The sequence below is a fragment of the Cydia strobilella genome, chromosome 13 (assembly GCF_947568885.1).
Source record: "Cydia strobilella chromosome 13, ilCydStro3.1, whole genome shotgun sequence".
Lineage (NCBI taxonomy): Eukaryota > Metazoa > Arthropoda > Insecta > Lepidoptera > Tortricidae > Cydia > Cydia strobilella.
Window position 1 is genome coordinate 10,350,787 of NC_086053.1, and position 271,444 is coordinate 10,622,230.

General features: G+C 37.2%; 11 protein-coding genes across 11 annotated transcripts; 3 read left to right on the top strand and 8 right to left on the bottom strand.

Annotated features, from left to right (window-relative positions):
* Positions 1-17,702: 17,702 nt before the first annotated feature.
* LOC134746913 (uncharacterized) lies at positions 17,703-48,068 on the bottom strand. The gene is made up of 3 exons (XM_063681485.1): positions 47,959-48,068; positions 47,428-47,575; positions 17,703-20,881 (listed from the first exon to the last, which is right to left on the bottom strand). Exons 1-3 carry the CDS (start codon positions 48,066-48,068, stop codon positions 17,765-17,767), a joined length of 3,375 nt encoding a protein of 1,124 aa, XP_063537555.1. The 3' UTR covers positions 17,703-17,764.
* Positions 48,069-57,923: 9,855 nt separating this feature from the next.
* LOC134746688 (protein MIS12 homolog) lies at positions 57,924-58,663 on the top strand. Its single transcript, XM_063681212.1, has one exon. It carries the CDS (start codon positions 58,036-58,038, stop codon positions 58,645-58,647), a length of 612 nt encoding a protein of 203 aa, XP_063537282.1. The 5' UTR covers positions 57,924-58,035; the 3' UTR covers positions 58,648-58,663.
* Positions 58,664-60,428: 1,765 nt separating this feature from the next.
* Positions 60,429-165,919, bottom strand: LOC134746651 (probable G-protein coupled receptor CG31760). The gene is made up of 18 exons (XM_063681152.1): positions 165,593-165,919; positions 102,929-102,958; positions 80,269-80,384; positions 73,993-74,176; positions 73,316-73,511; positions 73,050-73,208; positions 72,693-72,822; positions 72,462-72,594; positions 71,366-71,501; positions 69,987-70,140; positions 69,419-69,528; positions 67,910-68,054; positions 67,435-67,504; positions 66,736-66,874; positions 66,020-66,125; positions 65,202-65,345; positions 64,589-64,735; positions 60,429-63,887 (listed from the first exon to the last, which is right to left on the bottom strand). The coding sequence occupies exons 3-18, from the start codon at positions 80,356-80,358 to the stop codon at positions 63,858-63,860; spliced, it is 2,073 nt and encodes a 690-aa protein (XP_063537222.1). The 5' UTR covers positions 80,359-80,384; positions 102,929-102,958; positions 165,593-165,919; the 3' UTR covers positions 60,429-63,857.
* On the top strand, positions 100,189-120,302 carry LOC134746915 (uncharacterized). The gene is made up of 4 exons (XM_063681486.1): positions 100,189-100,338; positions 100,465-100,640; positions 107,161-107,254; positions 119,772-120,302. The coding sequence occupies exons 1-4, from the start codon at positions 100,189-100,191 to the stop codon at positions 120,300-120,302; spliced, it is 951 nt and encodes a 316-aa protein (XP_063537556.1).
* A 4,732-nt stretch (positions 165,920-170,651) lies between the features above and the next one.
* LOC134746375 (uncharacterized) lies at positions 170,652-173,513 on the bottom strand. The gene is made up of 3 exons (XM_063680744.1): positions 173,351-173,513; positions 173,090-173,269; positions 170,652-172,405 (listed from the first exon to the last, which is right to left on the bottom strand). Exons 1-3 carry the CDS (start codon positions 173,397-173,399, stop codon positions 172,188-172,190), a joined length of 447 nt encoding a protein of 148 aa, XP_063536814.1. The 5' UTR covers positions 173,400-173,513; the 3' UTR covers positions 170,652-172,187.
* Positions 173,514-174,599: 1,086 nt separating this feature from the next.
* LOC134746697 (uncharacterized) lies at positions 174,600-176,990 on the top strand. Its single transcript, XM_063681220.1, has 3 exons — positions 174,600-174,757; positions 174,850-175,011; positions 175,895-176,990. The coding sequence occupies exons 1-3, from the start codon at positions 174,697-174,699 to the stop codon at positions 176,119-176,121; spliced, it is 450 nt and encodes a 149-aa protein (XP_063537290.1). The 5' UTR covers positions 174,600-174,696; the 3' UTR covers positions 176,122-176,990.
* Positions 176,991-177,414: 424 nt separating this feature from the next.
* On the bottom strand, positions 177,415-203,550 carry LOC134746617 (uncharacterized). The gene is made up of 3 exons (XM_063681044.1): positions 203,389-203,550; positions 184,910-185,095; positions 177,415-179,049 (listed from the first exon to the last, which is right to left on the bottom strand). Exons 1-3 carry the CDS (start codon positions 203,444-203,446, stop codon positions 178,844-178,846), a joined length of 450 nt encoding a protein of 149 aa, XP_063537114.1. The 5' UTR covers positions 203,447-203,550; the 3' UTR covers positions 177,415-178,843.
* Positions 203,551-206,864: 3,314 nt separating this feature from the next.
* Positions 206,865-210,477, bottom strand: LOC134746377 (uncharacterized). Its single transcript, XM_063680746.1, has 3 exons — positions 210,313-210,477; positions 208,417-208,716; positions 206,865-207,109 (listed from the first exon to the last, which is right to left on the bottom strand). The coding sequence occupies exons 1-3, from the start codon at positions 210,377-210,379 to the stop codon at positions 206,886-206,888; spliced, it is 591 nt and encodes a 196-aa protein (XP_063536816.1). The 5' UTR covers positions 210,380-210,477; the 3' UTR covers positions 206,865-206,885.
* Positions 210,478-212,841: 2,364 nt separating this feature from the next.
* Positions 212,842-227,991, bottom strand: LOC134746916 (mucin-2-like). Its single transcript, XM_063681487.1, has 12 exons — positions 227,868-227,991; positions 227,009-227,171; positions 224,630-224,688; positions 223,802-223,964; positions 221,329-221,434; positions 219,806-219,917; positions 218,934-219,017; positions 216,802-216,903; positions 215,229-216,280; positions 213,823-213,937; positions 213,660-213,664; positions 212,842-213,240 (listed from the first exon to the last, which is right to left on the bottom strand). The coding sequence occupies exons 1-12, from the start codon at positions 227,917-227,919 to the stop codon at positions 213,022-213,024; spliced, it is 2,232 nt and encodes a 743-aa protein (XP_063537557.1). The 5' UTR covers positions 227,920-227,991; the 3' UTR covers positions 212,842-213,021.
* LOC134746674 (uncharacterized) lies at positions 218,839-222,445 on the bottom strand. The gene is made up of 4 exons (XM_063681183.1): positions 222,294-222,445; positions 220,716-221,662; positions 219,806-219,917; positions 218,839-219,017 (listed from the first exon to the last, which is right to left on the bottom strand). The coding sequence occupies exons 1-4, from the start codon at positions 222,343-222,345 to the stop codon at positions 218,842-218,844; spliced, it is 1,287 nt and encodes a 428-aa protein (XP_063537253.1). The 5' UTR covers positions 222,346-222,445; the 3' UTR covers positions 218,839-218,841.
* Positions 227,992-231,105: 3,114 nt separating the features above from the next.
* On the bottom strand, positions 231,106-251,435 carry LOC134746694 (uncharacterized). The gene is made up of 4 exons (XM_063681217.1): positions 251,280-251,435; positions 233,520-233,602; positions 232,669-232,786; positions 231,106-232,239 (listed from the first exon to the last, which is right to left on the bottom strand). Exons 1-4 carry the CDS (start codon positions 251,338-251,340, stop codon positions 232,013-232,015), a joined length of 489 nt encoding a protein of 162 aa, XP_063537287.1. The 5' UTR covers positions 251,341-251,435; the 3' UTR covers positions 231,106-232,012.
* Between the last annotated feature and the right edge of the window lie 20,009 nt (positions 251,436-271,444).

Below are 271,444 nucleotides of genomic sequence, written 5' to 3' on the forward strand. Positions count from 1 at the left end.
GGATGTAATCTGGATAGCTCTCAAACAAATAATAGTAACGGTGATGACTTAGTAGTCAACGATTCACCGCAATTTTTGGCAATGTTATCAAGAATTGGTGTCAAGAAAAATTCAAGACGCAGTTGAAAATGATAGTAGACCTAGTGCGGCACAAGAACTCCAGTCCTACTGCGCCATCAACATCTATCTAGCCTAAACTATGTATTTCTCCTTACCCAGTGCGGTATATAATGATTATTCAGTATTGATTATAAGACTGTTACCTACAAAAAATATATAATCGTATGATTATTTGTTAAATTTGACTAACGTACTTAAAAGAGTTGAAATAAAAATCTTTAAAAATAAATATTGGTATTTTTTCTTTTCTTTCCTGTAGATTAAAGAGCGTCGACTTTTCAGCTAATTTTGCCGACTAGTCGCCGACTACAAATGTGGCCGGATAGTCGGCTTTCCCGACTAGTCAGCTTGTTCCCACCGAAAACACAACATCTTTAGTGTTTCTTTTCATTTGACACGCCCTCTATCATATAAAATAAATAATAAATAAATATATCAATTACTGGAGTAGGTTAATGAAAAGAAAGTATTATCAAGGATTTGTCGCAGGCAGGCAACGGGTTCGGTAACTCGGACAGAGCCTCAATAGGTATCAAATACAGCAGAGCGCATATATGTTGCAGTTATCTAGGAAATATGTTTTCTAAAACCACAATAGAGCGATAGAGTCGATACCATTCGAACAAAAGAAGGGAAACGAAGAATTATGAAGTATTTGTCGCAGGCAGCCGGGGCGTTCGCAATAAAGCACCGTCCGAGCGGACGTGTGGACAGCGCGGGACGCCTGACGTTCACGGCCCATTACTGCACGCTCCGTTATTCGGACAGAGCATCGATATTAAACATGGCAGAGTGTATTGCGGATTTTCGGTTTTTTTATCAAACATCGCAGCAAAGCGATAGAGTCGATTCCATTCAAACATAAGAAGGAAAAGGGAAGAATTATGAAGTATTTGTCGCAGGCAGCCGGGGCGTTCGCAATAAAGCAACCGTCCGTGCGGACGTGTGGATAGCGCGGGACGCCTCGCCTGACGTTCACGGCCCTTTACTGCACGCTCCGTTATTCGGCAAGCCTCGATGTCCTAAATGTCCTAATGCCTATTGGGTATACCATTTTCGGGAGCGACACACTGATGTTCCCCGCGAAAGATATAAAGATATAAATGAGTATCCAATCGAACACTGGTTAAATCTGAAATGTTTACAGTGTTTTACGTGAGTTTAGGATTCACATCGAATGATGCTAATTATATGGTCTCTATCAGCCCCCAAAACAGAGCAAGCACCCTTGTAACAGTTTTTCAAAACTTATTTTCTTTTTTTCTTTTTTAGAATCGTTAGTCTTACCAAATTCAGACAGTAAAATTTGCGGTATAAATTTTCAAGTATTTTTTATATCAGGGCTGACAGTGCCGGCAACATTAAGATAGAAAATCCTTTAAAAAAAGTTCTGGAACAACAATGATTTTGTATCAACATATTGAAGAACGCTGTTATTTCATTAACTTTCCCAATGAAAAGACAAAAGAGTGGCGAAACTTCAATATATAAGTGACTAATTCGATCGATTAATCGATTTTCATGAGCTGGTTATTTTTGATAATATCAACCCTCTATATCATAAAGATAAACGTAAAGTAGGGTAAAGATCTGCACATAAATAATAGTTTTAAAACCTTACTCCATAAACCAAGTTCCTTTAACTATGCTGCAGTGTGTAAAACATGACATAAACAAGACTTAAACCGTAGGTACGACCGAAACGTGCAATTTAGGTAGGTTCTTTTCTCGTCTATTTAAATACTTTTGTATTTTCTATGAGTCACCTGAGACTTGAAGGTGATCTCATCGGAGCAGTTGTGGTTTCGCTCTTATTCAAGTTACGTTATTTGTATACATTATTGGCCTTCGATTCTTAGGGTTCCATTAAGAACCATTATGCAAAATTAATAGGCATATTTTCAAATGTAGACGAGATTGGGAGTTATATGTTGGGAGGAACCACTTTTAAGCTTAAGTAAAAATCCATCTCCAAAAAATCTAGCGATACCGTGTATTACTTGCTAATATTTTATTGTCAAGAATGTGTAAGCCACCCAACAAACAGGATTTAAAATACGGGGTTTACACAAAAATGGTCACTAATGACCTTATCTTTGTTATGACACTTGAATAACAATTAGAGTTAGACCAAGAAAAGTCTGCAACGATTTTGATAGCATACGCAGTGCAAGTGTTATTTATACATCATAATTTCCAGAAGTTTGACGTTTAAAATAACACTTGCACTGCGTGTGGTATCATAATCGTTGGAGACTTGTCTTGGTTTAACTCTAGAAGTGTCAAAACCAATAAGCACATGTTACTAGAGTAATCGTAAAACAGATTGGCATAAACAAATATATACGTATGTTACTGGTATATGCGTAATAGTTTGTAAATAGTTTGACCACTTTAGTCACCGACTCTTGGAGAAGCCGACAAAAACATAATTGCACACGACACTAACTAAAGTTGCATCTCTAGAATGGATGTGCATAAGTTTAATTGCATGCAACGTCATAGTACCTAGACAGTTGACAGTACAGTAACGTTACTGTCTTATATTATTAAGTATAAGCAGATATCTGCAATTAAATTTCTTTTTTATTTTTAAAGTGAAACCTTCCTGATAGCTGAATTGGTGTGACAATCAAAGATTGCGAGTTCAAGTTCCACTCGGTGCTCGGGATATGTATTTATTTTTCACTTAAATGCAGCAGCCAGTCAGTGCTTACCTGTAATTGAAGAAAAACATAAATTAAAAGATAATTTAAATATAAGAATAAATAATGATTAATTGCTAATAGACATAAGCACAAGACCAAGCATATCAGAGTACATATATATAATTTCTGTTTAGGTAAATGAGTTATTCACTAGTGTCGCAAATAATTATCAGAAATTTTTAGCGAAAGCTACTTAATAGGTATTTGGTACTGTTTTTCAATTGTCCCCTGCGAGCATGTAAGGCAGACGTCTCGACAATTTTGCTGTAATGCACATATATTAAATTATTCGTGTCTCGCTTACTCGTCTCACCAAGGCGAGGTGGCCTGGATAACCCATCATCCTTGCTAATTCACTTTAATGCAGGCATTTACTTGATAGCTTACGTTTGTATATTTTTTCCTTATATATAATTAGGATATGGTAGTTACCTACTAGTAAGATAAGTGTGACAATTCCATATTTTAAAGCTTTATTGTATGTAAGACGATAACATTATTTTTCGTTTTTATGGAATGGTTTACAATATTCAATTACGTTCTCAAAGAAAGAGAAGACGTGAAAACAAGTTCCTCGAGATGCAAAGGACTTCTAAAATTCTCACATACAATACGTAGATACATAAGATAAGAAGAGTACCTACGTTTTTACGTTTTTTCTGGCAGACAATTGTAACATAATACACAATACAAATAAAGGATGACTTACGTTAGACCGGGCCGTGACCGGGCCGGAGCTTCCGGCGCTTACTTTTCGATGACATGACAAATGATCACGTGATGCTTTCCATAGAAAACGAAGCGCCGGAAGCTCCGGCCCGGTCACGGCCCGGTCTAACGTGAGTCATCCTTAATTCGTAAGTTTGTAACACACAATTTAAGAATCCTTTAAACAAAACACGAATGTGCAGCTCTGTCGCTAATGTAAGATTAGTTTTTCTATACCTACATACCTATAGACTAAGACTAACTGCCAGACGCCTAGATCCAGTAATAAGCATAATATATCAAATTCGCTAGACAGGTTTTGTTGCTCTAGAAATGTAATAGACTGGAAATAGAGTCTATTACATTACGTAGGTACATACCGTAAGACACACAAAATTTTTAAGCAACAAAAACTCCTCGGCACTGAGTACTATATACACACATATAGGAAGATGTTTAAAATTCCGAACATGTGCCGGCCGCCGCTGTGAACGATGAATTTTGGCAATGCGCCTGCAGTGTACTCAATACTAATTATTTAAAGACTTAACGTTTGGCACCAAGTGTTAATATAACTAGTTTCCATAATTTATAATATTACTCGTATCTCGTATGTGAAAGAATATTCCCGTTCTTGTAAGAAAGTTGAATCAAAAGCAACAAATATCGACTTTCGTTCTAGTCTAACTCGGTTTTTGGATTGTCTTTTGTTATCTGTTATGTACAGTCACGCTCCGTGATTGTTACGCCTTTTTGGGAACTAGCTAAATTGGACATTCCATAGCGTAAGTATGGAACAACTAATTTAGCTAGGACCCTAAATGGCGTAACAATCGCGGAGCGTGATAGTACACACAATACAGTTTAATAAACAAATAAATTAAACCAGAACGTTACGTAACTATGAATCTTCTAAGGCATAAACGAATGAGGAAAAAATCCGCTTAGTAAGCGTCATAATAAGTATATGTATGTTATAACATAATTTTAGGAATTGTGTTTACAGTGTTTATCAACAATTGTAATTGTCCAATTTACATAATAATAGGACTATTAATTAATAGTGGCGCCTTAGTCTACTCAGTAATAATATTGGAATCCTAGCTGCCAATCACAATATCAACATAAGGGGACTAATTGCTCGTATGACTATGCATGACTGTAGCTATACCGATATCAGGGAAGTCATGTTATCATATAAAAAAACATATTTATTTACTTTACTAAAGTCAATGAAGAGATAACGTTTTATGGCTGTATTGTTTCGCACACATTGAAAGGGTTGTGCTCCGAGATGCCAAGTCATAGCACAAACGTTACTCGTACGCAAGTATTTTATCTTATGCCAAGCGCGGTATTCGAATGATAAAGCATTTGCCAAAAGTTACGTTGAGCCTAATGAAATGAAATATAATAAAAAATCTTTTTTTTTTCAGGCAAATATTGAATAACAGAACTAAAAAAAAATCGAATAAGACTAACGATTGGGTATATAACTATTCCAGACAATTTTATTTTAATGTGTTGGTCTCGCATAAGAGATTTCAACAGCCGCAATGAATCTAGATCTAGAATAATTGAGTCTTGTTTTACATATCTTAAAATTAGGTACCTATTTTAAGATTGGATATATAAAGAATAACATAATACAAACTAAGAGACATTTATCTGAATTTTACCTGATAACGAATGTTTTGACACGAAGATTTCATAATATCGGTGTGGTATTTGAATACAATATTCATAGTATCTTCAGTGCAATGTAACGTACACTTTGGAACACCTTTTCCTGGTGTATCTATTTATAAGTGCTGACCTGTTGGCGTACGTAATGCATTGGCAGCTCAGTTGTTAAGTCAGTAGGTCAGTAGCTAATACATAACTGTTTACATTCGTTTAGATAGTATAATAAATTTGTTACCTATAGTATCGGAACGAGGAACAGAACCCTATGGAGGAACCTGGTCTTCAGCAGAAGGACATGATGTCACGATCCTCAGTATTGAGGGACCGACTGAAGAAGAAGACCTATAGTATAGATGGATCTTAAATAACGTAAACAAAAAATCCACGTGACACTGTCATTCAGCCAATGATGTACATTTTCTATCTATATGGAGGGGGTTCCTTGGAGGAACGACAAAGTGACGTAATTTTTTAGTTTACTTCTTTTAAGATCCATATCGAATAGACTACAATGTAAACGTTTTGGAACTAATTAATGCTCCTGTAAGGAGCTTAAAGTAAAGTGCTACAGACAACGCCAGTAGAAGCGATTGTTTTAAACTAGCATTATGAATTTTAAAAATAGTGAAAAAACACCAACTGTCGTGGGTATTACCAGCACTAGTAATTAAGAATGAAAACAACAAAGACAACCAACCATATATGCGCAGCAAAGGCTTATCTTCAAAAAATTAAACATGGAATGGGAATATAAGCGAGCTAATACAAAGGCGGCGTATCTATGCAAAGCACTTTTCCTTTCAAGGTAGTTGTATGTATGTTGCGGTACTCGCAGTCCTTACAAAAGCATAAACACTTTCACATTCTGAAAGTGTTTCAATGTTGTCCCTAATCAACATTCTTAATGCGTGATTGATGATAGCTGTAGGGTTGCCAAATAAATCGGGGTATAATATAACCGAACCGATATATGTCATGATATTCAGATTCCAGAAAAAGTAAAAAATATCTCGTGACAAAATGCTTCAAATCAATTTAATCATTGGGTAATATGGCTTCATCGATACTGTCGATGATTTCGCCAAAAAGTGGATCCCACGTGGGATCGAACTAATATTATTTGTAATAAATAAACTTCAGGCAGTGCACGTTATAAAACTATAAAATTATAGGGGCCAGCCACGGTTAGAGGTAGAAATACCAAACGCGAGTAGAGAACGACGTTGTTCGGTAGTTGGGTTATGAGCTCTTGTAAGGCGATAGCTGGACTTTACAAGGACCCGCGTGCGCTACCCGGCGTTGACGCCAGAATGATGGTTAAACGAGTTTCATGATTAAGTTTCATTATCTGCACACTTCCACATTAATTTACTGCATAATATTTACGCTATCAATATTACACTTTAAACAACATTAATGAGCAAAAACAAAGTAATGAATCACGAGGCGATGTTACCTGGTACTGTACTTTGAAGGTACTGTTGTGCAGCATTGGCGCGGGCGCTGTCACTGTCAAACAATAAAATGAGTGACGGCTTGAACGGTTTAAACGCGGCAGTAATGCGGCAAAGAACGTCATTTATTTTATCAAGCAAATTGACAGTGACAGCGGCCGCAACGCACGCATCAGCAACAACGTCGCAGGATTAATGATGCAACAGTAATGAAATTGCAGTAGCCATCCGAATGTCACCTTTAAATGTTGACCCGTAGTGTTGTGGACCCATGACAAGCAAAACTTTAATATTATGTATACATCAATACATAATATGCATCCAAAAATAGCCAGGATTGGGGAACAAAATATTTGTGTTGTACCTAGGTTTGTAGGTAGTTTGCGCTCGAAAAACGAGTTGCGAAAGAAAATGGCGCTTATACCTAAGCTTCACTTATTTACTATTTAGGACCACAAATTTGACAACCCTAGGGAAGATAAAACTGTGTACCCCTTGGAATAACCAACGCAAGATCGATTAGGTTCCGTACCGGACTCTATAACCCAAACACATCAATCATGTTTAGAGTTCCGTACGATACGCACTAAAAGGGTTCACGTCGATCCCTTATCACTACGCTCTGTTACGAAATAAATCCAATGTTTTAAGAGCCCATCAACCACCACTAGCGCCACTGCTTAATAATTGTGATTAAATTTAACGATAGATATTTAAAAAAGGGGCCGCTACGTACTGTATTTTGTATTAAAGTACCTTTTGAATACATTATAATAGTTTTTACGTTGTTGCTGGATTCGTCAATCTATGCGTCCAAAGTTAAAACGGCCGTTTTTGTTTTGAGTTCATAGATCGACGAATCCAGCAACATAAAAACTAGTTTGATGTATTCAAAAGGTATCACAATTATTTAGCAGTGGCTCTGTGAGCACGTTGATGGGACGCTCTTAAGTTCCGATGATGTTATGGTAGATTTTGTGTTTCTGGCAAAACTGATGAAAAAAATTTGTTAGATTGAATACAAATCGACTTTAAAATACGATACCGTTATTTATTTATGTATGTTATGTATTTGAAAATTTTTTTTTTGTAGAAGTGTATAACACTTCACAATTAGTCCCATTATCATTGAGGGAGCTCTTAAAATATAATAGTTTAGTTAGACGCACCTACAGTGATCTGGATATTTTTAGGGTTCCGTACCCAAAGGGTAAAAACGGGACCCTATTACTAAGACTCCGCTGTTTGTCTGTCCGTCTGTCCGTCTGTCTGTCTGTCAACAGGTTGTAGACAGTTGAAATTTTCACAGATGATGTATTTCTGTTGCCGCTATAACAACAAATACTAAAAAGTACGGAACCCTCGGTGCGTGTGTCAGACTCGCACTTTGCCGGTTTTTTTAAGTATCTTCTCTATTTCCTCTCGGTAATGTGATAAACACAAAATGGTGTGCCTACATATTTTTTTGCATCATCCCAATAAAAACCATTGTGTTTGGATTATTAAATGTAAGTTCATTGTATGTGTAAAAAACGGCATGGCCTTGACTTCACATTTCGCAAAAGCCTTAGTACTTGACACACTAAAGTATTTAGAGTACCTACGTAGAGAAATATAAAACGTAGCGTAATTATTTGTATTCGGAGTATATAATTATATCTATATATCTTTCTCTTACTTTGATGTTACTTTGCAGGTATGAAATACCTAAATTACCTACACCAATTAAGAGACTTTCATGAAATCCCTAGCAAACTGACGCTGATAATTAACAGAAATAAATAATACAGACTAGGTACAATATTAGGTACATAAGTGCTTGTTTAACTTCCGTGTTGTTCACATTCAACGAAAACGCAAATGCAATTTTTCAACACACATTTATTTTCCAAAAAGAAGACATTAATTAAAAATTACAATCTTATTATATATAATTACCAGCGGAATGTCGTTAGCTAGTTTGTAGCCGGTACAACGACATCTAGCGAGAAATTAAGACATTAAAAATAATATGAATAATCCCTGTACATTTTATAATAACAGATCGTTACCTAGTTTGCCGTGGGAACAGCGACATCTAGCGAACGATTGGGCAGGGACATACGTTGTATGCACTCAGTTTGTGGCCAGTACAGCGAAATCTAGCACAAAATCTTATTAATCTAACAAACATTAATCTTAACACTTTAACAGTGCTCTTTCATAAACGTATACATTGAAAGAAATAATATGCTGATCTTACATTCCTATGATAATACCTATGGTTAGCAGCTATTTCCCTTAAAATAAAGTTTTTTTTAAAAACCTACATTGATTAAGTAAAAGAAAAATTAAACGCCGTATTAAGGATGACTCACGTTAGACCGGGCTGTGTCCGGGCCGGAGCTTCCGGCGCTTACTTTTCTTTGACATGACAGGTGATCACGTGATGCTTTCCATAGAAAACGAAGCGCCGGAAGCTCCGGCCCGGACACGGCCCGGTCTAACGTGAGTCATTCTTTAAGTACTTGTCGAATCAGGCGGTCAAAGAGAAGGCACAGGATAGACATACTTGGAAATTGCTCCAAATTGTATGCTATTTGCATGTACACAGCAGTTAAACAATAAAAAATAACAACAAAAATAAAAAATAAACATAATAAAAATATTCTATTCTATTTTAAAGACAAGAGCCCACCGCGTAAATACATAATGATCATGATGAGGTACAATTTTATTCACCGTTTATTACTTATTTAGAAATTTCTCAACCATTTTGCGTCAAGTGAAGCCATTTTAAACAATGATATGAATAGAATGGATGCCTCGATCTGAATATGGTATTCGCGCTACGTCATGAACGCAAAATATGTCGATATTAACACACGTTTGTGAATTATACAAACTTTATAGGTACGGATACATATTTCCTAAACTTACGAACAGAAGACGAACGGAAAGACGCACATGACAAAACTATACCCTACAAAGAACCGAATACAAATCTATGCTGTAAAAGAGGGTTTTATCAGAAACCAGGTATATCCGGTATAGTGTTACTAAAACGAATTAAATCTGACAAACTCAAGCAAGAAATTTAAGAGCAATATTTTGATCACGTTGATGTCAACGTGATTAAAATATTGCTCTTAAATTTCTCAGCATGCATGCAACGAGCATGCTCGAGGCCAATTAGATAAGAATTTGACATATAAATAATTGCCTACTACGAGGCTTGTAGAGCGAAATTACAGTTTTGAACGTCGTAAAACTTTGCAAGTGCTCCAGAATGATAAAGACAGATTGACTAGGCTAAAGTCTGAGAGTACTTTTAGTTCTATCACACAATAACTAATAGTACTACCGTATCGTACCGTCTATAGAAATTATAAATTAGTTACATATATTTTGATCCCCTTTGAAACCGGCATGGAATCGGCTAAAGACTGGTTTTACGCCAAAATGACAACATATATTATACCGGGTGGGGCCTGTACATGAGCAAAAAATAGCATCTAAAACAGTATTGCACGGTTCTAAAGCGCGTGCGAGCAAAAACCGGTCAAGTGTGTGTTGGACCACATAAAATATACAATTGAGGGTTCCGTACCATCATATTAACCAAAGACCTATGAGTTACATAGGTCTTTGGTTAAAGTGAAAACCTATAATTGGCTTTCTAATTCTATTATAGTTTTTGGATATGTATGAGCGCTGTTGGTTTTTAATGTACCAAAATAAAATAAATAAAAATAATAAATACAAATAAAAAAAGCATCCTCATCAATCATACATTTTTAGTTTTAATCTTGTGTCGAATTGTCGATAGATGGCAGTAAATTTACTGTGACTACAAAATTTACTATTACAGTACCTCTCTATCTTATATATTCTCTTTGACTTTATTCCTTTGACCGCCAAAGACGTCAACTGACACGCGCAGCTACAGCCCAATATCAACCTCCGACAAGGTTCACGATAATGCACCGTAACAACTGCATTTATGGTAAGCAAGGCAGATTACAGTTTTTCAGCGATAAGCCACAAGTCACAACAGTTTGAACCAACAATGTTCTAAATAATTTATTATATAATAACTTTTTATAGTTTCCTTATATTTAGAGAGTTGCAAGTTAATATTGTCTTTAATCGTTAAATTAAAGCTTCATTTACATGCATGGAGTGGATCCCCAATCTCTCCTGTCCCTTTCCATTGTTATAGGATTTCAAAAAAATTTAATTACAATACAGGATATAAGTATACCTATTTGCCAGACCTTAATATTTAGGGCTCAGAGATTCCGTTTTAGCCATTTTGTCTTCGGAATTCTAATAATTGGGTCCATATTGGCTCACATACCATTACTTGTCATATTATTTTTCATAATAACGCTTTTTGATCATAATAATCATTTGTCATAATTTTTTGCGTACTAATTTGTTGTATATAAATTTGTATTACCAAAATCATTGCTCATAATTATCTGTAGGCAGATTTTTTTTAACAACAGAATGTCATTTCCAACTATTCGTCACGACTCATAATGGTTTTTATAATAAACTTATTAATTATAAACTTAAATTGTATAAGTATTTGAAAGCATAACATATAAAGTATGGGTGGGTGTATTGGAACGTATACACAGCGATTTTTCGTAGTATCATCATCTATTATGTCAATTATCAACAATGATTCTTAAGAAAATTAAAAGTAATAAATAAAGCCAATTACATGTAAAGTTATTATTTCATACCCCATTTAATTTAATTATTATTATTAATTTTTATTAGTCATGTCCCCGCAACTTTTTTATTTTTCATGTACCTAGCCTATTAAGCTATTTCGGCCCGCCAAGGAGTCGTCGAAGCCCCGCTTCGCGGCGCTCCTTTTTCCGCTCTGAGGAACACAAGAAACCTAACACTCCTCCTCGCTTCGCTCGTCGTCGTACCTATCCCGACTCGGACTGTATTTCTTTTTTGATAGCAAGTTGAATGTGGTGTGGATATAAGATACCTGACAGTTTATAAATATGACCAGGTAAAGTTTAAAATAAATATTATATAAAATTTTATTACTTAAAATCGTTATGTTAAAAAATAAATATGATATAAAATTTTATTATTTAAAATCGTTATATTAAAAGAATATATGAAAATTAACATTAGTATTACAGATAATTATTATGATTGACATTATTAACATGAATGATTTGGTGTTACGATAGTTATGCGCAAAGACAAGTTATAAGTATGATATAAAATTATATAACAAACATTTTCGGACTTCCAATAATCGAAGTCGCAATTTTATGTGAACTTTGGCGCACCCCTAATAATTAGGTACGTATATGTAAAACTAAAATGTGTTATTTTATTATATTTATTAAGAAACAAACAGTCTCGTATATGTAACATTAGGTACAATTGTAGTTACTAATATTGTAGACTTACAGTTTCCTTAATTAAATCTATGTAAACCTAAACATTAAAACATGAAAGTATTTATAAGAATTATCGATTTGAATCGTTATGACATTAACGGTGTGTTAATAAACAGTGCCAGAAAACTTGCAGTTATGTAAAAACAATAATAGGTAAAAATATTTCATAAAAAATATTGATTTGTTTCTTCGCTGAATAGGTAATAGCAGCATAGCATTTTAATATGGTTTGCCATTACTAATGTACTAGCATGATGATTAACTAAAATAGAATCTTAAGTACCTGATTAATATATTTTTAAAATAAGTAACAAATGGATAATGGGTAAGGTATACTAATAATATAAGGAATATCGCCTCAAACATTATTGGCAATGTAATGGCCTCTTCAACCTTACCTGATGACATTATCACAAAAATAAGGGCTAATGAATCTAATGATTGGACCTTAAGGACCATAATTAGGCAGCGAACAACTGTTACACGGACGAATTTCTCGTTAAATTAATTCTAATAGACATACAGTAGTATCCAGTGTAAAATTTGCCATTGTACACTGGTCTGCAAGTTCTGCAACACAAACATGTTTCCATGTTTTTTTCACTGTTATTACCCTTTCCAGCTTATCACGTTCGCCGGCAGTGTTCACGGTGATACGGTGATATGATGATATCTGTATTTACTGCTATGCTATAGTTATTGGCAAGGTGCGAAGTCGGTGTGGAGGGAGCGGTAGCACTTAATGTCACAAACACACGTTATCTTATGAATGTCGCACATTAATACTAGCGACAGCCGTTGTAACAAATCTTACTCTATAAAATTTTACGCAGAAAAGCCCACAAAATGAGGGCAGCACCAGTCGTGCACCTAGCGAATAGACGTTACCCCATCTACGTGCTCACTAGCGCCACTGCTAAATAATTGTGATTATATTCAAAAAAGGAGGCCGCTACGTACTGTATTTTGTATTTAGGTACCTTTTTAATACATTATAATAGTTTTTACGTTGCTGGATTCGTCGATCTATGAACTCAAAACAAAAACGGCCGTTTTAACTTTGGACGCATAGATTGACGAACCCAGCAACGTAAAAACTATTATATTGTATTCAAAAGGTAACTAAATACAAAAAACAGTACGTAGAGGCCCCCTTTTTTGAACATCTATCGTTAATTTTAAATAATCACAATTATATAGCATGGTGTTAAGATACATTTTTGGCGAGGTCCCTCCAGAATTGATTTTTTACTGTAAGTAAATATCATAAATACCTTTTTGACTTGTACTGTAATAGTTTTGTAAACGCAGAAGCAATTGCACGTAAATACGTGAATGACCTGTGTGGCTACCACCAGTTTGGCACTGACATAAACGCTATCGAGAACGTAACTTACTTCCTATGCATCTCGCTCGTACTCGCATATTAGTGCGAGCGAGATGTATAGAAAATAGAAAGTAAAGTACGTAGCCGTTAGCGTATGTCACTTTTGACACTGTCAGTGAATCATCATACGGGTACTGTTGTTGTACGTATTGTTACGGTGTCGATGTCACGTGGCACTTCACACGTAGGCGTGCCTGCCGGCTTATGTAAGTAATTAACAGGGTTTGATCATTAAATGTACCGGTATTTAGCAAATCTGTAAAGGCGTAACTTTACGTACTTGTTTGCACTTAGTAAATTTGTCTATAGGTAAGTAAGTATAGGTAATATTTAGTGTACCAACCACTCAGACCAACAAATCTTTATACTCGTAAAACGTCAAAACGAATTGTGTCATAAGTCACAATTCGTATTGACGTTTTACGAGTTATACGTTATTATGTGAACGCATTATGTGACGTCACAACGGAGTTTTTGTAGATTTTAAAATAATTGAAAGTTCTAAAATACGTTTGCAATTTATTAGAAAGTTATTCTAATAAGAACTTAAGTAAACTAACACAGTATGTAAAAACGCTTGAAATTAAGAAATCATATTTTCCGTACAATCGATTTATTTTCCAACAATTAACCCCTGTCATTCATAACATATAACGTTGTAATAATAAACAACAAATCAAACCAACAGGACGTAATAAAATTACAGTTATCGTAACAGATAGAGAATAATTAATGCAGCTGGCAGGTTGTAAATTTCAACTCAGGTTGTTGATACGTATCACATAATGTTAGATAATATGTACATATATACAATACCGTCTTTACCATAAGGGCACACGGGGCCCGTGCCCCAGGGCCTCCATTCTCAGGGGGGCCCGAAGGACAGACAGTAACAGTATATTGAATTACCCATAAATAGAAGTTGATAGTAGAATAATGTTAGTTTAATTCGCTGTTTTTAATTACCAGAAGGGCCCCAAATTCTTATGTGCCCAAGGGCCCCAGCATAGTTTAAGACGGCCTTGCATATGTATAGCCGATATTAGATACATGTGTATCACTATAAAGTGTGGCAACCATTTTTAAACATTATAATAAAGTTTTTAATAAAATATATACGCATCAAAACCTCTACCTCTCCCCGCCCCGCCTTTTGTAAGGCCAAGTGACGGAGTTATTGTAAAAATATTCAAATTTGATCAGCATACTTTCATTGATCCGGGCGTGAAGCTGTCTTGAAGCACATAAATTCCTGTAATATTTTGGGGCTTTCCTCTCGGGTTTCTTGTTGATCATTCGATTCCAGTTCTGTTATGGCTATTAAACTAAAGTTGGTCAAGCAAATCTTGTCAGTAGAAAAAGGCGCGAAATTCAAATTTTCTATGGGACGATAAGGATAACCCTTCGCGCCTACATTTTTTTTAATTTGCGGCTTTTTCTACTGACATGATCTGCTTGACCAACTATAAATACTTAAGTGTAACTAGGGCATTGAAAATACGGGATTTGAGGTTAAAATACGGGACAGGCCCTTTTTTGTTAAGAATCAACATAATTTTTTTTATATTACTAAAATTTGGCATAATCAATTAAATAACCTATACAATTGCTATATTTCTCAATGAAAGACTAAAAAACAATATGATATGCGCAGTATGATAACTGTCAGAGAGCAAAAAAATGATAAACATGCCGTATTCACTTCTAGGGGCGTGTCAGAACTCTGATATTCGTCTATCCACACTGCGACGCGCGTATGTGTTTTGTTTTAATCTTATACACACATTATTTGCATATTTTGATGAACGCTTCGATTAGTAGTGACCTGACCCTATTCGCTTTAATTAAGATTACTTTATACTCTTATGAATGCCACAGATATCAATTCTGTATATACTGGCGATAGTCATTCATTCCAGAGATTATTTCGAGAATTTATAGCAATTATGGCGCATGGCATACCTCCCTAATTGGCAAGAGCGCCATTTTCGAACAAAGCCCATGTTGTTTTTTCTATGACTGTGAACGCCACTTATATGGATAAACCATGTGATTAGGTACATATATAAGTGATAAACGGTGATTTCATGCTTATGCTTTGAACAGATGCTTTGATATGCAATACTGTGGCAACAGTGTAGTCATTGTTGCTCTAATGGTAGTGGTTTATTTTTGTTATCTCGAAGTTATTACATACAGTATATTGAGTAGGTACATATATTACATAATATATATATATATCGGTAAAATAATGACGTTCCTACGACTAGCTTTTATTAACTAACTGTTTATTGTTACGATAACGTTCTGTAAAGTTGCATAAACATATTTATTACATGAGACTAGACAAAGTGATAAAAATAAACTAACTACAAAATTTAACTTAAAAGTAATAAATGTAGTTGCACAAACTTTAGTACTTAACCCCAGAAAATTAATATTAAAAAAAACAATCTGGGTCCAGTGAAAAAATGGGAGCTACCTTTTCTTTCAAACAGAATAAGATAAGAGATTAATAAGAGAAAGAAGATCGATAGTCAACACACATTACCTAAACCCAGTCACCTGTCCGTTATGTGTAAATTTATTGTAACCTCGACTTTCCGTTCAAGGATTCCATTGAGGAGCCGAAGATTTATTCTCAGGAAACGTCCGCGATAAAAGCCAGCCTTAACGTGACAAGGTTATCGCGTGTGTACAAATAATGATAAGCTATCGCCACGCTGTTTCAGGTTCAAGACTTGCCTTACAGTACAAGATCCTTATGTATGAAAGTATGAACGCTGGCAAATACTGTAAAAACAAAAAAAAAGCTAGCCGAACTCATTGAGTTTTCAAGAAAAGCAAAGGGAACATGAAAGGCACATTTTGTGTTCAGTCTGACTAGTTAAGAAACAAATAAAATTAAGACAATTTTGTCTCTTGTTTCAGGATTATTCAGGATCGAGATCGCAAGTTGTTGACGACTAAGCAAAAAAAAAAAATTGGGAGATAAAAGGAAATCATACAAAGCGGTGTGTGTGGTGGTCAGTAAGCGCTACATACTACATAGTATCAAGTATACATAGAGGTGTAATAAGTACGAGTACACAGCACGACAAAAATGAGCTATATGATCAGTAGAATGTATCAGTAAAGTGCATTACGTGCATGTACGATGTACTACGTTGAACAAAGCACTTGGTACGTGCACCGTGCAGTAGATGAGTACCTTCTCTCGGAAAAGGGGACTTTAAATGGACTAGTATTGTGTTACCCAGAACTTAAAAGGAACGCTGCCTTACTACTCAAGTACTGTTTTTTTCTGCCGGCCCGGTCACTAGGACCAGCCAGGCACAGTTTTAAAGGATGACTCACGTTATAACAGTCCGGATCCGGGCCAAGACGTCCGACAAATCGTTTTCTAATATAAAGCATCACGTGATCATCGATCACTCATAGAAATGAAGTGTCGAATGCCTCGGCACGGCCCGGATCCGGAACGTCCTAGCGTGAGTCATCCTTAATTGTTATGTATTGCTTTTTGGGGTCTGTACCCAAAGGGTAAAAACGGGACCCTATTATTACTAAGACTCCGCTGTCCGTCTGTCCGTCTGTCTGTCACCAGGCTGTATCTCATGAACCGTGATAGCTAGACAGTTGAAATTTCCACAGGTGATGTATTTCTGTTGCCGCTATAACAAAAATACTAAAAGTACGGAACCCTCGGTGGGCGAGTCCGACTCGCACTTGGCCTTTTTTTTTAATATTTTACACTTAATACAACCGTATTTAATTTACCTATTCCGATATCTTTTTATTAGCAACTAACAAAAGCGTTTCACTTCGTGTCCAAAATATTTGAAACAACTAGCCACTTAAAACAAAAGTTAGACACTATACTAACTAGAGCAACTGAGAGCAAAGTGGGTACTCAGGTACTATAACTACGTAATTGGAACTGTGTAAGACGATTTTCGCAGGTAAATTGAATGATTTCCCAGGAGGTAACGCGAGAAAACTGGCTGCCATTATTAATTGAATCGTCAGCATCTAAGTATAACAAAAACCAATAAAGGTTGTTGCTAAATTAATTTGTTTCAAACTTTTGGCTAGGTACTACAACTACAAGGGTTTCGGCCCATGTTTGGGTTTTATTTATGCTGAATTGCGAGTCTATAAGTTGTATAAACTAATTAACTGTGGGTGTGAAACAAGGTCAAATTGAAGTTTTTTTTTTTTTTTTTTTTTTTTTATGAAATAGGAGGCAAACGAGCAGACGGATCACCTGATGGAAAGCGATCACCGCCGCCCATGGACACCCGCAACACCAGAGGGGTTGTAAGTGCGTTGCCGGCCTTTAAGATGGGAATACGCTCTTTTCTTGAAGGTTTGAAGGTCATATCGGTCCGGAAATACCGCAGGCGACAGTTCATTCCACAGTTTAGCTGTGCGAGGCAGGAAGTTTCTAGAGAAACGTACAGTTGAGGACTGCCAACCATCTAAGTGGTGAGGATGGTAATGTTTTCGCGTAGGGCGATGGCGAAAAGAAGCTGCAGGGATTAATCCGAACAATTCCTCGGAGCACTCCCCGTTATACACGCGATAGAAAATGCAGAGCGAGGCCACATCTCTACGCAGCGCCAAGGAGTCAAGCCGTTCCGAAGTACGCTGGCAGTCGACAATTCGAGTCGCTCTTCGCTGGATGCGGTCCAGAGGGAGAAGCTGGTATTGGGGTGCCCCTGCCCATAGATGAGAACAGTATTCCATGTGTGGGCGAACCTGCGCTTTATACAGCTGTAGGCGGTGGGCCGGCGTGAAATACTGTCTCGATCTGTTGAGCACACCGAGCTTTTTTGAGGCTAATTTGGCCTTACCCTCTAAATGGCCGCGGAACTGGACTTCACTCGAAATGTCGACGCCGAGGATTCCGATACTGGCTGCGGCAGTCAGGGGAGTGCTCTCAAAACGAGGTGATACGACAAATTCTAACTTTTTTGCGGTAAACGCGCAAACCTGTGTCTTGGCAGGGTTAAAACGGACTAAGTTTAGTCGACCCCATTCAGAGATTTCTTTTAGGGAAGTCTCAATTTCAGACACAAGTTTGTTCCGGCTCTCGATGACGTTTTCCCGAGAGATATTGGTGCGGCCGGTGTAAGAGGCATCACCCGTACTATCATCAGCATAACAATGAATTCCGCTGATTTGCAGCATGTCATTGATATGCAGAAGGAATAGCGTGGGTGATAGCACACAGCCTTGGGGGACACCAGCATTCACAGACATGGAGTCTGAGCATTCGCCGTCAACTACGACCTTTATGCTTCTGTCTGCTAGAAAGCTACTGACCCATACACATAATCTCTCGGGAAGCCCATAAGATGGTAGCTTCGAAAGAAGTGCTTTGTGCCAGACGCGATCGAAGGCCTTCGCTATATCCAAACTAACAGCCAATGCTTCACCCTTTGTCTCGATTGCCTGTGCCCAACGATGTGTCAGGTAGACTAGAAGATCACCAGCCGAGCGGCCTCTACGGAAATCGTATTGTCGGTCACTAAGCAACTGGTGGTCCTCTAGGTACCGAAGGAGCTGGCAGTTGATAATGGACTCCATTATCTTCGAGAAAAGGGAGGTTATAGCTATTGGCCTGTAGTTGGATGGATTTGAGCGGTCGCCTTTTTTAGGGATCGGGTGCACCAAAGCTGACTTCCACGAGGTCGGGACGACGCCGGAAGAGTAAGAGAGCCGAAAAAGACGCGTTAAGACCGGTGCCAACTCGGGAGCACACATCTTCAGCACAACCGCAGGGATTCCATCGGGCCCACTCGACTTATGAGTGTCGAGGGAAAGAAGTGCTTTGCGCACCGAGCTTTGTTTGAACCGGACATCCGGCATATAGCTCTCGCACCGCGGTATGGTCGGCGGCGCGTTTCCCCCGTCATCCAAAGTCGAGTTGGACGCAAAGAGTTTGCCCAGAAGATCGGCTTTGTCTTTTGCGTCGTGGGCCAATGAATCATTCTCCGTGTGCAGAGGTGGAAAAGATGGCGTGCAGAAATTCCCCTGGATAGCTTTGGCAAGAGACCAGAACGCACGAGTTCCCGACGGGAGGCGCTCTAATTTCTCGCCAATTCTACCAATGTGCAGCGACTTTGCTCTGGCAATAACTCTTTTGAAGGACCTGGAGGCAAAGTTAAACTTCTTTTTTAGTGCGCTAGTCTTTACATCCCGTACTGCCGCTGCGTCTACCCAGGCCTGGTAACATTCCTGCTTTCGGCGAGAGGCCTCTTTGCAGAAACGACCAAACCAAGGTTGGGATTTGCCACCAACAGGGACCACAGAGGACGGAATGAAAAGCTCCATTCCCTGCAGCACCACGTCAGCAACAGAATCAGCAACGACGTTGGGATCATCCGGCGTGAAGCAAACCTGCCTCCAAGGGTAGGATGCAAAGAAGGACCGCATCCCGTCCCAATCTGCTGACCTATAGTGCCACACACGGCGGCCACAAGCAACTCGCCGACGCGGCGGGTACGCGAGTGGCACCGTACTCCGGATCAAGCAATGATCCGAGGAACCGAGTGGGGCTTCAACGAATACATTGTAGTCAACCGGATGAGAGGTCAGCAGAAGGTCCAACAGGGAAGGTTCATGGCCTTCCACATCTGGGATTCGCGTAGGCGCAGTAACCAATTGTGTCAAGCCATATGCCAGAGCAAAGTTATAAACAGATCTGCCCGCATGATCAGTCTTGCTAGAGCCGAGCCATTCGGCGTTGTGGGCATTAAAATCACCAAGTACAATGATCTCAGCGGAAGGGATCTGCTGCTGCACAGAGTCTGCAGCCGTTTGGATCTGCTCAATGAGTCGGTCAGTTTCGGCATCACCGCTATGGGACCTATATAGGCACGAATAGACACGGGGATGGTGATCGTTGTCTATACGCAGCCATAAGGTGGAGAGGTCCCTACCTTCAAGATTGTTGAGGCGACGAAAACTGATATCGTCTCTAACGTACACGCACACCCCAGCCCTAGGCGAAAAGGAGTGTTCCAGTCCGTACCCAGGGTAGGAGAGGTAAGATGTGTCCGCCGGAGACGCTATCTGCGTCTCGGTCAAAAAGAGCAAGGCCGGCTTTGCTGTCTCGAGGTGTAGGTGGACAGCATTAAGGTTGGAATGTAAACCCCTGATGTTGCAGAAGTCCACGGCCAGCGTGGCAAGGGGTGCCGAAGTTGCTTTGCTCTTGCCTCGGGCAGATGACAGATGGTTGAGCGCGGTTTTGCCCCCCCCAGAGTACGAAACGGGGCGGCCTCGGCGTCCACGCTCAGGCAAAATGTTACCTGAGCATGGAAGCCCAGTGAGGGGTTCTCCAGCGCTAGTGCAGCAACTGGTACCCTCCTGGGGTAACCTCTTTAACTGCGTCTTTAAGTTAGATTTAATATAATTATAGGTATATATGTAGGCATACATATTTTTATTTTTTATTAATAAGAATGTTTACATGACATTACAGTTGAACCAATGCGTCACGAAACTTAAAACTAACAGCAATAATAATACATAAAACAGCAACAATTATAACAACAATAATATCACATAACATTAGTATAGACAGACAGACAAATTATGTCTGAACAGTTGAGCACCTAGCATCCATCGCCTCACAGAATCTCAGGCATTCATTATACACTGGCGTCCATCGCCACGCAAATAGGTCGCACTCAGGCGTCGTTTTCGTATGTTTTCGTACTGATTTATTTGCCGGAATGCCGTCCAGTCAGTATACCTAATACCTAACTCATAAACGAGTCAAAGCCAGAACTAGCTAAGCGGCAAGGTGTAGGTGTTCAAAATGGACAACACACGCTCTTAATATCTTAAAATATATAGTTGTGTTCGGATCATTTCCGAAACTTCGTCCGCTTAGCTACATCTGCTGCTGCATACCTATACCTACCTCGCCTAGGCCAGCCGCCCATTAAAATTATTACCTTCTATTCCCGAATCTGTCCCGTATGCAGCAACCTATTAACTGTTGTACTGATAGGATTAAATAAGTATGTGTTCTGGCTCCTCTACACGATGGTTCAGCGCGAGATGGCCATCATGCGATGGTTATGGCTCCTCTACAAAATGGCCAAGCGCTGGACCAGCGAGATGGTTCATGCGATGGTTGAGAGCACGCACTGTGAAATGGGCCACGTGTAGATGCGTACGCCCCATCGCTGGCTCACCTTTGATGTGCGGACGAAAAACCGACACCGTGGTCATCCCATCGCCATCCCGCCGCGCCATAAGCCATCCGACACCGCTACCCTCTCTACACGCTGGCCCATCTTAGATGGCCAGTATGATGGCCCATAGTGTAGTCATTATGCCTGAATAGGTACGCACAATACAAAACAATAAAGCATTCATGCAATCAAATACGGCCTTTTGAAAGCCAGTCGATCGAAACCACCTGTCAAATGCACGTGCACGTGTGCTTCGTAATAACTCCAAATGTATTCCAACGTGACATCTCTATAATTGAAAATGCACTAAATCGGTCAATAAGCGTATTCCAATTTCAACTCTAATGCTTAATACAGAAGGTCTAAAATGGTATCCAGATGTGTTCTTGTTTTAATCGAATGCGATCATAACTGAGATAAGTCAGTTTTCATATGAAATGCGATCGGCCAGAATCGCTAGTATACATAGTAGTAGTTGTTGGTGTCACTCAAATTACGTTTTAATTGGTCTGAGTGGTCTTTTCCACTTTTACCTTTTTGCTACGTTGTCCATTTTTTTGTATAGCTTTTCAAGACTATTCTTTTTCCGAATTAAATATTTAGGATTCAAAATACAATTAAGTACATGATATTTTTTCGAATTTTAACCACTCATCGTATCGATGAAGTCATCCTGTCTACAACAAGGTAGATTTCTACAAGTCGAGTTTGAGTTGTAAAAAAAAACCGGCCAAGTGCGAGTAGGTCTCACGTCACGCACGAAGGGTACCGTGCTATTACGCAAAAAACGGCAAAAAAATCACGTTTGTTGTATGGGGGATACAGCCTGGTGACAGACAAACAGACAGACAGACAGACAGTGGAGTCTTAGTAATACGGTTCCGTTTTTACCCTTTGGGTACAGAACCCTAAAAATATACACACTGACCCGTTTTCATTGCTATTTATTGCATAAATATACATATATCTACACTAACTGTGTAAGTGGTAAAATATTCTAGTCTAGAAGGATTGAGTCGCGTCGTACCTAAAACGAGTGCGAGTAGTAAGTAACTAAGTATCTAAAAAGCTGTATAAAAAAAACAGTACTTAGGTAAGTCATTTTTAAACCAAATGTTCCTCTGCTGCTACAGTGCAGAATAAATGGATTACGGATCGCCGTAACACTATCAAAGCACTAAAGTGACAAAGACTAAGACCCCTAGTGCTCCGCTTCAACTTAATCTACTACACTGGATTAGATTGGCTGTTATATAATGCGAAGTAGAGATGCAAACCGGTTTTTAATTGTATGCAAAAACCGGTTAATAAGCGGTTAATAACCGAAATTTCATACAAATAAAAACCGAGAGTGGGTTGCCGGCTTAAGAGCACTTACTTTATGTTTTCAAACGTTTTATTTTGTAAAGTCTATTATGGGTAGTCTACGTCTTTCATACATCATTGCATCGCTTTGTAAGTGATTATTTTGCGTAACAATATCCCTTGTTGTATTTGTCCTATAAAACTCGTTAAAGCAAAGACGACGCAAATGGCGTTACTGATACTCTGTTTTGGTCGTGTATACGTGGGATTGTGTGGTAAAGGCTTTAGTGGTAAATAAAACTTGAGGCCGATTGCGTTAGATCAATTTAATTAGGGTTTTAAGGTCGGGGTACTTTATCCCTCCAATGTTGTACACCCATGAAAACCTATTTTATTGAATTGATACATTCTTCAAAACGACATTATGTGATTAATCTGATTTTGTGTAAGCGTTTAGTGTCGTTTTTAAGAATAGATTGATTCAATAAATGGGTTTTCATGGGTGGACAAAGTAACCTTGTAAGGGCTAAAGTACCCCGACCTTACGGTACCTATGTACTTCATGTTCTTTAACAGCTCGCATAAAATGCTGCTCGTTAGTTTTGAACAGAATGCGACGAATAGCAACCAAATCACCGGTCTCCGCTTTTGTAACAAACTATTTCACGTAAGAAGTCCTCACTGTTCCAGACAGATTCTCAGACATGTCCCTTTTCAAATGAAGGTGTCACGAACAAGCCGCCTCCGGTATTGTGCTGGCAACACGGCCCTGGCATATATTTTGGGATGTTAAAATCGTGGATTTATTTCGAATAGGCCCAACAGTATGTGCTCCCCTGCTCGGTGGGCTTTTTATAAAAATTTAGAAATAAATTACAATGTAGTTGGCAGGAAATAAATATTTTAACTACAGAAGGACCGAATGAACTGAATAAACAGAAATAGATAACATACACTAAAGAAAAAGTGACGAAGTCCACCGACAACAACAACAACAAGAGATGTTTATAATTTATATATAGTAGTGTAACAGTACTTAAAAAACACAAATCAAAAAATATGTCACAAAATAATTTGATTTGTTCCCTAGTTGACCCGAATAATTCGGCAGACTCCATTCAGCCCATCACTAGTTTTAACTTAATCCCGCTTTCCTTTTACTACATACGGGACGGGCCTCAAATACACGGCAGTACTGTAGGGCTAAGATGGTCGGTTTTTTATCATCTGTCATCATGCCTGTCACGTTCTAACAAGTATGCAAGTGCGAAAGTGACGCATGACAAGTGATAAAAATGCGAGCATGATACCGCCGAGGTTAACTAGCTGTCTATACTTCAAGTATTTTCATTTGAAATAACGAGAATTTACGACTTTATTAATAATCATAAATTATATGCTTGTGTTTAAAAATACTTTAGATAGAAATAGCGATTCGCAAGGCAAACAAGACACCATTGTTTCGATTGGCGGCACGTTATACGCGGTCTAATAATTCCGTGATATTCTTAGCTGTTAACACAAGAAACTACCGAGGTGACCTGGGTACGATCGCAATATCACAATCTGGATCAGCCTGAACTTTTATGATGCAGATATAAAACGTTTATACGCCAGTAACGCCGCTATACAATAAACGTTTTTATCCGACTGAGGCTAAGCCAAAAGGAGTTTATTTAGTTTTATAACCTTTGGACTCAAACCGCCACTAGACGGTGCGTACAACTATCCATTTAGAGCAAGCGCTGAAAACCCACTCGTAAGCCCTTACACGCACTGAGACGATTAAGTATTCCGTCGTCGTTTATAAGGCGGATGAGATTACTCTCTAGACACACTGAGGAATATAATGATAATGTAACATTGTCACAACGTTGGCGTGTCACTGAGTAGGTACGAGTGTCATAAATTAGTCGCGGCACCATATAATATTTTATAATAATATGTTTGTTTATTAATTATTTATAGCGGACCATTAATCCAACCGTCGCTAGAAGTCATGACGTCACATACTATGTCTTAAAGACTGTGAGGTCGATTCGATTCGAACCTACGTTTCGATATAAAAATGATGTTATTTTGTTATCATTTGCGCGTACAATAAGCTCGTAATATTTATTGTCGTGAGCGAGACGCAAGTAACAAAATGAAATCATTTTGATACCGAAATATAAGTTAGAATTGGCTTTCGTATGTGGTCTGACTCCATTTTTCACACTCCAACATATATATAGTGTACTTCCACGAATCATTTATCTCCTCCAAACAACAAGAAAAACGTTTCTAAAGACCGTTTTTCTACTGTACAGTCATGCACGAAAGACTTTCACGCGCGTCCGAATCAGATTTATTTTCATCCCAATTTAACCTTACGAAATTTCGTTGAATAATGGAATTCGAAGACACATTCTGCTGTAGGCATTTCTGTTATTTAGTTACGTATGTACTATTAACTCTATTTTAACTCTGGCTGAACACAAAAAATAAATTCGATAAAATTGTAACTTCTTGCTCATATTTTATGACTTACAACAATTAAAAATATCAACAGACAGACGGAAACATTAGGTATTTACAACACAGAAATGTAAGTAGATATTTTTCTACTGTGTATTCAAGAAAAGGTTATGATTAATTACAATAAAATTATAAACTAAAAACAATGAAAGTCTTAAAGAAACTAAGCCCACCAGTGGCCGAGGCCGGAATCGAATCTTCAGCTTATTGCAATTGAACATTTTAAATTTCGCATTTTAAATTTAAATACCTAATGATTGTATGTAAAACGGGTCAATCGCGAATTTATTCAGTTTCCTTACCTGCGACTGCGACCAAGGCTAATTGGATTCGTATCGGATCGTCGTTAATAAGGGCAGGTAGATAAATTAAAACAACTTTGCGATCATCCCGATTTGCATTCCATTTTTTTAACCATGCGTCGTTGTTGTGTCGGAAAAAGTTTTAAAATGTTAATACCTCATTCAGTTACGAGAATAATGTTTTAAGCAAAGGCTAACCTTTGCCACTAAGAATAATGTCAAATACCTATGGAAGGTAATGGCACAGTATTACAATATTTCAGTATTACAGTATTATATATAGGGAAGAATAAATTGTAATACTGTGGTAATGGGTCTCCCGAAAAATAATAAAATCAGACTAATTGTCAATCAGTTGACTGACTGAATGCATATGGATGGTGATTTATATTAATGCAAATTTTGCAATTCATGCTTTGCCATAAAAAGTCATTTAAAAACCGAACTTTCAATAAACTTCATAATTTTGCATTGCTTTGTACGGATACGGGTACGTACGGATAAGAATGAACCGAAGAGTTTTTAGACATTTAAGGTTTATCTTAGACGGATTTGAATGTTAAACGCTGTTCATTAATCTATTATTATAGTTTTCTACTACCCAAATTTAATAATTGCGATAACAGCTCTGCTATGCGAAAGACCGGAAGGACTACCTGGATGTTCTTTTAAAAACCTTTTTATAGCTGTTAATCAATTGAAATAGAGAAATCAAAGATAGATATAACTCCGTAATAGATGGATACAGTCTAAGGAAAAAACGTGCCTCGAAAATCACGAAAATTTGATTCTCGATCAGATGGCGCCACTACCTTTGGCCTACTCTCGTATAGAGGGCGTTGACGGTTTTGTTTGTTATTTACCAATTTTAACGCGTATCAGTGAAAGAACATGGGTCAAAATCATATAAAAACAATTAATTCAAATAAAAAAAGTCATTTATCCATATTCAAATACGTTTCACCGTGTTTTTATAAATCTTCATTTTTAGTTTTAAAGTGTGTCGATAGATGGCAGTGAATTTTCTGTGGTTACAAAATTTACCATGACAGTACCGCTCTATCCTATTATATCCTCTTTGGAGAAATGAACGATTTACAAGAACTTCCTTACATAAGTAGGTATAAACTGATCTAACTGAATATCATATTCCGCCATAAACGGTTATTTTTATGCCGTAGGTAATAACATTGGGCAGTGCCTTAAGTAACAAAGGAGATTTTATTATCTCGAAGCTAGGCGTTGTCGCTCGTTCGAGGGATATTAAGCTGGACGCAAGGAAGGGTTATCAGAAGTAACAATTTTTCTCGATATATCAGAACTTTTATCGCGTTTTCAGGAATACCTGAAAAGGACTTAATTTGAAAACCATCCAAGTTATGTATAAACAGCATAATGTCATATGCACCATGGAACATAATATGCCTACGACAAACTTCGTTTGACAAGTTTGTCCTATCCTATCTTCGTCTCTATCACTCTTGCATTAGTTGGAGAAACTCAGAGAAACTTATCATTTCTAAGTTAAGGTATACCATCCGTCTGCACGGCTGCTATAATTCAAAGTGCAAAAAGCGCATCTGCAACATATTTTGACTAATTTAAACCTCATCAGTATTTAAAATTAGATTAGCAAGATTTGTCAAAGGATGAAAAATATGATATTAAATTTAATATGTAACTTAAATTACAAAATAAAAAAAACCGGCCAAGTGCGAATCAGACTTGCGCACCGAGGGTTCCGTACTTTTTAGTATTTGTTGTTATAGCGGCAACAGAAATACATCATCTGTGAAAATTTCAACTGTCTAGCTATCACGGTTCACGGTAGATACAGCCTGGTGAAAGACGGACAGACGGACAGCGGTCTTAGTAATAGGGTCCCGTTTTTACCCTTTGGGTACGGAACCCTAAAAAGGAAACAAAATTGTCAATGAATTTTGTGGCCGACTGTACAAAAAACAACTTAAAGACTATTAGTTTCTGTCTGTATCCCCAATGAAAAATCGGGGATTTAGTCAGAAACATGGGACTTATGGATTGTATCTGGTAACTCATGGTAACCCTACGGTTATATGACACCCATTGCGGCCGAGTGGTTATTACCTTCGTTCCACTAGCCACAGACGCCGGTGTTTATGTCTTTTGCATGTTGGTACTTGCCGGTTGTACGGTCTTTGGCCTTTATCTTCTATGTAATATACATATATAAATCTATATATGTATATATAGGTAAATGACTGATTCATCAACGCAGAGCCGAAACTACAAAAGATAGAAAGTTGACATTTGCACACCAGTTTGCATTTATAAAGTGTACAAGAGATAAAAAGCGATTTTGAGAAATTCTACCCCTAAGAAGGGGATGAGTTTGTATGGGGTTCAAGTTTTATTTTAAGCTAGGAATTTCAAACTTCGTAAACTATATCATTTTCTCTTTTCAAAGTTTGCATTCGGAATTCGGATAGTCACTGCAGCAGCTTTGTCTAAGTTCGGATGGTTTTAAAAACATTTGTTTTGCTCCTTGCGTCGCTTTAGCTTTTCGCGCGCAATTTGAACCTTACCAGTTTTAATAACTTAAAACTGGTACTGGTTCGTTTAATTTTGCTGTAGTAAATCAACTTATCAGGATGTCTATGTCATCTCAAGCTGCATTTCAGGCGGATACGTATAATATATTCGTTTAATATGGTGGAACATTTGATACTAATTGAAAATTTTGGGTGATACAAAACTTATCAAGAATCAAAGTAATTTTAAGACTATGTTTTAGTATTTAGCTTGTTTTAGGCTAAATAAATAAACCACTAGACGCGTTACAGACTTTTCTCGACATATATAAAACTGTCAATATGCTAAACATAAAACAACTTTATCAAGCATTTCCTGATTCAATTAAATCCGTTAAGCCTCCATTAAGATAACGTTGTTAGGTTAAAAACAGCAACCAACTCTTACGGTACTCAAACTGTCTGTTCCACATTACGAGTAAAGCGCACCTGAATCCCATCCATTAATTTAATCGAATTAGTTATCTAAACCCATTTCGAGATAAGATAATTATAACACTATAGATTGCAGAGTTACAATACATGTTGGTAACATTTTTTCTGAAAAATCTATTTTTCTACTGATATTCATGCTGTCCGTCGTCCGCACATCAAAGAAAACGAATAGATCGTAACTGAAGGTCGCCAATGTGTAGTGGCGTTCGTGCGTAGAGGCACGATGGCTCAGCGCTGGACCAGCGAGATGGTCATGCGATGGTTGGGCCACGTACTGCAGGTGCGTACGCACCATCGCTGGCCCACTGCCTTTGATGAGCGGATGAAAAACCGACACCGTGGCCATCCCATCGCCATCCCGCCGCGCCATAAGCCATCTGACACAACTACCCCCTCTACATGCTGGCCGATCTTAGGATCTTAGTGGGCCATCCTGTAGAAGAGCCATAAACTACACGAAGTCGGAAAGTAGGTAATCAGATAATCTTATCAGAAAGTCACGCGAGTTGTTGCAAATCGTAATTTTTGTAATCAAAGAAAATGAGCTCTTGTCCTATCGCTTATCATTCGATTTATCCAACGAATCTGACTGATCTTGATTTGATATAAATTTGACATTTTTCCTCCGTTCTAGACTTTCTACTCTTTCTAGATACACACTTTACTTCAGAATGTTTTATTATTCTATTCCATCCTTGAATAGTTTAGGCTTTGAACTCCAAGTAGGGGGACTTGGTCAAAGGAATATCCCTCCACAAGTCAGGGATGATTTACGCGTAGGTCTTGGCAATGGCAGCATAGATGGCCTTGGCAAAGTTGCCAAGACTGCCAGTTGAGCCACGGGCCGACGTGTAGCAGTCCTGGACACCAGCCATCTGGAGAAGCTTTTACTTCTGTGGTGGTACAAGTGAGATGCTTTTGCGAGTAATGTACAGTAAGTATGTCAAATTAAATTGTGAACATTACTGATTGGCATCTATGTAAAGTTGTACCCAATTTTTTCATATTACTTATTTCTACTCGGAATCACGAGCTCTTTCTGCCTTAAGAAGAAAAAGACCAATTTTTTGGGTTCATTTGGCCATACAACCTTTTATGACTGGAATAAAGCGAGCAAATAAAACATGTATGACATTTTTGGGTCATTTTTTTTCTCGTATTAGGATCGAAAGAGCTCGTGATTTTTAGTGGAAATAATATAAAAATTCTAAAGAATATGTGCCCTCATGCAAATCGAGATCAGATTATTTAGGCCAAATTCTTGTAACGACGAAATAAAGCAATAAGAAACAACTAAATATACCTTACATACCTGTTTATTGCCTTACCAGATGGCTTGTTATTGTTTCAAAGAGCGATATCTTGCTTGCATAAACACAGTATCAAATTACACCTTAAAAGACGATTGAATTGACAAAAGATCGAGAAGTTTACGACAAACATCAAATATTTAAGTACGTAAACAAATACGTCTCCGAGTCAAGGATTTACAAAAGCCTTAATTATTATCCGACTGCCAAGAAACACAGTCAATTATCTATCGTTGTACGTTCTTTGTTGATAATAAACAACAGTAATTAAAACTGGGCGTGTTCAGATTCGCTGCGCGAGCGTTGGTAGTGTATTTCCAATATTCCCCCTCTGTCCCCGTTACGGATAGGTAGGCAGGGCGAGAACAGAGGGGAATGATTCCTTTCCATTTGTGCCCACCGAGGACAGGAGGGAATAGTATATATTTTAATAGTACAATAACGCTACAAGTAGGAAAGGTAGAAAGAGTAGGAAATTCCCAACGACGAGTGGCGATAAAGTAGCACAATATGTACTGTTTTACCCGTGGTATCCGTAGTAGTAGTAGTAGTAGGCAAGAAGTAAGAAAATACTAAGAAAAAATAACAATGTATATTTTACCTACTCACACTCATACTTTTATTTCACTATGACGACTATTTCTTACAAATACTGCGCATTATAAATTGCTAACAGTAAATTGGTATTGGTGATATTATATCCCGAACTCTAAGAAAATCAACACTGAATAATAAAACAACGTAACACAACACAGGCGGCAAAATTCCCATCTGGTCCTGCCGAATGGAAATACATTTAGCTATATTTTCGGGATCCTTAACCTTAACCTTACCATTTATCCCGTAGGTTCATTTGTATGTTTAACAAAATAAATGAACTGAACTGAACTGAACATGTTATGAAACGGTTCATAGATCCATAACCGTTTTATAACAAGCAATTACTATTTGAAATATTTGAATTAGAACTAGTCCGGGAATAGTTGCGTTCTCAGCTGCTGCTAAAGGAACAGGGTCCGCTTTCCGACTTTTTCTCCTACACTTCACACAGTCTTCGTCAGCCTATTTTGTGAGACCATTGGCGTGCGTCATCCCTCGCATCGTCAGATTTGTAACAATGCATAATTGAAGAGCGCTCTTATAGTGGTCCGTAAAACCCATAGTGGGTTTTAATACTAGATAAAGCATACGGTTTTTTGGACTTACAGGTTGCGTCTCTTCAAGGCAGCCAAAAAATTAATACAGAAGGTATTAGACCACTGAAATCTTGTTGCTCTGAGATTTCTAAAATTGACGATTGATTGATCAACGATTTTCGGTTGGCTCTTATTTTCAAAAATTTGCCGATCCCTGTACTAGGCAAGCGATAGGAACGACGACCCAAAACGGACCACGACTACGGCACATGCAGCACATGCTGTAATCGTCAACCGATTATATTTGTCGAACACTAAAATAAGCGCGCTGCCGATCGAAATAGCGCCGCGGAGAACAGTAGATGATATGTAGTATAGAATACGTAAATATCGGGAACATGATTGGCTGCTTGTCTAAACACTATTTCTTATAGTCTCTAAATTTATTCCTATAGGGATAAAACGACTATGTATTCTTTTCTATGGGGCTAACAGAGATAAAGATGACTCACGCTAGACCGGCTTCCGGCGCTTCGTTTTCTATGGGAAGCACCACGTGATCGCCGATCAGCCGTCATGGAAAATGACGTGTCGGACGCTCGGACGCCTCGGCCCCCGAGCCCGGCCTAGCGTGAGTCATCCTTTACTTCTTAAAATGTTTTTTTACCTATTTTCTTGTAACTGTAACTACCTATGTACCTATATATATTTTTTATGATATAGGCAAACGAACAGACGCGCGGATCGCCTGATGGTAAGCGATTACCACCGCCGGGTGTCTATGTCCATGGGCGGTGGTAATCGCTAGAATAAAACACCAGAATTAGACCTGATATTATTTTAATCTGGGATCGGGGACAAAATTGATTACCCTAATAGGTATTAAGTTTTCTCTAGGTATACGAGATTTCCAGGTAGGCCCCAATTTTAGTAAATATAAGAGCCTCGGTAGAGAGTATCATTTCGTTCCATTTGGAGTTGAAACTCTGGGTTCATGGAGCCCCAGCACGCACAAGTTGTTTGCAGAAATCGCGAGCGTCTGGTTGACGTAACTGGTGACCGAAGAGCTGGCGGCTTCCTCGCACAACGTATCAGCATTGCGATACCGCGAGGAAATGCCGCCAGCATCCTAGGTACAATGCCTCAAGGACCTATTTTAGATTTAAGCTAATAGTTATTAATTTCGTTTACGCGTACCACTGTATATATCTTGTATGTAAATAGTTTAAAAAAATTTTTAGTCGGAATTATTAATTAATTATTATGTTAACACTCACGCGATCAACCCACGTGAGCCGTAGTAAGTTATCTCTCCGAATGAGAGAAAAGAACACAATAAACAAGTTTTTTGAAACCCGTTTCCAAATGTCCCGCTTCGTCCGTGCTATCAACTGAGAACAGTTCCGATATTGCAAAATGTTCATGCTTAATACATTACGAAGCAGTTTTGCAGCATTGCATCTAATAAATAAATAAATTTTATAGGACAATCTTACACATACCGACCTAGTCCCGCACTACTAGTACTAGTTGCAAAAATATATGTAACTCCGTATAAGATGTTCAGCGGAGGTCGAGTGACTGGTTCAGATATAGATGGGCGAGGAAAGGAAAGGCCGTCTTGATATGATCACAATATATATTTTAATAATGCAAGCACAATAAGCACCTGTAAGGTGAAATGTGGAGTTTCTAAGTTATACCGTTTACATAGTAACCGAAATCGAAAGTTTTCCTATGGAATAAAAAAAGGCATGAGTAAAAGGGTTGATTTTTAATACTATGAATTTGAATAGTATGTACAGTAAATACATACATTCCCAAGGTTAGACTTAGACAATAAAGTGGTGTTCACATATTTTTGAGCCATTTATCTGGATCGATATTTTTGCCTTCGACTGTACGGACTGTACCTAAGTAAACTATACGTTATTTTGATAATGTTGATGTATGATAAGTAAGAAATAACCACAATTTTGCTACACCATTATTGTTAAATACATGTTTGTTACTCTGTCAAGATATTTTAATTGCGTTAAGCAGCGTACTACATACGTAGGCGAATAACACATAAACGCGAAGCGAAGCGATGCGGCGCGGGATGAATCAATCCTTTGATGCCTATAGAAGTGTCCTACGTGGGCGATCTAGTTGCGAACGCGAACGCTGTGGGCCCGCCGCGCCGCACCGCGCCGCTTCGCTTCGCGCAGCGCCAACGCGACTCTAAAGTCGTAGTTAGTTTTCGTTACTGACTGTACCTAGTAGGTATATATTCTAACGTTAAAGTTAGGTGTTTCTAACAAAAATAACCAAAATTTTAAGTTATGATTTCATTAAGTATTTGTATCGGGATATTGAAACATCTTACACAAAAATCCTCTATCATATTCATATTCTTTATTTGTATTGATCATACATTGTAATTTACATTATTATATAGGTACAGTAGGTATGTCAGAAATATATACAACTAAAATTTGGTAGGTACATTATAAACATTGGAAAAATAATAATAATTCAATTGACAATAAAATAGCTACACGGGGTGTAGCTCTCCAATACGTTAATAGGCTAAAGTTTCTTCATTAATTAAAAAAGGCAAATAATAATACTAGCCTCCCATTTAACATTCATTAGCCTTCCAGGAATTTCATAAATGAATAAAACGCCATTTGGATCAGGAAACACTTGAGTTTTGTTTATAAAAATAAGCTAAGATATAAAAATAAAAAGAAGCTCTACCTTCTTTTTAATTATTCCAAGAATCCTATAACTTGCTTTGCTCGTTCTCTATTTTTATGCGTAAATAAATAAATAATAAATAAATAAATATTATAGGACATTCTTACACAGATTGACTAAGTCCGACAGTAAGCTCAAGAAGGCTTGTGTTGTGGGTACTTAGACAACGATATATATAATATACAAATACATAAATACATAGAAAACACCCAAGACTCAGGAACAAATATCTGTGCTCATCACACAAATAAATGCCCTTACCGGGATTCGAACCCAGGACCATCGGCTTCACAGGCAGGGTCACTACCCACTAGGCCAGACCGGTCGTCAAGATGCGTAAGTACATAAATAATTCAATAACTTTTAGGACGGTACCCTCATAGGTAGTATTGAATCAGAATAACAATATATTAGCTAGTTATGCAATTTATGCACTCACTTCAGTGTGCAAGGTTTTACTTAAAACTTAAAGAAAGCCACACAACAGTAGTTGCGAATGTTGGGATTTTTGTTATTATACCTAGTCATTACAAACCCTACGGACGAACCCTAACAAGCTACTATAGTGGCTCTGGGAGCTCAGAGCTGTAGACCGCGCGACCTTGAAAAAAATGCAAAAACGAAATCCCCAAAAAAATATGGACCTGCTCACATAATGTCACGAGAGTCAGTTGATAAATGTCACATGTAGAGAACAGCTAGACAGAATACGAAAGCAGTTTTGCAAAACACTGATTTAACTTTAGCCAGTCTTCTCCGAGACCACGGGGACAACGCCGTCCTCGAAACGTCGGAGGTAAATTTAAAACTTATTTTACGCGATTAAGTCCCGTCGTTGTTGAATAATAGAAAGCAGTTTTGCCCAATTATAAAGGCCCTTTCACACCGGATGCGTGTGCGTACGTGCACGTGTGCGTTGAAATATAAAGATCCTTAAACGAGACGGCACACCGCTTGCGTAAAGTGTGCGTGCAATGCTCCAAAATCGCATGTGCACGTCTATGCACACGCAGCCGATGTGCTCTGGCCTTAAACTCAAAGCTATTTGCAGACATTTAGATTTAAATAGGTATATATACTTTATAACATCAGTGCATTAGGTAAATAACTTGAACCTTGGCATTGAACCACTATCATCATGTATACCTACGACTTTCCTACAGCTCTACGTAAGTTCCCATAGTTCTTAATTCGTACCTACAAGTGAGTGGATAACTACCTATTGTAAACAAGAAAAGTAGGGAGGCAGGTGCCAAGGTATCGAGATTAGAAGCCCACGCAAGTTCCCATTTCTGCCATGTTGGGGGTATGGTATAAAGGTACTTAGGTGTTTATCTCCAGAGGTCCTAGCCAAGATGACAGGCGTTGATAGAAAACGCCAAGCCAATCGAAATAACACAACGTACAAGACCTCAGTTTCAAAAAATAAATTAACTTCCAAATAGGAAAAAAAAATGGTACCATTCGATTCCTTACATTTTATTATAAAAATATTGTATAGCAACAATCAATATACATAAACGCAATATTTCACAGACAAAATCGCAATTTCCTTGTTTTCCACGGCTTCTAAGCAATAGCGACGTTACATGCTGACGTCACGATGTAATGCCAATTTGTTATAAGCGTTTCGTCAGTAAAGTGCGGGTGAGAGAATTTGACCATCATTTGTGACTTTTGTATTGCTTTAAGACAATGGTTCCCATACAGACATTTGATCCTCAAAACAATCCTGATCGACTGATACCATTAATAAAAATTTGTGGAATACCCAATTGACCGAATAGCGTGCATAGGTAGTACATACATAGATGAAACAACGCGCCAAAAGTATCTGATATTTCGGATAACTTTTCCAATTATAGATATGTACGAGTATATCTCTAAGATTTACGTTCAAAAGTACCTATATATTTTTCACCTCAGCAGCTCGAACAAGCCTATTTTCGTCACTCCCTGGAGTGAGGAAAGTGCGACTCTCCTCACTCCAGGGAGTGAAACAAAGTAGCTTTTTAATTTAGTGAAGGCAATGAACTGCCACTTTATACTTTGATTACAATATTTTTTTCTCTGAATTATTCTGTGTAATTCGAAATACATTTTAACCTTTAATATGTTCTCACTACTGAGGTCAAAAATTATGTGTGCAACACGAGAGCAGTTATTTTACATCTCGTGTTTTTGAGTCCCTCGCTACGCTCAAGATTCTAACTTAGACTCGCTCGTGATTCAATTATAAAATGTTTCGGTTTCTCGGGACTCAAAATAAACACTCGCAAGAAAAACCAACTTTCCTCTCTTGGTGCACAAATAACTATTTCAGTTTTAATTGCTCTACATATAGAGTTACAGAATGACACCTTGTTTGATCCGCTACTTTGGATGCTGACTGTACTTACCTCGTGCTACCTCTAGTCTAGTCTAGTACTTACCTAGTCTACCTACACACAGCACACTACAAGAATGGAAGATTAGTTGTACTACTTTTAATGTAGGAAGGAGTACATAGTAGGTAACGTAGGCTTAGGTAACGTGCTGTTCTGGGAATGTTCCCAATGATATGAGGAAACGATCCCAAGCGGGATTTTTAATAACCTAATACTTATTGGCCTTATTGACTGCACAAAAAACAATTCGTGAGCAATTCACTTCTACGCGTAGGTACCTACCTACAAGTCCTACAACATTATTTAGTTAATGCATACAATACATCGAAATTACTTAATAGGTAAGTATAAATAGATAAACAAACATGAAGATAAACAATGGGGTCATGAGTAGGTAAGCGAAGTCGCAGTTTCAATTGTTATCCTCCAAATAAAACGTCACGTTTTCGGTTCAACCACATGTAGCTTACGCAGCGTACTACGTAGGCGAACAACACGCCAACGCGAAGCGAAGCGATGCGGCGCGGGGTAAATCAATCCTTTGATACCTATAGAAGTGTCCTACGTGGGCGATCTCGTTGCGAACGCGAACGCCGTGGGCCCGCCGCGCCGCTTCGCTTCGCTTCGCGTTCGCGAGTTGTTCGCTTACGTAAGATGCAGCGTTAGCGTTAGGACCTATCCAGTTTCTTTGTCCAATGTGTATTGCGTCTCAAATTTTGCTTAATAAGAGAGTGAGGTAGGTACCACCCTTATCCAAATATTTTCGCTTATCATGCGCAGTTATCTAAATGAGTACAAATTTTGTAATAACATAGTGGCCTCACCTAGCTGGCAGCAGAAGATTTATTTCAGTCAATTCAGCACAGAATCCACAAGTTCACGGGCACAAACACACGCACTGTTAAATACCTACGTACCTTTTAACTTGCCACCAAATCAAACAAACTTTGTAAACACTCGAAACGCGCGTGGGCAAACAAAACTGAACTAAAACGGCGAAACTTATAGCATTGTTCTGACTAGAACAATCAGAATAAATATTTGAATGTAACTTAATTCAATACGTTTAGTTTAGAAGTAAATTTTGACGATGACAACAAGAGAAGTTATTGTTCACTTCGGCCGCGTACGTTCGCACAGTGCGAAATCCACGTTGCTACTGAACTGAACGTCGCGGTCGCGACGCTCGCGACTTCGCGACGCTCGGCCGCGGTGCAAAACAACGGGTTGGCTGATATTCCAATAGCTTGCCGAAACGAAACCAACTCTGAAACTTTGTACTTACAATAAGATATATCTAGGTCTGTAATTAGTTTATATAGCTTCAGATACCATAGTAAAAAAAATACAGCGAATTAAGTTTTTTATACAAAACTTGTTTTTGCTCTATTTCGTTTGTTTTATATAAACGTTATGGAGCTATATATAAACTAATTACAGACCTAGGTATAAATACCTCACATGCAGTTTCGTTACAATCCAACACGTAGTTTTAAAATGAGAACGAAACTCCGCTTGTATGGGAAGGTGAAGTTCAGCCGAGCTTCCCGGGGACTCTTAACGCACTGGAAACTCAGTTCACGTAACTATATATAGGTACTTTTAACGGTTATTGAGGTCGCAGTTATTCTATTTCAGCCTAGTGTCTGACTCGCTTGCTCTTGATAAGCACTAAAAACGTAATACGCACTGGCATGTAGCATTCGGAATGGTGGAGCAGATAGCTCGCGGGATTCCGTATTGCATTGCAACACAACAAACTTGTGGCCGTGGCCATGGTATTGTAACATGTTGTAAAAAATTTGCTAACCGCGAACTCGCACACCGAGTAGGTACTAGGTACCTACTTAGTGTTTATACTTGTTTTTACACAGTTCGCTCCACTTAAGTAAACTAGGTACTTCACACTTTAACACACTTCCTTTATCGTAACACAGTAGATATTTTTTCCTGTTATTGTAATCCATCTTCATTGTCGCCGGATTTCAGAGACGTTAACTTCTTACTTGACACAGGTAGAAAGGTACACCCAGCTGCAAAATTGCATACCCACTTTATGAATGAATTCCATCCATAGTGGGTGTTGTTACCTCTATCGGCTCTATCCAATTGTCTTTATTTGATTCTGTACAAGTGTAGGTACAGTCGCCTTCAGATATATCGGAGCGGCCGAGGCGTTCAGAAATATCTGAACACGCCTCTTGTCAAGGCGTTAGATACGTGTTCAGATATTTTTGAGCACCTTGGCCGCTCCGATATATCTGATGGCGACTGTACATGTATTGTATTTAAACTGTGTGAGGTGCGTCAGGTCAGGTGTGCAATCCGCAAATATTACTGCTAATACGAAAACATAACGTGCTAGTATATCAGAGCTAACGGCCGTTATACTTGCGTATTTTTTACATGCAATGAATGTTCCCACCCTCCCACCCCAAAAATAAGCAAGCAAACAAGCAAACAAGCAAAAGCAAAAACAAAACAAGCAAGCGAGCAAGTTTTAAACCAATTTTTACATGATGTAACAAACAGTGGGGATGCCGTTTAAGGGCATATTCGGTATCGTGTTTTGATTAGGAAAAAGTAGAAAAAAATTTTTTTTGGCAAACAATTTTATTTTATCTAGGCAGCTCATCCAAGTCGGCCAACCCTCCAATCCCTCCATACAAAGGCCAAAAAATTTTTGCGTCAAAAAAAATTTCTTTTGCTTTTTCATTAGGATAACACGATAGGTACCGAATATGCCCTAAACGGATACCCACTATTTTTGTTACGGTTGTCTATCATTTGTCACCATACCTGTCACGCTCTAACAAGTACGTAAGTGCGAAAGTGACGTATGATATGACAAGTGACAAAAACGCGACCATGATACCGGTGCTGTATAGAGCTAGCGCTAGGCGACCCAATCTAGTTGTTTAAGTTCATATTATATATTATCAAGTGGTCACAGTTTATCATATTAATTAATACACTGATTCAGTTTTTTGATGACTAATGCCTGACGATGTCGTTAACGTTGACACTACTTAATTAAAATAATTAAATAACTATTACCACATAATAGGTAAATAATAGTACTACCGTACAGAAATGATACTTCCTACAAAACCGAAGTTTGACAGCGATTCAGGGACGAATCATGCTGTCCCTTTTTAATGTCTGGCACTATGCCTTTCGGCTATTTAGGGTTGTCAAACTTCAAGCCATTACTAGGTCGTGCACGCAAAGGGACGTCAAGTTGTGTCAACCCTGATAATTGCTCGGAGCAATGCTGAGCCGAACGGAGCCGAGAATGCCCGAAAGGAGGAGTGTTGCCCCACTACTACTACCCGTAGTGTAGGTAGAATCTAATGTCGAAATTGAACGGAACGGCCTCCATGAATGCCTACTTTAGTGTGATTATGTTCCAGAATAAAAAAAATAATGGACTACATTATCCAATTTTTTATTTAATGCAAATCGACACACTGTGATTGTAACTGTCAGACAAAAGTAAATGTCGTAAACAGATATTAAACACGAGAATGATTCAAATAGGGAAATTAGCCTCCCAATACTAAAACACCTGGAGGCTTAAAATTTTAGTAGTGCTCAAGGCAATATTAATTTTGTTCACGACAACCATGTCCAATAACATTCTGCAAAATAGTGTGATTTGATTCCTCTAAAGGCACGTGGGTGGAACTAGAGCGCATCTATGGAGGTATAAGGTAGGTACTTTGTGCCTGAGGCTCACACACAATGGCCACGCGCTCAGGCACAATGGCCACGCGCTCATACAAAAGAAATAATGGCTTTTGTTTAAAATAATGCCATTGTTAGTACAGGTAAGTGAACGAGCTCAGTAGAGAAAATTTTATCTATATTATTCTTCAGCTACAAGATGGACCCGAATCATGACATCATTACTCATGTCACATGTGTTAATTTTACAGAATTTCTGGAGCAAACTGTGTACGGAGCAACAGAGCGTGGCGTGGCGATATTACCCGAAATTCCCCTAATGTGACACCTAATTATTGCAAAGGAAATGGATATAGAGTCAGAAGCTGCAAGCGGTGGATTCAACCTACTTAATACTTACACCCGCTCTTATTAGTTACTATCTTTGTATAATAAATTGAAAGCAATAATAGTAGATTGTTAACCAATAAACACTCGAACGCAGTGAGAGCGCCAATAGTCCGAGGCTGAAATGATGCCTTTCACCCGAATTAAGCACTACTTTTTATTTCGAATACGAGGAAAGTAAAATGCATGTTTTTTTTTCATAACATGACAATACATTTTTACAGTATTTCTTGAGGGTACTTTCAGTTAACAATTTATGCAAAAGTATCGTTATTTATGGAATGGGGAGTCAAATATCAGAATGGAAATTGTATAACAAATCCATTTAAACTCAAAATTTAATTGCTTATCGTAAAAAAAAAACAAAATCGTAATTACCCAAATCGTATCGTTAAATCGTTATTAACCGAATGGGCCCTACGGAAGACCAGCGCTGGCTTTATAGCTAGCATTATGCTGAGTTGGGTCCATTTCGTGATGCACACTTGATGATTTGTTTTTTTCTTGCTGTTGTTGGCTGTACATGTTCGTACTTGTGTTGTGATCGTCACGAATAAATATCTTTGAATTCGAATTCGAACGTAAAATGCTCTAGTGCAGATCGACACGTATCATTTTCTGCACACCTTTTAGAACAACAATGACCCTCTTTCAAAGCATGAAAAATGAAAAAATAATGATATACTTATGTTTTTGTTATTTTTCATTTCACTCTTTAAAACCATTAAATCCGAAAAAAAGTCACTTGCATCGTGGTTTCCTAAAACCACACATTTTTTTCTTTTTTAAATCGATTTACTAAAATGCTTCATTTATTATTTATTACTGAATTATCTAATGTAATCTATCTAATCCTAACGTAATCTACTTATCAACCAGGCCAAGTAGGTAATATATTACTTATTTATGAAAGCAGTTATACTGGGCAGTGTTCAGTTTGATTCACAAACACTGGCACAACTGTGGCACTGGTGCCAACTGTGGGTGCCAATGTATTTGTGTGTATTTGTGTGTATTTTGTTATTTTGTGTGTACTCTGCGGACTAAGCAAACTCTGCAAGGTATTTGCAGTGTCAAAGTACGACAATTTCTATGAAAATATGCCGTTTATAATGACACTCCCTCACTTTGTTCTGCTCAACTCGTGCAAAGTTAGCATAGACAATCTAGTGCAAAACCTGCACTAGATCTTATGAATCGACCTTTAGTACCTTTACCTTATTAGCGTGCTCTGGTGTTAGAATGTTAAGTACCTATCCAATTTCGTTCAGCTTAGAGGCAAATAAAAAAGAAAAAGCTCAATTGAACTCATTCCCATCCCCGAGTCAATTAATTCAGTAGGTACTTACACGGACGGTTAATACAGAGTTTATCTATTTATAAAACGAGTGATCTTCGGATCTAGGGCGATGGAGATGAGATGTCTTCAGCTTCGAGATTCCATTCGGTTCCATATTCCGATCCGATATACATAAATGCATTTCAATCGGACCGCGAATTGGGTCAATCATATACGCAAGTCGAAGTATGTATGTACTTTTAGTAAGTTTACGGCAAGTAAGTTACTTGCATATAAGCAAGTGGAAGTATGTATGTACGTTTAGGTCGCGAGATTCATGCTCCGCTTCTATGGTTTGATGTTAAAACGGCAGCAACTCATGGCGCAAATACTGATTCTCTGTGCCGGTTCTACACGTTAGTAAATAATAGTTCAATTAGGAGATATCAGAATTTATAAGTTATAAATTGTATGCAGATGACATCTATTAGCGTACCCTGTTTGAAAAATACTATAGCTGATATTATAACTTAGCTTGCTGTTTGCAAAGCTATAAAACTAAGTTATAATATCGGTAGAACCATAGGGCGTCCGGACTAGGTACTGCTGGAGAGAAGAAGTGCAGAAAGACCTCATCGAACTCGGCGCCGTCGACTGGACAGAAACGGCTTTGGACAGAGTAGCATTGCGGTCTTTGGTGTCGGAGGCCAAGATATTATAACTTATATTATAAGTATTAACGCAAAAGTGTATGAAGGAACTAAGCATTGATTCTGTTTAGGGATTGCTTGTGTTTTGCAGGCCAATTCGAACGTAGTACGTACACTGACATCAGAATGATATCTGAATGATGTCATTTAGATATCGGAGTATTCGAAGACTAATATATTTTAATTATGTGTATGTATATTTCTAACGCTGAAAGCTGCTTCGAGTCTTCACGTCGTCAATCCCACAGAGTCTGAAGACAAAAGTCTTCAATCACTGCGTCCTACCCGTGATGACATACTCATACTCATTTATTCATAATATTCTTAAAATATTACATGTCAAACATCAGAATATAAATTATTATCATCACATAATTGAGAATGAAAACGACATACCTACGGAGCCGAAACGTGGACACTAACGGTCCATAAATTCAAAGTCGCTCAGCGAGCTATGGAAAGGGCTATGCTCGGAGTCTCTCTGAGGGATCGTATTCGTAATGAAGTCATCCGTCAGAGAAATAAAGTCGTCGACATAGCCCACCGGATTAGCAAGCTCAAGTGGCAGTGGGCCGGTCATATTAGCCGTAGAACCGATAACCGTTGGGGTAGACGATTCGAGTTCTCGAGTGGAGACCGCGTATCAGCGTTTAAGACTTGCGTATTTTTACGCGCGTATACCTACGGTCGTTTCGGCAAACGACCGTATACGCGCGCTTCAAAAATAGGGATGCTCGTATACGAGCTTACAGCTTACACGGCGTGTGCGCTTGTACGAGCTTATTAGCGCTACAGCGCTCGCTCGCCGAAAAGACGAGCGTATAAATATAAAGCCCCAGCGTTCGCAGATCTGCGAAATCGACTTCACACTCGCGTTCGCGGCTTCGTGCCGCGATCGCGCACGAGAGTGGAGGGAGCTAATCTGTGCCTCCAGTGTAAAAGGGTTAAACTCAAAAAGTGACATTTTTCAGTATGGCCGATAAACGTTTCAAACCGTGTTTTCTTTGGATTCTTTCTTAAAAAATTATGTTTTTGTTTTTAGTTTAGATAGTTTAGGTGATGAATAATAAATTTTCATTTAAATTGACCTGACTTTTGTGAAAGTGTACACGACGCGCATAGCATTTTGTAACTTAGAGTCATTTTAACATGTAATAATTTAAAGTCGCGTCACGTATAGATATAAAATGTATTTAGTATGTTTTTATAACCTCTCTCTTAAAGGAATCCAATAAGAGAATTCCAATTAGGTAAAGTTAGGATTGCAATATAACTTAATTAAGATAGGCTTATAACAAATAAAGAATTTTCCCCATTGTGTTTCATTACGTAGATCTGTATAAGAAAATAGGGCAAAAGTATACGCTACTTTGTTCTAATAAGAAATTGTGATAATAGACTAGAATCTAATAAGATAGGTAGGATAAATAAATAAAACATGTAATTTGTTAATATATAACTTTAATAAATAAAGAGAAACGTAGGAGAGTCGAGGAAAGAGAGGTCTGCGCATGCGCGAAGCGCAGACGCCCGCGCCGTTGCGGCGCGGGGGACGAGGTCTTTAAATATGGAGGGAATAAAAGGCGGTGCGCCGGCCATAGGAATCGAGCAGCCAAGCAAGCAACACCTCTCCAAAAGAAGAAAAGAAGACCTCTCCGACCTCGACCGTTTCTGCATCTGATTTAAGAAGAGCTCCAGTTGTTTTACTCCATCCTTGCCGCCTATGCCGCACCCTATACAGTCCACACCCCTACGATAGATCTCAAGATAACAAGATTAGGGCCTAACACTCACAGAAAGTAACAGAAATATTGGCTTTCAAAAAAAACTTATATCCCTTATCACAAAAATAATGAATGTGTGAAAAGGTTAAACTGCACTTTCTCTAGTGTTGCTAAAATCTTTTTTAACTTGTGTATTGTGTAAAGAAACCATTTCGGGAATTCAATAAAGCAATTTTTTTGTATGATGGTAAAAAACCAAACCAAAAACAATAATATAGGTATCTTTAATTTTTCTGCTGAAATTGCGAATGGTTCAGTACAACAGGGCAGTTGTACTTGTTGGTTTTTCTTCCCCATCTTTGTTTTCCTTTTTTGTTATGTTTCCCAATTATTTCATAATCAATCTCATTGCAGTTGTATTTCCTTCTACAGGACTTTTTGTTTGATATTTGAATTCACTTACCTCTACTTATTTACAAGAACTTTTACTTTTTTTTTCGTTTACTTTTCTCGCAGTGAATTCAGTTTTCTAAAGCACACTAAAGTTTAAAAGTCATGATGACACGAGCGGGACTCTCGGAAGTCTTGGGAGCCGAGCGGCGTACGCGCCGCCGACCCCCCGCGAATCCTATTGACTTCCTACGTTTTGACTTAATTTTGCACAACATCAAACAGTTTATTTAAATTTATGATAACACTACATTTCTCAATGTGAACGTAAAATATGAATGGAATAACATTGTAAAAGTAGGCAAAATTTACTTTATTTCACATTGACCAAATAAAAATTAAATATGAAAAGGAATCTATGTGAACATTAACCATAATCGTTAACTCAATTTAGCTAAACTAGATTGTGAAAAACGATCAAAGTAAATGAATTTATACCCCTTTACACATCATGACATCCTAAAAATGGATTGTGAATAATAAAAAAACTTAAGTTTTACCGTCATTCACGACCTGGACCCGGTAGTTGAAATAGATCTAAGTGAATTTTGATTTCTTTACACCGAATGTTACTTGAAATGTAGTTTATTCACTAAGATTAAACTTTACTTTAACCATCGTTCGTAACACGATTCTTGAGCACCGATTTTTTAAAAGAGATAATATGAAAATAAATCGTTTTGAACATAATAGTAAAGATTTTGGGCAAACTTTAACCCTTTTACACAATCGATATCTCAGCAATTAGAAGTCGTAGAGCTGTGAGTGTCAACACAAAAGATGTAGTTTTATAAAGTAAACCTGTTACTGGTAAAATTTGTAATTTAGACAAACTCGACTTAAACCCTTTTACACTGGAGGCACAGGCTTAATGCTCCTACGCGCGCTTCTAAAAACGAGCTTAATAAAACGCTAATCTGAAACCGCTCTAATAATGTCCCTCAGCAATTAGCAATAACCGTAAAACTGTCTCTTGGAAATCACGGACAGAGTATATAAAACATTTCTATTAGTTGCATTTAATTAACCAAACAAGCATGGATTGTTGAATACTTTCAGTATAAGGCCAGGATTACACTTGTAAGTTTTACTTACGTAAATAGGGACACAGCTATACTACAGAATGAGATATGAATATCGTTATCTCATTCTAGCAAATAGCTTTGTCCCTACTTACGCAAGTAAAACTTACAAGTGTAATCCTGGCCTTATGTAAACAAGATGGTACAGTCGCCATCAGATATATCGGAGCGGAGCGGCCAAGGTGCTCACAATATCTGAACACGCACTCTAACGCCTTGACAATTATAGAGGCGTAATCAAATATTTGTGAGCGCCTCGGCCGCTCCGATATATCTGATGGCGACTGTACTTACTTAATGCATAGGCCTGGCTATAAATTGAATTAAGAAATAAAAAAAAATATCTACTTATAACAAATTAGCCTCATGCATGAAGTCCATGAAACATGTCGAGCGTTTTCGACTTAAAACACGTGAGTGACCCGTTATTAATATATTTAATATGTCATGCATGAAGTATTTGAACGAAATATTTTCAATTAGGATGTTTGTTACCGTTATATCCAGAGATGTACAAAATGTTTTTATAATTAAAAGCATTTAAATACAAATGCAAAATACTTTTCAGATTTACTATTTCAAATGCAAAATACCAAATGGTTTTGCGTTTTGTATATAAAAATAAAATACCTTTTGACCAAATCTCAGATATTTTTATTTATTTTAGGTATATATTCCGTACTCTATCATCACTGCCTCAACCCCTTGCCTAAACGCCGCTGAATTCCTTTTCATCGAATTAAATATCTCTCACGCTAAAATTCTTCTTGGAGTTTTTTACTCACCCTCTCTACATATTGACTATTTCTCTTCCTTTGAAAAGGTACTCGAAGATCTCATTCCGTCTTATAATCATCATATAATCATGGGAGATTTTAACACTTGTCTTTTAAAAAATGATTTCCGTTCAAGGTCATTGAAATCTCTCGTGGAAGCTTGTAACCTTGCTATTTTACCGTCCAATGCCACACACCACTTTCCAAACTGTACTTCTTCACTTCTCGACCTCACTTTTGTATCGTCTCCTTCGCTTGTTGCAAAGTACAGTCAACACTCTGCTTTAGCCTTTTCCTATCACGACCTACTTTTCCTTTCTTACAAAATTCGTCCCCCTAAACCCAAACCAAAAATTGTTCTCCAGCGCAATTTTAGTCGGCTTGATTCCGTCAAGCTTCGTGAAGATGCCTGTAAAATTGATTGGAGCGTGATCGCTGATGCTGGCTCTGTAGATGACAAAGTGGCGATCTTTAATTCCCTCCTCATTCAACTTTACGATGTCCATGCTCCAATTCGACCTATCAAAATTAAACATCTGCCAGCTCCCTGGCTGTCCGATGACATTAGGGCTCTAATCGCGAAGAAGAATTTAGCTAAGTGCAAGTTTAAACTGAAACCCACGGACAAGAACAAAGCTAAATACCACGCTTTACGTAATCGCTGCAGCACGGTGTGCCGTGACGCACAGCGGCACCATATTCATGAGTCAGTGGAAAAGGGTGAGCCAGCTAAAATTTGGAAATTTCTCAAGTCCTATGGAGTTGGTAAATCAAGCAGTACTTCAATCCCTAATGATTTAGATATCAACCTCCTAAATTTGCACTTTTCTTCTCCTGCTCTTTTCAGCGGTCCAGTTAAGGCTGAAACTCTTACTCGTCTTTCTTCTTCTCCAACTCCAAGCTTTTCCCCCTTTTCTTTTACGCCAGTCACTAACAGCGATGTCGAGAAGAATATCCGGTACATTTCTTCGAATGCCGTTGGTGTCGACTGTGTGGGCCGTCACATGATCATTCCGCTTCTCGACCTTCTTGTCCCTATCATAACTAGCATCTTTAACTCTTCCATCTCTTCTTCTTCTTTTCCTAAAATTTGGAAAGATGCTGATGTAATTCCGATTCCTAAAAAATCAAATCCGTCTTCCTTCCCTGACTTTAGGCCTATTTCTATCTTACCATTTCTTTCCAAAGTCTTAGAGCGTCTAGTGCACTATCAACTTACTTCGTTTTTAAATAGAAACTCTCTCCTTAATCCATTTCAGTCTGGTTTCCGATCTGGTTGCAGCACGGTCACCGCTCTAGTTAAAATTACAGACGACATCCGTTTAGGAATGGATAACGGAAAGCTAACAATACTGACATTGCTCGATTTCACTAACGCATTTAATACTGTAGACTTCGATATACTGTTAGGGGTGCTAGGTACTCTCAATATATCTCCTGATGCGATTAGGTGGTTTCGCAGTTACTTGGAAGGTCGTCGGCAACGTATTAAAATAGACGACGTTCGTTCATCGTGGTGCAACACGCTAGCTGGCGTCCCGCAGGGTGGCGTGTTGTCTCCCCTTCTATTTTCCATCTTCATCAATTATATTTCTCTTAACCTCCTTTCTTCTTATCATTTGTATGCCGACGACCTCCAAATTTACTCTCAGTGCCGAATTGCGGATCTACCTTCTCTGATTCTTACCACCAACTCTGATTTAGAGCGCATTTTGCACTGGAGTTCTTGCTATGGAATTAGAGTTAATCCTACGAAGACCCAAGCTATTATTATTGGTAGCCCTAATGAACATAGCTAAGGTGAATTTTGGGAGTCTGCCTCCTATTTTATTCGATGGGGTCCAGATCCCGTACTCGGCCCAAGTAAAGAATCTGGGCGTGATTATGGATCGTACTCTTTCCTGGGGTCCGCAACTTAATGAAGTCGGGCGTAAAAATTTTGCCGCTGTGGGATCTCTTAGGCGTCTCCGCAACTTTTTACCACTTTCCACTAAAACCGCGCTGGCCCAATCCCTTCTTCTTCCCATTTTAGACTATGCCGACATCTCTTATCTCGATCTTACCGAAGAGCAATTGAACAAGATTGAACGGCTTCAAAATGTGTGCATTCGCTTTATTTTCGGGCTACGAAAATTTGATCATGTCTCCAGCTTCCGGTCACAGCTCAGGTGGTTACCGATTCGTTTCCGACGTAATACACATATCCTGTCTCTACTCTATCGCACTTTATTTATTCCAAATACTCCTGAATACCTTAAAAAACGGTTTAGTTTTCTTTTGTCTGTTAGGTGTTCTCAGAATCGCCTTCTTGCTGCCCCTCGGTCATCTAGTAAGTTCTACAACAAATCCTTCACTTTCCAGTCTGTAAGATTGTGGAATGCTTTGCCCATTGATATAAGACGTGCTCAATCCCTACCCATTTTTAAAAAACTTCTAAAAGAACACTATTTAAAATCTCTTTCTTAGTCTTGGTCCTTTCACTTACACATATATATTTTTCTTTTTGTTCACGCTACCTGGTCGTTATTCTTCTCTTGCTTGAATTCTCATTATGTATTTATGTATTTTGTGTAGGTTTATGTAGTGTATTATTGTTGCTTAAATAATATATGTAGTTTATGTAGTTTATTTTTCATTGTTTTTTATTTATACTTAGGTATTTGATTTGTAAACTTTACACCTTTGTTATTTTGCACTGCCCATTAACTTATTTCTAGCCACTGAATCGCTATCTGAAGGTTGTCTGGAAGAGATCGCTTTTTAGCGATAAGTCCGCCTGTTGTTACCTACTCACTTATGTCCTGTCATTGTTTGTAACATGTATTTTTCTTTGTAGTGCACAATAAAGTATTTTATTATTATTATTCTCTTTATTTATTCTTTTTCTCATGTTAGGTTTTTTATAATATGCACATAAAAGTAAAATATAAAAACACTTACAAAACAATACAAAATACATATAAACAAATTATAAAAAACCTAACCTAGGGTGCCGCCAGCAGCGGGGCAGGGCCCAAGCTGCCGGTGGTCAGGGCCGCAGAGAGAGGAACCGGCGGACTATCCGCGCCGTGTCCAAGATCACCGCCTTCTGCATCTGACCCTTGATCCAACCACCTAGCGAGAGTCTCTCAAGGTGTTGGTCGAGACTCTTCGCTATGAGACCGTTCGCTGAAACGACTATCGGGACAATGATCGTCGAATCAACATCCCACACGGCGGTTATCTCGTGAGCCAAGTCTAGGTACTTACTGGACTTGTCCTTCTCGGCTTTCACGAGATTCTCATCATGGGGGATGGTGATGTCGACGAGCACGGCCCGGCGCTGCGATCGATCTATTATCACAATGTCAGGCTTATTGGCTACAATAGTCCTGTCAGTGATGATAGATCGATCCCAATAGAGCGTGGCACGACCATTCTCGAGAACTGGCACAGGTAAATACTTGTAGTACGGTACTTCGCAGTCCACAAGGCCGTATAGAAGAGCAAGCTGCTGGTGAATAATCCTGGCTACGAGATTATGTCTGTGCAAGTACTCGCCGTTAGCAAGATGAGAACAACCGGAAATGATATGCCTGAGTGACTCTCCGGGACGGCGGCATGCCCGGCAAATATCGACCGTACCGTCCTTCAGGATATATTTCCGATAGTTGTTCGTCATCATAACTTCGTCCGCAATTGCACAGGCAAAACCCTCGGTTTCTCCGAAGAGGTCCCCGAATCGTAACCAGTTCACCGACGCGAGCAGGTCTACATCGGGTCCCGTGAGGGCCTTGTAGAACCGCCCGTGTAGCACCTTACTCTCCCATACCGCCTTGCGGCCCGCAGCACTTTGTACCACAGGTTTGTGCCAGTTCTCGTTTGCCAAGGAGAGCGGCGTGAAGTGCCTGTCCACTGCCACCACATCACGATGCATCCCACACTCGTTGTTAAGGAAATAATTCCTGAGATTGCACACCTCGCGGTTGTGGAGATCTTTGGCGTTAAGGAAGCCTCGACCTCCACACTTCCGTGAGATGTACAATCTCATAACTGACGAGCGTGGGTGTAGCATACGGTGTGTGGTGAGTAGTAGACGGACCCTCCGATCCAGGGCGTCCAGCTCGGTCTGAGTCCACCTTAGTATGCCAAAGGAGTATATGAGTATGGGCATTACCCAGGCGTTGAAGGCGCGCACTTTATTGCCTCCTGACAAAAGACTGTTAAGGACTTTTGTGAGCCGACTGAAAAAGCGCTCCTTCACCGACCGTCTAATACCCTCGCCCTCAATACCCAACGACTGTGACATACCAAGGTATTTATAGGTTTCTGATTCAGAGATAGATCTGAAAGACATTGTCTCAGAAAGTTGTAAATTTGTTGAATTTACAACCTCCCCCAGCTGTACATGCATAACCGCACACTTATCGACACCAAACTCCATTCTGATGGCGGTACTGAAAACTTCTGTGGTTTTCAATAGCACCATCAAGTCTTGGTTATTTGGCGCAAATAGCTTGAGGTCATCCATGTACAGAAGGTGAGAAATGACTTCACCCTCTCTCCGAAGCTGGCAACCTAACCCTGAATCCTTCAGCAGGGTGCTGAGGGGATTCAGAGCTAGGCAGAACCACAGGGGACTCAGACTGTCACCCTGAAATATTCCTCGCTCGATCCTTATAAAGTCCTGCGGGCCAGGGCGGTCATCTCCACCTCCTGGTTGACGAAGGACTGTGATCCACTGCCTCATACACGCACTTAGGAAGGATATTAAAGCTGCATCAAGTTTATACAGCTCCAATACCCTTCTCAGCCATGAGTGAGGCACCGAATCATAGGCCTTCTTATAGTCAATCCAGGCGGCCGAGAGGGCCCCCTTGTTCCGTCGAACTTGCTGGCATATGGTCATGTCTATGAGGAGGAGCTCTTTAGTACCACGGGACCCAACCCTACATCCATTTTGAGCGGAGGCCAAAATATTGTTAGCGACAATGTGCGCGTTAATTTTTGCTCTCAAAATGGATGTAAGGAGCTTGTAAAGTGTAGGCAAGCACGTGATGGGTCTGTAGTTCTTTGCTTCCGTGGTACTACCGGACTTGTGGAGCAGGAAGGTTACACCAGTTGATAGGGAAGGTGGGAGGGAACCGAGCTCTAGGGCTTGTTGGAACTGCGCTGCCAACCGTGCGTGCGAGCATCGAAACCATTTTAGCCAGAAGTTGTGCAATCCGTCCGGTCCAGGACTTTTCCAGTTCTGGGTCGTACGGATGGCACAACTTACGTCATCGGGGCTGATGGTGATAGCCCCCATAGGTTCGATGTTCTCGCACTCACGTTCGACAACGTCTATCCAACCGCCCTCCGTGTGTTCCACAGGCACTGACCAGATGCTACGCCAGAAATCAGTCATGGCAGTAGCATCCGGTAGCCGCACGTCGGACACACGAGAGTCGGCTTCCTCCCACCTTCGGTACACCTTCCTTTGGTCACTTTGAAAAAGACGATTCTGCTGGAATCGATCCACACGCTTTCTGTAGCGGCGAATACGGTTTGCCCATGCATAGACTTTCTGCTTTAGAAAGTCGATGCGCTCTGTGACATTGGCCATGTAGTCGCGGGGCCTGACATCCGTCCCCGCGAACGCCTGGTTCACAAAGCGCATTACTCGGGGGCGGTTGTTGCCCCCCCCTAAAGCAGATCAGCTTTGCAATGAGAGTCCTAAACGAGTTGATACGTCGCTCGATCCGCGCTTGCCATGCAGGGACACCTCCGGCGGTCCTAGGTGCACGTTCAGCGTCCGGAAACTTGACTCGAGCAACACGGGCAACACGGCACGCCGCGATGGCTCCGCAGTACATGATCGAGTGCGTATCATCTAAATCTTTACTAGTCCGTAAATGTGGCTCTAGTAAAGCGTTTAGGGCTCCCACTAGCGCTAGATTGCGTCTATTTATAGGCAGACGTGGTAATCGTGGCCTAGAGTTGGTTGTGGCGCGATACTGCGTAATCGCCTCTTCCAAAGTCCTCCTCAGTTGCTCATTATTATTATTATTAATATAATAAAAGGTATTTTCTCAAACATGCTATGTAATATTGATATTACGTATATTAGGCTGGGAAGTATCACGTTTCAGGCGCGGCTAGACGAGAGGTCTGTAATGAAATTTCATACAAAGTTGCAGGCCTAGGCCGGGAAGTGGCTTTTTTTTAATTTCTATTTCACATATAATTGTGGCACAGCATCATGGCATTCAGCCATTATTATTTTTTTGAACCTGACGGGCTCTATGGCACTATAGCCATTCGAGCGGTAGGACTGTGTGGGGGATGGTAGCCTGGGGAAAATCCAGGACCCTTCCGCATCACACGAGACGGTTTTGCTACGCTGGAAGCTGGAATACTCCGTTAAAAAAAAACGATATTTGATTGATATATATAGTTGGTCAAGCAAATCTTGTTAGTAAATAAGATCAAAAAAACTATACTCATCCTTTTCTTTTGGGTGTTAGTAAAGATAGTATGATTCTCTCTGTCTATGTTTGAAATAAGACAGTCCTTTGACAAACTATATACCTATATTAAACGTTTGAAAAAAGCACTATACATACATCGGCGTGAAAACGGGTTGTCGGCCTCATAACTATCCGGCCTCACTACGTTCGGCCGTATATTCTATTCGGCCGGCAGCTCCTTCCTTCCCGGCCTCTGTAGTAATGTTCTATTATTTATCATGAGAAAAGAAATAGAGACACAATGCCGAGCCCTCACAAATTCTGTTATGTTATTATTATTAATAATAATAATAGTCTTTTGTCAGGAAGCAACAAAGTGCGCGCCTTCAACGCCTGGGTAATGCCCCTACTCATATACTCCTTTGGCATACTAAGGTGGACTCAGACCGAGCTGGACGCCCTGGATCGGAGGGTCCGTCTACAGCTCACCACACACCGTATGCTACACCCACGCTCGTCAGTTATGAGATTGTACATCCCACGGAAGTGGTCGAGGCTTCCTTAACGCCAAAGATCTCCACAACCGTGAGGTGTGCAATCTCAGGAATTATTTCCTTAACCACGAGTGTGGGATGCATCGTGATGTGGTGGTAGTGGACAGAAACTTCACGCCGCTCTCTTTGGCAAACGAGAACTGGCACAAACCTGTGGTACAAAGTACTGCGGGCCGCAGGGCGGTATGGGAGAGTAAGGTGCTACACGGGCGGTTCTACAAGGCCCTCACGGGACCCGATGTAGACCTGCTCGCGTCGGTGAACTGGTTACGATTCGGGGACCTCTTCGGAGAAACCGAGGGTTTTGCCTGTGCAATTGCGGACGAAGTTATGATGACGAACAACTATCGGAAATATATTCTGAAGGACGGTACGGTCGACATTTGTCGGGCATGCCACCGTCCCGGAGAGTCACTCAGGCATATCATTTCCGGTTGTTCTCATCTTGCTAACGGCGAGTACTTGCACAGACATAATCTCGTAGCCAGAATTATTCACCAGCAACTTGCTCTTCTATACGGCCTTGTGGACCGCGAAGTACCGTACTACAAGTATTTACCTGTGCCAGTTCTCGAGAATGGTCGTACCACGCTCTATTGGGATCGATCTATCATCACTGACATGACAGGACTATTGTAGCCAATAATAGATCGATCGCAACGCCGGGCCGTGCTGCAAATCTCGTGAAAGCCGAGAAGGACAAGTCCAGTAAGTACCTTGGCTCACGAGATAACCTCCATGTGGGATGTTGAATTGACAATCATTGTCCCGATAGTCGTTTCAGCGAACGGTCTCATAGCGAAGAGTCTCGACCAACATCTTGAGAGACTCTCGCTAGGTGGTTGGATCAAGGGTCAGATGCAGAAGGCGGTGTGATCTTGGACACGGCGCGGATAGTCCGCCGGTTCCTCTCTCTGCGGCCCTGACCACCGGCAGCTTGGACCCTGCCCCGCTGCCGGCAGCACCCTAGGATAGGTTTTTTATAATGTGTTTATATATATTTTGTAATGTTTTGCAAGTGTTTTTATATTTTACTTTTATACTCATATTGTAAAAAGAAAGATAAATAAAGAGATAATACTCACTTAAAATAATCTAAAAAACTGGACTAATGTAAAAGAGAGCCATGGCTGGCACAAAATGGTGTGAATTGTGTGGCCATTTATTTCGGTTGATTGTGCATCTAGTTCTTATTTTATTATTATTACACTTTTCTTTTATTAATAACAACTGGACTTGTTAAAAAGTTGAAAAAATTTATATCAATTTTTATTTATTACGCTTTTTAACAATACCAGTTGTTCGAATACATCATCACTCATTTTTCTTCTGTGAGGTCTCATAATCATCTGTGATGTCTTAGCCAGGCCAAGAAGCTCTGCTCTACTACTAAAGCTTTATAATCTTAAATAATGAAACTTTCCTCTACCTACTCTAATACTACCTTTGGATGTGATGAATGAATGTTATATTGTGATCTCATGAATGTTATGTGTGTTGTATTCATGTGTGAGCCTATTGTGTCCCAATGCTGGGCAAAGGCATCCCCCCTCTCATGATGTTAAATTTCCATATTTATATTGAGATTAGTTTACGCAATGATAGATATAACTCCGTAATAGATGGATACAGTCTAAGGAAAAAACGTGCCTCGAAAATCACTAAAATTTGATTCTCGATCAGATGGCACCACTAGTTTTGGCCTACTCTCGTATAGAGGGCGTTGACGGTTTCGTTTGTTATTTATAATTTTAACGCATACCAGTGAAAGAACATGGGTCAAAATCATATTATAATAATTAATGCAAATAAAAAAATCATTTATCCATATTTAAATATATTTTATCGTATTTTTATAAATATTTATTTTTAGTTTTAAAGTGTGTCGACAGATGGCAGTGAATTTACTGGGGTTACAAAATTTACGCTCTAGTAAAGGTTACTCTATGGTTTACGTTATGTAATATTATAGTAGGTATTGTAAGTTACGTGCTTAATTTGCAGTTCCCTTACAGGGTTCATAGCTTGATCACCATTTTAATGTAAGACCTTATTGTACCTATGAAAGCAATAAAATTACTGATTACTGATGATAACGCAGTATTTACAGTGATCACTAGATGGCGCTGTTTCGCTAAGTTACAAAGTTAAGTCCGTTTACACTCGCATCTTGTGGCCGGCTCGGCTCATGGCTCGCACGCGAATGTAAACGGACTTAAAAGTCGTAACAAACAATCGCACCGCACCAAGGTCATTGTGCGACGCACCCATAAGTAACAGCGAGAAAAAGATATCGCTTTCTCCCTATTAGTTATCACTTATGGGTGCGTCGCATAATGACCTTGATGCGATGCGATGGTGTGTTAAGCTATAAAGCGTTACACACCGTCGCACCGCACCAAAGTCATTGTGCGACGCATCCATAAGTAAGATCGAGAAAGCGATATCTCTTTCTCGCTCTTACTTATGGGTGCGTCGCACAATGACCTTGGTGCGCTGCGATGATGTGTTACGGTCATAAGTCCAAACCAATCCAAGTCGGCTGAAATAAACTAGCATTCGCAATATTCTGTTTTTTATTTTTGGGCTGCCAGTGCTATCTTCTTTTTACTCATCCATACTAATATTATAAATGCGAAATTCTGTCTGTCTGTCTGTCTGTCTGTCTGTCTGTGTGTTCCCTCTTCACGCTTAAACCGCTGAATCGATTTAGATAAAACTTGGCATAGAGATAGGTTGAGTCCCTGAGAAGGACATAGGATAGTTTTATCCAGAAAATCATCCCTTAAGAAAGTAAAAAGCGGGGTGGAATTGAGATAATTAATGAAGTGCCTGCTAATTTGTGTGCATAATATGCTCAAATTGAAAGATTGCTATGAGAATTTTTCCAGGCGCTATACTTACTTTAGCTGCTGTTACTAAGTCCACGTCTACGTCTATAGTCGCGGGCAAAAGCTAGTCAATGATAAAATTTAATTAGAAATGGATTAGAAACAATAAATTAATAATAGGGTATTTGACTACTAGTCAAATAAGTTTCTTTTTTCGAACTGTCAAAACGATTTTGCTACTATGAAATTTATACAGCTCGCTCCAGACTACGCGGCGCAAAGCCGCGAACGCTAGTGTAGAGTCGATTTCGCTGATTACACTCGCGTTCGCGGCTTCGCGCCGCGATTCGCGCATGAGTGTGGAGGGCCCTTACATCAAATTACCTACTCTTTGTAGTTTTATACGGGTTTTAAAATGGAGTCTTAAGTGTGGAGGGCCACACTCATGCGCGAATCATTGCGCGAAGCCGCGAACGCGAGTGTGGAGTCTAGTTCGCTAATCAGCGAAATCGACTCCACACTCACGTTCTGCTGCTCGCTGCACTGCGGTGCGTTTTTAAAAACGCACAGGAAAAAAAACATATCCGCACGTTTTGACATTCTAGTCCCAACTCCAGTTAAAAACGGACATTGAAAATGGACTACTGCGCTAGGCGACGACATGACCGCGCAGCATCATGTCGCGAGAACAACTGTGTCACTGGAATCTGGATGGCTGCCGGCCGGTGTCCGCACGGATTTTATTCCGCAGTGCGCGGATTAATTCAATAGTCCATAGGATGCAGAAAATTCGTGCGGCGCCGCACCGCAACCAATCTGCAGCAAACCACAGATTTTAATGCGCATAAGATTATTTTCCGCAATGCGCCGCACTTCGAGGAGGTTGCATACTTCACAGATTTTGCGAAAAAAAAACGCACGGCAGAAATCCGCAGTGCGCGCGTAGCCTTAGTAATAGGGTCCTGGGTACCCTAAAAACCGTCAATATACACGATAAATATGTTTTCATAGTTTTATTTCATGAGTAACTATAATATCGCGGTAATCGAAGACAATATTCTCACAAAAAAGTTTTTATTGGGGTTGGCAACTGTCAAAGGTTTGCAGAGATGGCGCCATCATAGCTTGCCCCTTTTTCTATGAGATTTGGCTTAAAGGGCTGGCATCCAGGGCATTAAAAAAACAAGAATTTGACACAATTCTAGAGGGCCCTCCACACTCATGCGCGAATCACGGCGCGAAGCCGCGAACGCGAGTCTGAAGCCTAGTTCGCTAATCAGCGAACTAGGCTCCACACTTGCGTTCGCGGCTTCGCGCATGAGTGTGGAGGGCCCTTAGGGATTGACAGGGTAAGCTATGCTGGCGCCATCTGCTAATTATTTCGACCGGTCAACCCCATTCGTAAAAGTTTGTCAAAGGACTGTCCCATTTCAAACAGAGACAGAGATAATGATACTATCTTTGTCTTACACTAGTACTAACACCCAAAAGAAAAGGATGAGTATAGTTTTTTTTGTTCTTATTTACTGACAATCTGGTTTGACCAACTATATTTTAAAATATTGAAGACGGCTTTATTTTGAAACATAGCAACACTGCGTTATGTATGCCAATGCCAAACGTCAATTTGTGTTTAAAAGTTTACCGTTTGGGCTTGGCTAGTTTTTTGTGGTGTTATTATTCCGATTCCTACGCTTTCTACAACGTTGAAATAAAAATACACATTCAAAATGATTCGAACGAATCGGTGGAAAGGAGGTACTGACGAAGAATACGCAACCCAGCATTTTGGCTTCGGAGCGCAGCGCGTTAAAATAGCTCTCCGACAAATGGTTGAAGAAAAGATTAGGACTGGTGTGTGTGATATGGAAACGTATCTTCTAAATTCCCTTGACCTCAATGACAGTGACAAAGAAGCAATCCGTAGCTTGTGTAAAAAATTGTTACGGCTGTACTGTGTAAGAGCAGAGCCTTCCTTAGAAATTGTGGACAGTGAAATCGAGAGAATGTTGACTGTGCCTTCAAATGTGTTGCTACCTGATGATGAGGTTCACGAAGAAGAAATTACTGATACAGAATACGATGAATTAAAACAAGAAGTTACGGCTTTGAGAAACAGAGTAGAGCGAGCAGCTTTGATGGAAGCTCTACTCACTGCGGAGGAGAATGACATATCTGCTTTGGAAAAGGTGTATGAAACTGCTAAACAGAACATGGAAATCCAGGATATGATAAATAAGAACTTTGATACAAATGATTTAAAAACAATTCAAAGTAGTGCACAGTTATTGTATGCACAAAGTGGATTGAAGGATGATGGGTTTTTGGATGAATCATCTTGAAAGTAATAATTTACTGTACATATAATTGTATTATATTTACTAGGTAATTTTTGTACAATATTATTGATATTCTTTTGATGGTTATTTGGGTGAATTTGTAAATAGTATTTTTGATGAAATGTTGATGATCAAGGTACTCATACCTTACAAGAAACTGATTGCAAATTGTGTTTGTGTAGTTTCTTGCTAGCACATTTGTTATAAGTCGGTGTATTTTTAGAATGTAATCATGATTTGCCATATTTAATCATAATATAGTTTTACTATCAATGTTTGAATGGGCTTATTAAAACAAAATTGCTCGCTTTAGGAACAAAGGGGGCTCTGGGCTTACCACAAAATCCATGTTTTTGGAGCCACATTTCTCAAGCAAGTAATGATAACAAGATATTCTAAGATTGCATCTTTTGAGACTGATCATCTTACCACTCAGTTATCTATTATTAATGCTGGAGCTGATTGAGAGGCAGTTGATATGGCCAAGGGGGGAGGGTCATAAATTTAGTTACCAATTTTATTCTTTAGGGGTGGGGGTGGGGTAGCTGCCTCCCCCTAGTGACGCCCATGGTATCCTATTAGTCTTCCACTTTTCTGAGGTGGTGGGTAACAAAGCTCTATGATTTTTCTAATAGAAGGTAGCCGAGTTTTGGGACTAAAACTATTTTATATGTTAGTTTTACTTAACATAATACAAATCAGCTTCATGCAGCCAAGCCTTCAACCAGTCTGTTGCTGACCATAATAACTAGTAACCAACTAACTATAATGTAGACCTATACCTACCTAAAAGTTCTGATATTCAATCTTTGATGAGCTTTAGAAGAGGATGCAATGAGCTTGTTTGTAGGCCCATTTGAATTAATTCTTGTATATGAAATTAATCACTGTCATCACAAGATGCCTTACTGCCATGTTGGCCGAACATTAATTGCAATGAACCAGTACAAATTGTTAGTTTCCGGTTCAATTTGTACTGGTTAATTGCATTAACGTTTCGGCCAACACTGCCTTACTGCATGTTTAGATTCTGAATTTATTGTTAACTCTTTGACTAACAAGCCCTGTAAAAAAAAATGTTTACCAGACACCTTGCGCAAACCAGCAAAACTCATAAAATGTTGTTCTTTAATTAAACAGTTTAATCAAAGGATAGACTAAAGCAGCGGTTCTTAAACTTCTTTGGCAACGGAATCCTTTTGAAAAGCTAAAATAAGAAAAATACAGAAACATATTTGCAGAGTATGTTACCTTCTTGATGTCTCTACACACATCATAGTGCATCATTCTGTATTTTATTGGCAAACTTCACAGTCAACAGGTTAAAATAGTTATTATTTAAAAGGGGTAATAATGTAAATAAATAATGGTGTATACTTAATGACATAAGGCCGAGCAATGGTCAGTCAAGTGTGTTGGTTTTTTTTACTAATGTACACATACGTACATACATATAATCACGCCTATTTCCCGGAGGGGTAGGCAGAGACCACGAATTTCCACTTGCTACGATCCTGACATACCTCTTTCGCTTCCTTCACTACTACTACTACTACTAGTAGTTACTAATGTAGTGTATAAAAATATTCTATTGCTTTGAGAATGTCCAACTGTAAATGAGATTGGTTGTAAGCTGTAAAGCACCTTGATGGTGCATGACCTATGCAAGTAATATTTAGAAATCCAGTAAAAATTAAGTCAGTGACTGTTCTGTAAAGTGATGTAACTGGTATTACATTGTGTACTAATATTATATGTAGGTGATAAATAGACAAATCATTACAAACAGTTATTTTCTTTATTTTAATGTAAAAACAAAACTTCTTACATATTTTTCCTATGCCCTAGTGTCAGAGAATAACAATATTTTTTTTATTACATCAATTCTAGTTTATATTAACACTCCATGATGCATTATTAATAATTAGAAAACATTGATATAACATCTAATGAAAAAATAATATTGAATTTATTCCTAAATCTTATCTTTGGCACAGTAAATTAATACTAATAAAATGTAAGAGATTCCAAAGTTGTAAAAATTACACGGGATAAATACTTTGACCGAATTAGGCAATAGCCTCAACAACAGACAATATATAATCTCAGAATAAATTATTTTGCAGATGAATTCATATTTAATAGACAAACAACTACATACACTTATTAAGTATTGAGATAAATAGGGTACACAATCAAAAAATGTTTTATTGTTATATTTATACCAAATTTGTGCTATGGTCAGCAAAAACAGTCCCTCTATCATCACCTAAACATGAATGGCTATGCCAACTCAGTAGGACACTGAACACTAACAGTTAAGAGGTACCTCTTTACTTAGGTATGGGATATAGATATATCTATGCACATGTTATGTAACTTGTGTGGAAAAATCATTGGATACATATTACATACAGACTAGGAAGAGAAATGTTTGTGAATAATTGTAGCTTTAAATACCTACTAGTAGCTTTCAGCTACGACGTTTTCTGTTTATTTATGAATAGCAATAGTTAAAAGAGCAAATCAATACAAAAATATGCATGAATTATTATACTTATTTATGACCACAGTAACACTCAACTGACAATCTTGTAGTTCACTCAAAACTAATCACAACATTGAAAGCACAGTATCTGAAGTTAAAAAACAACAATGTTTGCTTATTTAAAAAGAATATACCTACAACATTCATTTCACATAAATAAATTAAATATTTACTAATGCTGATTATGAGTGGCTACCTCTCTGTACGTCCTCTACAACATTCATGAATAAAGTATATTATACTTTATCATTATCACAGACAGTCAAAGAAAATAAATAATAACAATAACTACGTCATCACTAATATTAATGAATTTATTTACAACACTTTAGAATTTATGCTTCTTTCTGATTCATATTTACAGTTCGTTTATGATACCTTAACTAAAGATTATAGCTATGATAAAAAAATATAGTAATATGGTAAAGCAAAATCAATGCTGTTGAAGGTAAGTAACTTCAGGTAACGCAATAATCTCGACAATCTCGTACATATAAAACTAAATCAAAGAATTTAGAGTCCCTAAAACTTGAAGACCAACAGTATTTTTATTGTCTGTTCTAGAATGAACCAGAGTTCAACAATTTGTATATCTACGCGCGTTTTTTAATAAAAATACAGAATACTTAGTAATTAATTTAACTTATATTCAAATTTATTAGATACATTATTACATTAAAATTAACGACTAGCATAGAAGAGGTAAGATATAGTTATAGTAAGATAAATGACATGATAAAATATCTAAAGTTTACCTAAATAACATTCAAAATAATTTCTAACTCATTCTACTTTACTCTAGCGATTGTAATAAACGCTAAGCATTTTTTTACTAACTATACCTCCGAACAAAAATCCATGGAGCTTAGAGCAGATATAACATTTATTTTAAGACCATTTATTACGTATCTATTTCTAGCACATATATAGAATATAACATTATACCTGATGCTACCTACTAAGCTGTGAGCCTTCATATACAGTGTGGAAAAAATTAATGGGCCCTGGAGGGAAAGTGCCTTAGAAAGGAAACATTCTTTTATTTTTTTAAATAAGCAAAACTGAATTCACAGATTTTTTTTATTCGCTTGTATCGCCTAGGAATCGAACCGACAAAAAACTTGCTATTTTATTCCACTAGTTGATACAGTTCCTGTTAATGTTAAAATTTCTCCAAGAAACATTAGGTCTTACAATCGTCTATCGTACAAAATATTCATAAAATCGAATATTTAGTATTGTTGGATTTTTGTTGGTTAGATTCCCGGACGACGAAAGCAAATAAAAAAAAATCTATGAATGCAGTTTTATATCTTTTAAAAAATAAAATAATGTTTACTTTAAGTAAAATGAGCTATGTAACTTAAGGTTTAAGTGACCCTACACACGAGCGCTTTTTCAACGTGCGTTAAAAAAGCGCTTGAATCTGCCTGAACGCTAAATTCGATTTAAAGACCAAGGCTTAAAGTTGAAAATACAACAACGCTTTATAAAAAGCGCTACCGCCATCGTGTGAATAAATACACGTTTCCATTTGTGTTATTTAAACGCTTTTTTAACGCGCGTTGAAAACGCGCTCGTGAGAATGAGGCCTTAAGGTACTTTCCCTCTAGGCCCATTAATTTTTTCCACACTGTAAAAGCGAGTCTTAGTCGAGAACACATTTATATTTAGTGATTTTGGCTGGATATGAATGTCCCACAAAACATACTGGTCATATGATCAATATTTAGATGTTAAATTTCGATGCAAAACCAATATAATATTGCAAAGTATCCTAGGAAGTACAGTCAGCATCAAAAGTTACTAAGCGGGCCAGGTGTTCAAAATGATGAATGATAATTTTGAAGACCTCGCCCGCTTAGCAACTACTGCTGCTGACTATACTTTTAACTGAGCTAGGGTTGTATAACAAATAGTTACTTGTTTTATTTGTTTTTAATAGTTTGTGAATCTGCCATTTAGGTTTAGTTTAACGCAGGCATCAGTTATCCATTACTATGTTCAACTTTTACGGCTCAGCCTACTTTCGTATGCCGTATCTTTGTGTGACAGTCGCTAGCTAATATATCGCAGCGGTCGTGGTGTTTAAAAATATCTGAACATGCACTCCGATATTCTGATGTTCACGATTGTAAACAAAACAACCCTAACCAGTATAATTGGGTCCCAATAGTCGCTACTGCCGTCGTACAGTCGACATTAGAGATATGTTTACAGTTTGTCGTCTTATTTTATTCTAAAGACAATATTTTTATATCAGGGACGTCATTTGTACATAAATTTTGCATAAGTGTGACAGTGAATCTTATACCGGCGGTACACACTCGTCAAGAGACCCCGAGACGATCACGAGTTTGTACATACTACTCTCGTCTTCTCCGTTCGGGTCGGTTTTTTGCCGCGACTCGACGAGCGAGCACGGCCGGCATTAAACCTTAACCTGTCGGCATAAGGTTCAATATCGGTCAGAGGTAACTACCGGGTCCCGTAATCGTCAAATCGGCGCAACGTAATATAACAAGCGACAAGCGAAATGCGCGGTTCAAACATAATGTGGTCGTCTCTTGTCCTCGGCCGTGACGACCCCCGTGCCGGCCACGCCCGGGCGGCCGGCGCCGGCGCCGCGCGGCCACGCCCAGCCGCTGTCGCTCAGCGCGACCCGTCACACCGGCCCCGGCCACTCCGTGCTGTCCTGTCATAATAATATGGAGAAGGAACGTCAGTTTCATCTAAATGGTAAGCTTCCTGCCCCGAACGAGCTGCCGCGCGAAGCGGTCTGTGGAGATGTGCCTCGCTTGGGGCAAAAACACGAGCGGTTGCTTATTTCGCCGAAGTTAGAATTTTCGATAGCCCCACGTTTAAAATTCATTTGCTGTCTGTCTTTGCGTCACAAACTTATACATGTGTCCCAAATTTCAACTTAATTGGTCCAGTAGTTTCGGAGATAATATGCTGTGACAGACGGACAGACAGACGCACGAGTGATCCTAAGGGGTTCCGTTCTTTCCTTTTGAGGTACGGAACCCTAAAAACGAAAAAAAATTTTTATAAAGCATCCAAATTTTAAAAATTCGGTAGCGATACGTAATTAAAAATTCTGAAAAAAATCCACATTTGTTTTTTAGTGAAAGAGAATAAATTAAGCGGGCGAGACATAGACCATTTTAACTTCGACGAAATAAGCTACACCCTAGCGGTCATGACATCTCAGCCTCGCCCGACCTTTGCTTAGACAGGGCTGCTCCGCGAGGCATCTTCCTTGCGAGGTGGTTCGTTCCGAGTCGACGCGACCCGATATGGTGCGTTTCAATAGATGCGGGTGAAGATGGAAATTCAGCTCGGTTTGTAAACAAACTTGTCAGGATATTAAATTTTTTCATATGGCAATCCTACCTGCGAGATGTTGACGGCGGTGGCCGTGACGTGGGGGCTGGAGGCGCTGAAGTAGCCGCCGGGCCTGGGCCGCAGGTGGCGGTTGTGCATCTCCATCTGCACGATCTTCATGAACTCTATCTGCGCCGCTAGCTTCTGCACCTCCTCCTGAATAACAGATTTATGAGCAATTCCTAAAATGACTTTCATTTTAGCTCTCATTTTCCGCCCTATGGTTTAGTTTGAAGAACTTTCGCTCGCATATTGATCCAAATTTTTTGATAGGACGGGTTCTCAGCTCATAGTATAAGTTAAAGAAAGAAGTAGAAGACAGAGTTGTCAAGAAGTCCTTCTTTCGTCTCCTCCCAACACAATACTTCTGAAATTTGTCAGGGTCAAAAGTTTTACGAAGCTAGATGGAATAGGAAAATTAATAATATTTATTTAAGTATTGTGTTTTAATCAGGGGCGTAGCGTGAACTAATCTAGCCGTGGGCGAAATCGCATCTGCGAGGCTTTTTTCTTTCACTGTGCCCGAAGGGGCCTCGCGCGAGGCCGTGTGCGACGGCCGACTTCGCTCACGCCTAGCTACGCCACTAGTCTAGTTGTATATTGTAGCCAGTCGATAGCGTACCTTGAGTTCGTCGTTCTCGCGGTAGAGGTCGGGCGGGTCGTCGGGCACTAGACCGATGCCGTTGAGCGACGTGGAGGCGGGCACGCCGCGAGCACGTGCACCGCGGTCCCACGTGTCGCCCGTGCCGCGCACCACGCGCAGAACCTGAGGATACCACATACCTCACAACACCGTACAGTAGCGGTCCCAACTAGGTACGGCCCGAGGGCGAGCCTGACAATGTGGCCCGCGAACGAGCCAAATACATATGGTAGTCCAGTTAAAGGTAGCGGAGGCCTTATCTTATTAATGAATAATGATTATTTGAATGAATTGATGGTATTATGTAAATCCAATTATGACGTGTAATATGAAATATTATTATAAATAAATGAGTATGAGTATGAGTATCGTGGCCCTCAGGTCTCGGTCTTATGAGGATACAGATTTAACCTAACATATACATATATCTTCATGAGACACAGTCGCAACGCAGTTCACACACACGCCCGACCCAGGGGATCTACAGTCCACTTTGTTTATCCATTACCTAATACTTACCCCAATACTAAAAGAGCGATCGATGTTAAGTTAATTATTAAAAAAACAACACTGGTTTCACAACTAGCATTATGCTGCGTTTGATCCATTTCATGATGCACCATTCTGTTTTCACTGCTTTTTGTTGTCTATAGATGTTTGTGAATGGTTGACTGGTAGAGAATGCCTCATTAAATTCACCTTTTGTACAATAAGTATAAATTAAATAAATAAATGTCACGAATGAATGTTATTTAATCGTCTTAATCATAACATTATTTAATTTTAGGCAAACATACCTTGGGTAAAAATACTAGTAGAACAGTAGTAGAAGTGGACAACTGCGTTCTTATGAAGCCGAGCAGATATTTTATATCCGGTCCGGCCCGAGGCAGGATTAGTAAACTGAAAAGTAAAATAAAAATATATCACTATATTACATTAGTACGGAAATTAAAACATAATTGGTTCGTTGGTGGTGGAAGGCAGAAACACGTGGATATATTTGAATAGGCGCGTTTGCGTCACGCGGCAGTTTCCTCGCGAGGCAGCTAGCTCTATGTGGACTGCCTTATAGTACGGGCGGTGACCGTATGATCCACTACGTCATCTGATACAAGAATAAGCCCCATGGCTCACGTTCATAAATGTGATGCTAATTTCGGAAGAAATAGTAAAAAAAAATAGAATTAGCCGAAAGCACGAAAAAAGGGCCACTTACGGTTACGAAAAAAAGTGAAATTTATGTCATCTGATACAAAGATGAGACTGGTGGCAACAGATAGGAATTTATTATTAAGTGGCCCTTTATTTCGAGCTTTCGGCCAATTCCATTTTTTTACTATTTTCTCCAAAATTAGCATCACTTTTAATATGAACGTGTGCCATGGGGCTTAGTAAGTAAGTCGTTTAGTAAGTAAGTCGCTTATTCTTGTATCAAATGACGTAGTGGATCATACGGTGGCCGCCCGAACTATTATTCCATTATTTGACTGAGGAGCAAAACCTGACTTACTGGAAGGCTATCATGAGCGAGTTGACGGTGAAGATGTTGTAGATGGCGATGGAGATGAGCCGCGCCTCGTTGTACAGGCTCTCGGCGTGGCGCACTCTGTAGCACACGCGCACTCCCCATAGCAGGAACAGGATCTCGCCTTGAACCAACAACAATTGGAGTTCAATGTGTACTGAACCCTTACATACGGTAGGTATATTATGTCAATGACCAGACATCGGATTTTACGGGGTAAAATTTAACGACCGAGGGAGATTCGATATCGGTAAACTAAATTATCGATATTTTTCCCATGTGTGCCAATTTTGCCGCCCTAAGATCCAATGTCTGTCAATAACTAACACTAAGAAACACTGTACGCTGTGTGTGTAAGAAACGGTGTACTGTCACTAAGGAAGAAAAATATCACAGCACATGAAATTCACAAAAAGAGTACAATTGTCTGAGAGAAAATCAACCGCATTTTGAAATGAATCATAATGATAAAAGTAAAACGGTTCAGTTTCAAGTGTGCGGTGTGCGCGTCGTCGCAAAAACCAAAATGAAGAGTTACGAGTTTTGCAACAGTGTTTGTATTATAATATGCATTCTGTATATGTAGCTGTCTTGTGTCAACGAGCCGTATGCTGTAAAATGGCCTGGTTTAGACTACATTTCAAATATTATAAAATATATTAATTAAAGTAAATAAATATGTACCTATAGCCAAACTGTGATCCCACCAGTTGTAAGTGCATTGCTTGAATCTCAAGCCCTTATTGTCTGTGATCTGAAAACATATTAAACATTGACATTAATAAATTTTTATAACACTCAATAATCGAGAGTATAATTAAAACAATACTCAGTAGACGATCGAAATGTGTTACACACTGCCTTATTTTCATTCCAGAATGTTATGTGCCATAGAGTAGTCATTGGCGCTTTTAAGTAGGTTAGGCCAGTTTTTCTAAGCCAGAAAGTCGTCGCTTTTGTATTTTGTCAAATTATAGTGCCTAACGCCAATTCCTAGGATTACGTTGCCCAGCGGGCCTTTCCACTGAGGCGGAGATGAGAGGAGACGTGCAGGAATCAGGAGGCATTGATTGTAATCCAGCAGAGCGGAGAAGAGATTTGGAATATGTGGATCACAACCAAACCTGTGGTAAGGCTAGGAAGATGATTCGATACTCACGTCTTCTGCATCAGGAGGTGAAGACAGAGTCCATGTCCCGAGATACACGAGCATGATCAGGAGAATGGGTGCCATCCATTGCAGCAGTTGTTTGTCTGTAAGCTTCAGCTTGTGGGCGGATTTCACGCGATATGTCAGGGATACTCTGAAATTTTAATGAAAATATTATTATTGTTTATTAAATACCAATAGGTAAAAATAGAGTACTAAAATAGTACCTAGGGAAACCTGGAGCGTGCCAGTAGGGAAAATAAGAGTATATAAAAATAGTTCTATTTATGCACTCATGCACATTCAGGGTCTATAGAGGTCAATATATTTTATTTACAACCTAGTAAGTACAGAACCAGAAGTGTAGGTACTTCGGAAAGTCATTATTTTCCGAGTAAGATTATACCCAGATTATCCAGTTACAATTTGACAATAGACTTATCAAACTGCCAACCCTGGACACTGGACATTTATTCAAACTGTATTATGAATGTAAGTCAACAATCACAAAATGGCTAAAAACCAAAACATACGAGGAGATTGAGGATTTTCTACGTTAAACAACAACGCACGCAGGCACACACACACACACACACATTCTGTATAATAACCTGTAAATAAAAAGCTTAACTACACAAGAGAGCGCTGTCTCCCAACACAGGCAACAATTTGCTTACCGGGAGGCATCATCCCTTAGATCATAAACAAAGTATTTTTTAAACCCTAATACATCTGCCATTTGCAACAACTTTCGACTCTCCGGTGTCCGTTTGTTACACAATAAGTTATTTTAGTGATATTACGATAAACTATGACTGTTTGCTTCAAGAAAAAAAACCGGCCAAGTGCGAGTCGGACTCGCGTTCCAAGGGTTCCGTACATTACATAGTTTAAACAATGTATTTTTTATGTGACACGTGAGTGAAATGACTTTTAAAAACCCGTAGGGGTCGGATCAAAAATTTAGTAATTAAGTCCGACTCACGCTTGACTGCACATTTTTAATAGGTTTTCCTGTAATATATAGGTAAAGATCTGTTTTGTGTATTTTTTTTAAATTTTAGACCCAGTAGTTTCGGAGATAAAGGGGGGGGATGGTCATTTTTTGCCTATTTTCTTGAATAACTTCTAAACTGTTTATCTTAAAATTATAAAAAATATACATTTGAGATTCTCATAATGAGCTCTTTCATTTGATATGTAACACAATATAGTTTGAAAAACTTTATTTTTTAATTTCCTCATTTACCACCCAAAAGTAGCCCCCAAACATCATCATCAAACATTTTGTGATGTGAAGTGTTTAAAATTTTACTTGTTTACGTTACATGTCCGTCTTTGGGTCACAAACTTACATATGTATACCAAATTTCAACTTAATTGGTCCAGTAGTTTCAGAAAAAATAGGCTGTGACAGACGGACACAGACAGACAGACAGACAGACGCACGAGTGATCCTATAAGGGTTCCGTTTTTTCCTTTTGAGGTACGGAACCCTAAAAAAGATAATATATTAACCTCCAAGTTTTCATAAGCAGGGCTGTGTATGTGATGCAGAAACCCAAGTGGCGAGTCCATTTTGTAGCGATGCAAGAGTACCGGTCCAGAACTGGGAATATAGCAGCCATCTGAAATACCAAAAAAAATTTAATTCATACCGTGCCTTATTATTGATAGCAGTCTTAACTCAAACTGGAGTAGCCTTATCGTATTTGCGTACAAAAATGTCTACCACGGGCAAAGAGAATTAAGAAGACAGAGTGCTTACTCCATACATCGATTGTTAGTGTTACCAAAAAGACTATTATTTTCTAGTAGTCTACATCTAGCGTCAAGGAGCGGAACTATCAGTACTGCGACTCGATGTCAAATGTGTCGCGACTGACGAAAAGTGTATTGCCCGACAATTTATAACTAATATTAAAAGCAGGAGTTGAAAATAGAGTTCCGGTTACTCTGCCCGCCTGCCAAGCGTGGCGACTACGGCAATCCCCCCCAAGCGATAAAAACAAAAATGCAGACACAAATAAAACCCTAGTTATAAAATTAGCTGAAAATCGTTGAGCATTTATGACCAAACTCTTACCTCCATATACATGCAAGCGCATCCAAGTAGTGTGATGGAAAGGAACACCGGGCTGGCAACACGGAACACCTTCACGCGTCTGTGGTGTCTTGTGTAGATTGTCAGCAACACTGTCATGAATGCACAGCTCACCGATATCACCAGGAGGGATATCCTGAAATGAACATGAAAATCAATTTATTCTCAACAGTTACAGCATACAACATTAAAAAATTTTTAATACACCTCATATGTTGAAGCAAAGAAGTGGTGGTGGCCGAGTGGATATGATGTCTGACTTTCAATCCGGAGGTCACTGGTTCAAATTCTGGCTCGTACCAATGAGGTTTTCGGAACTTAACACATTCAGTGCCAGCGCGTGCTACGCGCTGCGAGCGTAGCCGATAACATGCAGCATCTCGTGTATAAAAAACAGCAACTACGAATAGAGAACCCAACTATTGGGTCACTGGCACTGAATGTGTTAAGTACGAAATATCATTTGATATTTACCACTAGCTTTTTGATGAAGGAAAACATTGTGAGGAAACCTGCATACATCTGCGAAGAAATTCAAAGGTGTATGTGAAGGGATCCATATTGGGCTAGCATGGGGACTATAGCCCAAGTCCTCTCATGCATGAGAGGAGGCCTGTGCCCAGCAGTGAGACGTATATAGGCTGAATTCAAAAATATGTTGAAGCTGTAAAGTGGGCTGTAAAGGCAGTGTGACAGCACCTGGTGCTGTCATGGGCTGAAATAAAGGATGCCATTTACAAGAGCTTTCTGCCGTTTTTAGAAATTATATCTCAATCCACCCATAGAGAAATATATTAAACTCAATTTTTTTTTAAATTACATTTTATGCAAGTTTATACTTATATAACCACACCCCTCCACCACTTATACAACTCATTATTATTAAGTAAGAAAATTCATGTATGGAGCACTCCAAGTTTACTTATTTCTCTATGACCCACCTAAAAAAATCGCTAAGGCCACCATTAATCAGGAAAAAATCTAGACATATTTCACTTACTTACACATTTGCTAGAAAAGAAGGTAACATACGGTAGACAATGGTTTATGACTTATGACTGCCCACAATAATTGGAATCAGACATGTGGTTGTGAAACCTAGTAATAAACAAGAAATAGGAATCATAAAATAGTAAGTAATTGTAGTAAAAAAACTAATGAGTACACAATGCCTCTGTATTATCCTATTATCCCAGAAATATAAGTAAAATAGACTTTATAATAGAAAATGTAGAATTAAGGTAGAATATTAAATTGGTTGTGAAGGCCTTCTGCACCTCTTAGGACAACAACAACAATATGAAATGTATAAAAACATTTGTTAAGTACCTATAGTACATCAAAATTAAATAAAGGCTTACCGGAATGGCCAGTTGTAAGTAGCAAGGCAAGGCTCTGGTCCCCGGCATGTTTCGCAGCCTGGTTGACATTGCAGACATTGGTAGGGTTCACTCCAGTTTTCCAAGCCGTTATTTTCCTTGTATTCTTGATAAGCAACTGAAATTAAAGCAAAAAAATGTATTAGTAATACGTAGCCTGTATCTGATAACTTTTCCAAAAATCTCTGTAAAATAATTGGTCCTTAAAAAGCCTGCGCTACTTACATCTAATTACTATACTTTGGAATGTTAACCTATTAGTTTAAAGTTTATGAAAAGAAAACCTTTTTTGTCAAACAAAAATAAGAAAAACACCTGCTGAAAATATCTATAAACTTTGCTGGCGCTGGCGCCATTTGTTTTGACACTTTTGACAGTTTAAAAAAGAAGTAGAGATCGCATAGTGATGTCGACGTATGACTTTCGAAGGAAGTTACGGTTTATCGATTCGGATCACGATTATTACATTCTTTTCGTTATTCTAATTTTAATAAACAGGCGACAGTCAAAACCAATTTCACTGTTCACTGAATTCTGATGAACTTGGGTTATAGGTACTTATAGAATTCACCAAAGAAATTAATGTAATACTTTAAATGATTTTATTCAATAATATCGGCATTTGTGGTCGGCATCCTTTACACAAACAAGAAACAAAAAAAAAAATAGGTAGGGTGTTTAAGGCAAAGGTGTAGGTGTTACATATTTCTAGTGTCCTTCTGCTCGAGAGAACCGGACGACGACGTTGTCTCGCGCCTATGGAAAGTACAAACACAACACAACAAATTTACGCACAAATAAATACGGTAAATTACGGTCAAACCAAATTGTCAGTAAATAAGAACAAAAAAAACTATACTCATTCTTTTCACTTTAGGGTGCTAGTACTAGTGTAAGACAAATATATTAGTATGATTCTCTCTGTCTATGTTTGAAATGAGACAGTCCTTTGACAAGCTATAATTTTATTGACCAATACAAATAAAGAATATGAATAGAGCGACCCATCGTTCTAATAATTTTTGAGTTTACCCTGGACATGACTCAGTAAAGAAACCAAAACCGCAAAAATAATCACCTTCAACCAGTGAGCCATTGAATCCATCAGGATGATGAGTTGAGTAATATCCATCCCGACAACGGCAAACGTACGATCCTCGGGCCCAACCAGCATGCCTCACTCCAACTTCTCGATTTGGCTTGTACTCGCACTAGAACCATAATAAATATTACAAAAGGCAAACGGGTGCACTCTTTCAGATTGAATTTTTTGATGTCAAGTTACACGTAACATTCGCGAAAGACTTACAAAGGTGGTTTCGTTGTGACATTTATGAGTGCCGTGAAAGGAATATATTTGATTATCGTTGGTTGGCATCTCACATTGATTTATTTCCAAATTAGATATGTCTACGTCGAGTGACACAACTCCTTCCTGCCTGTAAGCAATATAATAATATAACTTGATCAGTTCTTTTACATCAACATGTTTATTTTGGCATTCTGAAGGATAAAATGGTACACGGCGGGATGGTTAATACCTCGAGAGGATAAGGTTCTAATTTCTTCAATTTTATATCTCGAGTTATCAACTTTTTTCCGCCGTGTACGATTTTATTTAAAGTTCTAGTATAAGTTTAAATGATATGTATTTATTTGTACTTACTCTCTAGCCGAATGTACCGGAACCGTGTATGATAGCAGCCACCGTTCGGCATCACAACTGAAATAGGGAAAGGACCACCAGCCCTTCATAGCTGCATCTGGTACTGGCGAAGGCATGAATTTGAAAGACTGTTGAGATGTTTTATGCCGCGATTCATACCTGTAAATACAGTTACATTCGAAAAAACAAATAAAAAAAATTAAATCTATATACTTACTTACCAGTAAATTGTATGAATAGATGAAAATATATAAATATTTTCTTACCAAGGATAATCAGCTACAGGCACTTGCTCCAGTGGCGGAAAAAACATTGGAACTGGTTCAGCTGTACCATATCGTTGCCATCCCGTGGCATTCTTTACTTTGGTATCAGCCCGTAATGGTATTGCTCTAGCTCCCACTGCTCTTTCAGAATTCTGACTACCCATTACTAGTGATTTTGATACCGCTTCAAGTACGTCTGAAATGTAAAATAAAACTTTAATGTTGTTCAATATTTTCATATTCCACGAGGGCTTCTAATTGTCATGAATATTCAATTAAGAAAAAGTAAGTAGACACCATAATTGTAAAGCATTATAAAAAATATATTATGATGGAAATTTTAACGCACATTGCTTAAAAATTACTGATAGTTTTTATGATTTTACCGAAAGCTGAAAGAATGGAGATATCTATGATTTTATCATTAAGAATAATAATAATGAAGCAATGCTATTATGCAAGTATAAAGTATATATTCACTTCCACCAGCAGTGAAATCAGTCGATTCGATTAGGACGCTAGCGGCTGCTCAAGCTCTGGCGATGTTTCACTGGATGATAATGATAACATATGCATGGGTGCAGAGGGTAAGAGAACTAAGAGATAGCTTTCCTGTGGTGCTACAGTGGCGATAGCGTAAATTAAACCAGTAACAACTTCAATTACAGTTAACTGACCAGCAGAGTCTAATCCCAGTTGGTGCAAGAAGCTGGCCGCCAGGTCTGCCCGGGCCCTGGCCGAGTCCCACCGTGTCACGTGCATGGGCGCCCGCAGCTGACCGTTGCGGTATGAGACACACAGCTTCCCCGTGGCTCCGGTGGCGACTGCGTGGACTAAAACCAGTGATGATTCCAGTTCCTCCTGGAAATAACGTTTTAAGAATAGTTAAAATTAATCAAACCCTGATCCTTGACCCTGACCTACAAAAATTCTAACAAAGGTTTCATGAAGGTATCGAAATAGGTAGGTTGCTTTATCGGATTTGCTTTCATATCATAAGTAAAGTCCAGTGATTTGTAGTAAAATTTACTTCAACCTACTACTTACTACTACTTTAGTTAGTACAATGAGGGCTAACGCGTATGAATTCGCCGCTAGGGGCGCTAGTGTAGATTGTGGTCTTTTCCATAGTTGGAAATGTCAAATGTCACTTGTCACTTCAATGACTGACAGCTGTTCATTAGTCTTTTGGACCACCATCAACAGAGGCGCCAACTGGTGAGCAAAAAAACGATAGCCCTCATTGATTTGTCAGGTTCAAACAAAGTTAGACCAAGATAAGTCTGCAACGGTTAGCACACGCAGTGCAAGTGTTATTTTAAACGTCAAACTTCTATGAAATTATGACGTATAAATAACACTTGCACTGCGTGTGCTATCAAAATCGTTGCAGACTGATCTTGGTCTAACTCTATGCATGTTTATGTCAGACCTTCTGTTTTCAAAATTTGCTAGTTGTTCATTTGTTCTAAAGATAAAATAAAAACCATTTATAAATTCTTAAAATTTTTATTTTCACGTCACAATAAATAAAACAGTAAATAACATCCATGCATAGATCGTGATCGGCAACGCAGGCTTCGTCAAGTGGACACAAAAGCAAATCAGCAACAGGCTTCGTCATCGACTTACAAATGATGTAATCCGCAACAGGCTTTGTCTAGCTTAACCACTAAATTAAACTATTTAGGCTATGGTGCCACCCCGGACCGTAGCCGAAATAAAATGTATATCCGCTGCTAAATAAATGAAAGTATGTACCTACTTCTTTAGGTATTAAGTTAATTCTATACCTACTAATACTTTCCATTAAACAACTAAAATTTCATGAGCATGGTATAATAGTAAGAATTAGTTAAGTACTCGTAAACGTAAAATACTAGTGTGTATAGCGTCGTACTCTGTGTATTTTGTAAAATCAAATTATTATTTCATCTCATTCCCGAACTAAAATAGTATATTTGTTAAAATTAATGCCGCAAATTTGCATATTGCGGTTTTGTTTGTGCAAATGAGTATTGTCTGCATGAAATGCATTCTGCAGGTTTACCCAAACAATATGACGGAGGGGTGCAAATAGCGGTAATCATTGATCTAGTTCCCAGCTCATCAAATCAACGTCTATTAGCAATTTGCCATTGTCCCAATTACTAATGGAGACAGTCTGCCGAATGACCCGCTGAATTTATAGGCGTTGTAATGATACTATGGCATGCTGCATACAACCGACATATATTGCTGCAATTACATTTACGGATATTGTACCATTTATAACACACACACTATGTTAGGCGTGGTAATAACAGTTTTCCTTCAATAATTTTTTTCACACAAAATAGGTAGTACATTATGATACAAGTACGAAAAATAGGAAATTCGTAACGAGTGGCGATAAATTAAACCACGACCGAAGGGAGAGTTGGAAATCGAGACGAGTTGCGAATTACCTATTCGCACATATCGTAGAACGTTTTACAGTTAAGTCTGTGCAGTTAAGTACATATGGCCCTTTAAATTTTCGACATAGTTACGTAATGTGCTTTTTATCGCACTAGTGTGGTAAAGTAGCATCATATGTAGTGTAAAATAGTATTTTGCATTGTGCAAATGCTCAGTTTAAAAATTAAAATATTATCGGCTAAATAGGTTAAAGTTTAATTACATTACTTATACATTTTATTTTATCTATGACTACACTTTATACATTACATAGGTAATTGAACGAAGGGGTTCAAAGTACACCAAAGCTTTTACATTGCTTTATGCAATATTATAATTCCATATATGCGACTTATTTTACCTATGATAGAACTTGGATTATAAGGCGGCAAATTTAAAATGTAGGCACGAAGGATTGGCTTCCTATAGAAAATTTGAATTTCGCGCCTTTTTCTACTGACAAAGTGGGTGTGTTTCAGTATATATATTCTTAGGGCCACTTGCACCTTCCCACTAACCCGGGGTTAACCGGTAAAACGGTTAACCCAGTGTCAAATTGTACTGGTAACCGTGGTAACTCCAGGTTTAACCGGTTAACCCCGGGTTAGTGAATGGTGCAAGTGCCCCTTAGAATCATTATTTAAAAATAGATAATCGGTAAAAACTGGTTTTGGGCAGCCCTTTTAACTACAGAATAGATCCTTGAAAGAAACCGTGTCGGTCAGTCAGTGACCAGCGCGGGAATTTTCTCGTAAGTCGAATATAATATATACCTACCTAAATATTTATTTAATCTTTATTACACAAGAGAAAACCCCTACCCTACAGTCCAAAAAGGCGGACTAATGCCACGTGGCATTTTCTACCAGTATATTGAGTCAAAAATAAATTGGATTGGTCAATGGTTATGTACATTTACATGCATAACTGATCTCATCGAGTTTCAAGTTTCATTATGATTGTAAACTTGTCACCGTAGACCGAGTAACGAGGTCGAGGTTTTGATAATATCAGAGTAGTAATAGTAACTACCACTTACGTAAGTAGGTACTATGCCGCCTATTAAAATCTGATTTACTTGAACATGACTTCAACGAAGGTGTGGTTACTGTGGTTTTGTTGTTATGTCATCGTAGTGGATATATTCTCTTAATTTGATCATAACAAGCCAAACTAAGAAAACAATCAACTGTTGTCAAATTTTTTGTCTGTTCAGTTCATCGCTAGAATGTGCAAGAGCAACAAAGAGGTAAATAGTCGAAATTTTCGATTTTCGCGAAAAGTGTGACCGAGGCCGAGCACATGATTGACACAACAGTATCTCGCCGCGAGATAGACTACCCGTCTTTTACTAACTGTGTGAATTAAAGGGGGACGGGTAGTCTATGTCGCGGCGAGATACTCTCGCGCCAATCATGTGCTAGCCCGGATGGTTGACTGGTAGAGAATATTTTTATTGTGCAATAAAGTTAAAATAGCAAATAAAAGTGAAAGGCCATCAGACGGGACAATTTTATAATATAAATTATCAGTTTTTAATTGAGTGGTGTGAACGCAAAAATGAAATTGGCATGCCGATCTCACTTCATTACAATAGATTGATGTGGCCAATCAAATCAGGTACAGACGCAAAATTGTCAATTTTCAACGTTAGTTTGGGAGCGATTTTTTAATTTCGAGCGCTCGGTTGTCTCCATGAATCTAAAATTGGTGACTGAATTGTGTACGTGTGGACTCTGTGGACGCTAGATGAGATTGACGCCAATTTACTAATTTCTGATCAAATTGTCAATTTGATTGTCTGGACTGGCCTTAAGTCGCCTATTCAATCATGTGTCTTCTTGTATATTTTATCCTTATATTAGCCCACTGCATTGTAAATTAACCAACCGTCCGAGTTAAGCGGGGTAGAGTATAGGGATCAATGGAGATCAGTGAGATGGTAATATAATGCTACTAATTGGGCACCAAACTTGTGTAATTGTGCTCGACGGAATGTGCATAGTTATTTTCGCTCATATCCGCCCTAACCACAGGACTGCTGGACAACTGAACCACTGAAACGAAATAGTTTTCCCGGCGATGCCCATTCTTATCACTGTTTATTTATTCTGCGTTACAGCCGCGCATTTTTGTAATTTCCTCCGGCCAGAAACTCGGCCTTTTAAACATGGAGTCGTAGCACGGTACGCTTATCACCATGCCTGTCACGTTCTAACAAGTATGTGAGTGCGAAAGTGACGGACTTAGTGATAGGGGAAACCATGCTGCGCGGGCTGGACGAAATAAAACTTGAAAGGAAAACAATTATTTTCTCAAACATACTCCAAAATGTATGCGTTAATGTCACGAAATGAAGACACGAAGTTGCTCATTTGTATGAAACGTAAATTAATTGTCCGCTGCTCTAACTTTTTAAATTTGCTCACTAAGATTAGACTGACAAAGGAAATATTACATACAGCTAACGACCACTCTCTGTAAGCATACTTGCGACATTAAAAAAAAAATATTTATAAGCGGTTAAACATGCTAAAAAAAACCAAAAAAAAAACAAAAAAATATTTATGGGGCTGTATCTCCTAAACCATGCGTCGTAGCGCAAAAATAATCAAATTTTCGTTCCCCTCTAGGTGACCCTTAATTTATATTTGAAAAAAAAAAACAAAAAATCTTTGTAGGGCTGTATTTCCTAAACCATGCGTCGTGGCGCAAAAATAAGAAAATTTTCGTTCCCCTCTAGCTGACCCTTAATTTATATTTAAACAAAAAAAAAACAAAAAAAACTTTATTTGGCTGTATCTCATAAAACATGCGTCGTATCGTAAAAATAAAGTAAATTTTCGTTCCCCTCTAGGTGACCCTAGAAAGAATAAAAAAGAAACAAAAACAAAAAAAAACTATTTTTTTTCTTTTTTTTTCTCTATCTAAACCGTGTGTCGTAGCGCAAAAATAATCAAATTTTTGTTCCTCCTCGATACTCCACGCACTGAATAACCTATCACATTACGACATGAAACAATCATCATCATCATCATCATGTTTGTATTATTATTTCATTGCATGTTTGAGAAAAGCACTATACATACCTCGGCGTGAAAAGGGGTTGGCGGCCTCATAACTATCCTATCTATTCTATTCGGCCGGCAACCCCTTACTTCACGGCCTCTGTAGTAATGTACTATTTCCTCAACATCTCACTCGGGTTTAGCGGATAAGAAAATATATTATTTTGCAGGTATAACTAAAAATAAGAATAACGAGTAATTCCGGCCATTATCAAGAGAAAGGAATTTCAATTCTTGGACGTTATGTTATAAAGAGGAAAAATAGCCAAAGGTGAAATACCCACAACACAACACTGTGAAATTATCCTATAAGTCTTATGATACTTAATTTACCGTCATCTCAGATTATGGCTAAACGTTTAACTGAGACCTTGTATAGGTCATTTAATCCACCGAATTTTTCGATATAACCCCAGCTTTGTGAGATAAGCCTTTGAATCGAAGGGTTACATAAAATAAAGGCCACAGTAACGCAGCGTACTATGTCGGCGAACAACACGCGAATGCGAAGCAAAGCGATGCGGCGCGGGGTGAATCAATCCTTTGATACCTATAGAAGTATCCTAATACGTGGGTGATATATTTGCGAACGCGAACGCCGTGGGCACTGGGCCCGCCGCGCCGCTTGGCTTCGCGTTCGCGAGTTGTTCGCTTACGTAAGACGCAGCGTAATCCCTCTTGGGTATGCTGTAAGAAATAGGATTTCAAGCTTTCCTAAACTTTGTGATACCTCCAGGGATTTTCGCGGGGAGAAATGATTTTGGTTGGCGGATCATATGGCTGATGGACGTGATCCGAGTCCAGTTTATTGTAAGCGAGGTAAATGCCAATCATATACTCTTGTACTAAATAAAATGTTGACTAAGAAAAGAAATACTTTCTATTTTAATAAATTATGTATTAGGTATGTACTACGAGTAGCAAGTAGCAAATGAATTTTCAAAAAAAACAACTAGGTACGGTCAACCAATTTCATTTCTAGGCCACTACAGAACCTTGTCACTGTCACTTGTCACTTGTATATAATCACTCAAAAAGCGCTGTCGTAGAAGATAAACAAATTGATTCATTATGACATTACTTTAAATTACCTCCAACTATGAGGTAACTAATAACATTTAACTGATTTAACATAATAACTACTACACAATATAACATGGGTAAATTAATTTATTTGCATCATTAATTGATAAAAGTTATAGTTAATATATTTTTCGTATTAGTGTCATCCCGTGATTATAACATCGACTGTATTATAGTCATATAATAGTGACTACCAGATGATATAGTGTGAATAACACTGAAAGTTTTTAGAATGGGCCACTTGGATTATCATATAACAAAAAGGAGAGATCTTGTAAAAACTTTCAGTTTGCCCCTCGTAGTTAATCGGTGTCCGCGGTCCATGATGTACCTAGGTTAGAGATTAAGTGCTAGTGTAGTTACCCGGTAGCCGGTGGTGTTGGCGGTGTCCGCGGGCAGCGCGAGTAGGAATGGCAACAGCAGCGCGCTCGACATGCGCCGCGAGCCGCCCATCTCCGCACACCATCCGCGCAACCCGCCTGGAACAATAATAATTTAATTACAGTTACAGTTATAAGCACCCCTTTATCTCGTTTTTATGACCTCCTTTAAATCACTAAGTTAGGAAGTTATACCATTTATTTTCTCTAATTAAATCTAAGCATATGTCATATACTTATTTGGCTGTCTAGAAAACAGATGATATGATGAAAACTATTAAATGAACGAAAATAGCAATTGTTAAGCCTAAATTGTGATTTCTATACAAGATAGATTAAGTTTTTATTTTTATATGATACTTTAAGCTATATGCATTACCTAGTATTAGCACAATATCAAAACTTCAGCGTAGGAAGATGTTAATTAAAAATTGGAATTGTCTCAACTGACTCCACAAGACAGGCCTAGTCTAGTGTGGAGATCATAGGTTAATAAAACAATGTATAATTTTTTGGTAAATAAACTTTTTTTTTTTTTAAGTTGCGAACTGTTACGTGTCATTAAATTTATATTTTTGTCAATTAGTACATAAAATAAAGAATGACCCGGGCTGGCTTGGTCTGTCTGTTCACGTCATGGTTTTTAATTTTAGTAAGTACTAGTATGACTCGTATCAATTGTCGTACCGAGTTTAGTGTGAAGCAAGGGGCGGGATGAATAATTTTCATGAAATTGGTCAAACATTTGCTTACGTTGCCGTTGTTTCATCGTAAGTATTGATACAAGCTTTGTTCTGTTTCTCAGAATTTGTCATAAATATTAGAGCGAGATCATCAAACTTTAGTTTAAAGCAATATTTCTTAGTAAAATAAACTAATGATTCCTTTTTTCCGCAGTCCTGTACTAGTAGATTGCTGAGAGATAATGCGAAGCTTCATAAAAATAGTGCAAACAACGCAGCGATTGGATTGCGCAACTTTTATCCCCTAGGGCGGAAATTGTTCCTATAATCGAACTAAACCTGGGAACTCAATCAAAGCCCCCGGTCGCTCTTTTTCATTGCGTTTATATACTAAACAATTATATATTGTCTTTGTTATGGATTCCTAGAGCGGATTGTACAAGATTTCAAGCGACGGTTATTCACAAACCTAAAATACGATAGGATATTAGGCAACAAATTTGAAAACACAAGGGAGGTAAGGGAAATACGACCAAAAATGTTATCGAAATTGGGATATCAATATGAAGGGATTTAAATGAAAGCTTAGCAAGCAATTTTATTGCATGAAAAGTCACTTTTCATGCAATAATTGCTTGCTAAGCTTTACCAAAGTACTTACATAAATATTGTTGATGCTCGTAGACAGTTAAATAATTTTAGCCAATTATATACGTTACAGTAAAAATAAACTGGCGCTTTGGCAACATCTGAATTTCGGATACAACAGGTAGGAACTTCCAGTATTCGATTTAGTTAGGTGTCGTACGATGTTCGTGCCAAGTGAGTTAATGGAATTTCGCATCAACTATAAGCACTTGTACCTAGATAGGGATTTGAATGTGTATTAGAGAGGTTAAAATTATTTGCATGAGACTATATTTTATGAAACAGTTCCGTTACATACCGAAATATTAGTAACGCACAACCTTTAAGCAGTTGAAGTAGGAGCTTGCAATTTCAAACATACCTACTTATATTCATAAAAATTTGTGAAGCTTCACTATACAAAAGACGTACCTATTCCACAATCTATTCTGAACCTTTATAGACTATTTACCTAAGGCCCACTTGCACCATCCCACTAACTCGGGGTTAACCGGTTAAACCGTTGACCCAGTGTCAAATTGTACTGGTAACCATGGTAACTCCAGGTTTACCACTAACCTGTAGTGCAAAACATTCCGAGATAAAAATCGACGGTGGACATGGGGTTGAATTTTTTAACTGGCTTCAAATATTTCAAATCGTCCTCCTTTAGGGTTCCGTAGCCACAATGGCAAAAACGGAACCCTTATAATTTCGCCATGTCCGTCTGTCTGTCTGTGTTTTCTTTTACCCCGCCTAACTTTTTCCTCTCAAGAATTTCATTATTGATACAAGTTTTTTTACGCTTACTGTAACTTTCTTGTCAGCAGTCATTTATTACTCATTGCTACGATCATAACAATACACATAAGTACTGGCTAAGTAAGTAATACACTAACATATTAACGAAATAACACGTCAAGTTACATAAAAGCTCCTAAAAACATATCTCACCAACTTTATTTTCAATATCTGCTACGGTTATTAGGTAGTTTATCCAGTAAGTACATTTTAAGTAGATATTTTGCATTTTAAGAATAAATAACTGTCCTTTTATTTAAGCTTTTTTGTCTAATTTCTTCAGAAACTCTTCCGGACAAACACAAATGCACTGCGGAACTAACTTTAAGCTCACCTCCGCTTACTTAATTACGAAGGTGTAATTATGAAAGACCAGAAATTGCACAAGAGGCCAAGGCAGCTAACAAATCGTGGGAACTCAGCACATTAAATGTTTGCATTGGACTGGACTCATTGGAGTATAGGCGTATCGCGTACCTAAGTTTCCACCGGGCATCGTTCCAACAAAGTTCAGGTCGTGTATTCTCAGTGCGAATTCTTACACAAACCAGTATAAAATAATCTCTAGACCTGTAACAACTATACGGAGTCTAAAAACGATTTTTAACTGGTGCAAACTAGCGATCACCTCGCAGGCGTTCAGAAGGAAGTTTGCAATGATACCACAGTCGCTCCAGATACGTCCAAGCCACTGCTGTATCAGTAAATGCCTTGTTTCAACAATTTCCAGCTCCAGATAGGCTGAGATTCACTGATAAGTGCTTTCTTTACCCCCTGTAGACAAGCTAGTATTACTTATGTAGGTACGAACATTATATTTTGTGCACGTAGGTACCAATACTGCCAATGTGTCGCCGCTGCAGTGAACTGTTTATTACATTAATTGCTAAAGATTTCAACAGATGGCGCTAGCGTTTCGTTTCCTATCGTAAAGTTCATATCATGCAGTTCTACAACGCGCCATCGAGCCATACAACTTTCAAACAGTCTCACTGTTATCGAAATATTTACATAGGTACTTATTTATATTATTGGTGCAGTATTTCTTTAACAGAGGATGTATTGATATACCCCACTCTCTGCAAGTTAACTCCCGTAACTCTATCCTCTTTCAACTTAGTATTTTTTATTAAGAAACTAGCGACCCGCCCCGGCTTCGCACGGGTAACACAAAACCTTAATAATGTTCCCTTTTTTCTTGATGATTACTAGCAAACCTCTCAAAGGAATTCCCTTAACTTATCAACAGTAAATTGATAAGGGAACAAAGGGATTCTAAAACATTTTTCATTTCCCTTCTTCGTTTGTTTTCATTCGTCTTGAACTGTATTTTAAGAAAGGTGAATGAATTAAGAAGTGAAATAAAACTATGAAAACGGATTATTTGAAACGTCGGGATGTATTATAAATTCAATATACGCGATATAATCCGTTTTCATAGTTTTATTTCATGAGTAACTATCGCGGTAACCGAAGACAATATTATGAATTAAGAAGTGCCTCAGAAGTTTATTCACGAATGATTTTTATAAAATGTAAAAACAAATTTTGTTAAATTACTTCGGTAATAAAGTGCCGTCGAAAGTAACTGTAACTTAAGTACGGCGCACTATCAAAGTGGAAAAATTAAATCGCTAAGAATTTGTTAAGGGTATGTACCTATGTAACACTGATCAACACATGAAACGCGGAATGCCTGTGATTGGTTGGACTAAAGCAAAGGGGGCGCAGGACTTTTTGATGGGGTTGGTGTTATTATGACACCTATTTTTTATGATGCTATCGTATAGAAGACGCTAAAATAAGCAAGTTTTGTAGAAAAAACTTTTTCTCTAAAATCAAAAATGGCCGAGATATTGGACCTGAAAGTTGAGCCGATTTTTAGGACAGAAAAAGTTCGATGGGTGTTGTTGTCATTATGACCCCTATTTTTTATGATGCTATCGTATAGAAGACGCTAAAATAAGCATGTTTGGAACAGTAAATTTAAGTAACAGAGACAAGATAGGTGCGACGACGAGCGAAGCGAGGAGGAGTGTGTTAGGTTGAACGCGATGATCGCGATCAAACAGAGCGCGAAGCCGAGCGAGCGAAGCGAGCGTGCCGCGGCAGCGGCAGGCCAGCGCCAGAACAGATGTTATTGTACCTACTAAAAAAATTCTAAGTCTTTTTTTGCACCCCCTTTGCTTTGCCAATTTTGAAGTCTATTATCTCGGTCATTTTTGATTTTAGAGAAAAAGTTTTTTCTATAAAACATGCTTATTTTAGCGTCTTCTATACGATAGCATCATAAAAAATAGGGGTCATAATGACAACAACACCCATCGAACTTTTTCTGTCCTAAAAATCGGCTCAACTTTCAGGTCTAATATCTCGGCCATTTTTGATTTTAGAGAAAAAGTTTTTTCTACAAAACATGCTTATTTTAGCGTTTCGAATGAAATTTTTTTAAGTGTTTTATGATTCCTGTTTAATTTTCACTTTTGGTCAAAAAATTTCTAAGTCCTTATATTGCGCCCCCTTTGCTTTAGGCGGACCCTGTGATTATCGGTATCGTTTGTAGAGGCCATTATAGTGGCTAGAGACAGACCAAGATAACTCTGCAAGAGTTTTTATACCACAGACGTGCAAGTTGTATTATTTTAAACGTCAAACTTCTACGAAATTAAAACGTTTAAATAATGAGTTGCTTGCCGACCGCCATCTTCTGATATCGAGTCGTGATTATTTTTTTGTTTTTGCTCATTAACGTAATAAAATGATGTGGAAGTGTGCGGATAATGAAGAATTAATCTAGATACGAGTTTATCCACCGTTCTGGCGTCAACGCCAAGTAGCTCCACGCGGTTCTTGTATAGTCCTGCTATCGCTTTACAAGAGTTAATAACCGTACACCGTACAATATTCGTCTACATTATAGCTCCTTATACCTCAACACTGGCTAACTGAAAAAGCCATTTATAAAAAAAACTAAACTGTTAATAATACTTGCACGTCTGTACTATAAAAATCGCTGCAGAGTTATCTTGGTCTTACTCTAGATTTTATTTAGTAGGTATTCGGAGATGTTTTCGGGGCTGTACTTAATTGCAAACGTTAATTATTCTGCTCCTCGAATTTAACTACTTTTGGTTTAAGTCGAAGTTTAACATGCCTCATTCATTCAATGATTAACATTAAATTTAATTAAATGAACCATTGATGAACATAAATCGCGTAACATTGACATAAATTTAGCTTAACAGGAAATGTCAATCGCAGTTTTGCGTGAATGAAAATACTGAACGTTAATATCGCACAGCTTAATTAATTGCTTGAATAATATAATATATATACTGGATGGAAACCAGATATCCGTAAATTCATTGAATTACAACGTAATTCTTGCTTCAATTACAGTTAAAGCACCAAAATTATTTTAAGCCGGCGGCGCCGAATATCATGAAACTATAGTGATGTACCAATATATATTTTGAAATTTTTCGAAATATTCGCTTGTTCCTTAAAGTGTGTAGGTATTAGTAATATTTATTCATGTTTAAACATTGCGTAAAATTACAAGAGCACTAAAGACTTGAAGTAGAAACCTAAAAGTGAAGTCAAAATATATCACCATCATAATGCGAGTGTGTGAAATGTATGCATACTGGAATGTAGGCCTCGACTATGATTGTTTAAACTTAGCTTTAGTTGTAAGTTTAGTTATTTGCATGCCAGATGCTGGTGAAATATGTGTTACTTATGTATAATATTGTCTGACCACCTTTTGTACCATATTTCATGCAAAATAAAGTTATTTGTATTTGTATTTGACAAAATAATCGGCTTTACTACGATTCATAAAACTCTTCTTCTAGGCTAAGGTAAAAAAAAGGTTCGGCAATTCAAGATTAATATAAAATCAACGGTCCCAATTAGATATTAAGTGAGTCAAGATCTTTTCTTAACGTTACTACATTATATTTAACGTTTCAGAATATACCACCAGTGGGCTAGGCCGGCACTAACAACGCTCCTGCAAACAATGGACCTTTTACTGGATGCCAAAGGGCGTTTATTGGAAATGGCAGGGCTGCCGCTCTATTTACGTCCGTGGTTTCATGATTTATTGACATTCTATCACGTTAGAATGAACCTTAAATTATATTAGAAGTTTCAATAGCCACGACTTTACGGTTTCAGAGTGATGAAAAGAAGCCTTGCGCTGTAGAGTAGAGCAATTTTACATTAGCTATACCTACTATATCATTGAGTAGTGAGTACGAATACGAATAATTAAAAAAAAAAAAACATAATATTGTCTTCGGTTACCGCCACAGTTACTCGTAAAATAAAACTATGAAATCGGATTATATCGCGTACAACCTACAAACGAATCAAGTTTATTTATAAATCTCTACTCAAGAGAGTAGGTATTTTTCAAAATATTTTAAGGTGTAATGTGTAATGAATGATAAATTGTATTAGGTACTTACATCTTGGCGTTTCTATTGGATTCGACGTTAGATCCTATATTCTCCCTAGATCGAATTTCTCAACTCGTTTGCAGAGACAATAGATTCCCGTTGAATTAATATTCCGTTCCCAATTCTCTGATAAATTGATTCTGTCACTTCCTATCTTTAAGTAATTATTAAAATACAAAACGGGAGCTATTGATCTTTGACGAAATTCTACCTCTAAAATAATTTCTGCTGTCATGTTCCAATTTCCTATTTTTAGTTTGTCAAAGGACTGTCTTATTTTAAACATAGACAGAAAGAATCATACTTATCTTTGTCTTACACTAGTACTAGCACCCAAAAGAAAAGGATAAGTATAGTTATGTTTTGTTATTATTTACTGACAATTATGTTTGACCAACTATATTCAAAATACGTTTTACATTATAGTTACGGTTACATTAGTTTGTAGATAGATGTAACTCAACATACATTGAGTGTAATTCGATAATGTTTTAAAGTTATACAAAACAGTGTTTCTTTCCGTCAATAGGTGATAAAATAAGTACTTAACCTGCTCTCAAATTTTCACGAGAATTGGTCAAGAAATGCGACCTGCAGAGGAGAACATCCGGACATACGAAGGCATTTATGCCCAAGCTAAAACGGAGACCTTCGCTAACGCTCGGTTAATAAGAACTAAAAAATAACAATAGAACTAATTATATAATTTTAAGAATAAGAATACGTTCGACTTTAGCTGAGCACGAGCAGATAACATTGGTTCTGTTACGTTACTGTCTACAAAGTCTTCCGCTATATCCTTAAGTTACGGTGACGACGCATCACATAAAACACACCAAGTTTACGTTTGGCTTTATATCTTCTATTTGGCCCTCTACGCGGCTAACACTTATTTGATCCCATAAAACATACGAGATTATCTTACTCGTATTTGGACCGTTATGCGACAGTGATTTTGATGTGATAATAATTTTATTCTTAAAATGCGAGTTGAAAATAAACGTGGTTGAAATACTTTTCTGCTTCATGAATTCTCCGTGTTTTGTAAAACAATAATTGATCCAGTTGCACTTGAAGACACATCGCTTTTGCCTGCCCGGGACACGGTGTAACGGCTTTTTCCATGACTTTCTACTTCCCACTTAGCCTAATCTCTCTAAAACTCATCTTACATGCATTTCTACGGTTAAAGCCTTTTACTAAACTCAGCCTTAGGTTTTGTATCCCCAAAGCACCTGCGTTTAACGATACTAAGTATTAAGCTCCGTTGACTAACCGGAGGATGATTATGATTTAACAATATGTCACGGTTTTGAGTTTGAAAATCGCTCACGCTGATTAATGCAAACAAAATGAAATGAAAATCGTGCGTGAGATGCATAGACCTAGCATTACATAGACCAGCTATACGCGTGCGCCCGTAAGGGATAGACATAGATGACGTCATAAACGTGGGGATACCATATTGGTAAAAATTACCCGAATATTAATGTCATGTAGGTGCTTATTATTATTATAATAAGCACCTACATGACATTGATCCTTTTCACACTTCCCTGTCTAGTCTTAGAATGAAACTTAGACATAAGTTGTTTTAATATGTCAAGTATAAATATAAATAAGTAAATGTATAAATGTAACTTTCCGGCTTTCCGGTAGGACAACCGTAGGCTCATGTTTTTCTTTTATCTCCTTTTTATCTTTGCTGTTTAGTGTGTATGTTAACATTATGTACTTACTAATGAACCTCCAGGTCTGTTTTCTTAAGTATGTTAAGTACATTTGTACTTCAAACCCATTTGTATATGTGACTGTTTGTGTTCTAAATAAAGTAAAAAAATAAAAAAAATATTTGATATCACGTTGGGGCGATTACCCTGGAGGCAAAGTTAGCTTGTTTGACGGTATTAAAAAATTGTTAAATAAAATTTCAATGGGCCGTTCTTTTTAGGCGTATGAACAATGAAATACCTCCTATAATTCGCGCAGGTGGTACAAAACTAAACATGTTTAGTAAATAAAACGTAAAATAAAATGTATTATGGGTTTTAATTTAAAGAAATCACAAATCGCAATCACACCAATTAATGTACACAACATTTAATCTTCACAACATTTGTTTATTTATTTTTTGGAATTAGAAGTACGAAAAAACTTCGAGGTCAAAATTACCCATAAAATTATGATATTTTCATCTGGTATCCCTAACATGATTGTTATGCAGCTAAATTATGAAGAAGTTTAAAAATGGCTGACCTCAGACTCCTACCTACCTACGTAATTTGGGCGGATAATTTTACAAATAATGTTTTGTTAATTTGCGTAAATAATTGTGATATTTTTATTGAAATCGTTTGATTCTACATTGCTTTGACTGTAACGTAATTTTACGATGTTATTCTCACATATTGCGTTAAGAGGAAGGTGTAAAATACCGTACTTACGTGTGAAAGGTTATGATCTCATATTTTTGCTCAGAGCGGCTATTACAGCCGATTACAGAACAATTCACCAGTATTTTATCAAAGTTCAAGCATTCAAAACGCTAACCATCACTATATTTCATAAGAGAAAGCACAATTTCATACAAAACAACGATAATTAAACAAGCAACGAACAAACATGACATGTCACGTACTTATTTGTTTGCCACAACCTCGGTTGTGGCAGCGGTGGAAAAGTGAAACTATGACAAGGACAAACAATAACAGCGCTTTCTCTGCTACTCCTACTGAAAGATACATAAGACTATCCCGTTCGGTCATTTTCCCCCACCCCTCATGACCGATCCAGTTATACTAGATTCATGGTGAGATGCGTAATAATCACCGTCGACGTTGACGATCGTCAAGGTCATATCAAATCATGATTCAAACCATATGCGTTCGAATCGGCCTCCCTGTCAATAAATAACATAAATATTATTACCATACGAAATCAAGAATACCTCTAGCTATTTGCTCGTTTAATAATAAACTTAAAAATAAACTAGTGGCTAAGGCTTAGGTAGGTACTATTATTCATTGGACGTCTATTTTCGAGTGCCAGGCTAAGCTATATTATATGTACATTAAATTGTTCTTTATAAAAACTACATATATAGGTAGTATAGCAACTGGTTAGTAAACCAAATAATTTTAAATAATGATGTAATATGTATATGTAGCATTATCATGTCGTAATGCTAAAATTATTTTTTATTAATAAATGATAACTATATCGAAATATCATATTAGTTAACAACACGCACATTAATCACCGCGTAAATGGAAACATCCACCTTTCCATCTTTTTAAAGTGTTAATAGATTAAAAATAAATTCAGATGGAACAAAACAAACACGTATATGAAAGGACTCTTTGTGATTGTGACTGGTGTAGTGATGCAGAATGGTAGCATTCCCACGGGGATAGTTCACCCAATATTCCCCAAACGAGACAATATTGATTTTATATATACGTTACCTATCGAATTGTGTTTTTCTTTTGGTCCCGGTACCGATTTTGTATGGACTGGACTTGGGAAATTTCCGGTTCTTTAATTATAAATCAATATTGCCATGTCATGTTTAAAAATGTAACTGTTTCGGTTTGATATTAACACCTATTACTTTTATGTGAAGAAAACAAAAAGCCCCCAATGGGGTAAAGTGCCAAATAATGCAATGTAAATGAATAGAAAAATTAAACGCAGTTCGTTACTATACAGCTTTAGACGGCCAGTGCCATTCACTCAGGAAAATGTATCCGCACGTCACTAGCTTGGTGTAAAAAAATAATTGTAATGCATGGCCACGTCGCTGCGTGTAAATTGAAAAAGCATTCGATTACCAGCCCGCGAATTGGAACCTGCTAACGGTCGGAACCGATAACCTTTAGGACTGAAACAATTATATATACGATACGATGTCGTATCGAGGTAGGATGCGCTATTGTAAGGTTGCGTCGTACGTTGCCCGTACGATAATACTGAAATTTAAGCATTCACTGCCAATGTTTCCGTAGCGATACACGCGTAGCCGATTCTAGCGTTTTCCCACTTTGTAGAGGAAAGTGACTAGGAACAGAGCGCCCGCCGAGTGGGTTCCCGGCACCAATGTGGTAAGAAATATACTGCAGTTGATATAACAACAATATTTTTTATGTATTCTTTTCTGATTTTTCTGCTTTTCCCTGGTTGACTGGAAATAATGCCTTATGGCGTTAAGTTATTTTGTGAAATATTTAAGACATTTTTTGCTACATTACCGTTTTGTTACCATGCTATCTGCTACGCTTGTAGCGCGTAGCTCGCGATGGCAGTCAATGTGTTATTAAACTAACGTGAAAATGTTTGCTGGCATGAAAATACCTACCCTGTAAATATACTTTAGGTGCTGTACCTACACCTGATTAATAGCTTTATCTGTATGCAAGAGCCATTCTAGTTTTTTAAATTACCCAGTAAAACGGGCTAGGAGCGAATTTTCCCCAGTAATAATATTAACGCACGCTGCGTTGCATATTAATTCCGCATCCCAGTAGCCTTCGTAGCTTTGTGAAGGTCTATACCAAGCTAAAGACTGGAAGCATTCCTTCCATAGCGTCAAAGACAAGTAAATAATGAAAATTTCAGTCATTTTAATAACAAAACTTCCGTGAGACACAGACATATTAAATATATTAATACGCAAGCTCCTGATGACGCTCCTCGGTACGGAGTGAAACATGTCGAGCGTTTTCGACTTAAAATACGTGAGTGACCCGTTATTAATATATTTAATATTTCAGTCATTAGCAAATCTTTGATAAAACTTGTTTTTTTCGAATAAACACAAATGTCAAAATGACGAAGAGAGATTATTGACGGCTTTTCAGATTTGACGGGCGTTTGTAACTAAATGTTACAATTGCAGTATGTCAATATTTCTTCGTGATTTTTTCGAATAATTACTAAATTACCTTACTTCAATGTCAGCACGTTAGATTCGGAGAAATGTATTGTGTTGGAATTTAAAGTTCTGCGCGTCTGGTCTCTCTATTCGCAGAATAGCGCGTATGCTGTATTACTAACTAGTCTCTGATACCGTCAAGTGCAAATATTCCAGTTCATTCTGTCCTCACATTTTTACAACTCATATTAATTGTACTTATGTGGGTTTGTCTCTTGTATGTGGAATAGTCCACAGTTTTAAAGCACTAAAGATGGGTATGCGAAAAATTTATTTATCTACGCTTTAAGGATGACTCACGTTAGACCGCCCGAGCTTCCGGCGCTTCGTTTTCTATGGAAAGCATCACGTGATCACCTGTCATGTCATAGAAAAATAAGCGCCGGAAGCTCCGGGCCGGACACGGCCCGGTCTAACGTGAGTCATCCTTTACTCGGAACACTGGTATTTTCGGCAGAAAAATAATGAATTAAACGAATCTCAGACTACAAAATTATTGTGTAGAACTAAATAAAAAAAAAGAAAACTTGTGTAAAACAGACATTGTGCTGATGCCTATAAAGAACCAAGAAAATATATCGTCATAAACATTTTTAGTACCATTTTATCTTCCTCATTGGATGGCTAAGCTAAACTTGGTTGTAAATGCACTTTTTAGGGGGCCTAATCAAGATGATAATCGTTTGCGCTACGCTAAAGAAATGCTATCTGTCTCTCTATCCCACTTAAATGGAAGAGTGATAGAGGGACAGATAACATTTCGTTGTCGTAGTGCAAACGATTGTCATCTTAGCTAGGCCCCCGTGTGACAGTAAAACTTTTTGAAAACAAAAGTTTAAGTCAGTTCCCACAGTTATCTTACGAGATCCAAATAACCACACTTTGTTTCCGCAAAAATCATAGTTTATGGTTAAGTATTAAATAAAAGCGTAGGTATATTGAAAAATAGTTGATATAGTACTATGCCTTATGGGAAACGGTCGAAGAGATAGTTCAGATCCGGAAACCGCTACCAAATTTTAGTATGTTGTTGGGCATGGTACTGGGTCTCCAAAATTGCCGGGAGACAGCGGCGCCGACCATCTACTTCAGCGGAATGACGTCATCAAAATGACTCCCGCCTCGTTGCGAATATTGCATTTTGCACCCAAACTATGCATTGCACATACACGTGTGGGGTATTAAACGAATACCAATAAAATATTATATATTTCACTAATACACTATGTACCAAAATATACAATAGTATAAGAAAAATTTAAAAATAAATAAAAATGATGAAAAAAAAATTCGATTATTTGGGTTTTTCAACCAAACCAAAAGTCGGACGTTAAAGAAATGTACAAAATTAAAGCTGATATCTCAAGCCATACACTGATATCAAAATAATCAAAATCAGACCAAAAATGTGAAAATTATGCATCAAAATGTAGGTATTTGCTAGAACAAATGCATAAGTAAAAAAAATCGAAATTGGTCATTTTCAGGATAATTCGCATAAGCTTCTAGTATGTTATTAGCAATATAAAAAGGATCACAAAACTGCTGGGAGACAATCTCTATAGTGCCTGAGTAACAAATAACGGCGTCATACATACGTCGACCGCTGCCGAAATTTGCAAAATCTAAATTATAACTATACCATGAGTCATACATACACGTGTGCTATATCAAACGAAAGGTTATTAAATATTTTATGATTCGTTAATACATTATTTATAAAAACAATGTTTATTTTAGGAGCTACAAATAAAGAAAAACCACTTTTTTTTGAGAAAAGTTCGTGTATATATATTTTATATATACACGAACTTCATTTAAAACCCAACAATATCCTGGAATTACTGGAGGCGTATTCCGATTTTAATAACAGGTTATGAATTTGATGGATCTCTTAGTATCAAAAGTGACATTAATTCAACCAGAAACGTCACTTACGACATTGACACATCATTATTTAATTATGAAACGGGATTTAATCGCGTATATATATATATATATATGCGACCCGGTTATTATCAGCCATACGATTAAATAAAATCGCGTATAATTAAGTTTTAAAATGTACCTCGGACGTTTCGAGGACGGCATTGTCCCCGTGGTCTCGGAGAAAGACAAGTTCGGTACCGCCGCGGACCAGGCCCAGACTCTCAAGGGCCGCAAATACGCTTTCCTAATGAACGAGTACCAGTTTGCGGCGCTTGCAATAGAAACACTGGGCCCATGGTCGACTGACACAATAGAAGTGTCGGTGCGACTAATAGGTGTCTCGGGCGACCACAGAGCAGGTTCTTTCTTTGCGCAGCGTTTAAGTCTGGCGGTGCAAAAGGGCAACGCCGCCAGCATCCTTGGTACCATTCCAGACGCAGGAGACTGGTGAGTTTTTTTATATTTAATTCGTAGTTTAGTTTAAAAAAACTTACTTGTGTGTGTAAAAAAAGTGTATGTAATATGTTATTAAATTCTAAGTTTGAATTTGAGTCTTTCTCCAAGATCGTGAAAGTTTAAATCAGTGGATTGACAGATCATTTTTTTTTATATTAGCCTATTTTGGTGTCCCACTGCTGGGCAAAGGCCTCGTTTTCTCCACTCGAACCTGTCATCGCCATTTTTTTTTATCAGACAGATCATATCCATAACAAATCGAGATCAAATTCATAACTTGTTATAACAATCTAAATACGCTCCCTGCATTGTCATAAGTCATAACTCCTACCGGGCCACATAAATAATCCAGAGTAAGTGCTGCTGGCAGTCTCGTTGTTTTTATTTAGCTATACCTGCTGTTTCCAGGCGACCGGACCGGCGGTTAAGATAACCTAATTTCCTTTCCCTGTCGCGCCTATACTATACCGCCTATCTTTTCTTTAATGTTTGTCTTCGAGGGATGGAAAATTTATTTTTATCGTTCTACGTGACACTAGCACGTTTTCTGTTTCAATCACTGACGAGGATAAAAGCTAACAAAACGAGCTATCTGCCAAACGTCTGAAACCCTTATCGAAACGTTTTATTAGACGTAACTAGGTCAGGCATGTCTGGTTTTTGGTCAAAGCTATCCTATTACAGGCACTCAAGCACAATTGAAATCAAAATGTTTGTAAAGTGTAAACTAAAATGGTTTTGAAGCATTTAATAATTTACCCCCTCGGATTTCAAGATTACGCTGCTGTTACTTCGCTTAACATAATATATTGAGGTGACCTTAATTGGGAAACTTATTAACACGGTCTAGAAATCAAACTTGGTTTCTGAAATTTTTACAAAATATCTTTTTGAATGAGCACGTTTCACGCTTACCAGTACTTCGCAAACGCGTGGAAAATTACATTTATTTGCAAAAATGATTGAATTTCAACTTTATCAAGAAATATATTTGAAGATTTCACTTCACCTAAAGAGCAATATATTTAATATTTTCCGTCAAGGTTTTCTATTATATTCCGTATCTGTTTTTTTATTTTATTTAAGATATCTAATTCAAACCCAAATGTTGAGCAACTAGGGAACAAACCAAATTGTTTTTATTAAATATTTTGATTTGAATTTGTAAGCAGTGAGCGTCGATAGCTTACGCGGCTAACGCCCTGTACCCGGACTATGAGTCACTGACAGTGTCAAAACTAACATACGCTAGCCTCTAAGTAATTTACTTTGTATTCATCTCGCTCGCACTAATATGCGAGTACGAGCGAGATGCATAGAAAGTACATAAGTAACGTTCTCATAGCGTAGCGTTATGTCAGTGCCAAATTGGTGGTAGCCGCACTGGACCTCTAGGCTACTCGACCACGGCGGTACCCGTCTCAAATACCCGAGTATACGCAATCTTTGAAACGCTAGGTGCCTTTGACTATATCCTAAGGGCGAGCAGTACGTGCGTACACCTTCCTATACGAATCCCTTATGGCCAGGCGGGCGTACGATACGAGCGGCTGTACAAGCCACTGGAGGCACTGGAGGGCTTGATCACTTTTTCTATAGTGATATAAGTAAGTATGACACCAGAATAATGTTTTTAGGGTTCCGTACCTCAAAAGGAAAAAACGGAACCCTTATAGGATCACTCGTGCGTCTGTCTGTCTGTCTGTCCGTCTGTCACAGCCTATTTTCTCCGAAATTACTGGACCAATTATGTTGAAATTTGGTATACATATGTAAGTTTGTGACACAAAGACAGACATGTAACGTAAACAAATTAATTTTAAACATGGGGGCCACTTTTGGGGGGTAAATAAGAAAATTAAAAAACAAAGTTTTTCAAACTATATCATGTTACATATCAAATTAAAGAGCTCATTGTGAGAATCTCAAATATATATTTTTTGTAATTTTAGGATAAACAGTTTAGAAGTTATTAAAGAAAATATGCAAAAAATGAGCATTCCCCCGCCTTTATCTCCGAAACTACTGGGTTTAAAATTTTGAAAAAAATACACAAAATAGATCTTTACCTATAGATCACAGAAAAAAACCTATTAGAAATGTGCAGTCAAGCGTGAGTCGGACTTAATTATTAAGTTTTTGATCCAACCCCTACGGGTTTATTAAAGACAATTCACGCACGTTTCATATAAAAAATGTTTAAATTGTGTAATGTACGGAACCCTTGGAACGCGAGTCCGACTCGCACTTGGCCGGTTTCTTTTTTAATGTTATTTATTTTATAAGCCATACATCTTATGATTAAGTCGGCTTACCAGAATAACGTTGAGATCAGTGAAAAATAGTGAATTAGATAATCTTACCCTACCTACTAATTAATCACCTACTTAAAAAAAGTACGATTAGTGTCGTATTTTATGTTTGAGAACTTAACTTATAGAACATGTACTTATTCCGATTTTACAAAACAGAGAAATAAAGTTATTACACGAAGTGACGAGGGATAAACGGGTTGAAAAAGTTGTGTCGCGCTACCTAATGTCTATTGTCTAGCTTGAAAGCAGCATGAAAATAAAACGTACCCATCTAATTTGCTAAGAGTCCAGCAGCCAGCACGTAATCAAAGTCTCCTTTGCCAGCAACAAGCCTCCAGTTACAAAAGGTAGTCGCGAATTTCGGAACAAAGAGTAAATGAGATTGCCAGCAGTCTCAGAGCAGATTCAAAGTGAATATACTTACTCAGGGAGATTTGCTTCCGAGGCCAAATTTAGCGTTAAGTAGAATTCTTATCGAGTTTTTAAAACGTCTCGTAAGGTCCAAGGTCCAATGAAAATGTTGAGTGCTTTGTCAAAGTAAACTTTATACTCAATAGCATTCAAAAAACTTGATTATTTATACATCACATTTCCAAAAATGTATTCAATGTATATATAATATACATAATTACAATTGTTGGATAAGTCTTCAATTATTGTATGTCAATCATAATCTTTATAAGCAAAGTTGTGTGACGCGATTCACGCGATGCGCGTCTGTTTAGTTACGGAAATAACTAGCATGTTTTGAAAACTAGAAAACATAAACAGTAGATGATAGTATTTAAACTCATTTTTATATGATAATCAAATTATTTTCTCGTATAAAACTTTATAGGTACCGAATTTTAAAAGTGGGTTGGCATAGAAACAGGTAGTTAAAACTTTCGTTACAATTCCTACGAACGTTAAGTTTTCTAACGACAATTTCCATATGAAAGAAAAGTCAAAGTCAGACATACTCGTTGCAAGTTGAAAAATTTCCATTTCTGGAAAATGCTCGTTTAATTTGGAAGAAACTTCTTTACGGGCCGCAACAATTGAACATGCGACGTCGTAGGCGTCCTCGTAGTGTACAGACTCGAATACTGCAATGGAATTGTAAATGCTTTTACAGCGTTTCGTGTAGCATTCAGTACTGCTACTCTATCCAAACAGTGCCTTGGTTTTGGGTTGACGCCGAACGCTTAATATGTAGTGTATATGTAGCACACACTGTACGCTTGCGAATGGCTATGTGTCCGTTTTTGACGCACAACGCGCACGCGTACCTCGAATCTTCACGTACCATCATGCAACCGTAGGCACACCCAGCTGCAAAACTGCATGGCCACTTTATGAATGAATTCCAATAATAGTATGTCTATGCAATTTTGCAGCTTACTGTACATCAACTGCCAAAATTCATGTCAAATATCAAAATGATTCATTGGTGAATCTATTCGCAAGCCCACTCGCGCTCCGCATCCGCCAATTACCTAATATCACTTCTCTTGCAAGCTTTCGGACACTACGAATCTTTGGACGCGTATCAGTGGTCCAAATTAGATATGTGTATCTTGTTAACTTATTAAAAAGAGACTTCCATTTCAATGCATTTAGTAACGTACTCGCGCTCCATATTCGCAAATGAATACCTGGCAGTCATTAATATGACTCATGAGTAAGTATAAACTTTCGCACAATTTACGAATCTTTGTACGTATATCAGGTGGCCCGAATTAGATCACACAGATCTTGTGAATCTTGTTAATTCTTTTAAAAGAGACTTCCATTTGAATGCATTCACGATCGCCCTCGCGCTCCATATTCGCGAATGAATATTTATTATTTATTTATTTATTATTTATTATTCGCGAATATTCATGTCAGATTTGTCCATTCAAATACGTGTAAACTTTCGCACAATTTAACATGTATGACTTCTAGGGTTGGAGTAGACGATAAAAGCTCAACCATGACCCGGCCAGGCTAAGGACATTTTACTGGTATTCCGTCTGTGAACTGTTTCCATGCCCGGTTTGTTTCGTAACAGCTGAGTTGTTCGCAAGAGCTCTTTTCAAAACTTCTTTCGTATGAGCTCGAGTAATAAAAAACAGCTGTGGGGTGGAATTCGCTCACTTTCGTCCCCGAACTTCGAACTGGGTTGGTTTACTGGGCGGCAGAAACCAAATCTGCACATAGGGCAAGAATTATAAATAGGTAAAGGAGGTTATTTCAAACACGGATAATTTTATTCGATACTTTGTAAATGCAGTTTTCTTAATTAAATCCTGGTAAGTTTGAATGTTAATCACGGATATTTGTTCTTAAATTATTTCCTATGCATATTTAAGCAAACCTGTGATAACTCGAGGCACATTATAGGGATTTGATATCGATATAAACGGTGTTACTTGAGTCACTAAAAAACCCGAGACACCCCAACAGATTTCTTTATTTTGAACTCATCTTGAGTATTTATTCATTAATCCGATAAATATTTAAAATAATATTCGTTGTTTAGTTTTCATAACAATTCTATTCGACTGGTAATTCCACACAAGATGCTTCGTCGTTTTAGTCACGTCAAACAATTGCTAGTTACCATCGTAAACACTGTTAACTGACCATTTGCATACATTACTGCAACGAGATAAGGTTTACCAATGGCCAGTTAAGGGTGTCGCTCATTGACAAATAATGTGTCAAATGCTAGTTATTGATATTGTTGCATTACAAACTTGTAGACTGGGCATGTAAAAATAATAAATAATAATAATAATAATAAATACTCGCTTTCAAATGTAGCGCAATCGATTCTCCTATCGATTCTAAACCAACTGTTTTTAGGTTTTCAGTGAGTCATGAAACACCGTGTATATTTTGCATCTGTCAGCCGCCCACTAGTCATTATATTGTCAAAATAGTTTTGATAAAGAATTCCTTTCAGGCATATATATCTTACAAAATAAATACGGTTTGTCTCGAAATGGTTTATGTACCCAATGGTATTTTTATGACTTAAGGTTAATTTCACTTTTTATGTACTTTTAGCAATAAATGAAAATGGAGTAATGTTTAAGAAATAATAAATAACGATATAAAATGATTAGAATATTTTTTTTTGTGAAAATGTGAAAATGACTAACCTGGTTTCAAAATAAAATAAATTCTTCGAAAAAACACCTTTTTAGAATTTAAAAAGCAGTATACAAAGCGATTTTGTATAAATATATTTATTTTGTAGAATATATTTTTATATATGTTTAATTGTCGATAAAATATTCTACTATTCATATTTTATATATATATATATATAAATAAATAAATATTATAGCACATTGTTACACAGATTGACTAAGTCTCACGGTAAGCCTAAGGAGGCTTGTGTTATGGGTACTCAGGCAACGATATATATAATATATAAATACTTAAATACATAGAAAACACCCATGACTCAGGAACAAATATCTGTGCTCATCACACAAATAAATGTCCTTACCGGGATTCGAACCCAGGACCATCGACTTCACAGGCAGGGTCACTACCCACTAGGCCAAACCGGTCGTCAATTATATATATATAGGTATATATAATAAATTATATATATATAATTATATATACATTAAAAGGTTGCCTTTAGCTAAGGCCCAGATACACCTCAGCCATTTATCCGCGCATGTCTCGCTTGTTCTTCTGCGGAACTGTTTCGCGATGCCTCGGATAATGTATATTTTAAGAACATCTCCCACCTGGATGTTTCATGACGATGTAGCGAAATTAGATGACACACTCAAGTTAGCGCTGGAGTCAATATTAAATGTACATCTGAATGAGGCGCAGTGGACCCAGGCTGCTCTTCCGGTACGTCACGGGGGTCTTGGGGTTCGTCGGTGTCGTGAAGTAGGCGTAGTGGCTTTCCTTGCCTCGGCACATGGTACTTTGGGACTAGTCACTCGAATATTGTCTGACAATGGTGGCAATTCCCAGATACCTTTTGCTGCGGAGGCATTTGTCAAGTGGTCATCGTTTTGTCAGGGTACGGAACCGCCAAGCAATCCTGCGACCCAAAGAGGTTGGGACGACATCCTATGTAAGAAGGTGGTTGCAGATTTGCTGAGCGAGGCTATTGGCTCAGATTTAGCGCGCCTCAAGGCCGCATCTAGGTGCGAATCAGGAGCATGGCTTCATGCGTTGCCTTCCCCTCAGTTAGGCACGTTACTAGATAACGATTCTTTGAGGATTGCGGTTGCCTTACGATTGGGTTCGAAGGTTTGCGAGGTACATAGGTGTATATGTGGAGCCATGGTTCAGGAGGACGGTCACCATGGCCTTAGTTGTCAGAGGTGCGCTGGGCGTTTTTCGCGTCACCATGCGATAAATGAGGTAGTTCGCAGGGCTTTGGTCTCAGCCAATGTTCCCTGTGTCCTGGAGCCTCCGGGATTGTGCCGGGCAGATGGCAAAAGGCCAGATGGTCTTATATTGGTTCCTTGGCAGAAGGGTCGGTGCCTCTTATGGGACGCAACGTGTGTTAGCACCTTTGCCCCGTCCCATCTGAGTCACACCATCGGTGCTGCTGGTTCAGCTGCGGAGTATGCGGCTAAACAAAAGCATACGAAGTACTCTGCCTTGGAACCAATGTATGATTTTATACCAGTTGCGGTGGAGACTGCAGGACCTTGGGGTGCGGAGGCTAAGGAGTTTGTGTGGGAATTGGGTCGGCGACTGAGAGATAGGGGTTGCGATCCTCGCTCCGGATCGTACCTGGTCCAACAGATCTCCTTGGCAATTCAACGGGGCAACGCTGCCAGTGTCATGGGGACGTTTGGGCCGGCTACGGTCCGGGGTGGCACCATAGCCTAAATAGTTTAATATAGTGGTTAAGCTAGACAAAGCCTGTTGCGGATTACATCATTTGTAAGTCGATGACGAAGCCTGTTGCTGATTTGCTTTTGTGTCCACTTGACGAAGCCTGCGTTGCCGATCACGATCTATGCATGGATGTTATTTACTGTTTTATTTATTGTGACGTGAAAATAAATGATTATAGTGATTAAAAAAAAATATTTATTATATATATTTTTATATAGGCGAAAGATAGGCGATAACAAGATGGGCGATTGGGGATGAACTAAATATATTTTTCAAGGCAGGAAAAAGTGTTTGCCCGAAACTCAGAAACGGACGGATTGGAAATCAAAGGGAATTGTTTGCCCAATATCACTAAACAAAAATGTTTATTTTGAGTAAAATTTTAACACCTTAATTATTGGGTATTTTATTTCTTCCTGCCTACCTGTTTACTTTTTATGTACTTTTAGCAATAAATGAAAATGGAGTAATGTTTAAGAAATAATAAATAACGATATAAAATGATTAGAATAAAATATTTAGTGCCAATGTGGAAATGCTGACCTGGTTGAAAAATAAAATAAATTCAATTCAATAAAAAAACACCCTTTTGCCTGTTAGACAGGCACGTGATACCGGGGGTCACCTGGGGGTCCCTCACCCTCGATAATTGGAAGGGTTCGTAATTACTTGTAAAGTTTCACGGTTTTACCTCAAAACTAATAACTCGGCTTACAAGTAACCCTTTCATTTATCCGATACCTTAAGGTATTTCAGAAATTTGTTATCACTAGTAACCGTTGATGGGTGCATTGAGAGAGAAAATGATAACATATAATTAAGGTGAATCAAAATACAGGCTGAAAAACTTTATGCAAGAATAAAATTTAGATTAGCATTTAGCACCATTTACAGAGTAGATTGACATTTTGAATAATGGCTATTATTATACATTTAAAATTCATTTTAATTTTCTCAACCGGGTGTTTCACATAATAGAGAACCTTTTTTACAATATACTTACATCCTATGTTAACACATTTTTTTTCTGCCAACTACTGAAATACCTAGTTATTTGTTTTACAAGGGGGGCAAAGTTGTTGTTTAACCTCTCGTGCTAATATTGATACCCAAGCAAGCGAAAAATTCCAAAATTGAACCAAGAGCGTAAGGAGTGGTTCGAAAAGTGGAATCTTGAGCGTTGCGAGGGTTTCAACTGTTTCAAGGCACGACGGTCAAACAAATTTTGTCAAAAATTTTCACTACACCAACACAAGGAAAATACTAACTGCAAAATATCAAACGAAATCAAAGTAAATCGGTTCAAAATGAATGTTATTAAATATTTATCATTTAAAATCATAATAAAAAGTAAATTCTACCAGCAAACTAGCTATAAGAAAAAAACTCAAAATTTGCATTTCCTTACTTTGCCTCACATGTGAATAAAATGCAACTTTCTTATCAGTTTTTGAACGATCAAGAGAGCCTTTACCAGCTCTGCTGGTGTGGTGAAAAAAATCATTTATATTACATAACCTATTTCTGGTTAGCCTAGCTTTAACAAAGAGGATGATTGTTTTGGAAATAAATGAATACTTGCCTTGTCTGTTCAAATCATGCCTGGCTGGATCTGAAAGCAAAGACGAGAAGTGTTAAATTTATTTAATTATGAATATTGACATTACATCAGAAATTGAAAATGTCACAGTCCTTGTTTAATGTTTAAAATATCTAGGAGACCGAGCTGTGCTCAGAAAACATATAAAAACTCAAAAATGCGCGTTTTCCCAGAGATAAGACCTAGGCTAGATCGATTTTTTGCCCCCGAAAACCCCCATACAGCAAATTTCATCGAAATCGTTAGAGCCGTTTCCGAGATCCTCGAAATATTACACATATATACAAGAATTGCTCGTTTAAAGTTATAAGATTAAACGCTTACAGACCATGCGTCAAAACATATGCAATTATTTTAAAACGGGTCACTCACGGGTCATGCGTCAAAAGTATCTACCGTTCTCTAATAACAATAATTCAATAAAAAATATATCTCTATATGTAAAACAATTAGGGTCGGTTGCACCAAACTGTTTGTCATCGTTAAAGAATTCGCTAAATTTTATTGTATGAAAAGTTTCATAGTAAATCGCCGCGGCGCGCCGGGTGACGTTGATCAGTCTGTCACAAGTGCGGATGGTGCAACTGGCACTTAGACTGTAACAAATACTTTTGAATGTGTCCTGAATAAATAAACCTATCTCTATTTGGAAGAGTAGGTTCCTACGCCAGGTTGGAAGATATTTTGGTGCGTTGTTTCATCCGCTACTTGCACCTCCTATACGAATTCCTTGTGGGATTACGCCCTCGCCACTGCCTCGCCGGTCGGCCTCGGTCACTTGAGGGTTTGATCACTTTTTTCAGTATATGACATCTATTTCTGTTTATAAATTTATTGTGTTTATCTCTTCATATTATACTTATCAACTCTTATATATTATTACGCTCGTAGCGCTATGTCGTAGCCTATAAGTATTTTTCTCAGCAAAAATATTTCGTAGAGGCATACTGTAACGAAAATGTGACGGGTGGGTTAACTTTTTTGGCCCTTATTAATTAACTAAACTTCTTAAATATTGCGTATTTAACCATAACCAAAGAATACATTTATATGTATTTCTTCTCATGTACATAATACATAAAATCTAACTGTTTAAATTTTTTATCCAACACAGTTATTTGCAGTTATTAAAGCGACACCCGTAATTAAAATATGTAAAAGCAAAAATCATAAAGAGTGCTTTGGGACTATGCAATAAACAAAACAAAAAACATGCATTGGAATTCCGTGACGAAAAATATTTTTGTTGCATAAAAATGGATGGATGGTATGAAATTCAGGAATTGAATGAGAGCAACGAAACTGCATAAAGTTTACGTCACCTCAACAGGGTACAAACAAATTAAAAACCTGCCGATTTTGTTGGAGAAAGCTATTTGAGTCACACTGAACGAATATTGCATTTTTAAAGCCATATATAACATGCCAACGAGTTAGATTTTTATCAAACGCCACATTTTGCAATGTTAAATATATTATATACGCGTCCCGCCCCCGTGGCGCTATGCTAAAACACGGCAACATGCCCCAAACAGCAGCTATTTAATTTGTTTGAACTATTTAGTACACCCAAGGGATCTGAAGACATGTTTCTAATTCCCAATTAAGATTTAACGCATTAATTTAAATTGGCCAAGTTGCTAAACTACGCACGTTTGGACCGACTTGATAGTAAGTAGGCTTGAATGATAATTATACGACAGTTTCCAACACCATTTAGGCTTGTCGATTTCTGTTTTCTCTTCTTTATGTTGTGAGATGTAGCTAGTTTAGTGAAGGATTTAACTTATAAATAATTTGTTTACCTACTATACAAGTTAGAAATACCTTTAATGTCATTCCGCCTAAAGACGGAATTTCGTTAAATAGTAGTACAGAACAGAACCGGTCATTGTTCATTGCCAGGCTGCCAGCAGTGTTCATTTACGTTTATTTCATAATATATATAGTTTACACCTTAGAGGATATAACCAAACGGAGTAGCCATCAACAGGCGTTTCCTTCTGTCGAAAATAGTCGGGCAATGGTCATACACAATGTATGGACTGACGTTTATCTGACATGGCTATTTTGACGTTACGTATACTTTTGACGTTCCCCTCCCCTGCAAAAATTGGCAGACTTTTTTGTACAGCAAATTATATACAAGGCGTCTACGTTGGTTATATCCTCCAAGGTTTATGCAAGTCAGTACCTTATTCTACGAATAATATTTTGCATTCGTGTAGACTAGAATGCAGTAGAATTACAGGGCGATTTTTATACAGTGAGGCGTATATGTTTTTGGAGCTTAATATGTGAATAATAATTGTTTGGACCTATTTCTATTCAAACTTACACAGGTCAAAAATACAGAAATGCAATGTCAAAAATTATACAATTATTAACAATTACCTAAAACCTAAATAAGCAATGAATTATTATTATAGGTATATAAATTTGAAATTGTTATTAAATATTAAATTCGACATTAAATTTCTATTCAATTAGATATCACACAAAATAAATGATCAAATCATTGAAGTATATCTTTTGCGAAATAATTAATGTTTCTCGACAAAATTTGAGGCAACATATTTTTACTTAATTTACCTAAAATCTCTTTATTCTTTCTTAAGTTGATTTTAAAACAAATGAAGAGAAAAAAATTAAAGGATAAAAAAATTACTTAAAATAATTCTTCTAGCAGCGAAAGTGACAAAAAGTCGTAAAAAGGAATTTCACAGTTTAAAATTCACCTGTAAGTACAATGGACAGCACAAAAAAAAACACATTTCATTATACAAATAGATATAGAGCACCTCGTCTGTGGTGTCTCATACAATGGAGATATTGGACTGGATGGAAATGATGGAATCAATATCCATTAGCGTGCATGAACATAGTTTTAGAAGCATTTGGGACTATTAAAGCTAGTTTGAATTGCTAATCAGCCAAATGGACTTCAAACATGTACATTGGTACAGTCAGCATTAAGATTACCGGATGAAACAACGCGCCAAAAGTGTTTGCCACCCTCCCTGGAATACTTTTCTAAATAGAGATAAATATCTAAGTACAGATCACGTTTAAAAGTATCTACTACAGTCTAATTGCTCTACATACAGAGATTTATTTCTTAAATTTTATCATGCGATTGAAAGTAATAGTATATTTTGTATGATTCAGTTTGAGTGGGTAGTTTTTAATAAATTATCTCGTAAATGTCGTAGCCGGTTTTTATCTCTACCTATTCATATTTATTTTGCTAAAAAATGTAAATACCGAGTTCCTGTAGATAATTATATCGAGAAGTTTCTTTATCCAAATCAAAACGCATTATTTCTCATTAAAGGATTTAGGAGGCAGGTTCTTAGGGTTCTCGGCCATCATCACACTTCTCAATAATAGTACGCAATTTGACATGTAATTATTAAGTATTTGCGAAATGTTGTAATTTGTAATTAAGTATAATTTTGAGTAGTTTTAGGATACTTTTTTATAGTTTTAGGATAGTTTTTGCTCCTTATATTTCTTTCTTGCTGTGCATGCTTGCTTTGGATGGCATTCTTATGCAATACCTACCACTCATGTACTCTTTGTAACTATGTTGAATGTTGTCTGTTTAGTGTGCCTTTTAAATAAAATAAAAAAAATAAAATAAAAATAAAGCCGAGTTTATAAAGCCACTTAATATTTACAAGATCCAAACCAAGAACGACGCGTGACAACAATTCCACTACTGCCGCAAAAATAAAATGTGTGGTGCTTTTTTTTAAAGAAAAGCCTTTTTTTTAAAGCACCACACACAATAACATTTCTTTAGCGGAGAGGAAATCATAAATTCAACTAATTTATTCTGGTTCTGCGTGTGTTCATACAGATAAAATTTGTAAGTAGTTCTTTTATGTTAGGTACCTATATGATATTAAAGCAAAAATTACGATTTACGATACTAAATGAAAAGCTTTTGGTTAGATAGTATCTAATAGATACGCCTCAATAGCGTATGCACGTTTCTCTTTCGAACAGCGTTCCATTGTCACTAAACAATCCGCAACACTCACGAAACTAAAACACCCCCAGCGTCTCTCTTGCACTTCGCGTTCGTAAATTATTTGATGTCTGAAATCTGCTGCTGTACACCCTTTTTGTTTAACGTGGCACGCATTTAGGCATTCCGCCGTCGGTATGCCCGTCTTGCGGCAATGGTGACGGTGAACATGGGATCGCAGAGCATTCCACCGCGAACACCGCCTGCGGTCGACAGCCGAGGCTGTCCCCTCCTTGGACCTGAAGGCCCAGGAGCCGAAGCTTCCCCTCTCGAAGGTAGTATGTAAGGCGACACCACACACTGGTCCCTCATAACATCCTCCACGCCGAGAGGAGATGGAAAAAACCCGGGTTCCACCCCCTCAAGTTGCCTTAGCGAATTTTTATAGTGGTCATCCTTACCGTTGCCCCCGGGGCGCACCGTCCAAGAACCCTCTCCTTTCCCCGGATCAACTGATCAAGAGGAATGAGAAGGGACTCGACACTAGGAGGTTTCCTGTCCGTACCTACCCCCGCTGGACAGCCTGTATTTATTTCTGTGTGGCCACTGTCGCGTCACAATAGTCTTAGTCTTACAAATATTTTTTTCAACTATGATAATACTCTCAGCCCTACAACTAAGCTAGTTGAATATGGTTCTATAGGTACCTAAGTTGCAGTTTATTTCAAGTACCTATGAACCTTCTTTAGTATTTCAAAGATTGTGGTGGGGCACTTGTTACACCGAGGAGTTCCGACCTTTACAATAGTTTGCAAAAGTTATTGCTTTTTATCTTATCTCGTGTCCTTTACGGATGCACTTTGATCGTTGCCCTTTTGTGCTTATCCCTTTCTGACTGAAGCCTTGAGGGTAAGCCTATTACGTGTCTCGGGAACTTTTTTGTTCCTTTCTAGTATAAATATGTGGTACTTTAAGGCAAGTCTTAGGTAGCGCGTTACGTAGACATAGTCAGTAGAAATGAACCACTAACCTATATAAAATACTTAAGGCTCCGTTTATACTATAATTTAAGGTTCAAAGCCTTAGCCCGGTTTTACGATTTCTTTGAAAGCTTTTATTAATCATTGAAACACAATCTTATTTTCCAGTGTTTAAATATCTATAAAATTACCTGCTTTTAGTAGGAAGGTGACGAAATCCGGTTTTCTGCTAGTGTTAGCTGGGTACTAGGACTACCTAACTACACTGCTTATGCCTACAAACAGGAGAACAAACTGTGTTGTTATAAAATTACACAATTATTATTGTCGACACAATGTCAATGATGTGTTGTTGTTGTTTATTAACCGACACAAAAAATTAGATGAAAATTCGACCGGTATCAACCGGTCGAATTTTACGGCCGGTGTAAGGCCGTTCCATCGGTTTGCCGCTGTGTCTGTCACTTTTCGCAAGAAAGAACGGTAAAGATCAAGCGCGCCAAGTGTCAATTTTGATCGAATTTTGTCGATTTTTATTTATTTTAAAAACGTTACCCTGCAATATCGAAATTCGAAATTACTATTTAAGTTAAGATTGTTTTTTGTTCTTTTTTTGTTTATAGTATCACATAATAAATAACCGAGTAAAGTTGGATTTAAAAGTCCGAGTTAGAGGTTACTTTGGGAATTAATTGTATCGAGCGAAGTGTCATAATTCGTGTATCGGAAGCTATGATATTAAAGATAATATAGTCAAGAACTACATATATTTTTTCCACTTCTACGAATGTCAACGCCTCTTAGAAAAACAAGATCATATAAGGTGATTTTTCGCCTTCTGGCTCAGGGAACCGCCAATAATATAAGATAAAACTAGTTTATTATTCAAGAAGGCATATTACTCGTACAATGCGCTTATGAACGTCAAATAAAGCTACGCCGGCTCTAAACCTACACCTCTGCCTCGAGAAGATTTAAACGATTCCCGGTCCGATTCCCGGGCGAGACAAGCGAAATTAAAAAAATCTTTGAATGCAGTTGTTTCTTTTGAAAAATAAAAGAATGTTTCCTAAATGAGCTAACTTAAGGTTTTAAGGTACTTTCTCTCCAGGGCCCATTAGTTTTTCCACACTGTATAAATATTCGAATTTTGGAGCAAATTCTTGGGCAGGCACATTTTACGTTATCTAATTCTGTACAAAATGAACATATCCCAGTGGGAGGCTTTTCAGTCTTTTCACGCGCCTAATCTTGAACCAAAGAACGCGGCGTTAACGCTTTATAACAATTTTTATACTTAGGCCTACTTGCACCATTCCACTAACCCGGGGTTACCCGGTTAAACCTTTTTTTTACCGCTTAACCCTGGGTTAATGGGATGGTGCAAGTGGGCCTTAGTTCAGAAAGCTGACCCGAGTTTTCTTGTAAATTGGCGGCACGACTCGCCTCGCCCGCGCAACGGCATCTGCTTAATATTTCGTGAGAAATTTGTTTCGAGTGATAAATCGCCTTCCTGCCCTGTTTTACAATTTGGGTGGCTTGGACGATTAGAGAGTACTTTTAGTCATCTGTGGATCAATATCTACTTATATGTATACCATTTCTGCATAAAGGATGACTCACGTTAGACCGGGCCGTGACCGGGCCAGAGCTTCCGGCGCTTACTTTTCTATATGACATGACAGGTGATCACGTGATGCTTTCCATAGAAAACGAAGCGCCGGAAGCTCCGGCCCGGTCACGGCCCGGTCTAACGTGAGTCATCCTTAAATCTTCACTCGGGCCATCTGCATAAGATTTTACTTTGATCAAGATAAATTTTATTTATTGTTACAAAGTTATAACTATTTAGGTAAATATTAAAATTAAAATTAAATAAACTAATTAATATAAAACTAAACTAAACTTGTAAAACTTAAAATAAACTTATAAATAAAAAATGCTCCCCAGGTCGCTATCATGTGTCATGGTGCCCAGAAGACTGGAAGCGTTACCTCTTTGGATGGCCAGACTTAGTCTCTGGCCGAAGTAGCTGCCAGCCGTCTGGTGACCAGAGGCGTCTACGAGGCGCTCGGAAATGTCTTTGAATAATAATTTCTTTGATCTTGTGTTACCACGGCCCACCTCAAAAGTCACTGAACATCAACTTCTTTCCTACTTGTGTTTTTTAATTGTCATGGTAATTTAATTTCGGTATCCTTACCTTCCTACATGTAAATTTTAAACAGCAGATACAGCGCTTTCCATGGCCATTATGTATGGCGATATAATTATGTATAGTAATTAAAATATATGAAGGTACTTAATCGCGTAAAATAAGTTTTAAATTCACCTCAGACGTTTCGAGGACGGCGTTGTCCCCGTGGTCTCGGAGAAGACTGGCTCAAGTTGACATCAACATCTTCTAGGCGCGCGAGTTTTTCGAACTACCCTCACTTGGTCTTGTTTGTTGGTCTTGGTCGGAGGTGAATTTAAAACTTATTTTACGCGATTAAGTCCCGTCGTTGTGAATAATAATGAGTAAAAATCGTGAAAGTTTAAATCAGTGTTACATGAAGGTACTTTTTTTTAATTGAAAATTTAACAAGAATTACAACATTATAAGACCTTAATCTAATGTTTCGCCAAACTGTGAAACTGTTGGCGGCACTACACAATGTACTCGTATTATAGATGTTAGTCTATCCTATCCATTTCCATACCTACACATAACTAATTTCCTCTCCTAATGTTATATAGTTTTGTTTCACTCTTACTAATATTGGAGTAAGAGGGATGGCCTGAGATTCAGATCAACTTAGCATCATATTTGAAATCTGAATAAGCCTCTTGGATAAGCGTACGTGAAGTTACATGAGCCGTGAATTTCATTTCAGGAATTTCTACTTGAATTTCAACTGGATTGATATTTCTCCGCATCTATCTTACGTCAGCGTAGTAAAATAACTATTCGGCTTCAAATAGGTCGTTATGCTAGGAGCGAGCTGAATGAAACGAGGAAAATTATGAAGGCATAAAAGAAATCACTGATATAAGGACAGTTTAAGGGCAGTAAAATTATTAGGGATACCTTAATAATGGTTAATGGTAATTAAGGAGTACATTGTTTTAAAACTTTGTCCTATGAACCTACATGTTTTTACACAAGCACATAATTTTTTGGTTTAGTTTTAAAGTAATTCCCTAATTTTAAAATTGATTTGTTTAAAAGTCCCCCTTTTTACCTATAGTGCCGTCTCAGAAATCATTTGCGAAAATGGTAAGCTTAAATCTCTATAGGTTCAAGACTCAGCCGACGAGAATCCGACGTATTCATGAACACTTAACACCTTATGGCCCGCGATGAATTTGCTTTTATTCATGGCCTTCGGGTTATAATCATTAGAAATTTAAATTGCCATTTCCGGAAATCGGATTAGATGCATCCGTCAAGCCTCGTCTTGCATTAAAATCTGTTTCAGCATATCTATTAAATTAAATCAATATGGAATATCTATTAAATTTAATCAATAAGGGAGAGGTAGAAACGGGAGTTGGAAGGGGCAGACCTCGGCGGACTTTCTCTGATCAGATCGGGGAAATCCTGAAGAAAGGCCAGGTCAAGAGCACCCTAAACCGGCGAGCGTGTATGAGGAATGTTATGAAAGTGAAGGAAGCGAAAGAGGTAAGAGGTAAGAGGCAAGTGGAAATCCGTGGTCTCTGCCTACCCCTCCGGGAAATAGGCGTGATTATATTATATGTAAATCAATATACATTTTCCATTAAACAAAACTCGTTCAAACACAATAACATGTTAGCGGCAATAAATATTGATCACAGCCGATCATCATTTACCAGCGTTAGAAAATATCCTCTATCCACTATTTTTAAGGTTTGTTTTGAATAAACAGCCAGGGTCAGTAGGCAGGTATATAAGAGTGCTGATTTAAATTCATGAGGCAGAGACTTTTGAATTTCAATTCTATATCTATTCATCAACAGACACGCCTAGTGGAAAACGCCGACGTGCCGCAAGAGAGACTGAGGAAGGTAGTTTGAAATAGATTGGGGACGCCCGCATTCCACCTTCTAGATTTATCGGGACTAATGTTATCAGTGGAGGAAAGAGACAAATGCCTCTTTTAAATATTCTGAAGACGATTTTAGATAAGTAGACTCGCTTGTTTCGCCATGAATGGTTTCGCCGGAAGATCAGCGCTGACTTTTGGGTTAGCATTATGCTGAGGCGGGACCATTTCGTGGTAAACTATTTATTTTTATGTTTATATTTCTTTGTTCTTTTATACTTTTGTATGTCATAGTTTATCACGAATAAATGCGATGATTCTGATTCTGATTCTGATTCTTGTATACTGTTCTTTATCTGTTTAAATTGGCAAAACGGGGCATTAATTTATGTTATCTTGACCCTAATGCTACAAAGAATGAGAGGAATTGAAATTGTAAACATATTTACATAGCTAGCTAGTCTAACTGTTTAGTTGAATTTGCTTAGCTTATGGACTAGTACAATTATATCGGGATGTCCCGTTTGAAACTGCAAAGTACTTTTAACTTAATCAATTTATTGCACCACTTTGGCCCCCCTAAAGTGACAATTGTCATAAGCTTCGCAATATAAGTACTTATTTATTGGCGATTTATTGCATACTTATTACTGACATTACAACAATATCGAAATGACGCCTGAAAATCATATATCGACCATCGGATTTTATTGACACAAAACAGTTTATCGCATGAATATAAAGTTCAATCAATTGAATCATGTGTCAGGCCGTGAAAGCTTTATGCTTAAACAATTTGTGTAGCCTCGTTTTTGAGATACGAAATATTCAACCAAATTGTTGCAACATAAAATTCCTCTAAAGCATCTAACTACTATAGGTATGTACCGAAATAAGCATATTCACATTAGAAGCATATTCACATCTCGTGGAGAAGGATACGTAAACAGACGGAGTATGCTGTAGTAAGTAATTCAATTACAATGTAGGTACAGTTAATATTAGATATCCATTATAATTTTGCCACCCTCTCGGTTACGTCGACGGCAGATGTCGATTAAGTTAGCGTGTAGAGTTTTGAGGTTGAACAACATTTAATACCGAAACAGCAGCTGGTGTACCTACTTTGATGAGTTTAGGAACTTCGTAAGATATTTCTTTGGGTGCTGCCGTGAGACAGTGACGAAGTATTAGGTCGTGGCTATAAATACATGTTGAATGACAATAAAGTGAAGCTCTCTTTATCCTTGACTATATTGATTTGAGCAGGATCCCTTTTCAAACATTCATTTTTAAGGCTTCTGCCGGTTCATTTTTTGCCATTTTAAGTGACGCTACTTGTCGTGCTTACCCCTTCAGCAAATATTTTGGCGGACGCCTTGAAAAGGGTATCTTGGATTTAAGGAGTCCACGGAGATAAATTCATAGGCAAGATAAGAGAAAAAACAATATTAAATTATTTACACCAGTCATACACCAGTGCCCTTTCGTGTTTTAATTTTGAGTGTCAAAATATACGTTTTTTGCGGCATAAACGGCCGTATCTTTTTTTATGTTTACTTAAAAGTTAGATTTATTCCCAGCTTCAAGGGACTGTAGACCTGAGTATATGGTTTTAATTTTCAACTCGAGATGAAGGGTCTTGACATACAGACGGAGGGACGGATGGACGGATGGACGGATGGACGGATGGACGGACGGACGGACGGACGGACGGATGGACAACAAAGTGATCCTATAAGGGTTTTGTTTTTTCCTTGGATTTGTCCAAGGATTGTGCCTATTTTCTGATCAAAATGATCTTAAAGCACGATCGCATTGTCATTTGATGACAGCCGTTGCGGTGTAAACACAAAAGCAAAATGCCGGTTTGCGTCGTAATTACGTGCTAAAATCGCAGTACCACTGTAAATTTAAATAATTATGGAGTTACTTATCACAGGTAAGACTAAATAAATCTATTTGTGTAATAAAAACGGCAAAAAAATAATAAAATACGTTGTCCATTGCCGGACATTAGAAAGTCATCCATTGCTTGTTGTATGTACTTTCTTCATTGATGTTTTAGCAGCGAAGCATCAGCGAAGTAAGCGCTTATGCTGCGACTCAGTCGATGTTCTTTATCGTATCGTTATTTCAATGTAGTTGTATATTTAGGTAATGAGTATTGAGTAGGTATACGAATCAAGCCGTATCAGTAATTGTTCTCAAATCAATTGACGTGTTGTTTCTACATCTATATCTGTAGTATCTGTAAAAGCACGCGTAAAGTTTCATGCTTTCTGATGGATGGGGCCAGTTGGGCAAAAAATAGTTTGATTGAACGTTGTTATTCAATACAAATTCATCATGAGCTTGCCAGTGGTATGAAATACCGAAAAGATCTGAGTGACTGGGAAACCTGAGGGCGTACCGCTAACTCCGAAGTTCGCAAATTGCGGACATCTTTCTCTTTTACTCCAATTAGGGTGTAATTAGAGTGACAATACTGGCGCCATCTGTAAAAATTTACGACCAGCCAACTCGATTGCCTATCTATTTCAGTGATTTGAGTCGGATGGTCATCAAATCAACACATGTTTCTTTGGTAATTAATAAGGATACGCGCTTAATCTAAGAAAAACTTAAGTTAAAGAATTTAAGTATAAAATTTAATGACAGTACCTACACTGTATGAACATACCTTAACTCTTAAACCTAAACAATATTACAACAAGTCACAAACAAATCAGATTTGAGTACTCTTTAACAATAAAAACCTGTCACAACTTCGAAAATCCTAAAAGTTTTATTCATTGTACAAAACGTTTGATCAAAACCTCTGATACGAAACATGAACATTATATTTCTATTTGTAACCCTTATTTGTTGCGATACGTAAACAAAACAGCCATCGGAAATGTTTTCACGCATATATGATCAAGAATGGTTTTATCTAATATCAGTGTTTGTGTCCTGAAATGTTATTATTCTCAATCCCAAACTCGTGAGGGTATTTTTTTATTCAGTGTACCGATTGTAATATTTTGTTACCGAATGTATGTACCTAATAAATGAAGAAAAGGTACACTTTTATTTCTCCTTTAGCTAATAAATAGGAGAAAATGTCGAGTAAGTTGTGGATAAAACCCATGTATTCAATTGTTACGACAAACAACAACAAAATTTTTTTAGAAAATGCCCAAGTAGTTACATCTTATAGTATGTTATATATTTGTTTATTATTATATGTATATATTGTAATCTACTTACAAAGCGCTTTCATTTGATTATCTTGATTGATTTGCCAATTTGTCTCGTTAGCAATCAACATTAATTAATTGTTTTGTTTTTCTATGTGTGTAAATTACATGAAATAAATAATTCTAAATTTGAATCAATATTCGTACAAAGTTGTGCACTGTATTAACTCTCTCTGTATTTTCCACCTACTTAAAGTCAAAAAAGGGTGGTTCTTTTTCAATTCTTATTATTTTTAATATCAGAAGGTTTATTTTTCTTTTAGTATTTTCCGTGGCGAAAAAATTTAATTAAAACGACCATTAGAATGTCCATTCATTATGCAAATAAGGAAATGAAAATTGAACTAGACTTAATACTCGTTAATAAGCGTTGTTTATTCAAGTAAGCGACCCTGAGGCAGTCACAACACGAAGGTTGTCATTCTAATTATAATTGCTTTACAAGCGCGGATTTGGTTGCTCAATGGAACCAGTATAGGAGCTTAATTTGATTACGCATAGTTGTTACGGATCTTGAGACCAGGTTACGCTGGTCTAATAAGAATTAGACTTCCATCACGCGTGCGCAAGCATTGGATATACACGACAAGAAATAAGATTGCTCTATCGCTGTCTACGAAATGTAAAGGTGGCTACTATTTGCATAATAATAGGCATTGAATTATGCATTGAGTGAATCCTATTTAACAGACACAATTTTATGCTAGTTTATGGCCTGTTTTTGTTTTGTCTTTGTTTAAAGCAAACCAATTACACAATTTTCTTTAGAAAACGGATACTAATGAACTAGCGTGTTTTCAATATAATACACGTCCGAATTTTTTTTCAGAATTAACCTAATTAAATAAGTGGGGGTCGGATAAAGTATGACTCACGTTAGACCGGGCCGGAGCTTCCGGCGCTTACTTTTCTATGACATGACAGGTGATCACGTGATGCTTTCCATAGAAAACGAAGCGCCGGAAGCTCCGGCCCAGTCTAACGTGAGTCATCCTTTATAATGACACGTTACCCTAATAATTTATTCCAATCTGTTGTTATTGTAATTGTTATTGCATGCATTAAAATTAAATTCAATAATAGAATTATTTTCAGTCTAACATATGTGCTAGACTGATAATTATTTGTTAAGTAGGTACTATAAAATTTGCGTATCGTTTAATCACGATAGAATACTGTTCAATATACTACAATAACATCCGGTAACTAAACTTAAGTATTCTTGCAAATAAATGATATTGATTGATTGATTGATTGATTGAAATGTTACAGCAGTATTTGAAAATCGAACTAGACTTACAACTTGTTCGTTCGATAACAAAGACTCACAGTTTAAAAATAAATAGAAATTGGACTTAGCAATTTCATATAAATGTCAGAAGTAGATATATATATGTACTTGTAGCAATGTCGTGTAAAAATTTAAATATTATACATAGGTACGTATATAATCTTATTTCTAGGTATACCTATAATATTAACCTAAATATTAAAATATTAAATTATTATTTAATTATTATTTATATGTAATGCGCAGAGACGAACACCACATGACGAGACTAGTTATGGCTATAGACGAGGGCAAGAGAGGCAGAGGCTGCCCACCAACCAACTGGACTAGAACCATCTCCAAGGACATGACGGAGCTAGGCCTAACGCCAGCAATGACTCAAGATCGCAACAAGTGGCGATCAAGTATCAGGAGGGCCGACCCCAAATAGGGAATGCGCCAGGAGAATGATGATGATTAAAATATTAAATTATTAATCAAATAGAAATCACTGTAACACAACTAAGTATTTGCTTATTGACCTTATAAAGATCTGGGCTCGAACCAGCGTCTTCTGCATTCGCGGCAGGCGCCATCTATACACAAATCAAATATATTTCATAAAAATATACTTGTTCCCTTGTTGAAATCCATATCTAAATACTAAACAATCATAGCCCAATCACTATCATACATAGACGTGCGTCCTTTCAAGAGGTCATGACGTGCCCGCCATTGGAACTAATGGCCTTTCCAACGTCACTGGATAGCGAAGGGCTCTCGAGCCTTGGCCGATCGATTGCAAATGCAACTGTTTTTAATGACTTACTTAAAAGGGAACCTTATTGAAATAATGTATAGAAATTTCATATTATTCGAATGCATTTGTGGCTTAAGGGCATGCGACTTTCAATCCGGAAGGGACGGGTATAACCCCGAATACGTAATATCATTTGATATTACCAGTAGTTTTTCGGTAAAGGAAAATATCGTTTGAAAATAGGACTAATTCTAATAAGGCCAGATCGAACGTACACTGACACCAGAATTATATCTAAATGATGTAATTTACTTATAGTGCTCGATCGCGCTAATACATGTACGGACAAGTACGAGTAACAAGTAAGTACTTACGTAAACTACCTCGGAAATAATGTATCTCGATTTCACACCGCGTCTTGCACACTCAACTTCGTTTGACCTCCGGGGTTCTCGGAACACTTCACCTGTATGTCAACAGAAGTAAAAGATCGGATTGCGTTTTGTTCCGTTTTCCCCCTTTTATGTGCATAAGTATGTATATGTACTAATATTTATTTGGTGGCTCAACAAAGAAGAAGCCTAGCCACATCAGACGCTATGTATTCTAGGAATCCAAATGTGTGTGTACATAGTAGCACAATCGGAATAGGACAAACCTCGAAATCTCTAGGACAGTCATGAAATTTGGTATATATATGTTATTTAAGGTCCCTTTTCCATGTCCACACGATTTGACATTTGGGTACTTTGAGGAACCGCAGCCATCTTGGAAAATGTGTGACTTCCTGGAGAAATTCGCATTTTACTCTAAATCTAAGTATTCTATGAGGTGTAAGGCCATGCCTTACACCAAAGTTTCATAAATCTACTTATTAAAAAACAGATTTAAACTTTGTATGAAATGAAAATATTGCATAAAATATTCGTATGTCGTCTCTATCCTACGTCGGCTAAGTATTTCAGTTTAAAACTATTTTTTGTATAACCAAATTTAAAAAGAAAGTAAATGTTTTCCCGCCAACCATTGTCTATGTAAATATAGTTTTAAAAAGTACATGTTATAGGCCTCCTCTGTGTTTCATATTTGTCTATTGCAAAACTTGTCTAGTGACTAGTGAACTAAATATGTAGGTACATATGTCATTTTAAATAAGTAAGGCTAGTTTAGTCAAATACTAAGTTAGTTAAAAAATGTCAAACCAATATCGATTAAACTGTAGCCGAAAAAGGTTACTTGAATTATGATTATTAATTTATCTAAGCACCCTTTCCCGGCAAATATTTCCTTTCTATGTAATTACAGAGCCATTACGGGAATAATCGTGTGCATGTGATCCCGAGCGTGAGGGATAACGGGCGCGCTTATTAATTTACCGGTGGCTTAAGTGGCGCTTAAGGGCCAGAAAAGGGAGACGTGTTCCCGTTTCAGGCTTGAGGGCGTATTTAGGAAACAGAGAGCAGAATTACCAGTTTAATATCAATACCTGCACTTCACCTCGTTCGTGGTGCTGGTGAGCGTGCCGCTGAATTCACGAGCACGTACTTGGGTGAATTAACTTTTAGAACACTTAATTTCGTGTCCGGGCATTGTTAGATCCATAAGTATTAATTTAACACATTAAAATTAACAACTTGATCAGAAAAATTAATACTTATTGATCGAATAATGCCTGCGTAAACAAAAAAGTAAAAAAATCAACATGGTTTTTGAAAAATAGATTTTTCTTTGATTTGATTTTGATTCTTCGATTTACCCAATTCTGGCCGAAAGGTAGCATTTCGGCGGATCCGTGAAATGTCGAATCCTAAGCCGGAACAGGAGCCAAATTCAGATTTAACAATTTGTTATAATTGTCAACTGGTTTTGATATGACCTTGACAATCGTCTTGGTGATTGGCGCGCATCCCACGCACGACTATCACTTAATTTCGCATGCATCAATCAGCATGAGATCTTCAAGGCCGTATTAAAAACAAAACCATAACAAAGTCTGTATCGGGTTCCAGGTGACGTAGCAGAAAAATAATGTGTCGCCAAAATAATTTTTAGTTTTTATGTAATTCGCCTGAAAATAAATTATATTAAATTTTTAACCGACTTCAATTTCTTTGATTTTGATTTGATCTGATAATTAATTGTTCAATAATGGATAATATTGCTAAGCGAACCTTAGGTTTCCTTAGTGAGCCGAGGCTGTGTAGTCCTGGACAACGTTACGAAGAATATGATTTCTCAATATGCTCTATGGGCGATGCGTCCCGGGTTTTCATTATCCTGATACAATGAGCGAAGGTTGGAAGACGGAAATCCAGAGCGCTACGAGGCTTTCAATGCACGAGCTATAAAACAACTTTTCTGTCGAATGAAACATACTTTTTCGCCTCATAACCGCGAGGTAATTACTATTTAAATTTAATGTTGTGTGTTATGGTTTCATTATTCATGAAACTCAGAAGCCTCAAGTTATTTTGTTAAGTCTAAAGGCAGATTAAGACAAACGATTATTAGCTCATTGAGCCATGGGTATTAAGTTTGTAAATGTTACCATCACATCACCAGCATTTAAATTAATTAATTAACCGTGTCGCAGCTTAGGTTAGAGCTCAGCGACCGCGACCAGGAGTTGTTATTAAATGACATCGAAATATCAAGTGTGCCGGAGAGTCATGGCGAAAATGTGATGCATTTAGTGACAACGCTTGGCCAAAAGTTGGGGGTTGAACTCACCGAACACGACATCGTCGACGCTATGCGTGTGGGGCGCGCGCCCCAGCTTGAGGAAGGTGTTCACGGGCCGGCAGCGCGGCCGCGGCCGCTCGTCGAGCGCCTGGCGCGCCGCGCCGTCAGGGACCGCCTGCTCCAGGCTGCGCGCGTGCGCCGCGGCATCACCACGGAAGGCGCCGGCATCCCTGGGCGTACGTGCAGATTATATGTCAACGAGCGGTTGACGCCCCAAAACCGACGACTCCTTTACAAGGCGCGGGAGCTGAAACAGCAGTACTCCTGGCGGTATGTCTGGACCCGCGACGGTAAAATCTTCGCACGACAGCAGGCTGGGACGAGTTCGCCCCGATACCGCATACGCACTGAAGTAGACCTGGAGCGTGTTTTTGGTCGATGATTGGTTTGTTCGTAATTTTGGCTTCGCAACACTATTGTCAACCGTCACTCGCGCCTGTCTGTCATTGCCACTGTGGCCGCTGGTCTTTATTCAATCATTTAAAAAACATGCACTACTCAGATACAACACATACACTCCGTACACTTGCTATTTCAACAAAAACTCATTTTTGCACTTTATATACTTCATATTTATTTACTTGTACTTTATTATATCATATTTACACGACACTATACTTATTTTACACAACCGCACGCCGAGATTCATTTCTACACAAATAACCTCAAATTCACATCGCTTACTAAGGTCCCCGCGCTTGGTTGCAACACTTGCATTTCAAAACCGGTTTAGTCTGGCTAGCTGCCCGCTTATCTATAGGCGCTATAACAATGACTAGAAATCAGCTACGAATCGGTTTGTACAACGCGGGCTCATTAGGTACGAACCATGATAACTTTATAGCAACTTGCACTCGGTTAGATATGGATGTGTTAGCCATTAATGAGACTTGGCTGAGAGGGGGGGATGAATGTCGGGCTCCCGTGCTCGCGGAGTGCAGGCTTCGCCACACTCCGCGACCTCAGGGTTCGCGCTCACGTGGTGGGGGGGTCGGATTCTACATTAAACGTAATTTCACTGCCCGCAACTTGCCACACCCCGTAGACCCCAAACACAGAACGGTGGAACAAATGTGGATACATATAACAGTTCAAAGCAAAAAAATCGTAATCGGTACAGCGTATCGCCCACCTTGGCAGGACGTTGACCTATTCCTAGACGCCATATCTGACACGATTAGCTCAATTAGTTATGACCATTTAATACTTCTGGGTGACTTTAATATTAATTTATTCAGTACTAATGACATTAAAACATCAAAGTTTAACAACTTTTTATCTAGTTTCAATTTAGCAGAAATAGTAACAGAGCCTACACACTTCACAAATACCAGCCAGACACTAATCGACGTGGTTTGCACTGATTTAAATGCCAAAAAAATTAATATTGAGCATGTAGGGTCGCTCTTCGGGCATTGTATTATTATGTGTGAGTTCGCATTCAAACGGAACAAACCTAAGCCCTACACTATACTGCACAGGCCAATAAATAACATTAATCTCTCACTTTTTGATACCGATTTGCGTAGTATGAGATGGGATCTGATGTCTGTGTTGCCGAATGTTAACGAAAAGGTAGAAGCATTAAGCAGGCAAATAGTCTATGTATTTGACTTGCATGCACCCATGAAAACATCCACAATAAAGGGCCCCTCATATCCGTGGATCACTGATACAGTGAAATTAATGATGCGTTTGCGTGATCAGGCTGCCTCAGATTATCATAAAACAGGGTCTGAGGATAAAAGACTGTATTATAAGGACCTAAAGACAACTGTAAATGTAGCTATATATAATGAAAAGTCGGCTTTTTTTAAATACAATATAAATAATAAAATTAAGGAGCCGAAATCCCTTTGGAAAAATTTAAAAACTACTATTATGCCTAAAAACAATATAGACTTGCCAGCTACTCTCAGCGACCCTAATATTATAAATAATCATTTTTTGGACTTACCTATTGCACGGCAAGTAACAATTTCTCAGCTGACTTACTTCGAGTTCCACAGGTACGACAAGTCTATGTTTCATATTGAGCCAGTTAGCCCCGATAAATTGCTAAAAATTATTTCCAAGCTCAAATCAAATGCGGAAGGGCATGATCTAATAAATTTAAAAATGCTTATTATGACATTTCCATATACTGTAGATTTAATAACTGATGTGGTAAATACTTCCATTCTGACCTCTACTTTTCCCGACATCTGGAAAGCGGCTATTGTGCGCCCACTGCCAAAAATCACTAACCCATCCGAATTAAAGGACCTGAGGCCCATCAGCATATTACCGTGTATGTCCAAGATACTAGAAAAGATTGTATGCACACAATTAAATGACTACATCGAAAGCAACGGTATCTTGCCCGATGTACAATCAGGTTTCAGGAAGGGACGCAGTACAGTAACCGCCCTGCTTGATGTCACGGATAACATCCTCTGCTCACAGGATAGAGGCATGTGCACACTGCTTGTACTGCTTGATTTCTCTAGGGCATTTGACTGTATCCATATAGACCTGTTACTGTCGAAGCTAAGCTATTATGGATTTGATAACAGTGCACTACGTTGGTTTCACAGTTACCTCACTGAGCGGCATCAGTATGTAAAACTGTGCTCAAATGATGGAACAACTAAAGTCTCTGGAAATATGGCCCTCTCTAGAGGCGTACCTCAGGGTTCAATACTTGGTCCAATCCTGTTTATTTTATATACAGCAGACATCAGAACTCGCATTACACACTGCAAATATCATATTTATGCAGATGATATTCAGATATATATTGCTTGTAAGCCTTCGGAAATTGACAGTGCTATTCAAAAGCTCAACATGGACCTTGCAAATATAGCGTCTTGGGCATTAGACAATAGTTTAATGCTAAATCCATCTAAAACAAAATACCTTATCTTTGGCACAAAAAACCAGTTAAACAATATCAGTTCCACTAGGGATGTAATGCTATTCGATGAACCAATTGAAAGAGTATATGAGGCTCGAAATCTAGGCTTAATTATGGACGGCCAACTAAGATTTGAAAAGCATGTTGCTGAAACCGTTAGAAATTGTTTCTACAGACTTAAACTACTCTATAATATACGACCATTTATTAATGAAACATTGCGCATTCAATTAATTGAAACACTTGTTCTGTCCAAACTAAATTATATGGACTTAGTGTATGGCCCGCGTCTCTTATCAAAAACGAAGCGACTTATACAAAGGGTACAAAATGCCTGTGCCCGGTTCTGCTTCAATATCCCTCCAAGGGCCCACGTTTCTCCATTTCTGAACAAACACAATATACTAAAAATGCTGCATCGTCGGAAGCTTCATCTAGCGGGTCTCCTTTTTGGCGTAGTAAAACACAGATCCCCGTCATATCTCTTCGAGAAGTTGTCATGGATGTCCACTCGTAGGTCACTTGGAGCACGCAATTGCAGTGTACAATTGATGACACCTCAACATGCGTCGGCGGCTTTTCGTGGGAGCTTTAGGTATGTAGCGACCAAGTGCTGGAACATTATCCCCCCTCCAATCAGGAACCTACAAAGTTTAACAAGTTTTAAAACTAAACTTAAAATACTTATACTTCAACACCAGCAGTCACAGGAGGCATTACGACATGACACAAGTTGCTTTTAATATAATTTTAATACAATATAATGTAATATAATTTTAGTCATAGTTACGTATTTTACATATAGCCAAGTCAATAATAATGTATACCTGTTTTTTCTGTCCTTTATACACGGTCACCCAACGCGTCTGTATATAGTTGTTGTTGTAATGAATTTCTTTGCTGTCCCACATTACAATTGCCCGTGTGGTTATATTCTTGTAGCTATCTCGTTATTTATTTTCCTTAATACGAGTATATGTAATTCCCTTAGTGCACAGTATAAACTCCCAACTATATCACTCCATGGTCAACTGCTGAAACTTTCACCTCGACAAAGTAAATATCACCACTTTTGTTCTGTTGTACTTGTTTTATCTCTTTTGTTAATTGTACATTTAAACGTATGAAAGGCAAAATATATTTTATCGCGTTGTACGGCATAGCCATTTCTTATTCTCATACACATGTTGTTGTCAATAATGACATTGTCAAGTACTGCCATAGACAGTAGACAAGATGGCGCTGGTCGCTGCTGCAAAGGCTGCGTTCAGCTTATGGTTGGGCCGTGTCGTACGGCTGCGATCGTGACCCAAAATGGTCCCGCCGGAAGATCAGCGCTGACCTTCGGTTCAGCATTATGCTGAGGCGAGACCATTTCGTGGTAAACTTCAACTCCTACCTATTTTATAAGTTTCTATAGCTTTAGTATACTTTTGTATGTAATTTTAGTTTTAAGTTTATCATGAATAAAACATTTGAATTTGAATTTGAATTTGAATTTAATGTTAAGAGTTTGAACAAGTTTGGGAACAAATCAAATTATTTTATTAAATATTTTGATTTGTGTCCCACGCACGACTATCACTTAATTTCGCATGCATCAATCAGCATGAGATCTTCAAGGCCGTATTAAAAACAAAACCATAACAAAGTCTGTATCGGGTTCCAGGTGACGTAGCAGAAAAAGAATGTGTCGCCAAAATAATTTTTAGTTTTTATGTAATTCGCCTAAAAATAAATTATATTAAATTTTTAACCGACTTCAATTTCTTTGATTTTGATTTGATCTGATAATTAATTGTTCAATAAGGGATAATATTGCTAAGCGAACCTTAGGTTTCCTTAGTGAGCCGAGGCTGTGTAGTCCTGGACAACGTTACGAAGAATATGATTTCTCAATATGCTCTATGGGCGATGCGTCCCGGGTTTTCATTATCCTGGTACAATGAGCGAAGGTTGGAAGACGGAAATCCAGAGCGCTACGAGGCTTTCAATGCACGAGCTATAAAACAACTTTTCTGTCGAATGAAACATACTTTTTCGCCTCATAACCGCGAGGTAATTACTATTTAAATTTAATGTTGTGTGTTATGGTTTCATTATTCATGAAACTCAGAAGCCTCAAGTTATTTTGTTAAGTCAAAAGGCAGATTAAGGCAAACGATTATTAGCTCATTGAGCCATGGGTATTAAGTTTGTAAATGTTACCATCACATCACCAGCATTTAAATTAATGTTAAGAGTTTGAACAAGTTTGGGAACAAATCAAATTATTTTATTAAATATTTTGATTTGTGTTTTTTAAGTAGTCACACTACTATATATAAACTAAAAACTGTAATAGATGTCATAAATTAAAGAAAATGTGACGAAGCCCTCCAGTGGTGAAGGCCGGATTCGAACCGGCGTCTTTAGCTATCGCGGCTAACGCCATGAACCCCTAGGCCTAGGTTCGAATCCGGCCTGGATGGCTTCGTCACTTTTTCTTTAATATATGACATCTATTACAGTTTTTAAAAAGTGGCGAAGCCGTGGCGGGGTGGCCTAGGGGTTCATGGCGTTAGCCGCGATAGCTAAAGACGCCGGTTCGAATTCGGCCTTCACCACTGGAGGGCTTCGTCACTTTTTCTTTAATATATGACATCTATTACAGTTGTTAAGAGTTTGTTTACATTCGGTTATTTGTTGCTTTGTGTGTTTAGGTCGCATTTACGAAGTAACGTTAAAGGTTAAACGTGGCTATAATATGTTAATTTAGTGTAAAATTTGCAACTTTTCGGGCAAACTTTACACTTAATAATATTCAAAACCAACAATTAAATTTGTATTAAGTTTAACTGTGTCGAAATATCGGGAGCTCGAAACATTTACAAAAGGTAATCACGGTCCATATCCCTGTCTATATAGGTCTAGTGAATACAAATTTAATTGTTGGTTTTAAATATTATTAAGTGTAAAGTGTACAAACTAACCGTGAATCATTCAAAACTGTTAAATTTGTATTATTCACTACAATGGACTCTAACTAAAGTTATTTCGAATATTGGTTTAAAAAGTGCAAGTTTCGCAGTTGGCTAAAACAGCGCTCGCACTCATAATAATGAGAGAAAAGCGTAGCAAGGGGTATAAAACTGAGGGGGCTTTTCAGGTGTGTTTATTGCTTTCAGTAAGCGGTTTGATATTGGACCTTAGGCGCTCATTAATAAGTGTAATTTTAGAGAAACGGAAGGGCTGATATAAGCCTTTTTAAAACGACAGTGCTGCCAGTGTATTCGTCACGATTGCTTGAGAGCGGATGAGTCGATTCTTTTCTCTCTGGGTCTTGACATAATAGAAAATATTTAAACACAATTTGTTGTATAATGCCTATTCCCCTGGTTGACTTTTTAATGACTTTTTTCGATTTTTTTATTGTAAGACTTAGGATGCATGCACGCTTGCATGCAAGCTAGATATATGAACTGTAAAACTAATGTATTGTAACATCCCCATACTGTATCAATGCAAATAAATAATTTCTGATTTCTGATGAAAACAAAGTTGCGAACTTATATATTTGGAAGCTCCAATGAGAAAATGGAGAGGGACTACGTACGTTTGTATGAAATAGCGGTCGTCCACTTTTCTCTTAAGGCCAGACTTCGCCTAGTTGCCCCCGAGCTCCTTATCCGCGCGGGGCAGGCCTTATTATTGTTATTTCACAACGTAAATAAACAAACACACAATTTTTATGGCACAACGGCTAAATAATTTTCACCACACCAGCTACTGGTAAAGCCTCTCTTGATGGTTCAAAAACTGATAAGAAAGTTGCATTTTATCAACATGATAGGCAAAGTAATCAAATGCGAATTTTGAGTTGTTTTCTTGTTTGCTGGTAGATTTGACTTTTAAATGATTTTGAATGATAACATTCATTTTGAATCGATTTGCTTTGATATTGTTTTATATTTTACGCTTAGTTTTTTCTGTGTTAGTGTGGTGGAAAATTTTGTGTTTAACTCGGTGGCAAAATTTGTTTAACCCTCGTGCCTTGAAACCCTCGCAACGCTTAAGATTCCATTTTTCGAGCCACTCGCTACGCTCGTAATTCAATTTTGGACTCTTTCGCTGGCCCGGGTATCAATATTAGAACGAGAGGATAAACAACAACTTTGCCCCCTTGTAAAACAAACGGCTAAGACTGCGTCCTACGTAAGCGATATTGTGGCGGTGCGATGCGGCGCAATTTCAACGCAAAGCGTTCCAGGTGCGCGGAAGAATCAAACCTTTGATATCTATGGAAGTGTCCTAGTAATAAGCGATCTTGACGCGAAAGCGAAACGGCGCGGTGCGGCGAGATGGCCTTGTACAAATAGAAATACCTACGTGGAGATTGAGCTTACTCATTTCACGTGTGATTTCGACTCCCTTGTGCTTAGTACGCATTTGGAATGACTCTTCGGTAGTAAATCGCGTTCCCGGGGCACTCGTCCGAAGCGTCAAATTATCACGTCGTTGAAACTGCTGCTTCAGCGAACTTGATTTTACACTGCTATTTACCGATGAAAAGTGTTAAGTAAAAGATCCTTAAGCTACCAATGAATATTTTGGGAAAGATAACTGAGTTAACAGAGAGTTGTACTCCTCATTCACGAACAGGTGCTGTTACATTCGTTTTTTATGCCATAGGTATGTATTTGTAATTTGAAGTATGAACGAGATGCACGTATATAAAAAATAAGATTAAGATCAGACTTTTAAAGTTCAAATTGGCTTCTTATTTCATACCGAGTATAATATTTGCGTCTTGTGTCAGCGGTGTTTTTTTTATTTATTTATTTATTTAAACTTCTTTGCACAATACATGAAGAGTACAAATGGCGGACTTAATGCCAGAAGGCATTCTCTACCAGTCAACCATGGGCTAAACCGAAAGATCTAGTTGGTGCAGGGTCAGAATACTGTTAGAGTAAAATGTATGTGACAGTGACAGCACGCTGTGCCATCGTAACTAACCGGAACTCATTTCGCTACCAGAAACTTGGCTCATATGTCACCATCCGACATATGAGCCAAGTATGTATATCATATATGATATGTCACATGCGTATGATACCATCCTTTCGGGTTTCCTCGATTTTGTCCTACTTACGACGCTATTTTCTTAGGGAATTTCAAAGATGGAAATATGGACATCTGTCGTGGCAATACTTCGAATTTTTGTAAGCAACGTGCACTGACTATATTTAGTACTCAAATATAAAAGATTTGCGGGCAATTGACAACTATTATTTCCGACTCTCTTCGTAGGACGATGGACAATCCACAAGAAGTATCGACGGCTAGCCTAATGTGAGAAAATGTGCGAATCGTCTTCCAACCGCGGTAGTCGCAGGCCTTAAAAAATATTTTTAACTTTTTTCGCATCTGTAATTTCGGTGGCAGTATCAGCAGCCGTACTCGTAAAGAAAATTGGATCGCGGGATTCGCGGGCAATGAAAGTGTTAACATACCATGCAGATAAGCATTTGTGTCTTGCCGACATTTCGTTTTCTATTATTCCCGTCTCTTAAGAATTCAGAGAGAAAATGGTCCCCTTTATTATACAATTATCTACATTCGTAATGTCCTGAGATTACGCTGGGTTCTAGCGAGAAAATTGAGTTTCTCATGTTTTTTTTTTTTCAGGAAAATGTTACGTACTTAATGGAGTGAAACTGTCGCAAACAGATTTAACATTTAACAAGAAGAAACGAGAAGTTTTGTGTTTGTTTTCCGTATCAACAGGTGTAGTACCTGAGTTGTTATCGATTTAATTTTCCACCACTGAAATGCTGGGCGTTTCCTAAAATAAATATTGAAAACCTGATTCTTTCAAATCTGGACATTCTTTCATTCTACTCAGAATCAACAGCATTCTCCATCCTGCCATTAAAAAAAGATATCCCAAAATGTCCATTCCATTAGTTAATTCACGTTATAGTGTGAAAAAATGTTTCACTTGTATGTGCGTGACGTAGTGGAATGTACAATTTTCATACAAATTTTTTGGACATTTTTTTATCATCAGGATTGAATATGCTAGTGATTCTGAGTTGAAAGACTCAAAAACTCCAGGGTCTGTGAGAATCAGGTTTTCAATATTTATTTTAGAAAACACCCCGCTACGCTACTAGCGGGAATCCGGCCGAAAGTACCAGCGCTGACGGCGAAGTACCCGTACCACGAGTCACTGACAGTGTCAACACTGACATATACGCTAACGTCTACGTAATTTAATGTCTATATGCCAGTACGAGCGAGATGCATAGAAAGTAAGTACGTCCACGCTAGCGTTTATGTCAGTGCCAAACTGGTGGTAGCTATACATGTCTCTCATCAAGCTAACTCTGCATAGTAGAGGGTCGGTTTTGGGTCTAGAAGTATTCTAGAAATCGATTTTTGCTCATGTCGTCTCGGACATGGGTATATTTGATATCAGTGCATTCAGTATAATATTCTGAACACAAATATATGAGATGACAAGCGCGAAAGTGGTGGGGGATGCTGTGACGTCATTAAGTCGGTAGTACAAGGCTTTTTACTTTTTTCTTTTAAACATACCATATGGGGTACATCTTACCATCATCATCGGGTATATCTAGGTCTGAAATTAGTTTATATAGCTCCAGTTTACCTATATATCACAAACGAAATAGAGCAAAAACAAGTTTTATATTTAAAACTTAAATTCGCTGTATTTTTTAACTATGGAATCTGAAGCTACATAAACTAATTACAGACATAGATATACCTTATCCTATTGTAAGTACAAAGTTTCAGAGCAAACTAGCTAGTCGTTTTAAAATGAGAGCGTTACTACGTTTGTATGGAGAACCAAGCTTGCCGGGGACCCTTAACTGTAATAATCAACTTTGGGAACAAATCAAATTATTTTATTAAATATTTTATTTTGTGTTTTTTAAGTAGTCATATTTATAATTAATTCAAACAAAATAATTATGTACAGCTTAGCTCATAAAACCACGTCCATAGTAATAAAATCATAGTTCGGTAAATAACTACTTATATATTTAAATACGCTAGAGCGTTCTCAGATATGTTTTCCTATGGGTATAAATAACATATTCGCTTACACAGAGGAGCTTTGCGGCACAAATACAATATCCCGTTACAGTATATTTTATTTCTCAACTCACTGTCTCATCTTGTAAGGATGAAATATACAGTAGATTATAATATTGTGACGAGTGTAGACTATCGTATTACAATTTATGCTTCTTTTTTGCTTCTATTTTTTTTAGGGTTCCGTACCCAAAGGGTAAAAACGGGACCCTATTACTAAGACTCCGCTGTCCGTCTGTCTATCACCAGGCTGTATCTCATGAACCGTAATAGCTAGACAGTTGAAATTTTCACAGATGATGTATTTCTGTTGCCGTTATAACAACAAATACTGAAAAGTACGGAACCCTCGGTGCGCGAGTCCGACTCGCACTTGGTCGGATTTTTTACAAATCGTCCACGTCTTATTTCCCTTTTTGCAGTAACGTTGCCTTATTACTGAGAAGTTCAATAACATTTTAATTTCGATATCAGTGCGTTCCACTCGTTCAAATATTTGTAGTTGATTTTACTTAGGTACCTATTTATATATTTGAATAGCGCTACGCTGCGTAGCGCACCGCTGCATTAGGTTTATAGTGCTTAAGGCGTCGAGGACCTTTTAAAGGGGTAATTGAAGTAAAATTTACAAAACACTACCTTTTCTAAGACTTAAAAAAAACTACTTGAGACCTCGGGCCAAAGAATAGGCATAGCCATCCAGCGGGGTAATGTAGCCAGCCTCATGGGCACCCTTCCGCAGGGGACAGACTTGGGGGACCTTACATAGTTGGGTATTTTTTATATTAATTAAATTTTTAAGTAGTTTTATTTTAATGTTAGTTTAGTTTTTAATTGTTTAGTTTATATGTAGTATTAATGCTTTTAAAATTTGTTATCTGACATTAACATAATAATTAATTATTTTACTACCCTTGACCAGGAAAAACTTATCTAATTTGCGCGAAAGTTAACTGGTAGAGTATGCCTCCGAGCAAGCAATAAGTCTTCCTATTAAAAGATTTGTTGTGTGCAATAACGATGAAATAAATACAATTTTTGCAATCATTATAAAATAAATGTATGAAACAAAGATACAACGTTTTAGGAACAATTAATTGCCGTATTGCCCCCTATTTACGACTGATTCGAATAAAGCGCACTTCATCGACTGAAACGCAGATACTTACGTAACGAACCATTCTCGTCTCCTATCAGCCGATGTTACGAGTTACGACTAAGCGCTACGGCGTAGTAGCGTAGTCTCTTCTACGAATTTTTCATTTTAATTCAAATCCTTTACGTCCGTTTATATTTTTTCTCACATTGTGCTCACTCACTTTGATACCAAAATAGTTTTACGTTGCAATTGGCACTTTTACCCTTTACGTCCATGTTAAAATCTCTCGCTACAGTGCGATGGCGATATTGACCGTGACGTGAAAAACCGGATTAGCACAGGATGGATGAAATGGCGACAGGTTACGGGAACCATTTGTGACGCCCGTATGCCCCTTACGTTGAAGGGTAAAATTTATAAAACGATCATAAGACCTGTCGTCATGTATGGATCAGAGTGTTGGGCCCTAAAGGTGACGGATGAAAAGAGATTGCATGTAGCGGAGATGAGAATGTTAAGGTGGATGTGTGGCGTGACGAGAATGGATAGGATAAGGAATGAGTATATAAGAGGAAGCCTAGTTGCACCCATAACAGAAAAAGTAAGGGCAAATCGCCTAGCATGGTACGGGCATGTGATGCGGAGGGATGAAAGTCATGTGACGAGAAAGGTATTAAGAATGAATGTGGAGGGAGGTACGAGGAGAGGAAAACCGAGGAAAAGGTGGATGGACTGTGTGAAAGATGATATGAAACTAACGCAAGTGAATGATGAGATGACGGGTGACAGAGAGGTATGGAAGAAAAAGACATGCTGCGCCGACCCCAAGTGAATGGGACAAGGGCAAGCGAATGATGATGTTAAAATCTCTCGCTACGCTTAAAATTCCACTAGATATTTGTATCTAGTGAAATTTTCAAGATATATAGGAACAGTTCCTGGTATAAAATAAAACAATACGCGACCGATGGTGGGAGAGTATATGTTCGTTCGTAAATTTCTGTGGATGGCATTTAAAGCCCGTCAGCTCATTTTAACTGCACGATGTACCATTATCCTTTTCGACGCCATATCAAACACAAAAGCTGTCACTCGGGACGCCACGTCACCGAAGTGTCAAAACTGAAATTGAGCTTTAAGCCTATGCACGTAGGTATAGACCTAAACAACAACAACAACAACATAGGTTGCTCTATGGTCTGTGACGGATCAATCCGTCTTTAGAGTTGGACCTACGGTGCGGATATATCCGTCATTGGCGTCCAAAAGGTTAAGAACGCACTACGCTTAAGTTTCCACGTAAGAAACACTCCTATCTGTAAGTATTACATTTTAAAGTCTTCTATATAGTAGGAACATTACTAGTACGATTAAATCTAGTTAGTATTGTACGTTAAATCAATCCAAAACAGAATTTCGTAGCAATTTTCTACACCTACAGTCTAAAAAACGAGTAATTACAAGTATAGCGAAGGTGCTGGCTATGGTGGTTCAGAAGGTCTGTAGCTGAAGTAAAACACTTGTCTATGTACAAGAATTGAATGAATTTATTTACAGAATACACGGTATATATACAAAAATGGTGGAAAGAAAGAAAGAGACTTATTTACATAGAAGAGTGAAACAAGAGATAAGGAGGTACGCTGGTACATGCCGCAGGCGCGCGCGGCGCGCCTATAAAACTGAGTGGCCCGCCTTCGCGAGTCCTTTCGCTCGCCGGCCGCTGTGGAGTCAACATCGTGTCGTCGGTCCGCCGTGCCCCGCTGCTTGGAAACAAGACACGACGAGTCCGACGAAGATGCTGCAGGATATTCCAACTGTCCTTCTCAGGACAATCCAAACTGCTCTTATCAGAGCAATTTCATGTTTCTCCGCCTAACCGCGGAGTATGTCAATCGCACCGTTCCTCAGCCTCAGCACACGGTGTCAATCGATGTATCTTCACTTGTGTAGTGTGTTCCCACACAAGTATTACAACCTATACAACCAGCCTGAGAGAGGAGAGGAGACTCACGTCACCGGCATAACGTTTCACGTAGCTTCACGCTACAATAGCTTACCGTTATAGACCGCTAAGGGGCGCGGCGGCATAAAAATAAAAGATTACTCCAATGTCGTAAACGAGTAATGGTTTCGAGTGTATGTATTTTCGTAAATAAATAAATCGTGTATGTTTATTGCTTAGACAGGCCGTACACAGCCTTGACCGATTTTAACGTGTTGTTTGATTTGTTTCAGTTGTGGAACTTACGAAAACAGATCACTAAAATGCCGTTAACATTTATTTTCCTTATTTGTTACTGACATTTGTGTTTGTTTGAAAAAGATATACCGCCAACCGGGGTGAATAGAGATGGCTGGGGTGAATAGGGACAAAACTTAAAATGTGTTTTTTTTTGACAATTTCTTAAACAATATCCACACCAATTGCAATTATTCGTTTGAAAATAATAGTATGTTTTGTATGATACAATTTGTGTGGGTATTTTTTTAATAGTCATGTAAATCACCTTAAGTTTTGTCCCTATTCACCCCAGCCATCCCTATTCACCCCGGTTGACGGTATCTACTTATTATACTTTAGCAGAAAGGTGATAATCGAGCATGTGAAATTACGCAGAAATAGTTATAGATTTCTGTTAACTTTCTATCTCGTTTAATATTATTATTAACGTTGGTCTCATAATGGGCCTGGCAATTGTCAAAGGTTTGCATAGATGGCGCCATCGTAGCTTGTCCCTTTTTCTATGAGATTTGGCTTAAAGGGCTGGCATCCAGGGCATTAAGAAAACAAAAAATTGGCACAATTCTAGGGATTGACAGGGCAAGCTATGCTGGCGCCATCTGCTAAATACTTCGACCGGCCAACCCCATTGGTATCATATGGAAGTCATTAGAAAACTTGGGAACAGGTTTGCAAAGTTTGTACCTACCAAAATAAAATAAAATATTTGCGAACCGTGTCGTGGCTCGTCGGGAACGTTATTGAAACAAAAAACTTTATTAATATGTTACTCACTCGAGTATGACATAATTTTTAAGAAAAAAAACCGACTTCAATCGGGGCGGATGCCGGTGAAAAATTATTGTTGATTACATTCCAGACAATGAAATGAAAAAGACAGCATCTTTTGCCTAATTATATAAAAGGAGGTAAAACCACCTAATAGTAGCATGTCGTTTCTGTGAGGATCGCAGTTCTAACCTAACCCACTTTTCTTGTAGCATTTCGTTTCTGTAAGGGTCGCAGTTCTAACCTAACCCACTTTTCTAGTAGCGTTTCGTTTCTGTAAGGATCGCAGTTCTAACCTAACCCACTTTTCTAGTAGCATTTCGTTTCTGTAAGGGTCGCAGTTCTAACCTAACCAACAACACTTTGAGCTTCTTTTATTTCATATCTACTACAGGTACTATACCCAAAATCTGCTATGATGTTTTTAGCATCATGAAAGTTAATATTGGCTACAACTATAACCTCTACACTTACTCCTAATGTATCCTTTAAGCAGTCGACAAGATTAACCGCTCAACCGCTCAAAGCGCCAACAATTCATTTGTAGCAACCCCATTCAGCGGTAATCTACCGAATCTATGTGTAAGTAATTTCGTTGTCCATAAGTAATATCATGCCAAAGGTCGCTCGCGCGTAAAGCTGGATGTACAAAAGGGTACAGAATACAAACACGACGTCTGCTGTCAAGATGAGTATGAAAGCTAAAGCCAGGTTTTGTGTTGAATTTCAAAGCCAACAAAGAGAAATTGGTAATAATTATGTATACATGTGAAAATGTATAATGTATGAGTCAGGTTCGCAATGAGGGTTCCTAAAATTGTGAATGAGAAAGCATAGAAGTAGATATGTAATTTTATCTAATATCCTGCCATCTGGTTGTTGAAAACCACTCTGCAGTAGTTCAACTATTTTAACAAATACGTTGAATTACTTTCCACTGTAACTTATAAAATAGGTTTATAAATGAAGCCTTACGAGCTGGTGCGTTAAAATAGCTATTTATGCAACAAGTGCGGAAATCATCTTTACGCACGTGTATCATACAATGTTTTACTATGCATTGTGCGAGTAAATAAAAAAAACATCATGGCAAATAAGTTTAATTATTAAAAGGAGTGTTTTAAATCGACACGAGTTGCGAATTACAACAACGTTTTACAGTACATAATTTAAACTACAGCCCTTTAAACTTTCGACATATGCACGAAAACTGCTCTTTTCCGCACTAGTGCGAGAAAGTAGCAACATATGTACTGTAAAAAAAAATTGAAAACAAAAAGCACTAGTGCGGAAAAGTAGTACTTTCCGCATGATATGGCTCCGTGGGAAACGCATTTTTCGAGCACATGCATTGTAATAGTTATTTTCGATACAAGTGCGGAAACGAGGAAATTCGAAACGAGTGGCGATAAATTAAAACACACCCGCAGGGAGTGTTTTAAATCGACACGAGTTGCGAATTACCTTTTCGCAAGTGTATTGAACAATGTTTTACAGCATATGGCTCTTTAAACTTTCGACATATGCACAAAAAGTGAACTTTACGCACTAGTGCGAGAAAGTAGCACCATATGTATTGTAAAAAATATTCTCGCATAACCCACCGTTTCCTAAACGAGTCATTAGCTAAGGGCCACTCATTACTCGCCGACGGTAAGTGATTATTTTTCTCACGGGACCTTTTGTCTCCCTCTAAGGGAAGCTGCTTAAGTATGTGCTCGCGGCTACTTAACTAAACTCACGCAGGTTTTTAGTTTTCATCTTTTTATTCACAGGAGCCCGATTTAGATTTAACAACTTGTTACGGTTTTGATCCTATTTTGATACGACCATGAAGATCGCTCGCGCTGATTGGTGCATGCGAAATTAAGTGTAAGTCGAGCGTGAGATCCATGTCAATCACTAACACGATCGTCAAACTCGTATCAAAACCAGGTCAAATCCAACACAAGTTAAATCTGTATCGGGCTCCAGGGGCAAATTGCATAACAACTTTCTCTTTCTAATCAAAGGAATTGGAAAGAGACTTCGGCTAATATTTATTAGTTACAAGTTGTTATGCAATCGGTCGCAGGCCGCGTAGCCAACATGCCAATCGCTTACGCTGCGTAGCGATCGAAACGCAACTGCCACTGTCGTGCTAATATGGAAGAGTCATAGAGATACACAAAGCGTTTCGTTGTCGAAGTGATAGCGATTGTCACCTTGGCTAGACCAGCGCTCGCCACATTAAGTTTCCTCCGGCTAACTTGGGGCATACATATCCCATAGGATAGAACCGCCATGTTGACTTGACGCAGCACTGCATGAAATCTTAGTAGCGTGGTCCGATTATAGCCCGAGCAATGTTGCAAAACTTGGTTGTACTAACGGAGCGTAAAATTAAACGAATCACAAACGTAGAATATGCTGTATTTGCTTGTGGCTATTCAGAATATTCTAACATTTGCACGCTGGGAGCGAGTTAGTTACGAAACTATCTGGCGTTTTTAGACTGTTCCACGTAAAAAAAGGGGGGGGGGGGTGGATTTGAAAATATTAGTATAGTATTTTTAAATGTGCTCTAACAGTTTGTTAAATTATATAAATAAGCTGAGGGGTCGGCAATGGTTATCAACCCTATTACCAATTGAACCAACTTTAATGTCAGTGTACGTACACCTGTAAACAGCGTATCGCAGTACCAGTGTAGATGAAATTGTCTTTTTGATATGGATGGTATAGAAAGGATGCCAATCTATTATGGCAGAATTGTTGCAAAAGTGACCGCTTTCAGCTTTAAATAATAGTACCTAATCTCTCCGGTGGCGCTAGTTAGGCTCTGGGACATGAGTATAACATGAACCATGAGATATAAGGCAACAAATAACCCGACCAAATTACGTAGGTTGTTTTTGGTAGTATTTCGGTGTATGGTGGCGCCGCCTAATTACTGTTTATTGATGGACACTTTTCATACATAGAGATTTGGCTCATTTATATACTTAGTCTCCATGCTTTTTGAGTAAGCAAAATGTCACACATTTTGAAGTAAGTCGAATGTCCTCAACAACAAATAAAATGTTTGAAATAGCTTGGTACTAACATTGTATAATGAACACTAGGCGCTTTATATCAATCACAGCACAAATACAAATGGTTTAATTTTAGCTACGGATCCCTAACGTCAGCCGTCGACTAGATTGATAACGATGCCCATTCATCGTGTCCCGAGTTGCGATATTTGCTCCACATTTGTGCGCTGTGTAGAATCAGTGCGCTAATTAAATCAAACCTACGTGGATCGCGAACCAGCAACCATCGATTACGTTACTATAAATAATAATGTTTTCATTAGTGACACAAAATCCAGTGAGTTAATTAAAAGCTTATTAATAGCTAGGCAGCAATTGGTAATTTAAAACATTTACCTCGTAACTGCGCTACGGCGTAGCGCATTACCGTAGCCCGTGGCAATGTTATCTTATTTAGCACATAACAATAGAACAATACGAAATCTAATAGATACGTTATAGTTTAGTTCTCAACTAGTTATCTTTTGCAGTTTGATTCGAGAAACCGATTGTCATTTCACGCTACAAGTATTGTGACGTTTTGGGATATCCATTAGATATCCATCGGATGTCTAAGTAATATCTTAAGCAAATCTTAAAGAGGTCGTTCAAGAGGATATATGACTTTCTTAAATATCTCGTTATCGTTTCTGTTTCATATCTAGATGTCTAGTTGATATCTAGATCATGGTTCGAATTGGCCCGCAAGGTAGCCACGTGTCATGCGTGCTAACAATTTAAGTTCCCACATTAAACCAGTTTCATAATATTATTACTCGTATAAAAAAAAAAAGTAAATCAGTATATGTATTTGTTAACTTTTTATAAAAAAAAAACTTAATACATATAATTTATCTTTTGGAAAGAGGCAAAATAAAACTAAATTTAAAGATTAACCACTATCCATAAACTGATTCAGTGGAAGAGGGAAGAGAAATGAGCTCAGCTGACTGATCCTCTGACAGTCAACACGTAGCTAATTACCATTTCACGCCACAGTAAAGGTGCCATTTAATTTCCGACTGCAGGCAGGCGGTCGCAGGTTCCGCCACGCTCCAAATTTAACCGTAATGGTAAAAGTAAAAGGCTCAAATTGGAATTACAAAAAATGGCGACATCTCCGTTGCACACTTTAAATTGAACTATGTATCTTTGCTATGTAGTAATTTATTTATTTTAATATTATTATAAAGTAATGTTTACCCAGCTGTATTTATAAATGTTACATGTATTGACTAGTGAAAACCTTACAGAATACATTTTTGAATTCTGCATTTTTATGTATTGCAGAGTACGCTCGTAGCAGACGCGTGATTGGCATTTGATAAACTTACGTTAGTTGTACGTAGGTACAACAGCGAATTGGAAGTGAATCCCCAATCGGTGTGCGTTGGCCGAGCGTGGCTAATCGAGTGCCAATCTATTCCAGGGGAATCGTCACGAGCGTTTTGCATGGTTCAGACCAACCATGTGTGGTTGTTATGTATCCTGAGTTCACGTTACACTGGTACGTCCAAGGCATTGGTTCACTCACCCTCGTAGAAAAGAGAGATATACAGTTAGCAAGGTAATTCCCTAAGAGAACCAGCTTTACACCGTGCGGCCAGAATAACTGAGCCCCCCCATCAAATGTTATAGTTATAATGTCATAGTTATTCTTAGGCATAATGTACGGCCAAACTGAGTTCGGCCGGATATAACAGCTGTACGTAATAATACCGTTTATTGTAATATGTATTTTTAACTTATCTCTGTCTTTGTCTTTTGTATGTTATATATTAATTTTGTTGTTTTTTTTGTTACCTGTCGTGATTGTTTCACCGGATGGTCTCACCGGAAGATCAACGCTGGAAGTCGCCAGCAACATGCTGAGGTGAGACCATTTCGTGGCACTTTTTCTTTTTTATGTTTCTCTGTTTTGTATAATTTTCTATTTGTGTGTGCTAACGAATACATTATTTCTATTCTATTCTATTCTATTCTAAATGTAGTTGTTACGACAGTATAGGTCAATGTTCTACGCGCGGAAGTATTTTCGTATTAAACCTGTAACTGCTAGCGAAGCGAAATTAATCTGGTTTTCACACGAGCCTGCTGGGAAATCGGACGCGCTGACTTCAGTATAGCTTAAGTATAAGCCGATATGCCCGAAATGAACAGTCAAATCCATTTACATCGTATAAAATTGGCTTATTTGCATGCCCGAAATACGGGCGGTGATGAAAAAAATATAGTAAGATAACTGTGTTTTTTTTCCTGTTTATTTAAAAGTAACCTAGCAAGTTGCAATTGTAGGATTCTGACGAGTTAGGCTTTTACATATTTATATGTATAGTATAACTCCAAAGGATCCCTCCGTTTTGGCGTTCACATTTTCAATATTGTGCAGAGTTAATATTTACTTTAAGCTTTTTGTAATAAAGCAAACATTTGCGTTCAATAGACTGGTTACAAATTATACAATTATACAAGATAAAGGTAGTTACATAAAGTAGCAGGTTTATTACATATTTATTAATTTATGCATTTGTGAACTCTTTTGAACAATCACCTGACATTAAACTGACTACATAGCTTTCCACACTTTATCTTATATGCAAAGGCAAACTCAGCAATAGAAATGACTAGCTACAAAAGTAAATTGGTTAAAATGCACTCGCTAGTATTTTATTAACAATAAAATTTTGCTCAGATTATTTTTTAAATGTAACAGCCGCCAACTAATAGACATTTAAATTCAGAATTAAATGTAGAAAATCTTTTGGTTCCGATAAATTGGTCCTACATAACTTGATTGACATAATTTTTTGTATACAACAATATATTAACCACAAAGTAGATGACCCTATTAGCTATACAGACGCGACAATTTACACGGACAAACTGGACATCACAGCTCTTAAAAAATAACCTTTTATTCTCCGGATCTCCATACATTTTCTGCAGAAGCCTTTTAGACCGCAATCAGATTCATTGGACCTTAAAAACTGTCCCACAACACAATACACGAAATACGAACCTAAAGTGGGTCAAACACTGTTTATTTGTACCTATATATCTTAACCTGTCTTATGTGCAATAAAGTGTTTACATACATACATACCAACAGGCCAATTCGAGTTTTAATTATTAGATCTGTTTCCAATATAATACCAATATGATACAAAACCTTCACTTTTAATACTGACAGATCAGTGGAAACAGATCTAATAATTAAAATTCGAATTGGCCTGCAAATTTAAAGGTTTGTTATCTTGGTAGCCGCCATGCCAGCCCGCATGGAGACGATTTAATGCTGATATTATCAAGTTGATTAAAAACTTAATTAAATCTAACTTTATCTTATCATTCTCGACCACAGTTCTCGACGTTGGTTTTGCTTGGCGAATTCCACTATGAAAAATGCGGGGAATGGGTTTGTTCACTCAGGGTAGCTTTACTGTTGAAAGTAAATGGAAAATTTAAGATGAGAGCCACAATTATACCTATACAATTAAAGCTGGTTTACGTATTACGAAAAATGATTCCTGACCGGCTAGCATGACTTGCATCTCGAGTGTATGCATACTTAGTCGCGCCAGATTTGTATATGAAGTCGCGCGCGAGAACGCAATTCATGTTAGCCGGTCTGACTTAAACAATATAACTTTTTCCACAGGGCCAACCCCAAAATTGCAAAAATATGACGTCATTTTATTTCCGATTTTTATCGCAGATAGCTTTCCAGAGCTGAACTATAGTATACTTAGCCTCACAAGAAGTTAGCCGCCGCCATACAATATCTTTCACGTCATTTCAACATGTCGTTTCAAAATAAGAGCATATTATTAATATTTAATTTTGATCGTATTGAGGCGGCTAGTTCTTGTGACTTATTCGTTAGACTTCTCTCTAATAGACCAATTCAAGTTTTAGTTATTCGATCTGTTTCCGATATGATACTGATCTGATACTGACAGAATAGTATCATATCGGAAACAGATCCAATAACTAACACTCGAACTGGCCCGTAATACTCCGCGGGTAAACTTGGAAACGTTTAAATAATCTCGACAATTATCACGCAGACGTGATAACGTTAACTTGTCCGTTTGTTGTTTCGGGATTTAACGTTCACGGGGATCTTTTATACAGGAGGCGCATTCTGATTGTAATAACCGGTTATAAATTTGATGAAAATGATCTGTCAATAAGTAGTCAAAAGCGACGTTTCTGGTTGAAGGAATCATGGAGATAGAAGGAATGTTGCTTTTGACACTGACAAATTCATAATCTGTTATTACAATCAAAATACATCTCCAGTTTCACTAGACACATTGACCGGGATATAGACCGTTATTACTGATTACCTTTTGTATTGCTTGTGATCTCTCGATATTTCGACCCGATACGGCGATATCCCGGTCAATATATGTCCAGTGAAACTAAACGGGAATCATTCAAAACTCCAGTTTGTTTGAAAGTAAGAATATCTTACCATAACCGTTTATTAACAGTATACAAACTGTCGCAGCAGTTTGAAGCTGGTTTGAATCAGTTTGTAGAGGATTGAAGATTTCAAAGCCTCTGTCGAAATTGTTATATTGTATGAATGATTAATAATTCAATAAATAATAAGACGTTTTGCAACAAGTTTCTTCTAGTATTTGATTTAGGAGTGGTATATATTTAATTTAAGTATTTGAATACCACTTGACTGTGAGTACCTAATATATTACCATATATGTATTTTGAAAAATTGTTGCCCCAATGCGTATCTTTGACCGCACTACCACTCGTAGTAGTTAAATGCTTTTTGAAATTAAGTCTATTTTGAAGGAGTTAAATAAGAAATTTCATTTTATTTCTTATTTTACAGGTTTCATTGAACCTGGAACAAGCTTTTCGTCTTGTACGATACAATTTGTATACCTACATTAAGAGCTTACGACTTAATGTAACACTCCTTAGTATAATAAAAAATACGGCACTTAGCAATATTACTTCTTAAAAGGGCAATGCCCGGGAAGAATATATTTTAGGTTTGTTACCTACATTGAGGAATATGCGTAGAGTCCTTTTACCCAAAGAAGTTAATTTTATTTTAGGTATAAACTAAATAATGCAAGTATTTAAAATAAAAATATTATCTGTACTTTAGCATTATTACTGTTATTACAATCAGAATACACCTCCTATTTTTAAGTTACTGCTGAAGAACTACTCTTTATTAAAAATACGGGCCTAGTTAATATCGCGAACGCTGTTTTGTATGTAAATAGTTAAATACACACGTTTTTAGGATTCCGTAGCCAAAATGGCAAAAACGGAACCTTATAGTTTCGTCATGTCCATGTATGTCACAGCCATTTTACTCGAAAACTATATTAAGCTATATTTTAATGAAATTTGGGACATAAGTGTATTTCGTGAGTCGCTACTTACTAGGGGGGCACTCCATACATGTAACTAAAATTAAGAAAAAAATAGTAAAAATCAATGTGCGGTGCATCATTCGACAGGTCTTTAAAAACATGTTTAAGGATTCTAAAAACAATTTGAGTAGGTAACTTTTACAAATAATCGCTTTGATTATCCAAGAAAATGTCCCCTCCCCCCCACCTCTCTAACTTACAAACAGGTTTTTAAATTTAATTTTTCGTGTCGCATGAACGGTTTCTGTTTTGCAAACAGAAAGCTTCACATTACACAATACACATTGATGCCGAAGTCACTTAATGCGATAACAATCAACTGACATAAACTTCTTTGAAGACAAGTAGAGGAGGTCTCCTTATAGATATGAGAAAGTATTTGACGATTAGGCACGGCACGTCTCGGTAGCCATCAAAACATTCAAAACACGTTCAAGAGGCGTATTTTGATTGTATGAATTTGATATTGATTTGTTATGGATGTCGTGGCTAGATCTTAGAATTAATTATTTCATGATGTCGCAATCATTTCATGAAATGATCGGTTTGCCACATAATGTATAGTCTGCATCTTCTCAAATGACTTTTTCGCCTAAGACGGTAATCTGAAACAAAAGCCATTCCTTTTGTTCGAGCGGTCGCCCATTGTGTACCATTGATTGTCTCTGACAATGGCACGCGCCATAGCACGCACTCAGACTCAATGGCACGCAAAATACTTTTAACGAGAATTCCATTATACTAAGCATTATTGAGTATAGCGCCATCTATCGGCAAATCGGCTAACTAATTGGCGAGACCTGTAATTCTTTATCATGTGTACAGATTTAAACAATTTTATTTTATTTACAAGATAGCGAACTAAATAAACACGGAGCTTAGGCATGTATTTTCCCGTTCGCCGTCACACATAAACAAGGCACAAACTTTGATAATAAAGTCTGTCCGCCTTGCAGAAATACGGCTTACCCACATTCAACCCTTTGTAATAGTTGGGTTGAGTTAATTTGGACAAAACTAGCCGTCTTTTTTTAATCAAAATTATTTATTGGTAGCATACAATGTTTCGGTAATAAGTACTTATTGTAAATACTTGTATTAAGAGAATACCGCTTTTCCACTTCCTATTAGGTAAGTTAAAGTTTTTTTATGCTATTAACATTAGTTAGGGTAAAAATGTACAATTACAATTTAACATTAAAATTACAATTACAATATCATGCTAAATACAAGTATTGGACTAAAACTAGTGTTAAAATAACATTTTATACAACAATGCAATAACCAGTTTATTTTCTAAACAGCAGTTCAGCGACTAGTGTACGAAATAGGCAACAATAATGATAAACATATTTTAGGTAATTAGTATGTGAGTAAGTTAGTGTGTGCGCGCACGCGGGCGTATGTATATATATATATATGTGCGTGTGTGTGTGTGTGTGTGTGTGTGTGTGTGTGTGTGTGTGTGTGTGTGTGTGTGTGTGTGTGTGTGTGTGTGTGTGTGTGTGTGTGTGTGTGTGTGTGTGTGTGTGTGTGTGCGTGTTTGATTGTATGTTTAAGTGTATGTGTGATGTAATTTAGTGATTTGATATGATTTGATTAGCTTTTAGATATTATTTTCTCATAAGTCAAGTCTGTAATGTAACATTTTAACCATTTTATTAGTAAAAAAATGACAATCAAATAAGAATTTACTGCCCAGGACGAATAAAAAAAAAGAAGCATTTCGTGGAAAATTAATTAAATGTAATTAAGAGAGTGATAAAGTAGCTATAGTGATTGTGAAGGAGAAAGAGGACAGAAGAAAACGAACCCACCAAATTAAAATACCTAACTCAGCGCCCGCCGCAAACCAACGGAATTATACCCAGCAGGTAAGTTCGGCTCGGCCACATCAGTTCATACATAGCAATAACCCCTTTATCTTCCGGGCTGCGCTCGCCGCTGGTCCTTTAGTCTCGCGTTTCCAGTCGGAATGATTAAAACATTACTATATACTTTACTTAATATATCGTTGGTATAGTGCACTGCCTTATGGGAATATAGTTCAGATCAGGAGACCGCTTTCAACTTTTAGTATGTTATTTGGCATAGTACTGGGTTTACAATACTGCCGGGAGACATCGGCGCCGGCCATCTACTTCAGCGGAATGACGTCATCAAAATGATTCCCGCCTCGTTGCGAATATCGCATATTGCACCCAATAAATGCGGATTATCCTGAAAATGACCAGTTTCGATTTTATTAACTTTTTGATTTTAATGCATAATTTTCACATGTTTAGTCTGATTTTCATATTTTTGATATCAGTGTATGGCTTGAGACATCAGCTTTAATGTTGTAGTACATTGCTTTAACGTCCGACTTTTGGTTTGGTTATAAAACCCAAATAATCGAATATTTTTTACATAATTTTGATTTGTTTGTAAATTGCTCTTAAACTATTGTATATTTTGGAACATAGTGTAGAAGTGAAATATAAAATATTTAATTGGCTTTCGTTTAATATCCTACACGTGTATGTGCAATGCATAGTTTGGGTGCGATATGCAATATTCGCCGCGAGACGGGAGTCATTTTGATGACGTCATTCCGCTGAAGTAGATGGCCGGCGCCGCTGTCTCCCGGCAGTTTTGGAGATCCAATACGATACCCAACCACATACTAAAAGTTGGTGGTGGTTTCCGGATCTGAACTATCTCTTCGGCCGTTTCCCATTAGGCATAGTACTAGTATAAGTAGGTCTCTTATATGTTTTGTAGGAGCGGCAGTTTTAATTAGGGTTCCGTACCCAAAGGATAATACCCGGATCCTATTACTAAGACTCCGCTATCCGTCCGTCTGTCTATCTGTCTGTCTGTCTGTTCGTCTGTCACCAGGCTGTATCTCATGAATCGTGATAGCTAGACAGTTGAAATTTTCACAGATGAGATCTGTTGCCGCTATACCTAACAACAAATACTAAAAACAGAATAAAATAGATATTTAAGTGGGGCTCCCATACAACAAACGTGATTCTTTTGGCGTTTTTTGCATAATGGTACGGAAACCTTTGTGCGCGAGTCCGACTCGCACTTGGCCGGTTTTTTTATTGAATAGGCTAATAGTCTAACACAAGCTCAGAGTGTTTGATAATTCAATTTATATTACGAGTCTAGTCTGTGTAAAATTAATGGGAAGAAAAAAACCTAGCAGCAGAACCCAGCCAAATTCAACTTTGTACCTAATCCAATCCTTTGTATCCAATGTATGAGATTTCTTTTGTTCGAAATTGACTAACTTCTGTTGTCCCGTGTTTTTTACCATTTCCGTTTAGGTACATACCAGTTTTGTTAAGTATAATAGGTGTAACAGGAATAGGTAAATAATTAAATATCATTATTTACGGAGATACCTTACAATAAAATTAATTAATATCAGGCGTGTGAAGCCACAAAACGGTCTTACAGGAACAAATTAATATTTCACGTTGTTTTCTAAGAATTTAATGAAACTCATTTTACTTGGAATACCTACAGAAAGCGCTGGTGGCCTAGCAGTAATAAGGGCGGGCGACTTTGAATCCGGAGGTCGCGGGTTCAAACCCTGGCTCGTACCAATGAGTTTTTCGGAACTTATGTACCAAAATATCATTTGATATACTTACCAGTCCCTTTTCGGCGAAGGAAAACATCGTGAGGAAACCGGACTAATCCCGATAAGGCCTAGTTTTCCCTCTGGGTTGGAAGGTCAGATGGCAGTCGCTTTAGTAAAAACTAGTACCTACGCCAATTCTTGGGATTAGTTGGCAAGCGAAGGGTTGAGCTATCGCAAGACCGAGAGGCATGGCGTGATCTGGTGTCGGAGGCCAGGACTCACTTTGGGTCGTTGCGTCACCGTAGTAAGTAGTAAGTAAGTAAGTTGCCAAGCGGACCCCAGGCTCCCATGAGCCGTGGCAAAATGCCGGGACATACACGAGGAAGATAATGATGATGACCTACAGGAAATTTATCCTATTTGTATTTAGTATAACTTAATTATTCAAAAGTAAGAGAACAATATAATTTCAGTCTTGAGTAGTCTAAGGCAAATCCACGGTAAAATACAAATAAATTGTAATACCTCTAGTTTGTAAGGCCAAACAGCATACATTTGATTTTTTTAAATGTAAATATCAGAATAATGTCGAAAGGTATTTAAATCACACTTACACAAATGACTATTATTGCCATAAAATCTTGAAAATTGAACTTTGTTGTTTCCAAAACTTAATTTAACTTCAAGTGTAACAACGAAAATAGTAAAAAATACGTCATTTTATTTTAGTCAGGAATGTCAGCTGTCTGCAGTGCTACCGGTGCCATGAGTGCCAGGTAATAGAAAAAGCTCAGTAAAAACTACGTTTGATGGCAAGTCTTTACTTCATTTCATTTCAAAATATTTAGATCAGTACGGTTTTTACTCACTATTATTTTTAGTCGCTTTTGGCGACATGTTTCGGATTCTTTGGGAATCCTTCCTCAGGCACGAGTGTCCGCGGCGGTTGTGCGTCGTGCACTGCCCGCGCCGCCCGCCTCTTCGCTCGTTGCGCACGCGCTGATGGGGCGGGGGCGGGGGGCGCGGGGCAGTCCGCAGATTCATTCATTCATTCAGGGGAGGTTCATTTCATTCATTTTACTTTATTTACAAATAAGCTTACAGTCTATAACCAATCAAGGTATTAGGTATCAAGTATGATGTTTTTAATGTAAAATGCTGCATACGAGTAAATGCTTTTATTAAATACATACAGCAGCGACCAAAAGTATTTTGACAACGACAAAAACTGAAATCGTATACTATAAAGCTGGATACTAAAAATACGATAAACGATATCCTGTACTCGTACCATGAGTCACTGACAGTGTCATAACTGACATTATACGCTAATGTCTACGTAATTTATTTTCTATACATCTCGCTCGCGCTAATATGCGAGTACGAGAGAGATGCATAGAAAATAAACGTTCTCGACAGCGTTTAACCACACTGGTGCGGGTTTTGATATTGCTAGTAGATTAACTTTTAAAAATTTGTTGCTTCATCATCACATAAACTTGCTTCATCAAAAGTCATAAAGATAAAAGATCCTTGTATTATCGCAAAACAAATGTAATGATAACATGAGGATTTTATTAACTATGAAGATACGACTGCACAAAAGAAGTAGTGTATTGTTTGTTTAGTTTATATTCCAACTACTCAAAGTAATTTAATTTTCTCTCCCACTCTGCCTTCGAGCAACACCGGGGGAAACGTGCACACAGTCGCACTTCGCACTCACTACATACAAAATCCAATCTGTAATGTAATGACGACACAAATACATACAAAATGACACACGTCAAAGACAAATCTTCTAGTTGTGTGCATGTCCAGTTGGGCATGTGCTTTGGCAGTGGGGAAATAGTGCGAATGCCGTCTCCCTTCCCGGTGTTACTCGAAGCTCTCTGCAGATTTGACCAAGAGTTTTCCATTTTCTTACGGAAGACATTCAATTTCCGTAATAAAAGTAGTTTATTTACACGGTCCGACTGGATGTAACAAACAAATATTGATCGTGATCTCTTTTTTCCTCGGACACACTGTGTTTGCTGGGAGACGGTGCAGTGTAATAATAGCATTTATTTGTTGAAGCTATGTCTTCTTCAGTGTAAGTGAAGATTTAGTTTTCTTAGATCGAGCTACGGTTTTATAGTATCTTTAGAATAAGGTAGTGAAAAAATGGTTCTCGTACGACGTTATTTCTGAAATTAAAGTATGTTGACAAGTTCAATTAAATTAAGGCTTTTAATTTAATGAGTTCCCAAATTATGTCCTCCCTCATCCTGTAGGGACTTTAATGGAGACAATAGAGAGAAGGGGCGGAGAACTTTATAATTTTAATTATGTTTTAAGGAACTACCAATAATTTTTATCATTGTGGCCCTGACCGCAAAAAAAGTTATGTACCACTTCCTTTGCCAAGGACCAAGTCGTACCACAAAATTGTAATTTTTAACAAACTACGACACACAATACGATTATTTAGTTAACAAAATACGATTATTAAATGGAAATGTGGTTGATGTAAGTAGATTGGGGTGGGGACTTGTCTTTGTAAAACAATAAAATTTAATTAAAAGGCTGGCCACGTACGCCAAGGATACATTAATTAGTTAGCCGAAACAATTACTCATCCATTCAATGTGCTGGTCACACGCTTTGTTTGTACCACTTATATATATTAATATAAGACCCTCAAATTGTGGTAGTGGCGCCCCCTGCGCAGTTTCGCGTAATATTCCCTATTAAATAACTAAAATGGCTCTTAGAACAATATTTTAGGAACATATAGTATAATTATTATATTTTACCTATTTCTATTACGTTAGACTAATACGTTTTGTTATTAACATAGTATACCTACTGTCACATTTAGAAAAAATATTTAAGACACTGCGCGATTCGAATTTTATTAAGATACGTCAAATATAACGTCTAAATACGATATACGATAAAAGTGACGTTTTTGTTTGAAGAACTGACATATATAATCCATATCGTATCCAGACATAATATTTGACGTATCTTAAAGTTCGAATCAGGCCGACTATCTTTTATATAGTGCGGTATAAAATAGTAGAAATTAAATAAAATGGAACAAAAAAAATTCCATACTAAATTGTTGCCATGTTTAAGCACTTTACGTCAAAAATGTGACAGTTACGCCTACGTAAGTGGCGCCCTCATTTATTTTCTACAATTTATTGTCGGACTATAATTATCATTGTAAGTTACATTTCTAGTTTAGGTAACGAATATTCCAAAAATATCTCGTTATGTAGCACGTTAACGGTGCAGTGAACAGCTAAAGCCATTCGGTTGTCAAAGCCACCATTTGAATGAAACAGCTGTCACTTCAATAACGTCTGTTCACTAAAAGGTAGGTAAATTCACGTTCCATCGCTACATGATTTCTCTCGGTATTGAACCGGGCCAATCAGACCTATTTCCGTGACAATATGTAGGTACACTACGCTCGCTTGGTGGGATATTTGAGCCACCTTTGATCGACAATAAGGTGGCTCCCATTTGATCCACGATTCACCTAAAATCCTAAGCACAAACCGAAATTTCAAATTCCCAGCTGGGAAAATTATATAATGGCCAAGTGTTTTTAACACGCTTTTATTAGGTCGACCTGTATGCTATATTAATGGAATCTAAGGTAACTAATTTAACCATCTTCCCGGTTTCCGATGAAGCTGAAAATTTGCATACGCATGTAAGTCGGGTGACAATGCAATATTATGGTACCATCGAGCTGATCTGATGATGAAGACAGGAGGTGGTCATAGGAACTCTGTGATAAAACAACGCAACCTAATTGTGTTTGGGGTTTTTAGAATTGTCTCCATGAGTATTAGTTGCCTGTGAAAAAAAAGTACAGTCAGCGATAAAAGCTTGTACCAAAAATTAAATTTTTGCCAAAAACTTATTTATATTATATACAATGGACCTGCCTATATAAAATCCCACTAAAGTCATGTGTATAATTGTATCAAATGGAGACGTGCCTACTAATACAGAAGACATTGCCTTTGTACCTAATGTGTGTTCTATATTTCAGTTAAGATCACAGGTTTGGGTGTTGCGGTATATCCACCCACAGGCCCGCCCGGTAGAGAGAAAGACTCGACGAGTGTGTACAGCCGACATAAATGTCTATGAGAGCCCAAATGGTTAACGCGAAATGTAAGGAGCTTACAATTTTCTTTGTGCACGAGCACGGTACCTACGAAGGTTGCCGTATTGGCATTGCGATATTAGCTAGCGCGAACATTTTTCCATGATTTCGCATGTCAAGTGTATTGTGGGGTAACTTCAAAAGCGGGGTAATTTTAAATATGTACTAAACTAGGAGCACTTTCTACTATAGCAACAGTAACCAAGTAACCAAGATACCTTGGCAAACATTAAGATATTAGCAATTTTTAAAACTAAGCTTTGTAGTTGCCACTTCGCGTTTTTGCTTTTAAAATTACCGACCTCCTCGCTCCTTAAATTTACCGACCTGCTTCTCTTCTCCCCATTGGAAATTCAACTTATAATTGAGTTCATTCTGTAGGCCTGCTAATAATTTTAATGTTAATAACATCTTACAAAAATCACGGAAACTTACATCAAGTTACATGCAAATAATCCATTCTCACCAAATTTCGTGTAGGTTTTTCGCCAATAATACATACAAAACAGAGTAGTCTATTTAGGCTACGCGTCACCATTTGTACATATATGAGAATCCCCGGACACTACAATAGTCCCAGCATATATCATATGCACATGAAATTTACTTCACAAAAGACTTATCAACATAATAACTTTCGTGTCTACAGAATGGGCTTTGGAATCTCTTGGGAAGCTCTTTGTCAGATGACATGGTGATGGCGGTCTTTGTACTTGTATCTACTTAGTTTTCCACGGACACCTTATTACCTAAGTAACACTGATACCTGTGAGAGAATAGTTTGACACTTCCTAAATAACTGAATCGGTCACTTCAGCAACAACTTCGGATACGATTGGAAGAATAGCGATTGGAGTTGCTTAGTAAATGGAAAATTTATTTGTTCAGTTATTTATATAGTTTGCTTGTTTTGTACGAATGAACACTTTATTTTCGGTTTAATAGGTATATATAAGTCAGACTGCTCGTACGTCCAAATTATAATTTCACTCGTAATCACAGGAGAACGAAAGTTTCGTAGGGTGTCGAAATACGTAGTTTTTTTAAAATATGTACATAAAACACATATAAATCTACCTACTTAAAAATCTTGAAAGTGATGAAATTAACACCTATACACCACATATAATTCATTCTAATTCTAGACCTCAATATTACCCGAATTCAAACCTGAGAGCTTATTCATGCAAACCTCAGGCCTTATTCATCCTGTGAACACGTTGAAGTGAATCACGTACCTAATTTAGTGGGAATTTCACTCCAAAGTTACTCCAAAGCAGGGAGAGCTAGGAAAGTAATAAACGATGCCGCATATGAGAGTAGATGAGAAACATTTTTCAAGTTTATTCAGGTATCCACGACGAAAATTTTCGAATAAAACTGACAGTATTTAATTTTAAAGCAGAAAAGTAGTTTATAACGAAATGAAAAGTGCGAAATCATAACACTTCTATTATGGAAAATCATTCAACGAGCAACTTTATCGAATCTTGAAATTGCTTCTGAAATTCACGATTGCCGTAAGCAAACCGTGCTCGACTTACGGAGCATTTACATCTGCGATGTGATATTTGTCTTCGGATGTGCTTCACTCGTAATTGCTTTTCTCGTTTACCACTGGGCGTCTGTGAAAATGAACGATGTAAGGAGTATTGCGCTCCAGAATACACAGCTTTTGTTAACCGTAAACAAGAATACGCTAGATGACAGTCTATTTTGTTTGTTAGTAAACGGAGCTCCTGAAATTGCATACCGCAGTTTATAGGCGAATTTGTCATGCGACCGAGCATAAAAGATCTGAGCACGTAGGTGCTTAAATATTCATGGATCCGCAGGATGATGTTTAAAACAAAAGGTGATTTCAAGTAAGATATGGGGAAAATAAGTAAGAGTATTAGGAAATAAGTTTTAATTTAGAACTTTTACGTCCGGCAACTGTTGGTAGATAAATGAGATTTTATTAAAAGTCTGATCACTGACAGTACCTACTTCACGTTATGGTTAAGTACCCACCTCTTAACATACTACCTATCAACATCCGTAAGATGTAAACTTAGTTTACTTAATGATCTTTTATAATATAACCGAGGAATTAAGACCAAATAAAATCTGACACTGAAATGCGAAAAACACTGATAATTTAATAGTGTGCGACAAGTGATTTGAAAAACAATACGGAACATTTAAAAGAGAGCAATATTACTTTCAATTTAGAACATAACTCATATGTCTTCAGTTGCCACAGGCAAATCAGATCCGAAAGGAATAACTTTCCGCTTAAATGTTTCCTACAAAACATTTCCACTTGAGTCACGAGAAACTCTACGTGAGTCTGCAAAACTTATCGCGTTGGGTAAACAATCCCTGTCGCTAAACAAAGTAACCAAACCCATATTTCTTAAACCAAATGTAATTCCAATTCCGCTCGTAATTGCTTTAGTTGCAGTTTAAAGGCAAGAGCAATCAGGACTATCGTCTGTCCGACTTCTCGGAAGCGTCGGGTTGATATAGGTAGAAGCATGAAAACATATTAAGCATATTTTCGTGTTGTTTAAGGAAGAAACGGAACTTCTGGAGTCATGTCAGAAACAGGAACTTAAATGATATAACCAAACGGAGACGCCTTGTCTGTAATTTTCTGTACAAAAAAGTCTGTCGATTTTTGCGGGGGAGGGGAACGTCAAATGTATACGGTAACGTAAAAATTACCATGTCAGATAAACGTCAGTCCATACATTGTGTATGACCATTGGCCGACTATTTTCGACAGAGGGGAACGCCTGTTAATGGCTACTCCGTTTGGTTACATCCTCCAAGACTTAAATGGATTAGGTACGTAAGTAAATACGTGTAAAATAATTGAAATGCGAATTTTCTTAAGCTCATGTGAAAATTTTATATGATAATTTTTGAATTGTTTTCTTTTCTGTAAATGACTTTTTCAGCCAAGAATTTACACAGAGTATATGTAGAAGCAAAACCGGAAAACCTAGTTATTACATAAATAAAATCCCAGTGAGATGTAAAATTACCGGCTGCTCATATTACGGCGTATATTCGACACCACCCAGCGGAATCTGAGAGCCAAATTACGCTTCGGTTCATATTTTATTAATTATTATTTCTCGCCAAATACCCGCCCCTGGCTTTTAGGGCAACACCTTTTTAACGTCTCCTTTAAAAACGCTTTGGTTAACAAAGGCCTTTGTATTGACTATATCTTAATTCTCTGTAATATTCGGAAGAAAGAATTTGTGAAATAAAATGTTTAGTTATTGTTATGGTGTCAATTATTAATAAGCGTTTTGTGAAGAAATGAAATGAAATTCTTTATTTTCAGGCAACTATTGCCCCTTAGATAAACACAAAGACTACAGAGTATGGAATTTACAGACAAAGACAGACTACAGAGTATGGAATTTTTGTTAAAATTGAAATTGGGTAAAGAGTTTGATCATAATCAAAAATTCAAGGGAATATTTAGCTACATAACCCAAAATGATACATTGTTAGGTATAGGTACATTCGATAGGTATCTTAAGCTTGTACAGCTAATTATAGGCAAACACCCTTGTGTACAAATGTGTAAAGATTATTATTTGTAAATTGGGTTTTAGTCCAAGAATTCGGCTACCCTCTACCAGAAAATCACCATGCAAGTTCCTTGCCAACCTCTAGTTGGGAAACTGTGGCTTTTGTGGACGTGCCTTTAACTATTATCGTAGTCCATTCGTACGTAGATACCTAGATACTTTTGCATATTGATTCCCATTGCCATTTTTAATACAGACCTACTTTTTTCTGTTTACTGTTTTCCGTCTTTCAAACGTGGCAAATGTGAGTATTAAAAGGTAAGAAAAACAAAATAAACCTAATCAAGTAATAATAGGAAAACTTGTATCACGCGCGTTATTAACGTGTGTAAAATCTTTCACTGACTTCACTCCCTATTGATCTCGTCCTAAATCAATATCGCCGCCTAGATTCATGGGCAATAAGTTTGCGGACTTCGTCGTCTTTGAGGGGTTGCGATCGATGTGTAATATCATATTGGTAGCTCGTCCTACCTGATTCACAAAATAATGTAAGCTTCCAGTATAACTTGACTTCGATATGCGTAACAACTTTGTGTTATTTGAGATCAAGCTTTCAATGGTTAGTATTATACGGTAAGCGATCAGACTACACCTAGACGCGTGGGCTATATAGGTTGCAAATGCAGTACCTCGGGGGAGATAATTTAGTCACCGATCTTATAGTATACTAGGTAGGTATGTACGCCCATATCGAGTTCGGGCTAAAACGCAGCTTTAAGGATACGCTAATAAAAAAAACTGTGAGCATGTTAAGTACTAAGGTACAATATTTTGGTATCCATTATACCCCCATTTAAAACAGTGGATCATCATTAATCACATGTTTGAAGACCTCTACGATTCTATGATTTGATCATAGAATCGTAGAGGTCTTTAGATTATTTTAGTTTCAGTTGCGTTGTTTTATTTTAGCAATGCACTACTAGTACTAAGTACAAATGCTCCCATTCTGCTAATTAACGAAAACATGTCAAACTTCCCAAAGTAATCTTTGAAAGAAGATATTTTCTGAAGCGAAGTACCTGACTATAAAAAGCTGGGTAAAAGCCCGTTCAGCAAAGGAGCTATGGCGCCCGGGCCCTCGGGCAAATGTACCGGCGACCTGAATTGCGTTACGTTGAAAGGCGCGATTATGCAAGACTTCGGTGCAATGCTATTAAAAGTAAGCATGATGTAAGTTTTCCTAAAACGAGGGAAATATGTAAAGAAATTGCGTGAGGTTTTTCTATGATATCGCAATAAATGTATGAATATTTGTGCAGGTAAGTTGAAATACCTTTTACATATTTGTAAAGGTTTGCGTATTTTGCAGAACCTAGAATGTTTCAGTGATAGATGAATGTTCGTCACGCTTACAAAATATTGCCTCCGCATACGTATAAGGAAGAACAGACTTGTGGGTGCAATTCCAATAGTGGGAAATAGGTTGGAATTATAAACGAATCCGAGCTAAGGCCCTAGTTATTTTGTTCCATTTAAATGTAATTTATATTTATATATATGATGTCTGACTATTATGTATTTGGTTTCAATGAAATACAAACATTTATCATGTATATTTTGAATTAGATAGGTAAGTAAATCAGTAGATTTTTAGGAAGAAGTTTTTAACGAATATTTCTATTTTATTCAAAAACAGCCTACTTACCTCAATGCATTTTTTAATACATATTTGATTTTTGGTTGTTTATTTTAATTCAGCAAATGTTATTAGATTTTAATCCGTTTATTTTCTTTTGACGTGCCGCAGTCTAAATTTTGCATGGAGCTCGGATGATCGGTGGAGTGTCTATCATTTAATTAGTAGGTTGGTTAAGTCTACCTACCTGCCTTTGAAACAATGTGCAGAGGGGCGTGTGTTACCCCAGTTGTAGGAAAGGATGGAATTACGAAAGGTAACACTGTTTATTTATGTGCTGTTTGTGTTTTTTAGGTTTTCCAAATCAGCAAAACGGAGCGAACTCCAATGATTTAAATTGATTCATGGTCGTAATACTAAATTCAGACACTTTTCAAACCACATTTACGAAGTCCGCAAACTTATTGCCCATGATTAGGCGGCGATATTGATTTGGGACGAGATCAATAGGGAGTGAAGTCAGTGAAACATTTAGGCACGATGTGTTTCTTTAAAATAGTATACCTAAGTAGTGAGCTTCTACTTAAACCTCCAATCACTATCTAAATTATTTTTGGCAAATTTAGAAAAATAAGTTAATGAGCTCTATTTTAATCATTGTGAATTTAGAAATGTAGATAATTTAGTAATAAGTATGTTACTTGACTTTACTGTCACAGAGAGAAGTCGTCATCGTTATTGATCACAATTATTAAGGTAGGGACAAACTGAGTCCACGTACGCAACGTAGGTATGCAATGCATTATAAAATCAGGACCCTGAAATTTGTATGCTTAGAAACATACCTGTCATACGCAACGCAACGCATGACAAGTATGTTTCTAAACATACAAATTTCAGGATCCAGATTTCATAATGCATTGCATACGCTGCGTTGCGTGGGCTCAGTTTGTCCCTAGCTTTAGTATTATGACACTCAGGGTCCCTTTTCATAGTTTTTCTTAAATAACTCTTAAACAGTGGCACGTAGCAAAAAATGTTCTATTACATAAGTAATATACATAAAACTTTCTAAAAAAAATAGTACACTTTTTCGCTAGGATCAATATTTCAAAATATATTAAAGTGGAAAAGTTACTCTTACTGTAATTAGGTAATCTCATTTTTAACTTTATATAATTTTTGTTTTTCCTATGTACCACAACAATGTTTAAATGTAAAATGTATCCACGAATGCAGTGTCGATACAAACCCGATAGGGTTTCACGGCACTTTTCTGTCTGATGTAATGTAAGATTTTAATATAGAATAAATAATAATAATAATAAGCCCGCAGGGCAGCTTGTGGCGAGCTGTTGGGGAGTAACGACCCCACGGACCCGAGTGCTCCCGAGAGTCGGTCAGGGTCTCCGTCTCCGGCGTGTCTTTGTCGGTCGGAGTGGACCCCAAGGGGACCCGCAGGACTCTCAGCTCTGGCTTGCCTTCATTGGCTGTCCAGAGAGGAGTCGCTAGAGCTATATGCTCCAGGGGTGGAAGTGAAAGATGCATAAGACGCGAGTTGGCACAGTGGCTGCTAACAGCCACTGGGTAGAAAGCGGCGCACACCTCTCGACACCCCTGAGCCGCCCACACCGGTGTTGCTCCTGGTCGTCATCACGACGGCAGTTTCAGGGGCCCATCTAGTCAGCGGCGAGTCACCGCCTGCCTCGATAACGTGTACAGACATTGTTATGGCAGGTATCCGGATTTCTCAGCAATAGCCCAATCTTTTGACCAGCCAAACTTCAACACCATAACCGGCACTCTTTTCCACTGTGTTTATAATAGCCCCTACGCCTGTTGGAACCGATTTACGGGTATCTATTTGTACCCATGAATGGGTTCTAGCAGGTGTATTACATAACAGCAAATTTCTCCAAAGGGCCTCTACGTGTTGGATCTGTATCCCCACGCACGCCTATCAAATGACCGGGATGTATATACCCGTGAGTTCATATGAGATACAAATAATAATAATACTTATAATTTGTTCTATCGTTTTTTTTTGTTTTTCGTACCTAAATAACTCGTAAACGGTAGCCCATAGCAAGAAATAGTCTTTTACGTAAATAATATGTATAAGATTTCCTACAAAATAGATAAACAGGGTGTCCCAAAAATATCACGTCAGACTGACACTGGAGGTAAGACACCCTAAAATGATCATCCAAACCAGCATACATGAATTATTTCCCCCAATTGCCAATTTTTGGCTTTCGTTTGGTGAGCTAGCTAATCTTTATACGTTTCCCTTATCCGCCAATCTGCACAACGGGAAGCCAATCGAACCCCATGAGTAGAACATCCAAAAATCTCCGTTTTCATGTAATTAAAGATTGCCCATTCCCAATTTACCGCGTCATGCTGTACAAACTAAATATTTATCACTCCAGTGACATTCGCTTTGAATATTTATAAAGCTCCCAAATAAACACGTGATTGTTACGGTAGGTAGCTACACACCCCGAGTAGGTATTACCTGGGTCATTCTACTTTTTACTGCAGGTTTTTACGATTTAAAGCAATCATGAAATTTTAATATTCGTAATGTATTTTAACTTACACTAGCTACTAAAAATAATATGCACAGAATAGGCCTCAATATTGCCTTGGCTTTTTTTAAATATACAACTTTGTTACCGTCCCAGCTCTTTCACTCATAATGACAACTTTGTTACTTTAAAAAATATATATATAAAAATACATAAGATAATTTTTACTTTGGTTACACGGTATCGTTAGTGCAGCCTTAGAATGTGCTTTATATTGATACACAATTAAACAAATTACATAATTAACAAATATAAGAATCAAATACTTTCTTCTGGGGACAAGAAAACCTGCAGCTAAAAGTAGAATGACCCACCTACCCGTACCCGTGAACCGATCATTTGCATATAAATCATTAGGGATCGGTCACAGGTAAAATTACTTCTAGCTATCATGAAAGCGTCGCATGGCATGTGTCGTGTGGCATGGCATGGGTTTGGCGAAAGCTGGCGTGATATCGCTCTGGACCGGGCAAAGTGGCGTGCTCTTGTGTTGGAGGCCATGACTCATTTTAGGTCATCGCGCCAGCCAGGTATAATTAAGTATCATGAAGTCGAAAAGAAAAACTAAGACTACCGTCTAACCAGGAGTTCGTCCGCGTAGAACGTAATATAAATAAAAAAGACAGGTAAAATTTAATAAAACAATTATTAAAAATGCTTGATATAAGCTATAAGTATGTGGACAAGCTCTATCAAAATAGCTCACTGCGAAATATTAATTAAAACGTAGTAGCAACTCAAAACATTACAAGAACAACGGGCACCTATAACATTTGCAGGAAATGAAATCGTCTATGTGAATCGAAATTAAAATGCAACGAGCGGCTGCACATCCAATTGCGGATTGTCCTAATGAGAGTAGCTCTCGTTTAGGTTTATATATGTATAGGAAAAAATTTGCGACGTAAATTTTAATGGTCCAGTTTTGCCCTTTTATTTATTATTTTTTATTTAGTCGTGACTAAACATACCTACTCGACCTACTTGTATGTCCCCTTCTTATTAACACGTAAAATAACAATACTTTGTAATGGCCACGTAGCTGAGATGATCTAATGACACTGCACTGGACATTTGCAAATAGTACCTACATGATACGGGCCCGACATGCACTATCATGCACATTACTTTGAAAAAATGAAATTTTTAGGGATTGGCATTAGCATGGAGGAATAACGGCAAGTAATGAAGTTAGTTTAAATATCTTGCTTCTGTATTGGAGTTATGTCAAAGTAATGACACTAGAAATGACATTACTATTGACTGTGAATTGATTGGAATGATGGAATCAGAAATGACAGAAAGAATGACGGAAGATAATGAAGTTATTAAAAAAGTTAGATATTTTTGAAGTAATGACAAAATAATGACATTAATACTGACCATATACGATAGTGGGTGTAGCGCATCATTTAGGTACTAAATCGTATTAGTACTAAAATCGACATACTACTTCAACTCGAAAAATATTACAATTATTAATCTTTTCTAGAAGTTGTTGTTTATTTCTTTATTATTTAGAATAGATACATCTGCGGTTAGATTATTTTATACTTGTCTAAGATATTGATATTGAGTCGCCAGACTCGCGGCACAAGTTGAGTCCCGAGCCTATTGTCGCACAGCATTTATATGTTAACTATAATTCTAAATGTCATGTATAATTATAGTTAGTACCTAATATGTACTTGTATACTGCTGTAATTTACAGGTAGAAGTATACAGGAGCAAATACCTAGGATCTCCGTGCACACTAAAAAGAGGCAGTTAGCAACCTGAAAACATTGCTAGGCTTCATGGAGGAGCTGGGGTGGTTAGAGTAGTGCTACCTCGTTTCACGCAAAATAGGCACAATAGTTGTCGAGTTGCGGAAAATGCCCAGAAGCACTAACTAACTGCTGTAATTTAAGCTTATTGTACGTACCTCTGTACCTACTACTATTTTTTTTACTGTGACAATAAATGACTTTTTTATTTATTTATATAAGAGCCAAACGCATGACCTTTCTAACTATGTATTATGTTTATGTAGTATTATTGTACATTGTGCTACAGCTACGTGATTCACTCGTTCAATCTTGCAAATTGATTTGAACTTGTGTTATTTGTCAGTAGGTATGCACTCGATGACTCGACGCACTGTTCGTAATTGCTTTTGTGCGCACTATTGCATCCTAGATTGATAAACTACATAAATATGTGTAGGTAGAGCCAGTGATATACAATATAGAACGGAATACATAGTAATGTAGGGATAAGTAACTGTCGTTATTATATCTTTTTACGGCTAAACTAAAAAAAATGATATTTATGCAAGACAGAAAGGGCGGGCATATATGAGGTATTTGATTTCGGCGAGAAGGCTGGTAGACAAAGTAGAATAAGTGGGTTGGAAGACTTGGAAGTAGAGAGGTAGACTGGGTAAAAACGGAACCCTATTCCGTCCGTCTTTCTGTCACCAGGCTGTATCTCAGGAACCGTGATAGCTAGACAATTGAATTTTTCACAGATGATGTATTTCTGTTGCCGCTATAACAACAAATACTAAAAAGTACGAAACCCTCGGTGGGCGAGTCCGACTAGCACTTGTCCGGTTTTTTGAATATCTATCGTTCAATTTAAATAATCACAATTATTTACCAGTGGCGCTAGTGAGCACGTTGATGGGCTCTTAATTATTTATTTGTTTATTCCGTACCCAATGATTAATGCGGATCTTTCTGTTGTACTCGAGGATACGCCTGCCAAAGACGCGACTTGATGGCTAACATTAAATCATTTCCAAATAACCCAATTACACTGCAGCGTCTCTTTTTCAGGAAGAACAAAATTACGTCTTTTTCTTGTTTCTAAGTGCCACAGGAGCAACAAAAAAACAAAAATAAAGGCGAGGTAAAATGTTAAATATTACTGTCAGAAAGATCATTAGCCTGTGACTAATGATGCCTAATGATGACTGCCTTTTCCGCATCACTCATATTTTAATACATTTATTTACAGACCAACTGGGGCAGAAATGATGACCTATTTATTTATTTATCGTATGGCATATCTCTACATGTCACTGCATTATAAAATTAAAATTTAAAACTAGAATCCTTAAAAATACTATTAAGAATAAACTACTACCTATTAAGAACAAACCTACCAACCAAATGAAGAGACTTGTGATATATATGTGATATATGTGATTACGGTTTAGACACTTGTTTTAGTCAAGCACTAAAAAAAAGCAAAAACTAAAAAACGCGTAAAAATGCGTTAAGCGTAAAATGATTTAATGTTAGTATGTCTCACAACAGTTTAAATTTGATATACATTATACATAATTAAATATTTTATAACGTTTCAAATTATTAGAACTCATCAGTCTGACTCGTTCCTTTAACAAATTTTGGGGCAGATCAGTATCAATTAAAAAGTTCCTTATTTCACACTCGATTTACTTAAGAGTTTGTAAGGGGATGGGTATTACTTTACTTACACGTCTCTCCTGTGGGACATTACTTACGCAAAGTTAAGGGCTATATCAAATTTTCTGTTTGAACCCTTATGGGCTCTTCTTTTCTATCTGTGTCTGTGTATCTGTGTGATAAAAGCATTACTTATACATATGCAAATAAGCAGTTGACTCTTGTCTACAGGAGACACAAATTTTGTTTTAAAATCTGTGTGTGACCCGCTTAGAGGATTCAATTCCATGTGAATCATATTCATTTTGACACTGTATGGATTATTCAGACGCCTAACAGCGTTATTTATTTACATAAGGCAGGTCTTAATCCTCTTGTTGCTCGAAATTAAACTATCGTGAGACATATTTCAAAATATTTAAATCGGTACGGTTTCACTCACACGCACAACCGCCGCGGACACTCGTGCCTGAGGAAGGGGATTCCCAAAGAATTCGAAACATAATAGTGAGTGAAACCGTACTGATCTAAATATCCTCTTGTTGCTTTTTGACTTCGGAACGTTTCTTCCACTAGTTGCAGGGTGTGATGATGAAAATTGATAGATGAACAGATAAAGCAGTGTTAGCAGTAGGATAGGAGTGAATTGCAAAAAAATTGTACATAGTTAACGACCTGTAATTAGTCTAAAGTTAATGGATTACATTGTGTTACGACAATTATATAAGCTATTTCTATTGAAGTTATAATTATGCAAGAGTATTTTTGCTTGTGCTTAGAGACTTATATGTGTACGAATTAAGTAAAATAAATACAATATAATACAATCTACATGGTTAATTTTCGTAACACAAATTGAATCAATTAAATTAAGACTAATCACAGCTTCTTAATTATAGTTTGTCAAAGGACTGTCTCATTACAAACATAGACAGAGAGAATCATAAGTACTATCTTTGTCTTAAGCGAGGTTTAGACTAGCAAGAACTTGCATGCAATTTACGTTACATTGCTGACTACTAAGGAAAACTGCATTCAAAATGTTTATCAGATACCGCAATGTAATGAGTAGTTTTTTTTTGTTCTTATTTCGGTTTGACCAACTATACGTACACATTTTTTGCAATTCACTCATAGCAAGGATAGCGCTACGGTCGCTAAGACAAAACTATGACCTAACGATAGCTTGGACATACTTATCGGATTTGGACCATTTACCACTCAGCCCTCGAATTGCTTGTCGAGCGAGAATGTGTGCGTGTCGCGCGTAAACACGAGCAAAATGGCGTGTTAAGAAATCACAGCTTTATCTTAGCGACCCTGACTCTGCCTATCTTTGAACTCTGTGGATCTAACTATAACTTGATAGATTAAGTTGGTTTAATCTACTTGCATCAAGCTGAGGAGTGTATCGGATTTTATTTGAATATACCTATTACAGTCTACTTTGCTGGATTTTCTAACCTGTCTATTTATTGTGGTCATATATTTTCAATCAAGTCGAAAATATACTGATTTGAACGAGTACCTTTCGCAGATCTATATTAGGTATTACTAATATTATCATTCTGTTACCAATACTAGGCTCCTAAGCCTTGTCACTCCGTACTCCGATCGCCACCTGTTACAATTATTATCAGTCTCGTCCTGCGATTTCAAGTTCACCCAGAATGCGCCACATGAGTGGTTATTATGCTAGTTTGCTGTTTAAGTGTCTAAATGTTATGAACTTATGAATTGAAACAACCCTTAGGTAAGTAACATTACGACACCTTGAAATGTTTTAACTATACTACCTATATAAGGGGGTGTGAATGGGTTGAACGTTTCTACGTGAATGAGGTCGCGGGCGCAAGGTAGTCGTAAAGGGGCCCACTGATTATCAGTCCGCAGGACGATATCAGCCCGTCATTGTCAGTTAGAACAAAAATTTGACAGTTCCGGACAACTGACAGGCCGATATCGTTCGGCGGACTAGTAGGTAATCAGTAGGTCCCTTAAGAGGTATACGAGCTTACCTATACATAAATATATCGTCGATACTTTTGATATCATATGTTGGTTTCAAATAATAGTTGTGGACAACTATTACTAAAACGTTCATTATTCACAACGACGGGACTTAATCGCGTAAAATAAGTTTTAAATTTAGCTCCGACGTTTCGAGGGCGGCGTTGTCCCCGTGGTCTCGGAGACTAAAACGTATATCTGTTTGACATACTTAACTATTTTGATTGATTGTTTAAACTATCGACCTAAAATATTTAGAAGTATACTTACTTATTGATTATACCCTATATATACAGATCAGAGTTTAAATTGAGGTCCTAGGTCCTGGTTAATGATAAAGATGTAAGCGTTTATTATTTTTATGTGGATACCGTGAATACAGTAAAGAAAGAGAAGAACGTAATGAACAAAAAGAAAAAGTAAGTACCTAAGAAACAAAATTATTGCTAAAACGGGCAAACTTATACTATAATATCATCTTAAACTTAAAGATTATTAGTTTACAGGAGTAAGAACACAATACAAATTCAATACGCGCCAGTTCTTAGGCATGGTCCTGTAGATTTGTAAACCACTCGAGAACGGATCTAAACCATTTCGATAAAATTTACCTACTATAGAAGGCTTTCGGAAATGAAACATCAATTTAGCTAGGTTGCATATTTAATTACACGAACGGGTCTGCCGCGATTTAATTTCGCGGTACGCGGTAGACCCGTTCGTGTAATTAAATATGTGTTTAAAACGCGAGAGTTTAAAATGTTATGTTAGCTACGTTGCTTTGCTAAGATGCCTAAGATATGTCGTTTTCTCATAAAATAAAAAATAAAACAATTTTGCCTTGAACACAACTGGAAACCTAATAATGTAATAAAGTTAAACGAAGGTTGATCAACAATCTATTTAAGTTTTGATTGGCGCCCCCTTTCAACTGACGATGGATCAAATAATCGTTACTTACTAATTGAATTTATTACCTAACGTAAAATTATTTTCCTATTAAGAGGAAAGGGGACGGCCGTTTCTACATACAAACGTAGTCCCCATTTTCCTCTCTCGATATTGACATTATGAAAAAATCTTTACATAATTTGATGTACTTATATTAACTATATAGCTATGCCCCTACGTTTGACGTTTTTCGATTTTTTTATTATTGTATAAATTAGGAGCGGAAAACCGATTTCATACAAATTTTGAAATGCTCCTAACCTGACGCTTATAATAATTAAAAATTCGAAATTTAATTTGTTGATATACAACAAATTGTGTCAAAATATTTTCAATAATGTTAATATCCAGAGAGGAAAATGAGGACCACGTTTGTATGAAAAGGCGATTTCGCGCGGGTCCTTCACTTTCGTCTTAATATGTATTGTATAGGTATCTTGAATACAAACAGATGATTCAAGAAAAATATATACTTACTAATAAGTTAATAACGGACAACCGCAAGATATAAATCGTTTCTACGTAGGTACTTAAGTTAAAACGAATCAAATAGAATTAGAATTTATTCTGGGATTTAACATCAAAATTCTTGGTTGATTAAGTTGACACTAAAATAAAAACGATAAATAGTCATCATCATCATCCTTGCGATTGCGTTATCCCGGCTTTTTGCCACGGCTCCTGGTAGCCCGGACCCCGTCAGGCTTGATAAAAACGATAAATTATATCAGATCAGATTATATTTAAATATCAATCCCCTAACGGGTCACTGACGTAATTTTTATCTATTTTCCCGTGATGTCCGAGTCTCTCGGGAATTTTATAGTCAAAATCTCTGATTATATCTTCCACGGTAAATCTAAAATAAGTTTTCAGCTTTCAATTAGTTTTTCGCGTTTGACAACCCTGATTCTTATTTCATTGTCTAACCAGACGTTTAATGCAATTGCACAATATATGCTTCACTTAATTTAAAGTTCAGTCATTTGAAATTTCATTAGGTATTGAAATTATTGAGATATATAATAGAATTTGACATTTAAATTCCTCGACGTACCGCTATTGGTGCGTCCCTGGCGAGGCGGTTAGATAACGTCACACTCCAGGCTCCCAGGCCAAAGGTCGTAACCTTTAACCAGCGGCCCTCTTCAAAACAAAAACACTAATCGATAATGACAAGAAAATAATAAAAATATACTTACGCCGAAATCCGTCGCAGCTCCTGACGCGATGTGATTTACTGTCCTTTAGCACCACTAATCGTTCGCTTATGTATTCGAGTGGTCAACATAACACTTTATCACTTAAAATGTTCCGATATTTAATTACATCACTCGACTGTTTGATTGGCTCTCTGTGCCGCTCGGTTATTTAATCATTTTGCATGAAACGGTTCTGCCGGTAGCGCGGCCGGCGACGCGCGGTCTCCTCCGCGGTTCCCTGAAAACTGAAAGAGAAAAGCCTGAAGCCTACGGGAAACTGGAGCCTGGGAGCGAAAAAAGTTGAGCGTCAGAGGATCCGGGACATACTGCTGGCTTGCTCACTCGTTGTGACTCAGCCGCGAGTCAGAGAAGGATTAACGGATTCCTAGGTTCGCTCGCTGAGCGGCGGTGCGCCCCGAAGTTAGTCGGTAACGGGCGGGCGCCCGCTAGCGAAAGCTCAATGAACAACGACAATTCATTACATCAGTAGGTATATGAAAATGACAATTCTGAGATGCTTTTAGTGCCCTTCCGCTGAAGCGGTTTAGCTTGTAGTGCATGACTTCGTTTATCATATTCAAGCTCTTTTCGCGCGTTGGGAAAATGTTCCTTCGTTGAATGCGCAACTGCGCTACACGAAACTTATCTCGCCTTTTTTGCGGAGAAGTATTTTTTTTACTTTGTTATTAAGCGGTTGATATACCTACTTTTATATAAGGCACCCACGGGCAATTAGGGCATATTAGCCTGTCGGGTAACAAATAGTTGAAAATCCTTAATCTATGATGTGTAAACAAATACCTATTACATACCAATAATCATGTGAACAGTATACCAAGACATTAAAGTTTTTTTTTCAGCTGTATGTTGGTACCTACATTTTTTGATGAAGAAGTTTCATTTACTAGATACCTATTAGGTTACTTCAGTTCTATAACTGTCCAATAATGCATTTAGAGAACATAAACTTTATGAACCCGAGCAGCAATAAAGGCGAGTAGCCCCCGCGTACAAAGTTATGCGCCGTAAAGCGGAGTAACACAACTTTACGGCTTTAATAAGTGCACAAATTCTAGAAAATTGAAAGACAATTTTTTTTGTTTGTTTTTAGGTTGAAATTCCGACGATTGTTTCTGTGACAGAGTGGTCCAGCCGCGGAAGCTGAGGACTCGTTCAAAATGATAAAATCCAACCTCGGGCATCGGAGGCCTTTTATCATCTCATTATCGTGGATTATTTTAAAAGAGGCGTCCATTAATTACGTGAGGTGTTGAGGGGGAGGGGGTCTCGGCAAATTTATTTTATTTTCTGGCAAGAAATAATGTGAAATCGCAAGATAATTACTTACATTAAATTCAATTAAAATATGTTTTAAAACGAAAAATGAGGCTTTACCCCCCTAATAAACTGTTAAACCAGTTTTTTAATGAAATATAAAACCAAACTTCAATATAATAAAAATTAAATGATATTTTTAACGATATTTGAACAGTTTTTGAGCTGGATAAGATAAGATGTCTGTTTGCTTGTACCTATTGGTATATTTTTTTTGTTTATATATTTATTGTTTATATATATATATGTATGTATGTACAGTCAAGGGCATAAATATATATACATTCCCAAAGTTTCAAAAATATGTGTACGCTCTTACACCTTAGACAATAAAGTAGTGTTCACATATTTTTAAGCCATTTGCCTGGATCGATATTTTTGCCTTCGACTGTACCACAGAACGAGATGACAAAGAACAACTGTCAAACTTAAAAAGTGCGACCAAAAATGAAATGCAAGTGTGTTAGGCACATTGTATATGTGAGATCAAAAATAGTGATGTCATGTTACAACATATTCATATCATAATATCGGTGGTTGACTACTTTATCAACTACTTTTTCAAATTTTTATTTTTTATTTATTTAAAATAAATGTTTACGAGTATTATTAGACCCTATTAGCCCCTATTATATCTTTAATTTTCCTTTACAGCGGACGCAAAGAAGTGAATAACGAAACTGACAAGTGATAACGAGGGTACAGTCAGGATCAAAGTGGACAAATATATCGTAACACACCTTTGTTACCATGGAATGATGTGTTCCATATATTTGGCCACTATGGGCTTTCACTATCTACAAGTAGGTCAAATAAATAATTAAAACTATGCAGTGGGCCTTTGACTTGATATGACTAAAGCATACGATAGAGTACCACCAAATCTTGTTAGACAAACTTTATAATACAGGGATCAGAGGGATAGCCTAATTAGCCCTTTTCCAAAAAACTATAAAGTGTAAAACCGAAAAATTGGACCTTCTTACCCCCTCCCCCCCCCCCCCCCTCAAAGGCTACGGCCGGGGACTTTTGATATGTTTACCCCCTAACTAGTCCAAACAAAGTTACGGAGTCAAAAATTGTGATCCAAGCACTTCCCTACCTTAAATTGCTTGGCCTATAAGTTAGAGGGAGGGTAATATAAGTAATATTCACTATATCAAAAAGGTCGTTGAAGACCCCTATCTGTTTTGAAAGACCCATCCAACGACACCTCACACCATAGGGTTAAAGCGAAAAAAAAATACTCCCCACTTTACGTGTAGGTAGTAGGGGAGGTGCCACATTTTTTAAATCTAATTTTTATTTTACTTCTTTGCCGGCATGATTGATTTATATGTCCATGTCAAATTCCAGCACTAACGATCACGGAGCAAAGCCGGGGACGGACAGACAGGCAGAAGTACATGGCGAAAACTAAGTATACTTAAGAGTTAAGTATACCACGGAACCCTAAAAACGTACCTACGGGATGACATGCTACGAAAGTCACGTGACTACTTCCATACACTACTTATTTAAATTACGATTGGCGTTGTCTGTCAACGATTGTCGGCTTGGCTAAGCCCCCAACCTACCTACGTACAATCGGGGACATTCCCGGTGAACCACCTTAAGGCAAAAATCGTTTAAACGTCTTGCATACGGTCAGGCGATATCATAAAAGTGATGACCAATAGCATGGCACTTAAAAATGTGGGTGTTGAAAAAAAAGGTTAGCTCAGGTAAAGTTTATTGCCGTCCATTGTCTTTGTGACGGCCGGCATTTGCAAAGTAAGATAAGGAATCCAAAACGCATCCTAATTGGTTATCTAATATGTTTATGAGGAGGCGAAGCTTAGCCTAAATAACAACTAATAAACTGTCCTTACTACCTATTGTTTGTCGCATTACTTGTTTTACCCTTTTCATTATTAACATAAAGAATCCTAAATGCATCGTAATTAATTGGTAGGCGGAGTTTAGCTCGCTCGTAAGGATCGAGGTAAAAAAATTCTGAAGTAGTTTACCGGGAATGTCCCCCATTGTACCATGAGTAGACACTTGACGATTACGTAGCGACTGCGTAAACTCGATCTCAGTCCATCTCGTTCGCACTGATGAATTGGTGCGATAGAGAGGGAATGCGATCGAGTTCACGCATACGCTTAACGTAAATGTCAAGTGCTAACTCGGTGTAGCCGCGCAGGCCCTCCAGCGGCCGAGACCGGATTTGAACCAGCGTCTTCAGTTTTCGCGCCTAACGCCATAATCTCTACGTCACCTGATTTCAGAGATGGTACTATCAGGGCGGACACGCTATACATCAAAAATCACTTGCGTTTCTATGTGTGAACGGCACGTCTGTACACGCGGCATGCGTCATTGTGTGAATAAGTTGCTTAAAAACAGTACTGAGCGGTCGGCAAAAGGTCGTCAATCTCTTTTCGCGGGGCGAGGTAATTCGAATCGGGGCGGGGCGGGGTCCGCCCCGCCCCGCCCCGATCGGTCAAGCTCCGGCTTGGCCGTTCTGTATGATAATACTATTACTTATTCTGTGGTACTGTTATCTGATGCAGCTCACACATAATTTATTAATTCTTTATACCTCGTTTTTTTAGCATTAGAAAATTGAAAAAAAAAACTTGAAAAATAAGTTACAGCAAATATGTAAGTAACAATTATCATTATAGGATAAATAAAGCCTAAGAAAAAACGTGCCTCCAAAAATCAAGAAAATGTATGCTCGAAAAGATGGCGCCATTCCTTAGGGCCAATACTCGTGTAGATGGCGACACCCGTTTGATATTTAGGTAACAATTTTAGCACATAAGTATCAGTGAAAGAACAAGGATCAAAGTTAAATGGTGTTTTAAGTTTTAATCCTGTGTCCTCTGTGCATACTGTTTGTGGACAGCTGAATAAGGAGAACAGCAAACGTGAACATCTGTACCTTTTTCAAGCAAATAAATGATTTATGATTATAAAAAATGGCAGAAATTTACTGTAACTACAAAACTTACTATGACAATAAGCCTCTATAGCAAGGATATATAGGTACTTACATTCTTTTGGTTTCGCAAGTAGTTTTTATTTGAAAAAGCGTTTTTCAATAAAAATACATGTCAAGATTGTTTACCATTTTTCTAATGCTAACAAAAAACCGGCCAAGTGCGAGTCGGAGTCGCGCACGAAGGGTTCCGTACCATTATCTATTGTTTTTAGTAATGGTTGTTATAGCGGCAGCAGAAATACATCTGCATCATCTGTGAACATCTCAATTGTCTAGCTATAACGGTTCATGCGATAGGTACAGCCTGGTGACAGACAGACAGACGGACAGTGGAGTCTTAGTATAATAGGGTCCCGTTTTTACCGTATGTGTTTATTATGTATACTCCTCTACCGCTATGTAGCCATTACCAACCAGTTATGATGAATTGATTGATGATAATGGATAATTTAACAAAGCTATATACTGTTTTACCATCGTTTGGGAACCAAATCAATTACATTGACCAGCATTTAGCATCATTATGCCTACTATTTGGCTTGAGCCAGTTAACAACGCAAATGCTTGTTCGAGAAATTAGCATGTTTATAGTTATATGGAACGTTAAGTAAGAATAAGAGGTTCATTGTTGGAATTTATACTAGTGTAGTGTATAGAGTCCTCTTTATTCATACCTTGATAATAATTTATAAATATTAATTTAATAGATGATACAATACATTTGTTAAAGAAGAAGTTGCTTCTTAATCACAGGTTTGGGAATGATTATGAAATCTTATTTATCTTGAAAAGTATAAAATAATTGTCTGCATGAAAAATTTGATAAGTAAACAATATAAATGAGATTCTCAAGTCATTGAACAGATAGAAAAACACTTAAAATGTATAAGTATGCTAAGGCATAAGATACTAATTTATACTTACTCTATATTAAGGCATTTTGTTATTACATATTTTACTAACTACACTGTCTTAAATCAATATTGTGCAAAATTTACACTTTGAAATGAGAATATATTTATAAAAAGTTCTATATGTATAAAAGATCTTTACTGAAGACAGTTATAAAAAGTTTGCATAAAATGCAGGTATAAGTACTAAAAACTAATATAAATTGGACGGAAAAAAATTACAAAACACAAATTTACAAGGCTCTTGACATTTACTTACCTACTCTATTGAAAAAAAAAATACATATAGGTCCAGATTCTACCCAAGAATTGTATCTATAACTTCATTTAAAAAGTTAGCTAAAAATGTATAAGTACTAAAAACTAAGAAAAGAAGTAACAAATTGGATGGAACAAAATGACAACATACAAATTTACAATATTTAGGCGCTCTTGACATTTTCTAATCTAGTGCAAAATACATATAGGTACGATCTACCCAAGACATGAAAATGGTATTGTTTCTGTTATAGATGTAGTGCTTAATTATTTTTCATCGTATTTTCACGGAAATGTATGAATGTTTCTTGATATTTCAGTCAGTCTCCGTACAAAAAGTACTGAGGTAGATTGAAGTAGCATGTAGCATGACAAATACCGACAATGAAAAACAATTATGCACTACATCTGTATGTCTACACTTATTTTACATGGCCTGTAATTCATAAAGTGACAGTTTCAAAGTAACCTATTTATAATTCTCAAATCAGTAATGCAATTGACAATTGTTTATATAAAACGCAGAAAGGCTAATGCTTGTTACTATAATGTAGTGTTCTTTCTTTCACTGTCAAATTAATTTGAAATAAATATGAATTATACACCTTCCTTTGGCTACAATCTAACTAGAATCCAATTGTGGTGGCCATTTTGTTGTTTAAAAAAAAACAGAACGTTGAACATGACATTCTTTACAAAAGTATAATGATCTACTAAGTCCTCAAACTGTCAACATTTGAATACCGTTGCTAACTATTCTTTCAGGTGCACTAGAATGTATGTGTGATCATTTTGCATGAATGCCCTTTCGGCCTTCCAATATACCATTTAGTCTTCATGTCCAGGGCTCGAATTTTAAGTGTGGGTGATGTAAAAATGATGCCATTTTGCACACTAGATGATGTGGTAAATAAAGTAAGTTTTAGGAAATGATTGCATCAAGAGCAATACACGTTTCTGTCACTTACCTCCAAAAATATTGTTTAATTAAAAACATTGATAAGTGGTAATTGTTTACAATCATCTACATCATCGGCACTAAAAGTTTGGGCCCTGTTAATGACAATTATGTCAACTTTGAAACTACAACTTAACTACATCACAAAACAAGTTTGTGCAAGTACACTAAAACTATGGTACTCAAGGTCAGTGCAATGGAAGAGGTAATGAATGATGAACCGTTGCATTCATCCGAAGCACAGTAACACTCCTCCCAATAGACGCCATTTTCGTACACTCCCCAGTTGCACACTGTGGTCACTCCGGTATCTGCTATTGAGGCGCAGCGGCGAATCACTTGACGCCATCTACCATCCCCTGGAAATAAAAAAGAGATAAACTACATTACTCCGTGGGGGCCTAGCAAAAACCTTTTTCAAGAAAATTTCCCAGGGCCTTATTGACACCTCAGGTGACTGGAGGGCTGGAAGCTACCTTGGCTAGAGGATAAGCCTGGCCATCCAAAAAGGTAATGCAGCCAGCCTTCTGGGCACCATAATGCATGAAGGTGACCTGGGGAGTATTTTTTTTTATTTATAAGTTTAAGGTTCATTGCATTGAACTATTATTACTAATGTATCGAATCGACACAGAGAACCAGTATTTTGCACCATGAGTTGTTGCCATTTTGGCATCACACCATAGAAGTGGAGCGTGAATCTCGCGACCTAAACGCGTAAGCGCCATGAATTTTACGGCGCTCACGACGATTTGGTAGCGTAGTACAGGATGTGATTGCGACAATTTCATTGTTTGGTATGTCGTTTATATAGTAATAATAACTCAGTGGTTTATTATAGTTTAGTTTTAATTTTAATGTTAAGTTTATTTATTTTGTTTGTTGTTATGTACTATGTTTTTTGTTTAATAAAGTAATTTTAAAGAGACTACATTACTCAGCTATTCACTAACTTGTACAGTGATAACTCATGAACTAACATGTCAACTTATGGATAAAGACTGGAATAAGAGTGTCAACTTGCAGCTACACAAACTACTTACAAATAAACCCTTTAGGTCCTTGCTGAGTCAGTTTCATGCAAAATGCTCCCTGTATATTTGTTTCTTCGCTGTAGCAGTCAACTGCTATGTGACTCTCTTTGTCAAATGACGTATAAGCGCCGCAATTATCTTCTAGCAAGTTTTGGGACGATGCACATTGATAACATCGTACGCTGAAAACTAAAATAGTTGTGGTTGCAGTTGTTAAATCAAAATGTCTTTATAGATTACAGGAAATTTATGAATGAAATCTGTCTTTACCTGCTGGCAGGATACAAGCGAAAATTAATACACTGTATAAAGTTGTCATATTTAAAATATAATCTTTAACAAAGCATGAAAATAATTAAATTATTGTTTCACAAAACAAAGTCGCAAACTCAACTCACGACACTTCAACAGTTTTGAAACAGAAATGAATGAATGAAAAGAACGAAATGAATGAACACACCCAATGCGTAGCGGTGTGACTACAATTTGTAAATATGATTTACGGTTTTTAGCTAGAGTCTGTCTAAACGAAACAGACTACCGCACCGCGACATTGGTGCCGTCAAAATATCTCTTTCTCTCTCTAACTTATAGCTGCGTCCTCAACACACGTACGGCTACCCCTTTTTGTACACCTTACAATATCTTCTTATCTTAAGTCGCTCTAGAGTACGCGGCACGAAGCCGCGAACGCGAGTGTGGAGTCGATTTCGCTGATTAGCGAACTAAAAGACTCCACACTCGCGTTCGCGACTTTGCGCCGAGATTCGCGCACGAGTGTAGAGGGCCCTTCAGACCATACAAAAGGCGCCCTCCAGACTATGTGCGCGAATCGCGGCGCGACTTCGCGGAGAGAACATGTCGCGACGTTGACGTATGACTCCAAACTCGCAAACTTCACGGCGATTTTGCAGTTTGGTTCGCGTCAAGATGGCGGAAAAGCATCAGCTGATCGAGTTTAATTGCTAGTTATCTATGGCATCGTACGTGATTTAGCTATTTTTCTATTTTGTTTTGTTGTAAAACAGTAAAACATAGCCGCTTTATATAATATAATTATTATTTATCTTGCCACATATGAGTCAAAATTGTGTGTAATGTGGAGTCCTGCCAGTTTGCGCTTCGCGCCTCCTTTGATGCGGTTTAATAAACCGACAAAAAACGGGGAACTAGGCGCGAAGGCGTGAACAATCTGCGAAATCGACGCCACACTTGGCTTCGCACCGCGATTCGCGCACGAGTGTGGAGTGACCTTAAGCACACTATCGATACGTGCGCCGCACCGCATCAAGGTCGCGGTGTGGTGTGGTAGTGTGTTACGCTAGATCCGAGCTAATAGGCTTACAGACGGCCGTACCGTGTGTAAGGTGGTCAACCGTACGTTCGTGAAGGACGCAGCTATAAGTGAGAGCGAAAAAGAGATATTTTGACCGCACTAATTTCGCGGTCCGGTACGCCCGTCTGTAATCCTTTAAAGTTGAACACAGCGTGCTTTCCTTATCTGTGGTAATAGTAATCTGTCAAACTGAAGACGAAAAAAGTCAACTTAATCAAATCTGCCTGAAATTTACATTTTGTTAATTCGTGTATGAAATCATTATAGATATAGGAGAAAAATGACTGAGTTTTTTAAGATTATGGTCTGTCTGACTATCATCTTCGCCTTGGCGCCATACGGTAATATTTGAACGCAATAATTGAAATTTCGTTAGTCGCACCACACCCATTATTATGTTTAGGTTGTTATTATGGTTCAATTTTGTTTTCAGCGTCTGCAATAAAATGTTGGAATTGTCGATCAAACAATGATCCCAAGTGTGCTGACCCTTTCGACAACAGTACCGTACCCATAACGGATTGCGTCCAAGAAAAAGGACTGCCTCATTTGCCGGGCGTGAGGCCGACAATGTGCCGAAAAATTAGACAAAAAGGTAAATTCAACTGATAGAACACATTCTGATTATGTATTTAATTTAAATGTCCATCCCTTTTATTAGCAGTATGGTAGTATTATGATTTTAGCAGGTTATTATGTTTGTTGTGTTCTAATAGACCGCGGGCCAGGAACAGATTTCCATGACCAATCGCCTCCCGGGCGAAAACTCGTATAGTGGTTAACAGCTATGTATGATGAACCCTTGTGAACGTCAGCTGCCGCTCCGTTGGTGGGTTGAGGAATGGCAGCAAATAAAGTCTATAATTTTTTTTTTGTCATCGCCTCCTACTTGATACTTTGTCAGATGATCGTTTAGATGCTATTGTGAATAAACAAAATCGTCAGCCGATTGTATCGCTGTGGAAAGACCGTCAGCTGGTCACATGAACATGTAAAAAAGAAAATTCTTTTCAGTCATTGGCGTCATCGCCTCCCGTTTGATACTTTGTCAGATGATAGTTTAGATGCTATTGTTAATAAAACAAATAGTCAGCCGGTTGTATCGCGGTGGAAAGACCGTGTTACACCTTTCGGTGGCTGCCATTCCTCAACCCACCAACGGAGCGGCAGCTGACTATCACGAGGGTTCATCATACATAGCCTGTAACCGCTATACGAGTTTTCGCCCGGGAGGCGATGACTGACGAAATTTGCGCCTGGCTCGCGGTCCATAATCAAAAGCCACCAATATTGATGAATGTGGAGTCAAATTATTCGCCTATGTGATAGTTGTAGCCTACATCCGTTAAGCAAATACCCAGCAGTAACCCAAGCTAGTTTTGTTGGCCTTAGTTTTTCTTTGAGACTTATCTGGCCCTCCATAAACATTAATCTCTAAGTAAAATTTACCTTAATTGAATACTATTATGGTTTTTCAGTAAATGGAGAATGGCGCTACTTCAGAGACTGCGCATATCTTGGTGAAGTGGGCATCCAAGGGGACGAGAGATTCTGCCTGATGAGAACTGGTACTTACAACATATTCTTAGAGTACTGCACATGTAACAGCAAGGATGGTTGTAACGCGTCATACATGATCACACCGACACCTTTAATGCTGCTGCTACTGGTTGGCTTCAGCTGCTTATTGAAGTTATTTTCCTAGTAGAAAATACCACTTTGACATTAACCTTGACAGTTTGAATCTACAAAAACATCACTTCCATAGTAATATCCAAAAGTTGGTTGTGGATAATTAATCAGAATTCTTCAATTGATTACCTTAGTGTAACTTTTTTTGGTGGGGTTCTATTGACCCTTACCCTAGTGAACATATCAAAATTATGACTCATGTTTCAGACCATAGAAATATGTATGTAATATAGATAGTTGGTTTCGCCTTTTTTGTGGTTTAGAAATAGCAAAATAGAGACCAAGATAAAGACTAGATTATTCAATAAGTGAAATATTGCTTTTTTTCGAAATTGATGCCCCATCACAAAGTCTCTATTATTATCAGTAAAACTTGACTATTTTTTTGTACCTTTTAAGCTTTAGATAGACTACAATTTTATATAAAAACTGTAGCTAGAACAAACCTCTGGTTGTGTGATTAGCACACATTAAAAAAGTTACTTAATTTGGTAAAAACCATATTTGACTGAAGAATGACCCAATACACAATTGTGCCTTAGCACATATAATGTACATGTAGTGCCTTCCAGACTAGACTTGTTGTGAATCTCATATTTCCGTACAAACTTTAGAATGAGTAAAATATTATTATTATGTATGTATTCAGAATTTGATCTTATAATTATGATTCTTTTTATCTATGTCTGAAATATATTTATGTTTTAGTATCGATTATAATACTAATGTTTTGTGACTTCATTTGTGAAGAAATGCATTTAAAAATTGTATATCTATAAGCAGATAATCTGTGGCAATAAGACTGCACTCCGTCCATTGCTTTTTATATTTAGTGACTGTAGTTATACTTAAGGTGTAAAAATAAACTTTTTTACGAAATTATATATGTTTATATACCTACCTAAAACATACAGTTACCTACTCATTAATATTATAACCATTTGTGAATACACACAAACCAACTTACTGAAACCCATAATATTCTGAGTTGATTGAAATTTTCGTGTTCTGTTTTGTTCAGTTTCAGTAAAGATCTAATGATAAAGATTTCTCAAACATTTGCATTATTATTAAATATAGGTTAGGTAAGTATTGGAATGTGCTGTTCTCAAGTAGATACGTATACTCAATCGGTATTGGCCAAGTGGCATTTCTGCCTCTAGGCTCCATTTCAATGTAGGATCACTTTGCCTTCATGGTGAATGCCACCCACCCGGCTTGCCCTACATGGAAACGGGACTAAGTATGGAATTAACTAATTAAGTAGGTAGGGAAGGGGGTAGGGGTGTAATACAAAAACATCGTATTAGGCTAGGTTAAACTTTATTAAAGTTATCACCTTTCTTAAATTAGTAAGAATTGTCCAGATAGTTAATTTAAACAAATAAACATAGATTTACAAAACAGAATTTAAAAACTGTCACAATAAATAGTACGCCTGCGCAAGAAGTAAATAAGTATTTTTTATGTTATTTAAATGGAAAACATCCTTTGTTATTAAACTCAACACAATATTTACAACTCATACATTTCACTAACATTTATTAATTGTCAATTTTTTATTATTATTAATTTGGATGTTTTAAAATGTAGGTAATACAATGATTTATTCTTAGATACATTTAATCGTGCTTCTTACGGTAAATTTTTATTTACTAGGTACTCAAGCTATCTACAAATATAACGTAAAAGTTCTAGTGTGAATAGTAGGCTTATCCCACCTACTTATTTAGGTACACTGGTAGGTATATAAAAATACATTGAAATGCTGGAAGTCATAATAATAATTAACAAAAAAAAAACAGTTAAGTAAGGCACAGCAAAGGCTTGTTTGAATAAAAGTTTATAAACATATTGAATAAGGTAGGTAGTTGATCTTTGTTGATCATTATACGTCATCGAATAAACAGCTTTGTGTTATTGTTTAACAATGAAGTAACTTACATTACGGTGGGTAACTAATTTGGTTCTTTTCATGGAAGTACAGCGAGCTAAGAAAGAAGATGTATTTATTTTTACTTACAGTAATAAGGTAATCTGTGACCCTTTATTTACTGACGGTACTGCTATGTAATAAATTATTATTTTGTCATAGTAAACGAAGTTTTCCGATGTTTTGATATTTTACATTGACTAAATAAACAGTATTACCTATTATAACATTTAATGGAGGTAATACCTACTCGCAAGGCCAGTCGTACACGTATGATAATGAACTGTCTATAGCTGCCTAATATATACTCCTATGCATCTGTATAATTGCTGAGATGTATCTAATCAACTACATACATATCAGAACACCGGAATACCTTATCACAAATGCTAAAACAAAACCGCGAGAATCAGGTCCCGAAAAGACTGGCTTGCGAAGACTGCACTTTGTCGAGTGTTTCCTATCCACTTTTTTGTGTGCATTTTTTTTTGCTGATCGCGCACACCAGTCTGTTCAGGCTATGATTAACCTTTTGAACGCCATATTATATAAATTATGTTATACACCAAACGGTGTTTGTAAACTTAACAGCCATTATCGTTTAACGACGGTTCGAACATCGGTAATAGTTTTTTAATATTCATAGAAATATTCTTTTTGCAGCAGCTCATGCGGCTTGAAGATATAATTCTCTCTGGCCTAAGTTTTGTGAGCACTTTCTTGTTTTGATATATTAGGCTTATAATTTGGTGATCTTAATATCACTGGCGTTCAAAAGGCACCTTAAAAACTAAAATTAGGTTTACTTAAACAAAAGAAGCGCAAGCGGCGCTAGCAATAGCGCAGCAGTCTTCGCAAGGGCGCCGGCGCCGTTGCAACCGTCGTAATCGCACGTCTCGCAGAAGGAGGTGACTTCGTTGGGCCCGTTGGACGTGCTCGGGCAGGTCGTGGAGTAGTCGTCGGCCCGCTTCCATGTGCAGCCTCGAGAGATCACGAGCTCGCCGTTTACTAGAATAGAGATAGTTTATGTTAAAGATTTGTGAAACAGGTAGATGCCTTAGAGTTGGTGCGACATGGTAGAGGCGGATTTGCGAGTCGACAATTGGCCAGCAAGCTCTTGTCGGTCTCTTTTTGGACCGCTGAGCCAACTGAGTAAGTATGTACGCGAATTTTATAAGTAGGTAGCCTACCGACGTCCTATAGCTGCTTGTCAAAGAATTTATCCGCCCCTAAGGAACTCTACATGACCGCTCACCGCTCTGTACTTTAGTTGCATTATCCAGCAAATGCTGAAAAAGACAAACTTTCTTTAAGTTATACAACAATCACAAAAGGTCGATCGCCGAATGCAAACTATGTCGGCTGCGTGACAACCTTATACTTTGCATTAGGTAGCCGTATTAATGCGGTACCCTTGTCTTTAGATTGTACTTTTATCTTGTACCTCCTATATACATAACAAATATATACATAGGTTATATAAGTATGAAGGTACTACGGTGAGATGTTTTGAGTTTACTAAGTAATTAAGTATTTGTGGCCACCTGACGAAGCCTGCGTTGCGGATTTTTTAACATTTAACTATATTATTTTTTAAGATTAAGAAACAACTTTTTTATGCAAATTATCTTAGTGAACAAATTATCGGGAAACAAGCTATTTACATTTTGCGATTACAATACCTACCTACTTATTCACCGATGTAGGTCAACCCGAGACAATATATGAACTTATTTTCGTGTATGGTTCTTTCTTACCTATTGCGGGTATATAAGGCACCTACTACATTAAATAAAACTATGAAAACGGATTATATCGCGTATATTGAATGAAATTTGAAAATTATAATACATCCCGACGTTTCTAACCCTTTACAGCGTTTGTGGTCAACGGGCGACTTTGAAATATTCACTTTATCCACCATACTACGTGTAGAAAATGTATCTAGGTATTTATCTTTACTTTCCCTCTTAGATACAGAGATAATGTAGCCGAGCAACTAGACTCACTAGAAACTACGGATATCATGGTCACTACATTGAACCAAGATGAATAATCACGGAGAAAAGCGGTTTGCCGGGAAAAGCTATCTATTTATAAAATCCCCACGCTACCTTGCTTTCTTTACTATTATGATACCCACCGTAATTTTTCAGTGGGAAAATGTGTAGGTACCTATGTATTACCTACTTACTTTTCTACGCAGACGTAGGTGTATAATTTTGGTACAGGTAATTGTAGGTGTCGTAAGTATAAGTCATAATAAATTCGGAGCAAGACTTATTTTAAGATGCAGTCATCGTGTTTTATCACAACCAGTAATAACAGCACTTACCTACGTACTTACTTTTGACCTTGCGCAAACATAATATCGCAACAATATCTTATGCACGTGGGTGCATTGTTTGTTGGTAGACCTATTACGTAAATAGCTATATGTAGTTGTAGGTACACCGTGCACCATTGCAAAAGTGAGGACTTTTTTATTGCGGACATGACTTGTTATATTATGAGAGTATGAACAGGAGCAGATATGACGTGAGTTAAAGAAAAACACTACCTAGAATTAGTTTATAAGTGAGCGAAACTACACACTTATTTACTTAAATCGTACCTAACTATATTTATGTCAACTTACCAAACTACAGTAATTTAGGATATAAAAAAATAATCTTAAAAAAAAAGTAAAACCGACTTCAAAAGGGATAAAATAAGATATCGTCCAGTTTTATATGCGCTAGCTACTGATACGTTTGAAGTCGGTGCCAAGCCAAATAAATCATAAAAGCGTCAACACGCCGTCAACCCGAAAACCAACCCATGTCGATAAGAAAGAAAGAACCCGTACCTATTGTAACTATTTGGCTTGGTACCAACTTGAAACGTATCAGTAGCTAACGCATATAAAACGGGATGATATTTTATTTTATCCTTCTTGAACTCGGTTTTACTTTTTTTAAGATTATTTTTTATATCCAAAATTACTGTAGTTTGGTAGGTTGTTTATCAAATGGCACTGTTTTGGATGAAAATGCTTGGTATGTTGATGAAAATACTAATATCGCTATATGAATGCCTAAGGTTTGAGGAGTTCCCTGGATTCCTCATGGATCCCATCATCAGAACTGGGTTTTGACAAATACGGGACTATATACATTCAAATTAAAGAAAAATCCAAATCTGTTCAGAAATGACGGAGTTCTAAGGTAACACACATACAAAAAAGAAACGTTCGAATTGATAACCTGCTCCTTTTTTGTATGAAGCCGGTTAATAAAAAACATGTCAAGTATTATATATGACACAACATGGGCTGTTTTGCTGTTATAAACAAATTATTTAAACATTAAAATACGCTTAAAAAATAATAAATGGCCACCTATCATAACACTGGTACCTACATATAAGCGTCTTTGAAGGACAAGATGTAAGAACATAAACATAAAACACGTAGCAGGTACCTACCTATAACTTGAATGGTTATGAAGCTTTATGAATCATCTTACCACACCGTGACAAGATGTTCAACCTTGTCACATCTAAGTTTTCCTAAAAGAGTAGGAAGCGCAAAATATAGCACTTACACGGCTTCTTTATATATACGTACGCATGTATATCACATAATTAGCGTCGATTAGAGAACACAATAGAATGATGTATAAGTACTCCTGGCCACGTTGTGTAATGGTAGGTGAGGTTGACATTGAGAAACTGTGGTAAGTATTAATGTAAATTAAGTGGCCTTATAAGGCGGACATAAGACGAAGAGAATTTGTAATGAAGACTTATGGTAGATCTTCATCAATGAATATAACATAACGATGGTAAAGTATAGTACTAACTGCATAACTATTTACGATGCTTATTAACGTACCCATTGAAGAATATCTTGGTATGAGCTACGGGTATCATCAGTGGAACTGTAGTTCACATTGCACCAAGGCTTGAAGAGCGAGTGCTGCGGTATTTCGAGCAAAAGCCAAGGGCTAGTTCGAGGCAGGCAGCTCGACATTTCCTACCCACCTCTTTATCACAATGTAAATATTTTTGTAAACATAAGTGTCACATTACACTTACATGTAGGTAGATAGTACGTAGTAATAGTAGGGTTGTCACTAAGAAGAAGATTAATAAATTTTAATGTTTTTACTAATTGTTCGTAACAAAAATCTAAACATTACGAATCGATTCTCCATCACTTAAACTAACCCCCCTTTGCGAGAAGGATCGTCGTGTCTTTCCACCCTGTATAGATTTTCGGAAATAACTGGATATAAATACAGAAACTTTCACTTTTTTACAGATCTTGTTGTTATCACATCAAAATACTTCGTTTTTCACTCACGAAGCCGTCGACACCATGTGACCATTGACCACTAAACAATGTCACGAATGAGATTAGCCTGAGCTTTCATGCCGTTAACTAGTCTTGAATACCACAGTATACAAAATTAAGTATCTTTTACACTTCCCGATTTACAAGGTGGTGCCGGAACCTCCCGTCCCCTACCTCCCCTACATAAGTCAAAATGTCACTTTAAGACAGACGATTAATAGGTAATTGAAGCTAGTAGCGCGTTTATGAATAACGCCAATAGTAGTTTCTAATAACTCTACATTCGTTAGTTTTTATAGGTAGATACTAGGTACTTATTACAGTTAGTCATGCAATAAAAAAATTATTCCAATAAATAAATAAATGGTAAATAACACGAATAAAATACCAACCTAGTCGCGTAAACATTGCAATGACGAGCATCACTTAATTAAATCGTCAACAGACTATCAATCAACTTATAGTGCCCCTCTAGAGTCATTTGTTTATTTACCGCTTAACCAGAATCGATTCACAAGTTTGCACGTTCTATGAGTGCACCATGGGATTGATTGAGAACGTTAGATGAGTATTATTACGTATCGAGAAGCAGTGTTAACAGATGAGATGAGTCAGAGCGAAGCCTTGATAAAGTACTATGTAAACTTTATCAGTTAAACGTAACCTAGAAGCGAGGTCAAAACAATTAAAAACGTAAATAGGCCAAAGGGACTGTTAAACGATGTGAGAAACTACCCACGTAGATATAAGTATTTGTAGGTGACCGCAGAGCTAACAACTTCCTCGCTCAAAGAATTAGTCTAGTGGTACAGCGAGGAAATGCTGCCGGCATCTACGGCACCATGTCGCAGGGGAATAGTTTTTTTAGTATTATATATTTTAGTATTTTTTTAAAGTGTTATATTTTATTTTAAGGTTAGTATTATTTATTTTTAGATTTAGCTTTTAAGTTTTATAGTATGGTATGGTAATTAGATAATTATGTTATATTATGTACTAGCGACCCGCCCCGGCGTCGCACAGGTAGTTCAACTAATTTACACAAAACCTTTTCAAGTTATACATACAAACCTTTCTCTTAAATCACTCTATCTATTAAAAAAAACCGCATCAAAATCCATTGCGTAGTTTTAAAGATTTAAGCATACATAGGGACAGACATACAGACAGCGGAAAGCGACTTTGTTTTATACTATGTAGTGATGCGTAACTTTTCAGGATTGCCATAAAACAAAACCTATAATACGAAAATCCTGAAATGTTAACGGTTTCAGAATTATTATCTATATCTTATATTATCTGACAATCCTTACATTATGACTTTCAATAATTATGTCAAACAACGGGATCCCGGCAGAGAAAGGTTATCAGTGGCGGCGTGTGAAACATATCATTAGGCCAAGCCGGCTAATTGGGTTGCCTTGTCTTCGAGACTTGTAGTTTAATATGCTCAGTATAATTTCGAAATAGTTAAGCCTGTGGGAATCGAGTTCTATAAGTGAATTATATTTATTGCGGGTGTTAGAATGAATTTTAGGAGAGAACATTTTCATTTAACTAACTTAGCGGTTTCACTCACGTGTATTTAGTCACTCGCGCAAATTCGATGAGAACATTTTCATGTAAGTAAGCTGTAAGCTATAACATCCTAAATAGTTTTTAGGGTTCCGTACCCAAAGGGTAAAAACGGGACCCTATTACTAAGACTCCGCTGTCCGTCTGTCTGTCTGTCACCAGGCTGTATCTCATGAACCGTGATAGCTAGACAGTTGAAATTTTCACAGATGATGTATTTCAGTTGCCGCTATAACAACAAATACTAAAAAGTACGGAACCCTCGGTGCGCGAGTCCGACTCGCACTTGGCCGGTTTTTTTTAAATAGCCTGTTATAGTGTCCCACTGCTGGGCAAAGGCTCTCCCCTTGATTTCCACGACTCCCGTTGTTGAGCTTTTTCCGGCCAGTTATTAATTAAGGTGTCTAAGTTGTCCCGCAATCTCCGTCTGGGCATGCCACGTCCGCGCTTATATTGTGGCATCCACTTGGTGGCTATACTAGCCCACCTATCCGGATGCATGCGGCAGACGTGACCTGCCCAGTCGCAACTAGCACCATAAATTATTGAAATTATGGCCAGCTAGGCTCATTGCAAGTTTAGTGGTATTGTTTGAAATAAATATCAAAGCGTTGGAAACGCTGTGAGTAGGTATAAAATACTACCCAATATAATTTGATGTTACCTACTGTAGCCCCAGAATAACTGACTTCTAAATGAAAGTTCCATAAAAAAACTGTAAGTAAATGGTAGGTACTATTTATAAACTTTTTGTTTGTTGCAGATAGACTTATACCAAGTGTGAAATAGGTAAGTCATTGAAACTTTCTTCGTGACGAGGGAATGTAATCGCGCCGTCGTCTGTTTCGAAACAATATAATTTCTCCCGCTGACTAGAACGGGTTGAGGTAAAGGTACCTAAGCTATGAACAGATCTAAACAGCAGTTGTCTAGGTGTTCCCGCTATATGAAACTCACCATATTTCCTCTGTTTCTTGCACGCCGACTTGGACGAGGTGAGGTAAGGGTAGGTAGCACCAGTATTGGCGTCGCAGTTGGACAGCTGCACGCCGTAAGGATTGTCGATCCGGCCGGCCATGAAGGGATCCGAGCAGTAGTTGTTGTGAAGGTCCGACGAACATGTCCAGCAACGCACGGACTCTCCTGGAAGACAGAAAAAGTTTGATTTAAGGTGGGGTTTCAGTAAATCTTGCACATATTTAAGCAAACTTATCTTAAGTGTAAAACATCCTTTGAGATAGTTAAATATAAAAGATTCTTTTGGTACCCTATAGGTTTAGGTAGGTACTTCATATTGCGATTTTTTTTTCTTTGTAATGGAGATTATATCATTATGTCGTTACATGTAATTTGGCTCTCAAAAAAAAGACGGTGTGTTAAAACCAATTTTCACGTCCTGCAATTTTAAGTTAGGTAGTTCATATGTCGATGACGATAACTTCGATAAGGACCTATGTTGTTTTTCCGATACTCATCTAAATAAATCGTCAGTTACATTTTAACGCATAAACAAACAATAAAATTATCACTGATCTATTATCTTGCCATAACAATACATAATGGAGCAATTTCAAGATGAACAGTCAACAAACATGTAGGCAGCTTGTAGTTGAAACAGTAATAATTGTCATACCCCCCATTACCGTAACAATGGGAAATCCATTCAGACTGTTTTTATCAATACTCGGTTTGAATAAAGAATAATGAATGTATGTTTTCTGGAACTTGATTCCGAGATGCTATCGTTAGTTCGTGAACTAAGTGCCGTTGAAACAAGAACTATTTATGCAGCTAAATATAAAACTACCAACTGCTATACCTACTCTGCTCTATGCTATATCTCTGTTTTCCTAGTCGCATCACGAAGGGTGATCAGGATCCTAGTTAAAATATATGGTAAATTTAAAGGTGACCTTCCCTCGTAGAAGGGACAGTTGGCAGCGAAGGCTTGGCCTAATTATTATAATTAGGCCTCTAGCTAGTCCTTCCTAGTTTTAGTACTCTAACTGTGCCATTTTCAACCAAAAGGGTACGTATTGTCGCTTTATTATTTATTTATTTTATTTATTTAATAAAATACAGAGTATTCTTACAATAATCATAGCCCCGCAAAACTCAATAAAGAGTTTGACTGTGGGGTTATCAGTCTCTAGTTACATATGTACTTAACTTAATTTTATAGTAGTGCAATTACTACAAAATATTGAGGTAGTGTATTTTTAACATAGATTTAAATTTAGACTTCTTATTTTCACATCTTATGGCTTCGGGCAAGGCGCTATTTCCATATAGCTTCAATTAGAAATCAACCTTATCAACAAGCGGCAATGTGGTACCTTTTAGTTGAAAACGTCACAACTGACCAACATGTCCATGTAAAGTTATATCACATATTTAGATAACATCTGTCGTAGTTAGATACAATCGTCCGAATGAGTGCTTCAAACCACTATCCATTGTAAGACAGGAATGGTATCGGTTCAATTTAACAATGAAAAACAGACTTAGAAGTACCGCAAGGCCCTTGCATCCGCGCTAAGGTTTTTGCTATCCGTCACGGCAACTCGGAAACGACAATGAGACGACATTGAATCCGACGTGAAACCGCTGAAGCATGCAAATTTATCATATCAATGATTTGCCTACAAAAACTACACAAAAGTGATGAAGTTTTTATGATTTTAAAGTACAAACAGTTATTGCATTTGAGCCATAAGTAATTGCATTTGCTCTAACTGACCTTACTGGTTTAAAAGCGCAATTGTAAAAAATACCGTATCCACACATCCACCCACACACATTTATGACATTTGTATTCTTCATAGCTCATTAAATCTTAAGTGAGAAGGAACCAGTGCTCGTTTCGTGCTATTACGCAAGACATATTTAAATTGTAATATGATTAGCCAAGGGAAAATAGTCCTTAATTAATTACCATAAGGTATAAAACTATGAAAACGGATTATATCGCGTATATTGAATTTATAATACATCCCGACGTTTCGAACTCTTTACAGCGTTCGTGGTCAACGGGTGACTCACGCTGTAAAGAGTTCGAAACGTCGGGATGTATTATAAATTCAATATACGCGATATAATCCGTTTTCATAGTTTTATTTCATACCATAAGGTATGTCATTAACTGTCATTTAATTGCGATGTATACGATATGCATGGCTTACTGTGGTGCGCTTAATAGCTAGCAGTAGCACGCATGCGTCATACCGTTATCTCATAGGGTCGTTTAGTTAGGTTAGAAGTTAGAACGTTCATTGGTGGCTAAAACAGGTGCAACTTTGGTAACCTCGTTTCTTTAACTAGCTTAATATGTAGGCATGTGTTAATAAGCAAAAGTGTACCCGTGGTGATTTAACTTCTTTTCATACATATTTTTGATGAAAACAAGTATGTATATGTAATTTGTACCTAGCTTTTCTACCTATAATGCAAATAACAGTATTATTGTCTAAATACCGTTTCGTATAATGTTAGGTAATGAATAAAGACGTTTAATTAAAAAAAAATGCATTTAACCGATTTGCAAGACCGAAGTGATCCCATAAGTTCCGTTTGTCAAAACAAAGTTTTACACGGGACACTAAAAATTACATTGCAAATACCTGACATAATAGATTATTACTGATAATTATTTAGCTAAAATTACGTTTCTAAATAAAAAAATAATAGGTACGCCATTGACTAGAAATACTAGAATGCAATAAAAGGTTGCACGCAATACGAGTCGGTAGCATTGACCGATTTGACGAGACCTTTCGTGTCTAATCAACTTGGACAAGTTTATCTCTTAGGTATTTCCATTGCCATTACTTCTAATGCTATTATTCTGATCATACGATTTTCAACTTCTTTGCTCACTTATAAGAAATAATGAAAAAACAACCGAGAGAAACCAAAAACAAGTCATTACCTATTAAAATTATTAGTCGACAGAAAATTTGGGCAGGACAATGTTTTCCTATTTTATGTACATACCTACAGGTTATGTAGGTACCTACAGTCAGCTGCGGATATAATTGACCACGTCTGTATTGTATGTAGCTAGTCAACTATCTCTGCTGCAGCTGACTATATACGCAGGTAGCATACCTACGTAACCTGCAATACAATGAAATAAACTGACCCATGCACCGAATTGGTAATAGCTTATAACGTAGGTACTAGGTACCTATTAGCTAATGGCACCGCAGTTATGCGAGTTATATATTTTATAGGTGGCTTTCCAGCAGAGAAGGGTCCTTATGCTTCATCTGCAATGAGGACGTTTCTATCAGAATTTCTGCTGGAATTTCAGATGGTAACCCTTGAGGACCCTTCTGTGATGGAAAGCCAAAACCCCTTTCGGTAAGTTCATACATGTTCATATATGCTGACATTTTAAGCGTTCTAGATTCGTGATTAAAGATGCTAAACTGCACAAACTTTGTACCCGCAATATTTTTCTTTGGCCCTAAACCAACATCATTAAATTTTACGTTATCCAATATTTGGCCGCACGCATCAGTAAATAGGTGGAAGGTTATAGCGCATTTGTTCGGTTACCCCAGTGACCTGCTGAAATGAGGTCACCGGATCACCACTCCTGTAAAGTGCGTCTTGACATGAAGGATTTAATGACCTATATTATGCAGGGCAACAATAATTGTGTGTGTATAAATGGCTTCATAAACGGCCAATAAAATTGGAGTGCGTGCATCAAAAACATAACACCTGTATAGCCTTGTCGGTAGTGACTCTGCCTACGATGCAGGAGGTCCCCGGTTCGAATACCGGTAAGGGCATTTATTTGTGTGTTTATCACAAATATTTGTTCCTGAGTTACGGTTGTTTCCTATGTATAGGTATAACTTATCGTCATCTAGTACCCACAAAACAGGCTTACTGTGGGACTAGGGTCGATCTGTGTAAAATTGTCCTAAAATATTATTATTTATTTATTTATATGAAAATAAGAAAACACTACAAAGAGTTAGTACGAAACCTATACGGGGTCCCTTTGTTTGACATAAAAAGTCAGATTGTAATGATTGTCAGATTATCATTAGTCATAATTCTGAAACCGTTAACTTTTCAGGATTTTCGTAAGGTTATTCTATAGATAGGTTAGGTTTGTTTCATGGCAATCCTGAAAAGTTACGAGTTTCTGGGAAAACCCCAATTATGACTAACGAAAATGCGGACAAACAATACATTATGACTTAAAACTTTATGGGAAACAATAGAGACCCAAACTATACATATTACAGAGGTATGTATGCTAGAAAATGAATGGAGGACTAAACAGTAGTAAAAAATTGTCCTTCTTTTACATAGTCGTATCAAAGGTAACATAACTGACTTTGCTAATTTTTATCAACAATGAATTGATTCCTAAACCAAGCTTTTATTTATTAACAGATAATGCTATGATAAATCTAAGTAGTTCGCTCCTGCAGTATTAACTAATTATTCGGTAACGTCGTAGAATTTTGATAAACCTCCTTCTCCTCAAACTTCCTCAGGTCCCAAACCCACGGGTTTCGTATTCAAACTGCAGTTATAAGAGATTTCCGCTGAATCGCCACCGCGGTTTGGGCCTTTTTGTGCGTTGCAAATGCAATACAGGTGAAACTCATGATAGCGAATAATCGTTCCATTTACCAACATACTTACCGAGTATGATTGAGTTTGATCTGCGCCTTATGATCAACTACCTATATTTTCCTTTAGCATTATTTATACATATACCTATTAATTATTTTTTATTATGGTAATTAGGTACATTACTCGTAATGTAAAACTCATTACGTAGGATGGTATCGTTAAATCATTGTGGTTTGCCTCGATATTCCTTTCAGTCGCAACCTATTATCGTAGTTACGTAGATATAGTGAGGTTCGAAATGGCATGGAGAAATTACGAATGAATTCCATTCATAATTTCTCCATGCAATTTCTAACCTCACTGTACCTACTAATTCTAACTAAATTGAGTATTAAATTTAATATAAAAGAAGATCCGTCGCCCAAAATACCTCAGAAGTTAATTGCCAAAGAGCCCATAACCTAGAGTTTGTTTTCTAGGTAAATTCATTTATAATAAGCTCATCATCGTCTAGTTTAACAAGGACCAAAACAGCGTCACATTCTAAATTGAGACACGTTTCACAATACCTACCTACCAGCTGGATATTGTTTCGTCATTTTAACGGCCAAATTTGAAATATCGAATTCAGATGTTCATCGCATAATCCTACCAATGCCTCATTGATGCCGTAACGAACTTCGTAAATATAGGTCGACATTGACATGTCAGCGTAAACAAGAAGCATCCCAGTGCAAAGGGATTTCATCACTATTAGCGTAATGTCCGTCCAAGGTGACCGTTGAATTTGACAACCGTAGTACATAAAGGTACCTTTTGACCTTTTCTTTATGATTACCTAGGTACGAAGGTAGATAAATACCTTCAAGGTACCTACTATGATGGCTGACTTAATGTCGTTAGGTTTTTTAAGGTGAGGGTAAAACCGAGACTTGTATTTGTATGAAGTGTCCATGGCCGACACGGGTGTATGTTTTAGCGATGATGTATTTTATTGCTTAAATTATTTATAATTCTAACTAATGTACCTACTAAAAATAAACTGAACCATAGATTCATAACCTTGGTATGTTTTATATGAAAAATAAAGGGAAGGTTAAATTTGTCCAAAAATTGCAAATGCGTAGCTAGATCAAGTTCCGCAAAATTGTAGAAAATATGTTACATAAAACAAGAAACAATATATATATTTTTGAAGTTTTAGATTCTTTAGGGCAGCGCAGCGGTCGGCAACCTTTTAGTAACCAAGGGCCACATATTAGTAACCGAAGTTGACGCGGGCCGCACTTGTTAATATTTTTGACTTCATCAAATGTACATGATGTAGTTATGTGTTTGTCAATATGTCGTTTGTCAATATTACATAAAAAATAGCCAGAGAGGCCCGCGGGCCGCCTGTTGCCGAGCGCTTCTTTAGGGAATTCTCTGAACCGGTTTGATTTGTTTGAGGCAAAATCATTGGTATTCTAATTCTTCAAGACACGGGTTTGTTTGTTGTATAATAATAATTGTGGTAATTTTGCCTCAAACAAATGTCCTTGATGCCATTCTAGGTACCTAGCGACATTAGCAAAAAAGATGAAAGGAGTGATTTTATAACTAGCTTTTGGAATGTGGGCCTAAAATCCTATATAACCCAACTAATTGTGTTATAATAATATCAATAAATAAAAGCATGAAACATGATGAAACTTCCCTTAGCCAATTCCCTATAGGAAGCCGAACGACAGTTAAAAGTTTGACTCACTAGGTTAAAATGAGTTGATTAGCGCTTGCACAAAATATAGATAAACTCAAAGAAATAAAAACCGGCCAAGTGCGAGTCGGACTCGCGCAGCGAGGGTTCCGTACTTTTAGGGTTCCGTACCTCAAAAGAAAAAAACGGAACCCTTATAGGATCACTCGTGCGTCTGTCTGTCTGTCTGTCCGTCTGTCACAGCCTATTTTCTCCGAAACTACTGGACCAATTAAGTTGAAATTTGGTACACATATGTAAGTTTGTGACCCAAAGATCATGTATAATTATGGAAAACTGCATGACAAGATTTTTGAAGCAGATACAAGACGCCGTCAGCGCTGGAAAACCACAAAAACGCGTACAAAATTTGCCCAAAGATTTCACCCCTTCATTTCAGCTTTAGTTATGAAATCATTCTGTAAACTACATCCAATAAAGAAACCTCCTAGCAAACGGTATCTAACTAAGTGGCTTAGTCAACTGGATTACCACGACACTGAATTCCTCCTATATGTGTTAAAATAATTAAATATTTATATATTACATTCACATCACATATGTTAAATTTTTTATACATTTTTATAAAAAAAAAAAAAAAAAATTAAGAAGTATAACTATCCTCTTATTATAAACTTTTTAGTATGCTACTAACACACACACGCGCACACACACACACACACACACACACACACACACACACACACACACACACACACACACACACACACACACACACACACACACACACACACACACACAAATACACATACATACAAACAAACACTCGCTCACACGCAGCAACATATATGTTAAAGTATGCACAGCTATCTGTAAGTTTCAAAGTAACTCTCTGTACAATTTGTACCAATATATACCTAGATTAAGAAACTAGTATAACGAAACTGGGTCCTGTAACACAGGGTTTCCTAGCTCAGGACACAGGGTCGTGATTTATTGTATACTCAAATTTGCACAATAAACTTTTTTTTCATTTTCATTTTCATTTTCAAAGATGGACATGTAACGTAAACAAATTAATTTTAAACACAGGGGCCACTTTTGGGGGGTAAATGAGAAAATTAAAAAATAAAATTTGTCACATATCAAATGAAAGAGCTTATTGTTAGGATCTCAAATATATATTTTTTAATTTTAAGATAAATAGTTTAGAAGATATTCAAGAAAATAGGCAAAAAATGAGCATTCCCCCCTTTATCTCCGAAACTACGGAGTCAAAAATTTTGAAAAAATACACAAAATAGATCTTATACCTATAGATCACCGGAAAACCTATTAGAAATGTGCAGTCAAGCGTGAGTCGGACTTAATTACCTAGTTTTTGATCCGACCCCTACGGGTTTTTTAAAGACATTTCACATAAAAAATACATTGTTTAAATTGTGTAATGTACGGAACCCTTGGAACGCGAGCCCGACTCGCATTTGGCCGGTTTTTTTTAGTATTTGTTGTTATAGCGGCAACAGAAATACATCATCTGTGAAAATTTCAACTCTCTAGCTATCACGGTTAATGAGATACAGCCTGGTGACAGACAGACGGACAGACGGACGGACAGACGGACAGCGGAGTCTTAGTAATAGGGTCCCGTTTTTACCCTTTGGGTACGGAACCCTAAAAACGTAAGAATAAAAATGGCATATCCATTATAAAAAGAAAAGTTTGACGTGGAAATCCAGAAGTTCCAAAACTACGTAAAGATATATTTTCATGTGTATTCATTTAATTGTATCTGTTTCAAAAAGCTTGGCAGACTACTACTCTGAATGTAGTTGGAAAATAGCCACGTCTTCGGGGTAACGCCTGTTCTATTGTAAGATCGAGCCAAATGGTTTACTCATGCTTATTTATTTTTGTTTTTAATATGTAGACAAACTATTAACATTCAAGATAGTAATTTAATAACCGGTGATGTAATTATTAAGATATCAGCCGGTGTATATTGTTAAGATGACATAAATTTTTATTACCATTTATTAATTAACATTTTCTGACCTAATTCAAAATAGGGTTGCCAATTCGCCACAATATTTTCTTTTCTAGTCACGTGTATAAAATAAATAAAATTGATAGGCTTGTGGTGTATCGAATCATTAATCACGTGTACTCATTATTTACAACAATGAGAACAATTGGTACTACCTGCTTTGTAGTACGAGTGGGAATACTATTGGTATAGGCCAGAACAGTAGTTACGTACCTACTACCAGCCACTATGTACCTCACTTTACTCTTCCCAGATGCTTATACATTTCGGCACATTTTTTTTAAATAAGCATAGCTAAGATGATAATTACACTTTCTAGAACGCAGTTACAGTATTTTTTAACGGTAATTAATAAACCATTTTTCATTTACCTATTAAGTTTTCTTGGAAATTCTATTTCAAAGTCGACAAGGCGACACTTACCTATATGTAGGTACACGTTTTCAAGCACGTCCATATTTGATAGTAGACAAAATTATTTTCTCATGCCCCTCAAAATATAAAACTAGAATCGTTGACAGCCCTAAAATAATGATAATTTTAAAACGACGGGGGACCGGGGCCTTTTTAACATTAATGAAATTACTGTTCAAAAGAGCAATTTGTCCCTTTCCGGTGACAGGACCCTCGATACAATGTCTCTTCGAATCAAATCACTATCTCGTTTAGTTTATCTTCAACGATGCTACGTTTAAAGATGAACTGTAACAAATTTCATGCAGTTTTCTTGAAAACTCAAAATAAAATAAATGTAAAAATCTATACCTATACCAAAATAATAAAGGCAGTGCTGTGTAAATATGTATTTGCAATTACATTGCGAAAGGCCAGGTCAAGAGCACCCTAAACCGGCGAGCGTGTATGAGGAATGTTATGAAAGTGAAGGAAGCGAAAGAGGTATGTCAGGATCGTAGCAAGTGGAAATCCGTGGTCTCTGCCTACCCCTCCGGGAAATAGGCGTGATTATATGTATGTATGTATGTATGTATGCTGCTAATGTACAAAATTAAGGAGAGGAGGCCTATGTCAAGCAGTTGGGGTTCGAGTCAGAAGATATAAACATACCTAAATACGGGTTGCTATTGTTTCCCATAAAGTTTTAACTCATAATATATTGTTTGTCCGCATTTTCGTTAGTCATAATTTGGTGTTTCTCAGAAACGCGTAGCTATTCAGGATTGCCATAAAACAAACCTAACCTATCTAAAGGATAACCTTACGAAATCCTGAAAATTAACGGTTTAATAATTATGACTAATAATAATCTGACAATCAATACATTATGACTTTCAATAATTATGTCAAACAAAGGGACCCCACCTAAACAGCATGCCAGCTTTGTAAGTAGACAGCAAATTTAAAAATATATGCATTATGCGCGAAGGATCGATTTCCCTTACAAATTTTGAATTTCGCGTGTCTTTTTACTGACATAGCTTTCGTACTAGGTATATATTTTTTACAGTCTCTTAATCTTTCATCGATTCGTGCCAAGGCTCATGACTATAATAAAGCCATAAGGGCACAGTAAGCCATCTGGTTTATTTAAGTACCAGTAATGGATGAAGCATGATCCTGTGGGATCATAATTATATGTCAAGAGGTCACAGCCCGTCTATGATTCACTTGCACTTATTAGAAGAGACCAGGAACGATTATTTGGGTGTGTCTAAGTATATAATTTATTATACACGTATCTGTATTAATATTTTTGTATTTTATGAAAGCGTAGGTACTTTAATGTTTTTTTAATTCAAACGCAATATAATAAGAAAATACCTATTTTCATTGCAGTTATTAAAAAAAAAACCTTAAAATAATTATAGTTTACTGATAATGACGACGACTTAAAGACGCACTGTTAAGCGTTCGAAGCTGTAGTTGTACTGTCGTATCTTTCACATAAATTAACGCCCTTGTACATTCGCCATTTTCCCCATAAAAAGGGAATAAACTTGGCTATCGTTTATTAATATAAATGAATGGTGTGATTTGCCACCATTCATTCGTTCATTCAGGTCACAATGGCTGTTAACGCCTCTCCGCGGGGTCGTGCTTTTTATTGAATTTCATTCAAATTATGCGGGTCGCTCGATGTCGGTCGTATCAGTCGATCAGTGATAAATTATCTCTTTTATAGACTCAGCGCAATTAAGTACTTCTAGAAATAAATGTAGGTTGGTAAACAACCTAGACCTGAAGGTGGGGAATTTTTTTATTTGCTTTACGAGTAGCTTATTAATTCCCCTCTATATTGTTGTTAACGCTAATATAATACAGTTTTGGCTTATTCGTGGCTAACATGCAATGCTGAAATTGCTGAATTAACACCTAGGTTCAAGTTATAGGAAGATGTGTTCTTCGTATCAATGTTGTTGCGGAGAAGTTGCTTCACCTTAGTTAAGTCAATCTTATTTTTTTAGTTTGGCTATAAATCCAATTATTAAAAATTTAAAATCAAAATTCAATGTCTGGTATTTAGATGACGGAACCCTAGGAGGCGACGTGAATACTGTGCTCTCTGATTTGTCTTTTATTAAGAGTAGTTTCGAAAATATTGGTTTAGAACTGAATTTCGGCAAATGTGAACTCTTTATTCAAAAATCTTCTTGTTCTTTGGCAGACTTACAACCCAAATTTGACGATCTGGCTCCTGATATCAAATCAGTAGACAAGTATTCTCTTTGCCTCCTGGGATCTCCTATATTCGAAGAATCTTTTCCCGGTTATATTTCTAACTCTATAACTAAATTCAAAAGTCACACGAATCGCTTACTCGAAATTAGCCCTCATTATGCTCTTGTGATTCTTAAATTTTGTCTTTTTGTCCCTAAATTTACATATGTGCTCCGCTGCTGTCCTTTTTGGAAACATCAAAATTTATTGTCGCCTTTAGATGATTTGATCAAAATTAGTTTAGAGACGATTCTAAACATTCAGCTAAGTGAGCCTTCCTGGTCTCAAGCGTCCCTCCCTATTCGGTTTGGAGGTTTAGGGATTCGCAAAATTTCCAGTGTGGCTTCCCCAGCCTTTTTGGCGTCCACTCATAGCACGTCTGGTCTCATAGGAAATATTTTAAGGGCTTTACCCACAAACTGTGAGATTGCGGGCTTTGAGGACGCCAAAAATGCTTTTAAAATTGCTTGCCCGGGAAAACAATTTCCAGACAACCCAAATTCACAAAGGAGTTGGGATAATGTTTACTGTGATTTAACTTACAATATTCTCCTAAACAACTGTACAGGTCCAGACCGCGCGAGGCTTTTGGCGGTCGGAGCCCGGGAAGCGGGTTACTGGCTACATGCCCATCCTTCGCCTAATACTGGTACTTTCTTGGGTCCGGCCTCCCTTAGACTGGCGACTGGTTTGCGACTCGGGGTTTCGGTGTGTACGCCACACATATGCTCTTGTGGCACGGACGTGGACCGACTGGGACACCATGGATTATCTTGTCAAAAAAGTGCCGGCCGTTTTTCAAGACATGCGTCGCTTAATGACATAATCCGTCGGTCTCTTGCCACCATCAATGTACCCGCTCTTCTTGAGCCGACTGGTATTATCAGAGATGATGGCAAGAGGCCCGATGGGATGTCCTTGGTTCCTTGGAGCTTGGGACGGATGTTGGTGTGGGATGCTACCTGCGTAGACACACTGGCACCGTCCCACCTCCAACGGACTAATGTAAAAGCGGGCGGAGCGGCGGAAAGCGCCGAAATTTTAAAACGTAATAAATATAAGAGCCTCGGTAGAGAGTATCATTTCGTTCCATTTGGAGTTGAAACTCTAGGTCCATGGGGTCCCAGCGCACATAAGTTGTTTGCAGAAATCGCGAAGCGTCTGGTTGACGTAACTGGTGACCGAAGAGCTGGCGGCTTTCTCGCACAACGTATCAGCATTGCGATACAGCGGGGAAATGCCGCCAGCATCCTTGGTACAATGCCCCAAGGGCCTATTTTAGATTTAAGCTAGTTATTAATTTCGTTTACGTAGTAGCACTGTATATATCTTGTAGTCAATCCTAGGAAGTAATAAATGAGTATGAATACGAGTATTAGTTGTAGCTATTGAAGTCATCGACGTCATCGTATATCGACTGTCGACTGATACAAAAAAAAACTCTAACAAACGACTATTTTAAGTGGAGCCTTAATTACGCAATATATATGTACTTCATTTAAAAGTGGAAAAATTACTGCCTTGGGTGAGACTTGAACTCACGGCCTCTGGATCTTTCCACTTAAATTATTCTAAGCTTAATAGCATCGATCGCAGACGTTTCTGCTTGTTAAAAATTAATATATGTACTTCACCTAGAATATTCTTATCTTATCTAAAACGCGCGGCTGCTATTTACAATATTTAAGTGTTCAAAATATTAGGTCATTAGACTAGTAGGTATTGTAGGTAAGCAATGCTAACATTGCCTACCTGAGAATGTAAGAAATCTAAGTTTCGATACATTGCTTATGCTCGACTGTGGGCGTTAACGTTAATACTCTTTTGATTACATCATCCACAATAATATGAACACCGTTAAAATCGACAAGGTACAACCGAGGAAGCGGTAACTTTTACTTATCTCTGTTAATCGAGCGTAAATTAAAGTCTACAACGAACGAACGGAACAAATAGAACGAACGGCCGCACTATTCCGATGTGTGGTTTATATTGCAATACATAAACATTCTCATTGTTGTAGTGATAATAGATTGTTGAAGACGCAGCATAAGGTCAATAGCAAGACCAGCAGCTAAATAGATTTGCGGTTTATATTTGAGATCTAGAGCTTTATTCCGAAACGCGATAAATGAAGTGTGTTTAATTGTATTATCAGGTATATCTTGTTTTGCTTCTGCTAATTGGTAATCAGGAAATCCTGGAGGGTGTGTATTTAATTTTCTATAGGCGTTTTTGTTTGTTGTTTTGAGATTACTTTTTTACTACCCGAAAATTGTTTTTGATATTTAATATGTTTTTTAAACATGGTATTTGGCCGTACTAAACAGGGAGTGACGCAAAGGTGACATTTGCAGTCACGCACAATAACAAAACTTTAGTGCGCGGTATTTAACTATTTAGCTCGAAGCATCAATGAGTTTACTCACGTGTTTTACTGGAAAAAAAATTTTTGGACACTGTATGGAACGACGACATCTCTATAATTTATCACAACTTTAAATCTTTCAGAAAGGTACCTACGGCTAATAATAAATATATCTGTCATATGTCGTTTTATGTTTAACTTCGCCGTAATGTTTTTTGTTTTAAGGTATTTCTTTTAAATTTATTCTTTTATTAATTTTACAGCTTGAGTCAAGTCCCTTTGGTAGACTAGACCTATGGATATGGGATATTAGCATTTGCGAAATAAGATGTTACCTATATTCCAAATTAATATAAATATCGAAAACTTAATTTAGGTGTCTAAGAGACATCACAGCTGCTGCAGTGGTGTAGGAATGTTTCTGAATACGAACTGTTACCTCATAAGAATGTTTGTAGGGCTGTAGTCAAATTAGATTAACGACACGTGTCTTGTCGCTAAGATCAACTGCGCCAGAATAGCAACAAAGCTCGAATTGGGTCAGGCGATACAATGATATACAAATAACCTTTCAACCATCGTTTCCTAGTCAAAATTCAGATCAGTCCTGTAGGTTTAGGTATGATTTTACGGTCGCGTGGGTGGGTTTATGATATACAGACGTGATTTATTACAATTTTTAACTACCGGTTTACGTATACGATAACGTGGTAATGTAAACAAGGCGGCTGAAGATTGTAAGGACAAGTTTCTGATTAAGGTTATGGATGAAATGTTCTATAAATACACGCAAGGAGGTTATATATAATGCAATGATGCTAATAAGTGAACAATGTGCGTCGTAAAATGTAATACGATCTTCGTTTTATTAATATGGGCATTATGGGCAAAGACTAATAACGAATAGAGGCCTGGGAATATACTAACAAAAATAGAGTTGGTACCTATTACATAGTACCTATTCTAATCAATTGAATTATGGGAACTGGGATTCATTGGATAGAAAATTGTGTAACCATAATCTTAAAATATCTGGGTGCACCCACGAATTAATGCATTCTGAGAGTACAATAAAACTGTTCGTCATTGTCACTGTTTGATGGTAATAGGCGGACACGGTAGAAAGCCCTTCGGGCAGCGTGGCCACAATGGGAAAGGGCCAAAGTGTGCCGAATAGCGTCACTATAGCGCGGTGAAAGTTGCTCAACTATATTTGTACATTTGTAGCGATACAACGTTAAAGATGTGTCATGTTTTAACTAAATATGTATAGTTAGCGAATATGGAGGGGTGCGGTTTTATATACGTCGCGGTTACTTTTCTTTCTACGCTTCTGACTGTGACTATACAATTAGTTACTTTTGGAAGTTTTTTCAAATGAAAGTATAGGAAATAATTTTAATTTTACAATTAAAAAATAATTAACACACACACATGTGCACTAACATGTTTATGCTCGGATCGATTAGTCAGCTTACTTATTCAAATATAATTCAGGTTTCTGAGGAAACATTAACCTAGGTAATTTACTGAAACTTACATACCTACAAATGTACAATATTATGTTTGCAGTTGAAGTTACTCTAAATTTAAATTGCAGGTAATACTTGTTTACATATAACTTTTCAACTTGCATTAAATATTTTTTTTAAAGAGCTTGGTCCATTTTCGCGTAGCTTCTGTTAATTAATTTTCTTTGGTTGAATTGAATATGGATGCAAAGTGTTGTTGTAACTGGTTCTGTTGAGGCTGACCTACGAGTTTCGTTCGCGAGGATGTTATGATGCTAGGTTACGCACGCAAAAGCCAAAGTTAAAGGGCACCTTCACTACTAATGTATTTAATGATTTGATATTAACACCTTGCTGAAAGACCGCGAGTCTCGTAAAACTAAGTGAAGTACGTTAAATAAGACTACTTACTCCTTCCTTATCAATTCTACTCGCTACAAAATGGACAGCCGTCCATACCTCTTAAAATGATAAACACATTCTCCTACTTGTCTCACATCACCTCAGTTTAAATCCGATATAGGTCTATTAATATTCTACCGGTCGCGCTACGCCGGTTGTCATTCTCATTTGTGTGCTGCTGGAATCACGGGCTGTTATATAAAATTAGTTAACTGGTTATGGTGAAATCTTCGACGCGGTTCAATAACAGCCAAAACTATTTGATTTTGATTTCAAGCGCCATTTGATTTCATTGGCTTTACTACCAGTCATCGACGTGACTATTCTTTCAATATAATTATGTATTTTGCATTCATTTTGTTGACTAGTCATAAAGATCACTATAGTAGCACTATGAGATGAGTAAGTAATACGCTACTAAACTGCTAAGTTTCTACTTGGTATGTTATGAATGAATCATCACTATCATCGGTAATTTTCATTGTTTAATTGGAAGTTAGTTCAGTGTTTGTAACAAAAACACTACCTACCAAGTTTTTGCCTCATAAGTTGTAATTGTAAATAAAGAGGCATTAAATTGAAATACTCCACGGTCAAGATGATTACGATAAAAACACATCGCAAAAAGTTAGAGTAGTGTAAGTAGGTAATTATGATTATGATTACAGAAAACCAGCGCCACGGTTTGCCGCGGCACTATGCTGAGTGGGGATCCTTTTTGGCGTCCAAATGTTTTTTGTCTGCATGCTTTTCTTTTTTTTATGTACTATGTTGTGGCGTCAAATAAATGTATTTTCTTTCTTTCTTTCTTTTCTAATTTATTCAAAATAAGTACAGTAAGTATTTTAATTAAGTTACAGTGCGAATGTTAATTTGTATCTAAAAGCAACATAAACAGACTGTCAGGCGTTTTCGAAGTTTAATAACAGGTTATTTATTAGATCTGGATCAGTTATGGATCTGATCTGTCAGTGTTTAAAGTGACATTTCTTCAACCAAAAAAAGTCACTTTCGATTTCGAATCAGATCCATAGTAACTGATCCATATATAATGAAATTTATAACCTGTTATTAACATTCGAATACGCCTGTGTAGCTATACTATAGTTGGTCAAACCAAATTGTCAGTAAATAAGAACAAAAAAAACTATACTCATCCTTTTCTTTTGGGTTCTAGTACTGGTCTAAGACAAATATAGAATGATTATCTCTATGTATGTTTGAAATGAGACAGTCCTTTGACAAACCATAGCTGCTTTTTGTGTGTTGTAATATATCCAGGTATATTATATCTGAAATTCTGCAAACACTTTGCGCTCATTCGATTGGAAGCTTAAGGGAACCCACTGGAAACGCTGGGAGTTGAAGTGATTGTCTGGAGTGTTACTTTATTATGCTTTTATTATAAATTGTTCGCACATTTGCAAGGCCATATAACGAGGGGTCGCGCTTCGCGCACTTGGCCGGATATTTTTATTTGATAGAGCTCGCTCCTTACGAGTAATGATGATGGTCCGTCCCGCCCAGACTTCTTTTGCTCATTTGTCTTTTGACCCTTCCTACTCAGTTGTCATGTCAACTATTGTTTTTTTCTGGGTATTAAATTTTTAAATAAGTGGGCGTATTGACTATATGCATTTGAGTTAATATATAAGTAGGTACTTTCAGTTCTATGAAGGATGGCCAATATGTATTGGCTTGGAAAAACTTGTAAATTAGGTATTTATTTTAATTTTATCATAGATCATCGTTCTCAATTTGCTTTAAACTTATCAAAATAAGAATAACAACAACATGTGAGAATAATATTTTCAAAAATGCTTATATAGTAGGTACCTAACACTAACTACCTCCCAAGTAATAATATACAATTTCTTTGCTTCAAGCCAGCACGACATCTCGATGTACAAGTACCTATACAGTCACACTTGTCTAAAGTTTACACTGTCAAATGTCAATAATAATGAAAATAATGTGTAAGAATAATGAAAATGAGAATAAAGTAATTGAATACCGAAAGTAGTGCAATTGCTAACTGATAAAGAAAACAAAGTAAAATGGATTTAGTTATAAAAGTGAAAAATAAAATATTCTACTTCACCCGTCAGATAATTTTGATATATATACTCGTCAGTTGATTTAAAATTACATTTAGCCCATACTAAAGTCACGTTATTATATACCTACCAAAGTTATTATATAAGTATAGTTGCCAAACAGTATATTTAAAAGAATTCTTTTATCCTTGCTAATAGTAGATGCATTAGCGCAAATAAACTGACCGACTGATCAAGAGACGTGATCATTGTTATAGGTACCTACACAATCTAGTGAATCTGAGTACTTTTATTGTACCTACGACACAATAGTCGTAACCAAGGTTTACCTTATTACCAATGCCGCGGATAATAGCCGTAGACAATTTCAACGTCAATTGTCCAATTAATTGGTTTGTACAATCCTTAGTTTAATTACTTTATCTACGAGCCGTTATTGGTATAACAAATTATATTGCGCGTATTACTAATGTAAGTAAATATGAAATTTGCAGATTTGGAAAAGTAATCTTAATAACAATAGGCACACAATGCCAACAAAAATTTGTAGTGTTATACCAATTATTAGTTTTTGCAATTAAACTACCGTATAGTACTTATACAACCTCACCTCACCTGCGTAGGTTACGCAGCACACTTGAGCAAATACCATTGGATTCACTTTCATTACGACGTTAGCGAACTTAAGCCAAGTGTTGCAACCTCAAACAGGTTTAACTTGATGCTGCCCTTCCCCTTAGGCTTTAACTATACCTACCTAACCTAACTTAGTGCAATTGTTAAAAATAACGAACACATTTTTAAGTTTGCTTCGTTTATCGAGTATTGTGTGTACGTGTGAGTAATACGTATTAGCAAAACTAGAACGCGGGAAAACTTAACGCTCTCCTACACTTGCTTAGAATGAAAGTCGTTTTATTTCATTTAAAATAACAACGGGATATAATGGTAGACTTGTAATTTTATGCGCGTTAACCAAAAATGCTAAAACAAAAGTGTAAACAGTGACCTCAACGTAAACAAAGTTTACGCAATCGTAAATTTTGGATTACTCATAGTAAAGTTATAGTAAACATACCTTCTTTAATGAATAAAGCTACCAGCAGCACGGGAACCAAAAGCGCCAGATTCGCCATTTCCACTAGTTATTTTATTAACCAAAACACAATCACGATTTCGAAATTCGAAACACTAAACGAGCGACAGGCTTATTCGGTCGCGAGCGAGTGAATGAAGAGTGAACGGCAGAATAGCGTTTGGCGCGAATACAGTACATGCGTATTGGGTCTGCGACCGCGTCGCAGGGCCGTAAGAATAGATAAATGTTTACAGACCGGTCATGCGACTGTTGCACATGAAGCGACGTTTTGCAGCTCGTTGTACAGTCAAGTGTAAAAATCTAAAAATATGGGGGCACAAATCACACTAAAAATATGTCCCATAGCTCTTGTAGATCGCGAAAAAGCGTTAAATCTGTCATAAAGTCACCTTACGGCAACGGATATAAACTCCCTAATCTAGGGCTAATTTTTCCTTTTCATTTACTATCTATTAGATACTATATAATATAGACGCTAGTCTAGATGCGTGCCAACATACAATGGCAAACTTTCCTACTACGTGTAGGTAGGTAATGCCTTCCCGTTGCTTGGATGGATGCATTTCTTTATTCGTATTTTATACTAATAAGTAGGTAATAAACAAATCGAACCTAATCTAACCTTAAATCAAAGTTGTCAATTAGCATTGAAAGGCAAAAGAAGATACTTAATTGAAAGTTATTACCTATTTTCTCTGAGAGGGTCAAATGTAACGGGTATTAACAAGAGATTGTAATATTTATGGCAAGATATCTACTCTGTGAACTCTATCGTGGCTTCTCGGTTACGAAAGATCGCGAATGGATCCAGCAGAATGTTTTACCTAACAATAAACTTTTACTATGTTTTATATTATGACATGTTTTATTTGTGTATGTACGGTTGATGGTGCATTACACTACACTACATAGTTTATTTTGTACATAAATATGTTATATTTAATCATCCTTAAGTCCGGGGTACGCTTTTGCAATAATAAATATTTAGATAGCTATTGCATAATGCATACTCGTATATCCTCTCCTTGGCCCTCATTGGTGCCTTTTGTCACGCCTTATGATAGGTACTTATTTGTAAATTATCTAAATTCAAGAAGCATCTTACATTTTTACCCCCGAAAAATCCTTTTTGCCGACTTCAGTTTATTTCGTTCCCATACCCAATTGAATGCGATAAAAAAGTTATCTGAGTTAACACAAGAACACATTGTCAGTGATTTTGTAAATAAATGTCCCATTATACTTACATTGGGATATACCATATAAAAATTAGGAATATTCTGACAAAAGTATGGACATCATAATAACATATTTAGGGTGCCTTCCTAGATTATGCAGTGCGTCTGGCATGTTCGCCGACGTAGAGGACTTCCACACCATTTTGCGCAAAAAAAAATCATGTTTATCAGAAGAATGCTCCTGAGATACCTAGAAGAACACGATCTGATCAGCGACCGCCAGTATGGTTCTCGACATGGTCGCTCGTCTGGTGATCTTCTAGTGAATCTCACACACCGCTGGGCTTGGGCTTCGGCCATTGAGTACCAAGGTGAGGCATTGGCAGTTAGCGTAGATATAGCGAAGGCGTTCGATCGGGGTCTCCTGTCGAAGTTAGCATCTTATGGATTGCCGGAGGGACTATGCAAATGGATCGCTAGCTTTTTGTCCGGCAGACGCATACGGCACGCCATATTAGTGCGAGCGAGATGTATAGAAACTATAGAAAGTAACTTACGCAGACGTTATCGATTCTATCTGTGCCAAACTGAACCCCTAGTGTAAATTTCATTCGATAGCGTGAGGAGCGTTCGCGTTTGCGTTATGTCTATTTTAGTATGGGATTTTGAACAGCGCGCCAAGCGGGACGTTTTGGAAACTCAAAATCCCATACAAAATGAGTCTTAAATGACACTTAAAGCAAACGCGTACGTCACGTCACGTCACACTATCGAATGAAATTTACACTAGGGGTACTGGTGTTAGCCGTAGAGTTCTATATTTAACATCAAATCAACTGTCAATTTACGGTCCTCACGTAAATGTGTCACCCGCGGACATTCCTGGTTTTTTCTGTGGATTTCTGAATCCCCTACAACGCATTTATTATGCGGAACACTTCAGACTATGCTACAAGACTATGAATAGGTAGATAGATACTTAACTAATCAATTTTATTTTTAGTGTTGTTAAAAACTTAAAAAAAAAAACTGCTAGGTTGAACGGTAGGACACCAAAAATTAAGTAGGTACGTAATTTACTACGAATCGTAATAATCTGTACCTTTTTTAGTTAATAATTCAAAAATCAGGCAATGCCTCTTAATCCAATAACGCTATTTTAAGCATTATCAATAATTATTATTTGCATATACCTATAGTAATGCTTAGAAAATAGTACTGACAGCCTACTGTGAAAAACAAAAATCGAAATTGTGTTATCTGCCTCTATCACTCTTCCAAATTCGTGCGATAGAGAGGTAGATAACGAAATTTCAATTTTCGTTTATCGCTGATACCAGTGACATCTGTTATATTCAAGCTATATGGATGAAGCCGATCCTCTTATCGGTTTAACGTACATCGGAGGTTATATCACAAACAAGTTACCTTGTATGAAGTACGGGTTGAAAAATGTAGATGTCGCCTTAGGCTTCAAAGCACCTATTCCGCTTGGTTTGGCCATATGTCTAATACATATGTCGAAATTTGTGGTACGTATTCTATACTGTACCTCGAATGGGAAAAATACTTCAAACAAAACATATACGTAGGGATATGTATACGTGTTCAATAGCTTTATTTTATTCTTAGTTTGATAGTTATCTATCCATCATTGTTTGGAAAGCTAAGCATTGAGAGTTGAGTGAGAGCCATGGAATTAAAAAAAGTAATATCGTTTGTCATTTAGGTATTTATTGCATTATTGTTCCAAATTGTCATAAAATTGGTCATAGCATAGCAATTTGACATTCTAGGTAAGTAGTAGCTAGATAGCATAATTACTATGCGGTTTTCGTAAATCCGTTTTTCGGGATGATTGACAATTGACAATCTAAAAAGGCTAGGACTTCTCTTTTATATAAAAAAAAAGGAATAGTCACTTAGATTTTGATTTTATTCTTCGAGAGGCGGATTAGGAAGTTCGGTAGTTTAGTAACACCTTTCCCTAAAGCTATTCATGTATTTTACGCCGCCAATGCACTGACGACTTTCCCAAACATATTTTTTATACTCTATATTTTTGAACATTTTTAACGTTTTCGACGCCGTGTCAAACACAAAAGCAGTCATTCAGACGCCACGTCACCGAAGTGTCAGAATTGAAATTGAACTTTATGCATATGCATGTAGGTCTATGTTGCTCTGTGGTCTATGACCGATTAATCGGTCTTTGGCGTTGAACCTGAACGTCTAAAAGGTTAATAAGCCAGTCGCAAAACCAAGCTTGTCAGTGCGTATTTTCAAACTTTTTGTGTCCTAAGAGAGTGTATATTTCATGAGCAAAGGTGTTACAAACATAGCAACGAGTGCCGTCACCAGGTTCGGGGTGAAGTGTCCTGCCCCGTTGCATAGATCGCCCTCACACTCGCGACAACTTAGTAGGTTCACCAGCTCCTTCTGAGGCTCCACGGCGGCTTTTATTTCGGAGCACGATCCCCTCTCGGCCATGCAGCCACGCACGACGAATGGCTCCTTCATATCTGCAAATAAATCGCTTTAGTGTAACTTTGAGGTAAAAAGATATTGGCGCTGTAGGTACATTAGTTTCTATGCCGATTTTTGTTTTACTATAGCCAAAGAAAATTACATAGATCCTTGCTATAGCTATGCGCTGAAGTGTTCACTTTTATATTTTGAAGTTATAAAGCTGTAATAGACGTAAGACGATAATCAGATGCAAACGTGTCTTATACAGACATAAACATTAGCACCATCAAAATACAATAGGACGAGGCAAGCGGTGACGTATGGAGTTTGGCACTCTTTATGGATTACGTCTCTTTTTACACGACTGCCCAAAAAGAAAAAGAGTGTATTGTTTTCGGGGTTCATGCTTGTATGTGGGTATGTAAGTTTCTTTGTTCCACCGTAACAGCTAATGGTATAAATAGATACTCGTATGTGAAGGGCCACAACCGAACTATTTGAAGTCCAGAGAGTTTACGACGCAGTCTTCTTTGAATTTTAGATAAGAATAGATAAGATAGCGCATTTGATTCATTGAATGCATTATTTATTTATAATGAGAATAAATATTAGTAGTAGGTAGGTACTATGTAGAGATTAAAATGTAATCTTCTTTTTATAATGAGTCACATATCTACTTGTTGGTAGGAAGGTTGTGGATAGGTTAGGTACGTTTCATATTGTTTGCCGTAATATTCATTGTGTCTTAAAAGTCAAACTTATGTACTAATTAAACTAAAAATTAATTATTTTAATTTTGTATTAATTGTGCATGAGTGGACATTCTATGAGACTATGACGCATCGGCATCGTACTACCACTTCAATTGGTGAATACCCATCATTTAATTCTGCACAAAGAAATCAAAGTGAGAGTGGGATTTCCCTAAATGTAGCTATTGTGTGGCTACCGCAAAAGCGAATCAAACGCGATTAATATATAATATCTTTCTCACAAGGAATCATGTAGGTACCTACAGAAATTGAACACGGCGTGCATGCTAACATGCTTAGCTAGAGCTACGGATTGGTATTTTTTTTAATAATACTTTTGTAACTATACTGTGAATACTGTCTTATTTAAAATAGGTACTTTACCGATTAAGATCTAGACATAGCAGTATTTCCGGTTGTGTTCTGAAAAAAAAACACTGCGGCAGTGTGTACGTATAGTATGAATTTTATATACGAGTATTTACACGAATCCCTTCGAGCCTTTTGCTCAACCCGTGCATAATAAATATGCATATGGAATAAGCTTCAAAATATAAAAGAAAAAACATGTTTTATATAAATGCTACTTTAAACGAATGAGGACTTACGGTAGTACTTCTCAGAAAACACAACGCATTTTCCATTCTTGAATGGGTCCTGCGAATAGGGACACAACTTCGAAGTGGTCACATTTTTCCCCTGCGGGCAGCCCGAGCACGTGACGCATCGCACCATCTTCTGAGGGAGTGGGTTTACTACGGGCCTTGGTGGGTAGCGAGGGTACATGTTTCCTCCCCCTACGCCTTGTCCCAGTCCTTGGGCTGAAGCGTGAGCGGAGGCGGAGGCGGCGCGTTCGGAAGGATCATCTTCGGAAGCATAGCGGTCTTCGTCCGCGTCGGAAGAATCCGCTGCAAAAAAATATTTTAAAGGGTGTTACTTCGTTGTAAGATCTATGAACATAATATCAGGATCTATCCCTCTGGTTTGTCCCTCATGACTGAGCATCGTGATCATCACTGGATAAATTTTGGACCTTTGGAGTGTATGATTTAATTCCATCGGCTTCTGAACATCGCGTCTTAAGAGACGGTTGTTAAACAACGGAGCAAAACAGAGGAAGTAAAGCTGTAGAGACTTTTAATTGATCGGTCCATCTGGTTGCGGCCAGTCCCTACGGCTGTCGCGTCATCTGGATAAATTCTCAAAATGTCGACGTTGTAATGTTCTAGGCTTTTTAATCACCCTTCGAAAACTTGTTGTTGAGAAATGAATTTGATATCTTTGTAGTCGGGAGTCGTACGAAATATCAGCAGAAACTAGTGAATCCCGACTAGGTATCTGGCAAACATACATTTATGTACCTATCGGTAAACCTTGTATTTTTTTGACATGTTTACGATAAAACGGAGCAGTATTATTATCTTATTGATCCACCCTCAATGGCCTAGTCCTTAACCTTGTAAAAACACAAGTAATGCACATCAACTTAGGTGGTATACCTCCTAGGCCTTTATCAATTCACATTGACCACACACCCATACAACAAATTCAACACGCAAAATTCCTGGGGCTAACCCTAGACTCCGCCCTCAAATGGGACCAACATATAGACACCCTTTGTAAAAAGCTCTCTGGTGCATGCTTTGCTTTGGGAAAGCTTGCTCACGTACTACCTTACAAGGAACTACGATCAACCTACTTCTCACTTTTCCATTCTAAAATGTGCTACGGCCTGGAACTATGGGGCACAGCGGCAGAGTGGCATCGAGTTTTCGTACTTCAGAAACGTGCCCTAAGAATAATAGCTAGAGCTCCACCAGGTACGTCAGCCAAACATTTATTCGCAGACATAACGATACTCACATTACCCTCACAATTTATATTCAACATAGCTAAACACGTACACACACATAAACACACTTTTGTTACCAACAAACCCACACGCACTCGTTTAGGAAGCAAGGAACGACTACTATCAGCACCCCACAGACTAAGCAAGTCTTCAAAGACCATGCATGTCTTAGGTCCTAAGATTTATAGCGCGCTGCCTAATGACATCAAAATATTAGACAGTACGAATATGTTTATTAACAAACTTAAAAAATGGCTAATTGATAAAACTTTTTATACTGTAATGCAAAATGTTTTTTTTATTTAATGAACATAATGATTTATTGTAATTTTAATTATAGACATAATTTGTTTTCATTATCAATTATGTGATGATAATAATTTATATTCTGATGTTTGACATGTAATATTTTAAGAATATTATGAATAAATGAGTATGAGTATGAGTATTCGGATAATAACCGCGATAAACCATAGAAACTTAAATATTGTATGATGTCTCCTTGAGCCTCGAAAACAATATTCTTCGCCATTCGACTTGGAAGTATTAATTGAGACTTTAGCACGTTGCTATATTCTATATATTGTATGCTATTTAAAACTGAATCAAGAACATATTTGTTCCACTTATTTTCAAATTTATAAACTCTTACCCGTAACACCACACAGTAATGCAGCCAATGTGACGGCGAGGACACTGAACAATGCTAGTCTGGCCATGTTGCTCCGTTTCTATATCTCCGTTTCTAGATGTGGTGCCATGGTGGTTCCATACAGCTATATAGGCCTGGTTATCGGATTTTCCATGCTTGAGAGCCCCTGAAGTCGGCGCTGGGGTGCAACGGTACGCTTTGCTTGGAAACAATAATTTGGGCAAATCAACCGTGGTATACGGCTGTTAGAAACTCCGAGTGCATACGGGCATGTCCTTGAATTTATTTGCACTGGACGAACGGTGTTATCATTATCTAGTTGTAAGATACCTAATAATTTGGTGAGATCGTAAATTTTTGGCATAAAAATTGTGAGTGCAATAACATTCCATTAGAGTAATTTATAGGCAATTTCATATTTGACCAGCTCGGAGCCTAAACCATTTTCCAGGTAAGTATTTCATAAATCTGATAATAAATTTAATAACGGCATGCAAATACTTAACCTTTGAAATGGCTGCGCATAAAATGTAATATTACAAGAATCAATGCCCTACATTTTCCCTTCTTCAGAGAAATTGCAATCTCAAGAGTCATTCCTTCGTTGGTTTTTGATGCATTCATTTTTCTTTCTACTACCATTGAAATCTGGGTCGCGGGTCGCGGCCACCGGTTTAATACTTACAGGAATTACGAAGCTAAGAAAATATTTTTGAAGAATAAAGTTTATAAAATAATGGCAATAAGTAAATTTATTGTGGTTGGGTAGGTAGATTAAGTGCTCAGATTCTTAACTCGTATATCTATATTTACTTACCTACCTATATCTACATCAATAAACGTCATCACCACTTAAAATATGCCTACACCCTATGTAGGCTTCTTTTTATTGCATCCTATTTAACTGTAAAGATACTGTATTACGTAATGTATGTTTAACGTATTTATCTGTATATGATTCAGGAGAGTCAGTTATATGAGTTATATCTTACCAGTTTTTACTTAAACGTCCTTTTTTTTATAAAGGCAGTTCAAAATATTAGAATAATGCGTGTACAGTCGAGTTCATAAATATGTATAGAGTTCATAAAAATACATTTCTGTACCTTAATTAATTGCAATGAGGTGTGTGATTGACATTGACATTAAACATGTATATATATATATATATATATTATTTATGAACTCGACTGTAAAAGTTCAGTATCTTGGCTAAATTAAATATGAAGATGAGCATTCTGGGGTTGAATTAACTTAGTCAAAATTAATTTTTCGGAAGGGACCGTCATCGGTACGATTTAGCAGACGAGTTGGTTAAATCGTACCATCTATCTTACCTACGCCAGTAATCCATAGTACCTACCTACAATAGATCATATTTACGTTATAATTATTATATTACACACCCACATAAAAAATAGATCAAAACCGACGATTACCATATTTTTCTCTCTCTTCCATTCGATTTTAGCCCTATGCCATGTCTGGTCAGATTATCGATGCTAGTTAATATCAATGGAGTATGTAAGTATTTGTGACATTTTCAACCAAAAGGTACCACATTGTCGGTTGTCGATAAGGTTGATGTCTAATTGAAACTATATGGAAATAGCGCCTTACTGACAAGCGACAATAAGTACCCTTTTGGTTGAAAATGCCACATTTTATGATGTAAATAAAGTAGTACGTTGAATGGGAAATCTAGATATGATTACGATTTAACCGGCTGTACTATATAAATAGCCGACTATCCCCTACTTTTTTTGTTCCTTTCTCATTGACTTACATGATTATATAGAAACATGTACAAAGGTACTTCGTACTTCTATTCCACGTATCCTTAATGGGCTGAAGTACTTACTACTCAATTAGTGCAACATTATCTGATATTTCATTCATTTTCTTCAAGTACTTACGATATCATTGAGTGCTGTGCAAGTGTACATGCCCTGAAAGGGCGGTGATATTTTGTGCAGAACTTAATACAATGTAAAAGATAAATACTTGAACATTGTTGTTTAAAAGCAATATGATGTCTTGAAAAAGAGGCAAACGTTATCATTTTGTATAAAAAATATATATATTACTTAGGTACATTTTATAAATAAGATTTATTTTATAGATATTATTTCATTGCCATACTTTCGTATTTACAACTCACATGTAGTACATACATACATGCATAATTTTACATTTTATCTAAAGCACATTCTAAAACAAAAGTATCAACATATATACAACGAGCTGCAAAGTGCATGCTCACTTTATGAATGGAATTCATTCAAACTCAAACCAAACGTTTAGCTTCAGATATCTGCATACAAAGATGTATGCAGATGTGCTAAGCAAATAGTTTTGCTGACTGTACACCCAGCCGCAAAATTGAATGACAACTTTATGAATATCATTTTACATAAATCACATTCACATTAAATTACTTTCACTGCATAACTGTAGACAAAATAAAAGGAACTGAAGTGTCTAAGATATGATTTCGTTCTTGCATAGCTTAATAAATAAAATATAATTATGTTCATTAGAGGTATCATTTGTACCAATAAATACATACACACTTTAACACTATCGCACTGGTATCGGTAATTCCTGAGGAGTCAGACCACGCTAAGTTTCATGCCAAGTGCTACGACGAGTTTCTGACTGCCAAGTTTGTCTAAAGTTAGCGTGGTCAGAGTCTACATACTGTATTATTTATAAATTCATTAATAACCCTAAGATTAGAGGTACAAAAGTGACGGCCGCTGCCGCCGCGGAGTTGCATAGATCGCCGTCGCAAACGGAACAGCGGACGAGATCCACATCATCTCGCCCGATGGTTTCGTGGCAACGGGCTGTTGTGTTTGCCGGTTCATATGAACAGCCGCGGACTACATTTTCTTCCCCATTTTCTGTAAACAAGTAAAACGTTATCTTAGGTAGGTATAGTCTAGGAATTCAATTTTCCTAGGTCCCTAGCGACTTTCATATTGATTGTCACTGACAAGGTTCGAAATGGTACTTACTGAAATTATATTCTTACTGTACATTGAAGTACTATGATAATATTTTGAAGAAGCAACAAATAAAAACAAAAGTAGGTAATTACTTTATACACCTGTACTTTGAACTGTAAAAGTGGTAGGCATTCAGAATTAGACAAAATAGACTGGCAACAGCCACTATTTTTCACAAAAATAAGGTGTAGAACTGTGAAAATAATGAAAACTTTCAGTCATAAAAAGTCAGAAGATTTCAGTTGGTTAATGCACGCCTGCTTACGTCTGTTTTACAATATTATTATTATTACAAGACTATGAACTATGTAAGAGAATAAAAAAAATCAAATGTACACCAGCTGCAACATTACATGGACAGTTTATCAATGAGTTAGTTAATTTAGTGTCCATGTAATTTGGCAGCTCGCACTTTACCTACGTATTTAAACAGAAAGACTGTTTCAGGCTTTCTGTCTAGAGTATTTTAAGTAGAAATTAAATATTTTATTTCTCTTGCCTTCCTTGTAACTGGTGACAACGCATCGTACTTGCTCGTCATCTTCTCTATTTTGCTTGATACTTCTGTAGAATCGGTTCTTTACACTTAAACTGCCGGCGTGGTCAGAAGCCTGCTAAAACATTCAACATATTATTTAGATATTGTCATATTAATTAGCCTCATGCATGAAGTTTATATTTGAACGAAATATGTTTTATTCGGATGTTTGTTACCGTTATATCATGTTACAAATGCATTTCCGTTTTTAAATTACCATTTAATTACTCAAAATTATAAATAAAAAGTACAAAAATTTGCCCGCGAAAAGCTAGTGAGCGAAACGCTCGAAACGCCACGTGACGTCACGTGTTCGACAGATTAGTGTCATTAGTAGCAAACGTCAGTTGGGCCGCCCAACGTGTGACGTCATCACGCTCTGTCGAATTCGCGCCAAAAATTATAAGCGTTTCAACCGCTCAAAAATTTTCAACATTTTAAATATTTTTTAATAAAATAATGTTAAGGTTTACAAAAGTATTTTTATCATTTCCGGTGTTCCAACGCTATAAATTATGAATCCAAAAATAAAAATAAATTCATGCATGAAGCTAATTGCCAGTGGTGGATGACGATGGATTTGCTGTTACTTTGAAAGTATTTGCTGTAATGTAATTTTTTCAGAGTATGTACTATTATTTGTAACATAGACACAAGTATGTTTGGCCTATTTACTTATATACAATACATGTGCATTTTCAAATAGTTATAACTAGTAACGCTGACATCGTAGTACCTACCGAATTATGAAACTCGTGTGTTTAGCATTATCAATACTATAATAAATATTTACGATAATTACTAGTATGATTTAGTACAAATTGAACTATCTACAACTATGATTTGTAGATAGTTCAATTTGTTATGTTATAAGTTATAAAGTTAAAAATTATAATCGATTAAATTAAGATGATGAAGAAAGCGCTAATGATAATATATTAAATATACCTAAGTATATTTTGGCGAGAAGCTTTGCCTAGTAAATGTAAGAATATATTTTCGTTAGTGCATGAGCTTCGCGTTAACGCGAGGACCGCGTAAGAACCATGATCCATGTCATTCTAACCAATAGGTATGTTTCCTAATCAGATTAATTAGCTACTCTTCAAGAAATGTAAGAACTACTTGTTAATAATAACATTTATGACAAATTTAACCTGTGACATCACAATGAATCGGCCTATTGCTAATATTTATTCATTGAAATGAGATAAGGCCCCAGGGTCGCAGAAAAGGCTTATAACAACTATATATGTTAGAAAGAAAGAAAGAAAGGCAAAGGCGATTTCCGGGTCTTCTATATAAGGCAACCAAGGACTACCAACGGTTACTTAAGTTAGTATATCAAAAATCTGTTTTAAAATTACCTGTCTGGGAGTTGTGATAGCTTTAGTTGTGATTGTGGCTTCGGAAGTTGTTGTCATAGGTTCATACGTAGAAGTATAAGTTTCAGCTGCAGTAGTTTTAAATTCAGTTGTAATAGCCGTAGCCTCAGCTGTGTTACTTATAGGTTCATTTGTTGGAATTGTGGCTTCGGATGTACTAGTTTTAGCTTCAGATGTTGTCGTAGCTTCGGTTGTTAAAGTCGGTACAGTCGTAGTAGTAATAGCTTTTGCGGTTGTGGTAGTAGGTTCTACTGTTGTATTTGTGGCCTCACTTGTTGTAGTAGCTTCGGTTGTCACAGTTGTAGGTTCAAATATTATAGTCGTAGCCTCGGTTGTCGTAGTTGTAGGTTCAGCTGTAATTGTTGTAGTAGTGGCTTTGGTAGTTGTAGGTTCTGTAGTCGAGGTTGTTGCTTCTGTTGTAATAGTCGTAGTAGTTGGTTCAGCAGTTGTAGTTGTGGCTTCAGTGGTCGTGGTTGAAGCTTGAATCGTTGTCGTTGTGGCCTTGGTGGTTGTGCTTGTAGTCGTAGGTTCCGTTGTGGTAGTTATGGCTTCGGTGGTTGTGGTAATAATAGGTGCCGTAGTTGTAGTTGTAGGTTCAGTAGTAGCTGTCGTTGGTTCCATAGTTATAGTTGTAGGTTCAGTAGAGGTTGTCGTTGGTTCCGTAGTTGTAGTTGTAGTTTCAGTAGTAGTTGTCGTTGGTTTCGTAGTTGTAGTTGTAGCTTCAGTAGTAGTAGTAATAGGTACCGTAGTTACAGTTGTAGCTTTGGTAGTAGCTGTCGTTGGTTCCGTAATTGTAGTAGTGGGTTCTGTAGCTGTAGTTGAGGCCATAGATGTTGTAGTTGAAGCTTCAGTAGTGCTTGTACTTGGTTGCGTAGTTGAAGTTGTGGCCACGGATGTTGTGGCAGCTTCAGTTGTAGTCTGAGGTTCCGTAACTGTAGGCACCGTGGTGAATGGACTTGGTGGTTTGCATGTTTGGATGTGGTCCCGTGTTACCTCTTTACAATTTTGGCAAACGAAACATTGTAGGGCGCCGGCTGTAAAATATTGTGATAATTTTTTTTTATGTAATAAAAATTAGATACTTGTTCGTAATTATTTAAAAAAATCTTAGTATATTGATTTCAGCTACAATTTCAATTTCATTCGTTTTACTATCATATATTAATTATAAAATCAATTATAAAATCTTTGTTTTGACGACCGGTCTGGCCTAGTGGGTAGTGACCCTGCCTGTGAAGCCGATGGTCCTTGAACACAAATACTTGTTCCTGAGTCATGGGTGTTTCCTATGTATATAATAAGTATGTATTTATCTATATAAGTATGTTAAGTATGTATAATGTATATCGTCACCTAGCACCCATAGACAACCTTTGCTTTGGGGCTAGGTTGATCTGTGTAAGATGTCCCCTAATATTTATTTTTACGAACTTGCCATACATTTCTATCAATGTCTAAATAAATAATTAAGTAATTATAAAATATGTAGTATATTTCTTGATTGTTCAAAATTATTTGGAAAAAATACACTGGATTATTTAGAAGCAGTACTTACAATTTCCAATTGCCAAAAACACCAGAAGAAAACCACACATAAAAATTTCCGCGCCTTCCATTTTCGCAAAAAAGTGCAATGCGCAAGAGAGTACGGATGAGCCTATTAAAAACGGACAGGGAACTCCTATTATAAACTCATACTTGTGTTATCTCTGACAATTTTTGATATCGAGAATGCAAAGATTACTTAAGTCTAGACGTGCCACTACTTACAAAGCCGAACAATTTCTGCGATAGCAAAAGATGCACTGTTTCGCCTGACTGCCCCTCTGTTTCGGGTTTTTTGCCCTTGACTTTGTTGTTTCTTCGACTATGATGTTAAAAAAGCGGTAGTTTCCTCTTTTATCAATGATACAATATCTGTTAACCGTGATGTAAGTTCTTCAGTATTGAAAATCACTAAAGCGGGACGACTAGCGTGACTATGTAACTATTTGTCTATTAACGATCTGTTATAGAAAATATTTACTTAAATTTTTTGCCAATTATTCAATAAATTATTTATATTTCATTAAAATCGCAACTTTAAAAATATAGGACAATAAGATGTGAAATTAGATTAAATTTTTAAGTACATAATATTTTGTACACAAATCATCTAAGGGCCACTTGTACCATCCCACTAACCCGGGGTTAAGCGGTTAAACCGTTGTTAATCAAGTGTCAAATCGTACTGGTAACCATGGTAACTCCAGGTTTAACCGGTTAACCCCGGGATGGTGAAATGGTGCAAGTGGGCCTAAGTGTCACTAGTACACCGCTTGTATATAAGTACTACACGACAATACATATGCGTTTATAAGTCTCGTTTTAGTTAGGTATTATAATAAACTATAAGGATGTATCATGTCTACCAACCTCCTAGCTTTATCCTGGCTTTTTGCTACGATTCACTAAGAAAGCTGGGCTCCGCTTGGCAACTTAATCTAAATAATTTGTGCAGGCACTAATTCTTTAAAAAAAAAAACTACTGTCGTCTAAAATTCCTTATAATAGGCCTTATTCTTCTCGTTCCTCCGGAATAATAGGCCTTATTCTTATGTATTAGGCTTGGATTTCCAAGATTTTCTTCATCGAATAGATTACCCAGCTAAAGTTAAATAAAGAAGAAATAAATACTAAGTACTTATACTTTAAAACATATTTCCAAGTTCTTAACTGACACGGATGAATAGACAGACTGAAAAAACGTCCTTAGGATTGCAATACCTATTTATTTCCATAATTTCGTAGAAGTACGCAAAGGCTATATAAATCATATAATACAATACATTGCCACATTTTTCTGTGTATCGTTAGTAGTAATAATTAAATATTCCAGCAATCGATTAATAGGATTATTTTCTAGCGTTTTTTCTTACTATAAAACGGCGATAGTCTAATTATATATATAGGTAGTTAATCTGTGATCTATGTACTTAACCGATTTTTGATTAGTCATCAAGACTTGAACGGACTGGAGCTAGGGAATGCAAAACCAGTTATTATTTGTATGAAAACTCGGTTAATATTCGGTTATTAACCGAATTCGGTTTTGCATTCTGTAACTGGAGCAGAATGCAATTAGATACTACTAGCTGTTGCCCGTGATTACGTACGTGTGAATTTGTATGTTGGTGGTCATATATTTTACATAATCAAAGGACATTGTGCAGAGAAAGATAGCAATTCATAATTTGTTAATACCTATTTTACAACGCATGAAATATGTCTGTCTCACAACCTCCGAAGTTTGAAAGCCCCTAACTGATAATTGATAAAAAAAAATGATATAATCCGTGTCAACCTAAGAGAAGAAGAATTTTCCAAACCGCTAAAATTATTTTTCTTGTATTCCAATATAATGCCTTTTTACGAAGTTTAAAGTATCTCGTTTCAGGCCCTTTAGTAAATTGTAACTAATATGAGACTGTAGTATTTTAAAGAAACTTACCTCTCCTTAAGAAAAACGAGCGGATGTTTTCATTTTATTCAGATCAAATAAATAAAAATAAATAAATAGCATTTATTGTAATAGCAGCACACAATGAAAAAAGTATTAAATGAAGAACAGACTAAACATTATAAGGATGGATGCTCGTATTATGGCAGCACCGTTGCACTGATGGGTATCGCAGATCTTACAGTCACCTCCGAGGCCCAACTTAGTGCACAAAGTTTTTTCGTCTGCTTCCTTGATGGCACATCCTCTTTTCACGATCTCCGTTTCATTTACTGAAATGGCAAAATAACAGTGATAATTTTTTGAAGGCCGAATCATGGCCAGGGAGTTTATTATTATTCACAACGACGGGACTTAATCGCGTAAAATTAAGTTTTAAATTTACCTTCGATGTTTCGAGGACGGCGTCGTTTTCGCTTACATTTGCTAACGACTGGGTTCCATGTGGATGAGATCTTAAAACCTTCACTCGTATGAAATTTCGTCGTTGTGAAAAAAATCGTGAAAATTTCAATCAGTGCTCAGGGAGTGTGTTTGGAATACGCTCAAGAGGAATCAAAAATTCAATAGAAGTTTCCAAAGTGAACTATTTTCATTTATTTTGTGTGTTTAATATTTAAAACCTTGCTTTGGCGATTAACACAAGCAGTAGGCAATAAATGAACAAGTAGAACATACTTCAATAAAACCGGCCAAGTACGAGTCGGACTCGCGCACGAAGGGTTCCGTACCATTACGGAAAAAAACAGCAAAAAAAATCACGTTTGTTGTATGGGAGCCCCATTTAAATATTTCTATTATTATGTTTTTAGTATTTGTTGTTATAGCGGCAACAAAAATACATCATCTGTGAAAATTTCAACTGTCTATCTATCACGGTTCATGAGATAGCCTGGTGACAGACAGACAGACGGACTGACAGACGGACAGCGGAATCTTATTAATAGGGTCCCGTTTTTACCCTTTGGATACGGAACCCTAAAAACAAAGAAATTATTTCTATGATCTGACTGAGGGCAGGGCGTATCATAGATACAAAAGTTCATAACTTCGTACTTACTTTTATATTTATCCACGAAGCAAACGTACTTGACGGCCTCCTTTGACAGGCCCAGTCCTCTTAAAGTGTATCTTTTCGATCTTTGATGGGTCAAACAGTCACATATTTCTCCCTGCAAGAATTACATATGTGTCATTATATTAACGATTTTTTTCTTTGGGTGTAAATTGATTATGGGGTCACGTTTTGGTTATAGCATAATTATGTGAAAATACGATTGAGAAGACCTTTAGGTAAATTATTAATTTAATGAATGTGTTAGATTTGTAACATAGTAATGCGTATCTATTTTTTTCGTCACTCGATGTAACAATAACTCTAGTACTTCTAGTACAAATAAGTGCTCGGTCCCTTGAAATTCGTAACAAAATGTTTACACTATACGTTAGGTTTTTCTTTTCTTATCATCTCTCCACTAAATGGAATGTGTGAGGTTAGTTAGGTATGTTTCTGTTCGTTTATGGACTTGCTTTTAATACAAAATAAATGAGTTTGGTCGTTATTGATGAGTATCGCTATGACGTTCTTAAGATATCAAATGCGGCGAACTCTATCGTCACAAATTTTAATATCGATTATCTGATTCACATAGACAACATTTGTATTTAAATTACACAATTTGTGCTTGAACTAGACGGTTGGCTAGACAAGTAATTGCAGTATCGTTTAAAAATTGTTACAATTATTCGATTGAACTCTCATTATGCTAATTTGATTCACCAATTTCAAAACAGGGTCATCAATTTGCTGAGATCTTTGTTTTTTTTTTAATGTTTGAAAAACCTTTTTTGTTTGAACGTGTTCATCGTTCCAATGGCCAGTTCAAAATATGATAAGATCCTCGAGAGATATAAATAAATTCCAACATTTTTGAATGTACCAGGAATAACCAAATGTTTTATTAACTTACGCTTTTGCACGCACAAGCTTCAGATGAGGACCTCATTCTCCTAGCACTGTATGTCACGTTTGCTTCTTTGTTAGGTTTTATATTATTTACTGTAGAGAAAATTGCAGTGGCTGTAGTAGATATATTTGGTGCAGATTCTGTCGTGAATGTGGCTATAGGTTGTGCCAATATAGATTGTGTTGGAATATTTTGCATTGTAGATTCCATGTTCTGTTCGGTTAATGTAGGTAATTTTGAAAACGTCTGTATTGTAGGTTCTGTTACAGGAAAAGTTGCAAGAGGCACTGCCGTTGTTGTAGGTAACGTAGAAATAAATAAAACTGTGTTGTCTGTTGGACCAGGATCTCTTTTCGTTGTTATGGTACTGATTACAGGTTCAGATATTGTTTCTGTAAGTATTGTAGGTTCCATAGAAGTCGGTGTAGAACTTGTCGTAGCGTCTGTTATGGTTGTTGTAGTCAGTAATGCCGACGTGATTGCAGCCTCTTTGGGTGTTGTAATTTTTTGAGATTTTGTGGCGGAGCTTGGAAAACCAGAAATGGTTATTGTTGTGACTGTAGAAGAGGTTATTTTATCTGCGGGGCTTATCATTGGGGTATTTGTAGGTTCCAACGCAGCTGTTGAGGATGGTACTGTTGAAGTTGTGGATTCTGTGGAAGTAGGTATTGGTCCTGTCGTAGTAGAAGTTTCTGTCGTTGTCGTGGACGTAGTTATAGCTTCTGTAGAAGTCGTTGAGGAAATAGTCGTAAATTCCGATATAGTTTCCGTTGTAAGTTTAAGTGTGGTTGATGTAGAAGGGGTTGGAAGTTTAGTCGTCACTGTTGCGGTGGCTAAGGATTCCGTTGTCGTAGTCGATGGCTTAGAAATTGTAGTATGCCCACAAGTTTGTATTTCATCCAGTTTAGCTTTCGGACAGTTATCACAGATGTAGCATTCTAAACATTGCGCTGAAAAAAAAAAGTTTTTGATACAATGCACGTGAAAGGTATTTTCGGTGTAATAGTTTAGATTAACAAAGACTGCATCGAGCGACACTAGCGACAGCCTATTTTTGTCAGTGCGTCGCGCTCTTCTTACTCACCAAGTTTGGTATGACTGTATTAGCGTAAGCAAATGCGTTTTCACTAGTGTGGTTACCATTAATTATATACTCGTATATCATGTAGGCGACCATTTCTTTTATTTGAGGAATTATATTTTTTTTATTTTGCAAAAACTTAGTCACAAAATGTAACTAGTACAGCCTGAGGCGCCGTTTACATAAAAGTTACAGAGCAAATTTGGTTTATTAGATATTTTAACATTGTTTACTTCTAACATTACTAGATATTCAAATATTTAGGTCAAGTTATTTGAGTCCTGTGTACCTATATGTCGTACAGTCAGCAGCAGAAGTTGCTAAGCGGGTCAGGTGTTCAAAATGATCTTGACGCGAATTTATTGCTAAGAGAATAGCGTGTCAAGGTAATTTTGAATACCTCGCCCGCTTAGCAACTTCTGCTGCTGACTGTGCTTGAACATAAATAAATAAATTGTAGGTAACATTATTTTTCTGTAATATTTTTAATACTTACTGACCTTCCAATAAAGCACTACACAAAAAAAGAAACAAACACAAGGATTTCTCCATGTTGACGTTATCCGTTGGACTATTTGGACCGACTAATGAAGAGTAATTATCATTCAGTTGATATATATGTTAACTGGTCAGATTATATTGTAAGTATATAATGGACAATTATGAGATGACCAGCGTCAAAGGGTTTTTGAACGGGTGAATCATAATAATGCATCACAATTAACAATAACCTACTACAGTTTATTTATTATTTTGTTGATATGGCATTAAGGGAAAGCGGTGGAAAAAACGCAACTCAATGTGGTAAAACATTTTATTTCATAGCGATAATACCTATCGTATTGCCTATAATAATGCATCACAATTAACAATAACCTACTACAGTTTATTTATTATTTTGTTGATATGGCATTAAGGGAAAGCGGTGGAAAAAACGCAACTCAATGTGGTAAAACATTTTATTTCATAGCGATAATACCTATCGTATTGCCTGAAAATTTCACTTAATCAGAAAGAGCTCTTTAGCGGTAAGACGGTGGTCTACTTCTCTTTAATAAATTGTTTTTTACTTAAGTTGTATATTTTATTTAAAAGAGTATTTTATCTATCTAAGTATTTAAGTAAAACTGGCATAATATGTAGGATTTTTTTGTTATATGTATGTTAATTATACTATTTAAGAGCTAATATGGCAGGTGATCGAAATCAATCTTTATCACACAATTAATCTGCCCTACCGCACATAACAACCGTAAGTGGCATTAAATAGTCAATATTATATTTTCATAAGTATGGCAAACAATTTAATAAGTTTTTTTAATATCACTTATGGCAATTATATATGCGTAATGCATGCATGGTAATAGGAGTAGCATACAGAAATTTGAATTTAAAATCGGCTGATCATATGTTAATAACTCGCAGCGGAACTCGCTCTTATCAATATACAAATGCGAGTGAGATTCACCGAATAGTGTTAAAAAGGCATGATGTTGACATAATTTAAATTTGTAAGTTCGCGTCAATACATATTAGGATTGCGACCGCAACAACGTTACTATTACAGCTGATATTATCATCACTGTAAATTTTCTTTATAAATGAGTTACATTCATAATGTGTCCATGCAATTTTGCAGCTTGCTGTACGGTATACGTTCAATCCATCATTCAATTTATCAAGGACATGAACAGTACCACGGCACCATCGCCCATATCCCGCAGCTGCAACGTTGAATGCAGTCGCCGTCCGAATGTTATATGCGGTATTTTCTATAAAAAGGGACCTTATTGTCGATGGTGCTTACGCCGCACAGCGCCGCGCGGCATTGTATTTATATCGGAGCATCGTTAATAATGGCGTAAGCGCCATCGACAATAAGGTCCCTTTTTATAGAAAATACCACATATATGTGTTGATGTCGAGAATCCACCGCGCCGCTCATAAAAAAACTCGTCCGAGTCTCATCACGTTTCGTATGCGACCTTAAAAGTCCTTAACTATATACGCGAAGAATGCTACGGCTAAAACAGCAGCCGAGGCCTGTATAGAGCCAGCCGCGTTGCATTTGTCCGTTGAGCAAAAGGAGCAGGAGGTCAGCCCGAACATGTAGCAAGTTTCGTTGGTATGGCCCGCTGCGCAACCGCGGACGATCACGTCGGAGCCGTTCACTGCGGAAAATCGTCGTGATTAATGAAAATCTGTTATAGATGAAACTATTCGGCAAAATCCATTATTCGGTCCATCTCTAGATAATACATACGATAGAAGCCTAGAGTACACGAAACCCAAGTAAAACCGGATGCCACGCATAGTTAGCGTACTCGGATTTTTAAAGTAGGTATACTCGGGATCCCTAAGAATGCAACTAGGATAACCCCCAAGATGAGATTTTCTTAAATAAAATAGTATGTATGACACTATCTTATTCTATTTCTATACAATTCTTATTCTATTTGTATATCCAGGTCGCTAGTTACTAAGTATATGGAGAGTATAGACACTGTAACATTTGTGCGCTCGGTATTTTAACTATAGTTAAGGAACGCTACGCACATGTCCCAGACATGCAGCATCCCACCGCTGTCACCAGTTAAGTATCTTGAGGGATCGGAGATCTTCTTATAAAACACCGATGAGGAGGTATTTACTTTATTTGATTTTACAATTACAAGATTAATTTAATAAAGTGTAGAAGCGCGAAGGTGTACCGGTACCCCGAGCGATTTAGAGCTCACGTGTGACAGTGTCACTGAATCGTTGCTGGATAAGGAACGCTACGCACATGTCCCAGACATGCAGCAACGCACCGATGGCCCATTAGAGATTATCTTACCGATAGAAGGAATGCAGACGCACACGTAATGGGACAAACAACGCAGATGCGCTCTCAACCTAATACAAGTACAGGCGCATGTAATGCACTAATGCATCACCTGCTATTTTATGGCGGTAGCTAATGTAGTTCCCACAAACCCCGGAGCGACTCTTCGTTATCTTAATGGCAGCGGCTGCACAGACAAACCAGAAACCTCTCGTGCCGTCGTGGCCTACGTGACTCCAGACCACGCACCCCCACGCGTCCCCACGCTCTCGGGATGAATATAAGAAGCAACCCCGACCGACGGAGGGCAGTTCTCATCCAGCAACGATTCAGTGACACGGTCACACGTGAGCTCTAAATCGCTCGGTGTACCGGTACACCTTCGCGCTTCTACACTTTATTAAATTAATCTTGTAATTGTAAAATCAAATAAAGTAAATACCTCCTCATCGGTGTTTTATAAGAAGATCTCCGATCCCTCAAGATACTTAACTCTATATATTTCCAACATCTTTCTTCTTCTGAGCGTTTGTCCCGTCTTATTGCCCCGGCTCGAGGAAGCCTGGGATCTGCTTCCCTATTTCCTACACCTGTTCATATTAAAGATTCAAAGACAACTAAACAGTATATTTGGCTATATACATGGGTATCGTTAATTAGATGTTAAAATGACCCACCTGGAAGAGTTCCCTTGACACACTCCCACGTTGTATTTGCCCTCTCAAGTCTCTTTGCAAAATCTGAGACTTGTAATTGAGGAGCTCCAGTTTTTATTGTCGTTGTAGATGCAGTCGTACTAGGTATTGTAGTAGACGTTGTAGTAGATTTTGATAGTAGTAGTAGAATTTGAAGTAGTTGATTCGGTGCTACGAAATAGTTATTTGTTTAACAAGGGGGCAAAGTTGTCGTTTAACCTCTCGTGCTAATATTGATACCCGAGCAAGCGAAAGATTCAAAAATTGAAAAATGGTATCTTGAGCGTTGCGAGGGTTTCAAGGTACGAGGGTTAAACAAATTTTGCCACCGAGTGAGACACAATTTTTTTTACCGCACCAACACAAGGAAAATGCTAACTGTAAAATTTACAGTGTAAAATATCAAACAAAATCAAAGCATATCGATTCAAAATGAATGTTATTAAATATTAATCATTCGAAATCATCATTTAAAAGTCAATTCTACAATCAAACATAAGAAACAAACTCAAAATTTGCATTTGATTACTTTGCCTCACATGTGAATAAAATGCAACTTTCTTATCAGTTTTTGAACAATCAAGAGTGCCTTTACCAGCTGGTGTGGTGAAAATATATTTATTATCGCTTGTAATACCTATATTGAATAGAATAGAAAAGAAAAGAATATAATAGAAATAATTTATTAGTTAGCACACACAAATAGAAAATTATATAAAACAGAGAAACATAAAAAAGAAAAAGTGCGACGAAATGGTCTCACCTAGCATGTGGCTGGCGACTTCCAGCGCTGATCTTCCGGTGAGACCATCCGGTGAAACAATCCGATGATTGATAATCGATGCAATTTAAAATACGGTCCTAAAGTTGAGATCTTAGTTTTCAGCAGCATTTAGGTAATAACGAATCACGAATCAGGCCGCGTAGCCAACATGCCAATCGCTTACGCTCCGTAGCGATCGAAATGCAACAGTCACTGTCGCACTATGAAAGAGTAATAGAGAGACACACAGCGTTTTGTTGTCGTAGCGATAGCGATTGTCACCTTCGCTAGGTCAGCAGATGCCAGTAACATACAAAAACGCAAAAAAATGGGTAATTTTAAATTGGGGGATGTTGTGAAGTTGTATGCGGTTAAACTGCGCAGCCGTGGACTGTTTGGTGCTAGTCTCATTCTATTTTGTTCATAAGCTACATATAATTTTGAACTGGGGCAATACTTATACACTAAACTTAAATAATAAGTATGTAATAAATATAAAGATAGTTTATTATTCAAGTATAGGCATTTTACAATGCGCTTATGAACGTCAAATAAAGCTACGCCGGCTCTAACCCTACACCTCAGTAGGCCGAGCACATATTGGCGCGACAGTATCTCGCCGCGAGATAGACTACCCGTCTTTTACTAACTGTATAAATTAAAGGGGGACGGGTAGTCTATGTCGCGGCGAGATACTCTCACGCCAATCATGTGCTAGCCCGGCTGCCCCGAGAAGATTTAAATCCCCCTCAATTGGAGAAGGGTATTCCAATGTGGGACCGGCGACAAACTCGACGGGACACCACTTTTCAAAACATTACATCTTATTATTAACATGCATTACGAGTAAATAAGAAAAAATACAAATTAAATTATTGTAGAATTCATGCAATTACATACAGTAGGTAATAAATATGTATAGTTGTAAATTACCTAGTGATGGTAGAGGAGGGCGTTGTACTTGTTGAGGTACTAGTAGATGTAGGTTGCGCGGTACTACTAGTAGTAGTAGTAGAAAGCAACGAGTCGCAGGATGTCAGGTAATCGTCACTCAACTTTTCACAATCATAGCATACGTGACATTGTAAACTATTGGCTGAAAAAGTAACGTATTAACACATACTATAATAACTAATATAAGAGGACGATAAAGAAAAAAGGAACTAGGTAGTAAGAATACTAATTACGATTTTTATTGTCTGTTGCAACATATTTTTGTGGCCAAATTGCAAAATAATGGAATGCAAATATGACAACTATTAAACAACATAACGGATACATACTGGTGTGTCTTTGGAAAGTTTCGGGAGAAATTTCGGGAACATCATATTTTTGTAAAAAAGTTTCCTTCGTTTCCTGTGAAACTTTTTGGAACCGTTCCACAAATTGCACAGCTGTACTGCACGGATACGTAAATAACTAAAGGTTAAAATTATCACAAATTAAACTTTAAAACAAAAAGTTAACCTAATTATATATAAAGAAAAGAAAGAAAGCAGTATTTTCTTATTTTATTTATTTAACGCCACAACATATTGCATATGGAAAAGCAAACAGACACGCATAAATTACATTGGACGCTAAAATAGGACCCCACTCCGCATAATGCAATCCGTGGCGCTGGTTTTCAGTGGGGACCTGACTTAAAGCTATGAGTTGGTGGCGACACATACGCCAACGACACAAAAAAAAAAACAGACCAAAAAGTAAGTAACTACCACAAAAGTCTACAATCTATATAACTAATTTGTATTTTTTTTATTTTTAAATTATAATTTTAAATTCAATTTACCTTTTAATATAACGGCGAATACTACCAAAAGAAATACAGCTGATTTAAACATGGTGGCTTGTGGTGTGCTTGTTTCCTTTATCAAGATCGATATCAGAATGTTTGTTAGACTGCACAGCTTTATAATTATATACGGAAAATATAGATACAGAATGATTTTATTTTAATTATCTAGTAACATTCTCAACGTTCAAGGACATATTCCATCTCTTTCTCCTCTACTGTTAGGAATTTGGGTATCACCATGGATGAGACGCTTTCCTGGTCGGCCCATACGGCTGAGGTGAGTAGGAGGATATTTGCATCTCTCCACTCTTTAAAGCGTCTCCAAAACTTCCTCCCTGTTCACACCAAGCTGACTATAGCGCGATCCCTCTTGATGCCACTTCTGGACTATGGTGACATTGCGTTCGTGGACCTGAAAGAGGAACTACTTGACAAGCTGGAGCGTCTCCAAAATGTGTGTATCCGTTACATTTTTGGTTTGCGGAAATATGACCACATCTCCGACTTCCGTTCTCAGCTCGGTTGGCTTCGGATCCGTCGGCGCAGGGATGTGCATGTCTTGTCCTTACTGTTCAACGTCCTATTCAATCCGACCTACCCTCCATATCTCTCTGAGAGATTTACTTATCTGGCAGATGGTAGTGGTCATCGCTTGAGATCGAGTGCAAACCTGACTCTCGCTGTGCCGTGTAACAAGACCCGGTCATATGCGAAGTCTTTCACAGTGCGCGCTGTACAGTTGTGGAACAAGTTGCCATTATCCCTTAGACAGTCCCAGTCGGTAGCATCACTCAAGGGAAAATTACATAAGTTGTGGCTTTCTGATGACTTGTGTTGTACTTAGTTGAGTACTAAGATTATTTATTTAGTTGTGATAATATATATATATATGTATATATATGTATTTATGGGTATATATTTGTGTTTATATGGATATGTATTGTATATATATGTTTATTTTATATTCTAGATTACAGGTTTTAATTATTTACGTTTGTAATAATTGAACCATAATTTACTTTCTGTTCATAGTGTTCGTTTGTCTATCTTGATCTGTTTATTGTTTCATTCTCAATTGCTCAAAGGTTGACTGGAAGAGATCCCTTATAGGGATAAGTCCGCCTTTGTACATTGTATATATTTATGTTCTTTTATTGTGTTTGTAATCTGTCTTATGTACAATAAAGTGTTTACATACATACATTATAGCACAGATAAAGCAAAAATTGCGAAAACCGTAAATTTTTAGTTACATCAAAAAATATAAAATATTTACAGTACATATGGTGCTACTTTCTCGCACTAGTGCGTAAAGTGCACTTTTTGTGCACATGTCGAAAGTTTAAAGGGCCATATGTACTGTAAAACGTTGTTCAATACACATGCGAAAAGGTAATTCGCAACTCGTGTCGATTTAAAACACTCCCTGCGGTCGTGTTTTAATTTATCGACACTCGTTTCGAACTTCCTCTTTTCCGCACTTGTATCGAAAATTACTATTTTTGTACGGAACCCTCGGTGCGCGAGTCCGAATTGCACTTGGCCGGTTTCTCTATATAAATAGTACGCTACTGTATTTAAACGTAGATAAAATTGCCGGGTTCGAGTTAGCTTTGGTAAGTTATTTGGTTAGCGCGACTGGACTGATGTTTCAAAAAGTTCTCGAGTCGGAATCTTGTTCGCAATGGTAATTTTTGTTTTTTTCTTTAATTGAAAAATCAATAAAACTTCACCATGTATATTAATTTATAACACATAGGTAAATTATCTCTTTATTTTATGAAACCTCTTGAAAGATTATCGACTCCCGATGTCAAGAGGTTCCACTTTCCCCGCTAAACAATGATGCAATGGCGCATTTTTACTCTTGGTTACTCATTACACTCAGGGGATTAACTATCGTGATTTTCCAGGTAATTATTTAATGCACGCTTTTAATGAATTAGTTAGGAGAGTTAGCCCAGGAAAATAATCAATGATGTCAAGAGCAACGAAACTAGACCAGTCCTTTACTTTATTCTATTGATATCTAATTAAGTAATTACTTTTACCTGCTGAGCAGCATATAGCTTAAACGTATAGTTTTCATATGCTTTCGTACGTCGAGGTATTACGAGGGCGGTTTGATAAGTACCTACCCATTTTACCATGCTGTCTATGTCACTGGTCAAAAATGTATTTTCCAAATATTTGTAAAAAAAGCGCTCTTTTGTTTTTTGTTCCTTCGAACGCTATCGAAGGTCAAGCGGTCGACTATACGAAGATATATTTGCAAGTAAGAAGAAAGAACAGTACATACCAGTCCGTAGTTCGGCTCTTGTTTTTAGAAAGAAAAACGTATGACGATATAAGAGTAAGATTGCGGATTTTTTATAACGACGTTACTGTTCAGTTCTGCTTCCATAACAACCCTCAGAGTATGATGTTTAACGAATTTTAACGTGGCAGTACATCTGCTTTTGATGAGGACCAACCTGGTTGGCTTATTGGGGTGACTTCAGAGGAAATAGCTAAAAAATTCAAAATATTGTACTAGCGACTGCCAAATAAAATTTCGGGAAATCATTGCATTGTCAATGTTGTTATCAAGGAGGTACAAAACATTTTAGAACAAAAACTAAGGTATGAAAAAAATATCGGCAAAACAGCTGCCGCGTTTACTCCCTAGGAACAGCAAACCAGCTCATTGCTCTCGACTTGTAACAGCAAAATTAAAAAAATTATGTCTACAGCTCTAAACCACTATTTTAAACTTCCAAATCTGAAAAAGTGGCATGGCGGAGAAGACTATGCATTTAACGTAGAGATCATTGCTGCTACAGAGGTCTATTTTCAGGACTTTCAGGAATCGTATTTTTTGGGCGGCTTGCTGAAAGCAGAATACCGTTGGCAAAAATATACATAGTGTATTTATTTTTATAGTGTATTTATTTTTCTACCTTAAAAAAAAACCCGAAAACGGGTATTTATCAAACCACCCTCGTAAATATCGACAAGTAACATAAAAAAATAAGCCGGAACACGTAATGGTATCTGAATATTCTGAATCGCTATTAAACTTAACTTGCAGAATGATACCATATGTCCACTTTTAAATTGCAGGATTTGTAGGATAAGTTCGGTTCCGATAGCTCGTCCGTATTCCAAGAAAATTACTGGTTACAGGAAAATTAGGTTTACCAGAGGTAGCTATTATTAGTGTACCTGCCTTATTAGTAAATAAAAAGCGCAATTTATTTTTAACTTTTATTAAAATTAACTTACAAGGACGGCCATGCCTAAAACATAAGAAATGCTTCAAAAATGTGTAATTACATATTAAAATTTGAAATAAATACGGATACAAAAATGGGTTTGGTTTTTACTCAATATTATTTTAAAATTGAATTAATAAAACTCTTTTAACAGGTTACATTTAATTTCAAAATACTTATATGATACACGTATTGATTGTGGGTGTGATGATAAGTATGAGATTCAAATGGTTGTTACAGGTACCAGGTACATAGACACTAAGCAAACAATCGATATCTTTCAGTAACGATGTCACGTAAGTAATATATTTATATGTTTTCCCTATATCTTACCTATGCTTTACATAAGTAATTCTTATGAATGCGTATATCCTATAACTACAAATGATGTTAAAACTACGTATAACATTGCAAAATAAACAACAATGATAATGAACAGTCCTTTACTAAGGCCTTATGTTTTCACTTTAAGTCTTGTCTTGTAAATGTTGTTTTACTGTAGTATCAGACTTCATATCTTAAGCTCTTGCTTGGGTTGTGTTGTGTAATAAAATAAAATAAAAATTGTGAAGCAAACTAGAGCATTTCTTACTAATTTATAACTTTTAAGACACTCGTTTAGGTTTCAACGATGAAATAAACATCTCTTTCAGAATAAAACAATACGTATAAATTGTCATTCCATCTTTACAACCGTCATCTCATTTTAAAATTTCTTATTATAGGTAGGTACTATGATCAAATCATAATCTTTGAATCTTTTTTTATTAAGTCTGACATACAGAAATGTTGGCACCCTCAAATGCAATAGCAGGAGCGCGTGAGCGTAGGGTGTTAGCTAGGACCTGAAGCCATCATTGTTTGCTATTTTGTTTATTATTTTTATTATTGCTGGGAAACAAAGTACGAGAGCACGAGGCCGAGGAAGGCGAGTGGGAGCGAGACGGCGATGGCGCCGGCGGAGTTGCACTCGTCCTTGTCGCACGCGCTGCAGTGCTGGACCTGCTTGGCGGGGTCGGTGAAGATGCGGGCGGCACCCTCTATGAGGGTGCAGCTGAGGTTCAAGTTGTGAGCGTCTCCGACGAGGCACGTCCTGGCGACGGCGCCGTTCTCTGCAATTAGAGGTAATCAAAGTTAATAGTGACTTAATACTTGTCTGTTAGCCATCATCTTCCATAGTAGAGGCATATTTAAAAAAAAATGTTGGTTTAACTGAACAATCTCTAATTCAGATAGCCTGCCTTTTAATGCACGCCGTTTTAGACCCAATTTAAAATTATCTAATACATGTATGTAAAGTACCTATAGTGTACGATTTCTACCCACCGGCTGGAGTCGGGCCGGGCCGGGCCGGTGCGCATTTTCAATGTGCCTATTATGCCTATACAAATACCTGCATTATGTATGGCAGACGCGATGGAGTCCGTCCGGAGCCGTCCGCGTCCGCGAGGAGCCGACTGGCTTACAGCCGTCCAAATGTGAAATGCGCTCCGACTCGTACTGAAAACAATATCAACAAAATATATGCCACAAATACTTACTCATGACGATCTTGTGGCAGAAGCGGGATGCTCCGAGCACGCCATCGTCGATGTCACGGGGCAGAATGCCGCCTAAGTACAGCCTGTTGAAGTTCACAGAGTCTTGCGTGGCGCAGTCCTGCAATGAAAGGTAATGGTTCAGTCGAGACACATTCACAACTTTAATGACAATTCGAACAATGCTTCTAAGAGATCACTGCGGTCTGCGAACGTTTTTGGTTGAAGAAATGTCACTTTTGATACTGACAGATCGTTATCGTACCGCAGTAATCTCAGAAGCATTATTTGATCGAACACGACCGAAGGGAGTGTTTTATTATCGAAAAGAGTTGCGAATTACCTCAATTACCTATTCGCACATGTATCGTACAACGTTTTACAGTATACATATGGCCCTTAAAATTTTCGAAATAGTAACGTAATGTGCTCATTATCGTACTAGTGCGGTAAAGTAGCACTATATGTACTGTAAAAACATTAATTAAACGGATATGCAGGCCATCTAAAAGCGTACCAGAGAGTGGAGCAGCAACACTCCATTTATACACGCAGTAGGTAGGTATAAATTCCGTGGTTGAAAATGATTGTCTTGATGACAGATAAATACGTGGAATTTTACACCATATTTTAATGGATGTTATCTCGTATGTGTTACACATTTATGACCACCGGCCTTGACTACTAGAAATAACACATTGATTTAGGTAGGTATGAGTGGATGCTTAGAAAAGAGGTTGTCCCGTTTGCCGAAAGCACGTAACATAGTTAAACTGTCTTTGAAAAAAAGGACATTACGGTATGATTATCGAATACATGTATATAATATTTTTGCAATTGATATATTAACTTACCACTAACAAATTTTTCGGGGGCGTAGCTGCCGCGCAGTCCCTGGTGTTCTCCGAGACACACTGGTAGCACCTCAAGCATGACCCTGAAAATAAACAAAATACCATATATTAATAAATTGTATAATAAATGTGAAGTCTATGCCGTGTTTAGATTAAAAGCATATTTTCGCACCAAGTTTTTTTGGTAACTTTGCATGCATAAGTACTCTTCAACTACTCAAAGAATACAGCAGGAAATAATTCAACAGAGCTGATTCTTTCGAAAGTTCACTTTCAGGCAGCCGGAATGATTCCAGCTCAAAAATCGGATTAGCTCTATGTCGTAATAATATTACAATGTCATCCAACTTTGGTTATCCAAAAGTAAGGTTCCGCCACCAATTAAAGTGGATAACCGATAACCGTGTCATAATCGTATTATTATCTATACCATCCTGTCTATGATTGCGGATAGAATGGATTGTCCGTACATAATGCACTGTTGTGGACTTCATAAGCCCAGTAACAGTGTATAGTAACTGTAAATTTAGTTAAGATATTTATTGTCACTAACATAGTTTTTTTAAGTTTTATTGTAAGTATACTAACATATTATGAGCCATGAGCTCGAAATAAACGATAATTTTATTATCTATTGCCGCAATCAGATGTTTTTAGAAACAGCGAATTCAATAATCGATTCATGCATCCGCAACCCAGCCTGTTCCACACGTCAACTACATTTCAGTGTATAAATAACTGCTCCATTTAACTGGATGACTCCTCGCTATTTTGGCTCTGTCTCTTGTGCCCACTATTCCATAAGCGCTAAAGCGCTTTTTTCGATATTAAAGGGATTAAAGGGACGTACTAATTGTAAACAAACTATGTTTTTTCACGCATAAATAGGTTGCGTAATCTGTTCGAATACGTTTTTTGTGCTGCCTATTCAGAAATATGGGTTACGAATATTTGATAGGTTTACAAATAAATCACTCGATAGAGCTATTTTTAGTTTTAGTTTTTAAATTTTATAGGTTAGTTACTTAATTTTGTATTAATTATGTAATGTAATTATATCATTAAGCTATTATAGGTAACATAATTGTATTTTAGGAATGATAGATGAGGTTATGGTGGCCAATTATCTCATCGTTCTGAAATTATGGTCATTGGTGAGTTTTCGTCCGTTTTCTTCCTCTATCAGATACAGTGTCATCCTATAATCAGCAGCAGAAGGAGCCAAGCTGGAAAATGACTTGCACTCGAAAGATGATTGTCATCTTTCTCAAATCGCATCGAATAAGATTAAATTACGGTAATTTAATCAACCAAAAATCTCAAAAGAGGTCATTCCATCAATATCAAGCACATTTAGTAGCTACCAACTTCTCGGGCGTTCAAAAATTCGCAGAGTATTTTGTCAGATGTTGCTTATGCAATTATTCACATCACAATAAAACTGTGTACACATTAATTTAAACACCACGACCGCTTTGCAACTTCGGCTAGTGACTAGTGACTCTATAATTCGTACCTACATAAATAGGTACAAAATTTTGTGCTAAAAAATTGTATGTATACAATACTGTATAGGTAATCTGTCTGTAACTCTTTGCAAACATAGTTGACAAAGAGTAATAGCGATAGTCGCTACCTCACAATGAGTCACAGTTCGGGGGGTCAAACTGATCCCACTGATTGCCTGATTAGTGGTCATTGCTCGGTCCAGCCAGGTCGACTTACGCAATTTCCTGTTTAAGCAGATCGTATGTTCTAATTGAACTGATACTGTCATCTAATGACTGTATACATCATGACACTTACGCCTGGTGAATAAGAATTAAAGTTGCATGATAGTTTTTGAACTTGACCCTGGAAGGTACTATTAAAATAACTGATGTCATGAAAAATAGTGCTGTTTGAATACGTTTATGTTATGTCGTTGAAAGTAGGTTTTACACCTGTAATAACATTAAGCTGTAATAGGTTGGTATATGCTTTGCTCTTGGTTCGTTGTAACGGCATCGTATCTCAATATACGTAGGTATATCTAAACGGAAATTATTTATTACGTTGCAACCTTATGTTAATGTTAGAGCTAAATCCATTGCCCTAGTATCAAGAATATGGCGATAAGCCCCAATGCTACCTAGTGCCTGCGCAAACGCCGCATATAAAGAAATATGAACTCCGCAATGTGGGTCAGTTGATAACCTCTACTAACTGTACCTTCTACTTTTATCACAAAGTAGATCTTTGCGGAGCGATGATAATACGCTTTTTAACTTTCTCTAGTAGTTTTGTTGCCTACCAGAGCCACAAAAACAAGTATCTAGAAATTTAATGATAAGTTCAATATTTATCTGAAACATGTCTGAAACCAAACATGACAAGACCAATTGATCTTTAAGTGAAACCATAGAGTAACTTATACCTAGAGCGGTACTGTCATAGTAAATTTTGTAACCACTGTAAATTCACTGCCATCTATCGACATACCTTGAAACTAAAACTGAAGATTTATAAAAATACGTTAAAATTTATTTAATATGGATAAATGATTTTTTTATTTGCATTAATTATTTTTATATTATTTTGACCCATGTTCTTTAACGGATATGCGTTAAAATTATAAATAACAAACGAAACCGTCAACGCCCTCTATAAGAGAGTAGGCCAAAACTAGTGGCGCCCTCTGATCGAGAATAAAATTTTCGTGATTTCCGAGGCACGTTTTTTCCTTAGACTGTATCCATCTATTACGGAGTTATATCTATCTTTGGTGAAACTAAATGCGGAGATGAAAAGAATAATGAGCCTAATGATTGTGGCGTTAGTAACTATCACCAATGCGTATTATTACGACTTCAATTCAAGTTTAATTCTTAATTACCTATTAAGACAGTAAGGAGTAAACATTTTATGATTTTAAGACAATAACCATGCTGCTCAAAAAACATAAATAACGCATAACTTTAATTCCCGACGAATTGAACTCTTAGATTTTAATCTTAGAATACTACGTAATAAAATTCTAACCTGATTTATGGACAGGCGTTTAAATTTGACATGTTTATTACTAAAGCCATTAAGATACCAGAAACAGTGTTGTTTAACGCCAAAGTAACATACCTACCATTCAAATTATAAGGCTATAAACCGAAAAACTTTTGTTAGAGTTCGGTACCCAAAGTGTAAAAACAAGAGCCTATTACTAAGACTCCACTGTCCGTCTGTCTGTACGGACAGACAGACGGCTGTCTGTCACCAGGCTGTATCTCATGAACCGTGATAGCTAGACAGTTAAAATTTTCACAGATGATGTATTTCTGTTGCCGCTATAACAACAAATACTGAAAAGTACGGAACCCTCGGTGGGCGAGTCCGACTCGCACTTGTCCGGTTTTTTCTTTCTTTCATTTACTTATTTACTACCCGTGATTTTGCTGAAGGCTGATAATAAAATCTCCACTTATTTCTCACCCTCTCTCCCGGAGCTCAGAACAGCAGGGTCAAGTAAACAATGTTATTCCTAGTTACAAGTCAAATTTATAGCAATGTTTTTGTGGTTCCGAGCTCGGGCAAATATCGACACAAACTTGAGTTATACTAAGTAGATAAGAAAGATGGTGGCTTATCCGAGAAGTTTCGAAAACATCGAAGGCTGATTAAAAGGTTTCCCATCAATAGAGCGCCAATAACTAACGGGCCAATTCGAACAATGATCTAGATATCAACTAGATATGAAACAGAAACAATAACGAGATATTAAAGAGTCATGTCAAATTTGACATTTCGCGCATTTTGCGATTCCGAATGTTCTCTTGAACGTTCTCTTTAAGATTTGCTTAAGATATTACTTAGACATCCAATGCATATCTAATGGATATCCCAAAACGTCACAATAATTGTAGCGTGAAATGACAATTGGTTTCTCGAATCGAACTGCAAAGATAACTAGTGGAGAACTAAACTATAACGTATCTGTTAGATCGTTCTCGTATTAAATTATCACGTTGTTCGAATTGACCGGTGTGCCTATTAATTACTTAAGCATTTTATTGTATATTGTCTTATTCATTTATTAATTTGTGGTTATTATCTATGACTATTTTGTGAACTAACTGCCACTATCGTCAAGTGTGCGTTGGTGCACTGAGTAATAAACTGCTAGATATTACTCTAGGTATCTTTGAGTCACATGAATGCGTAGGTACCTATTGAGTTACAGTCTCATTGGCACAAACGTCTAATAGTGTTCACATAGATTTACAACGTCCTCCTCAAACGTGACCTATACTATTTATTCTGGCGTCGAAGTAACCGGTTAATTTAAAAACATACCATAATATGTAATATGTACCTACTGTTAAAGAATGGCATAAGGCAATTTAAAAAATGATAAGGATTTAAAAAAATTGTGTTTAAAAAACTTATAATGCAAAAAATTTGTGTTGTCTTGAATTCTATTAATAAACTATGCCTACAATATTGATACAGTGTGAACTCTATATAACAACACTCAAGGAACCGGACGTTTTTTGACGCTATAGTTTTCGTTATATGTATAGAGAGAAATTAATATTAAAGTAAGTAACTATAAATAGCCAACAAATGTCGATGTTATAGGAAGTGAATCGTTATATCGAGTGACGTTATATGGAGTTTACACTGTATATGTAAAATTATTAATTTTTTCCACTACCCATGTACAGTCAACCAATTTGATTCCTAGGCCACTATAGAACCATTTCATAATCAATCAAGTTATTTTTCCTACGACAGTGCTTATTAAGTGATGTACGTCATGTGACTGGTAGTTATTTAAAGCGACAAGGTTTTATAAATCCAAGGGCCTAATCAAATTGGTTGACAGTATGTCACATTATGAATACTCAAAAATCATATCTAGTTAGCAAAACATGATCATGAGACAATAGGCTCGTAGAAAATTAAATTACAGTTACTGCGAACATAAATAACTACATATGAGATTCTTATGTACATTTTCGCTATTGATTCGAATCCAACACCAAATACATGCACAACAGCGAATAAAAAAAATTGGTCATGCGTGAGTTGGACTAGCGCCTTAAAAAACAAAAATATAAAAAAAAACCAAAATACACCGACACAGATAATGACTATAATGTGAAATATTAGTATTCGCGTAGTAGTTACATGCAATTTTGAGAACGTGGTAAAATCTCCTTCACGGGACAGGTATTGCCTAGTGTGGAGGTCAGTAAAAACTGTATCCAAGTGAATATTTTTCGGAAACAAACGATATTTTTTTTAGCTCGACACTAAATTGGACGCATCTGCAAATAACTACATCTTTGCTTATTGCTATAACGATTGGTATCAAGTTATTATTGATTAAAAAATAATACTTAACTTTATTTATTAACCAATAAAACTGTATGATATCGCATGCTGAGCTTAAGCGGTTATCAGTACCTATCACACACTGTCCCGCACGCATACCGGAGCGACATGCGAGTCGGTCTCTACATTGGATGCGAATTCGCATCCAATGTAGAGACCGCCTTAGACCTCGGCCTCATGGTATAATGATGTCATACTACCTACTTATAGTGTGCTTACGAGTACATTAGTAACCATCACATGTATCTGACCTTTGCGCTACACTACACTATACTGCCTAATAGGAGTTACATTAGAACCTTCTGGTTATGGTAACCCGGTCACAATTGATTGCGTCATAATCATAACTCTTTCCCTTACAGAGATGTTCGATACGTGATGAATTCTAAATGATTTGTTAATGTATCGGTATCTGTGTTCAGTGGCGAACGAATCGCTTGAATAGCCATCCATCTACTCTATACCTATGCACTTTGAAGGTACTAAAACAATCTGGCTAACTTATATGTTCAATAAATATTACGCAGTAGACTTATGACCGGGATATGGACCGTGATATAAGTCTAGTGAAATGAACCGTGAATTATTCAAAACTGTTATTACGCAGTATTTCTAAGTAATGAGCTAAGTTTCATTTACCAGTCACCATACATAAATATTTCTGTGACTGTTTCTGTTTTAGATAAAACCTTAATTTAATAAATAATAAGTAAGCAAGCGGACTGTTTAGGCTTGAAATGAAAAGCTGCAGTTGCACCAATTGTCTGCAGCTTTAACCGTTATCATAGAACAAACTCCAACACAACATCAACACGGCTTACTCTTGTGTGGGTACGTCGGTTACGAACACGAACAAAAGCTAACTGTACCCACGCCTCGCGTTTGTATGGAACGTACACGTAGTACTTTAACGTGGTTCATAGTCATAGTCATAGTCATAGTCATTTATTTTATAAAGCCAATTTACAAGTCAGTTGCTAAATAACATCAAATTACTATACAGTAAAGTTCATCGATTAAGTTACATCATATTAAAATAACAGTAAAATAACTTACATTAAAAATTACAATAATTCATTAAGTATATAAATAGTAAAGTCACAAATTCATTGAAATTATTATAACATCTATAATAGCAATATAAAAATAATAAAATTCAGCATTTAGCTGCCCTTATACATTAAAAATTCATTGTAATTATAGAACGAGCGCTCAATAAGCCAGTGTTTTAGACGGCGTTTAAAGCTATGCAGACTTGTAGCCTCAGTGACAATGCTTGGCAACTTGTTGTAGACCGTTGGGCCCATCACGTGAATTAGCTTGGACGACTTCGCAAGTTTGTGGCTAATACCCACGAGCTTGTGTGCGTTTCGCGTATTGTACTCGTGTACCATTGCGTTCATTTTATAGGACGTAAGGTGTTCACGCACGTACACAGCCACTTGCATAATTACTACTGCGGGTAATGTGAGAATGCCTAGTTTTTTGAACAGTAGCTTCGCCGGAGCATCTAGCGGCTCCCGTGAGATGATGCGTATAGCACGTTTCTGGAGGCGAAAAACTCTCTCCCACTCGGCGCAGCGCCCCCAGAGCTCCGCCCCGTACTGTATTAGAGAGTGGACTGTAGCAAAATAGCATGTACGGGCTACCTCCGGAGTCACAGACTTGACGACTTGACTTAGGGCGAAACACGCGCTGCCTACTTTGCCGCACAGTTTGTCAACATGACGATCCCACTTCAAGCCCGAGTCTATTTCAAAGCCCAGGAAAGCTGTGCTAGTAGTTTGATCGAGTAGCGTTTCTTCAATTCTTATTGCCAGCGGCGCTGCCTGACGACCTGATAAATCAAATTTCATGAAATGCGTCTTCCGTAGGTTAAGAGCCAAGCCATTGGTTCTAAACCAATGGGCAAGCTGCGCCGCTGCTTCGTTCAACGCCTTCTCGACGCCATCGACATTTGGAGCAGTAACAATTGCAGCAACGTCGTCAGCATACATTAATACCTCGCCGGCTTTTATAGCGTCTGGCAGGTCATTTAAGAGCAGCGAAAAAAGCAAATTTGAAACTGACGATCCTTGCGCAACCCCCATCTGTGCGCCCAATGGATCCGACCTCACTTTCCCACCATCACTTACCACAACTTGTGTCCTATTCTGGAGTAGGCTCGTGAACAAGGACAACGATTTGTCGTGAATGCCGTAGTGGCGCAGCTTGCCTGTAAGCACTGCATGGTCGGCCACATCGAATGCCTTCGAGAGGTCGCAGCACAAGACGGCGACTTGCTGCTGACTCTCTCTGGCAGCTACTATGCGCCGTACCAGTTCACGGGACAGAGATGTAGTGGATCGGCCCTCACGGTACGCATACTGTCTCTCAGACTCTCTTCCCTTTGGAGGCCTCTCGCAGATCTCGGCCGCGACTTTGGATGACATAAGCCTTAGTTTACCTTAAAGGTACCTCGGTCCTGATAAATGCAAGGTAGACCTTGCCTCGATATTGATCAACTTGACATTGCAACAAGCTGCGGACATTGTTTTTAACTTTTAACCATAATAGTCTTATATTACATTGAATGAAAATATTTTCTAGAAATAACAAAGCGTATAGTTGAAGTAGAAGTAATTTTATGTTTCTCGTTATTCATAGTTATTTTATCACATGTTACTGCTCTATATACCTATGTAGTTTAGATATGATTAAGGAAATATGCGTATATTGGTTTTTGGTAGATTAATAAAAATTTTGGTATATTACCTATAATTTATAGACTATAATTGCTATAAACAATGAGCTTAGAAATCATTTTTCATACTTACTATTATAAAAGGTCAGTCCATTTACCATAAGTTTATGTTAGCGTTACCTTTGTAGTTATAAATAATTTTAACTAGTTACGTATACATACGTATAATACGTATACGTGTTTATTACATTCATCTCGGTACTGATTTCCACTTCAAACATAAAAACAATATTAAATCAAATGGAACCAACTTTGGATCAACTTCGGAGGTCGTTACCTCGACAAGAAACTGCGCATGCCTGCCCATTAAAAAGTTGTTTTAATAGATTCTCACCGGTTACTCCTTTAACCTCCTATCTCATTCATGCACTTGCTTTATTGAAAACGAATCCTTGTGCTGTTTAAATTTGTTCCATATTATGCAAAAAAGACATGCAACATACTAATACGTTACTTGACGCCTTTTGCCACTTTAAATAAATATTTATCAATAATTAAATTGCAATTATGCCAACAATATATTTTAATACACAGTTCTAGTAGTTTTTAGTGGTCAATCACTGATTACCATTTCAAAAATATTGGCAATAAGAAAAATCTGTCTTTCATACACCATTTCGTCTAGGTATTTATATATTTTACTAAAGAACAAAGTATTTTCTGCGACTTTTATATTTAACTATACCTACAGTAGATTACGTATATAAAACGAACAAATGTTTATTTTTATATTGCATGAAATTTTTATTGTAGTTTAGTTATCTAGTAAATCTCTCAATGATGATATTCGTAGAACTGAAACAATATGGTTCCAAGTTATTTGTTTTCCTAACGTTAATGTTTTGTTTTTGAGGAAATCTCCTGGTAATGTCCTGCGTAATACCCTCCCGCTGCATTTGGCTTAACTCATAATGACAGCCATTACAATGTTTTGTTTTTTTACCAAACTTTTTGGCCTTCTTCCAAAAGCGTTGCGTAAATATTGTATCAAACAATAAGTCCTTTGTTTTGCTGCAATTATGTATATGATTGTCTGAACTGTGCTTCTGTGGATAAAACAAAAGTTTCTCCTCAAGTTAACTGCAGGATTATCATAACGCAATCTACCTACGCCTTCAGTCGCTAGGGACATCATTATAGTATCAATCTTAATATGACTATACTATTGTACAAACTATTATCACTGCCATCACAAACGTCTTATGACATCATCACATTCATGGCTTAGGTATTTATTTAAAGAAACTTCGCAACCGGCTAAACACGCCTGAGGTACAGAGAACGGAATTTATAAAAAATCGTACCGCTTTTTTAGATCACACTACGGCTGCCAAAAAATTAATTACTTAGCAATCTTGAGGATTTTCTCTAGTGACTTCATTGATTCGAATCCTGATTTTTTGACTTTCGCTCAATAGAAAAAATCACGAACGCACTTTAAAAATTTGTAACAATTTATGCAAAAAAATTAAAATTGCTTCTAAATATGCGTTTTTTATTTTATTTTGAGGGAACTCATCGATTTTTAGGGTTCCGTACCCAAAGGGTAAACGGGACCCTATTACTAAGACTCCGCTGTCCGTCTGTCACCAGGCTGTATCTCATGAACCGTGATAGCTAGACAGTTGAAATTTTCACAGATGATGTATTTCTGTTGCCGCTATAACAACAAATACTAAAAACAGAATAATATAAATATTTAAATGGGGCTCCCATACAACAAACGTGATTTTTTTTCTGTTTTTTTTTTCCGTAATTGTACGGAACCCTTCGTGCGCGAGTCCGACTCGCACTTGGCCGGTTTTTTTTTAAACTTACAACAAATTAACATTCAAAAACATGATATTCGCGGTCCCGAACACGCACATCCATCTAGCTCACGCTTACGCTCAGTGAGAGTGAGAGAAGAAAACGAACCTTCATTGTCGCCAATACTGTTTAGTAAAATATACAAATAATATAAGTACACTCAAAGGATTGATCGCACCCCCCGTTTTCTCTTGGCATATATAATAAAAGGCCAAATGGACCATCAAAATGACTTCATCATAACTTTGGTTAAAAAAATATTGAAGGGCGACGAACCTTCATCTAATAACAAATATCATATCATATAATATATTTGTCATTTTTAACACAGCAGTGTCAATTCATGAATCAAGCAGCTTTACTGGCAATTTAAATATCTAGTCTTGACCTGATCTTGACTTGAATACTTAATGCCTATACATGGTGACCATTCATAAGTCCTTTTAGATCGCCTACTTGACGATGTGCAATTGAATTGAAAATATGTAGGTATTACGAGTGTGATCAGTTCTGTTGCATTTTTGTTAGAATATAATAGTTTTTAATTTTAAAATTAAAAACTATTATATATTAAAATAACTATATACTAATATATATTAAAATTAAAAACTATTAATCCACTGATTGACTGCTAGAATTAGTCGTTCTGATAGCGCTGTTTTTGTGATTCTCATTGAATAGGATTGCCCGGTCGAAGTATTTTACAGATGGTGCCAACATAGGTTTTAACTGTCAGTCCTAGGAAAAGTGTCATTCTTGTTTTTTTAATCCTTTAAGCCAAATCTAGAACCAAACTAGAGACAGATAAAACCCTTTTGACAGTGCTAAACCCCATATTGCATTGCCTACTAGAAGCTAAGTTAGTAAAGGGCTCCCGGTATCCGTGCTACACGCCAACCCGTGCGTCCATGTTCTTAGCTCCGGCGGCGGTGTTGAGCCTCCGAATGACAAGAACCCGTCGAGATCCGTGCGTTCGGGAACGGATCTGCGGGCTCCGGAGCCGCGGTCCTCGGCTCCGTTCGGGTATTGAATACAAGGCGCCGCGCGCCGGCGGACCGACCCACCTGACCGGTTCGAGTTTAAAAATATATACTTAAGTTAAAATTTGTTGTGGTTTTTGTGCCGTGGCGTAATCATTGCAACGAACCGAAAATACAAATCTACCTTACGATTTTTTTTTTCTCCATGATGATATCATTCCTCATGAGAACCTTGACTACAACACATCATCTTACAACATGAATGACTAATAGGTAACAATGGGATATAACAGTTTCCTATAACCAACGGAAAACTATTAATTAAAGCATCATAATATGCATTTGACACGACGTGTAGGTACGTTCCGCTACGTATATGTATAAGTATTTAAATCATACGAGTATACCTACCTATAACCTTGTCTAAGTAACCTTAGGTTCAGTGAAACAATACTAAACAATAAAAATGATTTTCCAAAGATAACAAGAACCATGATCATATGATCATGTGCATCATGTGCATGAAGACGTTTGATACCGATAGGCGATAACAGTAAACCTACATACATAACCATGTATGTAGGTTTGGCATCTTGGTACTTTACTATCACATCAGCAGCTAGCACTAGCTAGTTAGCGTGATGCACTTAAGAGTCCCCGGCAAGCTCGGTTCTTCATACAAACGTAGCTACGCTCTCATTTTAAAACGACTAGCTAGATTGCTCTGAAACTTTGTACTTACAATAGGATAAGGTATATCTAGGTCTGTAATTAGTTTATGTGGGTTCAGATACAATTAGTTAAAAAAATACAGCGAATTAAAAAATTTCACACAAAATTTTTGCTTTATTTTGTTTGGTTTATATACTAGCTCTATATAAACTGATTAAAGACCTAGATATACCTCGTTTCATTGTATGTGCAAAGTTTCATTACAATCCAACACGTAGTTTTAAAATGAGAACGAAACTCCGTTTTATGGGAAAGTGAAATTCGGTCGAGTTTGTCAGGGACTCTTATAGCTAGGCTAGACTAAGCTAAAGCCAGAAAATGTTTTACTTGCGACATTTAGTGAGTTACTGTATAGTATATTATATGAATATAAAATGTATGTAAAAATAGAAAACGTGCAAATCTCATACATGACACACACACTAAAAATAGTTCATTGCTATTCAGACGTAAACATAATTATATACATAGAATCCAGTTTTTGCCACATCGCCAATAGTCAACTGATGATGATGATTCGACAGTAAAATATGTGTACATTATGTCTGAATATCAATTAACTATGTTAGTGTAAGCTTTTTTAATACATAGTTCATCAAAACATTGAACTGATAGTTTGCGTACTTATTAAACATCGTGGATAGAGTAGATACAAGTAGGTACTTTGATTGATACCCAGCTAATTTATTATGTACTCACTGCCTGATTCACAGTTTAATAAACGTTTAAAATTTGATCCGATCCATATAGCATCAAGATCGACTTTTGAAGTTAATTAAAATTTGAATCAGGCTGACAGTTATCAATCAATAATATCTTTGTCAATCTAATCAATAAATATAAATTGTATAAATCAGTTTTTATACGTGGAAAACTCAAAAGTCGTTAAATAACTTCCGTTGGTTATTTCCATGGCAGTAAAATAACTGTTAATGAGTCGAACAATAAAATCAGAAAATAACTTAATGTGTCTGCTGCTTCTATTGGTGACTCAGTGTTGGTATCTGCTTACTCAAGATATTTCGTTCAATCGATGATATTTCTATAACCTGTAACATCTAATGTTAAATAAAAATGTCGATTTCCGTTATACCTACGGTTTGGCTATAGAAGGTATTACTGCAATGTTCTGCCACCAGATTGCAGCACTAGCCCCTTTATAGTAAACCATAAAGTAACTTATACATACTGTGCTTTTAACAGTTTTTTGACAAGTTTTCAAAGATATTAAAATATTGCATTGATGCATCAAGGCGGTTTGTTTACAGAGGACCTACCGAGAAACGCGAATCCGAAATTTCGCTATCTGCCTCTTTATCGCTCGAATATGCAAGAGTGACGGAGATGTTACCTACATAACGAAATTTCGATTTTCTTGTTTCGCGATAGACCTTCAGATTGTGGTAGTGGCGCCCCCTACGCAGAGTTTCGCGTAATATTGCCTTTTAGGTAGGCTCCTGCTTAATCAAATTATCTATAATAAATATGCATTTAAAGTTAATAAATATCCGTTTAATGCACCAACTTGCATGGCATGTAGGTGGAACAGAGTCGTGTTGGCTCTCTGTCGCACTTGTAAATTCGTACGTAAGTGTGCCAGGGAGGCAACACGTCGAACGTAGTTCGCGATATGCCCTCAGTTCACTTAGTGCGGTGACTGGTTCTAACCTTCATTTTATTACAATACCGGTCCAGTCAGTAACTGATGTCATCGACGACTTCGTATTTGCGATCATATTTACATCATAGTGTGAATTCAAAAAACAAATGTCGGACCCGGGTATGTCCCTAAACTACGTCCATGGACCCGGGTATGCCCTTAAACTACGTCTAAAAGAGGTATGGGCACTGTGAATGTCATCTCGCTTTGTGTGGTAGGGCACAGCACAGCGGATGTCATTCCCAGATCTAGAGCCGAGCCCAACTGGGGCAGGACCTCTACCTTACAGAAAACCGGAGCCAATTACACTAGACCCTACTCATAGTGTTGAGTTCCTTGCGATGAGTAAGCTATTATTGATGCTGACTGTATTTATGCTCCAATCATTATCGCCAGCTGTCTGTGTGTGTTTACTCTGATGGAATGTGAATGAGACAGAAACTGACCTTGATAATAGCAATCATTGGGTTTATGCAGACCTTGATGATCTGTTTAAATAAAAGCCGCGATCTACTATCGACGCGGTTAGTTAACCGACTAGTATATCAGGGGGTTTTCAGAAATAATGATACCATTTACTTTTTTTAAACCATCAACTTTTGGGTTATTTAGACTCAGAATCATGAGTACTATTGAATGAGACAAAGTAAAAAAAAATGTCCCCAGTATTTCATACAAATTATAGGTGTCAGTTTTGTAACGGTCCATTGAAAATGTAGGTGAAAACAAAACTGTAACTTTTTTGGGACATATTTTTTTTCTTTTTAAATCGATAGTCCTCGTGATTCTGAGTAGAAATAATCCAACAGTTGATAGATTTTCGAAAAAAGTAAATGGTACACATTTAAGTAAAAATGCCCATCAACGTTATGCCATTTACCTACCTACTTCATAAATATTATCAAAAATCATAAAGAAAACAAAATGATAGTAATATAGGACGATAGCTATTATAAGTGCGTATTATATGTCGATAAATACAAATTATTAAAGCTTTAAATATGTGCTTGCAAGCGCTCTTTGAAAGGCTTTACGGCAAAAAGCGCCTACGAGCGCTGGAACAAAAACGCAGGAAGGAGAAAGGCGCATTGTTTATTCGTAGTCAATAATAGGTATTTTCTGCAGTAATAAGTCCACGGAAAATTCTATTGCATTCCAGGAAAAAATGGGGTTCAGAAAATAATTTATATTCCTAAAATCAAAATTGCTTTGAATCGTAATCGAATGACTATACGAATCATTTCAATCGAGGACGCCTTTTTTAATTTAATCTAAGTAGTTAGGTACGAATAGAAGAACTAAGCCATTTTCCACAACATACCAACATACAACTTAATTTTCCAGTGAAAGTGATATTTTTGTAATTTGTAGAAGCCTTAATTAAAGAATGTTTTTTTAGAGGCGATGGGCTACTTTACTTGATGACGGGAATAACCTTGTTTGGATATTAGAGCGTCCACATCGCGCTCTATTGCGCAGAGTCATAAAAAGTCTGGATGTCTTCCAGATTCTGGCAATTTGTACAAACATGATTCTAAGTAATACCGGGAAACACATTTTTATAGACCATATTTCTTTCTTTCTTGAGTCAGATCAAGTCTGATCTGCAAGTAATGTTTAGGTGTCAGTGCTTAAAATGTAAGCACTGACACCTATCGTATTTAAAACGATCTAACAAGGTCTTAGAAAATATGAGGAATATTAAATAGTATTAAACTCTCCGTTAACGTATATGTAACAAATAAAAGTATGTAGTTAAACGAATATTCCGAATAATAAATTTTAAATACGTCCCAACATAGCCCCCCACCCCTCCTCCCTCCTCCCTCGACCCTTTACAGCGTTCGTTTGCATAGTTTTATATCATATGCGTCAATAAGTAACGTAAAATATCGTTCGTCTCGCGCGTACATGTACGAGGGAAATGCACGATAATTGAATGACATTGTCAGTGTTCGTTCAAATTGGCCTGATTAACAAGTTGGCTTGCTTATGTCATTTGTATAAATTAACTATGTAGAATTGAATAAATATGTGTGAACTATTGGCCTTGTTTGTGTTATTCGTTTTAGTCACTGCTAATTTTAAAACTCCAAACATGTTATGAAAAAACTTAAGAAATTCAATATGTAAGAAAAATATATACTGCTCTTAAATAGTTATATCTTGGGTACTAAGATGAAAGTCGTATTTTTATACGCTGTATGGTGATGTATGGCTTTATGGGGTAGACGGTACAAGTAGGTAGTAAACATGATTATTTTATGCCATAACGCATGACTGAATGTCTTGGAGGCATATTCAGGTTTTCAAAATATTATATTGTTTTGATATTAATTGTTTTAATGTCAGTCTGCTCCTCCCGCATTAATATATTTATTTTATGAGTGGAGATTAATATCACATCATTATTAGAAATATGGATGCGCCTCTCAGAGTATTCCCTGCAACATATACTTTAAAAAACCGGCCAAGTGCGAGTCGGACTCGCGCACGAAGGGTTCCGTACCATTACGCAAAAAATGGAAAAAAAATCACGTTTGTTGTATTTCTGTGTTTAGTATTTGTTGTTATAGCGGAAACAGAAGTACATCATCTGTGAATATTTCAACTGTCTAGCTATTACGGTTCATGAGATACAGCCTGGACGGACAGACAGACAGCGGAGTCTTAGTAATAGGGTCCCGTTTTTACCCTTTGGGTACGGAACCCTAAAAATGCTGAGTCATTTTTAGCCTACTATACTGAAAAGGTAGGTGGATGTTTTTCGGGTATGTTTAGGTATCTACGTGTACCAAACGAATAAAAACTTTAAGACTGCATAATCTTAGACTGTAACAAAATAATAAATGATGGTGAAATAATAAGTTTACGGAGTAATCTTCATATTTTCTCAAAACACTTGTACAAATAAGATGGCATCCCATCTCAGACGCGGTAAAGTTTCGTCCATTATTCCGTCCATTCTGATGGAGATGGGATTGGCCCAGATAACAAGTAGTTCCCAGATAATAGAAAGGTGATAGTGTTATTTGTGTTCCATTGTATAACGACGCAAATTGTGTGGAAGCGGTACAGCCTGTTTTTATATATTCTCACATATTTTTAGCCCTAATTTTAAAAGCATGGTCCCATATCATAGAAAGCATGAAATTTGGGATGCGTGTAGTTTATACAAATTATGGAAACAAAAAGAAATATAGTAAAACTCGCTTAAAAAAATCTGAAAGAACCGCGCCAAAAACGCGTTTTATACGGAAAGCATAACAAGCGTAAATAATGTATGAAAACAAGCTGCACGAAGCGTAGGATGTAGGAAATCATAATATTAAACGTGATCGTAAGAAACGGGTTTTGCAGTATGTGACAGGAAAAGGTATACGCACAAATTCTGACTAAGGATATATTTCTGCCTTACAACACAGTAGGTATGTGCGATTATAGAAGCATTAATTAAGCAAAAAAGGCTAAATATGTCTAAAGACAGGCTATGGACGGGCTATAAAAGACTTAAAAACCTAGAAGCCCAAATTCAGATACACGAATCTACTATCTAAATGCTTGTTTGTCACCGACGTGCTATAAAATTTGCCATACAGCCCGCCTGATGGTAAGTGGCCACTGTAGCCTATGGACGCCTACAGCTCCGGGGTGTTTATTTTATTGCGCTTTGCTTTGCCGACCCTAAATTGATTGACCATTGGCACAGATCTCCTATAAAAACTGATAGCTTTTAAATTTTATTCAACTTTCTCTATTTTTGTAAATTAAAACAAAAAATAATAATACATTGTGTAATTTAATCACTGTAGGTAGTTATGCAATATTTATAGAATTGAATTTATTACAAAACAAATCTATAAGGTTTCCACTTACTCTCGGACTTATTCGAGAAAATTGGAGCTTAAATAATTTTGCCGCTCACAAAGTTAGCAAAAGTTAAGTGTGTTTAGTGGCCTGGATTATCTCTAGTGCCACTAAAGTTGTCACTTTCGCGACCAGCCACGGTAAAACGTAAGCAAATGTACGCGCGGCGAATACAGACAAGAAAAAAATCTGAAATCGCTTGAATATGGCACTTATGCGTGAATTATAAGTGTATTTATTTATTTTAATTTATTTTAATAAGGAAAAGAGTAATCACTCACAATTGCAGTTTTATACATGCAGTATTTTTTACTTTATAATGTGTATTAATATGTTAAGTTGTTTTCATTTATTGTACTTTTCTGTTTCTCTATTCCTAAAGATGTAATACTTCAGTTGATAATTTTATTACAAAGAATTTTATTATCTTATTGAAATTATTTAAGTATTTAACAGAGGTTATTTAAAAAGTAACTGAGGCGGTAGTAGTTCTCATACCTACCTCTGATACCAACACAAAGTCCGTTAACTTTAAAACTGGCGCTACGATTCAAAACGAGTAAAATATAAATTCGAAAAAATAACTAAATACAACATACCGAATTCCAGAAGGGCCAGCATGCAGACCAGACTCAACGCGGTGACACCACTTCTTGCCATTTTCGAGACTGTGAGCACGGGTTACTGTGTACGTTTGAACTCTCGCGAACGTTCGGCAAGACTGAGACCGTCCGCCGTTCTCCGCCTGCGTGTCGCCGGCTAACACATTTACGTGTAGGATGCCCCAACTTCGGGAATCTCAGGACATTCATGAACTTGTAGACTGTTTGTCCCTATTGGAAACTATTATATCTAACTGGCCGCCGATTTGTTGGCAGCCGGGAAAATGTAAGTATTTTCATTTTTGTGATACACGTGAAACTGAAAGTACTGTGATGAAAGGATTTGGGTGGGATTTTAATTTAATTGGTATTACCAATACCTGGTAGTGATTTTGTTTACTAAGATGTCAAATGATATTATTACTTGTAGATATGAGAGCACCAACTTCAAGTTAACAATTAAAGTGATATTCTGCTCGAAACATTTTCTCAAGACTGATATTCATTTATGGAAAAGGGAAAACCATAATAGTTGCTTACGATACGATAAGGGAAAATGAGAAGACTAAAATTTAATTCTATTTCAGATGCTAAGCGGTGATTCTGCTTCTGTTTCTAGACCTGGGGGTCTACCGCGAAAACCAAAATTCACTAATTACGGGATCTTTCTCTTATACTCCAATGAAGGCGTAATTATAAAAATTTCGATTTTCGCGGTTATAGCCCTGAATTCTATAATGGACTTGAATCCTATAATGGTCCATACATCTCCGGCAGTCAACATCTACATTTCACAGGCGTAGACACTGCCGGTATTAGGAATTGGTACTTATAAAGGCTATAAAAAAGGAAAGCCATGTGTTCTACATACTCCTAAGTTAATAACATTACAGCAGCATTCAAGCTGTAGATAATACAGGCCACCTTAGGTAGGTGCCCGGTAAATACATTTTTATTTCGCCCATATTTTTTCACTAGTATGAAAATAGCAAACATGAAAGAAAATGTGCGTGTTGCTAATTTAGTATTATGGAGCCGTGTACGTATGTTAACCAAAAATATATGACAAAACTACTATCTCCGCCCAGGAAGCATAGCTCAAATGTGCGCGTACGTCGATAACTTTACTCACAATACTGGTTTCTATGTGTTAACCGTTCGATAGCGGTTAAAAATGCCATGGGCCCGGCATTTTCCATGCTTTGAAACGTGTTGCGTAATACAAACCGGTCTCGGAGCAAGCCGGCTCTAGCTGCGAGCTCCATAGTTCTTCAATAATAACATCTGTGGTCCTATTTTCTAATGTATTAAGTATAGGAAGAAGAACACGCACTCGCTCTATCAAATAGAATACGTATGAATTAAATTAGAATCGAATCCTTGTTGCGAAATATAGACCCTTAATCCTTACTTATATAGTTATATTATAAATGCGAAGGTAACTTTGTCTGTCTGTAACCTCTTCACGCTTAAACCACCGAACCGATTTATATGAAATTTGGTATGGCGATGATTTGAGGCCCGGGCAAGGACATAAGATAGTTTTTATGAATCATCATCATCATTACACGCAGACAAAGAAGCGGACAGAAGCTAAAACAAAGGACAAAGGTAAAATGGCTAAGTTTTACAAATTACTTGAAATTATTATAGCTACTCATATGTAAAGCCAAATAACGTTTCTGATACCTATCGACGAATTTATTTACGCTGCAATTTAATGTCTTTATATAAGATTACATATATTCATCCATATTTTACAATGGATTTGTCTGAGCGTGACCTTTATTTATATTAGCCCATAAAATCTTACAGCGCACAATCCTTTTCATGGCGAACTTTGGAAGGAGACCAAGAATAACATATGGGATTAGTACTGCAGTAAGTAACGCAAGGAATAATTAATTAAATTTAAATTGTTCGTATCTGACCTAGAATCCTTTGTTGTTAGAAAAATAATCTTACATTTTCCGTTAAAAGAAAGCAGAGCAAGAGAGCATGAGAGATACAGCGTGCAGCCACTGAGAAAACTATCTATTGAATACAATGGAAATAGGCAATTGCCATCGCGGCGAAAAGGGGCTTTACGAAAAGGCAAGAACAGTCAGTTGCTATTAGCTAAACGGGCGAGGTGTACCAAATGACCTGAAAATGCACTGATACAGCAAAAAGTTTAGGTCATTTTGAACACCTTGCCCGCTTACGATACTTCTTAAGTAATCGGAATTACCTAATACATTTACTGACAAAATAAACTGACGGTCATGGCAAAACTATAAGTGTTGTGATTGTTTACTAGAGAACTCTAAAATGTTATTTTTTAAGTAATACCTACCAAATATGTAATTCCACCTAGTCCTAGAGTCCCGCCGCCACCTATTTAGTGATTTTTGGTCTAACTCTCGATAAAAGTTGGTTAAGAAATAAATAGAAATATATAGAATATTTACTTACTTAATTAATGGTAATTGCCATTGGGGCTAATAATTTAATAAAATTACTTTTTGTCTTTAATAAAATGTGTCAGTCAGAGGAATTCACTACGCATTTAGGTAGTGTGTTTTATGAAAATATAAGTACCTAGTACAACAACGTGCCGCGCCACGATACGATAGTAGGGTAAAAATAGCATAGCATGTTAGCACTTCACTAATTAAGGGCCATAATGCATTTACCATCAATCTGGCTGAAAAGCCGGTTCAGTGTATACTTGTACCTACATATAGTTGACAAAAGTGTGCACGTATCCGATACACTCTGTTAACCGACTGACTAGGAAGGTATAAGGAAATGTTTTTCCGTAAATTGTACACATATATTAAACAATCATTAGTTTGTAGTGTAAGTGCACTTGAAAATCATTACTTTTATATTCCCGTGTGGAAACGATTTCTCGTTTTGATGTGTAAGATGTCATTAGATTAAGGGGCCCACTGACTATCAGTCCGCCGGACGATATCAGCCTGTCAGTTGTTCGGAACTGTCAAATTTTTGTTCTAACTGAGAGGCCGATATCGTCCGGCGGACTGATAGTCAGTGGGCCCCTTAGTCTCAGTTGACAAAGCGACATAATACTGTAAGGAAATGTCAGTTTCGTATATCGTATCGTTTCGTGTGTCTCTCGCGCTTATATCCTTGTTAGAAAGTGCCCATCTTTAGTCTGCTGAAATATTTATGTGCAGACGACGTACAGATTAAATACAATTTGTATTGGAATACAAATGATACAATACAGCATACCTATTTAAGACAAAATAATTCATATAAACTTACACTGAATAAAACATTACCCTCCCTTCGGTCGTCGGTCGGATAAAAAATAAAAATGTCTACATTAGGCCCGAAAACGATCAAGAAGCTACGTAGTATGGGTGTTCATCAAAATAGTGTGGAAACACGTCGGGAGTGAACTGGGTCGTCGTTCCGCCAGTTAATTGCTCGAACCTACTCGTCATTTATAGCGCTTCGGAAAATGCCAGATGTGGGGACGTGTATTGAAAGTTGTACATACCACCCTGTATAGCAATAGCCCAAGCCAGTCTACATTTACATTTTTCGCTTTACTACAAAGGTGTAAAAGTGTAAATATAGATTTGACGTCGACTGTGCTTTATTAAGGGGCTCCCTGAGGTTTTTATCGATTTTTGACAAGTGTTGAATCGTATCTCCTACTTTTGCACTACAGATAGAATTATTAGACAAACGGATATCGGTTCTTCAATATTTTATCTCCATTTTTGTTTACCGGATTTTGAAGGAGATGAATACTTATTTATTTATGATTTTTTAAAAATTGTCTAAAAAAACACTTTTTTCGTATCTCGATTGCTGTGAACGATCTTACATATACGGAATCTACATATTTGGGTTCGTCTTTTACGTCTCTAAAAATTTGTCAAAGGTTTTAATTTTAAACTATTTAACACAAAAGTTATGGTCAGAAAACCAGTTTTTTGGCCTAAAATTGTTCAACTTTGATGCCAAATATTTCGAAAACTGAACTTTGAAAGCTACAAAAAACATTAGAAACCTAAGGGATTCATATCGAAGGTCATTAGGGCATAGGATCCCCTTAAGAAATTTTCAAGAAGTTTAAAGTGGCTGGCATGATTTTGTAAAACAACTCCACTTTTAGGGTTCCGTACCCAAGGGGTAAAAACGGGACCCTATTACTTAGACTCCGCTGTCCGTCTGTCCGTCTGTCACCAGGCTGTATCTCATGAACCGTGATAGCTAGACAGTTGAAATTTTCACAGATGATGTATTTCTGTGGCCGCTATAAAACAAATACTAAAAAGTGCGGAACCCTCGGTGCACGAGTCCGACTCGCACTTGGCCGGTTTTTACATTCCATAAGCAGTGTTTTTTTGTTTAGTCTCGGCCGTTCTAGACTTCTAGTCTTTTTATTAATAGCTTTTTTTTTTATTTGGTCTAATCATACCACCATGTATAAATAAAAATCGCTGTCCTTGAGCATGTACCCGTTTGAGGAACTTGTTTATAAGAATATGTACATGTTACTCACAGCTTATAGTGGCTGACCTGACCTAAATGAACGAGTTGTAAGAAGCTATACAATATGGCATAAAGTTTTACAATTGTACCACGGATTTGTTCAATAAATTATAAACATGACCTCGTATATTTCCAATGGTACAATGGGATTGGGAGACTTAAAGAACCCTTTTATGTAGAGCTTCAGGTTGATTTTTATAAATTCCCGTCTTTGAATATTTATTAAAAAAAAGTTTATTGTAAAGTTCAAGGTACTGTTGCGCACATAATAAACTCAATGAAATATTTTATTGTGTGCGAAATAGTGGCGTTTGGCTGATGCTTATGGCCTCTAGTTAAAAAAAAATAATTCAAATAGTTTTCCCACTTCCCCACGAAGTGCCGTATAAATAAAGTATATACCTGTTTTTTTTATTCCTTGCGCCCTTTTTAATAGCTCTACATCAAATTAACTTTAACCGTAGGTTGTAAGGTTACTCTGACACTGGGTGCCTAAACTAATTAAATCTATCCAATATAGGAGTTTCAATTTCATCAATCACTATAATGCACTTTATAGACTCAACCACAACTTCCCCCTACCGATATTGTTTACAGGGAATATAAACTTTATTTCTAAACTCCAAAGTCGAGTTTCGAAAGTATTAAATTATGGAGATAAGAGGTTTTGAATGTTGTGCTCTGGTAGATCTAGATGCCGATGCAGCCAAGCTTCATACAATTACGGTATTCGTCGACCCGTGAAATCGTTGAATTGCGGTCATGCACAACCAGCCTGTTTGATTTGTACTATACACAGGTTCTATAGGACCCTGTCCGTCTAAGATTGTGAGTGTTGATGCAGTTTCTGCTATTGATTTATCCCTTGCTTTCGTTATAATAGTGTTCTAATTTGCTCTGGTTTTCTCCGTCCCTTTTTATTTATTAGGTATGCTTTTGAAACTAATCATTGTCTCTCATACGCTTTGTCACTACATAGTATAAAACAAAGTCGCTTCCCGCTGTCTGTTCGTCCGTCTGTCCCTATGTATTATGCTTAGATCTTTAAAACTACGCAACGGATTTTGATGCGGTTTTTTTTAGTAGATAGAGTGATTCAAGAGGAAGGTTTATGTGTATAATTTGTGTAATGTGTAATTAGTTGAACTACCCGTGCGAAGCCGGGGCGGGTCGCTAGTACATAATAAAACTTTAAAATACGTACCTAACTACGATGAAAGACGTTTTATACAACCTAACCTTAAATATACTATCTCTCAGCCCTGTATACATATAGTCTACGAAGTTTTTTGTGAAAAGTTCATTGACATAGCAATTTTTAGAGACTAGACAGACAAGGGAACGGTCCTCGTTTCTCTAATTGTAAATGCTTACAATGCCATGCACATTTTGGCGATACAATGACATATGACGATGAACAAAACTTCCACTTGATATTCTATACGTTTTCAAATACATATAAAATGCGTCGCATATCATGCGTTCTATGGGATTGTTGCATGTGTAACCGTGCGTTGCATTACTTTGTTGTGTAACGTGCTGTTAAGAACATATATATGTACACATTTTTGTACTTTATGCCTTGGCGATAGGGTTTAAAAGTATAGCATTAGATATATCTGTAGCTGACAGGATTTGTATGTGGTAACCTGGTAACGGTACAACGGACGGTAATTAGTTGAGCTTTGTAATTTTATTGTTAACATTATTGTGTCAGATATTTATGAGCATTTCGCCCCGTACATTGTCACAATAAGTTGCCTTGCGTTCGTTACACCTATAATTCACCATGTCATGAAAAAATTGATATTCTGTTTATTTCGTATTGTTGTGTCTAATTAAGTACCCACGTAATTAATTTTATTTTGATGTGACTTAACATCAAACTGTCATTAGTAACAAGTAGAATCATCGACAGTGAATAACTGGACGTCCCTATAAGTAGATATGTTGTAGGTAAGTCGTAGTGCCTTAAAATATATGCTCGGAGTCAAGTCACACATGGAGTATTATCTGCAACAATAACAAGGAACGCCACTACATCACTTGAAAATAAGGATAAACACGCAAAGTTTAACACAAGATGTCGCTACAATAGATTTAAGAAAGGCTTGTCATTAGGCCAGCCAAATCCACCACAAATTACAGTTTTTTTGAGTTATTGACAGTTTACAACCATTAGAGTTTTGAATGATTCACGGTTAGTTTCACTAGACTTATATTGACCGGGATATAGAACGTGATTACCTTTTGGATTACTTACTTCAGTTTACAACCATTTAAAATCCGTGGGTTTTAATCTCATTGAAATTCTTTATCATCTACCTGTCTCTGGTTAAAGGACATTTACCGCTTCTGCGTGTTTCGTGATAGTTAATAATCAGAATTCCGAAACACGAAACGCATTCAGTTCACGTTTCTTTTCCTTAAATCTAGTTGATTGAATGATTTAAACTTCAATGTTGTTGTGCCGTCTATTTTCTTGAATCACGAATACTTTTACGCAGTTTTATGCTGTGGGTACCTACTATATTCAATTTCGTAATCGCTTGGGATCTTGCTCAGCACAGGGAGGATTGGAAAGGGAGAGGGGAGGCCTTTGCTCAGCAGTGATTGCCTAGTTTCAACAAAGGCGTGTTTAGATATTTGTAAGCACCTTGGCCGCTCCGATATATCTGATGACAACTGTATGTGCATAATGCTCTTATTCATTTACTCGAAATTCGGTAATTAAAATTAGTATTGAACTATTTAACTATATTGAATACAAGATTTAAAGTTTGTAAATAATTTTAATTTAACGTCGATAAAACTGGACTAACGCAGCGTACAACACGCGAACGCGAAGCGAAATATTTGAAGTGTCCTACGTGGGCGATCTCGTTGTGAACGCGAACGCCGTGGGCCCGCCGCGCCGCGCCGCTTCGCTTCGCGTTCACGAGTTGTTCGCTTACGTAAGACGCAGCGTTACATACAAACCGGTATGGATGTTATTATTAACGGATACTTGTAGTCAAAGCAGCCACACGATAGGTACGGTAGGTATATAAAATACTCGTAAAATAATAGTTAAACAATAGTCAGCCATTAACGAGAACAATGAATGTGTCACTTGCCGTTGAATCATTTGTTTGTATTAGAAATTATGTTCGAGATCCTGCTGTTTGATCCATTACCGTACATGTACAAGTGTAATGATGAAAAAATACTGGTTGGCTAATTAAATTTAATAAGCTCAATACTTGTTATCGTTTACTAAGCTTTTCCTCATCCGGTTCATTTTAGCAAAGATAGATATAACTCCGTAATAGATGGATACAGTCTAAGGAAAAAACGTGCCTCGAAAATCAAGAAAATTTGATTCTCGTTCAGAGGGCGCTACTAGTTTTGGCCTACAGTCGTATAGATGGCGTTGACGGTTTCGTTTGTTATTTAACAATTTTAACGCATATCAGTGAAAGAACATGGGTCAAAATCATCAAAATAATTAATGCAAATAAAAAAAATCATTTATATACATTTTATCATATTTTTACAAATCTTCAATTTTAGTTTTAAAGTGTGTCGACAGATGGCAGTGAATTTACTGGGGTTACAAAATTTACTATGACAGTACCGCTCTAGTATAAGTTACTCTATGATTTTAGGTACTTAAGGTGAATTACTATTAACAGTATTAACTATGTATATTAGGTTTATTGTAAAGGTTATAAATCAACCACATGTTAAATCCTTAATTAAGTAGGTACAGCCAACTCCCATGATGTAAAGTCAGCAGAAAAAGTTCATAAGCGGACGATATGATAGTGGTTTGAGCACAATTTTATTCTTTATGCAATATACCTAGAGTATTAGGTATTAGAAACATATTTAGTTTACGTGCACTTATTCTTAACTTTAAATTAAATAACTTTTATCACTAAGTACATACTTTGGTACGTACTTAAACGAGTCTGATAACAAAATTCTACAAATATACATGTCGCTTCAAAGTTCACCGCAAAACCAACTTTATAACTGAGATATAAGTTTTATTTTGAGCATAAAGTATTGTGGAGGTAGGCGGTTTCTAATACGATTGATCATATCTGGAATTCTTAAGCAGGGATCCTTGTACAAGTATTTACAAATAGTACGTATCTACATACATACAAATGCTGTGTGGTTCATAATTCCATTAAAGACTTAGGTGTATTCGGGTAATTAATGTAATTATGAATAATTCTTGAATATGTTGGTAGTTGGGAAATAAAAATCTTGGGATAAGTACTTTTTTACAAGCTTTTAATTAATTTGTCCTGTTAGTATAATATATCTGCTTCATACTTTACAAGCACTAACTAATTTTTTATGTGAAAACAAATTATGTAATATGATATTATTATGGGCTTTACGGGCGTTTGCAGCACTGGAAACAAGAATGGATGAAGCAAGCTGACGGTACCCCGGCCGCGAATATAGATCCGACTACCATGAGCAAGGGGACCGACCTTCCTAGGAAACTATGGTGTCGCTTAAACCGGCTAAGAACCGGGCATGGGCGATGCAAGTTCTTCCGGCATAAGTGGGGCTGGAGTGACTCTGCGCTATGCGATTGCGGCATCAAGGACCAGACCATGGAGCACATCATCCAGCGGTGCCCACTCCGCGCATACTCGGGTGGCCTGGATGACCTATTAGACCGACGGCCGATGCTGTGCAGTGGTTGCAAAACTTGGATGTTGCCTTATAAAATAATATACTGTACATAATTTTTGCCTATGTGACTATATCGCCATACGATTAAATAAATACGGGCTTTACGCACATAGTAAAATTAAAATAATAGGAATCATCCAGTATATGAGACGGTTACAATTTAGCTGAGTAAACTTTGTTGGTTATTTGTTATGTACCTAAGTATGTAGGTAGTAGGAAAAACTTAAGGACAGTGTGGTAATTGAATTAGTATACTCTACAAACAAGGATAACCTCGAGAAATTTCGAGGTTAAGTTGAGAGAAGAGTTAAGGATATAGTTGCTTAGAAAATACTGTTGAAAAACAGTGTTCTAGCTCTAGTTTCCTTAAAATTATGTTTTGTGAGTCAACGTGTAAATACATAGGTAATTTATATTGTCTTCGGTTACCGCGATAGTTACTCATGAAATAAAACTATGAAAATGGATGGATGGATGGGTATTTTTGCACTTTGTAATCTTTCCTCAGTCACCCGTTGACCACGAACGCTGTAAAGGGTTCGAAACGTCGGGATGTATTATAAATTCAATATACGCGATATAATCCGTTTTCATGGTTTTATTACATAAGTAATTAGTTACAATATACACCACACGACACGTTTAGTAAAATATATTTGCATGGTTTTTACTGTTAAAACTAACAATAAGTACCTAGCTATAGCTATTTTATATACTTATCAATCAATCAATCTATCGATCGTTTATTGCAGCGCTTTGTACCAACGTCTTTTTACTAAGAAGAAAATACTTTTTGCAATAACTCAAAAAAACTGCTGAATCGATCAGGTTCGCTATAGTTTTCAATGAAAGTATTTATTAAGGTTTTGTTTTACCATTTTTTTTTGACCTCTGGTTCAAAAGTTAGAGGGGAGAGACATTTTTTTTTCTTTCGGAGCGATTATTTGCGAAAATATTCACTAATAACCACGTCTCCACACTAGCTCTATTGAAAAGTGGATATGTTAGGGCACCGGATGTATAATTTTAAGTAGATTGCAGTCTAAAAGATATCTATTAAGCACACATCAGTCACATCTCAAGTTTTACGTGCTTTCCCACAATCTCATTTTAACATGGGTATGTACGGCGGTTAAATTTGAATATCCAACTGTTCTTAAGCAAAACGTCCTGCCAACAAAGGAGCCCCCAAGGCTAGGGTTATCAAAACGATCGCAGAAATAGAGGAGCTGGCGCCGCGTCTATCTAACTAGGTCGATAGTGTTGTTTATTAAAACCACCCCTGTTTGACCTTGTTTTTGTAACACGGCGTCGGACACCCTTTAAGACTGTGTCGTAAAGATTTGATGTCACCTTCATTCCGGATTTTATAGGGGTGGGTTTGTTAATTTTAAATAGGGCCTATTTGTGTATTTAAACGGTGGTCGAGTAGTTTCATGAATCATGAATGTTTTCATAAGTCGAAGTTATTAACGTTAAGAATTTTATAATATACAAATGATACTTTTAAAAGGAACAATGTACATATTTACTTCAACGAAAGAATTCTTAGCGGCCTAGGAATTTCCCTATATTAATGGTCCCAATCAAAATATTGAAGTCTCCAATTGCTACAGTTATTTAAAATATGTATATTAAAAACATAATTTGTTTTTTGTTACATTTACCTAAAAATAACTACCGATCGGTGTGATAATCTAGTATTAAGAAAATTCGATAAATTTTATATTAAAATGTACATGGTTTTTAGCTTTTCAGTGCGTATCTGATGCATCTAGGGCGCATTTGGTGTGTATTGCACATGGTATTCCATGGGTTACTTGGGTTACTTTTTTGCCCTTGTTGTATAATCTACTATTTCTGTCCTCTTGAATGAAATTTACAAGTTTATTTAAAGATTCAGCATAATGTACAGCTAGAAATTCAAACTTACACAATGTCTAAAAGCTATTTACTTAATACAACTTGCTTAAAATGTCCCGTTACCCGTATTATATTCGTTTTTGATGTTATTCCGACATTGTAGCAAACAGATAAACAAGCTTAACAGCACCGAGCTTGGCGTAAACACGGATATAAACATACAATGTCCTGTATTTTCCGATTTTCGTGTTCGAAAGTAGGTGATTTGATTACCAAATAACCGAACCGGGACTCGTCGATTCCACAAAATTTTAAGACGTTAATTAACGAACATAATTGACAATGACATTGCCCATGCATTTATTTGCAGGTTCCTAATTATTAATTTTCATACTTAGGTAAACCTACCTTTACCTAAGGAGTAAAGGGATCAAATTAAGCTTGAGACGTTGACGTAGGTAGGTACACAAAAAAAATGTACGGTGGAAAGTCGGAAAACGCAATGTAGAAGTATCAAAATCCATTCAGCGTTTCTCACTTATCACCGGAAACCGATGTTTTCCACGCTACGATATTTTTGCGCATATTTCAGAATCTCTAGTTTGATATTAGCCTAGGACCACATTTAACTGGTGTACGAAAAACAGCACAATTTTACTTTGCTACACCATGCTAGCGTCACACACACAATACGATAGGTTTTCTCATAGCCATTGGTCCGTAAGTAGGTTGTCTAATATTTCGGACCAAATTCGTGGATTTATGAGAGGGAATAGTTTCGGTTATTTCCATCGGAGTCGGGACGTTTTTTGAGTTATTACCTATTTGGCGATTGTTTCGAAACTTGTCGATTGTGATGCATTTATGGGAATAATTTCGCTGATATCGCGTACCTATTTCAAAACAAATGCTTATCGTATCTGCATTGTATTATTTATTGTATTTGGTAAGTTAACAAACAAACAATACCTAAATATATATGAAAATACTCCTTGGTAAAGCAATAAATAGCGTAAATATTGCAATATTTTATTGTCACAGACTGATCAGTAAGAAGACTACCTATTACAGAGATAAAAAAGAGCCAAATAACAGTACCATAAAATACCTCATGAAAACTTATTACCTCTGAAGACATTCTTTTGGTTGACCGAAGAAACCAATAACATGATATGGAGAATAGATATAAAATTTATTATCCCTACATAGACAGCCGCTTAAATATTATTCAGGTAAATAACATTGATGATCATGATTACCATTAACAAGGAGTCTTTATATTTAAAGACTTTCAACCTCCATAATAATGTCGCGTTCTACGTCGTGGCGATATTATTTGACATATTATTATAGTGAATTCATAGAGCGATTGCACGATGCTACTTCTTCAGTCACAAACACGATACAGCTGCGAACAGGTAAATATTAATACTTATTTGCCATTATTCGGCAATTCAGCATCTTAAATCGATTTCTGACAAATTAGGGTCTGTCTATTTCTTCTGCCTGTCAACTTAAGAACGTTTATCTGTACTGTAGGTACCTATTGATTGAACTGCACGAAGTGCACGATATAGCCGTCAGTGCTGCGCTCTAAAATCACCTTAGGCCTTAGCCTCAGTAATATAGTATATAGGAAATAATTACCTTAAATGTATGGAACTAAGAGCAATGTCACTCTAAGAGAAGATTCGAAATTTTGTATCATTGGCTCTTGTGTCTTTATTTTTGCTTGTCTCTGATTTGCGCATTTTCGTTAGCAAAGTGGATTGCTTTGTTTTGCATGTATTTCCATTCCAGCCTCCTCTCATTGTTATTCAATCGAATTAACGGGAAGCAAACAATAAAACTGTGTAGATACTAGATAGCAACATGGTTTGAATCGTTAGATGGAATGGAACAATGATATGTATATTAAATATTAACAAGGAGAATAGATAGTAAAGAGGGTTATTGTCATAGTAAATTTTGTAATCACAGTAAATTTACTGCCACTATCGACACACGATTAAAACTAAAAATGAAAATTTATAAAAATATCAAAAAAAAATATAATGCGAATAATGGTCAAGCAAATCTTGTCAGTAGAAATAGGCGGCTTAAAAATGTAGGCGCGAAGGGATATCGTCCCATAGAAAAATTTGTATTTTGCGCCTTTTCTACTGACACGATTTGCTTGACCAACTATAGGTATATGGATAAATGTATTTTTTTAAACGCCATATGACTTTGACCCATGTTCATTCACTGATACGTGTTAAAATTGTTAAACATCAAACGGTGTCGTCAACGCCATCTAGCCGAGAATGACTTTTTCTTGATTTCAGACGCACGTTTTTTCCTTAGCCTTTATTAAATTTATCTTTTGATATTAATAAGAGGTCCCGTTTTTCATGAACAGACCATTTGACGTTTGGTGACCCCGAGGAGCATGGTAAATTTTTTTTATTCTGGGTTTTGCTTTGAATATTACGTATATTAAAGGTTACTAAATTTGCACCATTTTAGAGAAAACACAAAACGAGCGAAGTTTTTCATAAATAGTCCCTGCATTGCATCCAACAGTTTTTTGCAATGAGGGCTAACGCGTATGAATTCGCCGCTAGGGGCGCTAGTGTAGATGGTGGTCTTTTCCATTGTTCGAAATGTCAAATGTCACTTGTCACTTCAATGACTGACAGCTGTTCTTTAGTCTTTTGGACCACCATCAACAGAGGCGCCAACTGGCGAGCAAAAAAACGATAGCCCTCATTACGCTCAAATGGTCGGATTACAATTTTTACCCAGCAGCAATGGGTTCTACGAGCAACGTCCACTTTAACAAATAAATGCTCTTACCGGGATTCGAACTCAGGACCAAGAGCTTTGTAGGCAGATAGGTATATAATAATAGGCCAAGCGGCCGTTTTGTGGAGGCACAGCAATGCACAATGGGAGCCAAGACAAAGCAAGGGGCACGTTTATTTAACTTTATCCTTAATATTCCTTATATTATTCCTTATATTTAAAAATATATATTTTCGTATCTATAACCCACATATAGTTTTAATTTATTGACAGTAGGTAGATTTTAATTTATTGATAGAAGAAAAATACGTACCTAATACCTACTAATTCAAAGCTTTTCCGTTTATTTAGAACTCATTCGGTACAACTACCGCCCTCTATCCGCTAATGTTGTCGACAGCCTGTTGTATAGTAAGCTAACGACCGAGCCCGCCCGCATTCGCTTTATTAACTTGCTAGTTCACAATAACCCACAAAGATGGCACTACGAATTGAAGAAAAAGGCAATGGAAACTGTAGGTGTCGCGAAGCGAACCTGGGTGCGTAGCCAACGTGCAATCATTAACGCTCCGTAGCGAACGAAACGCAACTGTCAATGTCAATGTCGCACTAGTGGGGAAGAGTGATAGAGGGAGATCTGATGACTACGATACGCTACGGAGCGTTAACTATTAGCACGTTGGCTACGCGCCCTGGTAAATTAATTTGCAAAATCTACTGAAACTTACTTACAGCAAAGAGGATATAACTGGATAGAGCGGTACTGTCATAGTAAATTTTGTAGTCGCAGTAAATTCACTGCCATCTATCGACACACGATTAAAACTAAAAATGAAGATGTATAAATATACCATTAAATGTATTTATGTATGGATAAATGACTTTTTTTATTTGTATTAATTATTTTTATATGATTTTGGCCCATAAAAAGCGCTGGTGGCCTAGCGGTAAGAGCGTGCGACTTTCAATCCGGAGGTCGCGGGTTCAAACCCCCGGCTCGTACCAATGAGTTTTTCGGAACTTATGTACGAAATATCATTTGATATTTATACCAGTCGCTTTTCGGTGAAGGAAAACATGGTGAGGAAACCGGACTAATCCTAACAAGGCCTTGTTTCCCCCTCTGGGTCAGATGGCAATCGCTTTCGTAAAAACTAGTGCCTACGTCAATTCTTAGGATTAGTTGTCAAGCGGACCCCAGGCTCCCATGAGCCGTGGTAAAATGCCGGGATAACGCGAGGAAGATGATGATTTGGCCCATATGTTCTTTCACTGATATGTGTTAAAATACTTAAATTACAAACGAAACCGTCAACGCCATCTCTCCGAGAGTAGGCCAAAGGTAGTGGCGCCATCTGATCAAGAATCAAATTTTCTTGATTTTCGAGGCACGTTTTTTCCTTAGACTGTATCCATCTATTACGGAGTTATCTTTGCTTACTGTTACCAACATTTTGAGCATAATATTTTTCCCCTCACTAGCTCGGAAAGTTGTCTTTTATCCTTTAAAACAAGCGGGGAAAAACGCATTTTATCCACTAGTGGGGAAAGTAATTTGACCTTGGATGGAGCGTGTTTAAGTAGCTTGACAGATAACAAAACGTAAAACGCTCATAATAATGATTCGTTTGATATTAATTATCATTAAACAAATGGTTTGAGAATCTAATAAAAAATACCAAATTTAGTTTTATTTAATGATTTTATGTCATAAACCTTAAAGTTCCATAAGAAACGTTTGTTTTTTAATAATGATGTAAATATAAGTTGATTCGAATAGCAATTTTTGGCACATTTGGTCCGGGCACAGATTATATAATACTATACTTCCGGGGGATAATCAGAGTGGGGGGTAATATTGTATTTGTTATAATTTAGTTTTACTTTTTTGCATTAATTACCTTTAGCTTTAAGTTTATTTGTTTTGTTTTAATTTGTTACTAACAACTATGAAGTCTGTTCTTCATTAAATTACTATCTTAGTTGATTCGATGCAATTTCAAAACGCATCATTGACATTTCATACGTCAGAAATGTCAACATTGTCAACAAAATTTTTACTTAAAAACTTCTCACTTAAAAATACAGAATTTCCAGTTTTTTGTTATAATATCGTAAAAAATGAGTGATTTCAGTGATGAAGATGATCTAACGCCTGTGGATGTTGCCCTTTCCTCGCTATAGTGAGGTGAAAAGTTTTGTGTTACACACGGGTGCAAATGTATTTTACTTCTCGTGTTTCAATTCCACACTCGCGGGTAAAATACAACTTTGCACCCTTGTATAACAAATAACTATTTCCTACAGTTAACACATTGAGTGCCGAGAATACGCTCGCTCGGCGCGGCGGGTTCTCGCCCAATCGCCAGTCGCTTTCCTCGATGGGAAAACGCTGCGATCGGCTACGAGCGTAGCGCTACGAAAACGTTGGCAGTGAATGTGTTAAGTTAACTTATAGCATGTTTAATTTAATAACGCCTAACAGGCAATTTTGTGTCGAAAAGCGGACTGCATTTGCCTATGCATTTGGCACATTGATATCCCGTTTTGTGAAGATGTAAAAAATACTGAAAATTTTGTTACAATGAAATGTCCAATAATTTACTGAAATCGGGAAAGCGGAAAAAGCTTTAATAATAACAACACCAACGAAGTTTCGATAACACAATACACAATAATAACAATGACAATAATTAGAATGACAGTTTGCCTTGCCCATTGATAAAATTATCTTGATCTCATTAAAGGGCGTGCCACATAAGAATACAGAACCACATCTACCTACTATCAGCGAAGTGGTTCTGGCAGCGCCGAACCTCGACACCTTTGCCTAATGGACGACAGACACGTGCGACATTTCATCACAAATGTCCGACTTGTCCGAGGCGTAGATGCTGAGCGCGGATAGATTCGTGAGTTGGTACACGTTGTGATGTTACTGTTAGCCATGGTGTGGGCGCCGCAAAATGGATCACAATAATTATGTAAGAGAAAGATGTGAGGCAGATATTTAAAGAGATTTCGATTTTCGTTTTCGGTAGCGCCTCAGAGCCGTTCCAATCGACAGACTATAAACAAATGGCGTATGCCGATGCCGCATCTATATTCACCAAGTTGTCCTTAACCGATTTTTTCCTAACTTTGTGTCAGAATTTAAACTCATTTCAGAAGGATTTTACCGCTCCATGGTACCTTAATGCAAAAGTATACTTTTTACCGACATTTTTTTTTTCACTTTTAGTTACCTATGGTATGGAAAAAGAAAATCATTTCTTAACTAAATAGCGGCTAACACAATACACCTATTTTCCAAATTTAATTAAAATATAGCTTATAGTTTTCGAGTAAAGTGGCTGTGACACACGGAGAGACAGACGGACGGTCAGATAGACAGACGGAAATGACGAAACTACAAGGGTTCCGTTTTTGCCATTTTGGCTATGGAACACTAAAAAGGAAAACAGTCACATATAAAATAAAACTATGAAAACGGATTATATCGCGTATATTGAATTTATAATACATCCCGACGTTTCGAACTCTTTACAGCGTTCGTGGTCAACGGGTGACTGAGGAAAAATTACAAAGTGCAAAAATACCCGCATACTAAAAATAATGAACCATCATAGACTATAAACTTTAAGGCTGGTTGTACATGCAAAATCGGTTCATAAGGCTAGCGATATAATCCGTTTTCATAGTTTTATTTTATGAGTAACTATCGCGGTAACCGAAGACAATATTACGTCACATATAAGTCACATGCTCATATGTCGCATCTAAATTGTGACGTGTTCTGCAACCGGAAGTGCGGACGTACAAAGCCGAGCGAGGCCGCGGGGCTGATTGATCATTTCCCAGCTTCCTGCTCCGCCGAGGCCGACGGCCATTGTGGAAAGCCGAAAGCTTTTTAACTAATTATAGGCTTGCTCGAACCGAAATTGAGTTAAGGGGCCCACTGACTATCAGTCCGCCGGACGATATAGGCCTGTCAGTTAGAACAAAAAATTGACAGTTCCGAACAAATGACAGGCCGATATCGTCCGGCGGACTGATAGTCAGTGGGCCCCTTTATTATAATTGAAGTTCTGCCCGATGACAGGATTGCTTATTAGTGACTGATTCTTTCTTTGTGTCTTGCAACAAAATTGGCAGAACAGTAGGAAATTTCAATTCTCGTGCATTTTAAATTTCTATGAAAACGTAGATCCTTATGCTTATTTTTCCTCATGATTTTCCTCTTAACCGAAATGCTAACTGGTTCTTTTTATTTATTTTTTCTCAGGCAGAATTTTTGCTAAGACTGATTTAGCTAAACCCAAACCGGCGTTAAGCCTGACTTAAACGATTATAAGTAAACTCGTCCAAACTGGAGAACTTGCTGCAGCGTTTATTCTTGACTTTAATCTGTAGTTAAACTAGTTGGGATACAGAAATCTAAATAATAAAGACTGACAAACCTGCATAAAGTCGCATGGAACATCATAGTTGAAGGTAGATGGCGCTACTTTACGAGATGGCATACTTGCATACATTAAATACCGATACAATATTCTGACATCTGAGGTGCCAAGTAAAAAAATATGGGTAATCCTCAGGGGGATCAAGGGGATTCCCTGATAATGTGAAAAAAATCTACAACAATGACGTGGAACGTAACTTTGCATTAAAGCTTCAGGGTCTCTTGAGCTGCCAATAGATACAGTCGCCATCAGATATATCGGAGCGGCCGAGGTGCTCAAAAATATCTGAACACGCACGTAGCGCCTTGACAATACAGGCGTGTTCAGATATTTGTGAGCACCTTGGCCGCTCCGATATATCTGATGGCGACTGTACCTAAAATCCTCTGATAGTTAAAATGTATAGGTATTTTAACTATAAAACTCCCATGAGAGTCGAACAAATTGAAATACGTGACTGACCCGTTTAAAATAATTTTAATATATCTTTATAAACACGAAATTCACAGACAACTAGTAACAAACAACTTATGACTAAAATAAGGGTTAATAAATACAAGTCTTTATTACTGCCTTGTCTCTAGTTTTGTGAAATTGTTATCGATAAGCAACAGCTGCCGGGCGTGGCCGATCAGTTCCCGTTTAGAAGTAGGTTACTTGCTTTGTATTTGTGGCGTCTATTATGTCTTAAAAACCAAAACGTCCTTTAAATGTTCTTGGCTCGTAAGTTATATGACGTTCTGTTAAGTTATAGGCGTATAATCGTAGCGATACGTCACAGAGGCTTCATTTCAATTAACCCGTAGAGCGCCCTACTGTCACACGTGTGATAGTAGTATAGGAGTTCCATACTACTGTGAAACTAGGGCGATCCACGGGTTAAGAAGGTAGTGTATAGATTCCATAGCATCATCATCATTAGTATAGGTAAGTATACCGACCCGCTAGTAGCATAATGCCTCGTTGAACAAGTTATTTACATTTCCTAAGATAAGTAAACACGAAAAAATTCATAATTTCATAATTTTTAAGTTTCTTTGATGTTTTCGTGCATAAGTTCAGAATACCCAATTGGAACCCAATTAGAACCAAACTCTCTGTATGGTGATGACCGAAAAGACGACTAAATATGGGAAAATCAGACTTTTTCACTAGTCAGTAATCAGTATCAAACAGTCTCATGATTTAGGCATCGCATTGCCGCCTGTAATCATCCGATAGCCATGAAGTTTTTTGCATTAATTTGATACCACAGTGAGCGAGCTGTTGCATAAGCTATGGTAAGAATGACTGGTAACTAATAGTATTGTATCGTTGCGTTTTTTATAGCCGTTGTCAACCGTTGTGTGATATAATTATAACAATGTAATTTAAATTCATGGTCTTGTAGTTATAATTGCTCAATTGTAGATTTATAAACAGTCATTGGTCTCTAAAAAATTGGCTGAATAAAAACCTAACCTTTAGCTATCTACACGTTTATTTTATATTCTAATGCAGGTATACAAATAATATTTTTTTTTTAAATATGAGATGAATCGAGAAAATGAAAAATCTTAAAACTGAAAATTACGAGTATTAATAATCCGATGGAAAAAAACATACATATATTGATAATTATTAGTTTAATTAAGACTTAGACCAAAAACCTAACCCACTTCTAGATTACCTATATGTCCAAAATAGAAAGAACCTAGCACGCAAGACCCGGTAGGTCCTGAATGTCAGTTCCTATGGTTTAAATGTTTGAGAATAGGGTTATCATATTACCCCTACAACTAATAACTACCTACTTACTTTTATTGAAACTAACCTTAGCTTTATTTAAATGATTAT

Excerpts from the sequence above, each read along its gene's own strand:
- LOC134746913 (XM_063681485.1), bottom strand. The coding sequence starts at position 48,068 with ATGGAAAATAGAAGGGGAGACAACACGCCACCCTGCGGGACGCCAGCT. Across the intron at positions 47,576-47,958 it reads CGTTGCCGACGACCTTCCAA|GAAAAGAAGAAGAAGAGATG; the intron begins GTAACTGCGAAA and ends TCCAAATTTTAG. Across the intron at positions 20,882-47,427 it reads ATATTCTTCTCGACATCGCT|ACGCAGTTAAAGAGGTTACC; the intron begins GTTAGTGACTGG and ends TCTAACTTAAAG.
- LOC134746688 (XM_063681212.1), top strand. The coding sequence starts at position 58,036 with ATGATTCGAACGAATCGGTGGAAAGGAGGTACTGACGAAGAATACGCA.
- LOC134746651 (XM_063681152.1), bottom strand. The coding sequence starts at position 80,358 with ATGGGCGGCTCGCGGCGCATGTCGAGCGCGCTGCTGTTGCCATTCCTA. Across the intron at positions 73,512-73,992 it reads ACTGGGATTAGACTCTGCTG|ACGTACTTGAAGCGGTATCA; the intron begins GTCAGTTAACTG and ends TTTACATTTCAG. Across the intron at positions 66,126-66,735 it reads TCGCTCATGATAGCCTTCCA|TTTACTAATCCTGCCTCGGG; the intron begins GTAAGTCAGGTT and ends TTTACTTTTCAG.
- LOC134746915 (XM_063681486.1), top strand. The coding sequence starts at position 100,189 with ATGCCTCGGATAATGTATATTTTAAGAACATCTCCCACCTGGATGTTT. Across the intron at positions 100,339-100,464 it reads GGACCCAGGCTGCTCTTCCG|ATACCTTTTGCTGCGGAGGC; the intron begins GTACGTCACGGG and ends GGCAATTCCCAG. Across the intron at positions 100,641-107,160 it reads CGCCTCAAGGCCGCATCTAG|AGCATTCCACCGCGAACACC; the intron begins GTGCGAATCAGG and ends ATGGGATCGCAG.
- LOC134746375 (XM_063680744.1), bottom strand. The coding sequence starts at position 173,399 with ATGACAACTTTATACAGTGTATTAATTTTCGCTTGTATCCTGCCAGCA. Across the intron at positions 173,270-173,350 it reads CGCTTGTATCCTGCCAGCAG|TTTTCAGCGTACGATGTTAT; the intron begins GTAAAGACAGAT and ends CAACTATTTTAG. Across the intron at positions 172,406-173,089 it reads AGGACCTAAAGGGTTTATTT|GGGATGGTAGATGGCGTCAA; the intron begins GTAAGTAGTTTG and ends TTTTATTTCCAG.
- LOC134746697 (XM_063681220.1), top strand. The coding sequence starts at position 174,697 with ATGACTGAGTTTTTTAAGATTATGGTCTGTCTGACTATCATCTTCGCC. Across the intron at positions 174,758-174,849 it reads CTTCGCCTTGGCGCCATACG|CGTCTGCAATAAAATGTTGG; the intron begins GTAATATTTGAA and ends TTTTGTTTTCAG. Across the intron at positions 175,012-175,894 it reads CCGAAAAATTAGACAAAAAG|TAAATGGAGAATGGCGCTAC; the intron begins GTAAATTCAACT and ends ATGGTTTTTCAG.
- LOC134746617 (XM_063681044.1), bottom strand. The coding sequence starts at position 203,446 with ATGGCGAATCTGGCGCTTTTGGTTCCCGTGCTGCTGGTAGCTTTATTC. Across the intron at positions 185,096-203,388 it reads AGCTTTATTCATTAAAGAAG|GAGAGTCCGTGCGTTGCTGG; the intron begins GTATGTTTACTA and ends TCTGTCTTCCAG. Across the intron at positions 179,050-184,909 it reads CAAGAAACAGAGGAAATATG|TAAACGGCGAGCTCGTGATC; the intron begins GTGAGTTTCATA and ends TCTCTATTCTAG.
- LOC134746377 (XM_063680746.1), bottom strand. The coding sequence starts at position 210,379 with ATGGCCAGACTAGCATTGTTCAGTGTCCTCGCCGTCACATTGGCTGCA. Across the intron at positions 208,717-210,312 it reads ATTACTGTGTGGTGTTACGG|CGGATTCTTCCGACGCGGAC; the intron begins GTAAGAGTTTAT and ends ATTTTTTTGCAG. Across the intron at positions 207,110-208,416 it reads GTTTTCTGAGAAGTACTACC|ATATGAAGGAGCCATTCGTC; the intron begins GTAAGTCCTCAT and ends ATTTATTTGCAG.
- LOC134746674 (XM_063681183.1), bottom strand. The coding sequence starts at position 222,345 with ATGGAGAAATCCTTGTGTTTGTTTCTTTTTTTGTGTAGTGCTTTATTG. Across the intron at positions 221,663-222,293 it reads GTGTAGTGCTTTATTGGAAG|CGCAATGTTTAGAATGCTAC; the intron begins GTCAGTAAGTAT and ends TTTTTTTTTCAG. Across the intron at positions 219,918-220,715 it reads AAGCTTGTGCGTGCAAAAGC|GGAGAAATATGTGACTGTTT; the intron begins GTAAGTTAATAA and ends TAATTCTTGCAG.
- LOC134746916 (XM_063681487.1), bottom strand. The coding sequence starts at position 227,919 with ATGTTTAAATCAGCTGTATTTCTTTTGGTAGTATTCGCCGTTATATTA. Across the intron at positions 227,172-227,867 it reads ATTCGCCGTTATATTAAAAG|CCAATAGTTTACAATGTCAC; the intron begins GTAAATTGAATT and ends TTACTTTTTCAG. Across the intron at positions 213,938-215,228 it reads CTATCACAACTCCCAGACAG|CAGGCTTCTGACCACGCCGG; the intron begins GTAATTTTAAAA and ends TGAATGTTTTAG.
- LOC134746694 (XM_063681217.1), bottom strand. The coding sequence starts at position 251,340 with ATGGCAAGAAGTGGTGTCACCGCGTTGAGTCTGGTCTGCATGCTGGCC. Across the intron at positions 233,603-251,279 it reads GCTGGCCCTTCTGGAATTCG|GGTCATGCTTGAGGTGCTAC; the intron begins GTATGTTGTATT and ends GTTTATTTTCAG. Across the intron at positions 232,240-232,668 it reads CTGCCACAAGATCGTCATGA|AGAACGGCGCCGTCGCCAGG; the intron begins GTAAGTATTTGT and ends CTCTAATTGCAG.